Source organism: Leopardus geoffroyi, chromosome A1 (assembly GCF_018350155.1).
Source record: "Leopardus geoffroyi isolate Oge1 chromosome A1, O.geoffroyi_Oge1_pat1.0, whole genome shotgun sequence".
Classification (NCBI taxonomy): domain Eukaryota; kingdom Metazoa; phylum Chordata; class Mammalia; order Carnivora; family Felidae; genus Leopardus; species Leopardus geoffroyi.
Genome location: NC_059326.1, coordinates 7,119,821 through 7,408,178, shown reverse-complemented (window position 1 = coordinate 7,408,178; position 288,358 = coordinate 7,119,821). Strand labels below are relative to the sequence as shown.

Below are 288,358 nucleotides of genomic sequence, written 5' to 3'. Positions count from 1 at the left end.
GCACGGCCACGTAACTCGGCTTCCTTGGCGAACCTTCCTGCGAGAGCAGTCACACGTAAACGGGGATCTTGGAAGCCACGGCGGCCTCCCAGGGCCTCACGTGCCTCCCTTCGTTTCTGAAGTTCCTTTGGTCCCTCGGACTGCAGACTCCTCGTGGGCAGCGATCGGATTCTGTCTGTTATTGCAGTTCTCCAGAGCCTGTCTGTGGGATCTCTCCACAGCGGAGGCCTCGGTCGGTATCTAGACTAGGAGGCCGGGCGGGGGGGGGGGGGGGGGCAGGGCTGCTCCTGGCTTTTCGTAAACAGAGAGCCATCCTTGTCAGTGCCTGTCATGGTTTCTGGCATGTGCTACGTGCTCAATAAAAATCTGCTGGACGAATGATCAACAGGAACTGTCCAGATCCCTTGTAGATCTTGTGAGAAGAGCTGCCCCGGCAACTTGAATGTCTGTGTCCCTGTAAGCATCCCGACTTTTCTCTTCCTCCCATCCAGCATAGTTTATCCTGATTCTCTCTGTCCAGCTTCCTCAGGGTTACCAAGTACAGGGCGGGGCGGGGGAGGGGGGTGCTGTGGCCAGGGTGTGGGTCACACTCGTGACGTTAGGTCTGTCGGTACCCTGCTCCAGGCTGGGGGTCTCCTGAAGGCCCCCTGTCTCGGCGCCTTAATTCCTGGTCGACTCTCCAGCGTCATGGAGAGGGCCTGCTTTGTAGAAAGCTCTGAACGAACGTTTACGGGATGGATGAGCGATGGCTCCATAATCCAGCCTCCCGCTGTCTGCTACCAATCCCAGCCTTCTGGCCCAGCTGGTTGGAAGCTTTGCCCCGGTTCTCCGAGCTGGCCGGGAGTCAGGGAGGACGTGTGGGCTGTGGGCAAAGCTGTCTTTTAGAAGAGGTAGCATGGTGGAGGGGTTGCAGGGGAAGAAATGAGATTTCATCCACACTCTTCCGTACACCGGTGGGTGGCCTCGGCCAGATCACTTCTCCTCTCTGGGGTTCTGCCTCCCCAGCAGCCTGGCCTGGGGGCCTGCAAGTGGGACTGAATGAGCCCAAAGGGGTTTTCCAATAGCTGAGTCTCTGCCCCTTTTCCCTGTTGCCCTGAAGAAGGATTGAGTTTGGCGTGCAGGGGGAGCTGGGAGGAGACAGGAGGTGGGTGTCAGGAGCCCGATGGCGTGGGAATGCTCCCAAGCAGGCCCAGACTGGTGCCACTGTCATACCGATGCTTTCTTAGGGTGGCGCTTGGGGCACATCTAGGGAGACCCCAGGCCCTGATGGTTTTTCCCCCAGAAATGGGATCTCCTACTTGGCGCCGCCACAGCCCGGATCACCACGGTTAGCAACTGGAAGTCTGCAACTGCTCCCCGGTTCATTCATTGCCTTCTGCGTGAATTTCCCGGCGTTCCTACTCCCTGCAGGCACTGATGCACACGTGCACAAGGCAGACGTGCTGCCTTCCCCCGCTGCGGTTGAGCGGAAGTGAAGGGTGCAAATAAATACGTCACTAGCCCGGTGAAGAGAACAAGGGAGAGCATAAGGGAACGCCAAAGAACAAGAGGAGAGGGGCTATTTAGGCAGGGCACTCAGTGCCTCTGCAAGAGGTGACGCGTCCGCTGAGACTCGCAGGAAGGGCCTAGGAGGAAATCTGGGAAGGGTGTTACAGGCAGAAGGGACACCCGTGCGCGGGTGGGAAAGAGCAGCCTGGGGGAGCAGTCTGAGAAGGAGGGGGGAGGCCAGGGTGAGCAGTGAGGGAGGAGGGAGCAGGAAGCCAGGGGGATGGGCAAGGCGGTCCTCGGAAGCCTCGGGAAGGAGCTTGGAGTTCAAGGACCATCGAGTTCCGGGAGAGGTTTTGAGGGAGGCAGCATCTGAATTTTGTGTGTGGTCCGGATCGCACCGCTTCTGACTGCGGAGTGGAGATTGGCTGCCTGGAGGAGGCTTCGGAAGTCCCGGAGAGAGGCAGGCAGCAGTGGGGGAGAACGACGGACGGCTTTGGTACACGTTTAGGAGGTGGCAGTGGTGGGCTTGGTGACAGGATGGACGAGGGGACTGAGAAGGAAGGCTGACGGTCACTGTCTGGCCCGCGGGAGGTGGTTCTGTGTCTTCAGACGGGAAGCCCGACTGTGGTCGTGGGGGTGGAGGAGAGCTGGGGCCCCCCATGGGCCTCGGATCGTCCTCGGTCACTCAGCGGCTCCCTTGGTTCCTTCTGACGTGCCAGGCCCCGTCCTACCAGACGGCTCTGTCGCTGACTCCTTTCTCCCTCCGCCCGGAACACCGCTTCTCGGAGATCCACGCGTCTGAGCCCCTCATTTCCTTTGAAACGGTCCTTTCTCAGACCGCACGTCCTTAGTGAGGCTTTCCTTGGCCACCGGGTTTGACACCGCACCCCTGCCACCGACAAGTCTGCCTTGTTTCCTTAGCAGTCTGTGGTTTTGCCCTATGATGTCACCATCAATAATACACACATCCGTAACAAAGAGCTTATTTGTCATGTTTGTTGTTGATTGCCTGTCTCGCCCCCCGAGAACGGGAGCTCCAGGAGGGCAGGGGTTTTGTCTGCCTTGTGCACTGTTGTTCCTGGGGCATTGAGAACAGTTCCTGGCAACTACTTGGCCTCAGAGGTTTGTAGAATGACTGAATGACTCACTTTGGCCGTCCTTAGCACGCGGTGGCTTTTAAAGCCAGGGGGCTGAAGCGAGTGTAAAGGAAGGAGAAAGTTGCAGGGGCGGGAGAAGAGGTAAGTAGAGGAGGGTCAACCGAAGGCACGGGCAGGGATAGGCCACCGAGTTAAGGGGACACCAGAGCCTCATGGAGGCTCAGGAATGAGAGGCCAGGATGGCTTAGCTCCCCTCGAGCTGCTCTCCAGCGGAAGTGATCTTTCCCCGTTCTGTCTGCTCCCATCATTTGTTAGCCTAACACCCGTTGTGGCTCCTTACCCACCTCAGGTAATGCCCCACTCCTTAACTTGGCTTTCGACCTTCTCTCTCCAGCCACGTTTCTCCGCACGTCTCCTGCCCCTAACCATGGCAGCTTCGGCCACAAGGGCTAAACTCTCTGTTGTTTACTGAAAGTGCCAACCTCTTCTCTTGGCCGTCAGGACATTTTCACACTCTTTCCTCCTCCGGGGACGCCCCCATCTCGTCTACCCCAAACCCTTCCCTTGGCTGACTCCTAATCCCGGCTCTGGGGCTCAGCTGACAGGAGGCTTCCCCCAGCAAGTGCTGCCCTCTGAGCTTTAAGACTGGACTAGGGACTCTGTGTGTGTGTGTGTGTGTGTGTGTGTGTGTGTGTGCGCGCGCGTGTGTGCATATACGGGCACCACTCCCTGTTCACCTCCATCACAGCATATAAAACACCTCTTACTAACTCTTTTTTTTTTTTTTTAATTTTTTTTTCAATGTTTATTTATTTTTGGGACAGAGAGAGACAGAGCATGAACGGGGTAGGGGCAGAGAGAGAGGGAGACACAGAATCGGAAACAGGCTCCAGGCTCTGAGCCATCAGCCCAGAGCCCGACGCGGTGCTCAAACTCCCGGACTGCGAGATCGTGACCTGGCTGAAGTCGGACGCTTAACCGACTGCGCCACCCAGGCGCCCCTCTTACTAACTCTTAACAATGTGCCAGGCGTTATTCTAAGCATTTTACCACATTAACACATGTAACGATCTGTGTAACCTTCCGAGTGAGGCGACCCTCTGATCCTGACACAGATCAAGAACCTCAGGCAAAGGGAAGCTAAACGGGTGGAAGTCGCCCAGCTAGCAGGTGGCATGGCGGAGCGGGGTGGGAGCCCACGGGGTTCGAGTCCTGAGTCCACACGGATAACCCTCAGGAGGCACTGCCTCTCTCTGCCTGCTCATTGTCTCCAGCTAAGTGGTTCTTAACGGGAGGTGGTTTCACGCCCTAAGGGACGTGCGGCAACGTCAGTGGTCCCAACTGTGGGATGGGGGTGCTACTGGCATCTGGTGGGCAGAGGCCCCGGGATGCTTCCTAACGTCCTACGGGGTGCAAGATGGCACCCCACAGCACAGTCAGCCCCAAGTGTCAGCAGTGCTGAGGCAGCTCCTTCTAGACCCCAGACCCCGTGAGCTTTCTTTGCCTCCTGCCTCCTAGAGCCTCCTCCACCTTCCCCAAGGACTCTGAACCCTGACATTCCCGTTCAGTCCCGAGTCCTCCTCTCTCGTCCATTCAGCCCGGGGCTTCCACACTAGCCTTTCTGAGGGATCTCAAGGGATGGCTCATGTTCTCTGCAGCCAATCGGTGGAGGAGCTCAGCCTCCAAAATGCCTCCGAGCCCCTTGCTTCCCACCGCCCTGCCAGCCAGTGCCTCCCAGATCATGGTGCCCCCCAGTCTCTCTCCCCGCTGCCCTGCATTCTCTATCCTCGGAACGATCTGCCTACAGCGTAGCCCCCTGTGTCAGTGCCCTGCTTTCAAGCCTCCCAGAGCCTCCCATCCCACAGCCACGAGCTCCAGCCCCTTACTGGAGCCCTACATCCTCCAGCACCCCGGCCTCTGGGATGACACCTGCTCACCTCCCCCTGGGGCACTGGTCTACCGTTCTGCCCCTTCAAGGCCCCGCGCTCCTCCCTGCTGTGGCCTGGTCCTTCTCATCATTCAGGTCTTAGCTCAGACATCTTCTCCCCAGACCCCTGGATTCAGTCTGCCCGCCATCACCCCCCCCCCCCACACTGTTCCATAGTGTCGTTCCTGTAGGACTCATTTGATGTGTGTGCCCATTTACAAGGCCAGTGGCCATCTGCTGGCCCTGGGGCCCAAGCTGCTTGAGGACTGGGCCCTTCCTCTCCTGCTTGCTGGTGAATACTCTGCGCCTTATACGGTGCTCCGTGCGCGAGTGTTCAAAAAGAGCTAACACAACCACGAATGTGTGTGTCAGTTGCCCATTCAGCCTGTGCACTTGAATGTCTCCTGGGCCTCTCCAGCACACCATGGTCAAAGGGACCCGCTCCCTTCCTTACGCCAGCCTCTCCAACCTAGTTCTCTCCATCTTCGTAGATGACTGGACCATTAATCCCACTGCTCAGGCACCCAGGATCCTGCTCCCAGCCCCACATCCAATCGATCAGCAAGTATCGGCTTCCTTCTCAAAGCAAACCCTGGTCACCACCCTCTATCGCTTTCACAGCTGCTACCCGCACCCAGACTGCCATGAGCTCTGCCCTGGATGGTCACCTCTCCCCTAACTGGCCTCTTGGCTTCTAACCTCGCTGCCCTGAGCTCTGTTCTCCTCAGAGCAGCCTTTTAGAAACAAACCAGACGAGTTCTCCCCCGTTAAGAACTATCCAACGAACAGTTCTTTTTTTCTGGCGGGTTTACCCTCAGAATAAAACCTAAGTTCCGTACCCTCCCCTGAAGACTGCTTGTGATATCGGCTTACTTCTCCATCCATGGGGGAGCTCCTTCTCCATCCATGGGGGAGCTCCGCTTTCTGCTTGCCTTCCGCCAGATTGGCCTTTCTTCTCTAGCTTGCATTGCTAAACTCTTTTCCTGCCCCAGGGCCTTTGCACATGCCGAGCCCTCTGCATCGAATTGCCCCTCTTCCAGCTCTTGCCACCTCCATCTCCTTGTCACTCGGAACTTCTCCGGACACTTCTTCTCAGGGAAAGCTCCTTGACCACTCTACTACTGAAAATGGCTCTTCAACAAGTTCAAAACTCTAACATACCCTGTTTCCTTCGGCAGTCTATAACTGTCTTGTTTATTTGTACGCTTTTGGGATTTCTTTCCCCTACTGGTATGAAAGCAGCCACCTTGTCTACGCTGGTCACTGCCGTACCCCAGACCGCTGGTCTGGTGCACTGAAAGAATGCAGCAAGCCATGTTTAGTGAATGAATGTGGGTTGAGAAGGCTCCAGAGCTGACCCGCAGCTCCCGACAGGAGCGTTTGCCTTTCAGTGGGGACGCCTGAGGAACCTTTTCACTGTGGAGACCGAAGCTATTAGACCTGCCCTGAAGATTCAGGGCTCTTTGCAAAGCACGTACTCAGGCTTTCCCATGTGAGGATGACACACTCATTGAATAAGCATTCACTGTGCTTCTGCTGTGTGCCCGTCACTTGCTCATGGGATAGTATGTGGGACGGACCTCACAGCTCATCATCCAGCGGGGCCACGGCTTGGATTCTTCAGAGTGGCTCCAGGCCTGTTGTTGAGGTGGAACGCAGCCCCAGGTTCCGAACTGGGGGACCCCTTTGGGTCTTGACTCTGTATTCAGGGTGTGTGAGCTGACGCACAGGTTTGTCTGAACGGTGGCTCACGGGTAAAATAGAGTGATTCTAAAGGGCTTGAAGGAGTCAGGCTCTCCTTCAGCCCCTTTCTCCTCCTTCTGGGTCCACCATCTGTGCTCCAACTGTCCTGAGTCCCCCTGACCCCTCAGGAGGAACTCAGGCACCCTGCCTTCCCACAGCCAAGCCTGATCTACACGCCCCCCAGCCAAACTTTCCCTGGGGACTTTCAGCGCAAAGAGGCTGCCTCCCTGCTGGCCGGTGCTTCCCCAGTGAGCTTATTTCCGGTGACTAGTCAACACCTGCTGCTCAGCTTGGGTGTTATCCTGCAGAAACATTTGCATTTATCAGGGGTCACAGCTTTGGACCCAAAGGGTAGGTTTTTCATGAAGGATACCAGCTCTGCCGCAAGCAGAGGAGAGAACTTTCCTGGCAGAGTGAAGGGGCCCTTTGCTTGTGGCCCTCGGATCATACCAGGAAGGAGCTGGTTCTCAGTCCAGGGTTGTCCCTGTGAGCTATCTGGACAACAAGTGTGAGATGGCTGTGTGGTCCCTGCTGCAGTGAGGGGGCCGGTCAGCTGGGCTCCTCTGACCGCCCCTTACTTCCCTCGCCTCCGTTTTCCATACGGCAGCCATGGCGAGTCCCTCAAAACGCAAATCTGAGGGGCATCTGGGTGGCGCAAGGATGCATCCAACTCTTGATTTCGGCTCAAGCCATGAGCTCATGGTTTGTGAGTTCAGGCCCCTCGCTGGGCTCTGTGCTGCCAGCACAGAGCCTGCTGGGGATTCTCTCTCTCTCCCTCTCTCTCAAAATGAATAAATAAACTTAAAACGAAACCCAAAACAAAACCCAAAAATCTGAGTCAGCCCTCTGCTTAAAACTCTTCCGTGGGTTCCATTGGTCTTAAAACAAAAACCCAAATCCTTAGTCCAGCCAACCGGGTTCAGCCCTAAGCCCCTGCCTTGCTCTCCAATGTTACCGTTCCAGGAACTGCCTCTTGCTGGTTGCATTCCCATCCCTGGGCCTTTTCTCATTTCCTAGAGAGGGCCTTGTGCCCCCCTACCCCAGTCCCTTTGCATAGGCTGCTCTTTCCTTCACTTCTTTCCATACCTCGATCTTTGCCTAGTTAACTCCTCCTCATCCTTAAGATCTCAGGTCTCCCATGTGAGGCTGACTCATCCATTTAATAAATATTCACTGCACTCCTGGGTGCATGGTCCTGGTTGGGGTTTTCTCTTCTGTCTTCCTCATCTAATTGTGGCTTTTCTTCCAGTTTGTGGCTGATTTGCCTAAAATCTTTCTCCCCTCTCAAACGTAAGCTTCGTACATCAGGATGGTTTTTCTCACCGTTAGCTGATGCATAGACTAGTCGGTGCTCGACGAATATTTGTGGAATAAGCAAACGCCCGTACGAACAGGGAGGGAATGGTCAGAATCAGCTGGAAGTTCGGGAGAGGCGTCAGGGACTCAGCGGCTGCCCTGACTGTCCACCTTGCCTCTGTGCGACTGTGCCCGGGCGTGCCTGGCACAGGCAGTGCCTAGGCATGGCCACAGTCCCACGGAGACAGCTAGCTCCGGCCTCTTATGCCCAGGTGGCCCGGTCAGAATTCCCACATCTCACAAAGGAATGCATTCCATGCACAGGAGGTTTCTCTGCATGAAGAGAAAATCTGAACACGTAATGAATGTGGTAGTTTTGCTAGGGCTGCAGGGCAAATATACCACGATGTTTCACGTTAAATACCATGTTTATTCCGGTGGCTGAAACAGCAGAAGTTTATCTTTCTCCCGGTTCTGGAGGCCAGATGTTGAGGAGCCAAATGTCGGCAGGTGGGGTTCTCCCGAGGCCTTTTTTCCTCGCTTTGCAGGTGACCACCTTCCCTGGTCCTTTTCTCTGTTGCGGGCGCACGTCTGTGTCCAAACGGCCTCTTCCGAGGAGGACAACACCAGGCAGATCGAACTAGGACCCACTCAGTAGCCTCACTTTAATTTTGTTGCCTTTTTAGAGGCCCCGTCTCTAAATACAGCCACATTCTGAGGTGTTGGGGGTTAGGACTTAAACCTACGTGTCGGGGGGGGTGGTGGTGGGGGAAACACAGTTCGGCCCGTAACAGTGGGTCACAGAAGCGGGTCACGATCTGATCCCAAGCCGGAACAGGAGACACACGGAATGGAAAGCATTCCCGGACACGGACCTCGATGAGGTTCGAGTAAGACCACGTCCAACGCTTTCAGCCCCACGACCAGACTTGCACCCCCCGGAAAGCACAACGCTGTGGTCATGGAACAAGCTTCCTGCTCACCCCTCGGTGGCTCAGACCACGCGTCCACGACCGCTAGGCGCTTTGCTGGGAAGCCCTGGCCCACGCTGCCCTGACTCGTGCAGGAGCTAATGGGCAGGCGGACTGGGGCACCCAGCTCACTCTGAGCCTGCCCTGAGGGTAACAGACAAGAGGCCATGGCCGGGGGGGGGGGGGGGGGGTGCGGAAGCTGATCTGCGTTTCTGGGGAGGGAAGCTCCGGGGCTAGCTGGCTTTGCTGACTGTGGGCTCTTCAGAGAAGTGGTTTTGAGGAGGGCTAGACAAAGGCCCCAGCGTGACTTTGGAAGACAAAGGGTGGGCCGAGGAGAAGCGTGGAGAGGGGCTGCCCTGGGAGGCTGGGGGAGGAAGCGGACCCCAGGGCCGAGCAAGGTTGGCGCAGTTGGGGAGGCCAGACCAAGACGGATGAGGAAACATGCGTCAAGAGAAACAATGTTCAGGAATCGGTACTTTTGCTTCGTTCACCTCCCTCCAGGCAAGGAGGAGGTGAACCTGCGCACGCGCACACACACACACACACACACACACACACACACACGGGCTCGCTGAGTGCCAGGGCCCCGGGGACACAGAGTGCAGTAAGAACCTGAGTCTTGCCTTGAGGGGCGGCTCTTAGCTGGGGAGACACGTGGGTGCGATTCACTGTGGTCGGAGTCCAGCCTGGCACCCAGCAGGGACTGATGGAGGCAGGGCAGTGCCTCATAGAGGCGGGGACAGAGGGCCCCGGGGCTCCCGGAGAGGGACAAGCCCAACAGGAACTGATCTATCGAGGGCAGTGCCACATAGAGTCAGGGACAGAGGGCCCCGGGGCTCCCAGAGAGGGACAGTCCCAGCAGGGACTGATCTATTGAGGGCAGTGCCGCATAGAGGCAGGGACAGAGGGCCTCGGGGCTCCCAGAGAGGGACAGGCCCAGCAGCGACTGATCTGTCGAGGGCAGTGCCGCATAGAGGCAGGGACAGAGGGCCTCCCTGAGAGGGTCAGGGCTGATCCCACCTGGGGAGGGCCAGATGGCTTCTCAGAGGAGGCCCAGTAGGCTTTTGCCAGGTCGGGAGTGGGAGGGACGGAACGTCACAGGCGGCCAGTGTCGTGGGGGCCTTACACACGTGCACTTAGAATGGGGGGTCGGAGGCACGTCTGCCCTCCGGCCACTTTCTGATTGTGGCCGACATCTTACTTCAGCCTGTTTGTGCGTCGGGCCTCCTGCATTCCGAACCTAATTGGGCACGCCTGCTCGTAGGGCCCTTTATGGTGTGCACAACCCTGTCAGGCATCCAAAGACGGTGTGACTGGGAATTTGGTATTAAGCTGTATTATTGAGTTCGCAAACTCAACTCTCAGAAATCTCACCAAACAAGGGATTTGCAAAACAGTTTCAAACAGAGCGGAGCCCACTACATTTCCCATGACAATCAGCTTGTTTACCCCTCGAAGGTACACTCTAACCGCTGTTGACACGCTCATTTGCATGCCAATACCCAGAATGCTTTTCTGGCCCCACGGAGCTTGGATTCTGCCAGGGAGCTGAAAGGTTTATTTACACATACAATACATGACAACTTCATTTTCCGAAGCATCTTTCACGCAAACCGTATCCCCAAAGTGCCTTAAGTGGGTGAAAGGACGTCAAAATCCGTTTGGAGTTTCAACCCCTTCTTGCCGGGCTGATGTAGATAGAGTTGCGATCACTTGTTCAAGCTCAGATTCACGTTTTAATTAAAAGATGCTGGAAGGAAGTGGGATTTCAGTTACTCGGCAAGTGTCCTAATGTGCTTGGTATATTGGGCCAAGGTTACCAAGAGGAATCATGCGGCCAAAGATAGATTCGCGGTTGTCAGCACAGTACAGAGACCTCCTGTGCCCAGCAGACGGAACTAAGGATCACAGAGGGGCTTGCGACCAGGTGACTTTCTTATGGCCGGATCTCCTTTGCACTGTGGCCCACGAGGAGACATGAATGTAGGCTGTAGGCTAGACTTTGGTCATAATGGCACGGGTGATAGAAACATACATAGCTACGTGCCATTTTCCAATTTTAAGACTGTCATGGGGGAAAAAAAAGATGGAAACGTGGAAACTTTCAGGAGCAGGTGGGCTGGGCTTTGGTAGTTACTCCATGGTGGAAGGGGACACTTCCCTGCCTTTTTCTCCACAGAGGAAAGCAATGGAAGATTCCTTTAGGGAAGCCAGGTTGGAAGGTATCATGTGGGAAATTGTCAGATTTTGTGTCAAATGCAACTTTACAAAAAAAATTTTTTTTAATGTTTATTAACAGAGAGAGACCGAGCATGAGCGGGGGAGGGGCAGAGAGAGAGAGAGAGGGAGACATAGAATCCGAAGCAGGCTCCAGGCTCCGAGCCATCAGCACAGAGCCCGACGCGGGGCTCGAACTCACGGACCGTGAGATCATGGCCTGAGCCACCCAGGCGCCCCTCAAACGCAACTTTTGAAACGGTCCGGTGTTTTATTTTTTGAATCACTTCTGTAGACAGGAGGCTTAGATATTGGGGTGAGTCGGAGAGGGAGACCGTGGTGTGAGAGACCTCCTGGTTCTTTGAAATGGTTACGGATACCCAGATGGTTACCTTGGATGGACAACAAGTGAACAGCTTCCAAAGCTAGCTCACAGAGAGGGGGAGAGGGGGAGACACTTTGAAAGGTTAAGAGCATGAGCCTTGGAGTTGGACTTCCAGATCCAGATTCCGCTTTCTCTGTGGGCTAGCAGTATGATCTTGGAGAGTCATTGAGTCTCTCTGTGCCTCAGTGTTTTTTTTTTTTTCCATCTGTGGAATGGGGATTATAGTAATTCCTACCTCGTGGAGTTGGCATGAGGATTAAGAAGGTCAATATATGCCTGGCAATTAGTAAGCATTCAGTAAGCGCTAAATTATCCATTAAGTGTTGGCTGCTATTATTTTTTGAACCTTTTTTTTTTTAACGTTTCTTCATCTTTGAGAGAGAGAGGGGGAGAGCGTGCACAAGTTGGGGAGGGGCAGAGATAGAGGGAGACACAGAATCCAAAGCAGGCTTCAGGCTCTGAGCTGAAGCACAGAGCCCAATGGGGGGCTCGAACTCATGAACCTTGAGATCATGACCTGAGTTGAAGTCGGAGGCTTAACTGAATGAGCCACCCGGACGCCCCGGCTGCTATTATTTTTAATATCCTACAACAGCCCTTCTCAAATGTTTTGGTCTTGGAACCCCTTAGCAATCTTAAAAAGCATCGAGGACTCCAAAGAACTTTGGTTTGCATGGGATGATATATCCCATGTAAATTATATTCAGATATAATAAGATTTACAGTATTGAAATTAAAACAGAACATTTGAAAATATTTATTAATGGATTTTCAACAATAAACCCATTCCTAAATGCTTATAATAACACACACTCCTAAAATGTTTTATGTACCCGTTATGTGAAAATAACTATAATTTCCAAAACACAATATTTAGTTGCAAGAAAGACATTGTTTGTATTTTGGCAAGTCTCTTTAATGTCTGGCTCCATAGGAGACAGATGAATTCTCACACGTCCTTCTGCACTCAGCCTTTTGTGAGATGGTGTTTTGCTTGCCATTTATCAGGAAAATCAGCCTCAGACAAATACGCAGCTAAAAATGGAGGGGTATCAGATGATTTCACCCGTATGTGGAATTTAAGAAACAAAGTAGGTGAACATATGGGAGGGGGGAAAAAAGAAAAGAGAGAGAGAGAAATAAGCCATAAGAGAGTCTTTAAGATAGAGAACAAACTGAGGGGTGACGGAAGGAGGTAGTGGGGGGATGGGCTAGATGGGTGATGGGCATTAAGGAGGGTGCTTGTTATGATGAGCCCTGAGTGTTGTATGTAAGTGATGCATCACTGAATTCTACTCCTGAAACCTATATTGCACTGTATGTTAACTAACTGGAATTTAAATAAAAATTTGAAAAAAAAATGGAGGGGTATTTTAATAACCCTTTCATTTAATTACGGAAGGTTTTCTTGATAGTGTACCAAAACATGAAAAGGGGGTAGTTTCTTGAATGTTCGTTACAATGTGGAATCTGAAATTATATCGATAAAATTTGCGTGCGCTGTTACATTGCAATCTGCTGGTCTGCCATATACTTTGGGGAGGGGCAGAGATAGAGGGAGACACAGAATCCAAAGCAGGACCTTTACCTGTGCTTGATTTTGTAGCCCCATAACGTCGATCGTCTGGAAAATGTTGGTTCACTGAGTTAATGCTTCATGCGTATGCTGACACATTTCATTATTTAATACTAAACAACTCGTCTACGTTAATGTCATCATCTCATGAGAAAAATCCAAGTATCGAGATGTTAAGTTTGCAGTGGGGTCCATATATTCCAACATTCCAATTTTTGCTTAAAATCTCGAATTTTATCACCAGCAGCGTATATTGTCCGTTTTTTTCCCCTTAAGGTTTCAGGCTTACTTTGTTTTCAAGAAAATGTCTACCAAACACCCGAGTCTGAATAATTAGTTTGCCCATTAGTTCTCCTTCCGCGTAAAACGGTTTCTCATGAAAAAAACCCCAGCTAGTTCAGCTTTCTACTCAACCAGTCACCTGATGGGTCTTTTCGTCACGACCACTGTTTTTTGTACGTTCATTTGCAGCGGGTAGAAACTTACCATTTCATCTCAGAGAATCTTAAAAGGGCGTATCTTCAAAGTTGAAACGCATGTCTTCGAAGTTGAGCGTTCATCAAATGGTCATTACAACCACTTTATCATGAACATTCTCAGGTGCAGCTAGATTTTTTTTTTTTTTTTTTTTACTCTGGGTGCGGAGAGGTCAAGAATACAGTGACTGCTGCCTTGATTTGTCTCAGGCACAGGCAGTTTTCCCTACCATCGCTATGGTACCACCAATGCAGATATTACGCAGTGAATGGAGATCCCAGTATTCTTAGGAAAATAGCTTTGGCTTCTCGGACCCCCCCGCAAGAGGCTCAGAGAAGCCCAGGATGCGTGGCTCACGCTTGGTGAACCACACGGCACGATAACATGGGGTAGACATTGGTATTCAGGGTGGACATCGAGTTTTGTCCGTCCCACCTCTGTTCTTTCCTTGCGAGACCCAACTCTCATTTGCCGTGTTCAGCTGGGGCCTCCCATCACAGTATCCGCCCGAGTGTGACCCCGGCCCGTGGTCACAGGACTGGCACGTGAGCCGGGCGGGATGGATCTGTGGCGAAAATGGTTATCACCTCGGACGACCGGTGTCACACTCTAGGGCTGCCACGACATGCCACTTGCCGTCACTGTAGGACTTTGGGCAAGAGAGGGATCCTCTTTTGTCGGGACCGTTTAGCTGGAATGAGGGAAGCCTGGAGCTGACCGTTGCCATCTCTCCTTTTTGCCTACCCCCTACCCCCTCGCTCCCACCCTGCAAGGAGAAAGCCTGTCCACAGCATGCAAGAATAAAGCCCGCACAGAGAGAGGAGCGAAGTCGAAGGATAGGGAGAAAGGGCGAGAGATCTCACCACCTCGCTATGTCCCTGGAGCTCCTGAGGACGGTGCCGCTCGGCCCTTAATTGGTTCCGCGAGCCAATAGGTACCTTTTGGCTTAAAGTGGTTTGAATTCGGTGTCTGACCCTATCAGTAAAGAGCTGTGATTAGCAGTTAGCAGGAGCCAGGAGGCCATTCTTAACTACACGAGTCTTTGGGGTGAAGGAGAATTTCAGAGAATGTCTTCTCCCCGGTGGGTCAGAGCAAAGTATCACGGACTGTGCATGTCTGTGAATGGGTGTACACATTGAATGGGCGGACAACCGCCTCAAGGAGGCACGGCCAAGGGCGCCTGGGTGGCTCAGTCGGTTGAGCGTCCGACTTCAGCTCAGGTCATGATCTCGCGGTTCGTGCGTCCGAGCCCCGCGTCGGGCTCTGTGCCGACGGCTCGGAGCCTGGAGCCTGCTTCCAATTCTGCGTCTCCCTCTCTCTGCCCCTCCCCAGCTCATGCTGTCTCTCTCTGTCTCTCAAAAATAAATAAACATTAAAAAGAAAAAATCAAAGAGGCATGGCCAGACAGGAGGGACAGAGATCTCGTATCCTGAGTCTCCACGTAGGCCTGAGCATGGCTTCCCTGCAGGTGTGGGAGATGGGAAGAAACACCATTCCTGCTGTCCCCAGGAAGCCCCGTGCAGCTCCAGGAAGAGGCAGCTCATGCTCTGGTTGTGACTCACGCTGTGGCAACTGGATGATGAATTCCGAAACCATCCACCCGAGTCTAAACACTCCCGGGTGGCGAAAGGGCAGGTGCATGGGCCACAGCAGTGGTCGTACCAGCCACCTGGTCAGAACTGATACTCGGTTTCAGGGACAGACAGTCGTCTTTGTCCCAGGTCTGTTCACAATCCCATGCAGGTTTTGAATGGCTCATATATAGCACGGATTCCTGCATCACTCCAAGTTCTTGGTTGCAGACCACCGAAATGAATTCCAGCTACTGAAGCAGACCGGGTACTGAATGGAAGGTCACCTGGTAGTTCCCAGAATCAATGCAAAGTATCAGGGAAATGGCTGGAAATCGGGCAGGAAGGAAGAGAAGGTATAGCCAGCGTCTCGCCCTGGACTATCCCTCCTACCATTGTCATAGGTCATCTGCCATCACTCAGAGGCTCTTAACTTTATGGCCATAGGAAATAATCTCCGACATGCCTCTCTGTGTCACTCTTCCCTAGAGTCAGACTTCTGGGGGAAGCGCTGGGCCCAAGTCCTGTGCACATGCCTGATCTGCTGGGGAAGGAGGAGAGAAGTAAATATCTAGTCCCCACTGGATCCCCACTCCCCACTCCCCCCCCCCGCCCCCCACCGGGGAGAACTCCCACAACGTGCAGAGGTCTACCTCGGTGGATGCCTGCTTTCTTCCAGAGCTAACTTTAATTTATATTTGACAAAATAAAATCTAGGTGATTATCAGAAAGAGGGGGGATGCTAGTCATAAAAAGGAAAAAAAAAAAAAAAACCCAGTGATGCCAGTTATAACTCTTGACTTTAGAGAAGGGAAAAACGAATGATTCAGGAGGATCATGATTTGTCCAAAGTTATAGAATTTGGGGCCTGACAGAGTCTGGACCTCAAGTTCTTGACTGCGAGTCTAGGGCTCTTTCCTCTCCAATCTTCTATCTTGCGTGAGCATGGAAGGATCCAGAGAGCTCTCATCTGGGTCGGAGTTTGTATTGGTGTATTAAGGCTGCCAGGCAAAACACCACAGACCGGGTGGCTGAACCCACAGAAATTTATTTTCTCTCAGTTAGGAGGGCCGAAGGTCCCAGAGCAATGTGCTGGCAGGCTTAGTGTCTCCTGAGACCTCTCTCCTTGGCCTGCAGGTGGCTGCATTCTCCCTCTGTCTTCACATGGTTGTCCCTCGTGTGTGCGTATGTCTGGAGTCTCTCTTCTCTTCCAGGTGCGAGCCATATTAGATCAGGGCTCACCCGTATGACCTCATTTAATTACCTCTTCAAAGGCCCTATTTCCAAATGCAGTTACATTATGAGATACTAGGTGTTTGGGCCTCCTCATGTAAATTTGGAGGCAGGGAGACGCCAATTCATCCATAACAGGGCTCCTCTAGAAATTCATAACATCACGGAACCAAGGAGACAGGCATCTACTTCTGTCTGGCCCCTTTCGGTGCAAATGAGCCAATGATGGAGGTAGCCTCTGTCTCCCAAGGTCCCCACAGCCTGAAGCTCCATGGGACCAGCCAGGGAAGCTCCTCACTGCAGGACTGCCCGAGGGAGCCCTACATGTTCAGATTCTATCCAGGCTGATCAGTTGTCCCCTGAATGTGGTGGGACAGGACAGGACCTTCCTTACCCACTACGGCCTGAAGTGGATGACAAGTCAATGGCTCCCTAGCGCACCTAAGAGGGCACGTCCTCCCTTGAGCTGGGAAGTCCCGCTCACACAATTGATTTCTAGTTTTAGACTTTCAGGCATTGACAAAACAGAGAAGGAGTATGCTTCAGGAAGAACCATTATGGTGGTGATGAGTGTGTGTGTGTGTGTGTGTGTGTATGTGTGTGTGTGCGTGCACACGTGCCTATGCTTCTGCACGCATGTGACTGGGGGGGGGGGGGCTGCCAACTTAGGCTCCTGAAAAATTTCCCCCAAGAGGTTGTAGGCATCCATGGACATGACTGAAGAGGGATCCTAGTTTTCTACAGGTCACGAGACAAATGGATAGAATGTTCTTGCAAAGGCTTCAGTGGCTCTGTAAACTCTACTCGGCCAGCAAGCCTGTGACCGATTCACCCTTTCAGTCCACATGCGCAATGCTGTGTAGACTAGCTGACATTCTCCTACTATGCAGCCATTTTTGGTGTCTCCCCGAGTGTCCCCCCTCCCACACGTTTTGTCTTTCCCCTTCCTCCTCTCACTCCACATCTCGGTGCACAGTCCAATGTCCTGGATATGGAAGGTACATCTATTCAAAAACGGATAATTGAAGGAAAGGTAGCATGGTGTGCCCAGAGCCAGGTTATCAAATCCTGGACCCCATAGACCGGAAAGGATATCTATGGAAAAAAAATCAGCAGAAAATATATGGGTCTAAAATCAGTGATTCTCAACCTTAAGTGGTTTTTGCCTCCAGAGGACAGTTGATAATATCTGGAGACATCTTTAGCTGTCACACTGGTGGGGGGGAGGGGGGAGTGCCACTGGCATCTGGAGGGTGGAGGCCAGGGATGCTGCTAAACATCTTGCAATGCACAGACAGGCTCCCATAAGGAAGAATTCTTTGGCCCAAAATGTTAATAGTGGAGAGGTCGAGGAACTGATCTCAGTGAAGGTGGAAAGAGGTCTCCCATTTGGACTTCAGTGACTCCCAGCACCTGGGCGGTGCTCACAGAGGGGAGCTGTTACTGATTCTCTGAATGACGGACTTCGGGGAGTCCTGGAAATGTTTGCCCCTGTGTGCTCTCTCCAGCCTTGGCGATAGATTCAGGTCCGAGCCTGTCTGTGAGTGGTCACTTCTTGCATTCAGTAAATTATTCAGCACCAACTATGCCTTAGGCACAGCTATAGGCATGACAAGTAACAACAACAACTACAACAACATTAGTTAACATTTATTGAAACTTGGCAGACATTGTGCTTAGCATTTTCTGTGAATTCTATTTTTTAATATTGCACAACAACCCTGCGAAGGAACTATTACTGTGATCCCCATTTACAGAAGAAGAGATTGAGGTTTAGGAAGGACTGGTGGCTTGCCCGAGGTTACCCAGCTTGTAAGGAAACGGTGGAGACGCATTGCGAAGTCATGCCCTTGGATTCTAGGGTCCACACTCCTAGCCATTAAACTGCTCAGAGGAAAGAAAGCAGCTGTCCCCGAAATAGGTAGAATCCAGCGGCGTCTGTATGTGGATCAGCCACCCTAGGTGGAAATTGCCAGGACATTTCGTCCTAACCCAGCTTGGTTTGAATTTCGTAATTTGACTTGCAAGCCCCAACTTCCAGCGCAAAACACTGTGCGCTCAAAGACTGGGTTCTGTGTCCCTAGATGAGAAGTTCCGGTTTCTGGTAGCCCGGGAGGTCGGTCGGCGCGCGCCTCGTCCTCTTCCCAAACCACGGGTGGCCTCGGTCCCGGTCGAGGCAGGGTGAATGAAGAGCGTTTGCACCGAAGCGTGTTGGCGCTCACCAGCCCGTCGCGGCTCCTGCAGGCGGCGGCTGGCCGCCGCGAGCTCTTGCGCGCCGCCTCCGAGCTCCCCAGCGCCGCGCTCCTGCCACCGCCTTGGTAACCCCGCTGCGGCGACGGCGGCAAGGACGCGGCGTCTTCTCCCATCGCTCTTCCGGACAGCGCACCAGAAAGCGCAAAGGCCGCTGCTCTTCTGGCAGCAGGACAGAGGGATAAAGCCTCGGATGGGCAAAGCTGAGAGGAAGCAAGGCACGCTCCTTGGAGAACTGGACCCGCCCGGACCCGGCCGGCGGCGCTGGCTCTGCAGCTTTTGTGAGCAGCTGGGAACAAGAGGGACGTTCGCCTCCGGTGACAAAACTGAAGCGCTTGGGATAGGGAGTACGCCTGAGGTTGGGGGGCCGGTGGCCAGCCTCTTCACATTCCTCCAAGTTCCATTTCCATCTTCTTCTAGAGCCACCGCCCCATCCTCAACCCAGGCCCCGTCTCCCCTTTCTGATCTCGAGGTCTGTCACTGAAAACTGGAGACAGCCTGTCCTGGGGCACCGGGCCACCCCCCTCCTGGAACCCAGGGAAGGAGCTGGTTCAAAGCCAGCCCTTCACATTCACCGTGGACCTGTTTCCTAAAGGCCATTGCTCCCCCTGGGTGCCCCAAACCACAGTCAAAGGCAGAACCGGTGGGTTGCTGGTAGCTAAAGGATGTGAAACTTCACTCACCCACGGGTTCTTGGAGGAGCGTGTCCGCCAAAAAACTCACAAAACGTCAGGATCATTGATAATAAAACATTAGTTGGGATCCAATTCGTGTATGCTTCAAAGTGCGGTGGCTTCCTTTATATATTGGTACAATGCCCCCTCCTGGGAGGCGGACAACTGGTCCCCGGTGTGAGACTGGAGCTCAGACTGAGGAAGACGGAGGGGGAACCAGGGAGCAAGCAGAGAATCAGACCGACTCTCATCTGTCTCCGGCACAACCCAGGCGTCTTGATCCGGGAAGAACCAGGAATGCCCTATCGTGGGAAGCCAGATGGCACACGCCTTTATTCTAGGAGAGCCGGAGAGAGAGCCTGTCCTCAGCTTGACTGAAGGAAAAGACCAAAGGTTTTAAACATGAACCCTGCCTGTGCCTAAAAACCACAACTGAAGCCTCTTTCTCATGAAAAAGGCGAGTGTTTGCTTTGCCTAGACATTGGAAGTCCCGCGCTCCCCAGAGTGTGCGTATGGGTGTGTGTGTGGGGGGGGGGGGGTGTTGGCAGGGAGCCGTCTGGCAGGAAAAGAAGTGGCCCAGTTTTCCAGGAGGCAGAATAGGAGTCTTCTGAGGGTCGTGAGAACCCAGATCCTCTGTCTCCCATGTCCCATTGCCGGAGCAGCAGAAATACTCCACTCTGGGGCTGTGCCCTCTCTGCCTGGACAGAAACCCCAGCGCGTCCTTCTTGTCCACGTAACGCACAAAGACCCTGCATGTCTCCCCAAGGAGGGTTGGGGTGTTGACTCTAAGTCGTAGTGAGCTGTGGGGGGTGTAACAAGAACGGGCGAGGACATAGGTGCCGGACCCTAGCCGGGACTTGGATGCTCTGCGTCCTCGGAATCTCGGACGCACAGTCTGATAGAATTTGCCTCAAAGCAAAGCAAGGGGGCTGTTCTGAGAGAAGGCCTCACCAGCCTGGTGGGCATTTGTCCCTAACAAATATGGTAGATAAAAAGCAATTGATAAACATTATCAGTCAGGGCGCAGCGAAGGAAGGACAGAGTTCTGCTCTCGAGAGAGAGTTGGTGGCTGCCCTCGGGGATGGTGGTGGGGACCACCAGAGAGCGCTGCTGGGGGGCCAGATCCAGGGCAGGAAGGGAGCCTTGGGGGGCGGGGGAGGGTCCGGACTAGAGGCACAGCGGGGGTGGGGGGGTGGGGTGGGGTGGGGGGAGTGCTTTCCTTCCTTCCTTCAGACATGGAGCCAGTGCACTTTGGCCAGAGCCCGACCAGAGACTAGGGAGTGTACGGGCCAGGGGACCCAGAAGGCAGAGTCCTCGCCAGCTTAGGGTGCAGAGAGGGACTGGTGGACCAGCGAGGACAGGACCTCGGACCCGTCATCCCATCCCCGCCCTGACCCAGCTGGAAGTCTCAACCCAGGTGGGTGCCTGTCCAGTCCAGAGCAAGGCCTGGGGTCCAGAGCCACGTGGAGTTCTAAGAAAAAAAAAAGTTTATTTAAAATTTTGTACATAAATAAATAAATAAATATCTTCTGGTATTACAGAGACCGTACAACGACAAGCTAGACCAGGGCAGGGCAGGCGTCTGGGGTCTGGGGAAGAGGGGGTCTCCAGAGGCCCAGAGCCCCGGGACCTATTTGGGGGAATGCAGAGCATCTCCAAAAAAAATGTGAGTGGGTTTCCCCGACCCAGAGGCCACGGGGGGGAAATTTCTCTCGTGGGAGGGGAGCTGCAGTGCCAGCGAGGCTTGATTCAGGGGCAAACGGGCCCACTGACCATGGAGTAGGCCCCACGAGGAACGGGGCGGGGGTGGGGACGGAAAGGAAAAGAAAACCAGTAACAACAAGAGTTCATAAATGTGTGTGTGTGTGTGTGGGGGGGTGGTCGTGGATAAACTACCGCAGTGAACAAGTGGGTATGGAGAGAAAGAAGTAAAAAGGGCGGGGTGGGGGTGGCCAGCGGTTGTCGAGGAGTGAGAGGTCCAGCCTGACCCAGGGTGGAGGGGAGTAGAGGAAGCGAGAAAGCCTGAGCCAGTCCAGAGAGGTCGCGCGGGGAGGCGCCAGCGGCCAGCAAGGCGCAGGGCCGGCCGGCATGCCCGCGGGGCCCGCTGTGCTGCAGGGCTGAGAAAGACTCCAGCGCTGGCAGGATTCACAGCTTGGCGTTCGCTTTGGAGGGCCGCCGGCCCTGGGGTGGGGATACCAGCGTCAGGTCTCTGCCAGGCTCTTGTCGCTGCCCAGGGTCACCCCCCCCCCCCCCCCCCCCGCAAACCCTTGCCAAACCCGTGCGTGGCCGCGGCTTGGCAGCGGGTGCCTGGGAACCGGTACTTCGTCCCAGGGCCAGTCTTTGAGACTCGGGGAGGGCCTGGGCTGGGCGACCTGGGCAGGCGTGCGCCTAGGGAGTGACCGTGAGATCCCGGTCGTCTTTCCCCGAAGAGGACGGAGACATGGGCAATTCGTCGTCATCCTCGGAGCACTTGGCTGAGGACAGCGACGCGCATTTGCAGCTTTGCGGCGCGCCGGGGCCGGCACCCGCGCTCCCGCCGCCTCCGCGGTGGTTGCTGCCTTTGCCCTCCTTCTTGTGCTTCACCCGGCGGTTCTGGAACCATATCTTCACCTGCTTCTCGGACAGATTCAGGTAGGTCGCGATCTCAATGCGGCGTAGGCGGGACAGGTACATGTTGGAGGCGAACTCGCGCTCCAGCTCTAGCAGCTGCGTGCTGGTGAACGCGGTGCGCATCCTCTTGCTGCTGGGTAGCTGGTTGGAGCTGCTGTCTGAAGGGGGTGGGGTGCAGAGAGGGAAGCGATCAGACTCCTGCGTTGAGGGCCCGATCCTCCGGTAGGCGCCCAGTAGAATCCCGGGGCTTCGGTCTCTCACCCACCTCTTGGCCCCAAACGAGATGCACAGCAGCGTTACCGCGGGCGCCTCCTTGCTGAGCGGCGGGACCCTGGTACTCCCAGAGTCACACAGCCTCGGCACTACTTTATGGGGCGCCCTGAACCTTAGCCCCCGCTCCCTCCTGCGCGTCCCCTCCGAGACCCGGACCTTCTGCCCTCACCCTCCCTCCTGGGTCCTGTCCCAACCCTCCAGAGGCACACGACCCTGATTGCACCCCCCCCCCCACCCACCAGGGTCCCAGCGTGACTCTCCTCGTCTCCAGAACGCCCAGGGACCCTCCTCTCCTATCCCTGGCTCGCCAACTGTCATCGAGTCCCCTATGCCCTGTCCCCCTGCGCAGCGTTCCGGCTTACCCACGGAGATGCAGTGGAACTGCCTGGGGTCGGGAAGTGGATAGGAGGTCTGGTAGAGCGCGGCGGCGGCGGCGGCGGCGGCGGGGCCGTGAGCGACCCCGGGCGACACGGCCGAGTGCTGGCGGCCTAGGGGCGCGTGGCAGTACTGCGAGCCGAAGGGCGGGAAGGACGCCTTGAGCAGAGGCAGCGCGGGCGGCCCCGGAGGCCCGTGCAGCTGCGAGGCGGTGACGCAAAGCGGGCACACGCACAGCAGCCCAGCTTTGCGCGCGTGGCAGGCGCCGGGCGAGAGGCCGTGCAGGGCGTGCGGCGGGGGCACGGCGTAGGGAAAGAGCGGCGGCGGGCTGCCCTCCGGAGCTTTCTTCTCGCCCGCCTCGCGCAGCACCAGCGAGTCCACCAGGAAGGAGCGCGGCATGGCCCCGGTGCGCGGTCGCCCCGCCGCCAGCCGGCTCGCTGCGCCCCGCGGACTCCGCGGCTCCCCGCGCCCTTCCCCGGGCAGCGGCCGCGCGCTGTTGCCGGGTCGCGGGAGGCTGGAGGCGCCGCCGAGGCCGAGGCTGAAGCCGCCGCCGCCGCCGCCGCCGCCGCCGCCGCCGCCGCCGCCCGAGGAGCTCGGGGTGCTGGCCAGCACTAGTGGTGCTGAAAGGCGCCGGCGGCGCCGCTTAAATAGGACTATTGCCATGTGATGGGCTACGCCAGGAGCGGCCGGGGCCTCTCAATAGGGTTTTTTGTGCCTTTTCTCTTGGCATTCACTCTGCACGCTTCCTCATTATTTCACTTGTTAACTAAATGAACTGCATAATGTACTCTATTCTTGTCAACCCCACCCACGCCGTAACAGGCGCCCTCGCCCCCTCCTCTCCCTTTTGCGGGTTTATTTTCTCATTCTCCCGCGATTTAATATTCTTTTCTTTCTCTTTATTCCTTACTCCCCTTTGGCTTTGCACTGGCGATCGGCAGGTTTATCTTATTGATTTTGTACCCCCACTGTCTCACTTCCACAGATTCCCATGGGCGCACACCCCATCTCCCTGCGCATTCCGTCTCCATCCCCTTCCTTCTCTCATCTACCCCTGCTCCCCAAGATCATGCTCCCTCCACTCAGTTTGCTCAGTTCCGCGTGGTGCACCCCGCGGGTGTCCCTACACCCGGTGTCTGATTTCCACCTGTGGAATCCCTTCCCCTCTCCCTGAGGGGGGGGACCCGGGGCTCTGGCAGCCGAGAGGCACTGCTGGAGAGAGAGAAAAAAGGGGGCTCGGTGTTCCTTATCCAGCGCTAGTCCCAAGGCTGTCTTTCTGTTTTAAGTTTCTCCAAGTCTTAACTCTGATGCTGCCCTTAACGCCCAGTCTTTGTTCGGTAGATGTTGGTCAGCCATTCTCTTCCTTTGGACGGCAGCGCTGTGGATGTCAAGTGGAGAATAGCCTCTGAGAGTCTGGGACAGGGACAGGGAACGGGGAATGGAAGCCTACACTGCGAAGATCGAGATCTCGCACCCCAGCAGAAGAGGCGAGTGGAGATGCTCTGCTGGGCGTAGATCTTTCCTGCGCTCTCTCCACTCGCCCACACTCCCATAGACGCGCGGGTGCGCTCGGAAATCAGTGCTTTCCTGAAGTTTGCCCCACAGGAGCGGGGCGAAGGGCAGTTGTACTCCCAGCTTCTGCTGCTTCTGCCCGACCCGACCGACCTCCCCTGTCCCCAGGACCTTCTCCTGCCGCGTCGCTCTCTTCTTTCTGGCCATACAATGGTTAAACAACTTCAAACGCCTGGCGCTGTGTACACAGCTTCAGCCTTTTAAATAGTCCCCGGACTCAAAGCTGCTTCGCCAAGGAACTTTTTCCATACAATGGGAAATTAGCATAAATATTTCGAATTTGCAGCCCCGGACTTTTCACCGAAGTCGGTTACTTTCGATTTTATTGGAACCAAATCGCCGCAGTCACCTGCTCAGGGCTCTGAATGGAATTGTGAGAAATAAAGGGGGAAGCTTTTCCGCGGCGGGGGTGGGGGGTGAGGGGTGGGGGGTGGGTGGTGGAAATCAGTGCTCGGGAGCAAGACTGCCCCAGATTGAAGCATTTACATGGTTTTTCATCATTGGTGACATCTTTACGATAACAATAGCAACAAATTATAACTGATTAAAAAGCAAAGGGACTTTGTGCGAAAACAACCGATTCCATAACAAGGAGAGGGGCAATGGGGGAAAATAGCCTGGACGAAGCTTTTAGCACGTCTTTTAGCAGGAGGAGTAGGGCTGAAGGCTTCCTTGATTGTTTGGCATGGGGGGTGGACAGGAGACCAATGCTGACCCCAAGGCCAGGGTCTCCTCTCCAAGGCTCCCCGCCTAAGGGTGGTGCTTGCAAACTAGCCAGAGTGCATTAGTGCAGCCTAATGTCAGTCCTAATTGCTCTCTGGGTAATTTGTGCTAGCTTGGACCGCTGAGAGTGAGCCGAGAGCGGGGAACAGGGCCGGAGAGGCACCCCTCTCCCGGGCAGTGGCGGGCGGGAGAGGCGCGGGGTGCGGGCGGGGCTCTGCGGGGTGAAAGGGGCGGCCGCTGAACCCCGGAGCCTGGAGCCGCGAAAGGGGGGTGCAGAGATCTCTTGGGAACTGCAGCCCGCGCCCGGGGAGGAAGGGGTTAAGAGCCCCTGAATGCGAGCAAGGCCAAAGCTACTGGGAAAGAATATCTAGGGGGGAAAAATAACCAGTTTTTTTTTTTTTTTTTCCCCTCCAGCCTCTGGACCTTATTGAATGTCATTGAAGAAAGTTTTGAATGCCAGATAAAGAGAGGCGAATTAAAGTGTGTGACAGCGGAGGATAAGCAAACACAAAGAGAACTCTGTCACACTTTGGGGCAAAATCCGTGGGCTTTTTACCAAGTCTCTTCGCTATGATTGAATTAAGTAATAGGAAAACATTTTCTTTCAGTTTAGAGCCATTAGACAAAAACTTCAAAGCGAATAACACTTTTTAATGTGCGGCCCACAATGGATCGGGTTTTGTGCTGAAATGTTTAAATGGTTTGTTGTGCAACTCGGCGCGGGAGAGACCCGGGCCCAAGCAAAATAGCATCCCCGAGAGTGTTTTCGGGAGGCCTGGAAAGAACGCACACTTAATCCGCCATCGCTAAACCCGGCGGGCTGCGGCCGGAAAGGGGGCTCCAGCTCGACAGTCCGGGGCCGCGGGGCGCGCCCCAGGAGTTGGGCGATTTCAGGAAAGTGCGGTGCCCACGGAGGAGAAGGCCGGGCAGGAGCCGGGGCGCGCGGGCCGTGGGGATTCCGGTGCCGCCCGGCGAGGGGCGCGAGCTCGCTCGGGGGGCCAGTGCCGCTCAGCCCCGCGGCCTAGCGCGGCCGCCTGGTTTCCGGCCGCTGCCCTCGCACCTCGGGGGACCGCTCCCCGGGGGACACTCTGGCTGCCGAGCTGCTTTCCAGTTCGACGCGCCTTCCGGGGCTGGCTTCAGCTGGGTTTGAACTTTACTCACCCGAGCGAACGAACGAACGCCTCCTTGGGCGGGGCGGGGTGGGAGGAGGCGGTGGGATTAGCCTGACAGCCCAAGAGAGAGGGGCCCCGGGGAGCCCCTCGGCCTGGAGGGCCCTGCTCTGCCCCCAGAGCCGGTTTTCAAGTGTCCATCACGGACAGTTCAACATGGAATGATTTCTGTGGTCCCGCTCTTTTCTTCTCTTTCACACCGCCTCCTTTCCTGTTGGTGGAGAGAGCTGGCCGTTTTTCTCCTGGAAATGCATCTCTGAGATATTCGCAGCAGACACATCCCCGCAAAAACTGCAGAAATGGGGAGGGGGGTTGAGGGCTCCTTGCTCCTTTCCGTCTTCAAATGTCACTTTTCTTTAAAGGGAGGTCAGCGCCCCTACGAAAAAACACCACTTCTTCCTCCCCACGTTCCCCAGTCAGATTCCTTGTTTGATAAATGCCTTCTAGCTTTCTGTGTCTTCCACTCATGTGTTTTTCTGTCTCGGTCCCTCCTACCCCCACACTGAAATACCTGCCCCACTGGGGATCAGCATGTTTGTCTATCTTGTGCATTACTGTATCCGAACTCAGAGAAGTTTCTGGCACATAGTAGGGGCTCAGTATATATTTGCTGGATAAATAAATGAATCCTGAGGTATGACTCAGGAGGTGGCACGGATAAGAGGGCTTTGTGGTTTACCTGCTTAATACACCGAGGCACTAAAGGGTATGCCGTGGAGCAACTTACTTGCAGGAACTGTCTGACTCTTCTGTGGCCATCAGGCCCTCCGCATGCCTGAGTCATCACGGGGGAGGGGGGGCGGGGAGGGCCCAATATGTTCAAGTGAATGGCAGATCTGTAGGTACCCAGCCCCCCCCAGGAGTTTCTCCCATTCCTTGTTCCTTCGGAGAGGCAAGATGGCCCCATTCAAGGCAGTTTGGGGTACTGCTTTGCAGGGGTTGGATGGACCAATACAGGGGTTGGATGAACCTATTGGTAGGTCAAGGCTAGGGTTCATCATCTAGGTCTTTTCATCGTTTGCTGGAGATGGGGATGGTTAGAAAGAGAGGCAATGTGGTATATGCCCTGGAATTATCAGCGACCATTTCTGCTTTTTCTGGGTTGAGGCAATGAAGGGGGGAATTCTCCTTGCAAAGAAAAGGATTGTTCCCCTGAGCAGGCCAGTACTGACTCAGGCAACTGTCCCAGGAGAGAGCAGTCTGTTCACTCGGGCAAGGGGGCGGGACAGCGCCTGGTCTGCCAGGGCATAGTGAATGTACCCGGGAGCCAGGACTGGAGGAGGGCGGAGAGGGAGAAGTGCCTAGACATGCGTGTGAGTGGTACTGGAGGTTAAGGTGCAAAGGGCCCTGCTAACAGGTTTGAGCTTGATCCTACTCAGAGATTTTTAAAAAACGTTTCTCTGTTTTGAGAGAGAGAGAGAGAAAGACAGAGCACAAGTGGGGGAGGGGCAGAGAGAGAGGGAGACCTAGAATCTGAAGCAGGCTGCAGGCTCTGTCAGCACAGAACCCAACGCAGGGCTTGAGCTCGAGAACCGAGAGATCACGACCTGAGCCAAAGTTGGACGTTTAACCGACTGAGCCACCCAGGTGCCCCTATTCAGAGATTTTAAGCCAAGGAACTTAAGAAATGTTACTGGAAGCAGTAGGAAGTCTTATAGATGGGGCCAGAGAGGGGGCCAGAGCAGGATCCAACGGAGAGTTGGCTTGCAAATGACCAATTTACTGAATTATTGAATGAACAAAGGTAGGGAAACAGGCAAAGAGAAAATTAGTTCAAGTGATGGAGAATGACCACCTGAGAGCTAGAGAGGAGACAGGAAGATAAGAAAAGAGAAATCTTTGGGAGAATTTGAAGAGAATCTTTGGGGAAATTGGTGAGACCAATTAGGGGTGTGTGTGTGTGTGTGTGTGTGTGTGTGCGTGTGTGTGTGTGTGTGTGTGTGTGCTGGAGGGGAAGGGCATGAAAGACAGAGGGCACCAAACACATGGATGAATGCTTGGGTTGCTTGTTTGAGGGAATAAATGGTAGTGATACCAAATGCAGAGACAGGGACCTCAAGAGCAGGACCCACTTTTGCTTGGGGAGGTACAACATTACCTCTATGTTTGGGAAGTGTTGCATTTAATTTTGTTTTTCAAAGTAAACTCTGCCCTCAAGGTAGGGCTTGAACTTAGGACCCTGAGATCAAGAGTCCCACACTCTACCACCTGAACCAGCCAGGCAGCCATGATGTGTTGCATTTTAATCCTTAGCCTCAGAGCATTCTGCTGATGTCCCAGGATGAAAATGTGGTTCTAAAGTTGAGTAGAGAGATGAGGGATGGAAAGAGAGATTTGGAACTTATGTATGCAAACACGGTAGCTTTAGTCTTAGGATGGATGAGCTTGGGGCTGGGGAGTGTAAAGAAAAACCAGGATTATAGATGTATCCCTGGAAACAAACATTTTTGAAGAGGTAAGTGGAGGGGGGTGGTCCTTGCAAGTCAGAGAGGCGTTTTCTGTATCTATCTTGGATCATTAAATGATCTTTAAGATAGAAACTTCATCCTGGGAATAGTAGAGCAGAAAGATGGGAGGAGCCTGGGTCCCTGAAGGTCAAGGAGCTGCCTACGTATTTTATGTGAGTGAAAGATAAATATTTATCATTTTTATTATTTGAATTTTCTATTACATGCAGCTGTATCTAATCATAACTAGTGTGGTCTCCAACCCCTGATCCATCCAGATAATAAGAATCAAGTCAAATGAAGGAACCAGTGGTAATCATGTCATAGCCTCTGGGACATCCTCCTGTCCTCTCCCATCTAGATTACAAACTTTTAAGGGCAGGGATAAATACTTATTTATACTGGTGTCACCAAAATTTCTCATGGCTTTTGGCACATTGGACATTGTATATGTTTAATACATTAAAATTTTTTTAAAACATTTATTTATTATTGAAAGACAGAGAGAGACAGAGCATGAGTGGGGGAGGGGCAGAGAGAGAGGGAGACACAGAATCCGAAGCAGGCTCCAGGCTCTGAGCCATCAGCACAGAGCCCGACGCGGGGCTCGAACTCACAAACCGCGAGATCATGACCTGAGCCGAAGTCGGACGCTTAACCGACTGAATCACCTAGGCGCCCCCGTTTAATACATTTTTTAATGTTGGCACTCATGGCGATAAGAATGATTTGTCCTTGCTTTGTACCTATTCACCGCATTCTAGGTGCATCTTGGTGAGCATCACAAGATTTCATGAGTTCTCAGCGCTTTAGCTTTCTATAGTAAAAGTGGAATGATCACCCCTCCCTTGAAAGGATTAAAAATGATGTACCTGTAACCCGAATATTATGGCTTTCTGGTGAGCGGGTGCAGGGGAAGGCAATTAATATCAATAACCTAGACTTCTGTTTGAATCTTGCAGGACCTCTGGCCTCACTTTTGAGATGCCTCCCTTTCTATCTCGTTTTCTGGAAGTCCTTCATGGGCTCACATGCTTACAAGTGCCCCCAAGTGCCCACAGGCCAGTCTGTGAGCTGGCACCGACCTTGACACCCACCGTGTACTTGCCCTCCAGGGAGTTTTCTCCTCAGTCCGTGTGCTCAGCCTGGGACAGATCTCTGCTCCTTCCACATCTTGTCCCGGGACCACTGTTCATTCCTTAAGTATTGGTAAAGCACTTGGCACGCTGTCTGAGACAGAGCATGCCCTCAGTAAATGCGAGCTGTGTGTATTCTTTCCTGGGTGGTGGGATGCAGGAATGTGGGTGAGGCCTTCTTTTGGCATGGATTGTCCAGCTTAAGTCGTTCACTGCACACCTGTTCCTTTTGTCTTTGACCCTGACATCACTGGAAGCAAAGATGATTTCTACAGGGATGAGGGCGTTCTCTTACTCAGGGACCAAGAAGATGAATGTGTGGAACATCTTAACTGAGGATGTCAGTAGGAAGTGTTGATAGATCTAAAGAACAAAACATGGTGGGTTTGAAACAGAACCAGTCTCCTCTAAAGAGTTTTCCAGCCGATGAGCGAACCCCTGACCTTTAAGCCCGGCCTTTAGAATTAGTACCTGTTTCCGCCTTATGGATGACAGTGCCTCTCATGAGGCTGGTCTGAGTTGTCTGGCGAGGTGCCTATCGGGAAACTTGTTTTTGAGTCCTGCCAGTGTAAATGTTCTGTCTCGTCTTTCTTGCTCTGCAGTAGGAGCCTGCAGCTCAATGATCAGCCAGGTGGCAGCATAAAGCAATAAACCCGCGGACAGGGGAGACCTCGGTGGCCGCTCAGTCCTCTCAACACATGTTCCCCCTTCCCCATTGCTACCAGAGCAAACCTCGGACACATCCCAACTTCTCATGGGGCACATCTGCTCTCAACTTCTCGTTCTCTGAAAGCCTTTGGCTCAAAAACGTCCCCCAAAGCAAAAACAAGCCGCTGGAAGAGAGAGAGCAGAGAACTTGTGTAAGGCTGAAATTCTGTGGTATGCCATAGAGAGCGGAGCAGATTGGTTTTAAGAGTCCTGTGGAGTCCTGTGGTCATCACTCTCATTTCCACGTCCACTCACATAGCCCCAGTTTTGTTCAGCCAAGTATTTGGGTTAGCGGTTTCACAGAGCCACAATGAGCGGGTGATTGATGATGGCCGCGTCCTCATTACATTGTGGATGATAGGAAGGGGCAAGAGGAAGAGCGGGGTTCTCAGAGAAGGCAGCTGTCAAGACACCTCAATTCGTGTGGGAGCTGCTTTGGGATTTTCTTAGTGATGCCCTTAACCCTGGCAGGAGGTTGAGTATTTCTCCCCCTGGTACTGAGAAGAGTAGAGGCATAGAGAAGCCAATGGATCACCATGTCTTGAGGTCACGTACGGTTCCAAAGATTACGTCCTCGCCATTTGGTTAGTTCTCCTCATCTTCGAAAGAACCCTGGTTTTTTTTTTTTTTTTTTTTTGTAGTTTTATGGTTTTATTAACACAAATACGACACGCACACAAGCTGTCTATTCTCTTTCTTCGCTGCGCGGCTGGCATTGGGATTTGTGACGCTGATGGCCGGCTGGGCCGCTCTTTCCACACGGGCTTTGTGGTTCTTGTTGGAGACACCGTGAGAAATCTCTGCACAGTAAGATCCGTTGGGCATGGGCAGCACTCCAAGCTCCTTGATGCTGTGGACTAGGAGCTTCCGGAAGCCACTGGGCGACATGTGCTTTGTTTTCTTGTTGTTCCCCTAACCAACCAAGCTGGGCATCAGGACCTGGCCCTCGAATCTTCTGCGCACCCTATTGTCAGTATCTCTGGGCTTCTCCCAGTTGTGCTTTATTTTGACACATCGGTCGGAATGTGCCGGATGACCTTCTTGGTCCTCTTTTTCACGACCTTGGGCTTCACCAGAGGTCTGAGGGCCGCCATGATGCCGAGTCACAGATGGCCACCACCTCCGCAGGCAGCGCCGAGGAAGAACAGGAACCCTGGTTCTCAATTCCCACAAAGAACATTGCATCTGTCACTAATTGCTTGAGTAATTGTACTTGTAACTGTGCAGATCTCTGTGTCATTTTGGGGCACCGGGTGAATGTCTCCGGTATAGCAGGTCACGCAAAAAGGGAAGCAAATTAAACAGAATCCACGGGGGATTGTTTATTAGCGGATCTGCTCTGAGTAGACCCTGTGCTTCAGAGAGAAGTCCTATTTCCAGCTAACGATGTAGAATTAGTGAATAAACCGAATTCCTAAGAAAAGTCACTTTCTTTTACTTCTCCAGCTATGAAGTATAAGGCTAATCCCATGGAGACGTTCATAACAAACCTTAGAGCGCCTCTTAGCTGGCTCTAGTCTAGGACGGCAGGAAGAGATCACTTCTGTCCTGTCTAGTTTGTATCCTAGATGCAAACACGTCCCTAAGCTTTTGCTACATATTAAAGATTAAAGCATAAATTGGGAACAACCTAGGAGCCTGTCCAGCTTACTATCTTGTCTTAGGACCTCAACCTAAGACATCGTTAAAGGGTCAGGTTCCGAGATTATCCATCTCAACTTTCCAGTGTCTTTTTCTTTATTTGGGTGGAGCTTTCTCTGGAGTTTCTTGATTCTTTGTTGAGCTAGACTTACAGAATGCTATTCAGTATAATCTAATCAATTGGCCGGAATTTAATGCTGTGTGCTAGGCACATGTAGTAACTTATTTAAGCCACACACACACACACACACACACACACACACACACACACACACAGCCTCACAGTAATTAAAATGAATTATAAGTTAGGAATTTCAAATATGTATTTTACTGGTCAGATACCATAGTTGGTGACACTTTCTGGCTAGCAGTCTACATGACTGGGAGTTCTTACACTTGAGGAACATGAGACAGGTACTGTTATTCTTTCTTTTTTTTTTTTTTTTAGTGTTTATTCATTTATTTTGAGAGAGAGAGAGAGCGAGCAGGGGAGGAGCAGAGAGAGAGAGAGAGGGAGAGAGAGAAGCCCAAGCAGGCTCTGAGCTGTCAGCGCAGGGCCTGAGGGAGGGCTCGATCCCACGAGTGAGATCATGACCTGAGCCAAAATCAAGAGTCAGACACTTCACTGACTGAGCCACCCAGGCATGCTGGTACTATTATTATTTCTAATTGACAGATGTGGAAACTGAGGCCTAAGGAAGTAGGCAGAGGCTCAGCCAAAATCTTGGATGGTAGTGGGGGCTATTTCTAAGATGAAGGGAAGAGTGGGTAATAGGGGGAATCGGCAATTTCTGCCACACCTGTTCTAATCCACCGGACAAATATTCATTGTGTCCCTGCTCTGAGCAGGGTTACATAGTTGTTAGGAGCGGAGCCTCCGAAGACATTCTGGCTATGATTTGGGGCAAGTTGCTTGATTCTCTGAACCCCAGTTGCCACTTCTGTGAACTAGGAGGCATAAAAGTGCCTGCTTCATAGAACTGCCGGTGGGGGGGGGGGAGGACTGAGACGAACTAAAAGACCTCCAGATCGTGTGACACTGTGTCTCTGTCACATAGTAAGTACTCAATAAATATTAGCCACTGTCATATGCACGTATCACATGGGCAATTTTATGGGCATCTCAGAACCCAGCCACCTGTATTGTGTAGGAAGGGTGAATGCCTATGCCAGACCCTGCAGAGAACTCTGGGGTGGCACAGGGCAGCCCAGAGGGGTAGACATGTCACAAGGTGGTTCTGAGAGATGGCCTTCCAGAAGTTACTTCATAGGACTGGGATGAGTATTCTGGGTCACCATTGGGAGGGTTAGCTTGTTGGGAGTGAGCTCGTCAGCTAGAACTCCCACTCTAGGAAGAACCCCTAGACCATGACTTAGGCTAAAGACATGGACCTTCCCTTCCCTTCCCTTCCCTTCCCTTCCCTTCCCTTCCCTTCCCTTCCTCCCTTCTCTTCCCTCCTCTCCCCTCCCCTCCCCTTCCCCCTGTGAAGTGCTGAGACAGGTATGAAAGCAGCTTTGTGACTGGGGAACCTTCCACTGAGATCTGGCTTCTCCCTGATCCAGCCAAGGATGTGACCAGCCTGTGAGAGCATCTGAGAAACTCCTCTGTGTCACAGAAAAATTAGAAGAAGATGTAAATGAACAAAACAAAACAAGAGCTCTAACTGGTGACCTTGGGGTTCCAGTAATGAATATGTAGAGTTTTTTTTTTTTTTTTTTTTTTTTAGTATTTGTAATAAGTAGAGACTCAAAAAGCTTGCTTTCTCCTTTGATAACATGTGTATTTTGGGAGGGAAAGAAGGAGAAACATTATGAAGTTTTTTCCCCCTTCTTTCTTCTCTTTTTCCTGCTTTACTCCCACTTTCCTCAAACTCCTCCTTTTCCTTCCCCTAATTGTCATCACCACCGCCATCATCGTAATCGTCACCATCTTTACCATTGTCACAGGTTTAGTGGAAGGCACCAAAGCTTTGGAGAACGTTGAGGTTTAGCCCACACTTATATTAGCGCAGGAAGCAGAAACCACTCCAGCCGTGTGATACCGTAAGGGCAGAATTTAACACAGGTTAGGAAGTGGACTCTTGGTTAGGCCTTCCGTGAGTTCAAAAATGCCTAACTAGCCTGCCACAATTAGGAAGACAGCCAGGATGCTGCCACAGGAACAGCTGAGCTCCAGTGTATGTCACAGTCATGGATGTGGTCTGGGGTTAGGGTGGGTTCTATCATTTCTTTTAAAGCTGGTGACCACTGGAAAGCGACCGTAGAAACGCCCCCAATTTTCCACAACCTTCCTTGCTAGGAGCAGCAGCTGGCAGCAGGAAGATGGGCTCGTGGAGAGACCATTTTCCACGGGTCTCTTGCATCTTGACACCTTGTAGATGTATTGTCTGCTTGGTTCTAGACTGTCTTTTCGAGGCTGCTCCCATAGAAAATAGCTTTGGAGATAGAACATCCCCCTCCAAAGCAATGGGCAGGCTCGCCTACTATCCACTGGAAAAGATTTGGGTTTGGGGCACCTGGGTGGCTCAGCCAGTTAAGCATCTGACTCTTGGTTTCAGCTCAGGTCATCATCTCACAGTTCGTGGGTTCGAGCCCTGTATCGGGCTCTGCGCTGATAGCAGGGAGCCTGGTGGGATTCTCTCTCCCTCTCTCTCTGCCCCTCCCCAGCGCTCTCTCTCTCTCAAAATAATAAATAAACATCCAAACAAAAATTTCGAAGGGGCACATGGGTGGCTCAGTCGGTGGAGCGTCCGACTTCGGCTCAGGTCATGGCCTCACGGCTCGTGAGTTCGAGCCCCACGTTGGGCTCTGTGCCGACAGCTCGGAGCCTGGAGCCTGGAGCCTGCTTTGGATTCTGTCTCTCTCTCTCTCTCTCTCTCTCTCTCTCTCTCTCTCCCCCTCCCCCACTTGCACTCGTTTGCTCTCTCTCTCTCTCTCTCAACAATAAATAAGCATTAAAAAAATCTTGTAACTTACAAAAAGGTTTGGATTCTCCTGTGTATGCAGGGGTCACTTGGCCCTCTTCGTGTTGCCCTGGGGTAACTGAACTTTAAGGAACCGGCACAAGAAAATGCTGACAGTCTGGCTGCTGCTCTGCTGTCAGTAATAGGTCCGTTGTCTCCCACCCGAGAGTCTCCTGTCTTCTCCCAGCACCAATGACACTGGGGTAGACGAACTCGTTAGCTTGCGTGTAGAGCAAAACCTCGGCCCCTTCACAGTTCTTGACAAGTCTCCCCTTGCTTCTGTCTTCCAGACGGTGAAGAAGCACATTTAATTTCTGGAACCTTATAGGTGACCTAATCCTTGGCTGCAAGAGAGTCTGAACCACGGGGGTTTAACTTTCCTTCCTCTGTAGCGCAGAAATGCACGGTGTGGACCGCACTTCCCTCTGGGGGTCTGTCATCTAGGTGGCATTTATAACGATAGCCACCATGTCCTGGGCTTCCGCGTCACTGGGCACCGTGATGGGTGGGTTACACAAGTCATTGTGGATCCGCACAACCGTCCCACAAGACAGATAGTAGTTCACTCCTTTCCTTTTTGGAGAAATTCCACAGGGATTCAGAGACGTGCAGGGGCCATCCAACTCCAAGCGGCTGAGTCAGAATCAGGCTTGGGCCTGCCTGACTCCACCTGCCTGGCTCCGTTCGCTCCTCAGTGGTGCTGTCACAGTGTAGCAGGAGGTGGTAAGTGCCAGGGCAGTCGTGGTGAAAGTTTGATTTCCGGAAGCATTCCGAGAAGAGCTGGCGCTAGCTATCCTGGGGCAGGGAGAGGGAGGGAAGGCTCGAGGCGGGTCTTTCGGGAAGAGTAGGACTTAGACGAATGGGGTGCACAGGGGTGGGTGAGATGGGGAAGAGAGAGAAGCTGGGAAGGACAGCATGAGAAGCACAAAAGTGTGTGTTGGGGAGATGGCGAATCTCCTCGGGGTAGAGGAAGTGGAAAGGTCTCACGTAAAGGCTGGTGAGTTCCAGAATAAGACTTGATCTTACAGGTCATGGCAGGAATAGCAAATTGCCACCACATGTGATAGGGGAAAATCTGTTATGGCCGATGGGACTGATAACGGAAATTCCGGTCCCCAACTGAAGACTCCCCTTCCGGGTTCTTCTTCCCACCCCGCTTGCCACGCGTGAGCGCCAGATTACTACTAATGCGGAATGCAGAAGTCACAGACTATAAATCGTTCCCTCTGCTTACGCTGGAGACCTCGGCGTAAGGCTCAACCTCTGGAGAGTTACCTCCTCTGAACCTGCTGGTGTGAAATAAACCTCCCGCCTCCCAAGATCTCCGAGGGCCGCTTGGTTCTTCCGCCGGGGGATCCAGACCAGGTTCCGTCACGCGTGGCTCCCACTGCCTTCTCTCTTCCACTGACTTCTCTTGCAAGCCAAGTGATTCCTGGGAAAGAGAGCAGCTCCCCATTTCTCGCAGCCAAGCAGTTCCGGGAGGGGTGGATGGCTGCCGGCTCAGCCCTCACTGCAGCCTGTCTCTGAAGGCCAGGGAGCCAGCCTCTTCCCCAAATTCTCCAGTGCAGGACCAGCAGAAGGAAGGCGTTAGCATAAAACGGAGAGGGAGCATGGAACGCAGCTCACATTAGCAGACAATATTGCTTTGATTGCAGACAACACGCATGAATTGAATTGATAAAGGAATCTTCCCATCAAAGCCAGAAATGAGTGGAAATTAACTTTAACAAAGTAAGCAACTGTGCTCAAGAGACCGAGGGAAGAAACCTGCCGCATACTTTGTCCATGTCAGAGACTTCGAGGAGCAAAGTGTTCAGGCCCATCAGCGAGCGCAAGGGTGATTAATAAACACTTACGCGGACATTCATCTGACGGGCGACTGACAAAGCCCCACAATGATGGGGAGAAGGGGCATTTCTTCTTGATGGATGTATCTGAAATGCTCATTTACTCCTTTTTGATGGATTTAAATGTCCAGGTATTCTCTCTCCACAGAAATTGATTTCTGAAATGGTGCTGGGTTAAAAATAAGGGCCAGAAATTTAACTACATCGCCGTGGCAGAAAATGTATTCGGCCCCGTCATCAATGCATAGATTGAAATGTGCGGTAGTTTAACGGGGGTTTGCAGGGGGCGGCGTGGGGGAGGGCTGCTTATTCGTTTTTAAAGTATGAAGGGAGAGACGGCTACTGAATCACTTCGCCTGAGATTGCGTAAACAGCATTAGAGACTAAACGCTAGCCTTTTTCTCCCCAGTCCGAGACGGTTGAAAAATGATCTATTGGAAACCAGTTCTCAGAGAATAGGCTTCCATTTGGACTTACTAAGATTTGCATCGGCTCTGAATTTTCCAACGGAGGAGGCGCGAATGTGGCCGCAGAAGACCGATGAACGTGGTTTCCAGAAGGCAGAGAAGCTCCCGTATTCGGGCCCCCATCCGCTCTCCTCTTCCCAGATGACAAGGCAGGGTTGGGTCTGCCGGATCGCGTTAACCCGCCATCGGTCCCATCATCCCTTTCTCCTGCCTGTGAAGCTCTGCCCCACGCGGGCTCCTGGCATTCCCCTTGGAAGTGCCCTTTGTCTGCTCCAGGCAAGACCTTGCAGAAGTGTGTGTCTGAGACAGGGAGCCCTGTTGGTTTTGCAGTGGTGCAGTTTCGACCCACGCCAATGGTATGACGATGCGAAAGGTATTGTCAGGTACAAGTCTCCCTGGAAGAGAGCCTCCAGTAGTCTCCAGACTCTCTAAGACAAGGCTTTGGGGGCTCTGTATAGGGCAACTGTAGTTGATTTCATCATTACCATTCCCAAAGACTCAGATACCATCCATGGTCTCATGAATCTTAAAGTAAAATAGAGGAGGCACTCTTAAAGGCCCTAAGACTCTATTTTCTGGAATGTATACCTGGGCACCAAAGCACGATTCATGGTCCCTACCAGCCCCACTCTCTCCCTGGAGGGGCCGAACAGACCGTAGTGGCCAGACTGTCTTCGGGCTTTTGGCTTTCATTGCTGAAAGAATCAAAAGAATTTGATAGAGTAAAGAATGTTCTCCAGTGCTCTAGAGGGTGGCACGGTATCTGTTAGGAATCCTCCCAGCCGCAAATGACAGATAATTTGACGAACAGTTTTTTCAACACACGGGACATATTTTTTCCTAAAAAGCAAGCAAACAAACAACCCCAGCCAGAAAAAACCTGGCTATGTAGCAACACTCTTAGGAGACCCAGGCTTTTCTTATCTTTCCTCTCTCCTCTTTCCTTGCCTCTTTCCTCTCTCTTTCCATCCCTAGTCTGTTGTCTTTTGTCTTTGTTTTGTCTTTTGTCATGTTGGCCCCTGCACGGTACACAGAAGGCTGCTATGTTCCAAACCTCCCATGCTCCAGGCAGGGAATAGTAGAAGACAGATGGACAAAGGATGGGCCTCTGCCTTTTCATCGGGACCCAAAACTTCCCGGGAGCTCCAGCCCTGTCAATTTCTGCTACATGCCACCCTTCCTGGAAGAGAGCCTGGGGAAAAGGGAGGAGGGTGGGGATCAGGTCAGCCAAGTACCAACAGCAGGGACCACACAACAGAGAATGAAGGGAGCACTTCTGAGACGGAAGCCGTGATCAGGGACATCTCGATCAGCTTGGGCTGCTATAACAAACACCATAGACCGGGGGTGCTGAAACAACACAAATTTATTTTCTCACGGTTCTGGAGGCTAGAAGTCCAAGAGCAGAGTGTCAACATGGTTAGGTTCCTGGTGAGTGCTCCCTTCCTGGACATCTTCTCGTGTCCTCACATTGTATGTCTCTCCCTTGAGCAGAGAGAGAGAAAAAAAGCAAGCTGTCTTCCTGTCTTACAGGGGCATTAATATGACCAACAGGGGTCCAGTTAATTACCACCCCAAGCCCCACTCCTATTACTATCATCTTAGAGGTTAGCATCCCAACATTTGGATTTGAGGGTAAGACACAAACATTTAGCCCAGAGAGGGATGATGAGGATTGTAAGGTAGGTTTTCAAAAATGTTTTTAATGTTTTGTTTATTTTTGAGGGAGACAGAGACAAAGTGCCAGCGGGGAAGGGGCAGAGAGAGAGGGAGACACAGAATCCAAAGCAGGTTCCAGGCTCTGAGCTGTCAGCACAGAGCCCGACGCGGGGCTTGAGCTCACGAACTGTGAGATCATGACCTGAGCCCAAGGCAGATGCTGGACCAACTGAGCCACCCAGGTGCCCCAAGGATTGTAAGGTAGGTTTTTCAGTGAGGCTGACCCAAGATTTGCCACCGCTGGGTCCTGACACCCTGCAGCCTACCAGGCTCACCTTTTCTTTTCATATTGGATTCTAATGGCTTGTCTCCCTGCCCCATCCCAGGAACCAGGGAGGTCCAGTGCCTCCCCAGCTTTCTGAGGATCCCTGCATCCTGCTTCCACAGAGGCCCTCCCCTCCTTTCTGCAGTATGACCTCTCCTGCTCCACTGTGTCCTTCCTCCTTTATTCTAGAAGGCACCATCAACACAGGGCTCTCACATGCCCTGATGTTCTCCTTCCAACTCATCAAAACCCAGGAGTATGCGAATATCTTTCATTCATTTCAGTTGGCTGGCGTTTACTTTAATCAACCTCTTGGCTAAGGAATTAAACGGTATTTAGGACAAAATCTTTCTCAGAATGGTGAGTCTGCATTTTTAAAGATCGTGTTCTGAAGGATGATTTACTTTTTTTTTTTCTTCATTTTTAATCTAATTCTCAAGGGCTTTTCTGAACAGAGTCTTTCACCTTGAGAAACATTTTTTTTTTTCATTGAGTGTTTTGGGCCGTTGTTTTTTTATTGTGAACTAAACAGTCTCTATTAACTGAGCACTCGCTAATCTCACCTATTTTAATGGACTTTAAGGTCATTCATTTCCTAAGACCCAACAGTCATAGTTCTTTAAAAGAGAGTGGAAAAGGCTGAAGTTGTTTTTGTTTCGTTTCGTTTTGTTTTGCCACCCATTGCAAATACGAAAACGAAACTTTTCTATTTTCTTTAGTAATAGCTAAGGGCAGAGACCACCCATTAACCTCCCTCCAGTAGGCACAATCAATGGAGATTTAGAGGTTTTTTTTTCCCCTTAGTCTAGACTCCTGTTTGGGAATGAATGTTAGATGTCAGAATGAGGCACATTTCCTGCAAAGGCCTAAGGACAAAGGGACCTGCTGATCGCCATCCATGTGACTCCGAGAAATGCCAGAGCTGGAGCTCAGGTTTGGGGCTCTGTCATGGCAGGAGGCAGTGATGGATGGGGTTCCAGTGTGAGGGTCTGAGCTGCCATGAATGAGACACTCCCGCTGTGCCTGCTGGGGGCCGAGTTTTCTCCACAGTCACAGTTGGCTGTCGAATCCCGTGCTGTTTCTATGACAGGCAGAACCGGGAGCTACTATTGACAGCACGTTGGGCCAGCGCAGGCCTGCATGTCTGAGCACCCTGAATTGGTTGGGGGGGGGGGCGGAGAGTCAGAGGACGTTCAGAATCAGGCCATCAGGGATTTGGTAGAGCTCTGGAATGAAGACGGGACACAAAGCTGCTTCCCTTTGATGGGGGGGGGGTACCCCCAAGGCAGCTGGGAGCTCATCTTGGGCATGCGGAAGTACAACCCTGAATGCTGTCACCTCCACGTCCTGCAGTACAGCCCTGGCTTCAGCTGAGCCCCCTCCAAAGAGGGAACTTGATGTTGAAAGCATGACGCTGCCCTTGGGGGGAGGGCGGGGGGCTCACCGCTAGGCTAAATCGTGTATGTCTAGATCGTCCGAGACTGTAGTGACTCGGAGAGGGGGTAACGGGGGAGATGCCCTTCAGCCCCAGGAGCCATAAAGATGCAGGTGTGCTTGGGACTCATTGGGAAAAGAGGGAACTGGGCAGATGAGGGAACCAAGATGGCAGCCGGGGCTGGAGACTGAGAGCCACACGCCTTTGTGTGGGTCATTCATTCACCCATTGAACAGTCAGTTCAACACCCATTAACTGGCACCGTCCTCGAAGCCGAGGTCACGTAGACGTGTCTAAGACACCATCCGCGCCGTCATGGAGACTTGCATATGTATAAGAAAGAAAGGGGGGCATGGGGAGCTCGTCAGGGTGGGTGCTTCTTGAACTGAGGTTTGGGCAGTGAGAAAATTTCACAGTAGCCATATTTAAGAAGTCAGGCAAAAACAAGTGAAGTTCATTTTGATAATCTATATCTTAAAACCCAAAGTATTATCATTTCAACATGTAACCAGTATAACATTATTAATGAGACATATTATGTTATTTTTCCAAGTCATAAACATCTGGTGGGTAGTTTGCACTCACCTGCACTGGAAGTGTTTCATAGCCACACGTGGCTAATGGTTCCTGTACTGGACAGCACATGTCTGTCCGAAGGGCAGACATGTGCACCTTCTCTGAGCACCTTCTGTGAGCCTTGGCTTCCTTATCTCCAAGATGGACATCGTAGCTCACCGGACAGGGCTGTTTGGAGAAGCACATGGGATAATATAGGAAAATGGCCTGTTGGGCAGGCTGGGGCGTGGATGTTGTCCCAAGAGCAAAGTGAGCGTCGTTGAAGGATTTCCAAAAGGGAATGGCAGGGTCAGTTTTGTGTTCTAGAAAGATATCCGGCTAGAGTGGGAAGAAAAACCAACCGGGGCAGAGTTGCCATAGACCAGGCAAAAGGAAATGCCCCCAAAGAGAACACTGTGCAAGTGTGTGTGCATGTGAGCATGTGAGAAAGAGAGGAAGGAGTGTATGTGCGTCTTTCTTGGGAAATGCAGTTCATAGCATCATTAGAAAGCAAGATACCTGGGACGCCTGGGTGGCTCAGTCGGTTAAGCGTCCAACTCTTGACTTCAGCTCAGATCATGAGCTCGCAGTCGTGGGATCGAGCCCTGCATCGGGCTCTGTGCGCCTAAGATTCTTTCTCTCCCTCTGCCCTTCTGTTGCTCTCTCCCTTTCTCTCTCTCTCTCTAGAAAGAAAGCAAGCAGAATTTCTCATAATAAATGTGGCTAATTTAACCGTGTTGTGTGTTTCTTGGTTTTCCATGCAGGCAACCTTCCAGTGCTAAGGTAGCGGACCTCCCCCTCCCCCTAGTCCAGTCAGAGGCTCTCTGGGCTCGAGCCCCTGGAGCTGCTGGTGGGAGCCAGCACAGGCAGCCAGGAGGTTGGCAGTGCACTCTTGCCTCTCCCTAGAACACCGGAAAGATCCCTGGATCTCAGGACAGGTGGAACTGGGTTTTCCCAGCCGCTGAGGCTTGGCTTTGAGCACCTTCTCTGAGCCTTGGCTTCCTTATCTCCAAGATGGACATCATTGTTCACCGGACAGGGCTGTTTGGAGAAGCACATGGGATAATATAGGAAAATGGCCTGGGACAGAGCCCCATTGATGGCTGCCACCCAGTGAACACTTGGGGCTGTCTGGGTCTCTTTCTATCACAGGCTCCCTTGCTGTGTCCAGCAACCTTGCTCCCCCTTCTCCTTTTAAAAGTTAGTGAATGGTGGCTGAGAAGTACTAAAGGGACCGGTGTGCAGTCATTATGTGCTTGTTTGCAGGCACACCATAAGTGGGAGTGCTCTGCCCTTCCCTTCCCTTCCCTCCGCTCCCCTCCTGTCTCCTCTCTTCTCCTCTCCTCTCCTCTCCTCTCCTTTCCTTTCCTTTCCTTTCCTTTCCTTTCCTTTCCTTTCCTTTCCTTTCCCAAAAGTCTGACTCTCTGCCCTTTCTGCTTATTTCCAGAATCCAGACTTCCGTCTCCTGCTTCTCAGCATATGCCAGCCTCAGTCTTCTCTGCAGGTGAGCATAACTGTAGCCGCCTCCTCTACGCTATGATGACGCTCACAACGTCAGGCCTGTGAAAGCTCTTTGTTGATTGCATATCACCAGAGAAAATTGCTCAGGGCCTGTCCTGTCCTGCAAGGACATCCAGGGTATGGTGTCTTGTCTTGGCAGGGCTGGGGGTGGTACAGGGTGGGGGAGATTTAGAAGAAGTTGGAGAGGCTGCAGGTCTCAGGGAGAGAGCGAGGGGTTGGAATGGTAAACACGCTTGCATATTTGTGGGTATGACTGTGTTCTGAATGATTAGAGAGCTGCTTTGGTGTGTGCGTGGCCATCTTCCTTTGTTCTCCCCTTGGGTTGGGTGGAATCAGTGATCATTACCACGCTTGTTGGAAGCATTGTTCTAACCGGGCCTTGGTGCCACACGGGTGCCCCAGACACTCAAGGTAAATGAGAGACCAAGGAAGCCCTTCTTGAATACAAAATTCGGTCCAGAGAAGTCTTGGAGATGGTCTGTTTACACAAGTGCCCATGAATGTAGGCAAGAAGCAAATTGCAAATCTCCTGCATCACCTGGGGCTACCACATGGAGCCTTTTGCGGAACTGGGTCTTTCTTGCGTCTTCAAGAGGGCACACGCATCTCTAGTCTGTTCTGAGAGGTGGCCATGCCGCCGAGGCTGACCTACTGATACTTGGACACACTTCTAAGAGCCCATCTGGCTTAGCAGCAGTTCTGTGTGTGAAGAAGCTTGGGACAGGCAGTCCTTTGGGTCTGGGTCAGGTGCAGGTTGCAGCATTATGAACAGTGTGACCTTGGGCAAGTCATTTACCTTCCCTAAGCCCCAGTGTTCTCAACTGCAAAGCAAAGCTAAAAATACTTGCTTTTCTGCATGAAAGGCATGCACAACACAAATGAAAGGCTGGGGAAGATGCTCAGCAAACAGAATCTCTGGGCCAATGTATGGTACTATTATAATCTGTTCCATAAGGGACTGTTCCAAATGCACTGCAGGACCCTGAGGAGGAAGCCTGAGATGATTGTGAGGGCTGGGCCCTGCTAGGGGCTCCCCACGAGTGCACCAGTGCCCAGAGCCCTGCATCTGGGTTGTGCTGACACAGTTGGCTCTGGTTGATGGCCCATGCATCACGCTCAAGCCTCTTGAGACCCCAGGCAAATCCAAGTCCCTATGGCCAAGGAATCTGGAGAACTTGGACTTCATCCAATTGCCAGTGGTTTCCAAAGGGCTCCACGCTGGTGAGCGCAAGTGGTACAAGGTCAAGAAGGGAAAGCAGACCAAGTCCCACAAGGTGATTGTCACCCAGGGCAAGCCTACTAATGACCTTGCAGGACTTATTTTCCTTCAGAGTTAATGACACTTGGGAGTTCTGATCCACGTTCCCAAAGCTCCCAGCAGGCTAATGCAAGAGGGTAGAATACTCACTCACTGGTTTACGGTGAAAACATAGCGGTCCAGCTGACCAGATCAACACAGAGTTTCATAGTAGATGAGCTATGCAAAAAGCAGAATCGTCAGAATTATCGGTATTGATATCCGAAGGTTATTTAGTGAGCTTGAAATTGGAACAAAGGGAATTGCTTAGCTGAACTGAATAATAGTATTAGGACAGATACACTCTTTTCCCTGGAAAATAATCCAGCCAGGGAATGAGACAGAGTCAAGTTCTTGGTCAAACTGCCCTATTTCCAAAAACTGGATGGGCACTCCCACCATTGGTCTAGGGACTTTTCTTTTTCCGACCTTCCGTGATCAACCCATCTGTCTTTTCATTGGCATTTTCTTTTTTTAGCTAAGGTTCCCATCCAATCAGCTTAGAATGGGATCCTGCAGGTCTGGGATCCACGGAGTTTCCAGGTCTCTGCCTCCACTTTGTGTTGATTGCACAGTTTACTTCTACGGAGCAGTCTTATTCCAGATTTCCAAGTGCTTTGGAAAGAGAGGCAGGTGGAGACTAGGCGGGGGGTGGGGGTGGAGTGCAATGATTCCAGGAGGTCCATCAGACTTGGAGTCAGATGCCTACCAGCCGCTGGGGACCCTGGACTCAGGCCTCAGCTCCCGACAAGAGTAACTGATTGTGGGGATGGTGGTCAGGTAAACAGATGGGTCAGGTCTCCAGTACAGCAGAGACACATGGCTCAGTCAGGAAAGCAAGGCAGAGACGTAGTCCTGAAGCCTGAACAGGCTGGAGAAGGCAGACAACAGCCTCTTGGCTTTTCTGTCTGCCCCCAGGGCTCACCAGTTACAGAGAGAGCCACAAAGCCAAAGCCGTGCTCCTGGGCACCGGGTTGGGTTGGTTCAGGGGCTGGGAGAGGTGGACCCTGCCTGTAGGTGGGCCTGTGGCCTGCAAGGGTCTGATACCCTCCGAAGCATGGCACCAAGGCTGGTAAGAAAGGTTTGGAGAGAGGGTGATGTCGGCAAATGTAGGGAGAACCAATGTCAATCTCATGGTCTCAGTGTATGTTCTCTGATTCGTTTTGGAAGACTGTTTGCCCCGTGAAAGTGAGATCAGTATCTCCTGGTGATTTCTCCTCCGTGCCCTAGGCTCACCCCTAGCAGCTGGCTTTTGGGACAGGCCTATGGAACCTTTCCCAGACCATGAACAACCACTTGTCACTTTTATCCGCACTGGGTCAAAGATCCTGTGCGAGGGTAAGTGGTTCCAAGCGCTAGCTGTAGACAGAGAAGTTGTTTGAATCCCAGCTCTGCCACCTGCTGGCTGTGGGACATTGTGCAAATTAGTTAACCTCTACACCTCCTCGGTTCCATCAAGGGTAAACTGGGAGTGTTCAATTTCCACCTCACCTGTTCATCATGAGGGTTGAGTGCCGGTTCCTGGCGTGAGCAGACTCTCAAGCAGTCTTCGTTGACTGACAAAACGAGGTGCTCCTTGTAAAGTTCTTAGGCAGTGAGTGACATAGAGCAAATGTTCAACAATCGTAAGTGTCCTGTGTAGGACCGCAGAGCTCAGGGCCCAGCCACGTGGGCCACCTGAGCCCACACGCACAGCCACCGAGAGGAGAGTGCCTATCTTTTGGTCCCTGGCCACATGCCCACAGCGTAAAGCTTCACGCTACACAACCAGAAGGCAACTTAAAATCGCGATGGCAGGGGCGCCTGGGTGGCTCAGCCGGTTAAGCATCTGACTTAGGCTCAGGTCATGATCTCATGGTTCGTGTGTTCAAGCCCCACATCGGGCCCTGTGCTGATAGCTCGGAGCCTGGAGCCTGCTTCGGATTCTGTGTCTCCCTCTCTCTCTCTGCCCCTTTCCCACTCATGGTCTGTCTTCCACTCTCTCAAAAATAAACAGATATTTAAAAAAATAGAATTGTGATGGCATTTTTTAAGTTCATTTATTTGTTTTGAGAGAGCGAGAGAGAGGGAGGGCACGAGTGACCGTGGGGGAGGGGCAGAGAGAGAGGGAGAGAGAGAGAATCCCAAGCAGGCTCCATGCTGTCAGCACAGAGCCCAATGCGTGGTTCCATCTCAAGAACCCGGAGATCATGACCTGAGCCAAAGCCAAGAGCCCGATGCTTAACCAACTGAGCCACCCAGGCGCCCCCATGATGGCTTGTTTATTTTTTGTTTTAATTTTTTTTTTCAACGTTTATTTTTATTTTGGGGACAGAGAGAGACAGAGCATGAACGGGGGAGGGGCAGAGAGAGAGGGAGACACAGAATCGGAAACAGGCTCCAGGCTCTGAGCCATCAGCCCAGAGCCCGACACGGGGCTCGAACTCACGGACCGCGAGATCGTGACCTGGCTGAAGTCGGATGCTTAACCGACTGCGCCACCCAGGCGCCCCATGATGGCTTGTTTAAAGTGCTTCTGGTCAGGAACCCACACCCATCCAGGGACAGTGCTCTCTTTTGCAGCCCCCCCCCCCCCCCCGCCTTCGGATGGGTATGAGTGTCCATAGAGGGCATGTGCCTTAACTCATGTTTCCGATGCAGCGTCTGAATTGGTACCCTCACAGAGAAGGCAACAAAGGTAGCCCACGTTATTTTCTTTTCTTGTGGCTAAAAGGATAGTGGCATATGTTCTCTTAGTGTGGTACAGACAGGCTTCGGAGCGTCTGTGAAACAGCCATTTCGCGTCTTGATGAGGCTTTATCTCCTCTGACGTGCGTGGAATCTGCACAGAATGCCCAAGATGAAATAAACAGCTGCTGCTTTCCTTGGGGTTCACTCTACCCAGCGCTGTACCCTCACCTCCAGCCTGGGGGTCCGTCTTGCTTCCACGTGACCCAAGTCCCCACCACATCTTCAAATGGCCTTCAGCCCGAGAACCAGCGAGGCCAGAGACAGGTGCAACTTTGGGATTTGCAGGGCCTGCGAGATGAAGGAAAAGACCCTCTGTCCGGCCAGCCTCCTCTGCCTGGTTAGACTTCCTCTGTGAGGAGCCACAAGCTCAGAGAAGTGGCTGTGATCTAGAGAGCTTGGTACCCAAGGGCTGCTTCGTCTGTCCATGTCATGGTGTAGGTCCGTCTGTGACTTCAGAGCTTGTTAGCGTCGCCCCCTCTGTGTTACACAGTGAGCAGAATTTGGGAGATGGCTCCTGGTTGGAAAGCAGCCTGCCTCAACTGTTTCGGACTGTGAGTTTCAGAGAACCTGGGTTTGACATCAGTTGTCCAGAAGGTGGCAGGTGCCATTGAGGGAAGGCTCAGGCAGGGTTTTATCTGTCCCACCCCGACTCCCGTCTCTGGCCCAGCAGAGTCAAGTGTGTGACTGAAAATAGTTTTGAAAAAATCACTTAAGCGCCAGCTCACCATCAAGCCAGGATCATGACTCCTCTGAAATGTCCAGCAAACAGAGATGGTTTCAGCTTCCAGTTACTTCTGGGGCAAGACCCCTAAAACGGTCCAGTCCTAAGTATTTTTTCAATGGCTTTGTCAATAGAGTCATTCGTTGTTGCTCAAGAAACCACATTGCCCACACCTGGCCTTGCAGAAGAAGCTGGAAGGAGCCATCACTCTCTCCCTGACCTCACTGCCAGACCAAGATCCAACTCCATTCAAGACCTGTGTCATCACCACTTACAGCGACAGCAACCGTGGAGCCCACTGAGTGTCTGCCGTGTGTGGGGCTCTTGCAGTCCTCACAACAACCCTGTGGTCAACATGGTTCTTCCCGTTTCACAAATGAGGAAATTGAGATCTAGAGACTTTTCATCACTGAACTAAGGCCTCCTGGCTGTCTCCTCTGCCCCCCGGTTCCCTTTCAAGGAAGTGTTGCCTGAAGGATAGGACGTGGATTGCTTCCCTCTCTACCCTATTTCCCCTCTTCTTGCTCTTTTCCTTCAAAAATAGTCATTGTGTGACACCTACGGGGTGTCACATACGGTCCCAAGCCCTGGGTATCCCAAGATGAGTAAGAAAGACTGCTTCTGGCCTTAAGGAGCATATTTAAGATGCTATTCCAATAGACAGTGATACATGCTGGGGCATCTGGGTGGCTCAGTTGGTTAAGCATCTGACTCTTGATCTCAGCTCAGGTCTTGATCTGAGGGTCATGAGTTCAAGCCCCACCTCGGGCTCTGTGCTGAGTGCGAAGTCAACTTAAAAAAAAAAGTGGGGGGCGCCTGGGTGGCTCAGTCGGTTGAGCGTCCGACTTCGGCTCGGGTCACGATCTCACGGTTCGTGAGTTCGAGCCCCGCGTCAGGCTCTGGGCTGATGGCTCAGAGCCTGGAGCCTGCTTCCGATTCTGTGTCTCCCTCTCTCTCTGCCCCTCCCCCATTCATGCTCTGTCTCTCTCTGTCTCAAAAATAAATAAACATTAAAAAAAAAATTAAAAAAAAAAGTGGTACATGCCAGAATACATATATACTTGGTACTTCACACGGGAGATGACTTCAAAAATCTGTGTAAATTGCTGGAAGTAATAAACGGAATAGAAAATATTATTCTGTGGCTAAGAGATTAGAATATATGAGTTTAAAAAAAATTTTTTTTTTCAACGTTTATTTATTTTTGGGACAGAGAGACAGAGCATGAACGGGGGAGGGGCAGAGAGAGAGGGAGACACAGAATCAGAAACAGGCTCCAGGCTCTGAGCCATCAGCCCAGAGCCTGACGCGGGGCTCGAACTCACGGACCGCGAGATCGTGACCTGGCTGAAGTCGGACGCTTAACCGACTGCGCCACCCAGGCGCCCTAGAATATATGAGTTTTTTAAAAGACATGCATTGTTCATGCATTTTTTTTCTTCAAAATATTTTCTTTTTTTTATTTAAAAATTTTGCTTAACGTTTATTTATTTTTGAGAGAGACAGAGACAGAACGAGAGTGGGTTGGGGCAGAGAGAGAGGGAGGCACAGAATCTGAAGCAGGCTCCAGGCTCTGAGCTGTTCATCAGCACAGAGCCCGATGCGGGGCTCGAACTCACGAGCTGTGAGATCATGACCTGAGCTGAGGTCGGACGTTCAACCGACTGAGCCACCCAGGCGCCCCCTCTTCAAAATATTGTCAAACAGAAATAGGACCATGCTGTATTGATGTTTTGATTTTCTTTAATTGACTTAATGGGTTTTTAAACAATTTTTTAAAGTTTATTTTTGAAAGAAAGAGAGAGAGAGAGAGAGAGACCGTGAGCAGGAGAGGGGCAGAAAGAGGGCGACAGAGGATTCGAAGCAGGCTCTGTGCTGTCAGCACAGAGCCCGATGCGGCCTCGAACTCGTGAACCATGAGATCATGACCTGAGCCCAAATCAAGAGTTGGCTGCTTAACCCACTGAGCCACCCAGGTGCTCCTTCATAGTTTTAATAATAGATTCATAAATGCATATTAATAGGGAAGTTTAGATAATACAGAGAAAGTTACAGTTAACTTTGCCTGCCACCCCCATTCCCTGATTTTAGTCTCAGAGGAAACCATGTTAAAAATGTTATTTGTATTCTTCCAGGCCTTTCTGCATTCACCTGTGGCAACATACCTTCCCGCCAGCTTTGTACGTGTGGCTAGTTAACTCTCTCCCTCCGTCTATACTGGTATTTATATAGATTTTGGATTTCTTTGATTACTAGAGTGATTGAATATTTTTGTGTGTTCACTGAGAATTATTTTTTTCCTTTACTTATTATAGATATGAATCCTGTAGGTGTTGAAAACTTTAACCATTTGTTGCAGGTAATCTTTACTTTGATTCGCACTGAGATATTTTTTTTTTTTTTTTAATTTTTTTTTCAACGTTTATTTATTTTTGGGACAGAGAGAGACAGAGCATGAACGGGGGAGGGGCAGAGAGAGAGGGAGACACAGAATCGGAAACAGGCTCCAGGCTCTGAGCCATCAGCCCAGAGCCCGACGCGGGGCTCGAACTCACGGACCGCGAGATCGTGACCTGGCTGAAGTCGGACGCCTAACCGACTGCGCCACCCAGGCGCCCCCTGAGATATTTTATAAAATAAAAAAAAATAATTATTAAAAAAAGACAGAAATGGGGGCGCCTGGGTGGCTCAGTCAGTTAAGCGTCTGACTTCGGTTCAGGTCATGATCTCACGGCTCGTGAGTTCAAGTCCTGCGTCAGGATTTGTGCTGACAGCTCAGAGCCTGGAGCCTGCTTCCGATTCTGTCTCCCTCTCTCTCTGCCCCTCCCCTCCTCACACTCTGTCTCTCTCAAGAATAAATAAACATAGGGGCGCCTGGGTGGCGCAGTTGGTTAAGCCTCCGACTTCAGCCAGGTCACGATCTCGCGGTCCGTGAGTTCGAGCCCCGCGTCAGGCTCTGGGTTGATGGCTCGGAGCCTGGAGCCTGTTTCCGATTCTGTGTCTCCCTCTCTCTCTGACCCTCCCCTGTTCATGCTCTGTCTCGCTCTGTCCCAAAAATAAATAAACATTGAAAAAAAAATTTAAAAAAAAAGAATAAATAAACATTAAAATATTTAAAAAAAGAAGACAGAAATGTACAGTGTATACAGTACAAATCCCCTCTATTGGAAGGATGGAGTTGTAGCGTTCTTTTCACCTCCTTTCCCCCTTTCTGTCCTTCCTGTTAAGGTCATAGTCATTTCAGTGTACCGTATCAAAGTTTTGTTTTGAGAAGTGGTCAATTTTAGCAGATCTAGAATGGAGACAAGACCAATTTTGAGTTGCCAGCATTGGGATGGGTAGAGAAGTGGAAAGGATCCAGGGGAGGTTGTGCGAAGGAGATCAGAGATTGAGGGTCCAAAGGAAGGAGGGACTGCCAAACGTCCAGCTGAGAGAAATTCTATATGGACTGAAGGAAGAACACAAAGAAGTGTTTCTCTCATCTTCTGGATGCCATGTCTGCCTTGACTGGTTGAAAAGGTTGAAAACTGGTTGAGAACCTCGTTTTCCTTCGTATGGTCCTTGACCTGATGCCCTTCCAAATGGGCAGGTTCTGTCCTGAGCGTGAAGCTGCCTCTAGGTGTTGTTTCTGCAGTTACCTTGTGCTGTTGATGATTCTTCTTCTCCTCCTGTGGGGGAGTCAGAGGGAGAGGACACAGCCTGAGCGGTTTCTGTTTTATTAAAAAAAAAATATTCCCTGGCTTGACACACTGAGGTTATAGAACATGAACCCAAGGGCTCTCTCACAGCCCATTTTTGCTCTCTGAGGAAGCACCACGAGGCTTCCTCCCCTGCAAATGCTGTGATGTTCCTCATATCTCAACACCAGCTCCCCAGCCCCCTGGCCCTGTGTTCAACTAAACTGATCTGCTTGTAGTCTCCAGGACACCTATGTATTCTTTCTTGTCACCTGATTTTCATACATTTCCCTAACTCTGGCTTGGGCGTCATCATTCTCATGATCATAAACTATTAGTTCTGGCCTCTCAGTTCAGTTATCCTTTGTTCCAAGTAGCCTTTAGGACCAGTTCCTTTCTTTCCATGCCCAACATGCGCACACACACACACACACACACACACACACACACCCAGTCTGGGTTATGTACCCCTTTCTATGCACTTCAAAAACACTCTTGACCTACCCACCACAGCACCAATCTCACTGTATTATATTTCTCTATCAGAGCTGTCTCCCTGAATAGCAGTGAGTTCCCTGAGCATGCCTATCTTATCTCCTTATCTCCTTTGATGTACACAGCACCTGGCACACAATAGTTACCCAATAAATGTTTAAATATTTGTTAAATAAATGGATGAAAAACGTAAATGATATTTATAAATTCTTGTGTGAATTACCGTATTCTAGTTAATCCTTTTTCAATAGATAGCACACAAATAAACTCAAGTGTTGACTTTATGCAAAGTTTAAAATCTGAATAGACTTGTAATTGGTAAAAGACTGCTACAATGGCTATCAAAAAAAAAAAACAAACCCTTGCATTGTTGTGCATCTCTTACTTGTTGGGATTCTTTTTAGCATAAATATAGACTTGGGGACTTCTGCTTCCAGCCAAGAGGTAGGAATAGAACCAGATCTGCCCTCTCGCCTGAAACAACTCTCCTGCCCCAACTGCCCCAAATTAAAAGATAAAATGTTTGAAGCAGTGATTTTCAAGATACTGGACATTGGACAATAAAGAACAGTGATTCTCAAGAGACAGAAAAAAATATATAAAACGATGAGGTGAGCCTATGACTGCCCCAGATTACTACCATGAGAGGGTATTGAGGTCACAGCCCAGGGAAAGGGAACCCAGGCAGAACCCTAGGGACTTCTGAGTTGAGCAGACAGAGCTGAAAGTCTGGGGAAACCAAAGTTGCGGTTCACAGAGAAGGCAGTTGCACAGAGAAAAGATCCAAAATTCTTCAGCAGATTGCCTTGAGTATTCAGGAGAATATTGACCAACATATGCATGTAAGGAAACTATGTGAAGTTGGGGAGAGAACTATGCAAAAGGATGAGAGGGAACGGCACTAATCTCATTGTACTATATTTTTCAGGCCTACACAAAGCTGGGAATAGGACTTGCTCCCACCAGCAGTGCTGAAAGACCCCACAGTTCTCTGGGTGTTGGGTGCAGTATTCTGAAGGGTCTTGCCCAGCAGTAGAGAATACCTACCTTTTGATTAAGCATGGCTATGGCCCTGCCTAACTGATCTTAAAAGTAAGACTCAAAAGGACCAAACTGTTGACAGGTAACTTAACTGCATCCCCAAACAATGCTCAAAAATACTTACTGTAGTACAAACATACCCAGCGTACAACAAGGAAAAATTTACAATGTCTGGCATCTGGTCAGAGATTATCAGACACACATAGAAGCAGAAAAATATGGCCAATAATGAGGAGGAAAATCAATTAATCAAAACTCACCCAGAATGGACACGAACATTAAAATTCGCAGAAAATAATATTAAAACAATCATCATAATTTGTATCCCATAACTCAAAAAGTTAAGTGGAGACATATAAGATATAAAAAATATCCAAGTCAGAATGCTAGAGATGAACACTTCAATGCCTGAAATGAAAAAATACCCTGAAAGGATTCATAGCAGATTAGTTAGTTTAGAAGGAAAGGTTGTTACATTTGAGGACACGGCAATAGAAGTTACCTACAAGGGAACCAAAAATAAAAATTTGAAGAGAAAATGAACAGAGCCTCAATGAGTTGAAGAACAAGTTTAAGTGGCCTGATCTACATGTAATTAGAGTTTCCGAAGGAGAGACACAGAAGAAATATCTGAATATACATTGGCAAAAATCCCCCAAGTTTGTTAAATATGCTAACCTGTGCATCCATAAAGTTCGATGATGCGCAGGAACAAGAAACATGAAACGAACCACATCATGGCACTTCATGTTCGAATTGGCCCAAACTAGTGACAAAGAGAAAATCTTAAAAGTAACCGGAGAAAGCAATCACATTACCTACAAATAAAACAAGGATAACAGAGATTTTCTCACAGAAAGTAATGGAAATGAGAAGATGGTACAGCAGTGTATTTAAAATATTAAAAGAAAGGGGCGCCTGGTGGCTCAGTCTGTTGAGTGTCTGACTCCTGATTTTGGCTCAGATCATGGATCCCAGGGTCATGGGATTGAGCCCCACATTGGATTCCATGCTGAGCAAGGAGCCTGCTTACGATTCTCTCTCTCTCTCTCTCTCTCTCTCTCTCTCTCTCTCTCTTTCCCTTGGTCCCTCCCCTGCATGCACATGGTGCATGCACTCTCTCTAAAATTAAATTAAATTAAAAAAATTTAAATATATTAAAAGAGAACTATTTTAAAGATTTTATTTATTTATTATTTTTTTAATTTTTTTTTAACGTTTATGTATTTTTGAGACAGAGAGAGACAAAGCATGAACGAGGGAGGGTCAGAGAGAGAGGGAGACACAGAATCGGAAACAGGCTCCGGGCTCTGAACAGTCAGCATAGAGCCCAACGCGGAGCTCGAACTCATGGACCGCGAGATCGTGACCTGAGCCAAAGTTGGACGCTTAACCGACTGAGCCACCCAGGCGCCCCAAAGATTTTATTTTTAAGTAATCTCTATACCCAATGTGGGATTCAACTCACCATCCTGAGATCAAGGATTGCAACTCTTGATTTTGGCTCAGGTCATGATCTCAAGGTTTGTGGGACTGAGCCCCATGTTGGACTCTGCACTGAGCATGGAACCTGCTTGAGATTCTCTCTCTCCCTCTCTCTCTCAAAATAAATAAATACACATTAAAAAAAAAAAAAAGAGTTACTTGCTCTGCCACCTGAACCAGCCAGGCGCCCAAGAAAAACATTTTAATTTACAATTCTACACACAGTGAAAACATCTTTCAGAAACAAAGGTGAAATAAAGACTTTCCAGAGATACAAAAGCTGACAAAACATTCATTATCAGTAAGAATGTTCCAAGAAGTCCTTTGGTATTTATATGATATCCAATAGAAATATGAGTCTACCTGAAGCAATGAAAAATACCAGAAAAGGTAACTACATAAATAAAAGCTTTTTCTTCTTATTTAAATCTCTTTTTAAAATATTCTACCACGTTAAACAGAAATAATAATAACATGCTGTAGGGTTTGTAACAAAAGTGGAAATGAAATGTGTGACACAATTGCATCCAGGCTGAGAGGGGAGAAATACTCTTGTAAGGTTCTTATACCATATGTGAAGTAGTGAAACGTGGTTTGAAAGTAGAAAGTTACTACTTTCTTGAAAGTAGAAAGTTAAAAGATGTGTACTATAATTATTAAAATAACACAGCAGTTATAGTTAATAAGCCAACAAAAGAGGTAAAAGGAAGTCATTAAAATACAATTAATATATAAGAAGGAGAAAAATGGAAAGAGAAAAACGGGGGGGGGGAATAAAAAACAAATAATAGCAAAATGAGGTCAATACAAATGTAATACATGTCAATACATTTAAATGTAAATGGCCTAACGCCCCAAATAAAAGGCAGAGATTATCAAATTAGATAAAAAGGCAAGGCTCATATGTTACATACAAAAAGCCCATTTTAGATATAATAATCTAACTAGATTAAAAGTAAAACAATGAGGAAATACCATGCTAACACCCATCAAAACAGTGCTGGAGTAGCGATGTTAATATCAAAGTATATTTCAGAATAAAGAATATTACTAGGGTAAACAGAGGGACTATGTAATGAGCTTGTTCATCAGTAGGATGTAACAAACCTAAAAATACATGCTCCTGATAGCAGACTTCGAAATTCCATGGAGCAGGGGCACCTGGGTGGCTCAGTTGGTTAAGCATCCGATTTCAGCTCAGGTCATGATCTGGTTCGTGAGTTTGAGCCTGGCATCTGGCTCCGTCTCTCCCTGCTCCTCCCCCACTCACGCTTTGTCTCTCTTTGTCTCTCAAAAATAAATAAACATTGAAAAAACAAAGAAAATACATGGAGTAACAAATGATAGAATGTAAGAGAAATGGAAAAATCTACAATTATGTTTGTGTTGATAACTGATAGAACAAGTGGACACATCAGTAAAAATATTGCAGGCTTAGGGCGCCTGGCAGACTCCGTTGATAGAGTGTGTGGCTCTTGATCTTGGGGTTTTATTTTATTTTTATTTTTTTTTCAACGTTTATTTATTTTTGGGACAGAGAGAGACAGAGCATGAACGGGGGAGGGGCAGAGAGAGAGGGAGACACAGAATCGGAAGCAGGCTCCAGGCTCTGAGCCATCAGCCCAGAGCCTGACGCGGGGCTCGAACTCACGGACCGCGAGATCGTGACCTGGCTGAAGTCGGACGCTTAACCGACTGCGCCACGCAGGCGCCCCGATCTTGGGGTTTTAAATTCAAGCCCCGCATTGGGTGTAGTGATTACTTAAATAAATAAACATATTTTTAAAAAAGAAAATAGAAGGCTTGACCACCACTATCAACTGGTTAGACCTAATTGCGCTTACAGAACACTCAAAAACAAAGACAGGTTAAAGAGTCTTTTAAAGTACGTATAAAACAATGATCAAGGCAGATCATATTCTGAGGCATTAAACAAATCTCAAAAAATTTAAAGGGTTCAAGTCAAACAAAGTATGTTCTTGAGCTGCAACGGAATTAAGTTAGAAATCAATAATAGGAAGATATCAGGAGAATTCCCCAATACTGGAAAATAAATAATATACTTCCAAAAAACACGAGTCAGATAAATAAGAATGCATTTTGAACTGAATAAAAATGAAAATGCAACATGAATGAATTTGTGAGATAATTGCTAAAGCAGTACTTGGGGAAATTTACAACATGAAATACATATATTAGATAAAGGAAAAGTCTCAAATCAATGACATCAGTTTTTTACCTTAGGAAATGAGAAAAAAAAATGAACAAATTAAATTTAAAATAAGCAGAAGAAAGGAGATAATAAAGATCAGAATGGAAATTAATGAAACAGAAAATATAATAACAATAGAGAAAATTAATTAAACCGTAAGTTAGTTTTTGTTTTATTTGGTGGGGAGAGAAAATCAATTTTATTTTGTTTTATTTGTTTTATTTGCTGGGGAAGAAGTCAATAAAATTTATAAACTTCTGCCAGATTGATCAAGAAAAAAAGAAAACACACAAATTACCAATGTAAAAAATGAGATCGTTGACATCACTAGAGTCCACAAATATTAGAAAAGATAATAAGGGAATATAACATTATGACCATAAATTTGACAGATTAAATATTGTCCAGTTTCTGGAAGGATACAAACTTCCAGGGGCGCCTGGGTGGCTCAGTCGGTTAAGCATCTGACTTCGGCTCAGGTCACGATCTCATGGTCTGTGAGTTCGAGCCCCTCATCGGGCTCTGTGCTGACAGCTCGGAGCCTGGAGCCTGCTTTGGATTCTGTGTCTCCCTCTTTCTCTCTGCTCCTCCCCTGTTCATGCTCTGTCTCTCTCTGTCTCAAAGATAAATAAACATTAAAAAAAAAAAAAAAAAGTTCCAGAGCTCACTCAGAAAGAAACAGATAACCTCAACATGCCTGTATCTATGAAAACAGTCAGGTTGGTAGTTAAAAATATTCCCTCAAAGAAAACTTCAGGCCCAGATGGCTTCACTGGTAATTCTAGCAAGCAGTTAAGGAAAAAATACTACCAATTTTACACAAACCCTTCCAAGAAGTTCTTTTGAACCTTGAGATAAATTTTTTAAAGTCTAAATAAATGGAGAGACACAACTTGTTTATAGTCAGAAGATTCGATATTGTTAAAATGTAAAATTTTCCCCAAATCTGTAGCTTCATTTCAATCCAATCCCAATCAAAATTGAAGCAGACTTTTTTTTTTTTTCAGAATTTGATAAGATTATTCTAAAATTTATATGGGGGTGCCTGCGTGGCTCAGTCAGTTAAGCATCTGACTCTTGATTTTGGCTCAGGTCATGATCTCACGGTCTGTGAATTCAAGCCCCACACTGGGCTCTGCACTGGGGCGTGCCCCTCCCCTGACTTGTGCACACACACTCTCTCTAAAAAAAAAGACATAAAATTTATATGGACATGGAAACAATCTTGAAAACCAAAACAACTTTGAAAACCAAGAATCAAATCAGAAGGCTAACACTTCCTTATTTCAAGACTTACAAAGGTATGGTAATCAACACATCAACAGATAGAGAGATCAGTGAGATGCGAAATAGAGTCAGCGTCAGATCCACGCATATACGGACAACTGATTCTTATCAAAAGTACAAAGGCAAATCGGTGGAGAAAGGACAATCTTTTCAATCAGTGGTTCTAGAACAATTGGATAACCATCTGCAAAATATGAACTTCCACCCATACATGTATCGTCAAGTTGACTCAGGATGGAACCTAAAATCTTTTTTTTTAATTTTTAATTTTATTTATTTATTGACTTTTTAAATTTACATCCAAGTTAGTATATAGTGCAACAATGATTTCAGGAGTAGATTCCTTAATGCCCCTTACCCATTTAGCTCATACCCCCTCCCACAACCCCTCCCGTAACCCTCAGTTTTTTCTCCATATTTATGAGTCTCTTCTGTTTTGTCCCCCTTCCTGTTTTTATATTGTTTTTGTTTCTCTTCCCTTATGTTCATCTGTTTTGTCTCCTAAAGTCCTCATAGGAGTGAAGTCATATGATTTTTGTCTTTCTCTGACTAATTTCACTTAGCATAATACCCTCCAGTTCCATCCACGTAGTTGCAAATGGCAAGATTTCATTCTTCTGATTGCCGAGTACTACTCCATTGTATATATATACCACATCTTCTTTATCCATTCATCCATCGAAGGACATTTGGGCTCTTCCATACTTTGGCTATTGCTGATAGTGCTGCTATAAACATTGGGGTGCAAGTGTCCCTTCAAAACAGCACACCTGTATCCCTTGGATAAATACCTAGTAGTGCAATTGCTGGGTCATAAGGTAGTTCTATTTTTAGTTTTTTTTTGGAACCTCCATACTGTTTTCCACAGTGGCTGCACCAGCTTGCATTCCCATGGAACCTAAAATCTTAAAACTTCTTGGATAAATGGAGAAAATATTTGTCTTTTGGGTTAGGCAAAGATTTCTTAGATACGACATTGAAGACATGATTCGTAAAAGAAATAATTGAAAAATTGGGCTTTACCAAAATCAAAAACTTCTGGTTTTTGGAAGACACTATTAAAAGAATGAGAAGATAAGGTGACTGAAAGAAAATATTTGTAAAGTATATATGAAGATAGAGAATTTGTACCCACACTATGTAAAGAACCCTCAGAACTCAATAATAAGAAACTACCCAATTAAAAAAAATTTTTTTTCAACGTTTATTTATTTTTTGGGGGGGACAGAGAGAGACAGAGCATGAACGGGGGAGGGGCAGAGAGAGAGGGAGACACAGAATCGGAAACAGGCTCGAGGCTCTGAGCCATCAGCCCAGAGCCTGACGCGGGGCTCGAACTCACAGACCGCGAGATCGTGACCTGGCTGAAGTTGGACGCTTAACCGACTGCGCCACCCAGGCGCCCCGAAACTACCCAATTTTTTAAATAAACAATTTAAAGAGACACATCATCAAAGAAGACAGAAGGGCAAAGAAGCCCATAAAAAGAAGTTCGATCTTATTTAGTCATGAAGGAAACACAAAACCACAATTAGGTACTCGTATGCACTTATTTAGAGGGTTAAGATTTAAAAATACAGACAATACTAAGTATTGGAGAAGATATGGAGCATCTGGAACTCTCATATACTACTGGTAGAAATGTAAAATAGTAAAACTATTTTGGAAATAGTTTGGCAGCTTGTTAAAAATTTAAACCTATGCACACTGTAGGATTCAGCCATTCCACTCCCAAATATTTTCCCAAGAGAAATGAAAGCATGTGACCATACAAAGACTCGTTCATGAATGTTCTTAGTGGCTTTGTTTGTGATGAATACCGCCAAATTGGGAACAGCCCAAATGTCCATAAACAGGTAAATGGATAAACAATTTGTGGTGTTTTCACACAATGGAACAACTCAGCAATAAAAAGAAATGTACTATGGATTCACCCAATGACATGAGTGAATTTCAAAGTAGTCATTGATGGGCATTGAGGAGGGCACCTGTTGGGATGAGCACTGGGCGTTGTATGGAAACCAATTTGACAATAAATTTCGTATTAAAAAAAAAGTAGTCACGCTGAATGAAAGAAGTCAGACCCAAGAAACAGTGCATGCTATATGACTGCATTTTCTAGAACTGTATATCAACTCTAGAAAATGTAAACTAATCAATAGTGACAAAGTGGATCAGTTGTTCCTTAGGGATGGGGATGGAAAGGGGCCAGAGGGAGAGAATTCAAAGGGGCATAAGGAAACTTCAGGGGGTAATATGTTCACTATCTTGATTGTAGTGATAAACTTCATGGGTGTATGCATATGGGGGAACTTAACACATTGTAATTTTAAAATACCGTTGACCCTAGGTCAACTGTATTTACAGAGAGCTGTTTTTTTTTTTTTAAGTTTATTTATTTTGAGAGAGAGAGAGAGAATGCACACAAGGTGGGGAGGGGCAGAGAGAAAGGTAGAGCGAGAATCCCAAGCACTGTCGGTGTGGAGACCAATGTGGGGCCGAACTCACAAACCCTGAGATCACGACCTGAGCTGAAACCAAGAGTCTGACACTAGACTGACTAAGCCACCCGGCTGCCCTGAGAAGCCTTGAGATGGATTTTCTCCGTGAACCCTCATAGCAAAATGAGGGGTCATCAACATTCTTATTTTACACATGCCAAAGACTAAGCACAGAGCAAATATCAGTGTTGTTTTCAAGCCAGTTACTGTCATGTCTTTACATCCTTGCCCTTCTACCCTGAGAACCTCATGCCCATAAAACTAAAGACTCTTCTACAAGCCCCCTTGGCATTTTGATTTTATTTGTTTCAGTCTTATGCCCACATGCCCTAGTTCTTCAGATTTTTATTCTGTATCTTTTAGATCTTCTGTATTTCTCCATAATTTATCTGAAACCCCTCAACGATGATAGTCACTGCTCTTATAAAGGCTTGCTGAGTTTTAGAAGGTAACACCTTTGGGGCCCCCCGGGGGGCTCAGTCAGTTAAGCAGCCGACTTCGGCTCAGGTCATGATCTTGCAGTTGGTGAGTTGGAGCCCCGCGTCGGGCTCTGTGCTGACAGTTCGGAGCCTGGAGCCTGCTTCAGATTCTGTGTCTCCCTCTCTCTCTGCCCCTCCCACTCTCCCTCTCTCTCTCTCTCAAAAATAAATAAATATTAAAAAAAATTAGAAGGTGACCCCTTGGTTACGCATCGGAGTGACTTGTATTATAGTTTTGAGTTTACCATTCAGATGCTCTGGAAAAGCAGATTGATGGAACATCTATTCTAATTCCAGTCCCCGTCAAAAATCCCTCTAAAAATACAACACAGAATTTTTTGTTGTATAGAGCTGTAAGAATGGAGAGTGTAGAAGGGGAGGTGAGGCACTAACATTTTAAGAGCTAGAAAGCATGAGAATGAGTGATAAATGACTTAGCATGTGGAAGACATTTAAATTTGAAGGTGTTAATTGGGGAAGCTAAGAAACAACCCATTGCACATTGCTGAATCCCCAAATCTCAGGAACTGGTGGTACCATGTTTCCCTGGAAATGAGGGTGAGGAAGGAACCAAACCAATGAAGATTTGTTGAAAGCTGTTTGCAGAGCACTTGAGGGGTCTGTCACTCGATGAGCCAGAGGACTTCTCCTCTCCAGTCCTGGCAGAGACCGGAGGCTGATCCTGGAACATGTATAGATGGGAGGCAGCAGGTCGGCCCACGGTCGTGAGATGAGATGCCAGAATATTTGACCCCTCTAGTAGGATATTTGAAGAATCTTTTCCAGGGACTCTGACTCATGCAGAGACATAAAAATATTGATATTAGTGGCCTTGCAAACAAAACAATCCAATATAGGAGACTTAGACTGTACAACCCTTGACTTTACGTTGAGGGGTTCTAATCGGCTTTTCAGCCTCTACTCTTAAATATAAACAAACAAGCAAAGAACCAGAATGCTGAGGAAAGGTCTCTTTCCATCTCAGATGCTGCCTCCAATGATTCACACCCCTCCCACAAAGAGAATACACTCTCTCCCTCCCAAGGCCAAAATGAAAGATAGAGACCAAAAACACAAACAGACAAAAAATATAAACAAATCTTGGATATACGGGAACTGTGCAGGGAGCTAAAAACTTCAAAAATGTAATTAATAACCTCAGAGAGACTATAAGAAATACTGAAAGCATGAAACAAAACCACAGTGCTATTCAAAACAGAACAGATAGGGCACCTGACTGGCTCAGCCAGTAAAGCATATACTCTTAATCTCAGGGTTGTGAGTTCAAGCCCCACATTAGACATGGAGCCTACTTAATAAACATAAAGACAGAACAGAGAGCAACCACAACAAAACTCTTAGGAAAAAAAAATAAGGGGCACCTGGCTGACTCAGTCAGTAGAGCATTCCACTCTTGATTTTGGGGTTGTGAGTTCGAGACCCACATTGGGTATAGTTATTACTTAAGAATAAAAACTTTAGGGGCGCCTGGGTGGCGCAGTCGGTTGAGCGTCCGACTTCAGCCAGGTCACGATCTCGCGGTCCGTGGGTTCGAGCCCCGCGTCGGGCTCTGGGCTGATGGCTCAGAGCCTGGAGCCTGTTTCCGATTCTGTGGCTCCCTCTCTCTCTGCCCCTCCCCCGTTCATGCTCTGTCTCTCTCTGTCCCAAAAATAAAATAAACTTTAAAAAAAAAAAAAAGAATAAAAACTTTAAAAAATATTTCAAAAAAGAAATTTAAAAGAGATACCATGATGAAGAATTAGGTAAAAGGATTGGAAGATAAATTTGAAGAAACCTTTAAGAAAATAGGGCAAGAAGTCAAGGAGATAAAAAATAGAAGATCAAATGTCAGGAAATTAGAGGCTCAACCCAGGAGATCCCATACCTAAGCAAGAGATAGTCCATAAAAGAAGAACAGAGAAAAGGGAGGAAATGAACTCATGAACTAAAAGATGAGATTACAAATTGAGAGGATGCTTCAAGTGCTGATATAAAAGGAAAAAATGGACCCAAACCAGGGAACATCAATGAGAAATTCTGGAACACTGGGGACAAAGGCAAAGTCCCACAAGCCTCATACAAAGGATAAAGAATCTCAGTGGCTTGGAACTTTCACATTAACACGGGAAGCTGAAAGATCAAAGAGATATGACTTTAAATGCTGAAGGAAAAAATGCTTTCCATCTAGAATTCTATATCCAGCTAAACTCTCAATCAAGTGTGATGGTAGAATAAAGACATTTTCAGATATGCCAGGTCTCAACACTTTTACTTTTTTCTTTAAAGTTTATTTATTATTTTTACTAATATCTACACCCAAAGTGGGGCTCAAATTCACCACCCTGAGATCAAGAGTTGCATGTTCCCCTGACTCATGCCAAGAAGATGAAATTTATAAACCTCTTAGGCAGCTGAACGTCTGGAGGAGAGATTTAAACAAGGGGGAGAGGGTTTGGGGTTGAATTGATAATACGTCTATCAAAAATTCTAGGCAAATGGTGAAAAGAAAATTACTAACACTAAGAAAACTAAAGGCTGTGTAGAAAGGAAAGGTAGTTATACTGTATGGTTTAACTCGGAGTAGACCTTTCATGTCATGGGTGGACTCGGATGGATTAGTGTTTCTTATCGAAGTTAGGAAATTTGGGGCCATCACTTCTCCAAAACCATTTCCCCCCTTTCTTTCCTTTTGGAAGTCTTTGCAAGTGTGATGCTTGATGGATTCCCATAGGTCTCCGAAACTCTGTTCATTTTTCTTTACTCTTTGTATTTTCCAGATTGGATAACTTCTATCGTCTTCAAGTTCACCATTCCTTCTTCTGCCCCCTCACATTTTTTTTATGCTTATTTATTTTTGAGAGAGAGACAGAGTGCGAGTGGGGAGGGACAGAGAGAGAGAGAGAGAGAGAGAGAGAGAGAGAGAGAGAGAGAAAGAATCTGAAGAAAGCTCCAGGCTCCGAGCTGTCAGCACAGAGCCCGACACAGGGCTCAAACCCACCCACTGTGAGATCATGACCTGAACCAAAGTCAGACGCTTAACTGACTGTGCCATCCAGGCACCCCACCCCTCACATTTTCTACTGAAGCTTTCATTTTCCCGTTTCAGTGATTTCACTTTTCAAGTCCAGATTTTCCACTTGTTTCTTCTTCTTCTTTTTTTTTTTTTTTAATTTTTTTTTTTTCAACGTTTATTTATTTTTTGGGACAGAGAGAGACAGAGCAAGAACGGGGGAGGGGCAGAGAGAGAGGGAAACACAGAATCGGAAACAGGCTCCAGGCTCTGAGCCATCAGCCCAGAGCCTGACGCGGGGCTCGAACTCCCGGACCGTGAGATCGTGACCTGGCTGAAGTCAGACGCTTAACCGACTGCGCCACCCAGGCGCCCCTCTTTTTTTTTTTTTTTTTTTTTTAATGAGTTCTGGCTTCATGTTGGTATTCTATCTTTGATGAGTCACTGTCATTATACTTTTCTTCAATTCTTTGAACACGATTTTTCTTTAGTGGCTTGAACGTATTTGTAATAACTGCTTTGACGTCTTTGTCTGTGAAGCTCAACATCTAAACCCTCTCAGAGGCAGCATCTACCGTTTTCCTCTTGCCGACCCAAATCTTGTATTTTTTTTTGTTAAAAACTATATATGTCACACACTATAGTGCAGCAACTCTAGATTGAGATTCCATTCCCTGCCCTTTTCAGAAGTTAGTGTTGTTGCGGAAGTTTTGTTTGTCTGTTTAGGGACTTGCCTGGGCTAATCTCAAGAACTCTGTTTCCTTTGCATGGTGTAGCTCCGGATGTCTCTCGTCAGTTTTACTTAAACTGTTGTTTTAATTTTTTAATACTGGCCTCCTAGAGATCGTTCCTATGTCAGTGTAATTTAGCGATCCACCGATGACTGATCAGAGATTGTGCTCAAACACTTAAGACAGTAAAAACTCCGTCCTTTGCTGATGGATCTGTATGGGGTTGGGGAACACACTCAAAATTCAGGTGATGTACAAGTCTTCCCTGGATTTTGCTTTTCACTGGCTCCCATGTGTCTCCTCTGTGTGTGTGTCAGACCTGGTGTTCAGCCAGGGGTGTATGGAGAGCTAGGGCCCTCCCTCTCTGGTCTCTCTTGTCCACGCACACAGCCTTGGAAATATGTGCAGCTTTCCAGACTGCCGGGGATATGTGAGAGAGGACTGGGACCATTACGGCCATCTCCTTCCAGGGATCTTACTGCTACATTTCTGGCTAGTCTGACAGTCTGTTATTTGTCCCAGCTCTAGGCTAGCTGCAATGTTGGTCAGCCCTGTCTGCTGGTGAAGCATCTGAATTTTGTGGCCTGCCCTGCCCTGGTAGAACTATCAGACTGGAACCAGGGATGAGGGGGGCAGGGGACAGGTAGGTGATAGATGGGATCCACCCTGGGCTAAAATGCCAGCGGCCCGCTGTTTTTACCTGAGCTTTAGTAGTCTTTCTCGAGTAAATATTTCTCGAGTTTTATATGCCTTGGGTCGATCTGCAGCACCCTGAAAATGTTTCTGGCTCTGTTGCCTGGTTTTGTCACTACTTTTTGAGAAGAGGGCTTGCCAAACTCCTTACCCTGTCATTCTGTCTTGTCACAACAATGCAAACAGTGCTTTGTAGCCAAAGTGTTTAAAATATTATATTGGGAGGAGAGAGGAAAAGAGGGTGAAATCTTTATATTCTCAAGTGGGAGTTCAACTGATAACGCCTACACTGAAAAATTGAAAAGTTGCAATATGAACATGTTATTTAGTGATACGAATATACGTATAAGATAAATCAGCTAAAAGAATTTAAAATGGTGTGACCATTTTATGGGGCATGTCCAGCCTTGAAGAAATACACTGATTCAATAAACTGTGTCTCTACATAACTTTGATAAAAAATTTTTAAAAATTTAAAGCTAATAGGAAAAAAATTAAACACAATTAAGCCTATAAGGTCAGTCATACTTGAGGTTGAATCAGCACCACAACTTGCTAGCTCTGTGACTTTTGTCACAAAACTTCAGACCACCAAGTCTCAATTTAGTCTTCTATAACATGCAGATGATGGTTACTTTGAAGAGTTATAGAGGCGCCTGGGTGGCTTAGTTGGTTGAGCGTCTGACTTCGACTCAGGTCATGATCTCAAGGTCCATGAGTTCGAGTCCCGCGTCAGGCTCTGTGCTGACAGCTCAGAGCCTGGAGTCTGCTTCCGATTCTGTGTCTCCCCCTCTCTCTACCCCTCCCCTGCTCGCACTCCCTCTCTCTCTCTCAAAAATAAATAAACGTTGAAAAAAAAGGAGTTATAATAGTAGCACATACTATGTGCCAGGCAGCAAATATCACAAAGTGGGGAAAAGAATCTGTTTCCCTTGCCTGCAGGTAAAACCATCTGTCCATCACCCTTCTTGACAGCCCAGAGCCCCTGAGAATGGATTTTTGGATCAGTCTCTAGCTAGTGGCTAATCGAGGCCAAGCGTATGAGGTGTCGTCTCAAGGACCAGCCTGGCTATATCTGCTTCTGTCTCCCCTCTGGAATCTAATCTCTAGAAGGGCAGGGACTAGTGTGCCTTCTTCTAGAGTGCCTGACAGTTTTTTGTAAGGGACCAATAAAATTTGTTGAATGAATCAATGAATCAGATAGTCTGAGAGGGTATTCTATCCTTCAAGTAACAGTGTTTTTAATACCACAGCATAGGTCGTTCTCAATTGAATCTGTGCCCCATGTGGACAAACAACTTAAGGACAAGATAGCTTCCAGGGAACATTCTGGAACGTTATTATCCTTCCCAAGTACAGGATGCTAGCTTTTTTTTTTTTTTTTTTTTTTTTTTTTTTGCTTTGTTACAATTCTATCAGCTTTTCCTCAAAGGCTTCAGTTTCCATCCCTGAGATAGTTTTATTTTGTTTTGTTTTTAATTTTCGTGAACCTCGTTCTCCTACTTTATATTGCTGTTGTAGGTTAGAGTCCAGAGCTGAACTCAAGACACTAACAAATAGCTTATGTTCTGTTTAGAGAAAATGGGATATACTAAAATCCAAGTTTATAAAAACCTGTAGATATAGGCGAGGTTATGAGCACCTGAACTTGCAAAAGAATCATCCCTGAATTCTGGGAAGAAGCCAGTTCACCGGTATATTTAATGCGTTATTCAAATCGTAAAACCTTGACTTATAATCACCTGAGGATATCGCAAACCCCTGGTCTTCTTCAAACCTCCACCCAGGAGATACAACGTGCAGACCAGACCTCATCCCATAGCCCCGAGACTCACTTGCTCTAACAATCTGCCACATTAGCCAGGCTGCCTCCTCCAACCCCAGGACTTAGAATTACTTAGCTTCTCTGGTCATCTGTATGATGCCGTCCTTTTCTGAGGCTATTCTGAAAGTTGCCAGTGATGTGGGCAGCAGAGTGGCAGAAACGACTGGGGAGGTCACCTCTGAGCCGGGCTGCTATGACTTTCACGGGCCCTGGGCACTTCAGCTTTCGTGGGCCTCTTCTTCCATAAAAAAAAAAAAAAAAAAAATGTTTTTAATTATATTTTAGGACTGTGTTAGTATACAGGTAATATATTAACATATAGTAAAACAATTTTTCAACCTAAAAGCTAATTGTCTCTTCTGAGGTTAAAAGTAAGTAAAACATTTTCGTGGGTCCCTAAAAGCACTGTGGGCCCCCAACACTGTACCTGCTGTGCCTAATGGAGACGTTGGTCCTGCCTGTGAAGGGATTCTAAGACACACGATTTCTTTCACGACACATACTGAGGGTAGCAGCTAAGAGTTGGGACTTGGGAGTTGGATGCAGATTTGCACTGTGGCTCTGTACTATCCTGGCTGTAGGGCCTTGGGTAAGTTGCTTAACCTCTCTGAGTCTCACTTTTGCCATCTGAAAGTGGAGGAAATGACACATCCTCAGTAGTTTTGATGTAAAGGTTAAGTACTTAACATAACGCTTGTCCACTGGGGAATACATGGTCCGTGGATGACAGAAATGGTAAAACGCTCCAACTGAGCATTGTTCTTCAAAGTCTAACCCATCAGGGGTTCCTTCTGTTCCCTAAAAAGTGGAAGGAGAACGGGGTCCATGGTTCAGGGGGTTATGGGGCCATAGCAGCATTTATGAGGGGTGGGGGGGCAGGGAGCAGGAAGGCTGTTATGAAAGTCAGGGTTCGTCCCACCCCTCATCTTGCTAAATGCAGCCAAAGAAATGGCCTAATGTAGCCCAACGGGTTATTTGGGGGACTTTCTGTCTGGTTCAGGCAAGGAAGGAGCAAGGCAAGATAGACCTAGAACCCCCTCTGTCTAGTTCTAGATTTGCCGGGGTCAAGGGCAGAGAGCTTGATTGTCTGGACAGGTTGCTTTGCCCAAAGCAGGGCCCAGGTAGCATTAGGCATGTGGCCGTGAGAATAATAATGCAGGCTCAGTGGTTTTAACTAATCCAATGAAGTGATTTTAAGTGACAAGACCTGACCTTTTATGTGACAGGTTCCAAGTTGCTTATGTGGTAAAACAAAACAAGAACAAAACAAAATCTCTGCCTCCCTAGCTTGAAATGCATGCAAATAGAGATCCAGTTGGGTGCGTAAGATCCTTTAAAATGCAGATAACTATAGGATGTTTAGGGGCTATCAATCATTCACACTTCGGAGTGAGTTAATTTAGTGAGCCTGATGTTTCTTCAACACTTAACTGAGAGTTGCTGCTGAAGAGGAGCTTAGATAGGATGGGGAGAAAGAGGGAGGGTGTATTTTGTTCCCTGGGTTACTACTTAGTGGAAGGAAGACTGGAGGTTTTCTGGATTGGGATCTTCCAAAGACCAGGAAGCACCAGACTGTATTGGGACCTGGAGAGGGGGCGGGCATGGGGTGAACAGCAGGACACAGAGGACGGAAACAGAGAGAAAGATGGGGAAACCTTCTAACTTGGAATTTAAGCAAAACGGTGAAATCGGGGTCTTTAAGTGTTTTATGAAAGAATAAATTGTCGTTCCCTTGGATGCAGAGAACTTGCCTGTCAGCACTGCTCTGGGTATTCTTTTTATATGACCTGGCAAATGTCAGGAAGCAACCTTTTCTCATCTCTCCATCAAATTCTTATGTTAATAAGTTGGTTTGAAAATACTATACTACTTAATTGCTTGGTAGAATTTTAAGAGGGCCTGCAAGAAATACCTATACTTTCCCATGAATTCCCCTAAAGGAAAATATCCCTGGGGATTTACCTATTTGATTACAGTACATTCGTTTCAGATGATTGTTTATTTCGATACAAAAAATTCACCCACAATTCTCCTACCCAGCTTGAAAGGGAATCCCTACACTGGCCCAATGTCCTGACGGTGTGAAAATGAATGAGCAGGAGTAAATGAGTAGGAGTCTAGCCCAGAAACCACGTTCTCTCCCCTGATCATCAAGATGAATAGTCCCGAGTATTTACTCTCACCTCGCAAGGGTAAACAGAGTCACTGCCTAACCTAGCTAAGTTGAGGTGGGAGGAAAGACACCCATTTGGTGATTATTGAAAGAGCAAGGCTGTGTGTCGCAAGACATTTTCTCTTGTTCATTTGGCCTCTATTGCGTGAGAGGAATGTGTACGCTTCCTAGTATGTTTGTACCTGTATTTGGTGATACTCTTGCTGAAGCTGTCCCATTTCTTCCCTGGCCCCAATATTTATGCATTAGAGTCTGTCCTCGTTGACTTCAATTGTCCCATATTTCTGCTGGGGTGTTCCAGGCTGGCGAGGCAAATTAACCACAGCCACAAATATACAGTGTGTTCTTTCTGAGGGTTTTCCTGTAAGATCTAAGCTAGCCATTTCCTTAAACTCGAAATCCCTTACGTGATAACGTGAGTAGCGTTATAGGTAAAAAGAAAGCAAAACGAGCCCCTTTCTGGCCTCTTCCAGGAGATAGTGATAGGGGTATAAAGACACGGTTGGCTTGGAAACGTTTTTATTTGGCCTTAAAACACTTTTCTTCCAGACGAAAGCATACTTCTGTATCTAATTTGGACCCATTTTAAGGCTACTTTGCTGTGCTCCGCAGGTGAGTCGGCCTCGTACGGAGTGGAAGGTGCGGCTTTGATGTCAGGGGGACCTGGGTTCGAATTTCAGTTTTGCTACTACTAACCAGCGCCTCTGAGTCTAGTTTTTTTCAATCTTAGATTTTTTTTTTTTTTTAACGTATAATAGAGACACAGCACCCAAAATACCCACTTCACAGAACTGCAGTGGAGATGATTTGAGATCAACCCCACAATACACATTGGAAGTCACTCAAAAATATTAGCGTCCCACTTGTGCTCAGATGTTGTTGGGTAAAAGCTTCCTTAGACTCATAAAAGCCTGAGAGGGATAAAGAGCTTTAAAAGAAGTTTTGGAAACCCTTTTTACCAGGCACAAAGGAAGCATAAATTCAAGAAGCTGCAAGTTTTCTCAGAACTCACATGTGTACAGTGTCATTTGAGTTAAAATCCTTGAATGGGGCGCCTGGGTGGCGCAGTCGGTTAAGCGTCCGGCTTCAGCCAGGTCACGATCTCGCGGTCCGGGAGTTCGAGCCCCGCGTCAGGCTCTGGGCTGATGGCTCAGAGCCTGGAGCCTGTTTCCGATTCTGTGTCTCCCTCTCTCTCTGCCCCTCCCCCGTTCATACTCTGTCTCTCTCTGTCCCAAAAATAAATAAAACGTTGAAAAAAAAAATTAAAAAAAAAAATAAATAAATGCTAAAAAAAAAAAAAAGATCTTCCATTAGATTTAGTAGGACTGGGGTGGGGCCTAAGATTCTACCTTTCTAAGAAGCTTCTAGATGATCGAACCAGCTGGTAGCATGGTACCCGGTACCTGTGTCCTCTACTCGTTCAGTCCACAAGACAGTTGCGCAGTGTCTAAAATACTGCCTGGCGGGGCACCTGGGTGGCGCAGTCGGTTAAGCGTCCGGCTTCAGCCAGGTCACGATCTCGCGGTCCGTGAGTTCAAGCCCCGCGTCAGGCTCTGGGCTGATGGCTCGGAGCCTGGAGCCTGTTTCCGATTCTGTGTCTCCCTCTCTCTCTGCCCCTCCCCCGTTCATGCTCTGTCTCTCTCTGTCCCAAAAATGAATAAACGTTGAAAAAAAAAATTTTTAAATACTGCCTGGCGGGGGAGGGGGGCGTCAGCCTGTCATTATTATGGGATAAATGGAAAAATGTATCACAAAACACAGTTTTGTTCCCTATGATCCAAACTGGGACAAAACCGTCCTCACCTCCGGGGACGTGGTGAGTGCTGTCTCTCGCAGATCCACTGTGGGGAGACGGGTCACTTCAGAGCCGGCCGGGGTCATCCTCCACAGGCTTGCTGGTGAGAGGTGATCAGGTACGTGAGGGTATCAGAGCTGTGGCCTGGCCAGCTGGGTCCCTGGCATGGCCTGGCTTGCAGAGAAGATCGAAGAGGCCGATCTCCCGCTCCGAAGCCTCAGACCAGGCCACACGTCCCCACGGGGGGCACAACAACACTCAGTGGAAACGGAGAGGAGCCATCAGGGGCCTTTATTCTTTTTTTCTGGCGAACATAACCTTCTGCTCTCTGCCCAGGTGGACATTTTGTCAGGCAGGCAGCGTCTAAGACGAATGCCCACAGGTTGCTAAACGTCCTGCGTGTGGCTCCCACGGCGCAGGGTGTTACTTCCCTGAGGGACGGAATTGCCCCACATTTGAACCAGAAGCGGGAGAGGTGTGGCCTATGTGGTGCGGAGAAGACAGAAAAGTGCGTCGGACAGAATGTGGACTCTGGGGTCAGTCAGAAGCTGCTTCCGGCCTCAGCTTTGTGGCAGTGAACACCTGTGTGGCTGCAGGCAGCACAGTGGCTCTCTGAGCCTCAGTTTTCTGACCTGTGAAATGGGGCTGCCTACAAATACAACCAGCAGGGTTGCTGTTGAGGAGTGGAGGTGCCGTGTTGTCGGATGGCACCTGAAGAGAACGGCACCTTTTTTTTTTTTTTTTTTTAAATTTTTTTTTTTTTCAACGTTTATTTATTTTTGGGACAGAGAGAGACAGAGCATGAACGGGGGAGGGGCAGAGAGAGAGGGAGACACAGAATCGGAAACAGGCTCCAGGCTCTGAGCCATCAGCCCAGAGCCCGACGCGGGCTCGAACTCACGGACCACGAGATCGTGACCTGGCTGAAGTCGGACGCTTAACCGACTGCGCCACCCAGGCGCCCCGAGAACGGCACCTTTAATGTTATGCGGTCTGGCTGGTTTCTGGAAGGCAGCACGCACTCAGATAGTCAGGCGAGCTCACTTGGGTTACCCACCAGCATCGTAACCTGCAATCGCCCATCAGACACCGTCTTGACTCTCACACCTGACAATCCTGCATTGTGGCCAACGGGAAGGTGGCCTGGGTCGGGTGCAGCCTCAGGCCGGTCACAGCCTGGTGCTCTCTTTGCTCCTGTATGGTTATAAGCCTTATGGGATTCGCCGAACATCTGTAGCTAAGCAAGCTGAGCAGATCTGACGGTCCTTCTGCACTGTCCTTATGGACGGTCACTCAACCCCTGTTGCACCCACACCTTCCTGTTGGCCAACAGAAGAGGAAAAAAGTGTTTTCATTAACAGCCAGGGAAATCCGAGCCAACCTACAAAGTGACCCACCTGCTGAGTTCTTAAACTAGCCCTAAAAGAAAACGGAGTATAGGAAAAGACTTCAATGAGAATTGTTAAATATTACAGCACTCAGCACACATCTTGTGAACAGAAAGATTGAGATAGTTTTGTCGAGTGCTGGAGCATTGTAACAGTTCCAATGTTGTCTACTGGTTTAGAAGGGACTGCTGGTAGGTAGTCTCAGGCATGCACTGAAGGACATCGACCCACTTACCGTCTAGAAATCACGCACACACCCAGTGCATTGGCTAATGCTAACCAGAACCCAAAGTAGAATAGAATAGAATAGAATAGAATAGAATAGAATAGAACAAAACAAAATAAAATAAAATAAAACAAAACAAAATAAAACAAAACAAAATAAAACAAAACAAAATAAAATAAAAAACAAAACAAAATAAAATAAAACAGAACAAAATAAAATAAAACAGAATAAAATAAAATAAAACGAGATAAAACAAAACAAAACAAAACAAAATAAAATAAAACAAAATAAAATAAAACAAAATAAAAAACAAAACATAAAATAAAACAGAACAAAATAAAATAAAACGAGATAAAATAAAACAAAACAAAATAAAAAAACAATAAAATAAAACAGAATAAAATAAAATAAAGCTTCAGCCTTTACTTTCATATAAAAAAAACACTCATCACCCAGATTATTCACGATGCTTGACTTCAAAGCCGTCTCCCTGGTTATAATTCCAACAGCGTCAGAGAGGTAGGGTTTTGACCATAATTTTTCACGGCAGTGGAGGCAACCGGAGAACCACAAGTAAAATGATGACTTCTTCCTCCCTCCTGAGTTTTTTATCTGCTCTTCCCTCATTCTCAGTTTCCAAAGATAAATGTCCCTTGTCTCTAGGGGCGCCTGGGTGGCGCAGTCGGTTAAGCGTCCGACTTCAGCCGGGTCACGATCTCGCGGTCCGTGAGTTCGAGCCCCGCGTCGGGCTCTGGGCTGATGGCTCAGAGCCTGGAGCCTGTTTCCGATTCTGTGTCTCCCTCTCTCTCTGCCCCTCCCTGGTTCATGCTCTGTCTCTCTCTGTCCCAAAAATAAATAAACGTTGAAAAAAAAAAAAAATTTAAAAAAAAAAAAAAAAAAAAAAATGTCCCTTGTCTCCAGTGAAGCAGGGTATGTCTTCTGCACACATTCTCGCAAATGAAAACGGGAGGTGGGTCCCACGGTCCTGGGTCCTCTCAGCTCAGTAGCAGGTGAACCATTCTGTTGCACGAGGACCCCACAGGGCACGTAGGCTACTGTCGCGATATGTGTTCCTATGTGATTAACGGGTGTCGGGAGAAGGAGGGACGTACCTTCGAATGCTTTGTGAAAGAGGGAGATGTGATCGGGGGGGGACCATGTGCCTGGTGAGGGGTCTCTGCGAAGCCAGTGTCCGGAGAAGCAAGCTCTGTACCGACCTTGTGAGCTGTGCGGGGGTGCGCGGTACCTCCAGGGCTGGGAATCTTCCAGACCAGCGGCCTTCTCACCGACCCTCGCTTCCCAGCATCCACAGACCTTGACTTCAGGAATTCCTCCCACGCTCACCCCTACCTCTTCCCGCACTGGGTGCCCCTGGGCACTTGGAGGCTGGGGGAGGAGGACGGACGGACACCCTCTCGTGAAATAAACATTTTTGGGAAACCTCCAAATTGTTTCAAAATCAGCAGGACACATGAGCCAGCCACAATAGGTTCACTTTCATGTGGATGCTGGAGCGGGCAAGACTTCCAAGTAAAAACTCTGAATGTGAATTTAGCTAGTTTTGGATAAAGACGCCTTTCAGCGTCAATAAACACCATGAATGCAGCCGCAGTAGAGTTACAACTTAATGAGATGAGGGGAAGTGCACCGGGTCAGGCCTCACCTCCCAGCTTCTGTCATGCTAATCAGCTGGGCAGCCGGCAGCTGAAAAACTGCTGGCATTTTTATTTGCATTTCGTTTACTTGGAAGGAAATTGACCCAGATGGTCCACAAAGGCCCTAGAAGGCTGGCAAGCAGTGTGGGGCTGCACACTTCTCAGAGAGCCTCCACTTGTCTGCCCGTCCTTCTTTGGGCCTAGGGCATAAAGGATTAAAACAGCGTAAGGGAATTGATTTCATGATTTTTAGATAATTTCCCCAAGATTTCAGAAAGGACCTCAAAAACTAATTTAATCAGCCAGGAACTCAATAGTAATTAAGAGGAAGAAAAGCTGAGATAATGAAAGAGGTGGTGAGGATTTTTGCTGTTGCTGGTGGGAACCTTTCTCAATTAGGAAAAGTCTAAAATCTCAACGATGCTAAGGGAGACGAGCACAGGCTGAGAGAGCCAGTGGCCGGCGCCACAGTCAGCCCATGATGGATTGCCCAGGCAGTTCGTCTTCTGCAAAGAGCCCCAACAATTGGCCCCAGAGGTGCCCTGCTTGGCATTTCTCTGGGTATTTGCCTGAATCTTGAAGGTGGGGACCTCGGGGGGAGCCCAGGGTTTGTCTCCACCTAGTCCCCTTCCAAAGGGGGGCTCGTTCCCATCAGGTGAGACTCACCCCTCATCATGGGTCTGCGATAATGTGGGATTTGGGAGCACAAGCTGGGGGGAGGGGGGCGGTCAGGTTGTCTGTGCCCAAATCCGGGCTTTGTCAGCAACTAGCTGTATGACCTTGGGTGAATTAGCCTTTAACCCTGCACCTCGGTGACCTTGGGTGTAAGACGGAGATAATGATAATACCCTCCCTATAGGGTCCTTGTGCCCCGAGATGAAATAAGGCACAGAGGGCGCTTAACCCAGGGCCAGGAACAGAAGTGCAGCTAAACGAATGTCAACTATTGTTCTTGTTAACGTTAAATGGACATTCTCTTCAGGTCTTTAAGTAAAAATACCTCCTGGATCCATGAAAAAATGGGTTGATATCAAAGTAATGGGTGCCCTCCCCGTCTTATTTTGGTGCCTATAGATACCTGGTACATAGGAGACAACCAATAAATATTGCTCGACTCAATGCACGAAACATCACGTGTCCAAGAGTAAGCACATGTTTTGGGCCGGACAGTAGGGAAGGGGGAAGGAACCGAGGATCTGTTTCATGGAGCCATGCCCTCAGAAGCCAGCCTCCAGTTCCGGCCCCTCCTTGATGCAGTCCTTATCAGAACTCCACTCCCGATCATAGGAATTTTCTTCAAACGACTGCTACCAGTCCTTAGATCAAATGAACCAACTCAGGCTTACCCGTGCCCTGATCTGATTTTCTGACCCGAAAGCAAGCAGGGAAAGGATACCTAAATACACAGACAGGTCACGTCTTCGAGGACGTTGCAGGCATGAAGTGAAGCCGAGTGCCTGGGGGCCAGTGTGGGCCCTTGTTTCATGGAGCCTGCATTTCGGACTCTTTGTCTGCCCTGGGCGCTCATCCCTGGGCACTGGCCATACGCTCTGTGGCTTTCAGGTTCATCACCTTCCCTCTGATTCTCGCCTTTTTCTGACCTCCCTGGTCACATGCTGTTTCACCTCCACCTTACCCCCCACCCCCAGGACTGGAGCGACACCCCAGTCCTGGGCTCCTGCAGGAGGGTAAGCCTGGTTTGCTTGCCAGCTTCACCCCCGAGTTTTTCACTTCTAGCTTCTGTCTGCTTCCGCCTAAGAGAGCGAGAGAGCGTCCCAGGCCTCCGCCCTAGTGAAATGCATCCTGATTTATGTCTAATCTTTATCTTCCGTGTAGGAAATCTAAGGGTCACTTTACTGTGGCAGTGTGAAACATTTATTCTCCACGAGTGCCAACCAAAGGCTCTCTGCACAAGAAAGAATGTGTAGATTGGCTTTCAGTGGCAAACATCATCTCGTTGTCTTGTACACATAAACCAACTTAAACCCTCTTATGCAAATCATGAGTTCCTTGTGAAGACCCGGGAGTAGGCCAGGGATCTTAGAGGCTAGGAGGCATCCTGCCCTTGGGGATGTGCTGGGAGTGGGAACTTGAACTTGAGGCCTCTCTCTGCCACTCACCTCTGCTCTTCCCCGTGTAGCCCTTCATTCTTCTCTTGCTCTCTGCACACTGTCTTCCCCTGTTGTTTTGATGCACAGGGTGGAAAATGGCCTCAAGTGGCCACCAAATTGCTACAAGTCCAGGCACCCGGGAAGAACCCGACTCTCTTGATTCTAATTCCAGATTCAAAGGAAGGGACTCTTGACTGGCTCATTTGGGGCAAGCACTCACCTCATCCTCTAGGGAAGGGGTGGGGTCAAAGTGGCTGCCGAAGTTAATGAGTTAATATTTGCAAGGCACCCTTTACTTAGCACACAATGAGCATGATAACTAATTGAAACTAAAGGCTCAATTGATTTTAAAGGCTAGATAAAAGAGGGGCGCCTGGGTGGCTTTGGCTCAGGTCCCGATCTCATGGTTCGTGAGTTTGAGCCCGGCATCAGGCTGGCTACTGTCAGCAGAGACCCCACTTCAGATCCCCTGTCCCCATCCCTCTCTGCCCCTCCCCCACTCTCTCTCTCTCTCAAAAATAAATAAACTTTAAAAAAAAACTTAGAAAAGAAAATGTTTCTCTTCACTCTTTCCCACCCCTCAAGAATGGGGCAGAGGAAGGGTCCAGGCAGACTATAGAGGCTGGGAACCAGCTTCCCTTTAGACCATGGGCATTGGTACCAGGAATTTCTCTCTACTGAATGTCAATGGAGAAAAGAAAAAACCGAGAAAAATACCCCAAGTTGCTCTTCACAGCCTCCTGACGATGTGTTCCACAAGTAACCCAGCATTCTAGGTCAGCAGGGCCAGGTGAGGCTGCAACCCGGTGAGCCTGGGGAATCTGTGTCTGTCCTCTAAGAGTTGGAGGAATTTCCATGGGAGGAGTGGGGGGAGGGAGGGTGAGGTCGTGGGATGGGGGGAGGGCGGGAATTCAGGTGCACACTCTTGAAAGGGAGCCTGGCCAAGGATTGAGCTAATTCCCCTGGGGCCATCTGAGTTCTGCAAGTAGGGGCTGTATACCCTCCGAGTAAGGACACTGTTGGTGGGAGGGAGCCTGGGCAGGCACTTGTCCCAAAGAGAGTAGCATTTCAAAGTACCGCGGTAAAGACAGGCTTTACATTAGAGACCTGATTCTAAAGGCTAGATAAAAGAAGGGAGCCTGGGTGGCTTCGGCTCAGGTCCCCATCGCATGGTTCGTGAGTCTGAGCCCTGCATCAGGCTGGCTCCTTAATTTCTCGGGGACTGTACTTAGAGGCAAGGAGAAAGCTGACAGAATGAGAACGCTAAGGCAGTGACTCTCAACCAGGAGTGATTTTGCCTGCCTCCAGGATGGGGAGCCCTCCAGGAGCACTTGGCCATGTCTGGAGATATTCTTTGTTTGTCACAGTGGGGAAGGGTATGCTAGTGATCTGGTGGGTAGAGGCAAGGGATACTGCCAAACGTCCCTCAGTGGCCACGATATGCTCCCACAACAAAGAATTATCTGGCCCAAATGTCAATGATGCTGAGGTTGAGGACCCTTGGTGTGGGGAAGGTCTTCCGCTTGAAAGACTTGTCAGCACGGGTCGTAAAGGTGGCCGGGCGGTGGTGTTGGCAAAGGATGCTGACAAAGATGACGACGTTAGCGCTGGCTGAGGGGTTGGCCAAGGTGGCGGCCATGTGGTTAAGCATACAGACTTTGTCGACAGCTGTTGAGGATTTGTATCTCACCTTCATTAAGTAGTTGGGCGACTTTGGGAAAATTATTTGACCTGTCCGAGCATCAGCTGCGTATACAAGGGGAGTGATAGTAATACTTTCGCACGGGTCTGTTGTGAAGAGTAAATGGTATGACACACAGCAGCGTGTTCATCGCCGGGAACCGCTACCTCCGCTGGAATCTGCAGCGGAGTTTTCCTTCAAGAAGCAATGGCGGTGGTGGAGCAGCTGGGATGGGAACCTGAACACAGGGGATGGAGCCAACTAGAGTCTGAGAAAGAGATGCCGAAGCTGCATTCTTTTCCTTGGTGGCCTGCAAAATGAGAAATGGGAGGGTGGTAAGAGGACTTAGTCACTGCCCCCAGAGGACCAAAGGGTCCCAGTTGGGTTGGACATCAAGGCTGGTCAGTGAAGGCATCCTTGTGAGGTAGGGATTCATCCAGATCTCAGTCCAGGAGTAAGAAGGGACCATTGGTGGCACTTTACCGTCTCCTCTGGGTCTCTCTTCTCCCCGGGAAAATTTGAGGTACCTTTCTGGAGCTCCCCCACCCCTCCGCCTTGGATTGGCCCCCGTGTTCACCTAGCGAGCCACTAGATGGTGTCTTAAGCGGGATCAAGACACTTCCTAGCCAGGCTGCCGGTGATGCGGCTGGAACACCACCTGTAAGTGGGAAGGAATGTTGGCATTACTTTCAGGATCCCTGGCAGACCCCGCTTTTCAGTCCTAGTTGCATCAGACACAAAGTCCAGCATGGATGAACAAGTGTGGTTTACGTTTGTCGAGTGGTGGATTGTAGACACATCCCAAAGAAGACGTTGGAAGTTTCGAAAGGGGACTTCGAAAGCATCGAAGAACTTTGGAAGCATCTTCACATATCAGATTTCTTCACATATCAGATTTCTAAAGAAAGTGGGGTTTTTCTTCAAATCAGAAGAGAGGGGCTGCTCTTGCTGATGTTGTTGGCTGAGAGGCCCAGCCAGCAGCTCTGGCAGAGGCCTTTGGAACAAGGGAGCAAAGGGCCAGCTACTCAGCAGAGGTCCCCGGCTCTTGTGGAAGCTACAAAGCATCAAACTGCGCGCCTCTTTTTCCAGAGGTGCAAGGGCAGTTCCCGGAGAGGAGGATTTGAATTGTGGCTAACACGCATCTCTGCGTCAGTAACCCTCACGGAGTTCCAACTCATCTGTGGTTTCAAAGTCGCCAATGACCAGCAACTCCAAAAAGGCCTTTGGCAATGCAGAGACAAGCAGAGACTTTCATGTTATAGTCCTGGAAATGCATCCAAATGTGGGCATGCATGTTGGGGTTAAGGAGCAGCTGAAGTCAGCGGAGGAAGATGCTTAAGGTAGTGAGTCTGGCCAAGTTGGCCTGGATGCAGCAAATAATAGCAGGGTCATTTACAGTGAAAGGCTTTCGGGAGGCTCGGGCCACATGAGAGAACAGGAAACTATCTTTAATTCTTTCTGTTAATAAAGCCAGTTCTGGAGGGTTGCCTGCGTGGCTCGGTCGGTTAAGCGGCGGACTTCGGCTCAGGTCACGATCTCGCGGTTTGTGAGTTCGAGCCCCGCGTCGGGCTCTGGGCTGACGGCTCAGAGCCTGGAGCCTGCTTCCGATTCTGTGCCTCCCTCTCTCTCTCTGCCCCTCCCCTCCTCACGCTCTGTCTCTCAAAAATAAATAAATGTTAAAAAAAAATTTTTTTTTAATAAAGCCAATTCTGGAGGAGGACAACAAGGAGGAAGAGAAAAAGGAGGAAACATTTCTACAAGCCCGTAGAAAAATGTAAGGCTGCTGAGTTAGCAATTAGATCCCCACATCTGGCAGATACTACCATTTGCTGGCCTTACGAGGTAGGGAGCAGCTGGGTCCCAAATGCCGAACTTGTGTCTCTCTCAGCCAAAGTTGCGGAGTCCAGCAGAGCACGCTTGTTCAGCATTTGGTTGTGTACCAGAAGATGGGCTGGGTCTCCAAGGAAGCACGTCAGGTCCCCAAAAGCCAAGAGTTTGCAGCAGGAAAGGTGGGGAATGGCCCAAGGGCTTTAGTACGAACCACCCTCGTCCTTGCGGAAATCGACTCCACTTAGGGGGGCAACCTGACTGTCTTCCACAGGAGCAGTAAGGGCGCCAGTGTGCCAGATGGGAGACTGATGGAGTGGGGTGACAGGCTTTGTGGCCGTCAAAGAGGAGAACCAGGTCACTAAAGTGCAATCGAGTTTTTCTGCGGTCACCATTTATTCTACTAGGAAATTCAAGGCCTTTCGTCATGTCCTCTGGAGCATGGGGATCTCACATGGCTCTTCAGGAAGCAGGGGATGTGCTGTTACCAGTAGAATCCCTCAAGAAGACTGTATGAGTGATGGGTGAGGCGTGTCCCGATCTAGTCGAAACAATGGAGGTGGTGGCACTTGCAAGGCCCGACCCTAGCTTCTCCCAAGATCTGTCTCTTTATTGCTGTTAGGAGACTGGCTAGAACTAGGTAGTTCACTGGGATTCCCATTTGATTGGCCTAGAGAGAGAAAAGCAAGTGCACTCCAGCCTACTTCTCTCTTCCAGTGCTTTCTTCTAGGGAACTTCATTGCCTGAGCCCTAATTTTATTTACAGGATCATTAGTGCCTGAGAAGCAGAAGGGAGTCTGAAGGAGAACCCAATGACTATGGCAACAGTGTTTTCCTTCCTTCCTTCCTTCCTTCCTTCCTTCCTTCCTTCCTTCCTTCTTTCCTTCCCTCCCTCCCTTTCTCCTTCCTTCCTTCCTTCCTTCCTTCCTTCCTTCCTTCCTTCTTTCCTTCCCTCCCTCCCTTTCTCCTTCCTTCCTTCCTTCCTTCCTTCCTTCCTTCCTTCCTTCCTTCCTTCCTTTCTTCCTTCCTTCTTTCCTTCCCTCCCTCCCTTTCTCCTTCCTCCCTTCCTTTCTTTTCTTCCTTCCTCTCTCCCTCCATCCTTTCTTTCTTTCTTTCTTTCTTTCTTTCTTTCTTTCTTTCTTTCTTTCACCTTAATATATATTAAAAAGTATAAAGAATTAAAAAAGAAGAGGAACTGTATTCTTTTCATGCTACTCTGAGCATCCAGGCTTTTCCCATACAAGGGTCCCATGTCCAGATGAGAGCTGCCTGTGCCCCTGCCTCCTGAGTGTTGGCTGTAAGGAGACCCTTGACACGGCAGCAGTGTTTTCTTGACACAAGTGGGGTGTTGCGATGGCATCCTCCTCCAGTCTCTTTGTTCTTACGTTTCTCCAGTTGTAGTAGAGAAAAAATCCAGCAAGATCCAAATGTGCAGAGATTCCCACACCTAGCTGGATGTAGACTGAGTAGGACACAGTGTGATTGGAGCTGTTTGTCCTGGATTACTTACTACAAGGATTTCGTATTTCAGGGCATTAAATCCACTGAGTATTACCTGGTGACCATATTTGATAGGGATAAAGGAAAAAAACCAAGGTTCGTTCGCATGTTTTATCAGCTAGGAAGGATACCCCAGTTATCCCAGGAGGTGGGTGCATTTCAGTGTCATGGAGAAGGTATTGAGGGACCAGAGGGCACTTGTATGTCTTTGCCAAGGTGAGCAGCAGGTGTGGTTAAAGTCCTAGACCTACAGGATGGAATTGGTGTCTGGTCTCCCTGAGACACTGGGAATGTTGATGGGCCTCCATCACTCTGCTCTACAATGAACATAAATCATGAAGGATCTCGCGAGGGAATAATCTCATCTAGAAAACAGAATAAGAGATATGCTTTTAATTGCGCAAATGTTTTTTTTAGCATTCCAATCTGTGTTAATATCTGTCAGTCCCCCTAAAACAAGACTTTTCCCCCTGTTGCTCATCATCATGAATGTTTCCTATACTATTTAACAAATGAAAATAATCTGTTAAACTGGGGCCTTAGTGTGGACTGAATGTTTATGTCCTCCTCCCCAAATTCATATGTTGAAGCTAGAGCCCCCGGTAGGAAAGTTTCAGGAGGTGGGGCCTTCGGGGGGTAATTAGGCTTAGATGGGGTCATAAGGGTGGAGCCTCCATGAATGAAAGTCACTAGAGAGTTTGCTTCCTCTCTCCGCTCTCTGCCATGTGAGGATATAATGAGACACTGGTGGTCTGCAACCAGGAAGAGAGCTTTTACCCGATTCCTACCTTGCTGGTACACTGATCTTAGACCTAGACCACCTGGTCTATAGTGTTTTTGGTATAGCAGCCTGAATGGACTAAGACAGGCCTCTCCTAGGGGTCTGTAATGGGGTCTATTTATTACTCCTCTGATTCATACGGAAGCTGAAGGCCTAAGCATGACAGTACCCATTGACGCCCATCCTCAACGGATGTCTTAACTCTTTGGCCCAGGCCTTCATGTTCTCATGGATGAAAATCAGGTTGTACGATCGTATGGGTGTATTGTTTTGAAGACAGGAAAAAAAGGAGCAGAATTACGTAGCACCAAGCACTAGTTTCAGAGTCAGACCTCGAATCTCGATATATATCAGTTTTCTTCGTTCACTTCTGTTTGTCTGCCTATCTGCCATTTATCCATCTTTCTTTCCTTCCTCCCTCTTTCTTTTTCTCTCTTCCTTCCGTAAATATTTATTGAGCATCATGATATTTATTAACTGTACTTCCTTCCTCTTCGGATCATTGCTGGTTTCTGCCCTTTATCCCTCAACTTGTTTTATTCTGCCTCAGAGCCAGAAGTCTCTGAAGCTCTCAGCATAAAACGTGAGGGCTCTAACACTCTGGTAGAGTCTCAGGACCAAGAATACTGAGTCCATACCAGATTGTAGAGCCTTCTGTCGTATTATATGCAGGACTTTCTGCTTTTTACGGACTAGCGACAGACTAGGAGAAAGACAGGAGACAATAGGGATTCGGGGCCTGAAATAATCACTTTTTATTAAAAAAGTAGTCAATCTTCCCCAAATGTGCTTATGCTTTAGAAGGAACCCAAGAATCACCCTGCATGTGACCATGTTGAAAACAAGAGGGATGTAAATAAATATTTGGGCTTTTCAGTGACTCTTCAGTGTCTCGTGGATGTGGTGATCAGACCTCTTTTTGTTTCTTAACCACAAGTATGTAGGTTTCAGCAAAGATGCTCACGATGTTCTTAAAGGCAAGATGACTGGATAACGATTGCACTGCTAGGCAGATTCGCAGCTGCATGACCACTGTGTCCAAAGAGCCTTAATTAATGGATCCATTCATTCATCATTACTTGTGGATGTACATTGTATTCGTTCGGATTCTTTGCCTATAAGCTAGAGAAATTTACTATGGCTAACCTAGCAAAAAAAGAATTTACTGGATGGCTAGCGAATTAAAGAACGAATTGGCAAATCGGATGCCAGGGACTTTGGAGCAGAAACTCAAGGACAATTATCTTCAGCACTCTCTCCAGGAGATGGCTCTGCTTTAACCATTTTCCATTCTGTATCCCTGCTCACGATCCACATTCCCCAGAAAGAAAGTCTCAGTTGCCAAGCTTAAACTAGAAGGGGCACAGGGGCAATGTGTGATTCACATTCCATAGGGAATGAGGGAGGGTAGTTCTCCCCAAAAGAGATACTGTTAGCCAATAATAGAGGACAGAAGGAATGTCGGGTAGGCAAAAACAAACTCCACATAGAAGGAAGTTTCCAGTGAGAAACCATAAGGCTCTGTCCTTGACCATGACCTGTTCTACACTTAATCACGGCCTGGGATGGAGACACTGGTGGTAGACCTTGACTATGGACATGGCCCAAAGCTGAAGAGAGAGCTAGTGATGTGAATGGCTGAGTTGAGTTGTGGAAGATCTTATAGGCCATGACATATGGAGAAGTCCTAGATTAATGTTAAACAATGATTCCATGCTCTGTCAAACTCCCATCAACAGTATGAACTGGTGAAACACTAGAGACATTCCCATCAAAATCAGAAACAACAAGCAAAAGTGTATTGTTATTTAACACTGTTCTGAAATTTCTGGCCAACACTGGGAAATTGGCACCTGCCAACACACTACACTGTGCAATTCCAAGGAGCATTATTCATATAAGTCTATGTGCATGGTGCTCTTGGAGTTGTGTCATTGTGCCTACGTGTCTGTTCATGGCAACCCTGGAAACTGAAGTACAACTATTGGAAGGAAGAAGGAAAATTCTCATATACGTAGGTGATGTAATTTCCACTTAGAAAATGCATGAACTGGAAAACTATCAAAATGAATAAAATCATGCACCTAGGTGGCGTGATATGTTGTATATAAAAACCGAAGTGGGAGGGGGACGGATGAAATAGGTGAAGGGGATTAAAACACACTTACCCAGAGGAGCACTAAGTAATATGAAGAATTTTTGGATCACTGTATTATACCCTCGAGGCTAATTTAACATCATAGGTTAATTATACTAGAATTAAAAAAAAATGAGTGAGTTCCTGATATCCAAGGCACAGCATGGTGATTATAGTTGACATTACTGTCAATGTATTTCCAAGTTGCTAACAGACTAGATCTTAAACATTCCTACCACAAAAAAGAAATGATCATTACATGGCAGTAGAGACGTGTCAGCTAATGCTACAGTGGGAATCATATTGCAATACATAAATGTGTTAAATCAACAGGTTGGATGCCTCAAAGTTACACGGTGTTATGTGTCCATCGTATTTCAATAAAAAAGAATAAGAGTATTAGAATGGTTTTAACAGATGGTATTTTTATACCAAAAATAATAAATTAGAGCATATAATGGGGATAAAATCCATTTGTGTTGAAAACAAACTTCTCCCCAACGTGCACACACACACACACAGCCACATGCACACTCTAAGTATAATCTTAACAAGAAATGCGTAGGATTAATATGGAAAATAATTAACTCCACAACTCTTTACTCAGAGATATAAAGGACAACATGAGCGGATGATGAGATGCTATAGACAGTATTTGTGTCCCCTCCCAGTTCATGACTTGAAACTTATTCTCCCAATGTGATGGTTGGCGGGGGGGGGGGGGGGGGGGGGGCTTTGGATTGATTAACAAAATGAATCACTTTAAAGTGAACAATTCAGTGACAATTTGGATGGTGTTGTGCAACCATCACTTGTAATTCCAAAATGTTTTCATCACCCTAAAAGGAAACCCTGGGTCCCTTAAACAGTTCCTCCGTCCCTTAGCCCCTGGAAACCACCAATCAATCCACTTGATATCTCTATGGATTCGTTTTCTGGCTATTTCATATGAATGGAATCATACAATAGGTAGCCTTTTGTGGCTGACTTCTTTCACTAGGCAGGTTTTCAAGGTTCAACCCTGTTGTACTTCATGAATTTTCATGGCTGAAACACATTCCATTGTATGTATATGCCACAATTTATTTATCCATTATCTGTCGGGACATTTAGGCTGTTTCCGTTTTTGGACTAGTGTGAATTGTGCTACTTTGAATTTGTGTGTACCTGTATTTGTTTGAGTATATGTTTTCAATTCTTTGAGGTATATACCTAAGAACGGAATTGCTAGGTCGTATGGTAATTGTATATGTAACTTTTTAAGAAACCAGCAAACTGTTTTCCATAGCAGCTGAACCATTTTACATTCCCACCAGCAATGTACAGGGGTTCTAATTTCTCCATATCCTCATCAACCCTTGTTATTTTCCATTATCGTTGTTTATTAATTGTAGCGATCCTAGTGGGTGTGGAGTGATACCTTGCTGTGGTTTTGATGTGTATTTCCCTAGTTACTAACAATGTCGAGCATCTTTTCATGTGCTGGTTGGCCATTCATGTATCTTTTCTAAAGAAGTATATTCAGATCCTTTGCCTATATTTCAATGACAAATTTAAGTTGTCTTTTTATTGTTGAATTGTAAGAGTTCTTTATATGTTCTGGAAACAAGTCCCTTCTCAGATATCTAACTTGTAAATATTTCTCCCATTATGTAGATTGTCTTCTCATTTTCTTGATAGTGTCTTTTCATGTACAAAACCTTTTGTTGATTTATTATTATTTAATGTTTATTTACTTTTGAGAGAGAGAGAGAGAGACAGAGTGCAAGGGAGGGGGGGGGGCAGAGAGAGAGGGAGAATAGACACAGAATCTGAAGCAGGCTCCAGGCTTCGAGCTGTCAGCACAGAGCCAAACTCAGGGCTTGAACCCACGAACTGTGAGATCATGAACTGAGCCAAAGTTGGATGCTTAACTGGCTGAGTCACCCACGCACCCTAATGTACACAACCTTTAAATTTTGATGAAGTTCAGTTTATTTATTTTTTCTTTTTTTGCATGGGCTTTTGTGTCATATCTAAGGATCCATTCCTAAATCCAAGGCCATGAAGATTTACCCCTATGTTTTCTTTTAAGAGTGACAGTTGACTTTGACCATAGGACTCTATGACAGCTTTTTCAAACTTTCCTTAGGCTCCAGGGCAGTCCAGGATGCTTCCATCCTACCCTTCCCTCCCCTCTTCACTCAAGATCAGATTTGCCTCATGGTCTGATAGCCCTCCCAGCCTTCCCTGACTAACACCTCAATTTCTCTCACTTCCGTTAACGATATTCTTGTACATTCTTGCCAGTCTTGGTAGTGGCATCTCAGAGGATCCAGACTGAAACAAGATTGAAATATTTGTCTATCTGAATACTGGGAGATATGGTGAAACTTGTCAATATTCACCAAAAGTAGTACCGATTTCATTTCCAGGATTCAATCTCCAGCAAAACAGGTAATCAGAGATGCAAACAAAATTTAACCCTAGGTAGGGGGCTGTTCCAAATAATCCTAAGTTGTGGTTTAGAGTCTGGCATTCTGCTGAACATCTAGCCGTGGCTGGTGTCCTGACCTCTCCCCCCATATATTTTATACAAGTTGTTGTGGTGGGGAGGGATAGTAACTCTTGGGAGATTGAGTGCTTTGACGTCTGGGCCAGAGGCTGATGACAGGGAAGATAGAGGAAGATATACTCTCCCTTTCTGTATGAGATGTGTCCCCTGGAGTCACTCACAGTGAAGGCTGGAGGGGACCACTGCCACCTCACGCAATGGACACACTGAGAGCACAGCGCCGCTGGCAGGGGTCAGCTTGTCGCAGGGGACACCATCGGTGGTGGTTGTGTGGAAGAGCCTCTCTTAAAGGACTTGTGAGTAAACAGACACTCTTTGGGAAGACGAAAAAGGAAAAAAGTGGCCCCAAGCACATGTAAATCACCCCCGGAGTTTCCCAGAAGACTTTAAGATTTTTTTAAAAGTAATCTCCATACCCAATGTAGGGCTCAAAATGTACAACTCTGAGTGCGAGAGTTGCATGTTCCACCGACTGAGCCAGCCCGGCGTCCCTCCCAGGCTAATGAGAAGTTCATGGCCAAGGACCAGCTGACAGGGGCTATGGGACCTCCAGGACGAGGTTATACTGTTAGTTTTAGGGTACTTCTGGCCTCAGATAACAGAAAGCCTATCCTAGCTGTCTCTGACATTAAGGACTCCCTCTGACCCAGACCCTGACTCCAGCTTTTTCCTCTCCCTTTCTCCCCTTGGAAACTGGTTCATTTGTTCCTAACCATCTGAAGGCTCCCAGTGACTTACCCAGTAAACCTACATACATAAAGTGAGGGACGGATCAGAGCTAGAACTTGCATGTGGTATCTCATGGATACTCTCTAGGAAAATAAGCAAGTGGCTGTTCCTTTGCCTGTCCAGATTAATAATATCTGCCTCTTCTTAGAATGATTTGAGATTATATGAACATCCAAAAGGGCTGTTGATAAGCTAACTAATACTATGGAGCTAAATACCTAACCTTTATAAAAAATGTGGACTTGTAACTACTGTATGACAAGTCAATAAAAGGAATAGGACAGAGGATATTTGGAAAGCAGTCTCACTGCCTCTGGCCAACCGGCAACGAACATGCTAGGAGTCACTATGATCCTATCCTTAGTAAAGCTATTCTGTGGTTCTACCTGTACACTAATCGGCAGTTGGGAGGAATGGATTGCCATGGGAAGGACAGCTACAGACTTCTGTACCTTGTGCTGGGCAGAGACAGATACAAATAAAGGATTCCATGCAAATGAAGACCCTCGTGAATGGTACAAACGAGAAAAATATTTGCCTGGTCCCATTTAGGTTGGGGAGAGGAGATACATTTGGAGGACTTCTGTTATTTCAGATGTCTTCAGTGTGGGGCTAAAGGGCTTCAGCTTGGTTTCTCCACCATTCTCCTGGTTCTACCTCCCTTCTGTGCTAGCTCATCTGGTGTGGGACTGCTGAGAAAGGGATGTGCCTTCCTTTTCTGAATGTCGTTATGTCTCAGGCGAAAAAAAGACAACGCTCTTTTTTCTAGGAGTAAGAAAAGGTCTTCCAGAAGCCTCAGCTGATGTTTTCCCCGTATTCTGTTGGCCAGAACCAGATCTCAAAGTACTGCCCGACCCATTGGCTTGCTGAGGGTGGGATTTACTTCCACTTAATGTAGGGAAGGGCAGGATCGTTGAATAAAAACAGAGATCTATTAGGGAAAGGGAAAAATGGATTTAGGGTAGGCTATCGGTGGAGTTTGGTAAATGACTATCTTTAATGCTATCTCATTTGGGGCTCGGAAATACGGGTTACATTCATGACCTGACCAAACATCCAAAATAACCTAAATGTATGCTGGGATGATTGCAACTGTTTCTTTAAAGTGGCCCCTCTCAAAATTAAAAAAAAAAAAAAAAAAAAAAAAAAAAAAAAAAAAAAAAGGGGCGCCTGGGTGGCGCAGTCGGTTAAGCGTCCGACTTCAGCCAGGTCACGATCTCGCGGTCCGTGAGTTCGAGCCCCGCGTCGGGCTCTGGGCTGATGGCTCAGAGCCTGGAGCCTGTTTCTGATTCTGTGTCTCCCTCTCTCTCTGCCCCTCCCCCGTTCATGCTCTGTCTCTCTCTGTCCCAAAAATAAATAAAAACGTGGAAAAAAAAAAATAAAAAAAAAACAAAGTGGCCCCTCTCTTCCACATTTGCCTCCCTACCGTCTGTTTATTCTCCACAAAGTAACCAGAGTCATGCGTATAAAATATAAATGAGACCTCATCCCTCCATTGCTCAAAACCTTCTGCTATCTCTCCGTTCATTAGGAATAATATCAATATTAAAAATAGTACTGATGATACTAACTAGCATCCTTTGCCCACTGGGCCTACACCATCTGGCTCCAGCCTTTTAAATAAATTAATTTAAAAAATAAATTTCTTCCATTGGAATGGTAACTCTTTGAGGACAAAGACTTGATCTGTTATGTTTACTGCTATATTGCCGATACCTAATACACAGTCGGTGCTCAATGAATACATTTGAATGTTCCAAAGGGGAGTTATTATAGATATAATGGTACATACATGGGGTGGAAAATTATGTGAAAGCTGTTTCTGTTTTTAATGTTTATTTATTTATTTTGAGAGAGAAAGCACGAGCGGGGGAGGGGCAGAGAGCGGGGGCGAGAGAGAACCTCAAGCAGGCTCTGCGCCGACAGATGCAGGGCTCAATCCCACGAACCTACCCATGAGACCATGACCTGAGCTGAAGTCAAGAGTTGGATGCTTAACTGACTGAGCCACCCAGGCGCCCCTGAAAGATGTTTCTCTTGAATTTCTAACAAGGTGGGAAAACATTATAATAAAATGCCGAGTGAAACGTCGCCCTTTACAAGTCCAAGTTATGGTATGATTCCAATTTGTTAGGTAGATAGATAGGTGACAGGGCTCAAACAGAGTGACTTTTAATTTTGTTTTAATGCTTATTTATTTTTGAGAGAGACAGAGCACAAGTGGGGAGGGGCAGAGAAGGAGACACAGAATCCAGAGAAGGTTCCAGGGCACAGAGCCCGACGCGGGGCTTGAACCAACAAACCTCGAGATCATGACCTGGGCTGAAGTGGGACGCTTAACGAACTGAACCACTCAGGCGCCCCCAAAACAGAGTGAATTTTATTTTATTTTATTTTTTATTATTATTTTTTTTATTTTTAATTTTTTTTGTTTTTCAACGTTTATTTATTTTTGGGACAGAGAGAGACAGAGCATGAACGGGGGAGGGGCAGAGAGAGAGGGAGACACAGAATCAGAAACAGGCTCCAGGCTCTGAGCCATCAGCCCAGAGCCCGACGCGGGGCTCGAACTCACGGACCGCGAGATCGTGACCTGGCTGAAGTCGGACGCTTAACCGACTGCGCCACCCAGGCGCCCCAAAACAGAGTGAATTTTAACAGTGGCTCTCTCAGTCTTCTGGCGTTGTAGCTAATTTTTATTTTCCATGAAATACTTTCCTATATTAAAATTTGTTTCTACCAAAGATATGTATGATTTTATGATCAGAGTAAAATAAATAAGCAATATTTTTGTAAAAATTAACTGCACAAATACTGGTTGGGGATCTCCTGCCTTTCAGGCTGTAGTCCTGCAGTGTAATTCTGACCCTGACCACCCAGAGTTAGTGCAGACTCAAGGGTTTGTCAACAAGACCAACTTCATTTCAAATACCAGCTGCCAGTTCGGAGGTCCCCAGGCCACCCACACTTCTGACCAACTGGCTACCAGTCTGGGGGTTCCCACCATCCCATCAGGTTCGATAATTCACTAGAATAACGCTCAGAACTTAGGAAAGTACTATGCTTACAATTACAGTTTCATCGTAAGGGATACAAATCAGGACCAAAGGAAGGGACACCTAGGGTGAGGTTTTTAGAGGGTCCTGAACACAGAGTTTCCATGCTTCTCCCTGTGGAATCACCATCCATCACTCTTCCTGGCACATGATGTTTTCTCCTTCCACGAAACTCACCCAGGCCTCAGTGTGCAGACATTTCATAATGTTCGAAGTTTTCAATGAGATCTCCTTATTGGTATGATTGATGGAGGCATTGGCCACAAGATCACATTCAGTCTCCAGCCTCCTCCCCACAGGAAGTCCTGGTGATTCAAGTTCCCAACCTTCTAATCGTGTGATTGGTCTTTCTGGCACGAACAGTCTCATCCTGAGTCGCCTCATTAGCACCAGCTCAGGTGTGGTGGTGGTGGTGGGGGGGGGGGGGGGGCCCACCATGAACAAGAAGACACTTCTGTCTACTCAAGAAATTCTAAGATTTTCAGGCTGTCTCCTAGACACCAAGGACGAAGGCCGAATTCTTTATTCTACAGCACAGACACATCATATAGGAAGTTCTGGGGGGTTTTTAGTCCCTAGTATGAGTCTGCAGTGTTTTATGGCAGGCAAAGACAATAAAAATAACAAAACCAAAATTAACGTTGGCTTGCAACGTTGGAAACATAGTGTATTAGCTTGCTCAGGCAGCCATAACAAAGTACCACAGACGGGGGGTGCTTAAACAACAGAAATCTATTCCCTCACAGTTCTGGAAGCTTGCGATCAAGGTTTTGGCAGAGTTGCTGTCTTCTGAGGCCTTGTCTTGACTTGTAGATGGCAGTCTTCTCTCTGTGTCTTCGCATGGCTTTCTGTGTGTCTGTGTCCAAATTTCCCCTTCTTAAAAGGACACCCACAATGTCGGGTTAGGGCCCACCCTAATGGTCTCATTTTAACAAAATCATCTTTTAAAAGATCTTAGGGGCGCCTGGGTGGCTCAGTCGGTTGGGCGGCCGACTTCGGCTCAGGTCATGATCTCGCAGTCTGTGAGTTCAAGCCCCGCGTCGGGCTCTGTGCTGACAGCTCAGAGCCTGGAGCCTGTTTCAGATTCTGTGTCTCCCTCTTGCTGACCCTCCCCTGTTCATGCTCTGTCTCTCTCTGTCTCAAAAATAAACAAAAACGTTAAAAGATCTTATATCCCCAATACATGCACATCCTGAGATACTGGGGGCTAAGACTTCAACTTATGAATTTTTTTGGGGGGGGGCGCACAATGCAGCCCATAACACTCCGCTCTCCAGCCCCTCAAAACTCATGTCTTTCTCACATGCAACATACATCCACCCCATCCTGATAACCCAAAAAGTCAGCCCATTCTAGCATTAACAGCTCTAAGTCCACAAATCTCATCTGAATCTCATTCTGTGGGTGAGAATCCAGACACAATTCATCCTGGGGTAAAATTCCTCTTTCTCCGTGAACCCGTGGAACCAGACAATAAATTACGTGCTTCCGAAATACAATGGGGGACAGGCATAAGAGAGACATTTCTGTTCTAAATGGGAAAAATCAGCAAGAAGAAATAGGTCATGAGTCCCAACTAAGTCCAAAACTTAGCAGGGCAAAGCCCATTAGATTTTAAGGCTCAAGAACTATCTTCCTTGGTTCCATGATCTGTCCTCCAGGCCCCTGGGGTGGTGTTGCTTTGGGGCAGACAAGGGCAGTGGCCTGGCCCCTCTGGAACTGAGGAGGAGAGAGTCTTAGGCCTGAGTTTTTTGAATTAATGATTAATAAAGAAGGATGCTAACAGATCCAAAGATTCCCTCCATGCTTTAATTCAGCTGCGGGAAGAGAAGAAACTGCCTTTTGAACACAAGGTCGTATGCCTCCCACGGAAGGCCGTAAATTAAGACCCAAAGTTCCAGTTGCCCCGTCTCTGAAAAACTCAAAATCGTTCCAGGAAAAAATAGGATCTGTGGAAAAAAATGTAAAGAAAGGCAGGAACTTTCCAGAGATGTTAAATATCAATACCGGTTTTGTCCTTAAGAGGCGATGAAAAGGCCACAGTCCTCAGATAAGCAGAGCTGAATAGGCAGAGTCGGGGCACGGGGTGGTGGCCCTGATCACGCCCTTCCTGGCTCATCTCAGTACCCTGTGTCCAGTGGGAGGGAACATACTGTGGGGACAGCGTGATGCCTGGGTACGATTTCTGCAAGGGTGAGCATAGGATTAACAGTTCGCCTTCTTGGCCTACCTTCACGACTTCTACTATTGACATCTTTCCCAAGAGATGCATTTTTATTCTATTTTAAAAGCTAGCCTCAGGAAAATATCTCTTATCCGACAACAATAACCCCTAATGAGGGCTCACCGCTGCTTAATTTAATGTGTCCTTTTGTGCCACATTCTCAGTCACATTCACAGATTCACAAGACGGGTGATTGGAAGGGGCTTGCCCCAAGTTTCCCTCAGAGTGTGGGCTTTGTCATTCCACAGGTCTGCTTCTCTTCGGCTATTTGCTATGTGACCGTAGAAAGCTACCTGGCCTCTGAGGCTCAACTTCCACATTTAGAAGTTGAGGACAACAGGAGCTGCTTCAACAACGGTGCTGTGTTATTATACTGTCATAGGACCTGGCAACAATTAGGAGCGAGCTTTCTGGGCACCGAGGTAGTTTCCTCTGACTCTCGAGAACTCCGTTCTGGAAGTGTTGAGATTTCTCCCCCTGTGTCCACTCACTGGGCCTTTTGCGTCCTTCTCGGTTCGACACAGAGCCCCAAAGTATTCGCTCAGCTCTGTCTTCCTGGGGGTATTTCATTTCCGTGAGCTCCGCACCTCCTCAACCCCATCTCACGTCCTGGCCCAATTGTGTTGACAGAATTCACTGGGGGGAAATATCATCAGAATTGTGGTATTTCATAAGTGTTAGCAACAGTTGAGTTGCGTCGGGCCGCCTTCCTATAAAGAAATGGATGGATGGCTCTTCTACTCTTTTCTTTCTTTTTTTTTTTTTTAAACTTTTTTTTTTTAATGTTTATTTTGGGGACAGAGAGAGACAGAGCATGAATGGGGGAGGGGCAGAGAGAGAGGGAGACACAGAATCGGAAGCAGGCTCCAGGCTCTGAGCCATCAGCCCAGAGCCTGACGCGGGGCTCGAACTCACGGACCGCGAGATCGTGACCTGAGCTGAAGTCAGACGCTTAACCGACTGAGCCACCCAGGCGCCCCACTTCTACTCTTTTCAGTTGGAAAATGTAGGAGAGTAACAAGGCCACGAGTGAGAGAGAGAAGCAACAACTAGGGTGGATGTGGCTTGAGGACACTTGTCTGGCTTTTTCCTGACAATTCTTCTTTTTCCGTTGCCTCCCCAGCCCTTTAAATGAGCACCGTTTGTGACCACGTTTGCCATAGAAACACTCGCAAGAGACAGCTCCCCGGCTGCAGCCTGCAAGGCTGCTGTGGAAGATGGATAAAACCCCCTCTTGGGAAGAAAACCGAGTTCAAGGCGATCGCTTCCTTCGACGCTGGCGTTGGTTTCGCCCTCGCGCAAAATTAAAAACAAGCCCAAACTTTTCTCCAAAACGCTTGTCTCGCTACAAGCCAGACTTCAAACAACCCTAAAATGTCCTTTGCCGACGCACCAGAGAGTTCAAGGAAGCCGAAAAGTGCCCAGGAGAAGATTTTGTATGGGAACGTTAACTTCCCATTCCATTTGACTTTTGGTCTTTAAAATACAGGTCAAATCAATGAATTTAATGAAGGCCGTGGAACACAATGGCTTCGCCTTGCATTTTGACCCACATAAAGGGGAGGCAGCCCAGGTCACAAAGCTTTAGCAGAACTTTAAGTGGTTAGTACACAAATGTGACAGAACGTTTAGAATCTCAGAGGCTTGCAAGGCCTATTGACAAGCAGTTAAAAGTATTTGAAATAGCTGCATGAATGAACTTTGATAAGGTAGCACCATTGTCTTCCCGCTGCCTCTTTCTCTTCATAAGAAAACTCCCCCAGAAGGACAAGAGTCAATGAATGTGAAATGTAGTGTCAGTTTTACTGGACTCTGGACGCCTTTCAGCACCGTGGACTTTGTGTGGTGAGTTCATGCTATTTAAAAGCATTCTTCCCTCTGAGTTTCAACTCTTGCCAATGGCGACTTTTCAGTCAGCTACCCACCCAAGTCTTTTCCAACTGTTTTCACGCCATGAATGGCTCTCTAAGCTAAAAGAAGTGAAGATTAATTTCAGTATTTTTGCCTCGTCTTGACACTTGGAGTTTTCGAGAGGGGATGCATCATCGCTCACCCTTTGGCTCAGGGGAGGGGGTGGCGGGGTTAATAAGCCATGAGGGGAGATGAGCCATGTTGTTCTGAAGCCTAAAGATGATTCCTTCACGCCAAGGGCATGGGCAGGAAGCTGCATTTCAGAAAACTGCCCATCACCTTTGAACTGGCAGACACGAGGGGACTCAAAATCTAAGTGTTACATTTTAAAGAAATATGTAGGGAAGTGGTGGGAAAGGTCTTTTCAACAACACCCTTGGGCCCTGGGTGAGCCAGCATTCCAATAGAGGCTCGCTTCCAAAGATCATCTAAACCTGTCTCTCTCTCTCTCTCTCTCTCTACACACACACACACACACACACACACACACACACACACACACATATATATTAAAATCAGAAAACATCCATTTTTTCCAAGCTGTGTCTGAAATACCAGTTCCCAGGGGGGCTCCACCATTGTGTGAAAGCCTCCTCGCCCGTCGGAAAGTTGTGTGGAGAGAGTGGTGGGATTCGAAAAGTCTACAAAGACCCCGTCTAAAGGGCCATGTGTTGGTTTCACAGGGTTTCATGGTTCCAAGATTGGCTAAATATGCTTTGGGGGGTTTTCTCAGTAAATCTCTATAGATAGATTTTATTGTATTTTTACCCTTTTGTCTGTTTTTTTGTGTTTGAAATTTCTCCCTTATTCATTGACCAGTAACTTTCTGTCACCCATCTTTGACTTTTCTCCTTACATCTGCATTTAAGCTGTCATTTACTTCTGCTGTTCCCTCCTCTCAATATCTGACAGCCAAAGCCTTCACACGCTTTTATCCCTTTGTGTTTGCATTATGACATAACCTGTGCAGAGTGGCCCGGCTCCCCAATTCTTGTATGTAAAATTTGCAACATTTTTTGAGACGGGTCAGTGCCCATTTTGGGGATCCTTTTCTTTATCTGAGTACCGTGTTAAAACTTTTTGCAGATGTGGCCTATTCAGGGGCAGGCTGCGGCTGCATGCAGAGATGGGGAAAAGAAGAAAAGGCCTTCCTATTTTGTGATTGCCATAGTAACTCAAACATCGCCAGTGTGTCTGCTGGTCCGGTCGGCCGCAGCCTGTGAGCTTGATTTCCTGTGCAATCAAGCCCTCTACTGGAGATCATGGCTCTTGTGACACAGGGCTACACAGAGGACAGTGTGCTTGTTAGGCCTGAAATTAAGCATTTCACTTTAAAATAATACCCATTTGTATCCATTTTGTTCAACATAACAACAGCTGCTGTCCCTGGAATGACAGACTTGCCTTTTTAACCAAAGCTTCATATGACATTTATGAATGAGGCTGGTTCCATTCACTTGTAGTTTGAATTCACAGTGGTTATTTTTGCTGGGGTTTTTTTCCCCCTTCCCCAGCATATGGGTGAAATCAACATGATTCAAGTAATTATATACACAGTTCATGAGGAGGAAAAAGCCTGCTTTGTTAGTCTCATCTCTTTTAAACTAGTTAGTGGGCTTTAGTTCCCCCCTCTTTTTAAAGAAGGCAAACTATAGAAGGGGAACCAATGCCAACGTGAAAAATGCTGATAGCCTCGAAAAAGCGAGCGATAACGAAAGAAGAGACAGTGTCGTCGCGAGGTTTTGTTTATTCGTTTTTGGGTAAACAGCTAAAAAACGGCGGTCTGAGTTTCTCAGTGGGAAGGGGGCGGAGAGATCCTGGGCCGAGCCCTCCTGCTGAAGTCATCTAAAAAAAGACGGCTCCGAATTCTTGTTTTGCTTGCCAAGGGCTCAGGGTCCAGAAAAATGAATAAAACCGAAGGCACTACCCAGGTGAAAATGCCTGGTCTGGCACAAAAGGCCAATGGCCAGTCCCTTCGCAGAACCCTGAACAGTCCCACGGCATCACTGGTGTTAAGAAAATAATCGCTGTTGTCACTGCGTTAGCCAGTAAATTCAGTGCAACGCGGATGTGTGAGTAACAGCTACGTCGGTAGCTCTTTTCTCCCTCCTCCTCCTTCTTCCTTTGATTCACCAGCAGCAGCAGCAGCAGCAGCAGCAGATTAACTAAATCTGGCAGAACATACCATGTTTTCATATCACATCACCAAAAGGCTTCTCTTCCCGGCTTAAAAACTGGGCAAGCAGCAAGAAATCAACCTATCGGAGCGGAATCCTCAATTTGTAAACCGTTCAGCCGACAAGAGGTTGACCCTGTGAATTCAGCACCACTCAAACAGCACTCCCCTAACCTGAAAATAAAAGGAACCTGAAAGGATGCCTTTCACAGTCTGCAAGTTTCCATTTCTGTCGACTCGTAAAAATGTTTAGAAAATTAAAATATTTGTCTCCAGTCATGGAGTTTGGACGAGGTATTTATTCTGTCTTCCCCTCCTTGCCCCAGTGTGTAGGAAGAAAGACTGGAAAGCACTAGTAGGTCCGACGGCGATGGAAACCACCTTTCTTCAAGCTGCACGGTTTCGTTTTCCAGCTCTTTCAAAGTCACCAGCTTCACAGAAAATTCACTTGTCAGCACAAGCTATGTAGATTCAGGCAGGAAAATGCCTCTTCCTAAACATGATGGTTTTTACTTCTGTAGGAAATTGTGTGTTAATATATTTAGGCAACGGTAAATAATCCAGATTGCACGCGTCAGAAGGGGCGTGTAGGTGTGCGCGTGTGTAAGCACACACACACAACACACCCAGACTATAGTAAGTCAGGTATAAAGGCTGGATGGAATAGAACATATTCTCTACTGAAAGTGCCTAGAGACGAGTCGGGCACGTGGTGAGCATCCTCTTGTGCTTACCTAGTCATTGTTATTGTCCTAGTCATTGTATCCATTCGTGTGTCCAAAATTCACTTGAAGCCAAGAGGGGAGGGGCAATACTTCTAAAGAGTCAACTCGCCAGTAAATGATTTACCTAAGAACCAATGCGATTCTCAACTTCGTTTTTTTTTTTTTTTCCAATGTTTATTTATTTTTGGGACAGAGAGAGACAGAGCATGAACAGGGGAGGGGCAGAGAGAGAGGGAGACACAGAATCGGAAACAGGCTCCAGGCTCTGAGCCATCAGCCCAGAGCCTGACGCGGGGCTCGAACTCACGGACCGCGAGATCGTGACCTGGCTGAAGTCGGACGCTTAACCGACTGTGCCACCCAGGCGCCCCCTCAACTTCGTTTTTGACTGCACACACACTGAATAGATACTTCTGCATTCACTCCTTCGTGTGTGCAGAAACTTGATAGACTAATCCTAGCCCAGTGCTAGGCACGGAGGCCAAAGATAAAAATAGCCTAGAGTCTCACGAAGCATTCGCTTCAGTGAGGAGACGGCTGAACCAGAAGACCCCTCCCAGCAGTGAGGCCCCAGTGAGAGCAGTGTGTTCAAGGGTAGAGGGAGTATCTGTTCATGGAGACAGGAAGAACAGCGCTCACCTACGACTGGAGGGCAATTGCAGCTTGGAATTCGGATCATCGCAGAGGAAGAGAGGACAGCAACGACGGAGAAAAGGATTTTAGATAAATGAAATCAAATAAACAAAAGCATGGAAGTCTAGGTGAATAGAAGGTGTTTTGGAAACAAAGAATTCAGAGGGTTGGAATACTCCTTAGTTTTTCCCCAGAGTTTTCTAAGTAAATCATTTCTTTAACTGGTGTCTCTCAAATGCCTATTATAAGCGAGTTATTTTGTTATTAGAGTAAAAAAAAAAAAGTTAATCGCAGTATCTGCTCTCAAAAGACTCCCAATCTGCCACTTTAAGTCCAATAAGGAAAAAATTGCACTCCAAAGCTAAATAGAAAAAGTCTGTGGAATTCTGGCAGCTGGTTTCCCTGCACTCCTTTAACTGATAGAGGATGAACGAGGGTCACTCCTAACCACAGCCTCTCCCTTGCTATCTGCAGTTTGAAAATGTGTCATGTTCCCTGTGAACTTGTTCCAGCCGGGTGATGTGAGTTTAAGAGTGTGTGTGTGTGTGTGTGTGTGTGTGTGTGTGTATGGCATATGTACCTATATATAGTGTGTATATATACATATATATAGTATTACACTATGTATATGGATAATATATACTCTGCGCGTGTAAGAGCATCTTTTGATGGGACCCTGGGCAACAGCTTTGGGCAGGACCGCATTTCTGCAGCTGTGGGGAAGCCTCGGGAACAGCAATGGGATGGAACAGTGCCGAAGTCAAGGGCAGGGCTGCAAACGGTGGGGAGCCGAATTTAGCCTTTCTTGTCCAATTAATACTTCGCTCTGTCTGTGCTCCTCACGTGTTTTGCCTTCCCGTGTCTCACACACACACACACACACACACACACACACACCTATGCAGAGCCTCCTTGGTACTCGTGGGTGTGGCATAAACAGTATTATTGCAAGCTGTTGTGTTGTTTCCTGATGGCTTTTGTTAGTTCAAGTTTTCTTCGGTCAGCCCAGCTAGATCAGTCCTACTCTGCAGGGCTCTGACAGAAGATATCATTTCACACACTTTTACTATCCTATCCCCGAAAGCCTTCTCTCCCAACCTGAGAATCGGGGAAGCCAATAAGAGCTCAACCGATTTAAGCCCAATTCTCCATGTGTAAATTCACTGCGGTTAACAAGAAGTTGACCCCATGAATTCAACATCCTGTAATGTCTTAGTCTCTGCTCAGGATGAGTCCAGATGGTGGGAGCGAGGACCGAACAAGGAGGTGCAGATACAGCCCTGGGACACATTAGCACAACCGAAATTATTATTTAAACTATGACTTGGCTCATTGCTTGTATCGTCTCTGTGTCCCTCGCTGGAGTGTAAGCTCCGTGAGGGAGGACTGCTCTCTTCTCTGCCTTCAGAGCTGAGCAAAGTGCCAATAAGACAGTGGTCACTCAGCAAATGAGTCCATCGCTAAATTCCTCAAACTCTCCGGAATCCTTCCGGCAACTACGTGGCCACCTCTGTTCCCACTGAGATTGTCTCCAGACATAACAGATACTCACCCAGGTCTCTCTGGTGCTGCCTACAATGACCGCTGTAATAGGAAGACAATATCCATCATTTCCTATTTGAATGAGAAGAAAATAAGATTTTCCCCACTCTGCATAATTTCTGTGCCCCTCTGCAACACTGTTCCCCACTGTCCTACATTGTGATAGCCCTGTGGCTATGACATCTGAGGTCAAAGCACTTTATACATCTTGACAATTCTTACTCATCTGCATTATCTCTAGACCAGTGGTTCTCAGTCCTGGCAGGCCATTAAAATCACTGTGGAAGCTTTGATAAACTCCTGATACCCCAGCTGCACTCAGGCCAATCAAATCAGAGTCTCCGGAGGCTGGATCCAGGACTCAATATATATTTTTTTAATGGTTATTTATTTTTGAGAGAGAGGGAGAGAGCATGAGTGGGGAAGGAGCAGAGAGAGAGGGAGACACAGAATCCGAAACAGGCTCCAGGCTCTGAGCAGTCAGCACAGAGCCCAGTGTGGGGGGGCTCCAACTCACAAACCATGAGATCATGACCTGAGCCGAAGTCGGACGCTTAACAGACTGAGCCACGCAAGCGCCCCAGGACTCAGTATTTTTTAATGTCCTCTAGACGATTCCAATATGTAACAAAGTTTGAGAATCTGTTCTCTGGAGGCTTGTCATAAACTGTCTTTACTAAGTTTGAGATTCTAAGAATTCTGTGATCAGAAGCCCCCAGTGGGTTGGGATGGGAGGGGTCATTTGGTTTGCACCTTGGCTCCCCACTGCTTCCCAAAGGAGCCACACATTGGGCCTTTTCTCTCCGACCTGGGTTGGCTTTGGGAAGCAAGTGATCGTACCTTGTAAAGAGTAAAGCCGCTTCTTTGGGACAGTATCTGGAGGTTTCCAAAACCGTGATGGGGGAAGAAGCAAATGAGAAAGGTAGATGCAAAGGGTGAATGTAGGGGATAAGCGATATAGTCAGAGAGGCGACAAGACAAAGTCTTTGTAGGAGACCAGGACCCAGAGCTCTGACCTGTCTGATCTCCGTTGACCAGGTGCAGCTGATTTTCAACTTTGTGGGCGGCCCCAGGGCCCGCCGCAGTTTGGGGGAGCCCTTGCTGAGGGAAGGCTGAGTGGGGAGAGCCCCAGCACAGAGCAGCCCTGCATCCGTGATCCTACAGGTCAGGGTGTGCGTTAGCTCTCACGTTCACGAAGGCTTCCCTCATCAAGCACAAGTGGGCAACCCTAAGGCACCCCTTCCACTTAATCGGATCCAAGACACTGACCTTTAGTGTGACTTTGGGGAGGCCCCCCTCCTCCGCCCCCATCCCCGTCAAGCTTCCCAAGTTCTACTTTCCATCTCTGTGAACTTGAGTACTCTCGGTGCCTCACAGAAGAGGAATCGTAAAGTATCTGTCCTTCTGGGACTGCCTGTTTCACTTGGTCACGTCCTCAAGGTTCATCCACGTTGTCGCCCGTGTCAGAACTTCTTCCCTTTGGAAGGCTGAATCCTACTCGGTCGTATGCGTAGACCGCGTCCTGTTTATTCCTTCATCCGTGGACGCCTGGGTTGCTTCCACCTTTTGGCCACCGTGGGTAGGCCTGCTGTGGACGTGAGGGGCACCTGCGTTTACTTTGGAAGCAGATTTCTGCCACCCCTGGTGGCTCCGTCCCGCACCCTTGCTGGGTCTTCTTCCCGCGGTCTACACTCGGTGCCCGGCGCGCCTCCTCTCCCAGGTCCGGGCTGTTACGAGCTCTGCACGGAGAGACGACCCTGAGCCCGTGAGGCTCCTCTGTCCCAGCACTGCCTCCTCTCCTGCCCCTCCCCCCGGGCCACCAGGTAACCGGCCCCCACCGCTCCCCTTGCGCGGTGCCCTGTTCGGGGCAGAACGATAGCAGCCGTTGCTCTGGCCTGACCGAGTCCCCGGAGTGGGAGGGTCCCGCGGAATTCACATGCGGGAGCAGAGTTGAAAACGTTCAAGAACACACACACACAAATTAACCCTAAGATGATCATAACAAGACAAGGGTGAGGATTCCCTCTTCTTTTCCTCCTTTGCTTCTGCCAGAAGCCACCAAAGGGTTAAATACTTGGCCACGAGGTGGGATCAACTTCTCAGATCGGTGGTGTGCCTGATTGTCCTGCCCGCTCTGTGTGAGGGATGCCCCAGCTGCTTTGTCGTTATAATGGCACATCTTCATTATTGTTCCGATACTCCTTGAAGAAAAGAAACGCCCTAATCTTTCTCTGGTGCCAATGACTGCCACAATGCGGGGATGTTTTATTTCCCTCCCCTCTGTCCTTCCCTGCACCCCCTATTGTTGCCATAGTCACGATGGGGCGATAGCAAGGGCGCAGGGCCCTGTCTGTACTGTACCGCCCCGAGCGTATTGTTTAAATCTGTATTATTCCACTGTTCTGAAGATTTACATTTTTAATGGCTCATTTATGTAATCCCATAAATAAAGTAGCGAGAAAAGCATCCCACACAAATGAGTGAATCGGAGTTTAGAAAAGGCTCCTGAGGCAGGTCAGCCAGGGTCTCAGCTGCGGGGCCTTGATTGGTGTGGCCGGTGTAGGCAGGGTGGCAGTGGGCTTAAGACCACCCAGTCAGCGCCCAAATGGGGCATTACCAAGGAATAGCGGGACGGAGCTGGAGTTCAATCTCCCCTATTTATCGGAGGACGCAGTTCTACTGCAAAGTCCATTTTAGTCTGAGACTCATTTACCTTATTGCTTTGACAGCTGCACCTCTCTCGGCAGAGAAGTTTCTACGGTTAGCTTTTTCCCTCCAAGCAGCTGATGCTGTGTGTTTCCACCCGCACCGCCTCCCCCCCACCCCCGCCGCCCCTCCTTTCTTCTTCTTAACCAATATATTCCTGGGGCTGCGAAATTCTCTCTAAAGAGCCTGTGAATTCGAGCACCTGCCTCAAGAATGTATTTGACACACTGAACAGAGATATGGTTGGAACAATTCCCCATTAGGCTACCCTCTACCAGTTCTCTCTTCATACTTCCTCCCCGGCCAATGAAAAGCCGTAGTGAACCTTAGCTCCTTTGGGGGAGTGTGTACTAATGGGGCACAAATGAAGAAAATGGCTCAAATGGACCCGAATCGGCGCGCGCCTCGCAATCTTCCCCGTCCCTGCCGGGCTTCGAGGCAAAACTGTAAGTTGCTCTTCTCCAGCTTGGTAGGCATCGTGGCTCCGGAACACGTGTTTGAACAGTCACTATCTCATGCTGTCACGTGACACATTTTTGCGTTGGGCTATCCTAGCAAAGCGTGACCGCGAGTCGGGTCCTCTTGTCTTCATCTTCATCTGGCAGAAGCCAGTCTTTTCATTAGACTTTCTGTCTTTTAGAATATTTCCTAAATATCTGCCGTCCCGCATCTTTGCAGTGGCCTCTGCAAAGACTTGGATGTCTGTGCGCGCGACTGTCCATCGGAAACCCACGGATGAGGTTTCGTAAGCGTCCGGGACTGAGCCCGTAGAGAACCAGAGGGACGGTTAAATGCTCTCAGTGCACATGAATATCACAACGTGGCCAAATTTAATTGGTGAGAACAGTAGAGCGAGAAAGCCTCCGAATCCCACTCTCCTATTTTCCTGCCATGGAACAGATGACTTGTAAACTTGGCAAAATGAAGATTGTAACCTGCAATCTCCATGTCCGGAGCTTGTGGGAAAGGGCAACCCCCATTTTTCTTTTCTATCTCCGTAAGAGGCAAAAGCCCCGTGTAAGTCAAAGAGGAAGCGTAAGATCTGTTGTCCGTTTTTCCCAAAATAGACGCAGAGGCAGGGAGGGAGGAGGCCTGGAAACAGAGCCAGAGCCCCGGGCTCGGATCCAACCCGAGCGTGTTCTTGCCGGGGAGCCTGTGACATGTCCTCAGACTAGAGAGTGCGGGTCCTGAGAAGCCGGTGGGAACTTCTCTCCGCTCGCTGCTGAAACCTCACCACGCACGTGACACGACACGTCACAGGACACGGGACACGGGACAGTCACACCGACAGACTAAATGATGGAAGAACCTAACCGAGCCTAACCTCAGTCATCTGTGAAGTCTGCGTCCGAGTGTGTCATGAAATCCTCAGGAAGTGATACATGTGAACACCCCCGTACATATGTACATCACAGCACACAGAGGAGTCCCTAAATGGGACGTATTACTTATGGTGATGAATGCTTCTGGTAGAATGGGCAGAAGCCAGTCTTTTCATTAGACTTTCTGTCTTTTAGGATATTTCCTGTGGGAAACCTTTCAGCATTACTAATGGCGTCATCACCTCTCCTTAAAAGAGAGGAGGAAATTCCATAACGTCCTGGAGATTGAATTCAGGGTCACGATCTCCCTCCAGTTGAGTTCTGACTAGTGGAGCTAAAATACCCAACCTGTCCATACAAGATCAGCGTAAGCTCGACCTGGAATTTAATAGATTGGAAAAATGAATCCGTGCATCTGTGTTGCTGCTATTCCTGGATATTTCTTTCTTTAATGAATCATGAGCCATGCATTTCTTGAGCCAAGGCCACAGACTGTTTCGCTTGTAGTTCTTGAGATCAGCGTTTCTCCCTGATGGTTTCTTGGACCTAAACAAACCCTCCAGGGCACGGGTGTGCCTCAGGCTCCCAACACAACTGCCTGAGTGGCAGACGAGACATCTTCCGCCCTGCATAACCAATTAGATGCCAGGAACCTTCATATCGCATCTTGCTGGTGCTGCTTAATCAGATGCTAAAGCTGTCCCATGAGCTTGGGCCCAGGTGAGGGACAAGCCCTGACCAAGCCACCAGAGCCTGGGGCTTTAGGACTCAGTCTCCCTTACAGATCAGTGGCGTTAATCCCATCATGCCTCATGTCCCTTCTTAATTCCAAACCAGTCAGGTCATTCATCACCATCAAGAGTCTTATCTCCATAGGGTCCTACAGTCACCTAATGTCATGGCTTTCAAGCTTTTTCACCCCAACCTGCAATAAGGAATACATTTCATGTCTGTATCTAGGATACACCCACAGCCACATACACACAGCCACATACACAAATTAAACAAAAGAATTTACAGAACAATGCTCACTTCAAGTTTACCAGATATGCTCTTATGTTTTCTCTTTTCTTTCAATGTTGTTAAAGTTCAACCATGCCGCACTAAATTCACTCATAATTGATGAAGTCATCTTCTTGCTGTAACTGAAGCCTGGCTTTCTCCTGCGGACACTGCTTTCACTCTGTCTCTTGAATGGAAACTTTTTCTTCCCACACTCCTTTTTGACCTTGCCAGGCTCTTTCCTCCATTTTCCTTCCAACCTCCCAGCAGCTTTGACGGGCACACCATGAGCCTTTGCTTCGCCACTTGTACCAGAATTCCTCTCCCTCTCGCCTCGTAAGGTCTTGGCTCGTAAGCTGCCCTCTTTCACTTGTGCATCGTCAACTTCTCCTTCCCCACTGGGCAATTCCCTTTAGCCTACAAATATGTTGTGATATCACCCACCTTAAAACGAAATTATTTGGCCCCATGCTTCTTCCAACTATAACCCAATATTTCGGCTTTCCTTTGTGGCCGTTCTCGAGTTTTCTATACGCACTGTCCTGACTTTCTTAGCTCATATTTTCTCCTTAAGCTGCTCCAACCATTTTCACCTGTCCACTGATGCTACTCTCATCAAGCTTACCTCCGTCGTGCCCAAGTCTATGATCTAGTCTCCATCCTCTGGAGAACAGGCTGGTCACACAGTAGCTACCCAGTAATTTTTGTTGAATGAATGAACGAATGAATGGATATAACTCCCATCCTCTTAGTTTACTAGATTCGTGGTTGTGCCCTACAGAAATAGGTGAAATTCAATTTTTACACCAGGTTAATGATCTCCACGCACTCATTCACTTCTTCTAAGGTTTTATATTGGCTTAATCCATGTCCGCTTTTACATGTAAATTCCTGGAGCCTTCTTGGCCTTGTAAAATTTCAAAAAGCTTTTTTTTTTTTTTTAATTTTTTTAAACGTTTATTTGTTTTTGAGAGAGACAGAGACAGAATGCCGAGTGGGTTAGGGGCAGAGAGAGGGGGAGATACAGAATCCGCAGGAGGCCCCAGGCTCCGAGCTGTCAGCACCAGAGCCCGACGCGGGGCTCGAACTCACGCGCTGTGAGATCCTGACCTGAGCCGGAGTCGGACGTTCAACCGACTGAGCCATCCGGGCTTTTTTCTTTTTAACTTTTTAACACAAATGCTCAATTCTTAGGATGAAGGAGTACTCATTGAACACATAAGCATGTGTAATTCTATGTTGGACCTCAGGTACACGCACCTGTACTAATCATAATCCAGAGTTCGAGACAAACTCATTATTATCCACTCCTGGCCTGCTTTAACAAATTAATTAATCATCAAATTTTAGTAATGTAGCAATCATTCACGAGTCTACCACCCAACGTGAAGTTTATTGCACGCTAATTTGACATATAAATTGTTCCAGTCATGGATTATAAGAGGATAGGAAGGAAGGAAGGAAGGAACTAATATGGCCTTTGTATCAGACTCTATGCTGAATATTTTATCTGCGTTACTTGATCCTTGAGGTAGCTCTGAGACATAAGCCCTACTTTCTAGATGAGAAAACTAGCTCAGCAAGATCATTTGTCCAAGTCATCCCAGGAAGTACTGGAGCTGGAATTCACAACTAGGTTTGTCCAGCTTCAAAGCGTAGGCTCTCTCTCTGTGAGCACGCTGCCCCTGTGGGAAGGCAGCAACACATATTAGATGGTTGACCTGGCATGTCTGGGACCCAGCCTGTTCTATGTCAAAGCCTTGCTGGGAGTTAGGTCTCTTAACTCCAAAAATTCAGGAAGATTTTCAAAAGTGTTCTTTTGTAAGGTGTGAATGTAACAGCACCTAATATGCAGGAAACGAAATTTTAAAAAGACATACATTTTAGGAATCTTTCATATTGTAAATAGTTTTTCGAAGGCCTATCAGCTACCTTGCCTCATTCAGAAGCATCTGGGGGTATCTGGAAATGGGAAAAAAAAATTACACAAACCTCCTGTTCTCAGTACCATAAAACTCAACAGTAATCTTGCGTCCCCAAAATCGGAGTTTTCAAGCCACATTCGTTTCCTTTATATTGCCCGTTAAAAGAGTTTGATGCGATAAGAAAACAAAACATAGCACATAAAAACTGTGTTGTATTTACGAGATGTTCGTTGACCCTCATTTAGTGGGGCAGCCTCGCTCCACCCCGGATTGACTGTCACCATCCATGGGGCTGGTGGAAGGGGTAATGGGGCAGCTCTTTGGAAAACTCCCCTGGTCTTCCCACCTGTGTACATCTTTTCTTGTTACTTCCCTGCTCAGCCTGTATTTTGGAGAATCTCTTGATCAGTAGTCGCTGCCTTTCGTTCTATGAAATTCACAGGTTTTTCGCTACGTGACATTGCCTCTGACAAATAACTTTTGTTCTGTCCCTTTCGATCTGTGCTCATCTGTTTGAATGGCGTGGACTGGGTCACTGTAGCAGCATAAACTGATGTGGTAGACCAGACTCTGAAATTCTCTGAGTTCGCGTCCCCTCTGTGAAATGGAGATGACAGTGTCCATTAGGAATTGCATTTAGGTGGCATGTCTATTTCATCGTCTCTAATCGGGAACCATCCCAGCTGGTCTTTGTCTTTCATGACACTTTTGAAGGGTACAGGCCAGCTATTTTGTCGAATGTTCCCCCATTTGGATTTTCCTGATGTTTCTTCATGGTTGAATTCAGGCTGCACACCCGTGATACGACTTTTGCAGAAATGCTGCGTCCTCAGTGGGGGTCCAGGGAGGCACGCTGTACTGCTTTGTTCTCGGATTGGTGATGTTAACTTGAACCTTCAGGTGGTGAAGCCACTGGAAATTTAACCATGTTCCCTTTTGTAATTAGGAATCTGATGGGGAGATATCTGGAAAGGTGCAAATACACATCTTCCTCGACTCACAATGGGCCTTGTCCCGATAAACCCATTGCAAGTTGAGAATATTTGAGTGGCAAATGCATGGAATACACCTGACATGCTGAACGTCCTAGCTTAGCCTAGCCCACCTTAAACATGCTCAGTGCGCTTAGAGTGGCCTCCAGTTGCACAAAATCATCAAAAACAAAGCCTATTTTATAGCAAAGTATTGACTATCTCAGGTAATTGATTGAACGCGGCACTGAAAGTGAAAAACAGAACGACTGTCTGGGTACAGGGTGGTTGTCAGCATGTGGGTTATTGATCCTCGGGATCCCACCGCTTGCTGGGGACTTTGAGTTGCTGCTTCTCCCCAGCATGACAGAGAGAATCGTTTGCATATCGCTAGCCTGGGCAAGCATCCAAATTCAAACTTCCAAGTATGGTTTTTACTGAATGCGTATCACTTCTGCACCATTAAAGTAAAAAAAAAAAAAAAATCGTGAGCCGTTAGAAGTCAGGAACTGTTTGTGTCTTTTTTCTCATGTGACTTTTGCCCACGGGTTTCAGCACCCATCGATGATTCTTAACTGACACATTTAACTGCCAAGTGGTGATTTTCTAATTTTGCCATTCTTCCTATGTCCCAATATTTCCAAACAGAGTCGTGGAAGTATTTTTTAATCCAAGAGTTAGTCAATTATATTAATTCCTCCTGAATATCACCGAGTACACCCAGCTCCTCTAGCCTCTTAGACACCATGGCACTTGTGGGTCAATTCAGCATTTGAAGGGTTCCCCAAGCACGCCTTTTCCCAAGCCCAACTATGGAGGACCTTCTCACCCAGTCTCCCACTTGTTTGATATTGTTGTCGTTGTTTGGGGAAGGGTTGTGTTGAACAGGGACTACTGAGTTAAAGGCAGACTCCAACCTAATTTAGACTAAGCTAAGTTTTATTCTTTCTGTGCAACTATTAAACTCAGCCAAAGAAGGAAGTCATCACAAAGAACAAACTTAAGAGAGCCAAAGAACTTATGAAGTGGACAGAACACAGGGCCTAGAGTTTCTCCCAACTAAAACAACATTGGGCATTTATATTGCAAAGTCAATGACAATGTTAATTAGTAAGTCATTAGGTGGATGTCGTTAATAATTTTAAAAGATGTTTTCCTTTCTCAGCTTGCCCTGTTCTTTTCCTCTTCATTGCAAAGAGGCAGTTGCAAATACAGCCTTGAAAAAAGTTACAAGCAAGGAATAAAATCTACGTTTTCTTGCATCTAAGGGGCTTAGAAAATGCGATTGTATTTTTGACACATTTTCATTCATATTTCAGACATTTCTCGTTCATTAAGCAAATACTTTTTAAAAGGTTTGCACTGAGAAGTGGCTATTTAGTCTGCCCTATTTAAAATAGCCAGCCTCCTAAAGCTATTATTTAGCTGACCATGTAGTGAAGTCATTTGAATGATTACTGTAAAACAGGATTTAAGAGGAAAATAAATGAAAGGGGAAAAGTAATTTTGTGATCGTTTCAAAGTTCTAAATACACAGGGCCGGGTGCCATGACACAATTATTCTCTCTTGCCTTTAGACACAGGAAAAGTGGACGGATTTCCTTTGAAAAAGGAGCTCCTTCTAAACCAACAGTCAGTGGTCAAAGTAAACACCCGGTTGAAGATTATGTTTGAGAAACTGCTTACAAGTTCTGCGAAGCATTAACAAAGCAAGGAGCGGAGAGCTGCAGACGCAGAGGAAGGCACGAAGGAGTGTGTTGACAAACGTCCTGTGCGTTGGGCCATCAATGGCCGGAACCCAGACCCTTCTGCAAGGAAGAGTCCCACACCTTATCTATTTTGTGGTTCTCCTGAGAAATAATTATTAGGAGCTACTCTGACGGAATAAAATAAGTGATGTCATCAGCAACTAGCTTGCAGACAAACACACACAAAACAACGATTCTATTTGTTGCGAGAAGCTCAACCCCCTCCTGCTACATTATTCCATTGATGGAAAAACATTTACATCTCCTTTGTTCACTAGTTTTCTGGAGAAATTTTATAATCACTGGGCAACTCTATTTCTCTACTCTCTTAGAAGTGACTCTGAGTGGCCGGACCCATGTTTTTATTCCATGGCCAAAAAGAAAAAAATCTTTCTCTGTTTTTCTTTTTTTTTGAAACGTTAGTCTATCATACATCAAACCTGTCAAGCTTTTTCATTAAAGTTCATGGTTTTTAAGTTCATTGTAAATAACTCAAATTGATTTTACAAAAGAGAAAAAAAAAAGTCTTGCCCCGATGTTGGCCATTACAAACTGTAATAATATCCCTTGTCAAATGGGATTTCTCAAGTGGCTTTCTGAAGAGGGGGCAGAGAAAGCAGAGATTTAGCTAAATAAAAATATTTTGAGATTAAAACCCATGCTATACTTGCCTTGTGGGTTGACTTGTTTTATGAAAAGTCTCGAATTGTTGCAAAATACTAAAAGAAAAACCAGTAGTTATGTTTATCAAGAGGTTAGATTCCACAGTTTGAGAACCTTAAGAGTTATTTTGCGGGAGAAAATCCCAATAATAAGAAAGAACCATATACTTGCTGATAACTCTGTAAATTTGTAGAGTAAGGATTCTCTTGGATTTTTCTTTCCCAAAGTAATGAAAAAGGCATCTTCTCGCTTTTTTTTAATGTTTGTTTATTTTTGAGAGAGAGAGAGAGAGACAGAGTGGGGGGGGGGGCGGGGAGGGGCAGAGAGAGAGCGAGACACAGAATCCGAAACAGGCTCCAGGCTCCGAGCCGTCAGCACAGAGCCCGACACGGGGCTCGAACCCACAGACCGGGAGATCATGACCTGAGCCGAAGTCGGACGCTTAACCGACTGAGCCCCCCAGGTGCCTCTTCTCGCTTTTAATCAGACGGGGTCATTGCAGCAGGCTGCAGGCAGTAGGTCATTGCTCAGGGTTCAAATGGGGAAGCAGAACATGACAAGTGGTACAGAATAAGGGACTCTTGTAGGCATTCGGCTTTTCACAGCTGTGAGAGCAAGTGAAAATGTAGGTGAAAAGCTCTTGCCTCTCTCGTCTGGTGGAGGGCATGAAGTTTCTGCAAGGCAGCAGGGCTGGAAGTGAGGAAGAAAACCCAGACAGAGCGAGACAAACCAGAACCTGCAAGGATAAATCAGAGCCCGCAAGGATAAGCTGGAACCGACATCTGTCTCTCACCACCTCCTCCCCGTCCGGCATGGGTGACCAACAGAAGTCGGCATTCTTCTGTTTGAGGGGCACCTGTGCCTGGCCTGACGCTCGGAATTGCTGAGCAGAGCTGGTGGGAGCTGGAGGGCCCGGGAGGGGGCTGGCACAGAAACCGTGTGCACGAGCTACCGCAGTGCCTGTGCAATAATTGCAATAATCTTGAGTTTAACAGATGCTGTTTTACGTTCGCCTTTTCAGTCACAAATGCTCCCTGTGGCCAACCCTAACCTAGAACCATACAGGAGGGCAATTCTGCGAAACGCAGCCCCAGCTCCGGCTAAGGTGGCCCCTGGGAAACCATTCCTGCCATTTTCCTCCAATCTTGCGAGTCGCCTACCAGCTTTCTTCTCCTTCTCCCCACCCCCACCCCCTCCTGCCGAGAAGTTTCTGACGTTGCTTCCATGTTGGGCTGTCAAGAAGCAGCTTCAGGTTGATACAACTGAGGGAATCATCTTGACGTTCTTCTGGTAGTAACGTTATCACCATGGCCCCCACGTTTTAGGGACTTCTGTGTTTGAAAGGATACATTGGTCAACCTTAGGCTTATGCTTCCATTGTAAACATTTGAAAAGGCTCCAATTCAAAACCCCAGACTAAATATTGATTCCGTTCATGGAACTCTTCCTGCTCCCCATGATCCCTCCCTCCTTCCTGGCACTTAGCTTATTTCGCCTTCTGTGCATAATTTCTCAACTTATGTCCTCAAATGTAGGGCACCGAGAACTGGAACCTTGTCTTTCTCATTCACGTTTCCCTCTATTCACTCCTACCTCTATACCTGATATCATGCCTTTCCATAGCAGATGCTCAACAAATGCTCGCGTGGCCCCTGATTACTTCGATGTTGTAACTTACCTTTCTTGTTTTATTTAAAAAAAAATTTTTTTTTTAACCATTTGTTTATTTTTGAGACAGAGAGAGACAGAGCATGAACGGGGGAGGATCAGAGAGAGAGGGAGACACAGAATCCGAAGCAGGCTCCAGGCTCTGAGCTGTCAGCACAGAGCCCGACGCGGGGCTCGAACTCACGGATGGTGAGATCATGACCTGAGCCGAAGCCAGACGCTCAACCAACTGAGCCACCCAGGCGCCCCCCTTTCTCGTTTTAGACTTTACTTTTGTGTTGGGCCTTACTAGCTGAGACAAAGATTATCTCCAGCCTGTGGGGCCTTCTTGGTATTCTCTCTCATCACTTTCTGCCCCTCCCCTTCACTCTCTCTCAAAATTCACAAATAAACATTTTAAAAAATGAATTCTCAGTAAAAGATAAGGTAGAAATCCTTGTAATGATCTGCGAAAACACAGGAAGTCCTTGGCTATTTCTTAAAAATATAAACATACATCTACAATATGTTAGAGATGTATTTATCTAAGGGAAATGTAAGCATATAGCCTTACAAAGACATGCATCTCATCGCAGTTTTATTTGTTATAGCCCAAATCTGGAAATAGTCCACATAGCCATTAACAGGTGACTATAAACCATTTATGGCATATGCATAGGATTGGATACACCTTAGAAATAAAATTAATGATGGGGCGCCTGGGTGGCTCAGTCAGTTGAGCGTCCAACTTCGGCTCAGGTCATGATCTCGCAGTCTGTGAGTTCGAACCCCGCATAGGGCCCTGTGCTGACAGCTCAGAGCCTGGAGCCTGCTTCGGCTTCTGTGTCTCGCTCTCGCTCTCTCTGCCCCTCCCCTGCTCACGCTTTGTCTCTCTCTGTCTCAAAAATAAATAAAACATTAAAAAAAAAATCTTTTTAAAAAGAAATAAAATTAATGAACTATTAATTTTGCTGTCACATACCACAACGTGGATGAATCTCAAAACAATTGTGCTGAGTGAAAAAATCCAGACCAGACAAAGACACATTATATGACTCCATTCATTTAAAATTCTAGAAATGCAATTTAGAGTTAGAGTTATGAAAAAGTAATCTATAGTTATAGAAAGGACATGAGTGGTTGCCTGTGGATAGAAGGTGTTGGGAAGTGTAGAATGATGGATTAAAAGGGGCATGAGGGGGGCAGCTGGGTGGCTCAGTGGTTCAGCGTCTGACTCTTGATCTCAGCTCAGGTCTTGATCTCAGGATCAGGAGTTTGAGCCCTGCATTGGACTCCATGTTGGGTGTGAAGGCTACTTAAAAATTAAAAATAAAAACAAATGAAAGGGGCCTGAAGACACTCTTGGTTGTAATGGATGTGTTCATTATCTTGATTGTGGAGTAAGTTTCACAGGTGTAAACATATACCAAAGCATATCAAGTTTTATCTTAAAATATGTGTAATTTATTGTATACCAGTGATATCTCACTACAGCTTTAAAAAACCAATGGAAAAAAGATTGTCAACCCCAAAACACGTATCTATTGAAAATGCTCTGAAGCACCTGGGCCGCTCAGTCGGTTAAGCGTCTCACTCTTGGTTTCGGCTCAGGTCGTGATCTCACGGTTTGCGAGTTCGAGCCCCACGTTGGGCTCTGCACTGACAGAGTGGAGCCTGCTTGGGATTCTCTCTCCCTCTCTCTCTGCCCCTCTCCTGTTCATGCTGTCCCCCTCTCTCTAAATAAGTAAATAAACTTAAAAACAAAAGAAAATGTTCTTCAAGAATAGAGTTGAAGATATTTTCACATATAGGAGAACTAAGCGAATTCATTGGACCAGATCCGCCAGATCCTTTGACAATAACTGCCAAAGGAATTTCTTCAGTCTCAGGAAAAATGATGCTAACGGATAATTCTGGGAAAGAGATTAAAAATATACGAAACAAAAGCATACAGGATTAAAGGAAGATATAGACAATTCCAAAATCTTGGTAGAGGATTTAAATACTCTTCTATGAGAAACTGATAAGCCAATTAGGCAAAAAGTCAGTAAAGACACATAATCTGATCAATACTATTTACTGTTTTAACTAATAACGTATCTCTAGTACATATTTATAGAGTATTACATCCCCCCAAACTCTGGTACATTTACCAAGATAAACCATAGACTGGCTTTTAAAGAAGGCTATGTAAAAAAGTCTAAAAAAGTATTTAAAATACTTTTACCTGAAGTACTAAAAAGAACTTGCTATAACATTGCTCTGCCATAAAGATCTGAAAACACCAGTTTGGGGCACAGAGTTAACAAAAACACTGCAGTTTTCTCTGGCTATAGCAACTGAGTTCTCTGCAAACCATCTAACAAGACTACCAGAGTAGAATGGTCTATGTCATTCGAATAAGTATGTACTGTGTTTTTGTTGAATGCTTGTTGAAATGTGTTACTTAGCTCTTGCCAAACACTGATTACCACTTGATCCACTTAAAATACTGAATAATAGACTTACATCACAAACATGTCTCTTATGACTAAACAAAATGTCCACAGAGCTTACTAGATTTACCGAAATAATAGAAAGTACTTATTGCCGAAATGACAGAAAGTAATACAGTATGTTCTATAACCATGTTATGACTAATTAGAAATTGATTAAAAGGCACAAATATGTGGAAATTAAACAATACACTTGTAAGTAATCCAGAATCAAAGAGGAAACCAGAAGGGAAATTAGAAATTACTTGGAACTTAAAGAACTGAGATTGCAGAGCAAACCATGGCCCGAAATTTGGAGAGAAGACAGAAGGTACAGAGGATCACAACTTAGCACAGCCAAAGGCCAGGAGCAGAAGCCTCTGTTAGAACCAGTAGCGGAGAAGGGAAATTTAAAGTGTGTTTGAAAAATGTCTGAAGACTGTATGTGGACAAACCTGAGATTTAAAACTCAAGGGCTCCAGTGTTGGGGGAGTGCTTACATGGTTGAGTGTTTACCACCAGGTTCTCACAGTGAAGACTGGGGGGAAATCTCTTTGTTCTTCTGGCATAAGGAGAGGAAAAGTAGCCTTTCTGAAAAATACCCAGAGCATTCTGTTCTTCTTCAGAAGGCCTGCCTCAAGGGAAGCTATTTTACTAGATCCTAACCAACCAAAGTTTTGCGAGAGCCCAACCAACCTGGGGAAAGGGAAATACCCAACTCTAGACTCTCTAGCCTTCCAGTGTAACTTTTGAAAACCAACCAACCAACCAACCAAACAAACAAAAAACAGAACTGAGGAGCACTTGTGAATGTCACAGGCCAGGGGTATGGGATCACTGAAAGACTGAAGCTTAATCATACAACTATAAAACCTCCCTTCCCTTCTAGAATGGCTTACCGCCACATCAATAGAGTTCCTGTACAATAACAGGAATGCAACAGAAAGAATTGCACACCTCAGACCTTATTTAAGGAGTCTTTAGGGAAATCCAAAGACAACAGAGGAGACAAAAAAGACACCAGAGGAACTTTTAGCCCCAGACAGCTATAAGTACAGCAAACATGAAACACAATCTCTCCCCTGGACAGATACATGTTAAACCTCACACTAAAAGCCTTAGTTCCTTTTACCCAGTACATCACATCTGGCTTTCAACAAAAAATTACAAGGCTTATTAAAAGATAAAAAGCATGGTTTGGGGAGACAGAGCAAGCATCAGAACAAGACTCAGCTATAGTAGACATTTTGGAACGATCAGACTGGAAATGTAAACAACTATGATCAATATGCTTAGGGTGCCAATGGAAAAAGCGAACAGTATGCAAGAACGGGTGGGTAATATAAGCGGAGAGATGGAAACACTAAGAAAGAATCAAAAAGAAATGCTAGGAAACACACGTGCGCGCGCACGCGTGTGTGTGTGTGCGTGCACACACACACACACACACACACACCAAACAGAAATGAAGAATGCCTTTGAAGGGCTCATCAATCGACTGGACACAGCCAAAGAAAGAATCAGTGAGCTTGAAGAAATGTCAATAGGAACTTTCAAAACTGAAATGCAAAGAGAAAAAAAAACACACAAAAAACTCCACCAACCTAGAATTCTGTATCCAGTGAAAGTCTCCTTCAGAAGAGGAGGATGAAAACCATCTCAGACAAACAAAAGTTGAGGGAATTTGTCACCCATAGACCTGCCTTCCAAGATGTTCAAAGTTCTTCAGAGAGAAGGAAAATAAGGTAGGTGAGAAACGTGGGTCTAGATAAAGAAAAGAAGAATATTAGAGAAGAAATAAAGGAGGTAAAAGAAAATGTTTTATTTTTCTTACTCTTAATTGATCTAACATGAAACAGTATTTTTTTTTTAATTTTTTTTTCAACGTTTATTTATTTTTAGGACAGAGAGAGACAGAGCATGAACGGGGGAGGGGCAGAGAGAGAGGGAGACACAGAATCGGAAACAGGCTCCAGGCTCCGAGCCATCAGCCCAGAGCCCGACGCGGGGCTCGAACCCACGGACTGCGAGATCGTGACCTGGCTGAAGTCGGACGCTTAACCGACTGCGCCACCCAGGCGCCCCGAAACAGTATTTTAAAAATAGTAAGAGCTGCAGTTATTCAGTGATTATAGCTTATGGATACAGGAAATAAAGGCTAGCAAGGTTATAAGGGAAGGGGAAGGAGAATTGAGAACACTGTGATATAAGATACTTGCACTGCCCTTGAAGTGGCACAGTGTTACTTAACAGTGGATTTGGATTAGCTCTAAGTGTATCTTGCAGATTCTAGGACAAATGCATAAAAAGGTTAAAGAAAAAAAGAGGGGGAAGGACAAAGATCGAAAATCACCAACATAAGCCTCCACCTTAGGAGACAAGAGAAAGAAGAGTAAATTAATTCCACAGTAAGCAGAAGGGAGGAAATAATGAAAATTGGAGCAGAAATCAATGAAATTAAAATGAAGAGATCAACAGAGAAAACCAATGAAACTGAAAGCTTGTTTTTTGAAAAGATTAATAGAACCGATAAACTTCCAATTGGACAGATGAAGAAATAAAGAAAGGAAACACATATCGCTAATATAAAAGTGGATTATTACTACAGATCCGACAGACATTAAAAGGATAATAAGAGAACATTATGAGCAATTATTCCTATATATCTAACAACTTGGATGAAATAGTCAAATTCCTTGGAGAATACAAGTTACAAAATTGATATGAGAAGAAACAGCAAATCAGAATAGTTCTGTATCTATTAAGAAATTGAAATGGGGGCGCCTGGGTGGCGCAGTCGGTTAAGCGTCCGACTTCAGCCAGGTCACGATCTTGCGGTCCGTGAGTTCGAGCCCCACGTCGGGCTCTGGGCTGATGGCTCGGAGCCTGGAGCCTGTTTCCGATTCTGTGTCTCCCTCTCTCTCTGCCCCTCCCCCGTTCATGCTCTGTCTCTCTCTGTCCCAAAAATAAATAAACGTTGAAAAAAAATTAAAAAAAAAAAAAAAGAAATTGAAATGTATTGAGGCACCTGAGTGGCTCTGTCGGTTAGGCATCTGATTCTTGATTTTGGCTCAGGTCATGATCTCAGAGTTCATGGGTTGGAGCCCTGAGTCAGGCTCTGTACTGACATCTCAGAGCCTGGAGCCTGCTTAGGGTTCTGTGTCTCCCTCTCTCTCTGCTCCTCCCGACTCATGCTCTCTCTCTTTCTCTCTCAAAAATAAATAATAAACATTTTTTTAAATGAAAAAGGAGAACATTATGAGCAATTATTCCTATAGATCCAACAACCTGGGTGAAATAGTCAAATTCCTTGAAGAGTACAATTTACAAAATTGGTATGAGAAGAAACAGAAAATCAGACTAGTTCTGTATCTATTAAGAAATTGAAATGTATAGGGGCAGCTGGGTGGTTCAGTCGGGTAGGCATCTTGATTTCAGCTCAGGTCATGATCTCATGCTTTGTGAGTTCGAGCCCCACCTCAGGCTTTGCATTAATAGTGCAGAGTCTGCTTGGGATTCTCTCTCACTCTCCCTCTCTCTCTGTTCCTCCCCCCCCCCTTGTGTTTTTTCTCTCTCTCTCAAAATAAATAAATAAACTTAATAAAAATAGAAATTGAAATATATATATATATATATATATATATATATATATATACACACACACACACACCTTCCATGAAGAAAATTCAAGCCTAGATGGTCTTAGTGGTGAATTCAATAAAAATGTATAGAAAAAAAATCCACTTTTGTACAAAAGTCTTCAGAAAATTGTGGAGGAAGGAACACTTTCCAACATTTCTATGAATCTGGCATTATGCCAATACCAAAACCTAAGACATCACCAAAAAATTAAAAATTACAGACAAATTTCCCTAATGAGCAAACATGTAAAATTCCTTAACCAAATAATCACATCCAACAGTATGTACATATCCATCTGAGTCAGATCAGGAGACAGAAATTACACATGTGAACAGGGAAGTTAAAATTTAAGACTTTATTAAGGTAAGATAGGAAAGTAACTATAACATGTAAAGAGAATTGTAGAGGGTAGTCTAGGGCTGAGGGAAAATATCCAAGGAAGGTCAAATAAGGAAAGGTGCCCCCCCTTTCTAGGGCTGGCGTTCAGACTTTGTTGGAGAAGGTGTGGCTGTGGCCCACTGAGTTGCCTCGGCAGATCCAAAGTCACTGGGCAAGCAGAAAGCAAGCCTCCTGGGTGGAAGTGAGCTGGGGCTGGTGGGTGGGCACACAGAGGGACTCAGGGTGCCACCAGGTACACAGGCTTGGAGTGTGTGGCGTTTACATGGGGTAGCTTTGGGCACAGATCAGCTGTCCCCAGCTAGTAGGCTAGCAGAGGGAGTCAGGGCATCATTGCAGACACAAAGCCTGGAGTGCATAGTGTCCATGTGGAGAGAGCCGAGGGAGGGTACGCCCCAGTCTAGGCGGGGTCTTCAAAGCACCAGGGGACCTTGTGAGCACGCGGCTGGGGAGGAACAGCCCCAGATGTCATTGCAACCACCTCGCCAACTCTCTGCATAACAGTTGGAACTCTTAACACCCCCTGAGTCCTGCACTATCTGTCCCACGGACAAAGGTTAATATTGTGCTCCCTGCAAAGAAGCGATGCTTCAAAGAATCCCCTCTGTTATTGGGGAACATTATTGAAAGGTGAATTTGGAGCTGAGAGGCAATGGATTGATAACCGGCACCGCCCACCTCTGACTCACCAGCTTCGCTACGCGCTAGACTACACATACTTAAACTTTCTCATGACAACAAACCAATTTGCTATTTCTACCTGTCAAGGCACGGCTGTTCTCTTACAAGGGAAGACGTTTTTACCGTCACCCCGAATAAGAAGATGCACAGGCCCAATGTCGTGGTATCCACCTCTGGCTGTATTGACTTCTGCCCCAATTCATTTGCGGTCCCACTAAATATTGTGTTACCTAAAGACTACGTAACCTCCAAGAACTCGTATATAAATGAAAATGGGAAGAAGGAGAGAGAACAGATAGGTGAGTACCTATAAGTTAACATGTGCATGTAACAAGAACATGCACAAAATTGCTGGACCTTCTTCTCTGTTATCAGTCACGAAGCTGTAGTTGGTGTCTATGGTTTCCTTCTTTGCTCTATATTGCTCTTGCTTTCAGCTACAACCTCACCAGTTCCTCGTTCTTTACCTGGCCTAATCACCCAAATCATCGTGTCGGGAAGGTTTGGGTTCTCAACCATGCTGTCTCTATGGCGGCTGTGGTGTTCCATTACCCTTCTTAACCATAACCATTGGGCATGTAAGTACTAAAAGGTGCTACAGAGTCCCGGGGTTGGAACTCCACACGTGCCTACACTTTCTGATCGGTGATCGGAACCGGTCACTCCAACCGGCAGGCTCACACCTTTCCCATTCTCCTTTTATGCTCTTGGGTTCGATGGCAAAAGAATCCCACAATTCTCTGGGGGCATTTTCATCTTCCAATTCAGTGGAACCATTGTTGCGTTCGCTAGTGGGAGCAAGTCCCCGCCTCCTCTTGCCCCCCGCCTTGGGAACTAGGATCTGCAAACCAGCACAGCTCAAAGTTGCCAGGGAGCAAAAATTCTGTGAGGAGGCTATAGTGAGAGGATCCAGCCTCACTCCAACCCTTGACTCCCAGATCTGTGCATGCGGGCTCTGGGGGATACAGCATCATGTGATGGTCTCCGATTGGAAGCATAAACTGCATTCTGTAAAATAGACTCCCACACTTTCAGGGCATTGTTACTCAATGGGCTCCATACATGAAACCGTAGTTCCCATTTATGCATTTAAAAAAGATCAACCAACGAAACAAAAAAACCCCTTGTATGCACTTTAGCCAAACAGCAGGGACTCTCCCCAGACTTTCAAGATAGAGCAGAGATTAATGTGTTTGTAGAAGTAACCAGTGAAAAGATAGATGCAGGAAAACCTGACCTTGGGGAAACTATCTTAACATAAATCTCAAACTTAACATTTCTGAAACCTAGCTATTGTCAACCCCAAACTCTTTTCTGTTCTAGTCTTCCCGGATCTCGGCAAATGGCACCACCGCTCACCTAACTGCTCAGGTCAAAATCCTAGAAATCATTCTTTTTTTTTTTTTTTTTTTTTAAATGTTTTTTTCTCAACGTTTTTATTTATTTTTGGGACAGAGAGAGACAGAGCATGAACGGGGGAGGGGCAGAGAGAGAGGGAGACACAGAATCGGAAACAGGCTCCAGGCTCTGAGCCATCAGCCCAGAGCCCGATGCGGGGCTCGAACCCACGGACCGCGAGATCGTGACCTGGCTGAAGTCGGACGCTTAACCGACTGCGCCACCCAGGCGCCCCCTAGAAATCATTCTTGATTCTCCTTTTTTTTTTTTTTTTCCCATCTCATATCTTATATCAGAAAATTTAGTTCTTCTAAATCACATTCTGTCCATATCCACTGTTATCACAATGCCAGAATCACTATACCTCTAACCTTTGATAACCTCCTTGCTGGTCTCCGTTTCCCCTCCATTTCCCACTTGACAAAAGAGGGTAGGCTTTTAATCTGCAAACAACTCTCCTGTTTAAAACCTTCAATGGTTTCTGTACTCTAGGAGTATAATACAAACACCTCAGGGTATTTTCCCTTGCTGTTACCCCTGCCTGGAACTCTTTTCTTCCAGATCTTCACTTGCTGGCTCCTTCTGCACAATCACATCTTAACAAACATGCCACAAAGGTTTTCCCTGATCGCTCTTTCTAAAAATAACCCTTACACATCCCGATGCTTTAACTTCTACTCGGATTTATTGCATTAAAAAAAACATAATTATCTGACATTCTTTATTTTTGTCGATTTATTTGCAGACTGTTTCTCTTTGCTAGAATGTACACTTTATGAGAACACGGATTATATCTGTTTCATTTACTGTTCTGTCCCCAACACCATCCATCCATGGTAATAACCATCGCGTCCAAAGCATTAATGGAGATGCGTCTTCAAAGACTATGGATAACGTTCTAGATTGTTTCAAGTATCGATAGTTTATTCCCTTTGAAGTATGGAAAGTTTGTTGTATGCTAACCGTACCTCAATATAGTATTTAAAAGCGTTATTGGGGAAAAAACTAATGTGAGGTGATAGATACCAAGCTACTCCCTTTGATGTCTCCTGTACGCAAATTTTTCTAACAAAGTATTCTAAGGACGGAGATGCCCAGATTTTTCTTCAATATGACTTTTACTGCTCGTTAGAAAATTTTGCGTGACAATCAAAGTAATACTGTAGGTATTTACATTTTCTATAATTTTATATAAATGGAAGCAGGAACTATGTGCCCATTTTTGATCTGACTTCTTTGACTTAGCATAATATTTTGATTCGTCCACATTCATGCATCCATGTGACTCATGTTTTTTACATGAATCAATATTGACTTAATTGCTGAGTAGTACTTCATTGTATAGATACAGCATAATTTGGTCATGTGTTCATTGTCATCTGTTATTGATACACATTTGGGCTGTTTCCGCTTTTTGCTTACAGCAAACAGAGCTGCTGGGAATATTCACGAATAGGTCTTGGTATGAACTTATGACTTCATTTCTCTTGGGTAGAATACCCAGGGGTGGGATGACTGGATCGTACGGTTAGTGTATGTTTAACTTCTTTTTTTTTTTTTTTTAAATTTATTGTCAAATTGGTTTCCATACTGCATGTTTAACTTCTTAAGAACACATCAAACTGTTTTGCAGAGCAGTTGTACAATTTTATAGCCCTGCGATCGACGTGTGGGAGCTACAATTACGCCACATCCTCACTAACATTGGGTAGGATCCATATTTTTAATTTTAGATTTCTTAATGTGCTGACATCTAATTGTTTCACATCAGACCTAGTTGTTGAAAAGACTCGTTCTCCACTGAATCTGTTTTTAATTTCTTTAGTGATTTTTGTTCACTGTATTTTTCAAGATTTTCCTTTGTAGTTGCTTTAGGGCTTACCATATACACCTTAATTGAACAGAATCAATTGAGAGTTTTACTAACTTAATTCCAGTGAGAATCAGGTCTGTCTCTTTTCCCCCCTTTTGTGGTATTTTTGTTTAATATTACATCCATGAGCGTTACAGACCTGTTATTACTTTACATATTTATGACTTTTAAAGAGCTGAGAGAAGAAAGGAAAACAAATATATATTTATGCTTTTGTTATATTAACATCCTTATGTACTATTTCTGGTTCTTCTCATGTGTTCTTATGGATTCAAGTTATCATCTGGAGGCATTTTTTAGTACAATACAGCTTTGCCTCCACCTATCTTCTCCGTGCTGTTGTTGGCAAAATTACTATATTTCTATATGTTATGGTCCCAACAATACATTACATATACATTGTTTTGTTTTTTTTTTAATTTTTTAATTCTTATTTATTTTTGACAGAGAGAGAGACAGAGCATGAGCAGGGGAGGAGCAGAGACAGAGGGAGACACACGTCTGAAGCAGGCTCCAGGCTCTGAGCTGTCAGCACAGAGCCCGACGAGGGGCTCGAATTCACCGACCACGAGATCATGACCTGAGCTGAAGTCAGACGCTTAACCGGCTGAGCCACCCAGGCGCCCCTATATACACATTGTTTTATACAATTGTTTTTCAAGTAAGTTAAGAGGAGACAGGAGAAGAAATAGGCACTTTTACTGCCTTTCATAATTACATAAATTGCTTTTACCAGTGCCCTTGGTTTGTTCATGAGATTTGAATTGCCATCTGGGGTCACTTACTTTCAGCCTGAAAAACTTCCTTTCGTATTTCTTGTCAGTTGAGTCTGTGAGCAACAAATTCTCTCACTTTTTGTTTATCTGGTAATGTCTTTATTTTGCCTTCGTTTTTGAAAGATGGCTCTGCTACATATAGGATTCTTGATGAACAGTTATTTTTTCCTTGCCCTTTGAATATGTTAGCCCACTGCTTTCTGGCTTCCATTGCTTTTGAAGAGGAGTAAATTAATCTTATTGGGGTTTCTTATAAGTGACGAGTTGTTTTTCTGTTGCTACTTTCAAGATTCTCTCTTGTATTTAAGCTTTCTGTATTTTTACTGTCTGTTTATGGATCTCTTTGTATTTATCCTACTTGGAATTTGTTGAGCTTCCAGGATGTGTAGGTTATTGTTTGTCAATAAATTAGGAAGTTTTCAACCATTACTTCTTTAAATACTTTTTTTCTTTTCCTTTCTCTCTCTTCTCTTCTTCTGGTGTTTCTTTTTTTTTTTTTTTTATATATGAAATTTATTGTCAAATTGGTTTCCGTACAACACCCAGTGCTCATCCCAAAAGATGCCCTCTTCAATGCCCATCACCCACCCTCCCCTCCCTCCCACCCCCCATCAACCCTCAGTTTGTTCTCAGTTTTTAACAGTCTCTTATGCTTTGGCTCTCTCCCACTCTAACCTCTTTTTTTTTTTTTTTTTTTCTTCCCCTCCCCCATGGGTTTCTGTTAAGTTTCTCAGGATGGTGTTTCTATTACATGTTTGTTGATCCACTGCATGCTATCCTACCTTTCTCTGAGGCTCTACTCATTTTTCTTCATTCTTTTTTCTCTCTGTGCTTTGGATTGCATAATCTCTATCAACCTATCTTCGAGTTTGTTAATATTTCCTTCTGCAAGAAGTTGAGATCCTCTAGCATATTTTTCACTTCAGTTATTATACTTTTCAACTCCAGAATTTTTATCTGAGTCCTTGAAAGTAATTTATTTCTTTATCGAGACTCTTTGATGTGACACTGTCACAATTCCTTTATAAAAATTCCTTTATTTTGTAAACCACGCTTTCCTTGAGTTCTTTGAACATATTTATAATAGCTACTTTGAAGTCTTTGTTTTTTTTAATTTTTTTTTTCAACGTTTATTTATTTTTGGGACAGAGAGAGACAGAGCATGAACGGGGGAGGGGCAGAGACAGAGGGAGACACAGAATCGGAAACAGGCTCCAGGCTCTGAGCCATCAGCCCAGAGCCCGACGCGGGGCTCGAACTCACGGACCGCGAGATCGTGACCCGGCTGAAGTTGGACGCTTAACCGACTGCGCCACCCAGGCGCCCCGAAGTCTTTGTCTGTTAAATCCAATATCTGGTCACTCTCAAGGGCAGTTTCTGTTGCCTGCGTCTATCCCAGTGTATGAGTCATATTCTCCTGTTTCTCTGTATGGCTCATACTTTTTTTGTTGGAAAGGGGACATTTTAGATAATTTTAATAGCAATTCTGGGTTCCGGTCACCCCCACCCTTGCCACTCAGTGCTGGTTATTGTTATTTTGCTTGCTTATTTGTTTAGTGACTAGCTTTTACTTTAGTGATGTCTATTCACCAACACACACACACACACACAGTGTTCAACTTCCGATGTTGGTGTGCAGCCTGGGATGAGAGTGGTTTGCCAGGGAGTCTCTCCCCCTGACCATACTCAGATGGTAAGTTCCACAAATTGTTGGATAATTATTCTATTGTTTTCAACAATGTTCTGGGACATCAATTGTTCCACAGACAAAACCAACCAAATTCCAGCTTCTTTGAAGGAATACTTCCTGAAATCAGTGTTTGATAAAATAAAAGGGCTCCTCCCAGCTGTCTTGTCCCTGGGGTTCTTTCCTGCAAACCAGCAGTCTTCAGTTTAGCCCGTATGTGCAACAAATCTAACAGTGTATTTCCAATTTCCTTTCAACACAACATCCACCATTTTTGAGTGCACCTTAAGCCTTGAACTTCTCCATGTTTCGCTGCAAATGAAGTCAGTTTCTTTCTTTCTTTCTTTTTAAAAAGCTGGCTTCACACCCAGCGCAGAACTGAACGTAAGACTTGAACTCACGGTGCCGAGATGAAGACCCGAGCTGAGATCAAGAGTTGAGGGCTTAACCAACTGGACCACGCAGGCACCCCGAAATCAGTTTCTTTGGGAAGAGATTAGAAGCTATCTATTTTATGGCCTGCTTCTTCCTCTAGGCAAAATCTCTGAGTCAGGACTCTGGAGCTAGGGTGGGGACATTGGTAGACTTCTCTCTGAATGACACTTCCACTGTAGGAGCTGAGCATGAGGTAGAGGGGGGCAGTGGCCTCGAATCTTCTTGGCTTGCCTTTCCTGGCATGGAACCACAGCCTTGTGAACCAGGGCAAGGGCAGTCAGGAAGCTAGAATTCTCAGTGGTGACATGCCCAAGGTGGAGCCTCTGTGTCACCAGTGGGAGGGGACTGGGCAGGAGAAGGGAGCCCAACCTCTCAGGCAACTAGCTCAGAACTTAGTCTCAGCAACAGGTAGCTGGGACAGGCTGAAAAATGCTGCCGTTCTATTCCTCCTGGGAAAATAGCTTATTGGCTGGGAGCTGGGGGCAAAGTAAGCCCTGTGTTCTTGTCTGTACCAGTCTGGAGTAGAGTTTCTATCTTTCTGAGCTGGGAGGGAGGAGGAAGGGAGTGGTCTTGATTCAGAAACTATAAGCTCTCACTGGTCTTAACAAATTTTTGTGGATTAAAAAAACGTTTCTTTACTTGCTGTTGGGCCCTTCGACCACTTCTAGAGACTTTTGTTATTTATTTAATAATTTTCACTGGGGAAATCCTGCTAGCTTTTTAAAATAATTTTTAAAAGTTTTTATTTATTTATTTTGAGAGAGACAGAGACAGCGTGAGCTGGGGAGGGGCAGAGAGAGAGAGAGAGACACGGAGAGAATTCCAAGCAGGCTCCGTGCTGTCAGTGTAGAACCCGATGTGGGGCTCGAACCCATGAACTGTAAGGCCATGACCTGAGCCGAAACTGAGAGTTGGACACTTAACCGGCTGAGCCACCCAGGCGCCCTTAGTTTTTTGTTTTTTTTTTTAATTGGAATTGCATTGGATTTATATAACACATTTTGGGAGTATATATCTAAGAAATATTGAACCTTCCAATTCATGAACATATCTCCACTTATTTAGATCTTTAATTTCTCTCAGCTATGTTTTGAATATTTCAGTGTACAGATCTTACACATCTTTTGTCAGATTTATCCCTCTCCTTTTATTTCTTTTTTGATGTTTTTTAAATTTTTAAAAATTTTACTTTTGATTGTTGCGAGTATTAGGAATATAATTAATTTTTGTATACTCATTTTATATCCTGCCTCCTTGCTAAACTTGCTTAATGGTTCTGGTAGCTCTTTATAGACACTCTAGGGTTTTCTATGTAGAAAAGCATGTCAGTTGAAAAATCAAGAAAGTTTTCATTCTTCCATTCCAATCCGAATGCTATTTATTTTTTCTTGAGTTATTGCACTTGGCTAGGCCCTCCAGGATACTGTTGAATAGTAGGAGTGAAAGAGGCATCCTTGATCTTACTGAGGAGAGCAGTCAGACTTTCACCATTAAGTAAGAGTAAGGGGAGAACATAATTTATGCCTTTCTTTTCTTTTTGTGCACTCTCCTAAAATATAAACCGTGTATAACTATTGTAACAAAAAAGTGCCAAAAGTGTGTAAAAGAATCAAAACCACAGTGCCTCATCCTGACGCTGTTCAGTTCTTTTCTCTTACATGGGCTCAAAAGGGACTCATGGAGATGACAGCTGTAGCAGGGGCCTCTGACTCCATGCTTGCAAAACTCTCTCTCTGGACGACCGAGTGTGCAAAGGTCATAGCTGGTGGTTCCCTGAGGACAAGAGGATGAGGGTATTGACAAGGATCTTTCATTTTTGAAAGATATTTTACCTGGGTAAAGAATTCTAGGTTGACAATTGTTTTTTTTTTTTTCTATATTTCAAAGATGTTTCGCTGCCTTCTGGCTTTGTTTCTGGATGAGATATGCTTTGAACTTTATATGTGCTTCCCTCAATGTACTGTGTCTTTTGTGGGAGGGGCTGCTTTTGACATTATGTCTTCATCATTGGTTTAAAGCAGTTTGATTTTGATGTGCTTTGGGGTGGTTTTCTTCCCCCTTTTTTTTTTAATGCTTCGAGTTCATTGAATGTCTTATGTCCATGTGTTTATAATTTTCATTATATTTGGAGATTTTGTGGACAGTATGTGTTCATATATTTTTCTCTATCCATCACCGTCTTTGAGGATTAACATTTTTTTTAATGTTTATTTATTTTGGAGAGAGAGACAGAGACAGAGTGTGAGCAGGGGAGGGGCAGAGAGAGAGAGAGGGAGACACAGGATCAGAAGCAGGCTCCAGGCTCCGAGCTGTCAGCACAGAGCCCGGCCGACGCGGCACTCGAGCCCACGAACTGCGAGATCATGACCTGAGCCGAAGTCGGACGCTCAACCAACTGAGCCACCCAGGTGCCCCAGCATCTTTGAGAATTTTAAATACAAGTGTATTTGGCCACTTGAATTTATCTCAGAGCTGAATGATGCTCTGTCCCTTTTCAATCATTTTTCTCACATGTTCAGTCTTTCCTACAGCTTCATGAACATATGGAATCACATGTACCGTCCTTAGCTACTATTCTATCACCTCTGACGTCTCCAGGTCGTTTCCTGTTGGTTCATTTTTCTCCTCATAACGACTTGTATTTTTCCACTTCTTTCGATGTCTGTTGATTTTTTCTTTGGTGCCAGACATTGTGAATTTTGCCTGGTGGTGCTATTTATCTTTGTATTCCTATAATCATTCTTGAACTTTGTCCTGGAATGCTATTAATTTGTTTGGAAACAATTTGACCCTTTTGAGTCTTGTCTTTAAACTTTGGTGGATTCAGAGCACCATTTAGTTTAGGGCTCAGGTCGTGACCTCACAGTTCACGAGTTCGAGCCCCGCGTCGGGCTCTGTGCTGACAGCTCGGAGCCTGGAGCCGGCTTCGGATTCTGTGTCTCCCTCTCTCTCTGCCCCTCCCCTGCTCATGCTCTCTCTGTCTTAAAAATAAATAAAACATTAAAAAAATGCTTTGTGGGCTTCTTTGAGTCATGGAGGCAAGATATATCTAGAGTGACTTATTTGCCTGGAACAATCCAAGTTTACACCTGCTGCCTTGATGTAATTTTCAATAGCACCCCTTTCATGTAGAGGTGCCTAGCCTTGGAACAAGAAATTATGTAGTGCCCTACTCTACCATATTTGAGTGTGCTTCCCTACCCACTCATTGAGAAATCTGTAAAGCTAGCAAGTCTGAGTGGTACCAACGGCAAGAGAAGGCTTCCTAGCTGTTTCAGGCTGCAGTGTGGATTATCCTCAGGCCTTACGATCTAGCAAATCCAATGATATTCAGTGTGTCTGTAGCAAATGGAGATGCTCTGTGAAGCCTGGGGCAAACTCAAATGGGAGAATTACAGTCCAGGTCATAGTGTTTAGGAGAAGAGCCACACTGCCCTGGGCAAATAGCTACCCTCCTATTGAGAAAAGGCTTCCAGATTGCAGCTGGGTCTGGGTAGAGACAAAACACTGCTCCTATAATCCCAAGTGACCCTATGACGTGAACTGCCCGTCATGAACTGGATGTCATCCCAAGGTCAAACATTTGGGCATGTGAAGCAACACCCCAGTTTCAAAAGTGTTAATATGGGGGTCAAGTTCAAGCAAGTCTTGAAGGCTTAGGTAAGATTCTAAGCCTTAGACTGCCAGTGCTCCTACTCCTGCTGTCCCGCCCCTCTTCTTTTATTCACCATCCCCCCCCCCCCCCCGCCACTTTCTGGCCTTATAACAAGCTCTCTCTGCTGGTCATAGGAACTCCTGCAACACTCCAGCCACACATGGATGAATCCTTTCTGGCTTCAGAGTTGAAGTAGTTTGTCTGATTGACCCAGCATTGCTCATATGCCCACCCCGGTGGCTGGGGTAGAATCTGTCACAAAGCGAAGACTGGGGAGAAGTGATGGGCAGAGAAAGTCCTTTCGGTCCTCCCCTGGGTTGTGCATACATTCACCGTCCCCAAGGTGTCCCAGTCTCTCCCGGTGTCACTGTCCTACAAACAAACTCTCTTCTTCACTGGTGGGAGCACCAGCAGTGTCACCCCCAGTCACTGCTTCTGGAAGTGAGGTCGTGGGGCCAGAGGGCTCCAGGATCTCCAGCCCATTTCGCCTTACTTCCTGCCCTGTCTCAGTGTTCACTCACTGCTGTAGACTCAAGGATAAATCACACCGAGAACCAAGACATTATATTCAATCGTAAGAGGGAAAGGAAGAAGAAAGAGACAGAAAACGCAAGGAATAATCTTTGATTCTTCTTCTGGTGGGTGATGTCACCCACACAGCGGCTCCCAGTGGAGGGTGTGAATGGCGCCAAGATCCAGCTTGCACTCGGCTCGCCAATACACAGAGTCACAGACGTTAGCAATGCCATGTTCTCACACAGAGGCGTGTGTCATACGGACTAGGCGTGTGTCTGGCCTATCTGGCCATGGCTGTTTAAAGCTTCAGTCACCTTCCACCAACCTTTATGCCTAAACATGATCGTGCACAGAGGTGTACCAGGATTTCTCTTCAGCTTCCTCCAGTTCCCAAGATATGATGTCAGTTTCGTTTTCATAGTCATCAAATTCCCAGTTCAGCGGTTCCAGCTAAGAAGAGGCAGACCTCGCATAGGGCAGTCTTAACTTCCGATTCAGTGGAACCACTATTATGACCCCTGGTCTTACTGATTCTCCCCTGCGTACTAAAACAGAGCTGTGGAACTCAGAGATTTAGGGATGGGGAACACCCGTTTCTGAGAGTGAATCATTCGTTTTTTTTTTTTTTTTTTTTTTTAATTTTTTTTTAGCCTTTATTTATTGCTTTGGCACAGGCAACGGACGGGAGAGAGTCAGACAGAGCAGTAGGCGAAACAGGCTCCGAGTGATGGGCACGGAGCCTGACGTGGGGCTTGAACTCACAGATCGCGAGATTCGACCTGAGATACAGTCAGACGCGCAACCAACTGAGCCACCCAGGGGCCCCAGAATCATTCGTTTTAACTTCGAGGTTTGCCACATCTTCCTAGTGGTTTCCAGACCTTTTGGTTTCCAGACCTTTTATGAGAGAAAGAGTAATTCATTGGTCACTAATTCACAGCAGGTACCCCATCCTGCAAAAGAACATCCCAACCTTATAACGAATGGACGGGACTGACTACAAGGCAACATGGGAGAATGAATGTAATTAACATGTAAGGAAAGAGCTTTGTTATCTACATTTTTTACATTGATATTATTGCTATGTTTGTCAATATGGTTCTATAACAGTGTTATTAAAATAAAGGCAAGAACAAAAAGACAACTAATTGAGGATAGTTTCAGCAAATACCTAAAGATACATACTAAATTGGATGGAAATCTTGGTATGTAGCTTTTAGAAGCAGCATTTCTTTGTCAACGAAGACCATTTCAGTGAGTCCTGGAAATACGGAGTCATTTTACCCTCTTGCTAATTGTTTTTTGAGAGTATTTGTATCAACATACTCTGGTTAGCAGAATTAGTTTTTAAAAAGCCCAGCTATTTTGGAAAAGAAAAAAATCCTTTTAGTTTGCATTTTTTAATTTATTGGTGAGTTGAACATTTTTCATGTGCTTACTGGATGTTTGTATTTTCTTTTGAAAAAATGCTCATTTATTTTTGAGAGAGAGAGAGAGAGACAGCAGAGGAGGGGAAGAGAGAGAGGGAGAGAGAGAGAATCCAAAGCAGGCTCCGTGCTGTCAGCACAGAGCTCAGTGTGGGGCTCGATCTCACGGACCATGAGACTACGACGTGAGCTGACATCAATAGTCAGATGCTTACCCGACGGAGCTGCCCAGGCGCCCCTGGATGTTTGTATTTTCTGTGAACATTTCATCTATTGATAACTTTTTTAAAGCATATTTTTAGTGTGTTTTTAGTTTTACATGATCTGGCCATATATGACGTATTGTCTTCTGTGCTTATGTTTGAGATTCACACACATAGTTTTGAGGTTCACTAGCCACCTACGTATTTTTAGAACTTGTCACAGTGAAACTTTTGACTTTAAAAAAATATTGAAACTGAAAGCTTTTGTGCTGTTTTTGTGCTAATGAATCACCACGGACCGCTTCCCAAATGTAGAAAATTGGAATGCCTGAGGGCAGGGCCAGACAAATTTGGAGAAGCAAACGGTGAGCTTCAGGAATGCCCTCCACCTTTAAATGTGGTGGATATGACCATGGCTTATAGAAGACTTTGAGGCTGGGAGTTAAATGGCTCCAATCTGGGCCCAGCGTGTGCTGGTCCCATTTGCTTCGCTCTCTTACCGACGGAGTGAGTGAGCGAGCAAATGGACGGCTTGCTCTCCACGTAGGATATAGGATTAAAAACCAGTCTTGCAGTTTTTTTGTTTGAAAATCCACACTGACCTTTGAAAGACTATCCTCCCCGACTGACAGGCCTGTAACTTGGGAGTGAATAGAGGCTTGTAACTGGGCGGTATATACTAGTTCATCTCGAAGGAACCACACGCCTGGGGAGCGAATGAGAAAAAAAACCATTTACGAAGGATAGCGGACAAGCGCTGAGGGCGAGCTATCCATCTGGCTGGTGGAGAAAGATGTTTCTTGGGTATTTCATAAGGTATATTTATAGGGTTCATGTTGCACACAGGGAATTTTCGAGTTACGAAAACCAAAGGTGAGAGCTGCAGGGCTAGACGGATGGGACAAATAGCTCAAGTAATAAACTATTGACGATGCACCCAAATCTGTTTATTATTGGCCTTTTCATGATAATGCCCAGGGCCTTCTACTGAGATTGATAGTGTGGTGACCCAAATAGAAACGACTTAGTTATAAAATTCCCCTGAATTCTGCTTACTGTGTCATGTTGGCGGTTTTAATGTAGATTAAATAATTTACATTATAAAATAAGTATTAAATAATTAAATATTAATAATAAACAATTCACTTCTTTCCGTGTCCCCGTGTGCGTGAGCGCGTGCCTCTTAAGCAGCCTTTTCAAAACAGAATGTTCGGCAAACTAGCCTTCTCCGATGAGGGCGGGGCTTATTCCAAGACCTGCTGACCCGCCTTTCCGAGGTGGGGGAGGTGGGGAGCGCACGCTCCCTGGGTGATGGGGTGTTATGTAAGGTACCAAAGAGGCCTTGAAGCTTAAGATTTCTTAACTCCCAAGTCTTGCTATTCTTGTGGATGGAAAAAAGGAGGGGCTGGATATGAAATAACCTAAAATCTTTGCTTCACGTGGGAGTGTAATTCCCCTTCGATATTCCCGTCAGCTGCCATATAACCATTTAACCAGAGAACTAAGTTTTCCTCGTGGATTAGACGGCTCGGCCGGCCTGCAGTAAACACTGGCCCGGGACACGTGTTCCTTGGGTGGGGCTTGGGCATTCAGGCCGCCAGGAGTCCACTTTAACCAATCAAATGCGTGACTTATTTAAGCTCTTCAGGCTCTCAAGTTGGGTGGGACTCCTTGGCCCATTACACACCGAGACATCCCAGTCCTGTGTTTGGAGAGAGCTGAGTTCAGATAGGGTTTGGCATAACGTACAGGAAAAGAATGTAGGTTTGTAGATTCAGACAGTCCTGGCTTCAGACAGCCTCTCGGCCCCTTCCCAGATCCGTGACCGTGACCGGGGCAAACTGTTTACCCTGTCCTGTTTCCTTAGTTACAGAATGGGGCAGAGCACCTTCCTTGGACACAGGTAGAAGCTTATCTTAAACGTTCTCGCTACACACACACACACACACACACACACACACAAATGGATAACCGTGAGATAATGTACGTGCTAAGTAACCTTCTTGTAATCATTTCACAATGTTGACTTCTGTCAAATCACCACATTTTACATTCTACACTGACACAATGTTATATGTTAACTGTATCTCAGCAAAGTTGGGGGAAAAAGCCTGACAAGTTTGGCCCACGGGTGATACACAGTGTTACTGTCCACATGGTTTAGTCTAGCCGATCAGTTCCTCCTGGTGACAATATTTACAAGTTTAACATTCCTTGAGAGAGTGTGAGGCTTCCGTTCATCAGGGATTCACCTCATGGGTCTATTAAACAAGCACTGACTATGGGCCAGCAACTCTTTAGGATCCGAAGACAACGGCAGGACCTCTGGAGTGGCGGAGATTATGTCATTACGATATAAAAATGTGAGTGACACGCTAAGTCACATCGATCATCAGCGAAGGAATGATAAATTCTCCCAGGAGATTTGAGGCAGCTCTGTACCCCCGCCCCGCACCTCCTGAAAACAAACGGGAAAATTCAAAACTCCACAGCCGCCTTCCAGACCCCACCGATCCTTCCAGAATCCGACCTGAGCAAATGTCCTTTAGCATTCTCAGCCTGCTCTAAGAAAAACCACCCGCTCTGGCTCCCTCTCCCATGACGCGTGGGCCATTTGGGAGGACTGACACTAGCAGGTCAGTGGTCACGGCCGAGACCGGCACTTTGGTTCACATGTCTCCGAGACCGCGTTTCCTAAAGCAACTAAAACAGAAAACGAACTCTGCGAAGTCGCACTTGTGCTCAAGTCTTGCGGCTTCCTAGTGGAGGCATGAAAACTTAGGGCTAACACTTGGTCCTTCTGTCTCGACTTAATTGGGGACTCAGTCCAAACATCTTAGTGTACAGATGGGGACGATGAAGGGAAGTGACCAGGTAGGGCCCTCCCCGCAGCCAGCCAGCTGCAGAGGCAGGCTCAGACTCAACTCCTAGAACTCCTCTGCTGGGTTTTGTGAGCTCCACATACAATTATACTGGAGAGCAGACAGTATCCGGGGCGGAGGAAGCTCTCCGGGGTGGGGGTGGGGGGGTGGTGGTAAGCGGAGAAGTAGGAGGTGGCTGGTGTGTGTGACATCTCAGGACCAATCGCTTCTGCCAACATCCACGGTCCAGATATGGAACAGGAACAGATCAATTTGCTCTTGACATTTCTATACAGGAAACCATGGCTGCTCTTAAGTTTTAAAGATTCTAATAACATTTTTGGAGGTGGAACAATTCCTTTTTTTTTTTTTAATGTTTATTTATTTTGCGAGAGAGGAGCACGCGGATGGGGGAGAGGCAGAGAGAGGGGGAGAGAGAATCCTAAGCAGGCTCTGTACTGTCAGTGTGGACTCCGAGGGGTGCTTGCTCTCACGCATGGTGAGATCACGACCTGAGCTGAAACCAGGACTCTGAAGTTCAACCAACTGAGCCACCCTGGTGCCCCTGGGAACAATTCCTTTTATTTTTAAAAAAAAATTTTTTTTTTTTTGTTTATTTATTTTTGAGACAGAGAGAGACAGAGCATGAACGGGGGAGGGGCAGAGAGAGAGGGAGACACAGAATCGGAAGCAGGCTCCAGGCTCTGAGCCATCAGCCCAGAGCCCGACGCGGGGCTCGAACTCACGGACCGCGAGATCGTGACCTGGCTGAAGTCGGACGCTCAACCGACTGAGCCACCCAGGCGCCCCGGGAACAATTCCTTTTAAAGGGAAGGTGATTCTGTAGAACACTCATCCTGGAACACAATTTAATAAGGAAGGTTCAGTATGGTTAGGCTAATGAGGCTTCCTGTAAGTGTTAGAATGTGCTCGTTATAACCATCTTCTTCTAAAGAATAAGAACCTGGCAGTTTGCTCTAAATACGGAGAACGTAGATGGTTGAAACAATACAACTTTATTTTACTCAATTATAACAACATTTTTCAAAAGCTCACAACGCTACGCTATTTCTGGCATTTAAATAGAAAACATCGCACATTTAGCACAAATAATGTAAGCGAATGCAGAAGTTGATTTGGATAAAGTCCTGAGGGCAACGTGTGCTGCTGTGTCGCTACAAACTCATAGGATGAGGCCCTGGGGTCTCTGGTGGGAGGCGGGAGGGTCAAGCGAGGCCTTGGGTTTGTCCTTCCTGCGCTTTTAGCTCGGAGCAGACGGAGGATGTGGCCGGTGGCTCGCTGGGGAAGCAGCACTCGGTCTAGTCTAGTTTCTCTATAAACACCCCAAAGCTAACTTTTCGGATGTGCTCCTTTCTGACCCTGAGAAAGGGCTTTTCTTGGCTGCCAGGAAGCAGGGAACAGGCTGTGGCGGGTGATTATCTGAGAGCAGCCAGGCATAAGGTCAGACGCTATGGAAAACCGGGAGGGGACCAGACAGACAGATTCTTCTTCCTTTTGTGGGCTGGGGAAGACGGGACTTCGTGGCATTTTCCTGAGCATGAAAGGAAGGACGCGGGTTTGCAAAGTCTGTAATTGTACGTTCATTTGGGAGACACCCTGATGCCGAACAAAACAAAAAGCAAGAAAACAACACCGAAACCAGAAAAAGGCGTTGTAAACACACTTTTATTTAAAATTAAGATTTCGGAAACAACTCTACTGAGGGTGGTAATGTAGGTCTTTAGCTCAAGAAGACACAGCACTGAATAATTTAACTTTAACCTTTGAGGGTTCTTTTGAAAGCACCGCTTAGAACGCACACGTTGCCCCCAAAACCGACTATGGAAAGGTGGTTCATCTCGGGAATGAGTCTGAGAACGCACAAGGCAGCGACAGAGCCCCGTTTCCCCCCTCTGGCTTTTGGTACGGAACACCAAACCCAAAGCCCTGTGGGCGCCCTCCCCGAGGGCTCGCTCGCAGGAAAAGGAAACCCGCAAGGAGGCTCTCGCTGCGTTTCTTCCTGGTACATTTCCAGCCCTTCCAAGGGCCACACCTCGGCCTAAGCACGGTCACTGGCCAGCTGACTTCTGCCTCTGAAATTCAGCCTCCAGCAAGATAACGTCTAGGATTTACAAGTGGTTTTTGTTTTTGTTTTTTTTGGAGAAAACTTGAGAAATGACCACGATTGGAACACATGAAACAAACCAACAAACAACCCTGGAACTAGTCGCAACCATCTCGGGGAACTTTGTTTCCGTTTCAGATTTATTTCGAAACCAACTGGCGAACGAGAGAGAACAGAAACCACACGCGTGCGCGGGGCGCTGCCGGAGTAGCCGAAACCTGCTGCGCCGCCTGCAGACGAGTCCCCGGGCGCGGACAGCCGTGTCGCCGCCGCAAAGGACCGGCGCTAAAAACCACTCCAGCCCGAGGCCCGTGCCCCAACCCCGCGTCCGCACAAGCCCCGGTCCCGGCCTCACCGCTTGTCGGACCGCTTCTCGTACCTCGCCGGGCCCCTCGCCGGGCCCCTCCCCGGGCCCCTCTCCGGGCTGCTCCGCTTCCGCGGTGGCGAGGGGCCGCCGCGCGCGCCCCGGCCCTGGGAGCTGGGCTTGTAAGGGTGGCCTCGGTGCCCCTTGCGGTGCTCTTCCTTCCGGCTCTGGCTTTTCGCAGGTGCCTTCGTGGCCTCTTTCGGCTCAGGGTCCTGCTCTTTGTGGGAGGGCAGCGTGTTCTTAATCGTGTTAATCAGAAATCTCTTATTCGCGCCGGCGAGGGGGCACTTCATCCTGGGGAGGGAACAACACAACAGCGTCAGTCCACGCAGCCCGCGCCGACGCCGCGCCCGCCGATCGCAGCAGGGCCGAAGGGTTCTGCGAACACGCAAGCGAGTTTCTGAATTTGTTCGGCTTTCCTTGCATGCCACCTAGTGTAAACTCGGAGCACCAGGGGGAAGAGGCAAGACGCTTGGAATTCGGAGACGGCCGGCCGGACCCCATCGGAACGCTTCGGCCCCCTCTTCTCCCTGGGACTCACTTTCCCCCTGCGACACAGGGGCCACACTTTTCCCCTTGAATGATCAACGCCTGATCTGACTCTAATCTGCACCGCGAGCTGCATTTATCAGGGCTTTTCATGACCAAAGAGTAAAAAGAAGTCCCTCTTGGGCAACAGAAAAGTATGCCTTGCCGTGTCTTGAGTACTGGAGCCAAATGCTCTGTTCTGGAAATAAAAATTGCGCAAAGAATCCATACAAATGCACTCATCGCTTTTTACCTTTAAAAACAAACATCTCTCACACTTGCCACATTAGGACGCTACTCTGTGTTCTCGTGGGGAGCGCCTCACACAGGCCCACCCTCTGGGTCAATTTCTGCTCCGGGTACATTGAAGCAGCTTGTGATTCAAGTTCACCCAAGAGACAAGATGTAGCTAATTAAACTACTAGTTGACAGGCTTACGTATACACTGCAGTATTTGTTTTCCTTTTCACGTGTACCAAATCTCTCATTTTGGAGAAGAACCCCCCCCCCCCCCCCCCCCGCAGGTGAGAGCCTGCATATTTCTCTTGGCCTTGAGCTGTCTGCCACGTGATGGGCTATTTTAGGATGCTGATCCCCCCCCCCCCCACCCCAATCACGTTTCTCACAGCGGCTGGTACTAAACAAAAACGAATGCAGGATTCTATCATCTCCCACGTTTGTAGCAAACCGATTCAAAGAGAAGCCCACACGATGACTTCAAACTCAATCTATCGGCACCCCACTGGAGTGACCCTGTAGCTCGGCACCCCCCCCCCCCATCAGTGAAAAGAGAAACAGACATCAACCTATTGCCACTTACAGGGAGGTCAGACCACCTCAAGCAACCAGAACGGCATCGAATCCGGAAGTGAAATGACAGGTGGGGGAAAAAGAAAAGGCAACGTCTCCTGCGGCAAACGAACAGCTCTTGAGCCCAACGCGGACGGAGAAAATACCTGAGAAGCATCAAAGGTGGTGTGGGCCCTCGACGTGCCAGGCGGGGCTAATGCTCAGGCCGGAAGTGTCGAGGGAAAGAACTAGAACAGGGAGAAAAGGAAATGCAGGCAGAGAGGAGCGCGGCAGGGGCGGTGGGAACCCTTGGAGGCGGCAGCAATGCGGGGGGTTTTGTTTCTCTGGTTAGCGCCGGAGTTTAGAAGCCACAGGACATGAGCTGAGGGGCAAAGAAGAAAGGCAGTGAGGAAGGGGAAAGGAAAACCAGCTCCGAAGCACGGAGGGTGGAACACCACGTGGCTCCCGGTGGCGCCGCGGGGCTTCACGGAGCTTCCAGAAAGAGCACACCAGCCAGCATGACGCTACCTCAGTAGTCCCGAGGCGCAGCCACCTGCCCTGGCCTGGAGCCACAGCCCTGAGCAATAAGGGGGCATCGACGAGAGGCCACCCTGCTTGGACCTCCGTGGCACCAGAGGGTCTAACTTCAGGCACCGTTCCGGAGCAGAAACCTGAACCCCTGCAAACTCGGGAAAGATGTGGAAGAGTACGACACGCTGGTGTCACCAAAGCGCATGACGCGGCCAGACTGCGGGAGAAAGCGGCCCCTCAACGTGGCGGGTGACAAGCGACAAGCTGAGTGCGCCCAGTGCTTCCGGCAGGAGCGGGGTCACTCGTCTAAGTGGACCGCATAGGTCTCTTGCATATGGGGGGCTACGGACGGCTGGCTCCGGAGAATTCTGGGCTATGTTCAGTGGAGCGTGCCAGGCCAGTGCCGATAAAACCGGTCAGCTCTTCTCGGGATTAGACCAAGGGGGAAAGGCCAGCACTGCCAGATGGGACAATGACCCAGGAGATCAAAACAAAACCTTTGGTAGCGCCTGGTGAATTCTGCTTGGTTTTGCGGTCTTCCACTTAAGGCCATCTCCACCCCCACGGGCTTGCCTGAGATGAGCACAGCTCTTCTGCTAGGGACACGCAGGTCCCCACCAAGAGAGCGGGGGCCGAGCCGGAGGGGACAGTTCCTAGCTTCCAGCTGCTTGTGGGACCCACTGACTCAACGCAGCGCCCAGAAGGGCTGTTCAGAGAATGACAGGGCTTTCTAGGGTCAAGTCCACAAGAAAACTGGCCTTCACAGCTTTATTTTTAATGTTTATTTACTTTTGACAGAGAGAGACAGAGAGTGGAGGAGGGGCAGAGAGAGAGGGAGACCTAGAATCCGAAGCAGGCTCCAGGTTCCGAGCTGTCAGCACAGAGTCCGATGTGGGGCTCGAACCCACAAACGCTGAGATCATGACCTGAGCAGAGGTCGGACGCTCAACCGACTGAGCTACCCAGGCGCCCCATTCACAGCTCGCATAGTAAGTGATTCCACATGAAGACATTGTAACATGTGCAGTGAGGATATCAGGGTGTAAGGAGTGCAACAGTGTTGTTGACATTTGAGGAAATCTACCCGGAGAGAGCTGCCCCAGCCTCCAGTGTCGTAACTCGTTTTGCTGAACCTCACAGCTCCGTGCTTTATTGCTACGCGTGCGTACAACATGGTACCCGCTGAGCACACATGCTCTGAAATCATACCATCTATCCAACTGAACCTTGGGCGTGTCATGTGATCTCCCTACCGCCTCTTGCCTGTTAAGTGTGGGAAATGACTGCAGATCCCGTGAGTGAGAACATGCTTAGAAGAGTACCTCATGTGTCACAAGCACTTGGTAAATGTCAGCGCTGCTTTATATCCTAGCTCTGCTAACTAGCCGTGTGACCGTGGGCAAGTTGCTTAACTCCTCTGTGCATCGGTTTTCCCCATTTGCAAAGGGGAGTGACACAAATATCTACCTATTGGGAGGACTTACTGAGACCATGCGTAAAGCACTTAGCACAGTACCTGCCTGGCACACGGTAAATCTTCAGTGCATGTTACCTATGGGTCTATAATTTCTCATCCACAATTCCCAAGTGTTGAAACCTCTGAAAATCAAGTTCTTTCTATGATGCCGAAAACCTGGCCTAACTGGACACTGGGCTATTTATGTCTAGTCTCGATCCCATTTATAGTAGAAGCATTCAGAGGTTTGGGGGCAGACGGGATAACGTGTTGAACGAGCACCCCTGGGGGTGTTCGTCATGCACACTGGAGGTGCTCAAGGGCCTTGCTAAAATGGGAAAATATCTAAATTTAGAAACTTATCAGGATTCAAGGGTTTTAAACAGGGAATGTGGACCGACATTATTATTCTTCATTCTCTCTCTGTGAAAAAGGGTGCACGCCACACTCACATCCGTTAATTTAGCAGGGAATTCTCCTTGATGGTGACTCAGGAGAACCTCCTGAAGCCTCAAATCACCGGGGATAATAAGTTAATCAAGAACAGAGTGGGCTACCTGATGTTTCTCAATGAAAAAAAAAAAATTAAAAGAAGGGGGGAAAAAAAAACAACCAACCACCTGAGCCAGCAAGAAAAGCTTAACGACATTTTATAGAAATTTTCGCAAAAATGGGTAGAACTGCAAAGTTTTGGTATTTCTACACCCGGAAGTTTCCAGTCCCCCACTGGTGTGGGGGGGGGGGGCGGGGGGGCGGTCAATGGGCTACGGGGTATCCCTCTGAGCTTATAATTTGCATTTCCTAAATCCTGTGAGCTCTGCAGATGCTTTTCAGATAGAACACGGAGGGCCGGGGTATGTGGGTGGCTTCTGAAGTCTGTCCCAGTTTTGAAATTCTCTGCTCAGTTATTTTTCTCTCCAAGTTTTGAAAAGCTATCAGCCAGGATCATGGTGCAGTAAGGCATAACGTTTTTCCTTTAAAAAAATTTAAGTGCGTGTGTAGAGTTATTTTTCTCAAAGTCTTGAAAAGCTATTAGCCAGGACCATGGTGTCATAAGACATAACTTTTTCCTTTGAAATTCTCCGCTCATGGTCTGTATGTTAACCCTTTAGAAAACGACTCTTTTCTCATTCATCCCATTTGAAAATTCATTTCACCCATCTCTCCATCTGGCGTCTCAGCTCTCTCTTGGTGCCGCTTTTTCGTGTATTTGAGATGACACGATGAGCTGGCATTAGGTGCCAACCATTCCAGGGTTTTTCACATCCGCACTGGGGTATATAAGGCCTGCGCCTGGGGCGCGGCTGCTCGATGTTTCTGCACCGCCTACGTCCCTGGCTATGTCCCAAGACACGCTGCTGGGGTTGGGGACCGGAGAGGCCATGGGATGGGGCGGCTGCTTCCCTGTCTGCAGCTGTGATCCGTACAACGTCAGTGGTCTCACCCTGGCTGGCTGCTTTCATTTTGGGTTTTAGAAAGCTATCCTAGCTCGTGTGGGAAGAGCCGATTTAAGGCGCTAACGATATAAATGGATATAAAACTCTAAATATAATGAGACTGGTTACAAGTCCACTGGAGAGAACCCACGACAGCACTTTAGGCTTAAGACCCAGCATCCTCCCTCTGGCAAACTCTGAAAGTGACGGGCTTTGCTTCGCTTGCAAAGCCGTCCGCGCAGAAGCTGTGACGAAGGCTGCCGCAAGCCGGGGGAAAGGCGGATTTCTAGAGAATCTGCTGTGAGACAGACTCGGACTGATTGAGGCCGGGATTAGAAGCTTTTCATCTCTCCCTCTCCTTCTGAGTGCGCACACTATGTAACCTGATTTGCGAAATAAGGCACATCCTCCTGGTAGTTATCATGCTCGACTTACGAAAAACAGTAGACTGCAAAACAAACCAAGAGAACAGAAAGGGGAAGAGATACGTAATTCTTTTGCTGATCTTAATACTTTTTTAAATACTGATTTTTTAATACTTTTTGTCTCTCTACTGCTGAAGGTGGGCAGTTGTAACGTCTAACGTGCTACGGGGTCAGACCTGACACTTTTGGATTCGAAAGTAGCTCCACGGGGGCGCCTGGGTGGCTCAGTCAGTTAAGCCTTAAGCATCCGACTCTTGATCTGAGCTCGGGTCATGGCTCAGGTCATGATCTCGAGGTTGGTGAGATAGAACCCCACGTGGGGCTCTGTGCTGACAGAACTGAGCCTGCTTGGGATTCTCTCTCTGCCTCTCCCCTGCGCACGCACGCACGCATCTTCTCTCTCAAAGTAAGTATTTTTTAAAAATAAAATGGTCCCACGAATACAACCCGTCAGATAGTGACATGCGATCACCAGCCAACGAGGCGAACAATGCTGACGCTAACTTGCGTGAAGTGACTGCCCCGTGCCATCCATCACATGACTGACACGACCTCGTTCCGTTTCTCCAGCCATCAAACACTTTATGGGTGGACAAGAGAGGACGAAAAGCAACTCGTCAGAGATCCCGAGCTAGTGGGATGGGAGCCGGGGGTCTGACGCCAAGGTCCACCCTCCGGGATCGTCCCAGGCAGGGAAGAAGGAGCGGAGAGAGAGACACATGCGTGGTGTAACCGGGTGGCGAATCAGCAGGGCAGTCAGGCGAGGAAACCGTAGGCGCTAAGCCCATCAGCCCGCTTGCCGCCGAGGCCGCTTTGTCCGGCCCGGGCACCAAGAAGCGAATCTGGACGTGGTGTCAGGTGGGGAGCCGCTGACACGGACAGGGCCGCGACAAAGGCAGACAGCGCCCTAAACGCACTCGATTTTGCGATCGGGGGCGCACAGCAGGCATTGTGAAATCATGATTCTTACTTTTCTGGTGAGGGAAGCGGAGGCCAAGTTCCCGTGTGACGCTCCCCAACTCACTCCTGTGTTCTGTGGCCACACTCACTCCCACGCCAGCAAGTGGCGCTCTCTCTACCTGCCGCTTGGCACGTTCCTCGGCGCCATCACGGAGGTAAGTGAGAAAGGGCCCTTAGGAAGAACTGGACTCCCAACGCTCCAGGAAACAAGGGAAATATTTCTCATCTTGACGCTGTGCTTGATTGCAACTCATTTTCTTGTTTAAAGCTGCCACAGCCACCACGACCACCCAGGGGGCCTACAGTTGGCGATGTGGCAATCAAATGCCTCAGCACGTGGCCACCCGAGAAATCCTTTCAGAGCGTCATAATCCCCATCGCTCAACTGCTAATTCTTAATTACTCTGCGGTGTGGACAACAGTCCTGAGGCCCAAGGTAGGTTTTCAGCTACTCTGTCCCCAGTGCTGTATCTAAAAGTAATGTGAGATAGGGGACGTGTATGTACATATATAGTTATGCTATTAATTAATTTTTATTTAATTCTTTTGCATGTTTATTTATTTTTGAGACAGAGAGAGAGCATGAACGGGGGAGGGGCAGAGAGAGAGGGAGACACAGAATCCGAAGCAGGCTCCAGGCTCCGAGCCGTCAGCACAGAGCCCGACGCGGGGCTCGAACTCACGGACTGCGAGATCATGACCTGAGCCGAAGTTGGATGCTCAAGAGACTGAGCCACCCAGGCGCCCCGACTGCTGTTTTTTTTGGTCTTTTGTTTTTTGTTGTTAACACTTATTTATTTTTGAGAGAGAAAGAGGAGACAGAGCACAGAGCATGAACGGGGGAGGGGCAGAGAGAGAGGGAGACACAGAACCCGAAGCAGGCTCCAGGCTCTGAGCCGTCAGCACAGAGCCCGATGCAGGGCTTGAACCCACGAACCGTGAGATCATGACCTGAGACGGCGTTGGCTGCCAAACGACTGAGCCACGCAGGCGCCCCGCTGGTAATTTATTTTTCAAAGTCTGAGAAGGCACAGGGTAGGTCCTGCGGCAAAGATAAAGGCCAGGCTATCTGTCCACGTATTTATGCTCGTTGGGAGACCACCAGGAGGAAACAGGCGTGTGACGATAAACCTCAGAAGCCGGAATGGGAACGGTGGTGTCCCGGGATACGTGACAAGCCTGCTGTCCTTGGCTTCCTGCTCCCCGAGCCGCACACATCATGTCCACAGCGATCTCGCCCAGCGGGAACGCACGCGGGGCTCTCCGATTCACATGATCTCACGATTCACTCGATTCACTCGTAACTGGATGTGGAAGGAATGCGGGAAGCTGGGGCAGGAAGGCGCAGGAAATATGACACGTCGGCATCCTGCCGGACAACAATCCACGGAAGAGAGCTAGTGTAGGACACGAGCGTTCAGCCAGGGACGAGAAAGCAAGTGGGGACCCAGGCGTCCGCAAGTGGCTAGCTGGGGCCGCAGGAAACCCCTCTGGGCCCCATGGTCTTAGCTATAGAGTACAGGCTTTGGATCTCGTGGCCCTGAACTACTGCCAAGAGCCTCATCCATGAGTCACTCTGAAATGCAAGCCCTTCCTTCCCTCCCCGCTGAGCTGTGCTCACCTGCTCACTTGTCCGTGTCCACCAGTGGATTAACACCTTTAAAGCCAGGAGGGAGTCTTCTTTACTGCTGCCTGAGCCCGGCCTCTTACTATGCCTACCGGTTGGGGCTCAGGCAACGGAATTAAAAAAAAAAAAAAAAGCCTGCGAAAAGACTCGAGAAATGATCTGCTTTCTGGTATAAAGCCGACTACATACAACAGAAGAACGACATACAGGACTTTTCACCTTATCACCGGACCGACTCCAGGCCAAAACAGAAAGGCACCCAAAAATGCCACTCGCCTTAAAACAACCAGGTGAAGAAAACCGAAGAATCATTTTCTGTCCCACTCAATCCTTGTAACCTTTTATACCGGAATATAAGCCTTTCCCAGGCTAAGGCTGAAGTCCTGCGAGCCCTCGCCGCAGAAATGACATCGGGCTACAGATCAGCTGATGTGAATGTGACCAGAATAAAAACAGCTTTGTAGACCGTGAAGCTGTGCAAATTGCTGAAATGTGTGCCTATAAATTCCTTTACGTGGACTAAAAGGAAGTCATATGGGCCGATATTTCAGCCTCCTCGAGGCCTCTGTTAAGAACAGCTTCTGAAGAGGTTCTTTTGCTGAAATACGTGCACAGAAGTACAGAGCACCAAATGGCCTCTTTCTTTACAAAATAAAAAATGGCATTTCCACTGCATTTTTTTAGTTCAGCAGTCTCTTTCTGGCAATGGCTCAACGACCTCGCTAAGATCGTTTCATGGAACGTCCAAGAGGGGAAAAAAATGGCGACCTAGTGCTATTTTAAATTTTAAGGCAAATACGGCCCATTCTCACCATTACTATCTAACATAGTACTGGAAGTCTTAGCCTCAGCAAAAGACATAAAGGGCATACAAATCGGCAAAGAAGAAGTCCAACGTACACTATGTGCAGATGACACAAGACCCTATGGAGAAAACCCGAAAGACTCGTTTCAATTCCTTAATTTTAATCAACGTGATTAAAAAAAAATGCTAGAACTGATATGTGAACTCAGTGAAGTCACAGGATATGAAATCAACGTGCAGAAATCTGCTGCATTTCTACACACCAATAATGAAGCGGCAGAAAAAGAAATCAAGGAATCAGTCCCATTTGCAGTTACACCAAAAACAATAGGAATAAATCTAACTAAAGAGGAAAAAGACCTATACTCTGAAAACTATAGAAGACTTACGAAAGAAATTGAAGAGAACACAAAGAAATGGAAAAACATTCCATGCTCATGGATAGGAAGAACAAATATTGTTAAAATGTGGATACCACCCAAAGCAATCTACATATTTAATGCAATCCCTATACCACCAGCATTCTTCGCAGAGCTAGAACAAACAATCCGAAAGTTTGTGTGGAACCACAAAAGACCCCGAAGAGCCCAAGCAATCCTGAACAAGAAAAACAAAACTAGAGGCATCACAAGTCCGGATTTCAAGCTGTATTACAAAGCTGTAATCATCAAGACAATATGGTACTGGCACAAAAACAGACACACACATTTATGGAACAGAATAGAAAACCCAGAAACGGACCCACAACTACATGGTCAATTTATCTTTGACACAGCAGGAAAGAACATTCCGTGAAAAAAAGTCTCTTCCACAAATGGTGTTGGGAAAACGAGACAACAACATGCAAAAGAATGCAACTGGACCACTTTCTTCCACCATACACAAAAACAAATTCAAAATGGATGAACGACCCAAATGTGAGACAGGAAACTATCAAAATCCTAGAGAAGAACACTGGGCAGCAACCTCTTTGACCTTGGCTGGAGTAACTTCTTATTAGCTGAAGGCAAGGGAAACGAAAGCAAACATGAACTATTGGGACCTCGTCAAGATAAAAAGCTTCTGCACAGCAAAGGAAACAACAAAACTAAAAGGCAGCCTGCGTCATGGGAGAAGATATTTGCAAATGGCATATCTGATAAAGCGTTCGTACCTAAAACCTATAAAGAACTCATTAGACTCGACACCCCCCAAAACAAACAACCCAGTTAAGAAATGGATAGAAGATATGAATAGACAATGTTCCAAAGAAGACATCCAGATGGCTAAGAGACACATGAAAATATGCTCAACATCACTCATAGTCAGGGAAGTATAAATCAAAACCATGACGAGAAACCACCTTACGCCTGTCAGAATGGCTACAATTAACTCAAGGAAGAACAGGTGTTGGCGAGGATGTGGCGACAGGGGAACCGTCTTGCACTGTTGGTGGGAATGAAAACTGCTGCAGCCAATCTGGAGAAGAGTATGGAGGTTCCCAAAACAAAAAACAAAACAAACAAACAAAAACAACTACAAACAGAACCACTTTGTGATCCAGCAGTTGCGTTATTAGGTATTTACCCAAAGGATACAAAATACGAAAATACAGCTTCAAAGGGGGTACATGTACCCCACTGTTTACAGCAGCACCGTCAACAATAGTCAAACTATGGGTACACACCCAGACACACACACACACACACACAAATATTCAGCCACCAAAAAAATGAAGTCTGGCCATTTGTAATGATGTGGCTGGAGTTAGAATGTATTATGCTAAGTGAAGTCAGTCAGAGAAAGACAAATATATGATTTCACTCATATGTGGAATTTAAGAAACCAAACAGATGAGGGGCACCTGGGTGGCTTGGTTGGTTAAGCGTCCAACTTTTCGTTTCAGCTCAGGTCATGATCCCACTGTTTGTGGGTTCGAGCCCCATATCGGGCTCTGTGCTGACAGCATGGAGCCTGTGTGGGATTCTCTCTCTCCCTCTCTCTGCACCTCCCCTGCTCGCGCACACACACACTCTCTCAAAATAAATAAACATTAAAAAAAAAAAAGAAAGGAAACAGATGAACATATGGGAAGGATGGGGGAAAGAAAGGGAAACAAACCACAAGAGACTCTTAACGATAGAGAGCAAACTGACGGTTGATGGGGGGAGTGGGGTGGGAGGTGTGCTAGATGGGTGATGAGTCTTAAGAAGGGCACTTGCTGTGATGAGCACTGGGTGTTGTGTGTAAGTGGTGAATCACTGAACTCAACTTCTGTGGCCAATACTGCACTGTGTATTAACTAACTAAAATAAAATTTAAAAAAATTAAAATAAAATATATTAAGCAAATATAAAGGCCTTCTAGATGCTGAGAAAAACAAACCATGGCCCGCTAGTAAGCAACAGATTGTCTACTCCTTTAAGATCTGTCCAAGAAGGTCTGCTTGACAGAGATGGAACTTGGGGCTCCCGTGGCTGGGCTGGCTATCCAAGTGCTCTGGTGCCGTCTGCCCGTGGGAGAGGGGTGAATTCTACCTGCAGGATGGTTCCGTTCTTTTTAATAAATAGGGACTGGTAGAGTGGTTTTCAAATTTGTGTGCACTTTCGAATCACCTGGGTATCTTTTTGAAACCCTTTGGCTCAGGCCATCCGCAAACTCATCATTTTTGGTGGCGGGACATAGACATTAGTAATTTGGGAAGCTTTCCAGATGATTTCAAATGTGCAGATGAGTTTGGGAACCAGTGCATTAGTGGTGAAAAGTTTTTATTTACACACACACACACACACACACACACACACACACACACACTTTAAACAGAGGGAAAACCAGGTGTTCTCCCAGGATGAGCCTGATGGGGAAGACGTTCGCTGTGCCAGCACCAGGGAATAGAAGCAAGTCGTGGCTGCCCTTCAGTCAGACCTCTTTGCATAGCCCATAGCTGCTAGGCTGTGCTGGGCCAGAAGCTGCCTCCAGGAAAAGAACCTACGTGAATGTTTGAGTTGCGTGTGAACTAGCTGGTTATTCAGAGGTGAGTGAGCCTGTCAATTCAAGGAAAATAGCTTGCAGGATTCATTGCCAATGATAAAACTGGAGTTTTCAAGTGAAAGAAAATTAGATTTTTGGAAAACTGGGAACTTGACAGGTTCCCAACATTTAAAAGACTCTCCGATGAGATTAGTGGTGATGTTTATAAGTGTATTTTTTAAGTATTCTATAATGTGTTGTCATTAGAAGATGACTCATGAGCCAACAGTTTTGAGATGGCTCATGAAGGATGTTACAGAATCATGTATGGGGAGAAGATCCAGTTAAAGTGCAAGGGAGACCAAGCGATTTTATTATGACGGAATATGAAAAGTCTGCATTATTAAAAAGAAGGTTAAGAATCTACTACTCGCTGAGGTTCCTTGCAAAATTTTGACGGAGGATTAAAGAATACCATAATTTTCTGGAAAGGCTATTGAAATACTTCTTGCTTTTCTGGGCATATATTTGTGTGAGGTTGGATTTTCTTCAAATACTTCAAGCAAAACAACAGGTTGTAGAAGCAGACATGAACTTCCAAGCGTCTTTTGTAAGTCAGACATGAGGGAGGTTTGCAAAAATATTAAACGATATCACTCTAACTCAGTATTTTTTTTCCACAAATGTAGTTATTTTTATAAAAGGCATATTATTTCCTTTTAACATGTAATGGGCTTATTATCATTTTTTAAATGAATAAATAGATCCTTTTAAATTGCTCAATTTAAACTTCAAATACAGTCAACATTGATAGATATAATCCACCAAAAAATTTTTTGGGGGTCCTCAATAGTTCCTAAGAGTATAAAAGGACTCTAAAACTAAAACGGCTCAGGATCACCGTTATTAAGACAACTGAAAAAAATGTCAGCAATGTCAGCAAGAATTCTTGTCCTGTAGACTAATGGGAACTTAACAAGTTTCAAGCCCTATTCTCCCAGGACCCATCTATTACAAGTCTAGAATGTTTTGCTTTGCCTGCCATCTTTTTTTTTTTTTTTTTTATTAAGATTTCTTTATTTTTGAGAGAGAGAGAGAGAGAGAGAGAGAGAGAGAAGGCGTGAGTGGAGGAGGGGCAGAGAGAGAGAGATGGAGACACAGAATCGGAAGCAGGCTCCAGGCTCCGAGCTGTCAGCACAGAGCCCGACGCGGGGCTCGAACCCACAAACCATGAGATCATGACCTGAGCTGAAGTCAGACGCTTAACCGACTGAGCCACCCAGGCGTCCCAGCCTCCCACCCTTTACTCCCTTTTCAACATGCTTCTGCTTCCTTCATGGGAAGAGGCTGTCAACTGTCCCCGACTATCCATTCTTCCTTTTTTCTACAGTAAACGAACCCCAGATATTTATCTGGCACCTGACTACCTGGAGCAAAAACCAAAGACCGAATTCCTGACCTTGTAGTTGGTGAAGGCATGGAACAAAATTCTGGCCAGTGGAGTACATGTAGAAATGGTGGAAATGGTGGACACAACTTCTGGGCAGTGTCCTTAAAGGGGCGGGGCGGGGGAGGGCGTGGCTTCTTCCTTCCTTTCTGCTAAGTGAAATGGAGTGGGCCAATACCAGACCATGTGGAAAAGAATCACCCTCCGTGGTTGGAAGATTTAGAAAACCGGAAGGAACCTGGGTCCTTGACAACTCTGGGGGAACGGCCAGCCTAACTCATGTGACACCCAATGGGCACATCCTTCCTCCCAGAAACGTCAAGATGACCCGCGCGTGGGGTAACTCTCTCCAGGGAAAACGGAGCTGACACTGATAAACCAGTTCTCTCACTATCGGAAAGTTCTACCGAGTCAGTAAGTGGCAGAAAGGTTGTCAGGATAAACGACTTCTATTTGGAGAGCTGCCTAGAAAGAACTTATGCCCTTGAACATTGCGAACATAGCAAGAGCCCTGACTGATACGTTCATACTCACTTGTCGGGCCATCTGAATTCATGATTTAGCTCCGTACTGATTCTCTCACTGAAGGTATGAGATTGGACCAGCGGCTACAGTCAACCTGATCACAGTCCTGCCTTATACCAAACACCAAAGTGGCCTGCCCCTAACAAAACCTGTACTAATCTGATTCACTTTAGAAATTTTTTTTTTCAACGTTTATTTATTTTTGGGACAGAGAGAGACAGAGCATGAACGGGGGAGGGGCAAAGAGAGAGGGAGACACAGAATCGGAAACAGGCTCCAGGCTCTGAGCCATCAGCCCAGAGCCCGACGCGGGGCTCGAACTCACGGACCGCGAGATCGTGACCTGGCTGAAGTCGGACGCTTAACCGACTGCGCCACCCAGGCACCCCTAATCTGATTCACTTTAGAAGGGGCACCTTATCTCTGTAAAGGACAGAGGGCTGGAAAGAAGATAAGAGCAGATCTAATAACGCTGACTGACTGCTCCGTGCCAGGAACCATGCAGAATATTTCTGTCCACTTTATCGCACCAATTTGAGTAACTATCCTTCTAGGAAGTGGGTATTTTACTGAATCTAAGATGATTCCGTATGTGACATACAGATTGACTCACACTGGATTACTTCATTTTGTATCATTTCAACATAAATACATCACAATCAATTTCTAAAAGATAGTATCTTCTGAAAAATGAAGTAACAGCAAAACCATTATCACACCTAAAAAAATCAATATTACTTAATGTCATCAAATACCCCAACTGTTTCATAAATGTCTTTTTAAAAAAATGTTTAAATGTTTGTTTATTTTTGAGAGAGAGAGAGAGAGAGAGAAAGAGAGAGAGAGAGAGAGAGAGAGAGAACACAAGCAGGGGAGGGGCAGAGAGAGAGGGAGACACAGAATCCAAAGCAGGCTCCAGGCTCTGAGCTGTCGGCACAGAGCCTGATGCAGGGCTCGAACCCACGAACCGTGAGATCGTGACCTGAACCGAAGTCAGATGCTCAACTGATTGAGCCACCCAGGTGCCCCATAAACGTCTTTTTATAGTTAGTTTAGATAAGGATCCAAACAAGGTATACATTTTATTTGACGTGTCTCAAGTCTATTAGTTCACAGGACTCCCCTCCTTTTCTCTGCAAGTCTTTTGTTAAAGGGAATTGGGCTGTGTGTCCTGTAGAATTCCCCACGTTGGACTTTTGTGATTTATTCCTATAGCGTCAGTTAACGTGTTCCTCTGGCCTCTGTATTTTGTGCAAGCTAGGAGTTCCGACTGGACATGGGATCAGATTGGGGTTCAGTCTCTTCGACAAGGATGTCTCCTAAGTAGTGGCCTGGTTTTCCGCATCTTTTCTCAGCATGAAGACGGGTCCGTGAGTTCAGGTGTGGGTCCGCCTGACCTGTCCCAGAATGGTCCCCAGCAAGTCCGCATCTGGTCAGTGTAGCGGCCAGTGACCTTTGCCTAGGTCCAGTGCGTCCTTCGGGATTGCAAATGATGCCATTCTTTTTCTTTTAAAATTGGGTTTACGAGACAGAATGCACACAGAATAAAATTTATCCTTTTAAGTAAACAGCGTTAAGAGTTTTGACAAATGTACGAGGTCCATCAAGACGTAGCGCGTTTCTGTCACCCAAGTTCTGCACTTAACCCCTTCCTTCTGTCCCCATGTCCTGGCAACCAGTGATCTGCTTTCGGTCCCTATCGTTCTGGGTTTTCTAGAAGGCCACATAACTGGAATCTTACACTGTGTATGGTTTTTTTGTCTGGCTTCTTTCACTTGGCAGGCTCCTGGGATTCAGCCATGCTGTGTGTATTTCCCGTCCTCTTTATTATCAAGGAGTGCTGAATGTATAGCTAGAACCACAATTTGTTTACCCGTTCATTAGTCAGTAGACATTTCAGTTGTTTCCAGTTTTCATTTACTCATTTATTTATTTTTAAATGTTTACTCATTCTTGAAAGACAGAGAGAGACAGAGCGCGAGCAGGGGAGGGGCAGAGAGAGAGGGAGACACAGAATCCGAAGCGGGCTCCAGGCTCCGAGCTGTCAGCACAGAGCCGGACGCGGGGCTTGAACTCACGATCCACAAGATCATGACCTGAGCCCAAGTCGGACGCTTAACCGACTGAGCCACCCAGGGGCCCCTCGGTTGTTTCCAGTTTTGAGCCATCATGAATAAAAGCGCCATAAACATTACTGTGCGCATTTGGGTGGGTGCCTAAGTTTTCAATTCTCTGGTAATTGGTCAGAAGTCGTCTCTGTGGTGAGTATTTATAAGAAACTGCCAACTATGTTTCACAATGGCTGTATGATCTTACATTTCTGCCAACAGTGTGTGAGCATTTTAGTTGTGCCACATCTTCGTCTTTATTTGGGACTGTCAGCCTTTTTTAATTTTTATTTTGGATACTTCAGTGCATCCATAGTGGTGGTAACTAACTGATGTTTTCATTTGCATTTTCCTCATAACTAATGATTTGAGCATCTCTTTTTTTTTAATGTTTGTTTATTTTTGAAGGAGAGAGACACACAGAGTGTGCGTGGGGGAGGGGCAAAGAAAGAGGGAGAGACACCGCTGAAGCAGTGAGCATCTCTTTATATGCTGATTGGCCAACCCTGTATCATTTTCAATGATGTGTTTGTTCAGATCTTTTGCCTATTTTTAAATTGGATTGTTTGTTTTCTTATTGAGTTGCTAAGAATTCAAATGGTGATCTTATTCTAGCATTCTTTTATATTAAAAAAATTTTTTTTTAAGTTTATTTATTTGTTTTGAGAGAGAGAGAGAATGTACAGGAGGGGCAGAGAGGGAGGGAAAGAAGAAAGAATCCCAAGCACTTGTCACAGTGTGGAGCCCGATGTGGGGCTCGAACTCACCAACCGTGGGATCATGACCTGCGCCGAAATCAAGAGTCAGTCGCTAAACCGACCGGACTGAACCACCCAGGCACCCCACGATGTCCTTTTACATTTAATAGTTGCAATTCCACAGGGGAGTTTTCTTTCATCAATGATTTGGCAACCCCGCAGCACAATGTGTACAGGGAACAGGATAAACGTTTTATTCTTCCTCTCTCTTTGCCAATTTTATGGACAATGATTTGGTTCCACGGCATTCTCCAAATGGGACCGCTAAGTTTCTTGTTGTGATTATCATGATGACCTTGTGGATCTGAACATAGTTGAGGTATCTCGGTCTTTATAGCTTTATTCTTCTTGGTGATCAAATTACCCCATCTGGCGGGAGGGATTTCAAGTTGTTTCCTGAGTCTTTCGGCCATCACTACAGTAGTCTTCGAGTGTTTCTTTGCTTTCTCGTGTGACAAGATTCTCCGGATCCTCTTATACATTCCGTCTGTGTAGTAACGGTGTAACCTTGCCCACAGAGAGGGCGGACTTCTGGGAGGGGATCTCAATTCTAGGAGGTAATGTCACACGCCGGACAGAAATGTCTTTGTCTAGAGTGGATCTTAGGATGGGGCAGGCCATGCCTGATGGTCTTAGAGCGCAAGCTGGCCCTGCCAAAACCCCCCAACCATGTGATTTTGGGCGGGAGCTTTGGGTCACGGGGTCTTGGTTAACCTCGACACTGAGGCCAACCACATGAGCAATCAATCATGCCTAAGTAATGAAATCCCAACAAAAACTCTGCATACCGAGGCCTGGGTGAGCTTCCCTGCTGACGATATGCCATGTATATTGTCACACCTTAATGCTGACTCTATGGGGAGAGGACAACAGAAGCTTCATGTCTGGAACCCTCTCAGACAATACCATTTATGCCCCTTACTTTGGCTGCTGATCCGAATCTGTGTTCTTTCCCTGTAGTAAGCCGTAACTGTGAGTCTCACAGTTTTCTGTGAATTGTAGGGATTCATCAGTGACTTAAGGAAGCTGAGGGTACGTTGGGAACTCCCTGAATTTGCAGGTGGTGTAAGAAGTGAGGGCAGTCTTGGTGACTGTGACCTCTAACTTGCAGTTTGGTGAAGGCCAGACACTGCTTCAGATCTGCAGTCAGTTACCTCTCTAAAGCATGGCTTTGTACTGATATTTCCAATTCGAATTTAGGATTACAGGTTTTTACTTTGATTTTACATTTGCACCCCTTTGACGCTGGACATCTTGGTATTTAGAGCAGGTAAATATTTGCTTTATCCTGTTACATAATATTTTCCGAATAACAACATCATATTTTTGACAACATGATGATGGAAAACAATTTAAGATTTCCTGGTAGTTCTTTTCAAAATGTAGTCACATTTCAGATCACGCACAGTAGTTCCTTTATGTGCGGCTAAGTCATTCACTAAATGGCTTTTTAGGTCTATTTGTTTTATTTTGCTTGATTTTTAAGGATTGACTTTTCCCTTTATTTACTTTGTTTTACATTTTACGTAAATCACGTGCATGGTTCTAAGAGTCAAATCTACAGAATGAGGTGTGTTCTGAAGCCTAGTTTTTCTCCTCATTTTTAGATTCGACTCTTAATCACCCACAATCCTCCATTGTTGCGGATTTTAAATTCTAGATAAAAGATCTAAACTCAGCATATTTAACACATGAATGCCTATGTTATTGCTAAAGTGAAGCTTAAAAATGCTTAGGATTAAATTCTTAAGGGTAAATTCCTCTTTTGTTTCTAAACTTTAAGTTTTAAAGCTCTATTTTGTATAGAAACTGCAAAGGCAACTTAAGTTCTACCCAGCTGAACTGTCACATAGTCGAAATACTTACGAGTAGAATTTTAAAAATAAATTTCAATTTGCCAAGGGCTATAATTAAAACAGAGATCCTTGGGGCGCCTGGGTGGCTCAGTCGGTTAAGCGTCACACTCTTGATTTCAGCCCAGGCCATGATCTCACGGTTCAGCGGACGGGATTGAGCCCTACAGAGCCCACTTGGGATTCTGTCTCCCTCTCTCTCTCAAAATAAACAAAAAGAAACAAAAAACAAAACAAAACAGAGATCCTTAAACAATGAACACTGATACAACATTACTCTCACATGGCGCCTTTGGGCAGATCTACATATCCACCAGGGATTTGTGATCTAAAGGGATGACGGAGCCTTCACAGATGCTCGCCCTCCATACCATAGCCCTCTTCCTCAGGGTCGCAGAGTCCCCAGAGCTGGCCCTCAACAGGGCTCCCACTCTCCTGCTCGCCTCTGGGGGATTTCCTCTACAGCCACAGCTTTACATTCCTTTCACCGGCTACAGGTTTACGTACCCACATCTCCAGCCGAGACTTTCTCTTTAATACTGTTCTGTTTTAAGGAAGATCACTCAAGAACTTACCAACCCATAGGTCCCATCGTTTCTGCTCTCGTTTTGCCACGTTTTGCCTCTTTAAGCAATTCTTCAATTGCTTTCCTGATGGGGAGAAAAATCGAGTTGAGAGGTAGTCACACGACTGAATTCTTAAAAATCAGTTTATTCCACATATATGATCCTGTGGAAAGAACAGCTTTTGAAACACCGAATGCCAAAATGGGGGAGAAGTTTTTTTAGATTAAAAAAAAAAAACAAAAAACATGGCTGACAGTTTTGAGCAGGTAAAAATTAAAAAGAAACTTTGTATATGAAGGGGAAACACACTGAAAATTAAAGACAAAATGACAAGCTGTATCTGTATTTAAAATGTTCAAATGCACTCTTATTCTAAGAAATACTAATGAACCCAACTCTGATAAATATATTTCTACCCATTAGTTAGTAAGAGAGTAGAGAAAGGAGTACTCTTTGCTCTACTAACGGGGACTGAAACTGACAGAACACTTCTTTAGGACAATTTGGCAACATGACAAACAGCCTTCAAAAGAAGACATACCTGCTGACCTAAAAACGCTACTTTATCCTAAGAAAACGGGTACAGCGTAGATTGGATAATTTTTATTTCAGATTTCTTTGCATGTATATATTACCCAGGAAAACATTTGGACGGGTGTTATCAAGATGGTAAGAGGAGTTTCTGGGTGATTTTAATTTTTTTTTGTTTGCTTTCTGTATTTTCTATTTTTTCTAGAGTGAATCTGTATTATTTGTGCACTTTTTAGCAAGATTTTGAAAAAAAAAAAAACCCAGAAAACATACTTATCAATCATATTCTGAGACATTACTCTTTTTATTTTTAACTTCTATATATTTTTAAATTATATATATAAATATATGTTATAATTATATATATATATATATAACATATATATATATAACTTACTGTCAAGTTGGCTCACACACAGTGTATACAGTGTGCTCTTGGCTTCAGGAGTAGACTCCTGTGATACATCACTTACATACAATGCCCAGTGCTCATCCTAACAAGTGCCCTCCTCAATGCCCATCATCCATTCTCCACGCCCCTCCACCCCCATCAACCCTCAGTTTGTTCTCTGTATTTAAGAGTCTCTTATGGTTCGCCTCCCTCTCTGTAAATACTTTTTTTCCTTCCCTTCCCCCATGGTCTTCTGTTAAGTTTCTCAAGTTCCACATATGAGTGAAAACATACTGTATCCGTCTTTCTCTGACTTACTTCACTTAGCGTAGTACCCTCCAGTTCCATCCACGTTGCTGCAAATGGCAGGATTTCATTCTTTCTCATTTCCGGGTAGTATTCCATTGTATATATATGTACAAATCTTCTTTATCGACTCATCAGGTTGATGGGCACACGGGCTCTTTCCATAATTTGACTATTATTGATAGTGCTGCTATCAACATTGGGGTGCATGTGCCCCTAAGAATCAGCGCACCTGTATCCCTTGGATAAATTCCTAGCAGTGCTATTGCTGGGTTGTAGGGTAATTCTATTGTTAGTGTTTTGAGGAACCTCCACACTGTTTTCCAGAGCAGCTGCACCAGTTTGCATTCCCACCAACAGTACAAGAGGGTTCCCGTTTCTCCACATCCTCGCCAGCGTCTGTAGTTTCTTGAGTTGTTCATTTTAGCCACTGAGATTGGTATGAGGTGGTATTTCATTGTGGTTTTGATTTGTGTTTCCCTGATGATGAATGATGTTCAGCATCTTTCCCTGTGTCTGTTGGCCATCTGGAGTCTTCTTTGGAAAAGTGTCTATTCATGCTGAGACATTGCTCTTAAGACACTGTATGAGGTGCTATGGGTAGTAAAACAGGGAGATGATCATCCCTGACTTTAATATTATTTACAATATGTAAGCGGTAAAGTGAAAGAAAAGAGAGGGATAAAGTTGGACACAGATATAGTTCAAAGACAGAACTACGCACCTAATCACAAAATTTGGAAACTGGTCATTATACACTGATGCTCTATAAAAACGCTTAACTATACTGTTGTAGTACTACTTTACATAACCCTCAAACGGTGTTAATATTCTGTGAATATTTTATGATGGTTATTTTACCGCAGCAGGCACACGGCTTAAAAAAAACAAGTATTATTTAAAAACTTAAACTACAGCAGCCCTCTTGCCTCAACCTTCTCCACCCACTAAAAAAATCCATTTCAACCCTTAAAAAAAAAAAGAAATTCTGTTTATCCTGGTATTTGTCACCATATTTCTCTTAGTGTGCCGGGAAACTATTTTGCCACCCTCTTGACCTCCAAAAACCACATCTACCTAGTTTTGTATAATTTACGTTTTTAATAAAGTCTCACCAATAGGGATTTTTTTTTTTTTTTCAACGTTTATTTATTTTTGGGACAGAGAGAGACAGAGCATGAACAGGGGAGGGGCAGAGAGAGAGGGACACAGAATCGGAAACAGGCTCCAGGCTCTGAGCCATCAGCCCAGAGCCCGACGCGGGGCTCGAACTCACGGACCGCGAGATCGTGACCTGGCTGAAGTCGGACGCTTAACCGACTGCGCCACCCAGGCGCCCCAGGGATGTCTTTTAAAGAATGCCTTTTCAGTTAACTCAGCAGCTCGACACTTCCTGCTCCACCCCCGAGAGCCCACCTGACCGGGTCCGTGGAGAACGAAACACTGACCACCTTGGGCGCCCTCTCACCCCCCAGACTCACTCGCTCGGTCAGGACTGAGCCTTCACAGTTGAGCCTCGTGGCGTCATGAATAGGTAAGTGCATCTGATTACCACGTAGCATCTGTCGGGGGGAAGACCCTCCTCTGCCCTATGGTCCTTCTAGCTGGACTTGGAATCAAATTGACATGAGACATATTAATAGGAAAAATATTGAATTTAATAGCGTACATAAGGGGAATCCACACAGACATAAAATTTCAAAGACAGTGAGGCAACATGAAGTTCATATGGGCGGGGTAGGGCCTGAGGATACCAAGGGGAGGAAGGCTATTAGCAGGAAGGTGAGAGGAAGGATTTGGAAAACCAAGCTTGCCCTATGATGCAGATCAGTTTTTTAGGTAAAGGGGTCTCTGTTGATAGCTCTCTTCCTGGTACAGGCTCTCCTTTCCAGTTTGTCCAGAGTTAGGCAGTTGAGGGGAGTCCGAGAGCTTTTTCTGTGTCTGCCGGGTTTTGATTACTTTTAACTTGAGATCATCTTTATGCCAAAGTGGCCCATCTTGGGGTAGCCTGCCCTTGACCCCTACACAGTATTTCTTCCATCTCTTTATAATAATAATAATAATAATAATAATAATACATCCTATTGATGTGATCTGAGGGCTTTGTCTCATCCAGTATTTCATGAAAAATGTATCCTATCTAGCTCCAAAGACCCCTTTTCACCTTAATATATGTAAGTTAAAAACTGAAAAGGTAAAAATATTCCAAATACACCTCCTCCCCCTTCCCATCGGTAAGTGTGGTACTGTATTTAAAAAAAAAAAATTTATTTTTTGAAATACATTTTTGTATTACATATTATGTATATGCTTTATATACATAATATATAAAAATACGTGTATATTTTATGTATATTTATTTTTGAGAGAGAGCGCGAGTGAAAGCAGGAGGGGCAGAGAGAGAGCAAGACAGAGAATCCCAAGCAGCTGCACGCAGACAGCAGAGAGGCGCTCGAACTCTCAAGTTTCCAGATCATGACCTGAATGGAAGTCGGAGGCCTGGCGGACTCAGCCACCCAGGCGCCCCAAGTGTGGTAGTTTCTAAATTAAAAACAGCTAATCCATCATACTCAGATCCATCCACGTGCGCCCTCTCCTCCTGACAACACAAAGTTAAAAATCTTCAGGGAAAAGGCCTGTTTGGGCCGGTCCCCAATTATGAACAAACCGTGTATCAGCTGCAAATAAACGAGAATGCATTTTCCCAAAAAACCCAGGTTAAAATGTTTGCCTGGCTCTCTTGGACCAACCCACAAAAGCCTATCTGGGTCAGAACACGGTTGAGATGCTGTACGTGTTCGGGAAACAATACTCAGTCCAGAACCGTGCAGAGATCCCGAGGGCACATTCTAGGCACCTTCGAGAGGCGGACACTGATTTTTCTATAGTTTTGACTTCATGTAAAACCATTTCCGGCACCGTCATGAACTTTATCTGCCCCGATTTCTTGGAGATCTGATTTACAACCACGGTCAAAGAGAAAAGCAGCTGTAAGCATGAGAAAGGCTGCTGGGGCAGAAGGAATTCCCCGTGGGCCACACTCAGTCCCCAGCCAGCGTGGGAGGCGGGACCCCACTGCCAGGGCTGGGGTGTGGCCAGCTTGCTGTAATTGGTTTAACAACAGCTGACGTTGGCGTTGGCGTGGAGCTTCGCCTTTGGCCAGGTGCTGTCCCATCTGAACACGACGACGACGACATAGTTACAGCAACTAGTTTACAGGTGGGGGAAGTGTCACGCTGCCTAACGTGCCCGAGGCAGCCCCTGCTAGTGATCCTGGGGGAGGTGGGTGGGGAGCCTGGGCACTTACTTGGAGGACCGCAGAGGCGGAGGAAGGAAGGACCGCGCACTATTTTGCCCTAGGAATGTTGAGCATGTGCTACCTCCCACCCCCAAATTCTCCTGCCTGGGCTTTCCTTCCAAATAGGAAAAGACCAATCCCTGGCAGTCACGTCTGTTGCCCTGAAATAACAACATCATCTTCAAACTCAAAGGGGAAAGACTAGGAAGTCGGGTAGTTTGCCTCACTACTGACTGTAGCCTTCGGTTTTTCCTGAGACTCTTGCTGACGAATTCTGGGGTAAGGAAACAGTTGAGCCAGCCTCTGTTGAACGTGATCACAGAGGCTTAAATCATCGGAGATGATGATGAAACATCAACCTCAGGAAACAAGATAGTTATTTAATGAGATGATGACACGTAAGTGAAAGCTGCATTAAAATACCGGAAAAGCAAACAGCAGGAGAATACGGCAGAACGAAGTACACAGAGAACCCGAGCAAGTAAATAACTTATTCAGACACACGTTTAGTTCTGGGTGCTTTTTATACTTAGATTCTTAACATCGCCAAGTTTTCTTTGTGAGACAAGTTCATTCTATTAGAATATAAAATTCGATGCGGGCAAGAAGCCCAAGAAAGCCAGCTCGTTAAGCAGACAGTGTTCTGGGCACGGGAACAAACTAAAATCAACTTTCAACAATCCACGTGGGTATCCTCTACACACGGTTTTCCATCCCAGCTTCGCTTCCTCGGGCCTGCCTATTCATTCCATGAGCCAGCTGGGACATGCTTAAGGAATGTAAACTGATGATAAGAGCAGCTTAAGTAAAACCCAAGCGGGAATGCAAATCTGGTGCAAAATCATCTTCAAGTCCAAAGTCAACAAATTAGTTTTGAGTTATCTGGGTCTATGTTTCTTTTTCCTCACATAAATCAATCTAAGAGGTAAGTCTACCCTATAGAAAGGGTGGCAAGAAAACCAAGGCAACTGAAATGAAACGATAGAAACTGACGGACACTGGGGCACCTGGATGGCTCAGTCCAACATCTGACTTCGGCTCAGGTCACGATCTCACAGTTTGTGAGCTCGAGCCCGACGTCCGGCTCTGTGCTGACAGCTCAGAGTCTGGAGCCTGCTTTGGATTCTGTGTCTCCTTCCTCTCTGCCCCTCTTTGTTCATACTTTGTCTCTCTCTTTCTCTCTCTCAAAAATAAAGAAAACATTAAAAAATTTTTTTGAAAAGGAAACTGAGAGGCAAATTAGGTAAGAACATAAGAAAATGAGATCTTTCAAGGAATAAAATCAGAAAAGCTAACCATCAATTAATTGTTCAAAAAAAAAGACAGAGCCAGGCCTCTGGATCTGCATTATACTGTGTCTTGACAAATGGTGACGGAAAGTGCTACAGACTGAACATGGGTGTGTTCCCCCAAATTCATACTCTGATACCCTGATTCCCGGTGTGATGGGACCAGGACGTGATTAACTCACGAGGGTGGCTTCTTTAGCTCCACGAGGCCTGGGAGAGTATAAGGTGGCTTCTTTGGTGCTGCTAATGTTGTTTCGTGATCTAGGTGCACTCACTTTATGACTGTTTACCAAGCTGTAAACTTACGATTTGTGCACTTTTCTGTATGCACAATTACAGTCCAATAAAAACGATGAACAACAAAAAAGGTGCCTTTGATCAACTAACCGTATAGTAGCTGTTGCATGATGGATGGGAAAGGCAGTTCAAAAAAGGCAATTACGTCGTGGAGGACTACCCTGAAGGTCTTGTGTTTAAACAGGCGTGACTGTAGATAAACACACGGATTTGGGCATCTGGCACAAACGAGTAAAGTGCCATTGGCCGCCGGTGCCTAACAAACACCTGACAGGCCCAGCTAGTTATCACTGCTGAAGGCCCCCAGTTCATGCTCAGGGTACTGGGTAAAATTCAAAAGAAACTGGACTATAGCAATCTCAAGGTCTTCCCACGGAGTGGTAAGTTTCGAAGAAAGAAACGGAACAATTTACTTAATCTTCAGTAAGGATTTGATGTCAGACCATAGAACATTCTGTTAAAAAAAAAAAAAAAACACAAAAAAACAAAACCAGAGACAGATGATTCGGATCACTGCTGGACATCTGCAAACAGCTGTCTACAGGCTCAGGATCAGTCAGCAGTAATTAGCAGTTAGTTGGTGACCATGTGGATTGGCAGGAGCCAGAGGAAAAACTGGGGGCTCTATTATTCAGTGATTTGATTATAGATATAGAGGAAGAAATTCAGGCCAAACTCATTTAATCTCAGAAAACCACATTGGGCGGGTTCCCCTATCAGCTGTCAAGAAAGGTAAGAAAATTCAAACTGTGGAGAAGGCTTTTGAAGGTCAAACTCAATAGGAACGTTGAGATCATCTGGGAAAATGAAAAGAATTGTTTATAGACAAAAGATGGAGGCTGAGGAAGTTAATTCTGTAGATTATGTTAAATGTGGCAAGTACATGCTCTGTGAGATGATTTATACAGTGATCAAGGCCCTTCCCTGTAGAGGCTTATATGAGGGACTGTATATCAAATAAACATCTGCATGTGTACATCAGAAATAAAAGTTACTTAGGGGAATGTGGGGAAGGAACCTCAATATATCTTTATTTACAATATAACAGGGAGAGTTATGAGAAAAACTGCTTAATTTCTAAAAACAACTTATGTCTGGGGCGCCTGGGTGGCTCAGCTGGTTAAGCATCCGACTTCGGCTCAGGTCACGATCTCACGGTTTCTGAGTTCGAGCCCTGCGTCCGGCTCTGTGCCGACAGCTCGAAGCCTGGAGCCTGCTTTGGATTCTGTGTCTCCCTCTCTCTCTGCCCTTTCCCTGCTCACGTTCTGTCTCTCTGTGGCTCAAAAATAAACAGACATTAAAAACACCAAAAACCCTTATGCCGATAAGATACCAAAGGTCAATGGGGGAGCATGAATTTGAATGCAGGATTAATGAAACTTGGTGATTTCATGCCAACATGGACCAAAAAATAAGAAAGTGGTAGGTCAAGCTACGCTGGGAAAAATCAAAGATGTGGATCGCTTTTTACTTTGATGATCATAACCCCACAAGGTTGCCATGAGGATAAAGTAGTTTATTTGGTTCCAAGTGTTCCGATAAGAAGCACAAGACATAGGAGAGGTGCTTTTTGCTTGACTAAACTCCTAGAGGTCAGGGAACTTGTCTCTTGTCGTCCCAGTGTCCCCCATGTCTGTCTGGCACATGGTGGGTACTCAGTTCATTCTGGGGAAAGAGTGGGATCTGGGTGTGAGTGGGACAGGACAACAATGCAAGGATTTACCAGTAAAAACGCTGCATCTGTAGCAGGAAGAGGAGGTGACGGGGGAGGCAGAAGCGGCGGGACAAGGACGGTGCAGACAAAGCAGGGAGACCGTGTGTCACGGAGCAAAGAAACGTGATGAAAGGAACTGGCGGCCACCTTGGGCCGCGGCGAGCCACGCGGCTCCTTGGGCCGCGTCCCGCGGTGGCCGGGCGTGAAGAGCAGCGCCCAAGCGCCACAGCCTGGGTTGCGTCGTGTTTCAGGTCCGAGTGGGAAACCGCAGCCAAGGGCTGGGGGCGCAGAGGCAGCTGTCAGAATGCGGCACGGCTGGAATTTTTCCCACCAGGATGGAGGTCTTTCCCCCCGCTGGGGCTGCCTGAAAGTCTCAGCCAGCGGTCACTTCTAGAAAACACTTTGCCCTTTGTGTGCTACCAGAGATGAATGACCTTTGTTTGGCTTCTGATACCATTCTTTTGCGTCCTTAGGAGAACGGGTAAAGCCCATTTCATTTGTCTGTTACCGCTCTCTAAACTCCATCGCTTAGTGGAGATGCCGACTGCGCTTTGAAATAAAAGTCCTCAGGGTTGGAGTCTGAGCACGCTAACACTGCGATCCTGGGATGTCGTGGTGGGGGGTGGGGGGTGGGGGTGACTGGATCGTCCCTGCGAGGCCTCACCAGACGTCCCGTGCCCCACACAGCCAGCCCAACTGCAGCACTCTATCTACCGTTACGGGCACGGTACGGCTTTGCTCGGGCCACGCTCCCCGTCCAAACTGTTCTGCACTCCGGACACATCCTTGTCACCATTCAGATTGCATGTTACCTTCTCTGCAAGACTTCCCTGATCTGCCTGCTTGCTCCATAGCAATGGGTGTTACCACTCCTTTCTCTGAGGCCCACCGAGGGACAGATAAAGTCCCACAGACGACGCTCCTAAATATTTACAGGTTATAAAATAAACTAAAAACCATTCAATAACATATGTTCATTCCTCCCGTGATAAATACACCTTCATTATAATAAAACAATTTTAAAAATGCATAAAGCTATTTTTTTAAATGACTGAAGGCAAAATACCAGCACACATTGATAATTCTGTTTACGAGTTGGTAATATTTGGTTGGGTACAGAAATAAAGACACACATCATTCATATATTATGTATTTATAGTCTAAAATGTATTTTCTCGCCTTGATTTTGGCAACATCACTCTACGGGTAAAATCCAGATTTTTACATAAATTGTGTTCTGTGAATATAAATTAGATTCTATTATGTTCTAGTAACCTAAAGTATTAAAAAATATATAGCTGCATTTAATGTGGGTAAAATTTTAATATATTTGCCAAAAGGTTAATTACCTTCAATGTCAAAAACTGAAAACCTAAGTTTGGGATGTTGTAAAATTTCCCGGTAAAATACTAAAATGATGAACGAGTCGGTGTCAACCTTCTCGTACGCTCTGTATCCACCTGCACGTTTACATGTGTGCCAAGTAGTAGGACTTAAATTCCCGATGTTATTCAGCCCCCACATCTACCCCGAGCCTCGTACTGTGCTGAGTCACGAGAACCTGCAGACCCATGCACTGAAACCCTCAGACAAGCGGGAAAATGGAAGCTCGGCACGACGAGGGAAGAGTATTTTCTTACGGTATAATCTGCTGCTTTTGTGGTGAGAAGGTTCGACAGGTTCACACGTCTTTTCTGTCCAACCACTTCCGTAGCTCAAATCCCTCCTGTAGGCGAAAGCAGGTTCTGCTTCAGAGTCAACAGCGGTGCGACCCGCGAATTTCCACGTATTCAACGGTTTCCTTTCGACGATACAGCTCAGAACACAAGGGGGGTGTTTCTCGGGTTACGAATTGCACTGCGTGCGATTCACACGCCTAGTGACGGCGGGGCCTGTGTGTGTCTGCGATCTATGGGGCTGTCTTCCTGCCCAGGTTCAAGGCAAGTCTCCTTCGCACGTTGATATAATTTAGCATGTAATATGCACCTCTGGGGCTGTGATGAAAGCTAATGGCAACAGTGGCTACATGCCATGTATCTTACGCCACGTATCTTACGACTAAGCCTCACAACCCCACTGTGTAACTACTGGTTTACTGATCGAGAGGTAAGGAGAAAATAAGGAAAAGAGCCACAAGAGCCAGTAAAGGATGGGGCTGGGGGGTGAACTCTGGGGCCCAGGATCTTGGTTAACCTTTACATCGCTGTACTAGAAGGTGTGTTCCCAACCCTCAAGAAGCTCAGTCTAGTGAGAGAGAGGCATTTAAGGGAAGACAACAACATTGTACTATACTGATTTGTGCTTCTGACGAGAACTGTTGTGGTGAAGGGAACACGCCAGACCCTTCCCCTGGACTTTGATATTCTCAAATCTCCACAGCTCCCATTATAGTTGACTTCTGAGGGTGGGTAATTATTAGAGAGAGATGACCGCTTCAGTTAATAGGGAGTATGTGGGCTGACTCTTAGAGGGAAGCCTTATGGCTCAGTTCATAAGACACCTCATCACAGGAATGGCTTCAAAATGACATGACCTCATTTTCAAAGTAGTTAAGTATCTTTTACCATATTTATTCTTCAATCCTGATGTAGGAGCCACCTGCAGAAAATACAGGGGTCCGTTTTCAGTTTATATCGTGAGATCTGATTACATAAGGCCTGGTAAATTTTATATACTTCGAAGAAAAGCATCTCTTACTAAAAAAAACTTTGGGGGGGGGGTAGGGGTAGGGACACCCCCGGTAAAATATTTCCCAGTAAGATACTAAAATGATGAACGAGTCGGTGTCAACCTTCTCGTACGCTCTGTACGAGGATGAACTTAGAAAGGAATAAACTCTAAAGAGAAAAGCCCATGAATTCTACCATTCCAGGAACGGCAGCATATCTCGTTGATGGGGCAAAGGTTAAGTTCAAAGATACATGCATGTTCTCCTGAAATATTACTAGCGAGAAATAAACCCAGACAGAGAATCTAAAGTCAAAGTTATTTGTGAGCAATCTCCAGCAATGAAAGCATTTTGTTATCTCCTTAAGAGAACGGACGCATTGAAGAACAAAACTGACGAAAGGAAAACTGCAAGGAAAAAAAGTGCTTAACGTCTAGAAAGATGGCCATAGAAGGGAGCCAATGAGAGAGCCAAGAAAAGCTAATATGGCGGCTGCTTAAATTTGGTAAAGGAAAGGAAAACCTGGCAGAACGCTACAGAAGCCGAAATATAAAATAAAACTCTCTCTCATCAAACAGCCATTCAAAACGCAAAAAAGAAAAAAAAATCACAACAGTGTGCAACGGAAAAAATCACAGCATAAAGCCTCTAAAGTCTGTCTGCATAGCTTTCCTCAGGGAGGGCTGGCGTTGGGCACGCCGACCTTTGATAATACACCGCATTCCAGAAAAACCACCTCACCAAGAGCGTGGTCAGTAAATCACTGTCTGAATCCAGGGAGCTCCGCTGCACACAAGCGACCTGCAGTTCTCTCCAGACTGTCCTGCACAAGGCTTCTGAGCCCCTGGATCTCAGCCCCGAGGACGGCCTAGTCAGCAGAAAGCCTGGTCAGCCCGCGGAAGCTACTTCCCTCAGGGGTGTCAAGGCCGCAGTAAAACTGCCCCCTTCTAGGATTAGGAAGCATACTTAGGGACCAAGAGCCAAGGAACGGAAAAACACGAAGACAGAAAGTTCCAGAATGTGTAGGACTTCCTAGTCGTTTCATGCTCTTTAAAAAGGTGCTTTCCTTTGAAAACCCACCTTAGAAACTCTTCTCCTGGAGCAGCCATCTCACGATAAAAAACTGACCTGTCATCCAGGGAATCAGGCGCTTTTTAGGAACTGAACGGGAAGAAGACATACTGAGACGTCTAATTCTTAGAAGTCCATTGATGCACCAGGAGGTGAGAGGAAGAGAAAGCCTATGCTTCACAGCCATCGACACAGGCTCAGTGACCACCCCGGGGCGCTCAGCGCAAGGCAGAGTCAGGCCTAGAGAGGCCCGAGAAGATGGAGGGCGCGTTGAAGAGGGGGGATCCCCCGGGCGAGGCGTGCTTTCCTCAGGCCGGGTGGACTGCCAGCCCTGGGCCTCATCTTGACCGCCCCATGTTCCCTTGGCTTTCGCACTGGGTATCAAAGAGTGCTTTGAGAGATGTAGCCGTTTCCCCTACAAAACTGGCACAGAGTTCCTGTGTACGTCTACACGCAGACAATATTTCCTACATCAGTAATTAAGTACAAGAATCTCACGTAAAAATAATTCACTGAAACCAAGCAGTACGTCCCGGACTCTATAAACCCTCCAGTGTTTCGAGTTTCAGGCTGTCTTTCAGGTGCCAATTTACGTGACAATGAATCGAAGCAGAACAAGGCCATCTTCCAGCCCATGCTCCAATTGAAAAAATCCTTGGTGACTCTGCATACGAGTGCATTGGGGGGGAAAATTCCGTACTAAGGTAGCGGTGAAAGGAACTAATTAAGCAGGTGGGCACACACACGCGAACCTACCCTTGGGAGTGGCGTCCCTCTGAGGTAAACCTTTGTAAGAGGTTCAAGGTACTCGACCTCGATGGCTCACCCAAACAAGTCGGTCCACACCGCGCAACTGTGCAAACAAGGTCTTACGTGTCCTTCTAAAGCCCCCAGAGAGGCTTCCCTTGTGGCTGCCAGGAGCTGCCGGGTCCTGGTGCAATGCAAAGGGAAATAGGAAAGCATGGTCTGGAGGAAGTGTTTCACGATGCATTTTGCTAAATGTCAAAAAACTGAAAAGCGGACTTGGCCTGTCCCTTTACTGCTGCTGTGCCTTTACGCAGCTGCACCTACGAGAGTCACTGTGTCTGTGACTGAAACACAATCCACCCTTCAGGATGCAGAAACAGCTGTGGTTTAACCGGATGAAGCGGGGCTAATGAAGAGGTTAGGACTGCGTTCAAAATGGAATAGGTATCCAACGGAGACGGAGGGGGGCAATTCTGAGAGATATTAACGTGCTGATTACCCAAACAGCATAATTTGGCCCGTTTCCGATGTCTGATGTACTCGTGGGCTTATAGGAAAGGGCACTGTGTTTTCGACAGAAAAGCTCAGAACCAGAATTTCACATCTCACTTGAAGCAATCAAAGCCCCAAGTTCACAATTCTCCCTTAGCATTTGCTTGATAGGAAGTGGACCGTATGCTAAACTCCTATATCAATTCCTAAACAGCATTTCCAAGAGGCCTCGATTCCAAGTATTTACAGGGCTCTTTTTACTATAATATGGAAGGAAAGAAACTGAGATGGAGAGACAGACAGCACGAGCGGGGGAGGGGCAGAGAGCGAGCGAGAGGGAGACAAAGAATCCCAAGCAGGATCTGCACTGCCCAGGCAGAGCCCAATGTGGGGGCTCGAACCCATGAGGCTGTGAGATCATGACCTGAGCCGAAACCAAGAGTTGGACGCTTAACCCACTAAGCCATCCAGGCGCCCCTAAGGAACCTTTAAATATAATAATATGTTATGAGAACGTAAAGTAAAAGTTTCCCAAATGTTAAGAGTCTAATTTTATTATTTAAAGCCAAGGAAATTATGGCTTAGAGAGGTTAACAACTTGCCTAAAACTAAAGTTATCTTTTTTCTTTTATTGGAAAATTTAACAAAATTCTCAGTATTTCTCACCCTCCCTCCCAACCTAAGATGGCATTTTTCCATCATCCTGGTAGGGATTACCAGGGGACAGACTACAATTATGATATTTTGGCCCAGGGTCATTGCCTTTAGAGAACAATTCTGCAAAGAGCGGCACTAACACGATCCCGGTGCTACTGCGTGTCTATGATTGTGTTGTAAAACACACACAAGCAGCAAACCCCACCCAGCAATGGCTTATGGGAAACTTGGTCCTGGCTGAATTCAGGAGTGGTAAAACTAGAACTCCCTCGGCCTGGCAAATGTCTCTTCAAGTAATTTACTATGATTGCTTAATCATATAAAACCGAAGACCTACATAAAATTACCTAAATTATTCACTTCAAAGGTTTTGATAGATCAAAACCTTTTAATATGCAAACCCATGTTTTAGGCTGGCAACCGGTGGGGTGCAGTGGGAGCCCACTCCACTAGCCAACTGGGTGTTCTTGGGCAAATCATACACCTTCCCTGAGTGTGTTTCTCTCCATAAAATGAGATTAAGCCCTAGCTCACAGATGCATTGTAAGGAATGAAAAAGTATGAGAAAGTATAAAAGGGCTTTCTTTGTATTGATCTTTCTTGGGAGGGGCAATGTAGTTCACCTAGGGATTTGAATTTGGCAAAACATTTTTCAATCTCAGTATCTCCTTCTTTAATTTATATTCTGTGAAGAAAAGCTTCCAGAATGTTCATGTTTTTAATCCTGTGTATTATTCTGTTTTGATATTATTTATTGGTCCAAATAATAAAGGAAATTATTTATTTATTTATTTTGAGAGAGAGAGACACACACGGCGTGGGGGGGGGGGTGGGGGGAGGGGGAGAGAGAATGAATCCCAAGCAGGCTCCGAACCGTCAGCACGGAGCCTGAGGCAGGGCTCGAACACATGAACTGCGAGATCATGACCTGAGCTGAGATCAAGAGTCAGATGCTTAACCATCTGAGCCACCTGGGCGCCCCAAGGAAATTCTATCTTTCTACAGCCAGAGGAAATTTTGTGTGCAGTGTACTTGATATTAAAATAATCAGCCTGCTTGGCAGAGCTAACCAAGTCCTTCGGTGAAACCGAGTGAGATTTTAAAGGGCTAACAGGGAGACGGGCGGAGAACCAGTCAGAAGAGAACTACTTCAAAGGGCCAATGACCCATGAAACACATGATCAGAAACAAATTCTACGAAAGCCCCCTATCTTGTATGTACAAAAAGAAAGCCAGTGGTCTGGTCTGGGTTCTTCAGCCTTTCAAAGAGTTCACTGCGTTCATTCTTGAACTAGGTCTGCTCCAGGCAATACGGGCGGACAGGTTCACATCCCAGTGAACGTGTGCAACATAAGAACACACGTTCAGGATAATTCAAGCTTCAGAGCAGAGTTTCCTACCTGAAAAATCCAGATCGAGTAGAGTTATGAATTAATTGTTCTGTAAACATTCCCTATGCCATCTCTTGGCGCTTTTCAGAGAGGGATTATGCAGTTCTTACTTTCTAGATCTGAATCAAGGACATGTTCAAGTCTCCTTAGGAAAATGACAAAGCCACTAGAATACTGTAAAGAAAAGGATGTGCCCCAGTCCTGCCACTTACTAGCTCCGTGGTCTTGTGATCTTGGTTATCTTATCTGTAAAATAAAGATACTTCTGTTCTTTCAGAGTTCTTACGGGGATCAAATACAATCATATGTATAGTTACTTTGTAACTATAAAGCAGTGAACAAATGTAAGACATTATTTGAAGAAATCTACTCCTGAAATAAAATAAGTAAAAATTAAAAAAAAAAAGAAATTTAAAAAGTGGTTACAAAGTATTGATTGTTATGTGTTAACTAAAACACAAAAGTATTATATAATAGTATCTATAATGTGTATAGCAATTAACAGCATAATACATTATCTCGTGGACCCTCAGAAGAACCCTTGAAGTTATTGTTCCCTTTCTGTTAGGCAACTGAGGCTTAATTAAGAAGTCTGACTCATCCAAGGTCAACCAGTAAAGGGTACACCTGAGTCTCCCCCGGACCTTTCTGACTCCACATCCAGAGCCCCGTCAATTAACACACACCCTTATTTTACTGCGTCTGTGAAGATGTTTTCCACATTTTCAGGATGAGGAAGTGCTGCTTTGGTACAACATGGATTAAACGACTAGAACGTAAAGATAATGGCAATGAAGTTTAATAATATGGGAAATGGTACTTTCACAAACCAAGTATCAGTAAACCTGTATCTGGATTCTTAACCTGAGACTAATTCTTTGACTCTTTTCATGGTTCAGATCAGCCTCATTTCCATCATGTTGCAGCCTGACAAAACAAGACAGTTGTGTCTCTCAAATCGAACTCTCTGGAGCATACGTTCTCACAAAGCTTTGTTATCTTCATATGTAACTGAGGGAGGTTAACACAGGCAACATTATGGACGTAAGAAGCTGAGCCTAAGGAGTCAGGCTGTCCTGGGTCATACCCACTTACTACCCATATACCCTTGGGCTGGTTACTTCTCCAGGCCTCGGTTTCCTCTTCTATAAATGGGAAAAACTCTCTACCTTGAAGGAGGAGTAAACTGGTTTTCCCATGTGGCTAGGCAAATCGGTCTTCTTACTTTACGGTCACAGTTACGTGTCTGTTTGGCCATCTGCTTCTGGCTAGGGAGAAGCCCAGTTGGCTTCCTCGTGTCCTGGCTTGTTCTGAAGCACACTGCTCTCAGATGGGGACCAATTTATTAGAACACGAAAACAAAAAGGGAACCCTTGGCTCGCAAGCTGCAAGTCTGGGCAGCAGTGGTGAACGCCTGTGGCACTTCAAGACAGACATTTTCAGCACAGCGTCTAATCAGAAGGCCCCAGAATCTCCGATTTCCTCCATCCACTTAAGAACAAAGAACGATCTTCACCGTGTCAATAAAGAAGCCAACCAACCAACCACAGGTAGCGATTTGTAGAACCAAGTCCGGAAGGCTTCGATGATAAGATCTGATGCAGAGTATGACTCCACTGCATTTACTCTGACACACAAAGAACATGATGGTGACACTCTTTATTCTTCGTTTTCAGGGAATGAAATGGTAATTGATGCTTACATTTTATATTTTAGACTAATCATTTTTTAATAAAAATCCCGCTAAGTATTCCAAGCCCCAGAATTTATGCGTAAGTATGCAGAACAGAGTAAGAAGCCAACCAGGATAATCATTTTAGTTGCAGAATCTCAACGATGTGTGATCCTTAACTTGCAATCTAAGCTCCAATTAAAATGGATTCTGAGATCCCATATAAATTAGCAGGAATGGTGGTGTAGAAATTAAGAGCTGTGGACCAAATGTTCATGAGGATCCAAGGAAAAACTGCCAGAGTCTGCTCATCTTATTGTGGAGCTAATGTGATTTAAAAAAAAAAAAAAAAAAGGCACACCAGACGTCCAATTTTAGAATGTCCCATTTATTCTTTGTTTTTGGCCTTGTGATTTTCTGATTTATAAGAAATAAATATTTGGTCTTTATCTGTTCCTAGCACAGAGCTTCTAAAACCCTTGGAATTTCCTAAATGTTGAGGGCAATAAAGGTATCTTTTGTCATGTTGAGCTCCTAGGCTTTCTAAAGATGGGGGTTGGCTAGCCCACCCCCAGCCTTCTGGGGCAGGGAGAGGAGCTGGAGATTAAGCTCAGTCACCAAAGGCTGACGAATGGAGTCTCTGTGAATACCCAAAAGGACAGGGTTCAAAGAGCTTCTGGATTGGTGAACATGTGGAGATGCGAGGAGAGAGGAGGCATGGAAACCCCACGCCCGACCCACATACCTTATACTATGTACCTCTTCCTCTAGCTGTTCATCTGTATCCTTTATAACAAACTGGTAAACCTAAGTAAATGTTTCTCTGAGTTCTGTGAGCTGCGCTAGCAAAGTAATTGAACCCAAGTAGGGGTTTATAGGGATGACAGCCCGTAGGTCAGAAGCACAGGCAATAGTCTGGACTCATGATTGGCGATCTAACTGAGATGAGGCGGGGCGCACAGTCTGTGGAGTAAGTCCCAAACCAGTGAGATCAGACACTGTTTCGGGTCGAGTGTGTCAGAACCGAACTGAGTTCACTGCGTGCTGGTGCTGGAAAACACACACTGGAAGCCTTCATGCTCTATCAGGCCTATAAAGACTGGGATTCCTGACAAATTTCCATCAAAGCAAAGGAGAAGTCCATTTGCAATGGCAAAACAAAACGTAAGCAACCCTGCATTAATTCACCCTAGATTTTATTTTTTGAAATAGCGTTCATTGGTGAACTCTCCAAATCTGAAACCATGCAGTAGGTATGAAAGGTAGGGCAGGTGTTCGGGAAACCAATAGTGGCTGCCTTGAGGGTCAGTTTGCACTAATGTGAGAGCCACTCACTTGCAAATGTGGCCTTCCAGAACCAAAGCCCTACCTTCTTAGCCATGTATTACACAATCAGTTGTTTGGGGTTTTTTTAGGTGAGCTCTGTGGACCCACCTACCGCCTGGTAGATCTACTTGGTAGGATCGGCTTGGTTCTCACTGTGCAGGCTACCCCTTTGGAACTCTATCTTTGCCCGAAACGATCATGAGCGTCTTTTGCCTAAATGAACTCCCAGATCTGCATCTTCTCCCTGATAATCCCAAAGGTTATAGGATATTTTAACCTTTCAAACTAAAATTAAGCTCTTAGAATACTCATTGGAGAAAAATACAGAGTCAATCTTCTATTTATGCATTTGACAAACAGTTTTTGAGCATCTACTACGGGCCAGGGTCTATAGATACACCAGTGAGCAGTCAGACCAAACCTGTGCTTCGTGGAGCTTATGTTATAGTGGTGGTACTTGGGGAATGTGGGGGAGGAATAGACAATATAGAATAAACGCAATCAATAGGTAAATTCTATATGTTTTATAAGACATTAATAGGTAAATTCTATGTTTTATAAGACATTAAGTGCCAATACAAAGAGAATGCCGAGGGTAAGAGTGTTGGAGAAGGGGCCACAATTTTAAACAAGGTGTTAAGAATTAGAAGAAACGATACCTTTCTTTCAAAAGTTCAGTAATACATAGGTCAGGAACCAAATGAGATGCACCTTTGCATCCTTAGTATCTAGAACATAGCAGGACTTAAAATGGTAGAAAAAAATGCACATATTTTGTATCTTGCCAAAGCAATCCCATTTGTGATAAAGGCATAGATTCATTAGACAAACTGATCAGGAAAAGGATATAGTATTGACAGAACAGGATCCCTTAGACTCAAATCCTTTGCATTCCATCTCACAGTATCCAAAACAAAAATCCTACGACTTTGACCCCATCAGAATTCTGTGGACACAAGATCCCAAGGATAATTGGTGTCGCCCTTGCATACTGCTGCTGCTACAAAATAAAAATGTCCTTTGATCCCCTTCAAGTGGGATATATGCTGCCTTTTCTTTCAGACCAATAGGACGAAAGAGAACTGAAGCATGGGCTAAAGGTGGTTAAGGGATGGTCCGATCAAAGCTCTTGGGGATGGAGAGAAGACATTAATGAAATAGATTATAACGCACAACCACCCTTATTTGTTACTTAGGCTAAGATGCCAATCACCTCAGCTCTTCCTCCCATTGAAGCCACGGGACAGGCATGCTTTCTTGCCTCACTCAGGAATTTTTCTTTTTTTATTTTAAGTAATCTCTCCGCCCAACGTGGGGCTTGAACTCAAGACCCTGAGATCAAGAGTCGCATGCTCTACCGACTGAGCCAGCCAAGCAGCCCAAGAATTTTTTTTCTTGAGGCTTGTTACTGTGGTGGCTTCTCTGAGTGTGTGTCAGCGGACGAGTGTACAAAATAACGTCATTACAAACCCTCAGTTTTTCTCTGCGGTTTTCCCTTTCCTCTCTGTTGTGCCAGTCATACGGGTGCTGACGTTCAATCACTCGGGGCCATTCGTTTACTGAATATTAACGAATGCGTACACGTGCCTGCCATGGTTTCAAGTGCTGGGGACCCAAAGGCAAAGAGGGACAAAGCCGTTGCCCCCAGGGGGCCTGTATTCAAGTGGAGTTAGACAACAAACAGGTACGATGTGAGCTGGTGAGGAGGACCATGCAGAGATGAAGCCAGGTCAGTGGGTAGAAAACCACGGAGGTTGGTCTGTAGGTGCTCTTGCTGTTCTAGAGAAGCCAGTGGTGGTAAGGATTGTCCTAAGGCTCTCCACCTCCTGATTTTCACACTCTTGTATAATCCCGCCTTCAGCATGAGCTGGACTTAACAGACTCACTTCTAACAAAGAGAATGGGGCAGAAATGACAAATGCCACTTCCAAGATTAGGGTATAAAAAGACTGCGGCTTCCATCTTGGGTTCACGTGCTACTTCCTGGCCCCCCCCCCCTGCTCTGGGGGAAGAGGCCATGGCAGGAGGCAGCCTCAGGTGAGTGAGCTTGGAGGTGAGTCACCCCCCATTCCGGCCTCCAGGCGACTGCAGCCTGTGAGTCAGGTTCGTCCAGTTAAGCTCCAGCCAGATCCCTGACCCACGGACACTGAGACATGGTTTTAGTTCTCAGCACGAAGTTTTAGGACAATTTGTTACGCAGCATCGGGTAAATAATACATTGGTCAAGGATGATTCTCTAAGGAAATTACCTGGAAAAGGGATAGGCCATGGGAAGACTTAAGGGAAGACAGTGCAGGGAAATAGGGGGCAAGTGCCAAGGCTCTGACACAGAAAGAAGCAAGGCAGATAAGGAAAGAAGCGAGAAGGCCAGTGGGCAGACAGACAGTCACAGGTGATGATGTGGAAGGACAAGGACCGGCTGGTACAAGCCAGCTTTCAGGTCTGTCACGGATAACGAGACATAACCAAGAGGAGGAAGGCCACTATTTGAATCACCACTAATTGGCTTAAACAATAACCAATAGAACAGTAATAGTAACCGCTAGTATTTGAGTATTTAAGTATACTAGGAACCGGGCTGAGTGCCGTATTTCACTCATTCTTCACAACAACCCTATCAAGTTGGTATTAACATTAGTCAATTTTACAGATAAGGAAACGAGGGGTCATGAAACTTAAGACACTTTCCTGCATTCACAAGTTAGAAAATGGTAGAGCCAAGATTTAAACCAGGCCTCCCACTTCAGGGTTCTTACCCTTCCACACAGTACTATCTTGGAAGGAGGCCTCTAGAAAGAAAGCCTCTTTCACTCTTGAAAGAGGATCAAAAACAAAAACAAACAGAAAAACCCAACCCAAACCCCAAGATGTTGTTTAAGCCAACGGTGCAGTTTCCATCTGCTAGATGCTCTAGGAGGTTTGATTTTCTTGTGGAGCTCTTTTAATAGAATTGGTTGAGGCATCATCTACACCATTTTTGAGGTTGGACTCAAGTCCGCATGGCAAACTGAGAAAAGCACCCAGGTAGCTTTTCTCTTTGACATACGTTAAATGCCTTACATAACAAATAGGGAACCTACTGAGGGTTTGTATTATTGGATACAATATCAATATATCCTATTGCATGCAATTTTATGCTTAGCCTGGTTTCTTATTCAGATACCTTGTACCAAACCAGATCTGCTACAGAACGTGCTTCCCTTCTGGCTTATTAACCTCTGTCTTGAAGCTTAGAAAAGATTATGGATGCTCCGTCTTAATTTCTTTGTGAAAAGAGGAGAAACACAATTTCTCTTCGCTTTTTATCTATATTCTATAAATAGGAATGCTGTTTTAAAATATCTTTCTTGAAAGCAATGGCTTTAGCAGACTGATAACCTTCCATACAGGGCTCCGCAAATTTGTATTATAGTGCTGCCCTGGGCTAGAGAAAACAAAAACAACAGCAATTTTTTGCTTTTAAGTTGTCACCTGGAAGAAATGAGTGAAATCAGCTTGTTTGACACATTACTGGTATTATAATAACATTAATAACTAACGCTGATTGACAGCATACTCTATGGGCCAGATATGCCCTAAGCACTTTCGATAGATTATCTAAATTAATAGTTATATTTCTATATGGCAAGTGTTATTGTTATCTCAATGTTACAGATGAGGAAACTCAGACAGAAAGAGGTCAAATAACTTGTCCAAGGCCACATAGTTAAAGAGTCTTTGGGCCAAGGCCAAGACCCAGGCAGTATGATTCCAACAATGCAACCTCTTAATTCATCTGCTAAAAGATATTCAGGATCCCGAGCACATCAGTTTCTCCTCCTAAGATATACTCACACACACACACACACACACACACACACACACACACAAAGAAAAAGGAAAAAGGGCCCATTAAAATAAATTCCCCTAATACATATAATCTAAATGTATATGTATTAGCCAATCTAAAACTTTTACAGTATCCTACTGTCCCAGTAACTGAATATCTTAACTATAATTATTCTTTACTATATAAGTACATGCACATATAAGTGATATAATTTTAGACACGGATAAAAACTACACACACACACACACACACACACACACACACAAACACAATGCGGAGAAGTTTATTCCTTTAAAGAGGTTCATAATTTAGCTTTTTCACTGCTGAATCATCTCAGTTTTTAGAAAATTCTGGGTACGGTCTCATTTATCCTTGGTCTCTTTTATTTCTCTGCTCAAACGTCACCTTCTCTGAAAGGCCTTCACTAGCTACTCACTCTCTCACCCTTCCCATCCCTATCCTTCTTTTACTTTCCATTTATACCACTACCTTCAGTCACATCACGTTATTTATTTTATGTATCTGCTGTTAAAAAATAAACTGCTTGTGGGTCAGTTTGTTCCCTGCTATATCCCTACTACCTAAACTGTGCATGCATATAGTGTGTGCTCAATAATATTTATGGAATGAATGAATGAATGAATGAGAAGGAAGGAAGGAAGGAAGGAAGGAAGGAAGGAAGACAGGAAGGTTCCCTTTGAGGAGAGCAACTTGTTGAGGGCCAGCAGCAGCAAGAGCCAGTCCGCTCAGTGCCCTGACCTCCTCTCCCCACCCCCAATCTTGTCACCTGTAGCCCTGGATTCTCAGCCTTTTAAAGATGTGAATTCCGACACGAGTGAGGAAACGAGGTAAGGGCGAGGTGCACGCTGACTTCTGTAAGCAAGGACAAGTTGGGGAGGAGTGGAGATGATAAATCCTGCCATACTGGTTTTGGTTGTGAGGGAGTGGTAGAAAAACAAAGGGGTAAAAGACACGGATACGGGGCCATTTGCAATCTTTATTTTACCTTTACTGCTATACAGAATCTGTCTCCAAGCATTTGTCTTCTTTCTGAGCAGTTTTCCTATCCTCCTATCTCCATTCCTACACTTAAGCTCTCCTTACATTACATAAATGTCGCCTAACGCGCTGTCTTACAATGTTTCCTTCCGCTCATCCATTCTGCACAGGCATGGAATGAAACATAACACAACACAACACAACTCTGGGGGTGTTCCCAAGCTTAGGAATCTTTAATGGCCCCTTTATACTGAGAAAGAGAAAACGATTTATCCTGGAACACTCGATTTACTTTTCAGGTCTGCCAAATTCAATACCCCATGAGGTGCTGGAAGGCAGGCTGTGGCCGTCTCGTTTGCCCTCCGCAGTCCCTGGGATGGTGGCTGGCAGAGTGGATGCTCATGGAACAATCCTTGTTTCAGGAGCATCTCTCTCCCATTCCGGTCTGTGTTCAGCACATAATACTCTGCACCGCACGTTAAAGCACTTCATCGTAAACGCAATCTGTTTCCTTTTTCATGTGTATAACTCTGTCTGCCCTCTCCAAACCACATAAGGCTTTTTAGGACAGGCTCCACCATTTCTTAGGGCTGTGCCCCTACTGGGTCCGTATTTGCTGTACAATACGGACCCCAGTAATTTAGCTATGGAAAGAATTCATTAAAAAATTGCAAATCACACAATAACTGTACCTGGATAATTTATACAGTTCCAAATAGAGAACAACAAAGAACCCCCACGAATCTAAGCACAAAAGGCTGGATTTGGGGTCTTTATAAGTATTTGAAAGCACACACTGGTCGATTTGGGTATACTTCCTAGGAGTCCAGTCTAAGGGATGTTACAAAAGATTATGCCGACAAAAAGATTCTTGTCTAGTGATCTGGGGACTATCTATAATTTTAATGTTTCAAGGAAACAAAAAGAAGGGTAGGGAATGGTGGGCCATAGAACTTGATATGGTCTCATATTTCTAGAAATGCAAGACACGCTTTGGTCAGAATGGCCCTAAACGGTCCGCTTTTTACGTACACTTTTTTTTCTTTTTTCTTTTTTTTTTCCCTACAGAGACTTTGTAGGCACCTGTGTGTTATACCAACTAATTAGAGCACTTAGATGTTACAGCTATATGCAATTTATAAATAATTAGTTTGTAAAGTGCTTTGAAAATAGAAAGTGCTGTGTCAGTACTCAAATTATTATTTATTAAAAGCCTTTGGTATGTAATCACTTTATTTAATGATTGGCTCTTTAAAAGGCACAGTGCTTTACAGCTGAACGAGATTTCTGATTTGAAATCATTAATATTCGTTTCAGTGAAAAGCTATTAGCAAATCAGAGGTACGGATCAAGTTATTTTTTCACAGTTTATATATAAATATATTTGACTCCTGTTTATCTCCCTTACCCTTTTAAGGACCAATTCAATCTTCTGTCAGATGCCACAGAGTTTATGCAGATTGTTCCCACTCATACCCGACTCTTGGTTACCCCTCCAGTCCTGCCCTCAGTCTTTTCCTTCCACCCATCTTCCTTTCTAAAGCTGTTCTGCATCAACCTGTGCATTTACGGCCACTCTAAGCAGATTCAAGACCGCAAGTCGCAAGATCAGTGATGATAAATCTTCGGAGCAACGAAGCCACGTGATATGGAGGTAGTCACGTGAGTGCATTTCCCACATGTACTGCTATTAATTACTTCAGTCTATGACCATCATCCTACACCTCTATGTCCACTAATTAAGCCTTGCTTTCATCTCCTGGAGGTCTTGGTTCAGAGGTATTACACTTCAGTTAAATAACCCTGTTTCCCATCCCCATAGGAATACTCAGAGGCAAACGTTTTTGATTCTCACCTATCCTTTCAGACGTTCCCTACATCTTCAAGGGCTAATTTCCTTGCAGTGACATTGGCTTTCCAGAATCTCTTCTGGATCACTCTAGGAGAACACTATCCTGGCCCTATGACTTTGACCTTCCCTCATCCCTGCTCCCAGTAACATTCAGCTCGTCAGTGCCCTACGGTGTACTTGCTTGATTGGAAAACCCAAACTAAGTCCTTTTCCTATATAGTGAGTGCTAATGTTTAGCCCTGTTAGGCACTCAACGAATACACCTAGTGCCCAGCCACCTGTTAATGTCAATCGGCACTTTTCTGTCCTCCTGTGACTCATTCAATGCCATCTTTTCCCTCTTTGAAAGCACTGGCTTCCACGACCCCACTTTGTATACCTCACTGGCTGCTACTTTTATACCCAATCTTTAGTACTGAGCTTGCCCAGAGCTTGGTCTTGGGCCCACTTCTTTTATCAGACCCCAGTTTCTCCATAGAAATACATACATACAGGGGCGCCTGGGTGGCGCAGTCGGTTAAGCGTCCGACTTCGGCCAGGTCACGATCTCGCGGTCCGTGAGTTCGAGCCCCGCGTCGGGCTCTGGGCTGATGGCTCAGAGCCTGGAGCCTGTTTCTGATTCTGTGTCTCCCTCTCTGTCTGCCCCTCCCCCGTTCATGCTCTGTCTCTCTCTGTCCCAAAAATAAATAAACGTTGAAATACATACATACATCATTTTTATGGCAACAACTCACTTTTTTAAAATTTGAGTGAGTCAGAGAGGGAGGGAGGGAGAGAGAGAGAGAGGGAGAATCCTAAGCAGGCTCCACGCTCAGCACAGAGTCCAACGCAGGGCTCGATCCCACAACCCTGGTGGCATGATCTGAAGAACTCACAAAGTCTCTAGCTTAAATACCTTTCAGGGCCTCCAACTCACATATCTACCGTCTACCACGTTCACAATGGAATTTTTGATTCCAGTTACCTTTTCCACTTTCCAACCTATGTCTCCCCTTAAGCTTCCCATTTCAGTAACTGGGCCCCAAACTTAGATGGAAGTCATGTTTTCTCACCTTCCACATCCGATTCCTGAGGTTCAGTTCTAAAGTGTATTTCAAATCAACCCTCTCTTGTCCATTGCTACCTTGCTGCCCTTCCAGGCCAAGGACACTCTTACAGCTTCTCCGCTTCTACTCTGGCCTCTCTACAACTCACTCCTCTACAGTCATCAAAGTATTCAGATGTCATTCCCATTGTACTTAAAATCCAAACCCCTTACCACCCCAGCTCTCCTTCCTACCAAATCCACAGCATAGGCCCTTCTTTCTCCTCCTTGCTTACCGTGCTACAGAGAAGCAAATCTTTCAATACTTTTAATTCCTCAGACCACCAGCTTTCTGCTTCAGGGCCTTGCACAGCTATTCCACCAGAATGCATTCTCTCGTTTTTGCAGCTAGCCCCTCCTCTTCCTGTAATCTCTGGAGGAGCTTCCCTGACTTCCTTACCAAGATTAGAAATTAGAAACGTCTAGTTGTCTATCAGGCATTGTGCTGCAAGCCAGTACGGTGGGCAGACAGCAGAAGCGCTAACAACAGCCTAGTAAATCCGAGACCGGGAAACCCAAGAGTATAATGAAAGCACACACAACTACCCAAACTAGGGTACAGAGTCGGACACGTTAAGTTCTCTCCTAGAGTACGGCAGGGTAAAAGTGTTCCAGGAAGACGGAACAGCAAAAACAAAGGCCCCAAAGCAAAGAGTGCTGGGGGTGGGGTGCTCAGGTTCAAAGGCTGACAGAGATTTAGGGTGAATGAAGAGTCAAGGTGGGGTAGGACAGGTATGAGACGAGGTTGATGAGATTAACAGGACAGCTTAGAAGCAGTTCGCTAATATTTTAAGTTAAAAAAAAATTAATTTTCCCAACATGGAATTTCCTTCTCCCCATCCTTAATGTAACCCTGGGCTATACCTAGATACCCACCTAAGGACTGAAAATGTTATCTGGTCACTCCAGTTTCCTCCTTTTATAATATAAACTCTCTTGACCTACTTAGATCATTTCCGACAAAATATTTTATTAGTGTCCTGAAATTAAAGCAATTAACTGGTATCTATCCTATAAATGCTGCCACAAAGATGGTGCTAGATCCTACCTAACCTTCCCGTGAAACCATAATTCTCACAATTCTTTCAAATTATTCCCCACCCTTGCCCGACCTAAGTCATAGCAAAGAATGCAATTCTCCCATGAGTTACTAAAAAGTATCCAACAAGAAGCTAAACCCTCCTCCCATTTCCACCTTTTTTTTTTTTTTTTAAACCAATCACAGTCTAGCTGGGGTCAGGCTCCATCGCATCTCTCCTTCTCCCCCAATCACAGCCATGAATGCATATTGCCTATTCTTTTGAATTCCCTTGATCAAAGTCCTTTCAAGGCCTGTAATTTTCTCATAGCTTACTTTCACTGCTGACTCAATTAAAAGAAAAACAAACAACCCTGAAAGAGCCAATCTTCCAGACGAAGCAACAGAAACCACTCAAATTAGTTTAAATGAAAGAGGGAATTTATTAGATGAATACAAAGGTTCTTGCGGGGATTCCAACAGCTGTCATGGGTTAAGAGCTAGAAGCACGCCTTGCTGAAGAACACATCGGGTCGTGATCACAAACTTCTATCTCTGGGTTTTCTGCCAGATCACGAAGACAAGATCCTAGAGGGCAGTCCTCCCTGTATAGTGCGTAAGGGACTAGAATGTGGACTCCTTTCTGCTTGCTTTTTGATCCTTATATTCCTTTATGCTGGCCTCAAACTTGTCAAGCACATGCTGGCAGACATTCATGAGCTCATTCAAGCCTCTCTGAAATGGCTCCACAGCTGGAAGAGTACCTCGAGTCTGAATGCGTAAATTAATTTTGCTCTCTGAAGGATGGGTTGTAGTGTAACCACAAAATTCCACTTCCGGGTTCTTCATGATCATGTAACGAAGAGAATTTCCTAGGGTATGGTCCTCCTCGTGCAATACAAATGTCACACAGTGTCTATCTGTTCCAGCTGCCTGGACCATTTCCAGGGCTGTCTTCCTCTCGCCTTCAGCCATTGAGGTCTTCAATCCAGATATTTTTCTACACACATATTTTTTATAAAAATGAGATCATACTGAATATGGTTTTGCAACTAGCTTTTTTTTTTTTTTTTTTTTTTTTGCATTTACTGTATCACACTGGCAACACATTATACTCTAATGCACTCCAATTACACAGAACTGTTAGGATTAGCCCCTTATTTTCCTGCCTCCACATAGTCTGTCAGTGAGTATGTAATTACTGCCTCCGGTTTTTTTCCCCACCCCATCGGACCGTCCACATGGCCACAGGGGAGTCCCCTTAACACACAAATGTTTGTTAAAATCTTCTTTTGGCACAGTCATAAGAAAGGGATAAGATTACAACAGGGTGGGCTCTGCTAGGGAATGAAAAGGCGTAGAAATGTTTAAAGGCGTAGAAAAACATAGATCTTTTTAAAAACAGACTGTAGATTACCATCGTGCAGGCCCCACTATGGTTTCCATTTTCAGGAGATTAACTAGAATGGAAATTCCGGGATATGTAAATCAAGCAGGAGGGAGGAAGAGAACTGAGCGCACAGAGTAATTTGGACCGCAGTTACAGGGGCTTAGGCCTGACTGAACGCACCAATAGCAGCACTCGGAGAACAGTGGCCTGGTGCGCGATCTAACGTTAGCTTTATTTACTCTCGCTGTTTTAACTGGGGGTGGGGCAATGTGGGGACTTAAGTCCGGCCTCACAACTTGTGCTCCCTCCAGGACATCTAGTGGTACTGAGCGTTTCTACTCCAAAACACCCATGTGTCTTCCCCTCTCTTCCCAGTCGGGGCCCCCTCTCCCCGCTCAGGCGCCCACTTCTCTCCCCTCCCCTGTCCTCCCAGCCAGGCGCTCGCTGTCTGGCCGGGCCGTGGAGGCGGAGGCCCCGGCCGACCACCTGCCCCTCCGCCACCCGCTCGGGGCGCAGGGCGCGGCCCGCTCCTCCCGCCCGCCTCCCACCCCCCCCCCCCCCCACTGCCCACCCGCCTCCACGGCCGTTACCTCTCCAACTCCTGGTCTTCTTCCATCGCGGGGGCGGCTTCCGGGATCCTCAGGTGGTGCTGCTGGATCGGAGGCTCTAACCCATATCGCGAAACGTGCAGGCGGAGCAGGAAGGAAGGAACGACCGACGGAAGGAGCCGAAGACGGAAGGAGGGAGGAGGAGCCGCAGCGGCGCGGCACTGCCCAGCCGCTGGGCGGGGCGTGTACGTTCCGCCCGGAGGCCCCGCCCACAGGCCCCGCCCCCGGCGCGAGGAGGGCGGTGGCGAGGTCCGAGGTGCTCACCTGGAGTTCCCGGAGCTTAGTCTGTCCGCTGAGCCAGCGGGGAGAGGTGGGGTCGGGCTCCTGTCCCCTCTCGAGGCCGAGAACCGCCCGTGGGCGCTTGGGTTCAGCCCTCGGCACCTTACCCCAGGTGATGGCGAAGGGGGCGGGGCCTTACCTGTCGGCCCCCAAATCACCTTCCTTCTTAGGGCGGAATCGGGCCTTTAAGATTTGCTGCTCCACCCGTGTTACTCCCTGGCGGGACCCCAAGCCAGGAGGGGGTAGGGGGGTGGTGTTCGTGGGATGACAGGTTTAAACTATAGTGGATCGATACACCTTGATGAATTTTACAACAGAATAGGATGGGTTTAAGTCTGAGTTTGCGTCATCCGGGACCTTGCGGCTGCACACCTCAAATGGGTCAAAGGACAAGCGTTCGTAGAGGAGAGTTTGGAAGGAAAACTGCTCTTCTCCCCCCCGCCCCCGCCCTTTCTCTCTTAGGATCTTTCCTACACTTGGAATACGTACGCCCTCCTTTGCTTTGCACTTCCTTTTCCTTTTACCCTTTTAGCTTCATCAACCTCCTTCACCTGCAGAACCTCCCTCTTACCTTTGTTCCCAGGTGCTCTCCTGACTCCGCCTCGGCAACCTTTCACCACCCAGACTCGCTCCCCGCCCTCCTTTTTCCTTTGTACCTCTCCTCTCTCTCTTCTCCTCGGGTGTTCTTCTTCGCCAAAAACCCTTCTCCCTTCTTCGATCTCCTACTCCCCTCGCCTTTCTCGGCCCGGTCAGCCCCCCTGTCCCTACCACCTTACCCCAGAGTCCTCTCACCCCCGACACACCTATATTTCTGCTTTCCTGCGCCACCTGTTCTCCTGCCCCCAACCCGATTCCCCTAGATGCTCACTGCCTCCCCCCAGCTGTTCCACTCTCCTCGCGGCGGTCCGCGGTGAGCGCAGAGGCACTTCTTGAGCTTGTCTTCAGCGGGGGAATCAGGCGAGCGGCGGGGACAGCCGACACCGGGTGGGGGGAGGGCCAGCGGCGAGGGCGGAGTGGGCTCACTCTAACCCGGGAGTGACGGCCCCGGCCTGGCCCGCCCCCCGAGCTCTGGGATAAGCGGAGTTTCCCTCTGGCCCGCCTCCTCCCCGCCCTACGCTGCCGCCCATTGGCTCAGGCGCGTGTCGGGTTGGGCCGCTCGGCCCCGGCGCTCGCCCCCGGGAAGGCAGCAGGGGCGGTTGAGAAGTGAAGTCTTGGCCAGAGTTTGCTTCTTGCCAGGAAATCCGCGGTGGCGGCCGTGGCGGCGGCGGTTCCCCGCGTAGCGGAGGCCGACTGGCTCCCGGCTCCCTCGGCGGGCCGCGGAGAGCGGAGCTGGCGCTGGGCTGCGGCGTCAGGAGCCGGCGCGCGCCCCGGGCGGCCGCGCTTTCCCAGTGAGTAACTTTGCCCTGCCCGCCTGGCCCCGCGCCCTGTCGCGGGTCCCGGGCAGCCGCCTCAGGTGCGGGCGGCGGCGGGGTGCGGGGCAGCGCCGCGCCGGGCGAGGCGGCCGACCTCCGCGGCTCTGCTCCTGGCTCGCCCGGGCTGCGGGAGACGTGGACCCGGACCCGCTGTGGGGCTGGCCGCGCTCGTCCGGGGAGGAAGGGACGGGTTGTCCTGCGCCGGGCGCCCGCCGCCCGCCGCCGGCCAGGCGCCTGGGAGAGGCGGGAGGCCCCCGGCTGTTGGCGTTTGGTGGTTCCGGCCGCAGTGTTGCTGATCCTCGCGTCGTTTGCTGTTTTCAGGAGGGGAGAGGTGGGCATGAGTTTCTTATTTCCTGTGTGTGTGTGTGTGTGTGTGTGTGTGTGTGTGTGTGCGTGCGCGCTGTAAATGAGAGTGGCACTAACTGCCTTGCGTTGGATCTTGTTCTCCGGGAAAGGAATAGGGAGAGATACCCACCGTCCCAGCCTGTTGCCTACGAATTCTCACCTTTCCCTTGAGGCTGGAGCGGGTGGGAGATCACACGTCTCCGAGGGGGTAGTTTCAAAATGTGGATCTCGATGTGGAAGCAGTTGCACACAAAGCACCGTTCAGGAAAGACATCACTCGCTTTCAAAGCTTTATGCCATATGTTTCAGACGAAGGACTTTTGACGAACGCAATGTTTCTTGTGATGTTTCAGTTTGCAATTAACATCAGGAATCAAGACGTTCGTATCTGCCAGGAGCTGCAGTACACTCAGGCATGGGCTTCACTGTATAGATGTTTCTCTTTAAATCACAGAAACCAGAAGTTGAGCGTAAAGCAGTGGCAGGAGAAGACAGTTGTGAACTCCGGTTTATGGGGACTGCCTTCACTTTAAGAATTTCACGTTCTTGCAAGCGGTAGGACTTATTTGTCAATTGGCCTTCGTCCCAGGACAGGTTTTGATTTTTTTTTTTTTTTTTCTTGCACCTACTGTGACGCAGGGCTGATGAAGTTGGATCTCAGTAGATCAATTTATTTTCTTTTGACAGATTTGATTCCCACCTTCACAGTCCTTTAGAAAATGGACTTTGATCTAGTATCTGTTTTGGCCAGTCAAAGCTTTGTTGCGCCTTGGAAAACAAAAGTTTTGCCTCTTTAGCTTGAAGTCCCACATGTGGGTTTTCCCAGAGGGGTAAAATGTAGGCCAAATCAGAACTGAAGTACAATAACCCTACTTTTAACTTGGCCCCCTTGTGTATTAAGGTTCCTAGTTCGGTGTCTTGTTCCTCTCTTCTCATCAAGTTGGAACATTTTCATTCTTTATTCGTTCAGCACATGATAGAGTGCCTACTGCCTGCTAGACATTGATGGCAGGGGTCAGTTCTTTCCCTGAAGGTGATCACGGTCTTATTTGGAAGTCGATCCACACCTGTTCCACTATATTTTGAACACAGTGCTGTGGGGACTGACAAGAGGGAGCATTTCTGACTGAGGTTTGCTAGGGAAGGCCTCATCTAGGCACTTCTGCTTCCCGTTGCTGAGGAATTTTGCCTGGTACATTCCAGGCAAAGAGACTAACATGTAGGGTGTTGCTTTATGAGATCCACAGGGAGTCTCTGGCTGAGGAACGCAACGTTTGGGGCTGGGGTAGTAGTCAGGGGTTGGTATATTATTCCTTTCAGACGACTCAGCACTTTGCCTTGATTACAGTAGGCACTCAAGCACTTGTTGAATTGACTTCAACAGAGACATAAAGGGTTCTATGGGCCAAATTAAGAAAGTTGGACTTGATCCCCTCAGTGATACACAGCTGCTAATTTTAAGTAGGAGAACGTGTCGATAACATTTGTATTCCAGAAAGATATCTGCAGCAGTCTGGAGGATGGTGGGGGTCCAGATGGGAGACAGAGAGGGAAGCATTACACTCTGGGGGTTAAGGGCTCAGGGCTTCTCGGTTCGCATTGCCTGGGTTTGAATCTGGTTCTGTCACTCACTCCGTAACCCCTTTCTTTTTTAGGTTTTTCATTTCATAGGGTTTGGGGGATAAAAGGGGAAAAAAAAAAACCATGTATATTACTTAGAATAGTGCTTGGCAGTAGTGAGGATTTGGTAGATGCTAGCTAGCTGTTACTCTGAAGGCAGTGGAGCGGAGGAAGAGCTATCATGGTGTTGAGGAGGTTTATTTAGTTGGATTAGGTAAGTGACTAGATGTGATTAATAAGAGAGGATTCCTAGGTCTTTTGACTTGAGTCATTGGAGTGTACTGGTTAAGCTGGCCGTGGAGTCGGCGCAGGAGTTGAAGTCCATTGCTTACCCTGTAGAATTCCCATCCTGAGCTTTGGTTTCCTAACATTTAGGAAATGATCACAGTACCTGTCTAGTAGCGTTTGAGGATCCAATGAAATTACGCACGTAATGCCCTTGGCAGACTACCTCGCATGTTACAAGTGCTCAATAAATATTAGTTGTTCCTTTAGCGATGACGACACGAATGAGCTTGTGGAATGTTGGGAGATATGAGAAGGAGCAGTTAAAAGCAACTGCTGGTAGAAATGGGGAAGAGAAGATAGCTAGTTTCCGGCCAGTCCAGTGAGGTGCTGATGAACGGTTGGGATGTCTGTGACGAAGATGTTGGATAGATGTGCTGGACAGGAGCTAGGAAAGAATGGAAAGGAAGAAGAGTTGACACAAATCCTTTGTGGGTGTGGTTAGCTTTTTGGAAGATTTGGGCAAAAGGGAGGCATTTATAACATGGCAGCGCCAGGAGTGTGGATACTGTGTATTAGGCATCTCTATCCTTTTTTTTTTTTTTTTTAATTATTTTAATGTTTATTTAGTTTGTGTGTATGTGAGAGAGAGAGAGAGAGCTAGCAAGCGAATTGGGGAGAGGCAGACACAATCCGAAGCAGGCTCCAGGCTCTGAACTGTCAGCACGGAGCCCAGAACGGGGTTCAAACTCACTAAACTCGAGATCTTGACCAGAGGTCAAGTCAGACGCTTAACCCACTGAGCCACCCAGGCGCTCCAGGCATCTCTCTATTCTTAAAATGCATTTTGGCCACAGTCACAGTGGAACTCCGGGCTCTTATACTCTGGTTGGCTCTGTGTCCTTCTCTCCCTCCTCTTTCTTTTCTAATCGCCCTCCTCCCCCCCCCCCCCCCCCCCCCGCCAAATTAAAATCTTTTTAATTATGCAGTGTCTTTTAACTTTTCTTTGTTTATGGGGCTAAAGTTCATTCAAGGCCCACCTTCCTATATCAAAATCCAACAAGGTTTCTAGAAGAATCAAAGGACTCATTTCATAGGTTCCACTCAAGAAGCAGTGTTGATTGAAAAAAAAAATGTGTGTGTGTGTGCGTGTATAATTTGACTTGCAAAATATACGTATATACACACACATGTATTTTACATATGCATGTATATGTACACATATGTATATATTGAATGTTGAATTATGGTTGTAGAAGATTTTGCTAGGCCTAAAATGACCCTGTTACAGGGCCTGGGAAATTTACAAAGAAAATCCCTTTTAGTTTTCCTCTCCTATGCCTCTTTTCCTCAGAAAGTGCAAAACAGCAGAAAAAATCTGTGATTATGTAAGTTTTTTCACTGGTTGGAATTCAAAGAAATGACTGTTTTGTGTATTAGTCTAACAAAAATTTATTGAGGGAAATTTTTTAAAAAGCAAGTGCTCATGATATACATCACAATAATTGTCACCGAGTTAGTATGCTTTTTTTTTTTTTTTTTTTCAACGTTTATTTATTTTTGGGACAGAGAGAGACAGAGCATGAACGGGGGAGGGGCAGAGAGAGAGGGAGACACAGAATCGGAAACAGGCTCCAGGCTCTAAGCCATCAGCCCAGAGCCCGACGCGGGGCTCGAACCCACGGGCCGCGAGATCGTGACCTGGCTGAAGTCGGACGCTTAACCGACTGCGCCACCCAGGCGCCCCTTAGTATGCTTTTAAAGAGGCAGGCGTTGTAGGTTCTGTTCTTTAGAAAGTATGCTTCAGATGAGCAAGGATCCCGTCTGTCTTGCTTATTGAGCAGTTCCTAAGCGCTCAGAATCATAAACAGTAATGTATGCATGAATGAATGAAATGGATCCATTGGCTTTGAAATGTCTTGGCTCACAGATTTCTCTGAACCTTTGGAACAATCATTGGTCAGAAGGAAAACAAAAGAGGGAGTTGAGCCAGCAAGGAAGCTTGAAGCGGTTCATGTACCCACGGGAAGATGGGGCAACTCTTAACAGAATGTATGGCTCTTCTGATTCAGCGATTTTAGTACCTACCGCTGTAATTATTGACATGAGTCCTTCCTTTTTCACATTTTACTTTGATTAGTTGTGAAGTGTGGGAGGGAGGGACAGACTTTTGCAGGGTTATTGCTTGGTTCAGAGTTGAGCCGAAATAGCTGTGTCATAACTTTGTCCTCTCTTGTTTGTTAGCAGAACTCCGGAAGTCTTAATTAGAAAAGCTGAAAAGATAAGAGTCTTGTGGGCAGAGAGGGTTTAAGCATAGCTTACACCTTTATCTTTCCAGCCTCAAGATTTAGGACTATTATTTCTGACAAACAGAATCCCTCAGTGGAGAAGTTATGTGTGGGAAAAAAATTTTTTTTTCAAAATTGGGGTAGGAGAAACAAGAAAGAGAAAAAAAAAATGCTGAAGATAGGCACTAGGCAAGTAAAAACGATATGCAATATATACACAAGTGTATATGTAGTATATATATTTGTTTAATATATGTAAAATACAATAAACAATCACGTGTCCGCTTAAAAAGCATACCAACTTCCATATGTAAAACAAATGAGGTTTTAATTTTTCCTCTTAGAGTTCTTTTAAAATAACAAATTGCCCTAATAGGGCAAGTGTATAATAGGAACCATCGTAAAAAATGTGTATATCCAAGTTATGAGGACCTATATCTCACGTAAAATAAAGTCACTACAATAAAGTGGCTACAATAAAGCTTCTAAAGGCTCAGTTGGCTATTACTTTGTTTTATAGACAAAAGTAAGTCTGGGAAATAATTTATATCCTTTCCGCCACCCTCTTGTACCTCCAAATTGGGAGTTTGGCTACCAATCTAAAAAGTTAGTGGATCATCAGCGTTCTTAACACTGTTCAGTCAAACTACATAATTATTGAGCAAATAAATTGGAGTCCTTCACATTTATCTTCGCTGTGTGACCGTTGCCACTTTTCTTTCACATGATTTTAACGTTTGAACTTTGACTTTCGTCTGTATTCAGATAAGCATGCTTGATGTGATCAGCACTGGGCTGTATGGGTCACAGAAGATCATCTCTGCCCTTGTACAACTTAAAATCTTAAAAGACATTCAGTCAAGTTACTAATCATCCCAAGCAGGGTGTCTGATACCTTTGACTTCTAGTACCTTCGCTCCACGCCCGTGACCTTCACTTCTGTATTTTAACATTATTCCAAACTTGCCACGTTAGAAATCTTAAGTGTATATATCCTGTTCTCTGACCACAGCTTCTCTCCTCTCCTTCCAGCTTTCTCACACCCACACTGTATACTACAGTGTCCTTCCTCTTCGCAGAGACCGCTTGCCAGCCTCTTCGTTCCGCCCCACCTCCCGTACCCCGTTGTATTAACATCTGTTGGCCTGGAGGTCTTCTCTGTCCAGTTCGGAGTCCCTTGTTAAGCACCTGGAATATGCTTCCAATGCCGCCTTTGCCTCTCTTGAACTTGTTTTTGTGCCGTGCCTGCCAGATCATGTCCCAGTTCCATTAACTCTGCCTTCTCTCCCTGAGTTGCTCTGGTAACACCAATGAAAGGCCAGGCTCTCCATGCAGGTGACCGGCTCTCAGACAACCCCTTCCCCCCACTCCCCCCAGTCAGTTGTGTTTATTTGGCACCGACTGAGTTCTCTGACACTGAGCTGAGAATGTTCCCTCGTCGCTTACCTTCCAGAGGAGATGCACATTCATCAAGTGATGGCACTCGCTGCGGTAACAAAGTACGCTAAGCGCTTTGGAGGAAGAGTGTAGGGCTATGGTGTCCGATCCTGTGGTCACTAGCACGTGTGGCCAGTCTAAATGGAGATTTGCTGTGTGAAGCACACACCAGATTCTGAAGATTTAGCCTCCGCCTAAGGTGAAATATCCCTAGTTTTTATATGGCTTACATGTTGAGATAAGGTGATAATATTCTGGGTATATTGGGTTAACTAGAATATTAAAAATAATTCATTCACTTGTTCTTTTTTTCTTTCTTTTTTTTTTAATGTGGCTACAAGAACATTTAAAATGACCTGTGTGGCTCACACCCTGTTTCTGTCGGGTAGCTCTGCTGTAAGGTGTCGTCTGGGGATAAAATGAGGGGAACCAGGCTCTGGGGAGCTCGATGTTCCGGAAACGGTCCCCGAGGAATTCGTCTCTGAACAGATACCTGGCTGAGTAGGTGTTACACAGGTAAACCCTCCTCAAAAGAAGCAGTCAAAGGTGGACAGACAGCCCTTTGAAGGAGGACGAGAAGACGGATGAGAGAGCTAGGAGAGAGAGGCCTGGGATGAGGCCAGGGAGGGAGGCAAGGTCAGATCACGTAGGCCTTGTTGGCCCTAAGTAAGGACTCCGTTCTTCATCCCTTGGGGGTTGTTCCAGACCTTCATCATTGACCAACCCTTTTGTCCAAGCCCCTCTTCTACGGTCTGCAAGTAGTCTGGCCACCTCGTAAACGATCTGGTTTGATCTCTCAGGTTTCTGTCCTTCCCCTTCCCAGCTGATATACGGAAGTCTCAGATCTGTGGGAGGCTAGCTTTTCCACACGTGTTCTTGATCCCATCCTTCAAAGTCCTTCTCAGGAGAGGCTGTCTTTGGTTAACTCCCTTCTGTGTTTAATCCCTTTCCCCCTGCCGGCTTTTCCATATCAGCTTAAATATGCTCTAGTCTGAAACCTTTAAAACAGAGCTCCACTGACATCCCCCTCGAGTTATTCTTCTTGCAGAATAACAAAATATTTTGGGGCGCCCGGGTGGCTCAGTCGGTTAAGCGTCTGGCTTCGGCTCAGGTCGTGATCTCACGGCTTGTGAGTTCAAGCCCCGCGTCGGGCTCTGTGCTGACGGCTCGGAGCCTGGAGCCTCTTCAGATTCTGTGTGTCTCTCTCTCTGCCCCTCCCCCTCCCCCGTTCACACTCTGTCTCTGTCTCTCAAAAATAAATAAACATTAAAAAAAAAAAGAATAACAAAATATTTTTTGTTGTTTCATGTTATAGTTTATTTAAAACAATATTTTAAAAGATGTATTAACATGTGGTCAACGTAAAAGTAAGATATTTGACTTCTTTTCCTATTAAGTATTTGGAATCTGGTTATATTTTACCCTTGTAAGTAGCATATCTCAATGCAGACCCTAAATTTTCAGGGGCTAGAGTAAAAGGAATCTTATCAAAATAATAATTTAACAAGAGTGTTTTATACTGCTTCAGTTTTTCTTGCGGCAAAAAATAACGGAACATAAGATTTGCCCCCTTAACCATTTTCAAGTGCACAGTACTACAGCAGTGTTAAGTATATTCATACTGTTGTACCAACAGAGGTCTAGAACTTTTCCATCTTGCAAAACTAAAACTATACCCCCTAGACAACAGCCCCTGTTTCCTCCTTCCCTGACCCCCCTGGTTTCTGTGGATTTGGATACTTTAGATACCGCATAGAGGTGGAATCCTACAGTATTTGTCTTTCTGCGACTGGTTTATTTCACTTAGTGTAAGGATCTGAAGGTTCGTCTGTGTTACGGCATGTGACAGAATTTCCTTCTTTTTAAGATGGTACAGTATTAATAACATTGTGCCTTCCTCTGTTCATGGATATTTGGCTGGCTGCTATCTCTTGGCTGTCGTGAATAGCGCTGCATTGAACATGGGTGTGCAAATATCTTTTTGACACCCTGCCCTCAATTCTTTAGGAATCTGATTCTTTAAATACCAGAAGCGGGATGGCTGGATCATAAGGTCATTCTATTTTTAATTTCTTTAGAACTCCTATACTGTTTTCCATAGAGGCCGTGCCATTTTACCATCTCCCCAATAGTATGTAAGGGTTCCAGTTTCTCCACATCCTCACCAACACTTGTTATTCTGTTTTGTTTTGTTTTGTTTTTTTGATTATAGCCATCCTACCAGGCATGAAGTGACAACTCATTGTGGTTTTGATTTGCATTTCTCTGGTAATTAGCAATAATTAGTGACGTTGAGCATCTGCTCATTATGTTGTTGGCCATTTGTAGCTCATCTTTGGAGAAATGTCTGTTCAAGTCCTTGGCCCATTTTTTAATTGGACTGTTTGATTTGGGTTGATTTGTAGTAGTTGTTTATAATTCTGGGTGTTAGCCACTTATCAGATACGCTATTTGCAGATATTTCCCCTGTTTTAGGTTGCTTTTTCACTTCATTATTGTGTCCTTTGATGTGACAAATGTGATTCTGTGTCCCATTTGTCCGTTTTTGCTTTTGTTGCCTATAATTTTGGTGTTGTATTCAAGAAATCCGTGCCGAATCCACTGTCCTGAAGCTTTCCTCCTGTTTTCTTCGAGGGGCTTTATAATTTTAGGCCTTTAATCCACCTGAATCAATTTTTGGTTATGGTATAAGATAAGGGTCCAAACAAACTATTTTGAACATACTTCTGAGACTTTGCGTATGGAAACAAGAGGAAAAGGTCTGAAATATATGGAATAGTTTTAATTTGGGGGGGGGGGGGGATTGATGTGAGTAATTAGGCCAGGAGACGGTTCTCAAATGGTAGTGTCATATTGAGACACCAATATGGAAACGATCAGTAGTCTAGGACTAGCTGTAGTAAAAAGTAAAATGACTGGGAAGAAACCAAGTATCCGAATGCAAGTGATTGCATCCTCTGTCTCTTTATTACAAATGTGCAATGCTTGTGGTCGGTAGGTGCTGAGCCTGCCTCGTCAGGCCATTCTGTCAGAGCCGTTTAATAAGATTTCCAAAGTATCCATAACAATTAGATCTCATATGAAATATTTATTATCCTCATTAATTTTTCTAATTTTAGGCTTTGTGCTTTCATTATAGATGAGATACACTGAGACTTCAATAGACTAATTTCAGAGTTTGTTAAAAATTAAAAAGAATTTTTCTAGGTTTCTGACCTTTTCTTTTTCCAGATATTGAGTACATTTGTCAACACATTTGAATAATGTTTTCCACCTCTGAGAGGTATATAACATTAAGAAAGCTTTCAGGATTTATGCTGTGAGTCTGGATGTTTTTTAATCCTCTGGTAGCTTTTTTCAGAAAGGACTAAAAAAATTCAGTGACTCTATTTTGCACGATACAGAAGGATGATAAAATCTATTAAACATCAAAGTTAACTTTCAACTAAAGTATATTGTGTTAACTTTTTTTTTATTGTAAAGAGTTTATGTGCTATGAAGTTGTTCAGTCTGATTTTAGTCTTTCTAAGTGTGACCATGTGACTGAATTTTCTTTATTTATAGTTTGGGTTTGCCAGAGGCAATAAATCAAACTTGGTGCTAGAGAAAGCAAAGTAGATTATTAAGTAGTTCTTAAAATGTTTATTCATAGTACACCACTCTTTATGTCTCCATAAAAAATTACTCTTCTGGTTATTTGAACCTTTTGAAAAGAAAATCGTTCTGTTAATAAACAAGAAACTGCTCTTAAAGTACACTAGGGTTTATGAAAGGATATCTTTCTGGAAGATAAAGCTTATTGTTTTTAAAAATAAGATTTCTAGGGGAGCCTGGGTGGCTCAGTAGGTTAAGCGTCCAACTTCATGGTTTGTGAGTTTGAGCCCCACATCAGGCTCTGTGCTGGCAGTGTGAAACCTGCTGGGGATTCTCATTCTCTCTCTCTCTCTTTCTCTCTCTCTCTCTCAAAATAAATAAACGAGCTTCAAAAAAAATAAAAATTAAAACTTTAAAAATTTAAAAAATCCTGGGGTGCCTGAGTGGCTCAGTTGGTTAAGCGCCCCACTTTGGCTCAGGTCATGATCTCATGGTTTGTGGGTTCGAGCCCTGCATCTGGCTCTGTGCTGACAGCTCAGAGCCTGGAGCCTGCTTCAGATTCTGTGTCTCCCTCTCTCTCTGCCCTCCCACACTCATGCTCTGTCTCTCTCTCTCTCTCTCTTTAAAATGAGTAAATGTTAAAAAATTTCTTTAATTAAAAAAATTCTAATTCATGTTTAAAATGGCGATATGTCTGTTTTAAGGAACATTTTTAAATCTGATAACTCCTAGGAAGCAAACAGTACATCTATTTGATTTGCCTTGTTGCATACATTAGGACATGGGGGCATAAGGGTACATGCGGTTTCCTTTTTTCTCCTAACACTGTATTTTTTTTATAATTACAGAAATGCCAAATATGGAAAATTTAGGAATTCCTATACTATGCAAAGAAAATAGAAAATGGCTAGTAATGCCACCAGTTACAATTCTTTTAAAATCCTTTATTCAAATATTTGAATATCTATTCTGTTACTTGTGTACCATTCTAGATATTTGGGATATGAAAGTGAATTATAAAAGTTCTTGCTCTGAGAAGTTAAGACTAGTCAGATTATAGCTTTATTACTGTTACTATATTTTGATACAAATATGATATCTAAGTAGTAAAACTTAAGTATAGAGAGTTTTGTGGCAAGGCAATAGTTAGTAATTATTACTATTATTCATTCATTATAGGCGAAGGATAGTCTCGAGTGAAAAAATAGTTTCAGCGTTTTTGTGATTGTGCCGGTCCTGAGATAGTTAAGTAATGATTGTGTATTTCCCCTGCCCTCCCTGGATATTTATCGAATGCCTATTGGGTGCCAGGCAGTGTTCCGGATGGTGACCATATAGTAGTGAACAAGACGAGTGGGGTCCCTGTTCTTAAGGAGTTTACGTGCTGTGGGGGCAGGAGGAGAGAGAAACAATAAACAGGTAAGCAGCTTAAGGAAACGAATCATGACAAACGCCAAGAAGAAAACAAGATGGTGTGGCCTGCTCTCAGTGGCCTGGTACACAGGTGACTAAGATCCGCAGCTCGTTGTCACATCTCCTCCCCGCCATCAGTTTGTCTTCTCCATCAGGAAAACTTCACTAATACTCACAAAGAGAAACAGACCAAAGGGTGGCATCCCTGCTTCTTGCCCTTGGCCTTTTCCTTCCCTGGACATTTGCACCCAGTGAAATTGCCAAATAGCAAAAGTAGGAAGGAATTTAGAGGTCAGAAGCAAGGCATCTGGAAAATCGTTTCTCAGATCACTTGGGTCTTCACGAAGCTGAGCGTTTGTAGGGTTTGTACCTGTCAGTATCTCCCAGCGCTCACTCTTTGTATGTTCTGAATTCACAAAAACAAACCCGACCAGTTATTAGGAGGGAACAAGGGCAAATGATTTTTATCAGTCCTTGCGGAATTTGCAGTTTTATCATAAAGCTTCTCCTGTCTCTTCAGAAAACCATCATCTGTGTTACCTTATAAAGAACTTTTGATTTATAACATAGTGACCAAGTATCTTTACAGTTGATGTGTAAGACTTTTGTGCCCTGCTTTCTCTGGTACATAAGAATTTGGAATGTGACTCATGACTCATCAGTTGACGTTGCGGTGCATTTTTAGAAACAAAGAAGGCCACGGCAGATTTCCCTTAAGCAGCAATAGTGGAAGTAAATACAAGAAAACACAAATGTGTCTATCTTTGTGGATGTTGTTACAGTTGGATGTTGAATTGATTCTTAGACACGTATTACAACACTGGACGTTTCAATGAGTTTGAACAGAATAATTATATGTCTATGTGTCTTGCAATAAAATTCTTTCTATTTTTATTATGTGGTAACTGCGTGTCTCCCATTTTTATGGTATGAACTCACTTTGCAGATAAATACAATACTTAATATTTAGGTTTGTGTTTTACTTATTTATTTTTGAAACACGGAGATGAGGCAGTGAAGAAAAAGCATCTTGGGCACAATACTTCATTTTTAGTGCCCCATAAAAAATCATCATTTTTGTTGACGATGTTGTGTTTGCTTACTTTGCCTTTGAATTTCATCATGTATGTAAGAACCAAGCTTGGCTACGTTCTGCTTCTACTTTATTTCCTTCTGTACATGCTTCTGCCTTCGTATACAACCACACACATAAAAGTCGGTCTGCATGGGAGCACCTGGCTGGCTCAGTGGAAAGAGCATGTGAGTCTTGATCTGGGGGTTGGGAGTTCGAGCTCTACATTGGTTGTAGAGATTCCTTAGAAATAAATAAATAAACAAATAAATAACCTTAAAAAAAAGTCAGTCTGAACAAATAGGTACTTCTTGAAAAACAAGCCTCACTCCTACTCCTGTGCCCCAGCCACTTAATTCCTTCAGCGTTGACTACTGTTACTTTTTTGTATATCCCTCTAGACATATTTTGTGCATATAAACTCATGCATATATCTATATGGACAGATATTTTTAGACACATACTGCTCTGTACCTTGATTTAAATTAGCTCAAAATTTGTTTTAATCTGCTCTTCTTTTTGAAATTCTGTTTTTAATGTGTTTGGTGATCTCACCTGAATTGTATTACCTTAAAAAAGTCTTTATCTCTTGAAGAACAGTTATTACCATGCAGGGATTTTTCTCAGTTGGGTGGATGGATGGATGGATGGATATATATAAAGGGTTATTTGGCCTTTTTTATTTTGTTTTGCATGGAGCCCAAAGCAGGGCTTGAATTCATGATCTTGAGATCAAGACCTAGGTGCTTAATCAACTGAGCCACCCAGGTGCCCAATTTGGCCTTTTTTAAAACTATAAATCATGACCCTGTTGTTTACTCTTTTTTAAAGGGATAGCTGAACATAATAAACATTTAGTCATCTTGATGATAACTTAAGGGAAAATGGAACATTTACTGAGTTCCTTTGACCTAACAAATACAGATATGCAACCATGGAAAAAATATCTATTTAGTTCACTTTAAATTTTGCTGAAAAGCTTGGTTATTAGGGAATACAGTAAAACCTTGGTTTGTGAGCATAATTTGTTCCAGAAACCTGCTTGTAATCCAAAGCACTTGTATATCAAAGCGAATTTCCCCATAAGAAATCATGGAAACTTAGATGATTAATTCCACAACCCATATATATTCATGTAAAAATGATTACAATACTGATATGATATAAAATAATAAAGAATACAAAATATAAAGAAAAATTAACCTGCACTTACCTTTGAAAACCTTCATGGCTGGTATGAGGGAGACAAGAGAGAGGAGGGTTTTGGGTAGGACGACTTTGACTATCACTACCGGAATCACTGCTATCTGTTGGCTCACTCAAATCTTTTTCTGCATGGGGCCGTTGTATATGCTCGCATGGATGTTGAGTACAGTACAGTATTCATAAGCTCTTGTTATGTACTGTATTTAATGTAACTGGCAATAAGGCAGAAGAGAAAAGGGTCTACATCTGCAGGCAGCCTGACCTAGAGTGAAGCAAAGCATCCCTAAGCTTTCTTTTGTCTGGAAAAGCAGAGGGCCGTCCATAGGTGCTTTGAAGGGACAAAAAATACTCTAGTGCCAGTTGTGGGCACCTTCCGATATTCTGAAAAATCACTGATTTCTGCCAAGCACCACGGCCTGAGACCGAGCCTCCAAGCACGGGAAGTGATCACCCACAATCCCACAGCAAGAAAGAGAAGAACCATTGGTGCAGTTGTGATCACGTGACATTCGGCGTCATGTACTACTCGTATTGCAAGACGTCGCTCGTTTATCAAGTTAAAATTGATTAGAAATGTTTGCTCGTCGGGGCGCCTGGGTGGCTCAGTCGGGTAAGTGTCTGACTTCAGCTCAGGTCATGATCTCGCGGCTTGTGGGTTTGAGCCCTTCATTGAGCTCTGGGCTGACAGCTTGGAGCCTGGAGCCTGCTTCAGATTCTGTGTCTCTCTCTCTTTCTGCCCCTTCCCCACTCACACTCTGTGTTCCTCTCTCTCTCAAAAATAAACAAACATTAAAAAAAAATTAAAAAAAAAAGTTTGCTCGTCTTGTGGAACACTTACCGAACAAGTTATTGCAATCCAAGATTTTACTGTATTGTAGTATAAATTATGCTGAATTAATAATTGTTGAACAAATCTGCTTGCCAATCAGAAATGTCTCGGTGCATTTTACAGTGTTCATCAATTCTGCAGATTGTACCGTTACTATATTAATGTTTGTAGTGGGCACTCTTAGAAGATCTTTCATTTTGAGAAGTGTTGAGTACATCCATTTTATTCTACAAAGGGGAAGGGGAAAGATGGTCTTTTCCTTGAGTTCAGTTAGAATATGATATTAGAGGGGCACCTGGGTGGCTCAGTTGGTTGAATGTCTCTGGCTCTTGATTTTGGCTCAGGTTCACGATCCCAGGGTTGTGAGATTGAGCCCTGTGTCAATTTTGACAATATTCTACTAATCCACCAGCATTTAATATTTTTTCATTTACTTGTGTGTTCAGTTTTTTTCATCATTTTCTTACAGTTTCTGTTATATACAGGTCTTATCTTCTTGGTTAGATATATTCCCAAGTATTTTTTTTTTTTTTTCTGATTTAAATGGGATTGTTTTCTTGATGTCTCCTTGATAATTCATTATTTGTATATAGGAACAAAACAGATTTTTGTATATTGATTTTGTATCCTGCAACTTGATTGATTTTGCTTGTTCTGACAGTTTTCTGGTGGAGTCTTTAAAATTTTATATATAAAATATCATGTCATCTGTATATAATGACAGTTTAACTTCTTCATTTGCAATTTGGATGCCTTTTTTTTTTTTTTTTTTTTTTTCTTGCCTAATTGCTCTGGCCAGGACTTCCAATACTGCATTGAATAAAAGTGGCAAGAATGGGCATCCTTGTCTTGTTTCTGATTTTAGAGGAAAAGCTTTCAGCTCTTTACTGTTGAGTATGATGTTAGCTGTGGACTTGTCGTGTATGGCTTTTATTATGTTGAAGTACATTCTCTCTGTGCCCCCTTTACTGAGAGTTTTTGTCATAAGTGAATGCTGAATTTTGTCAAATGCTTTTTCTGTATCTATTGAGATGATTGTGTGACTTTTACCCTTCGTTTTGTTGATATGGTCTGTCACACTGATTGATTAGTGGGGTTCAACCGTCCTTGCATGCCTGGAACGAGTCCCATTTGATTATGACGTGTGATTCTTTTAATGTGTTGTTTAATTTGGGTTGCTAATATTTTTTTGAGGATTTTTGCATCGATGTTTATTGGGGTTATTGTCCTATAATTGTCTTGCAGTGACATTGTCTGGTTTTGGTAGCAGGGGAATATTTGCTTCATCAAATGAGTTTGGAAGTGTTCTATCCGCTTCTGTTGTTTGGAAGCGTTTGAGGAGATTGGCATTAATTTTTCTTCAAATGTTTGGTAGAGTTTACCAGTGATGCCATCTGGTCTTGGACTTTTGTTCCTTGGGAGCTAGTAATTGCTTCTTTGCACAGAGTGGCTACTAGAAAGTATATTTACCTTGATGTTCGTAATGGGCTATCAGTAAGGATTCTGATTTTACTGTTTTATCAAATGTTTCTTGTAATAATAGGTACCTAGTGAGATGTTTCCCTGCATGGGTTGTGTATTTATTTTGTATGATGTTTTTGGACAAGGAATTGCCCCCCCCCATTAAAATTTTATTTAAAAAATGGCAATTTAGGGGACTCCTTCATGGTTCAATTACTCAAGTGTTGGGCTCTTGGTTTCAGCTCAGATCATCATCTCACAGTTCATGAGTTTGAGCCCCTCATCAGGCTCCTGGCTGGCAGTGTGGAGCCTGCTTGGAACTCTCTCTCTCCCTCTCTCTCTTTCCCTCCCCCATGTGCACATGCACTCTCTGTCTCATAAATAAATAAACAAACAAACAAACAAATGCAGTTTAGGTACAAGCATAAGAAAATGGGTTACTGCAAAAAAGATTAACTTCTTATAGCTTAAACATTGTTCTTTTTTTAAGTTTATTTATTTTGAGAGAGAGAGAGTGCATGCACCCACACACAAGCAGGGGAGGGGCAGAGAGAGAGGGGGAGAGTGAGTCCCAGGCAGGCTCCAGGCTGTGAGCTGGACACGAGACTCAAACTCATGATCATGACCTAAACCGAAACCAAGAGTTGGACACCTAACTAACTGAGCCATCCACCCAGGCACCCCACTTAAATCTTCTCCATAGTGTCCCTTTGAGCCTTAGGTTTTCTTTTTTCTTTTTTCTATTTTTAAAAAACTTTATTTGTGGAATATTAGAGTTTTTTCCACCTTTATATTAAAATAATTAAAAAATAGAACATTTGATAATAGACATTCATAGAAAACCTGGAAAGTGGACAAGATTAAAAAAAAATAGGTGTAATTCCTCTACCAAATATATATGTGCTTGCTCTGGTGCCCATTTATAATTGTTGGACAGTCTTCCTAATCTCCAGTGAAACGTATGGTGAGTGAAGTTGATGACATTTTTCATAGTCCCCAAGGACATGCCCTAATTCCTCCTTACCCTCTTGTTTCTTATTTCCTTGAAAGTATAGCAAAGCTTTCATTGCAAGTTAAGGAGGTATTTATCCTGCATTTTCAGCACTGTTACCATGTGTATCTTTGGCAGTCATGGGGATGAAACCTGTTGAAATAAAGAGGAGAGAGAGTGACCAGAGTTGAGAAAAGCACTTCATTTTGCAGAACACATTCAGTTTAGTCAGGGTGGCCAGGTAGAGCACTTGTTTGCTGAAGGGCATTTGCACGGCATGTGCAACTGACTCTGCTCTGCCTGACGCTCCGCGGCCACGCCTGCTCTCCTTGTCTGCACGGTCGCATCGCATGCCAACAGCATGTTAACTGTGTGCTGTGGGTTTTTTTTTTCTTTTTATCAATATATATGTTTTTAGTAAGGAAAATATTTCAGAAAACAGAAGCAAATCTGTGTTCGGCAGGGCGATACCAAGAAGATGTGTGTATTAAAATTGCATCAGGACATCAGCCTTTTGGTGGAGGAATACTAAGTGCTAAGTTCTGTAATGGCATCGCTTACGCGGGCATATCCTATGGGAAGTGGTCATAACATATCCAAGTGGTGATTTGCTCTTGTTTCTAGGACAGTCATGCTGCTTTACAAGCTAATTCGGAATATGCAGTTGTACCAATGGCACAGTTGCGTTTTTGTTTTCATTTTAAGGGGTGGCATCAGATGCTCTTCTTGTCCCCCTAGAACTTAATTGAAAGATATTAACCACAGTTCCAAAATGAAAATATGTTGGGACAGGCGAAGAAATTCTTTCAGTAATGGAAAATAGGAATTATATTAAAAATGTTTTTATATGTTTATTTTTGAGAAAGAGAGAGAGACAGAGACAGAGCGCGAGTGGGGGAGGGACAGAGAGGGAGGGAGGCACAGAATCTGAAGCAGGTTCCAGGCCCGAGGTGTCAGCATAGAGCCCAGCGTGGAGCTCGAACCCACGAACCGCAAGATCATGACCTGAGCCAGCGTTGGACGCTCAACTGACTGAGCCACTCAGGTGCCCCAGGAATTATGTCTTAAAGGGAGACTTTGGCAATATTCTGTTTAACAAATGTGTTTCCGTTCATAGAATTAATCCTAAATTATGGATTGTTAAGTGAGCCATAAACTGTTGATGTTATCAAGTCGTAGGAGATGAACAGAAAGGAAAGTTAATATTTTGACACCAGTTTCCTAAGTAAAAGTGCTAATATTTGACAACGTGATTGTTTCCTAAGACACTAAATGAAAGTATATTTTCTGCTGGGTATTTACCCAAAGAATAGGAAAACACTAATTTGAAAAGATATATGCACCCCTATGTTTATTGCCGCATTATTTACAATAGCCAAATTATGGAAGCAACCCAAATGTCCACCGATAGATAAATGGATAAAGATATGGTGGATACATACAGTGGAATATTACTCAGTCATTAAAAAGAACAAAATCTTGCCATTTGCAACAACATGGATGGATCTAGAGGGTATAGTGCTAAGTGAAATAAGTCAGTCAGTCAGAGACAAACACCGTATGATTTCACTCCTATGTGGGATTTAAGAAATAAAACAGAGAAAAGAGACAAACCAAAAAGCAGACTCCTAAATACAGAGAACAAACTGATGGTTACAGAGGGGAGGTAGGTGGGGGAATGGGTGAAACAGGTGAAGGGGATTAAGAGGACACGATCACAATGACCACTGAGTAATGTGTAGAATTGTTGAATCATTATATTATACACCGGAAACTAATATAACACTGTGTTAACTATCCTGAGGTTAAAATAAAAAAATAAATGATTTTTTTAAAGAAGAAAGTATGCTTTCAGTCATGTAATTTCTGGAAAGTAGAAAGAGTTGATATGAAAGTTATCTATAAAATTATAGCGTAACTTTGCTTAATATTGCCCTACATTTTATGTACCTCTTAGTTATTTTTGTGCTATAATAATCTTAGAAATAGTTGCAACTCAAAAGTAAAGTATTAACTAATGGCAGATAACACAGTGGCTAACATTAAAAAAAATTGACAATATCAAATGTTGGCAAAGATATGGAGCAGCCAGAACTCCCGTGTTCTTGGTGGGAACCTAAAATGGTACAACCACTTTGGGGAAGATCTGGCAGTGTTTGTGTGTGCGTATGTGTTTTGAAATTAAACTAAGCATACACCTATCCTGTGGCCCACACCTTCCACTCTTAGGTATTTACCCAAACGTATGTTCATAGAAAGGTTTGTACAAGAATATTAATAGATGCTTTTATTCATTGTCACCCAAAACCGGAAACAGCCCAGTTGTCCACCAATAAGCTGCACGATACGGTGGCATATTGCTGAGCAATGAAAAGAAACAGACTGCTACCTAACATGCACCGCAACACGGATGCTGAGTAAAAGTAGCCTCACACAGGAGAGTACATACTCTGTGTTCCCATTCGTATCCTGTTCTAGAAGAAGCAAAACTAATCTGTTGTGGAAAAAAAAATTAGGGCAGTGGTTGGGAAAGGGACATGAGGGAACTTTCTGGGGTGGTAATTATGTTCTGTATCTTTTTTTTTTTTGAGAGAGAGAAAGAGAACAAGTAGGGAAGGGACAGAGGGGGAGAGAAAGAGAGAATCTTAAGCAGGCTCCACACCTAGCACGGAGCCCTGCATGGGACTCGATCCCACCACCTCGGAATCATGACCTGCACTGAAATCAAGAGTCGGACACTCCACTGACTAAGCCACCCAGGTGCCCCTAGATCTTTTTTTTTTAAATATTTTTTTAATCTGTATTTTTGAGAGAAGAAAGAGACACAGTGCAAGTGGGGGAGGAGCAGAGAGAGAGGGAGACCCAGAATCCGAAGCAGGCTCCAGGCTCTGAGCTGTCAGCGCAGAGCCCCACGCAGGGCTTGAACTCAGGAGCCATGAGATCATAACCTGAGCCGAAGTTGGACGCTTAACCGACTGAGCCACCCAGGTGCCCCATCCCTATATCTTAATAGGGGTTTGTGTTACATGAATGTATGCATTTCTCAGAAACATTATGAATATACATACACCTAACTTAGAAAATTTTCATAATAAATTGTTAGGAAAATATTGATTGATGGAACTTTTTACGACTTGTTTCATGCATTTGTTATATAAACTTTGTTTCTCTTTGTTTTGGTGATATTTACATATATATCTATATCTATCTACCTAGATAGATAGATATAGATAGATATCTATAGATAGATAGATAGTTAATTATGCTAAATTGTAGCCTTATTCAAGGAGTTGGTACAGAGAAGTACATTTTAGCTCATTAATACAATTGTCTTTCTTTGGGGTTACTGTCACAGTTCTCCTTTTTTTTAAATTAAAAAAAATTTTTTTTTTTTTAAACAAAGAGTGGGACTGAGTGGCAATGTCTTCAGATAGATTATCATAAATCTTGTGGTTTCTCTAGGATTTTTATTGCATGTTGCTTGTATAATGCCTTTTTGTTTTTAACTTTAATGATGGGGAAGAGGGAGGGAGTGGTGAAAATTCCCTAACTTCAGGTACCGCTGAACATGGGCTTTGAACCTGGTTGGACCAGGGTTTGAATCCCATCAGAGTCACTTACAGCCTACTTGCTTTAACCCCTCTGATCCTCATTTATCTCATCGATAAAATGGTGGTGGTAACTGCTTCCTCCGTTTCAGAGGGTTTGTTGAAAAGAGTAAATGAAATGACGTTTGTAAAGCAATTAGTATAGTGTCCAGCATGTAGTAATAGTAAGAAAGAGGGTTATGAGGGAATACTTCAGTCCTTGGACTTTAAGACTTCCAGGTTGTTTGAGGAGGAAGTAAGGCCATAAGGTGATATTCTTAGATGAAAATAAACCATGCATTTGATGGTCTCCGAATGGACGTTTGTGACCCGGGAATGATACTAAGGATATCTCTGGCTGGATTCCTCCCTAAAGATATTGAATCAGTAGGCCCATACAAAACGACCAGTGTGATAAGGCTTTAACGCTCAGAGTGGTGCTGGAGAATAAGTTCAAGTAGCAGACATTTTTAGCCTCCATGCTTTCTCTCCTCTATATACGCCGGATACCTTATCAGTAATGTTGAATTAATGATCGGTTTTAAAAAATATTGATCATCCCCTGGGTGCTAGGCGGTGTGTTTGGCGCTAAGGCTATGATGCTGAACAGAACACAGGCCCAGTACTCACAGAACTTCCAGTCTGGTGGGGGAGGCATTAAATAATCATACAGTTAAGTAATTACCGTGATAAGTACTAAGAAGGAAATGTTACACGACCAGGTAACAGGGGACCTGTCCTAGTCCTAGTCGTGGGTGCCATACGGAACATTTTTTTTTTTTTTTTAGACATCGCATTTTAAAAGACAAGAAGGAGCTAGGAGAGGATAGTGGGAAAGAATATTCTGGGCAGGTGATATTTGCAAAGGTCCTAAGTTAAATAGGGGCATGACACTTTAAAGGAACTGATAGAAAATCTGTGGAGTAGAGAAGTGAAATTGATGAGAACTGTGGTAAGAAATGAAAGTTGGAGAGTGAAGTCGAAGCAGAAGTCTACAGAGTAAAATCAGTCAAACTTTATACTAGATTAGGTGTGGGAGGTGAGGGAGAGGGCACTGTCAAAGGTGACTTCTGAGTTTCTGGCTTATGTGCCTGTATGGTGGGTACTAGAGCCCGTTCTCCAGGGGAGGACCCAATTTTGACAGAAATGATCTTGGGTTTGATCTTCATCCTGTTATGGTGTCTTTGAAACAACCAGGTATGTGTTTATCATGCTGTGAAGGACAACACCCCCCCCCCCCCCACCGCCCCCCACCCAGAAAGCTTTCCTTTTGTGGCTGGCTTTCTTTTTCTTTCTTTCTTTTTCTTTCTTTCTTTCTTTCTTTCTTTCTTTCTTTCTTTCTTTCTTTCTTTCTTTCTTTCTTTCTTTCTTTCTTTCCTTCCTTCCTTCCTTCCTTCCTTCCTTCCTTCCTTCCTTCCTTTCTTTCTTTCTTTCTTTCTTTCTTTCTTTCTTTCTTTCTTTCTTTCTCTTTCTTTCTTTCTTTCTTTCTTTCTTTCTTTCTTTCTTTCTTTCTTTCTTTCTTTCTCTGTAGCTGAATCTTGTAGGTATAATATAATGTGGGAGTCTCTTTGCTCCTTATCTGCCTGATAATCATGCTCTTTCTACACTACTGGTGTCCTATAGTTCAAGTTTCTCTTTTCTTCTCTTAGATTATTACTCTTATGACTTTTTAACTGGGCTCCCTGCATTCTTTCAAATTTCCCCTTAATTCTTGTTTCACAATATATCCAGAATAAGTTTTTGAAATACAGATCTCATCTTATTATTGTCCTTCTTAGAACCCTTCCATATCTTTTTGTTTATAAACATCCAAATCCTTAATATTGTCCCTAGTCCTTTGTGAATTACTCTTACCCCTGCAGACTTCCCACCTTTTCCTTGTGCTTTCTACTGAGCTGTCTTTAGTTGACCTTCCTCAAGTATCCCCTAAAGCATCACATTCCCAGGGAAGCTTGACTTTGAACTTCCTTGTTAGGCGCTTCTAACAATATATCATGTATTCTTATTGTTTTATATATACTTGTGCCATTGGCTAATGAAGTAATCTTTGTACTGGACTAAGATCTGTGAGGGCAAGGACTGTTTAGATCTCCACAGTAACCCTCTCCCCTACCACAGTGCCTGGCACGCAGCCTATGACCAACAAATGTTTGTTGAATGAATCATGAACTTTCTAGTGCCTAATTTAGGTACCTGTTATATGCCATGTTAGTTAACTGATAGGGGGAAACAAAAGAAAGTGTTTTCTTTTTTTAAATACCAGTGTTCCACTGTTAGGTTTTCTTCATGTCGACTGTTTCCATGGAAACAGCAGCGAAGATTGTTGGGGTTGCTGTAATACTCTGTGGGTGACATTTGCTGCTACCATTGTTAACCAAGACGCAGAAGTCTAAATTTTTAGATACGTCTCTTGACTTTGAGATCTAAAATGTAAAAATTTAATTTGGGGGAGAGTTGTTACATACTCACTTTTCCCCAGTAATCTTTTGAAGGTCTTCCTTTCCATTAAAATAGTTTGCTGGAGAGTTCTAGAAGAGTTGTAAAGCATGAGCACTGTTCTGTTTCTACCCAATAACTTTGTGTATTTTCATTCTATTGTCTATCACTTATTTTCTTTTCTAATGAATGCTTGGTTAGTAAGTCTTACTAATACACCTTTACGAGTTAGAACATAATTATAGTGCCTGTAACATAAGTGAACCTCTCTTATCAGGAAGTAGAAGTTCAGATCGCATTCAGGATGCTAATAGGGATGAAGGCATTTATATCCAAAATTACTTCTACAACTCAGAGCCACTGATAAGGAAGCAGGTGGGTTCCAGATCTTGAGACATTTATTTATGAGGTAGGAGTAGATGGCCTTGGATGACAGCATCGTTGCAGTGGAGAGAACACGAAGTTTCCTTTTATACCTTAAAGGCCCAGGAAGAAAGCTGTAAGCATGGTTAAAACATTTCTTTATATATCCTTTTATATACGAAGGTTACATTCAGAACTTTGTAAAAATTTTATGCCCCATGGTAAATATAAGTGAATGTTTTCCAAGAAGCTGTTCGATATGGATGGACAGCTCAAAAATTGAGATGCTAATTGAGTTTTATGTTCATTCAAGTTGATTTTGATATCGGAATGCTGAAGCGAAAAGTCACTTGAATTGTGTGGATGTCAAAAGGAATGTTGATTTTTGAAGACCCCATCTTATCTTTTATTAAAGATAAAAATGAATTTTTTTAAAATTCTGAGACATTCTTGTGAGAGTAAAAAATGAGGCTCATCTAGCATTTTGGCCCTTATACAAGTAACAGTATGTATTGTCTTCTGGCCATTAGTCTCCATAATGCTAACTAACAACAGAAGATAAATAATTTCCCTGTGAGTCTATCATCCATTTATTTATATGCACATACGTGTGTGTGTATATATCTGTATCTATGTAGATGAGTATGTACATATTTTGGTTTGTGCAACCTCCACGTATTTATTTTAAGTGTATATCCTTTAAAAATTAAAGCTCTGGAACAGACTGCCTGCTTTGAATCATATTCAATTACTCACTTTGGCATCTTGGGCAAGTTACTTAATATTTCTTATTTTCAGCTTCTTCATCTGAAAAATGAGGTTGCTGCTGCTAATGATGATATCAAACTCCTGAGGATTAAATCTGTTCATTCCCCATCTCGGTTAATACCATGTCTGACACAAAGTAAACACTTGATAAATATCAGCTATTACAATGATCTTGTCGTCATTGCTTTTTTATATGTCAAAATTGCTCTCGTGAGTTAATCCCTGTTTAATTTACACTATTTGTCTCTTCATGACATCAGTCCTGTCCCTGTTGTTTAACCACAAAAAATCCTAATTATTTTGTCCTCTCCCCGTGTTCTAGTTCTTTTCACTTGTTCTCATGTTAGTTGACTACCTCTCAATCTTTTTCTGGCTAAACTGTGCTTTTCTGTAGCATATTGGGCCTTGAATTTCAGGCAGGGTGGGCCCTAGGTGTTTACCATGGTTGTTTTGTGTTTTAGTTTTCAACAGTGGCGAAACTTCCTTCTTCCACACTACCCTGTCCCACTGCCCCACCCCCCACCCCCCAATCCCTACCCAGGGCTGTGCTGAAATGTTTGAGCTGGAACAAGCTTGCTGATTGTCTAGCCCGGTGCCTTTGTTGTTCCAAGCAGAAGGTGACAGCCTAAGACTCCACCTCCTCCTGATGATGGGCATTTTTGGTAAATCTTGAAAGACGTTTTCTTCCTCAACAGAAGGTAATTAACAGAGTAAAATATTAAATAGGTCATTATATTTGGGCTTTGGGCAATATCAGGAAATTCTTATATTTATGACTGAGAAGCTAACCTTGAATTACAGGGAGTGTAGTTGTATTTTGATGGGAAATACGAGGAAAGTTCACGTATAGCTTTTGTTTTCTTTGATATGTCTGTGCTGGTTTTGATATGCTGACTCCTTACCCTCTGGCTTCTCGCCTTTTTTTTTTTGAACATCCTAAAGTGTTGCCCAAATCCACCCCTCTTTTGACCGTTGCTACTCATTACATTAGTTCAAGTTCTCATTACCATTCATCTTGACCATTGCAGTCACTTTCTGTTTTGCCTTCCTGCATTATTGCCATATCCCCTCGCCTGTACCAAACCCACTGCCATAGTCCTCTCCCCTGACACGCAGACCCGTTCACATCATTTCCCTCTAGCCATCATCTAGAGTTTGCCTGAAGGCTGACAGAAGCCTGATTACTTTTGAGGGAAAAATACCTATTTAAGGGAGGAAGGTCTGAATCCCTCTGTGAGAGACTTTCCTGCCAGCCGGTCAAACTTTGCAAAGAGGCATCTAGCCAGTGTATAATGATACTGGGGGTATGCTGGGAAAGTCTCCTTGTTAAGTCAGCTCCACTCAGATCCATTTCTTTGGAAGTACCTGAAATTAATTAAAGATGTGTTCCTTTAATGTTTCATTTTGTCTTCTGTTACGTGCAGATGTCCTCAGAACAAAGTAATATATTAATTTTTGTAAATTGGATACAAATCACTTTGTCGATTTATTTTCCTTAGATTTTGTTGGAAAAAGAAAAGACAGGTAAGGGTAGAGAATGTGATATCGAAATAGAGGAAGGGAAGGACAGAGATGAGAGAAAAGACTAAGAAAATAAAGTTTACGAAATACCATTGATCTAAGGTTCTGGAGCTGCCTGTAAGCTTAACATCCCTCCAGCGGGTCCTTTCCTTTTCACCATCTTTTCTATTAGAATTTGTTTTTAGATATACAGTTGATCTAGCTAAATAATCTGTAACCTCTGTGGACCAGATTCTTCGGTACCCATGTAGATTAAAAGGCGTCCTCACAATCTATAAGTACAAATAATTATACAAATCATACTTAATTGAAAATATATTTATATAATGGATTTTTTACCTTTAAGACTGTTCTCTAAGCCAAGAGTTTTCCTTTTATGGGCATTTAATGTGTGCCTCTGCTTTTCACATTCTAATGAAATGAATTAAAATGAAGAGAATATGCATTGAAAACATTTTATCTGCCAAGAGCCACAAATACAACTGAATTTTTCCTTTGTTGTTATTTCCAGTTTTGATCAAATTTGTTCTCTTAAAAACTATTGTGAAATATATAGGTGGAAAATGGAGACTTAAATGTGTTCAATCAATAGAATTGTGGATTACGTACTCAGTTTTATTTGCCTCATACACAGCCCAGCATATAGCAGGCACTCAGTAAATAGTTGTTAGATATAATTTAATACATTAAAGATTAATGTAAATAATGTAATTAAAAATTAAATTAAAGGCTACAGAATAATATCTGTGGCCATAAAATTCTAGATCCATTCAGAAGCAATATCCTGAGGTAATATTTTGAAAAGATGAATGCATTTCTCAAAAGCCATAAATTTCCTTGTGTTCTGTGTATGGGTAGAATTATTTAACATGGAATAAAATAGACATGGAATAACACCTTTACGTTTGGAGAACTGGCTCTCTCATGCTTAACTGAAGCTCTCATAAGTAATTTTATATGTGTGTATATTTTATTAATAACGGTAGTTTCACAGGCAAAATTACAGGTTTCCCCGCTCTTCAAAAGTTCATGTTCCGCCATTTTGCTTTGACAAAGGACTTACAAGAGTACTTGTTTTCACTAACCAAAAGAAATCCAAAGAGGATTTTTACTTTTACAAAAAAAGAAATCAAGAAAGAAAGAAAGAAAGAAAGAAAGAAAGAAAGAGAAAGAAAGAAAAGAAAGAAAGGTGAAAATAGCACTCAGTGTTTGTTTTGCATGAGCAATTACCAGGGACAGCGCACATCTGGATTAGCCAGAGTGGCCCTACACCCCTTCCCAGAGAGCTGCACTCAACATCTTGCCATGAAGCCACCACAGCTCTGAACTGTGTGAGCCTCTGTGCTTTGTCTCGGTTTAATTTGTGCATCTGTCGGCAAGATGTGTCCTAAGGTATCAGAAAAGCCTAAGAGAAGTTATTTGGGGGTACAGGAATGGCCCACATTTTTTCCACATAAACTAATGGTGATCGCTTCTTTGCTTTATGCCATTTCTACTTACAGAAGACTGCGTTGGAATGCTCCACGTCCAGATAGTGGGGGGAATCTGTATTTGAAATGGAGGAATGGGGAGGAATTAAATTAATTATGAGTCATTGGATCTCTGGTGGTGAGCAGATTGGGATAGGTGCTAAATGGATTAGAATGGTTGCAGTTATATCTGAGATGTAAAGAGGCTGAAAAGTTAGTTGGTGAAGTATAGGATTATAGGGGCATAGAATAATGGTGCTTACTTGTTTTGAGTTGATTAACAACTGTTTGGTAGGCTCTTCATTGGGATGGAGAGGGTCAAAATAAGACCCTTTGGTCTTAGGGACTTCTTTACAGATAGAATTCCACAGGCTAATGAGTCCCTTTCATGTAAAAAGCTGAGATACAACTGAATGAGCTCTTTTTTGTACTCTCATATGTGTTAACCTTAAAAATAAAACAGCAAAAATGGGTTTATTCAGAAATAGCAGAGAATTTTAATTCAGGACATACAAGCTTTGGCAAAACAATAGGCAAGCCCCACAAAGGAGAGGAATGTTATTGTATGGAGAAGGAGGAGGAAGTTGGGAGGGGTTGTTTTGAACAAAAGTCCCTTGGAGAAAAGCTAGAGTTCAGGGTGATGATGGTTTCTCATTGGCTGACTTGCTGGAGTAGCTGATTCCTTGTAGGAGATGCGGTGTCCATCTTTTCCTGTTGGGGCCTGTAGTTGATGAGTCTTTCCTGTTAAGGATTCTTCTGTTGTAGTCTGTAATTGATGGTTCTTCCTGTAATTGACCAGTGAGTGGTATGGCTCCTACTTTTGGCCTCCTCACTCTACTTAGTGAGCTTTCCCTTTATTAATTTTCACTGGTGTTTGGTGGAATTCTGAGGCTTCAGTTATTTATCCTGGGAGGCATGGAGGGATAGGCCCTGTTGAAATTCACATGTCTGGCTTCTTTGGGGTGGTAGTCTCCGAGTGAGTGCGTTTATGGACATAGGGATTTCCTGTAACAGGAAGTTGCTGTTTTATTTAACCCCTTCCCTCTGGAATCCTCTTTTTTTTAATGTATATATATTTTCTGAGAGAGCGTGAGAGAGAAAGCACGTGTGAGAGGGAGAGGGGGAGAGAGAGAGAGAGAATGAATGAATCCCAAGCAGGCTCCACACTCAGCACAAAGCTAACATGGGGCTCAATCCCACACCCCTGGGATCCTGACCTGACCTGAAATCAAGAGTCAGATGCTTAACTGACAGCCTCCCAGTCGCCCCAACTCTGGAATCCTCTTGGTCTAACTAGCTCCCTTTTAAGGCCTCATGGGGATATGGTACTGAAATCTTCCACTTTCAAGAAAGTTTAATCTCGACATTTATATTTAGCATATGGAAGGGAATAATAACGCTAAGAGATCCTGAAGATCTTTATGCTGTGCCCATGTCACGTTCCCACCATTGAATTGTAGGAAACCTGCAAATTTGCGAAGAAGCTAAGGATACCTGTCCTCACATGCCTCATTCCTATGTAGGTACTCTTATTTTCTTTCTTTCCCTTCATTTATCAATTTTGCACACTATTCTATTAATTTGAAGAATATGCCTTCTTAAATAAATGAACTTGATTTTTTTAAGTTATACATGGCCGTTTTAGAAAACTTTAGAAAGTAGTCACTTGTGGTCCCCATCACTGCTTTTAACGTTCTGGATGTTATGTTTTAAATTAAAGGATAAATATATTAAGTCTAATGTAGCTACTTTTTTTTATTTGACCAGTTTAACAATGATTTATAATTAACTGATGTAAATTAGTGTAATGTGTGGCTTAAAAATTTTTAAGTAGATATTTTTATTATTTTTAAAAAAAATTTTTTTTTCAACGTTTATTTATTTTTGGGACAGAGAGAGACAGAGCATGAACGGGGGAGGGTCAGAGAGAGAGGGAGACACAGAATCCGAAACAGGCTCCAGGCTCTGAGCCATCAGCCCAGGGCCCGACGCGGGGCTTGAACTCACGGACCGCGAGATCGTGACCTGGCTGAAGTCGGACGCTTAACCGACTGCGCCACCCAGGCGCCCCTAAGTAGATATTTTTAAATGATAAATGTATTTAGTCTCTCCCCCCTACCCCCCCCCCCCAAAAAAAAAACAATTGCCTGAGCAGATTAGGTAGTTAGAAGATGATAGTGTTTGAGGGAGAATACTTTTAAAATCAATAATTAATTTATATTAACTCCTTTTCTCATCAGAAGTTAATATACTCAGAAATAATCATTTTTATATCTTTTTCATTTCTCCTTTAACTTTGAAATTTGATATTAGGAGTCTGGGGCATTTGTGAATTATATGGTGTGAAGACTGACTCCTCTACTGCCCTTTTCAATGATTAATTAGCACACTACACCCAATATTTGCTGTTTACGTTTGAGTAGTTCATAGCATTTCATCTACTTTAAAAACAATATACGTATCCTTAATGTAATTGTACTAAGACTACAAGTTGTTATATGATTAATATTTCACTCCCCCATATACATAATATGTACAACACAACACAATGCTTTTCAAGTGTATTATTGTACTTCTCCAACTACTGCAAAAATATAGCTAGAAGGACACAGCATCCAGAAGAAGTAATAAGCATATGGTACTGAGCTGTTTATACCATATGTTGATGTACTTAATAACAAGAAATGCTATAAATATAAGGTGCTTATTAACTACTTTATAATTGCTTGTTATGTGAATTCATTTAAAAATTTTTAAAGGGAAGTATAATTTTTAAATTTCTCTATTTCTTAACTAAAAACCTTAGGAAATACGGTTATTTTCCATATTTCCTAAACTGGGTTTCCTACTGGTCAAAACACTATAGGTATTCTTAAAAGTGAAGAAACATTTCTAAGGTGTTACGATGAACTCTGAATATATGTAGTATATCAAGGGAAAAGATAGAAGGCTCAGCTCCGTAATTGTGTAAAAATATTGTTCTGCTTAATTTATTTTGTATTAGCTTATACCGAACATCTATCCAACTTTCTGGGTTTCTTTTCTGAAAGTGTTAGGATTTATGTATGTGTGTATAGAATAGCTTATAGATTAACTCAGATTAAATCAAATAGCTTCTAGAAACAGGGTAGATTCCCATATTAGACTACTAAGCAACAGATATTTTTAAAGTAAAAAATTATAATAAATTTGAAGAAAGAAGCAACAAAATAAAATGTTGGAGTAGAAAATGACTGTCAAGGGGCGCCTGGGTGGCGCAGTCGGTTAAGCGTCCGACTCCAGCCAGGTCACGATCTCGCGGTCCGGGAGTTCGAGCCCCGCGTCGGGCTCTGGGCTGATGGCTCAGAGCCTGGAGCCTGTGTCCGATTCTGTGTCTCCCTCTCTCTCTGCCCCTCCCCCGTTCATGCTCTGTCTCTCTCTGTCCCAAAAATAAATAAACGTTGAAAAAAAAAAAAAGAAAGAAAAAGAAAATGACTGTCAAATTGTAGCGTGTGTATGCGTGTGTGTAATTCTAAATTTTAAGTTTTTGTTTTCAACAGAACCATTAGATTTTTCTGGGGGTGTTATTTAGGGCTAGGATATAGGAACCATTAAGAATTGTGAAATCTTGGGCACCTGGGTGGCTCAGTTGGTTAAGCATCCGGCTTCAGCTCAGGTCATGATCTCACAGCTCATAGGTTCAAGCCCCGCGTCGAGCTCTGTGCTGACAGCTCAGAGCCTGGAGCCTGCTTCGGATTCTGTGTCTCCTTCCCTCCCCCACTCACGTTCTGTCTCTCTCAAAAATAAATAAACGTTAAAAAAATTTTTTTTAAATAATAAAAAATTGTGAAATCTCTTGTTTCTTAGATTGTCTCTGTCTAAAATGTCTTTCAATGTTAATAAAACCACTGAAATATCTAATAGTAATTATTACCACTTTTTAAAAGCTTTTCATAATGTTTAGCTAGAGGGCAAAAAAGCCCAATATTTAAGGACGAGTTCAAAAGCTGTCAGTCTTTGAGAAACTGAGCAGGAATCTACATCTCATATTTAAGAATAGATTTAGGGGCGCCTGGGTGGTGCAGTCGGTTAGGCGTCCGACTTCAGCCAGGTCACGATCTCGCGGTCCGTGAGTTCGAGCCCCGCATCAGGCTCTGGGCTGATGGCTCAGAGCCTGGAGCCTGTTTCCGATTCTGTGTCTCCCTCTCTCTCTGCCCCTCCCCCGTTCATGCTCTGTCTCTCTCTGTCCCAAAAATGAATAAACGTTGAAAAAAAAATTAAAAAAAAAAAGAATAGATTTAAAGAAAATTCCCAGAAGTAACCCTATTCTGCAGTATGATTTGATTTTTTTCATCTCCCTGTAATTCCTCGCTCCAGATTGTATCTGAAAATGCTAAATCTCCTAGGTAAAATTTACAAGTACAACTAACCTGTATATCTGTAAAGTGTAAAATGTTACAGGAGTAATTTGAGGAGACACATGGTAATGCTGTCATGGCAAACACCACCAAAGGGATGTACGTATGTATGTAATCCAGATAATACATATAAAGGTACGTGAATGTATAAAATCTAGAGTATGTAATCCAGATACTATATATAAAAGTATATATGTGTATATATAAAATCCAGAGTGAGACGCTTACCAAACAAGTAAAAACCTGATCCCTTATGCCTGATCTGTTTGGCACTTACGTTTCAATGATACCTTAAAATGTTGGCATTTTGGTTTATGAACGACCCGCTTCCACATTTGGATAGAGTGATTTATTTCACTGGAACCATAACCATTTGTGTCCAGATGGCTTCACTGAAGCCACGTACCTTGTGCTGGTTTTTTTCCAAGCCTCACCAGGCCTGGCTGCTTTTCACATATGGTTCCTAATAAGTGGGGGTATGTGAATGCCCAACCGAGAGCAGATTAGTAGCCACAAACTACGAGTGTGGGTATGTGTGTGAGAGAGAAGTAACAGGTGACAAACATTTAAGGGAAGTGGCAGTTGAGACAGTCGGAGAGCTCTTTGTGGAAGAATCATGGGTATGTATATGAATGAATCATTGGGTCAACATTGATGGCTAGTATTTTCCATTTAAGAAGATAAGGAAGTCTGTAACGTAACAGGGCGGAGGCTTAGGAGATTGGTGGGACGAGTAAGGGGAGTGTGATGTTGGGGGTGCAGAGGGACGGAGTAGGTGAGACGAGGTGGAGGTCGGGGAGAGAAAGGAAGGAGAGACGCTGGAAGATACTGTCGGAGAAGAGAGACAAACTAGCAGTCCCTGGACGCATGGTGGTATGACATATGTGTTCCGTGAGTGGTTTGAAGAAGCTTCTGGCTAGAACACAGAGTTTGGAGGCTTAGGGGTGGCAATAAGAGTCAGACATACCCTGTTAAGGCACTAGGCCTTTCTTCTTTAAAGAGATTTTTTTTTTTTTTTCCTGGAGAGAAATGATAGAATCATCATTGTTTGTTCCGAAATCACCTTTTGTGATGGGGAAGTGGAATGAGACACAGGAGGTATGATTACAGTAGTAACAGGGACCTGATTTAGAGCAGAGGCAGTAGGAATAAAAACTCTAGAGGTGGAATCCAGATTTGGTGAGGCAGGTGAAAGCATTCTCTCTCTCAGTCCTGAGATTGTTCTGAACCGCGTGCAGGCAGGTGCATTACAAGATGCTGGAGTTATGAGTGATGCAGGACACGCTACTTGACCTTTAAGGGATGTCCTGTAGGTGGACACATGCTGGCAGGTGGTTGCTTTTACCACAGCAGTGAGGAGCGAATGAAGTCGTAATAAAATGGCGGCGTAAGGGACAGGATGAGTGATTTTGTTTGGGTGGATGAGAGAAGAGCTTTGGAGCGGAGGGTTCACTTGAATTGGCCATTAAGTGGACAGGGGTTCTGCAGATCAACAAGGCAGGAGAGGGCATTCCAAGTGGAGAGAAGACTTGCTGAGGTCAGGAAGTTGTAAGTAGTTTGGCGTAGCCAGAGGGTGGAATGTGTAGAATCTGTCAGGAAATGAAACTCAAGGAGGCAGATGTAGAAGGTTTAAGTAGCAGGCTGAAGAATTTGGCTTTGGCTTTGTGGTAGCAGTTGGAGCCTACAGAAGGGTGTTAAGAAAGTAAGATCACCATCGTGGGGCTGCTGGTGCTGTAAAGGGTGGACAGTTGAGGAGGAACGGGACTGTGATCCCTGTTGAGGGATTAGCAGAACGACAGGTGCGACAAGCCATGCGGCCTGCTCTGGGAGGAGTGGTGGGGATGGAGGGTAGAGAACGCACAAGTAACATGTTCTGGAGGGGGAATCGGTGGGAACTTGGTGACTGGGGGTGGAAAATGAGGCAGAGAGGGAGAGAAACAGGATTCTCTGGTTCTAGTTAAAGGGTACTGGGCGCCTAGAAGTGCCATTAGGAAGTGTGGTAATAGGATCATTTAGAGGGAAATAATGACATGGGTTTTGAACATAAGTGTGAGTCAGATATACAGGAACTGAGACAATTATTTAATAACTTGGGAGGAAAATAAAGGTAGATCTGTTCTCAGAGTGTGTTCGGAAGAAATGGTAACCATTTTATTAAAAACTATACAAATAAAATAGAGGCATATCTTTATCTCATCTTATTATGGAGGAGGGGTAAGAGTAGTGGAAGGATGTTTAAAGGGAAAAATGTATTCATTTGCATGAAAATGGACAACTTCTTTATGTCAGTGGGCACACAGGCCCACGGGATGCCTGGGAAAAGAAATTAGGATCTGATAAAGAGCTTTTATCTTAATATATGAAGTTCCTATCAGGAAAGAGACTAAAATTCAATAGGAAAAAAATGGGGCCAAGGATATAGAGCCCCTCACAAGACAATTAAGGCTAATAATCATATGAAGTTAGCTACAGCCAAAGAGATGCAAATTAAAGGAAAAATGAGATGTTACACTTGTATTTTCAATGGTCAGATTTATAAATATTAAAGAGAATAAAATTAACCAGGATTAGAACAGTTTGAGAGAAGTTAGCATGCTTATACATTGCTGGTAGGAGCCAGAATTTTGTTGGCTCTCTGGGAGGGCAGTTTAGTGACATAAACCAGAAACTTTTTCACTGGGCCTGGCAACCTCACTTTCTTAGCATTTGCCTAAAGGAAATAACTGCAAGGCTGTCACAAAAGAGTGGTACATTGGATGAGAACCAGAACAGACTGGTGTAATTTAAGCCCAGGGAGCAGAGTTTCAAGGAGAGGAATTAGTAAATTACAGAGAGGTAAAGCGGAAGCTGGCCCTGAGAAGTGATCAGGAGGTCTGGCAGTTAGACACTTCAGACCGCAAAAGCAGTCTTGGGCTGGTGGAGATTGGAAGCTCTTTGTGTAAAAAATTGGAGATTGCACTCATGGTCTCACATTCCAGAAATATTGGGGGTGAAATGAAGGTGGGGGAAGCGGTAACAGTCGACAGATCTCCCGTTTTCACGTTTAAAACTGTGGAGACGTGAACTGCCTTTATGGGGAGGGGAGAGAGTTAGAGGTGGGAGAGAGAGGAGAAAACTGACAAAGGTTGACAAAGGTATGGGATATTGAGCCCAGGTAGAGGGAAGTTCATCTGCAGATCGGGAAGGAGGAGGTCTGTTGCAAGGAGCAAGGCCTGGAGGGGAGGCCTAAGGGGAGGGGACCTGGAGGGGAGGTTAAGGCTGTGTGTAAATACAGTAATAACCTGGTACATATGGAGGTTTGGTTAAGGAGCAGGACGTGCTGTCACCTCGGATAGTCTTCTAGTTCATCCCAGGATTCAAGATTTTCCCCCTTTTCCATTTGGCACAATTTCTGAAAAGAACTGTCTGTGCTCTAATTGCTCTCTTCCAATTTTCTCTTGAACTCTTTCCAGGAAGCTTTTGCGCTCATTCCACCAAAACTCTGTATCAAGGTCACTGGTGAATTCCATGTTGCTAAATCCAAGGCTTACTCAGTCCTAATCTTATTTTACTTGCCGGCAGGATTTAACACAGTCAATTCTTCCCTCCTCCTTGAAGCACTTGGTTTATTTGGTTTCTCCACACCATGCTTTCCTGATTTCCTTCCTACCCTAACAGCCACTCCCCTTCAGTTTGGTCCCCCCCTTATCTCCCAGACTTCATAGTACTGGAATGTCCTAGGACTCAGTCTGCTGACTTCTTTGCTACTTACCACTCATCCACTCTCCTTTGGGGATCTTTTCCTATCTGATGGCTTTCCATACACTGATGCTTCCTAAATTTGTATCGCCGGCCCAATCCTCCCTCTTGAGCCGGGCGGTGTAGTTAACTGCCTACTCAGAGTCTCTACTTGGAGATCTGATAGCCATATCAAACTTAAGATGTTCAAACTTGAGTATAGCCATTAAAGCTACCCTCTTACAGACTTGCATCTCAGTGACGTTCATTCTCTTTTTCCGGTTCAGACCAGACACCTTGGAATCATTTTTGACCTCTACCCCCCTGCCTTTGACCTCTAACACCCCCCCCCCCCCCTTATCAGCCCACACGCTCATCTTATTCTTTGGCAAATCATATCGGTCTGTCTTCAGAATACGTCCAGAACGGAGTCGCTTCTCATTATCTCAGTCATGTCTGCCTGGTTCTTACAACAGTCATCTCTTGCTTAGACGGTTTCAGTAGGCTCCTAATTGCTTCTACCTTTGGCCTCTTCTCAGCATAGCAGCCACAGCGATCCTGTTGAGGTACTTAGAGTAAAAGCCAAAGTTGTACCATAAGCCCGCAAGATTTAGTTAGCCCCAGTTACCATTCTGACCCGTTTTCTTCTGTCTGCCTTGTTCGTGTCTTCCACGCTGGCCTCTTTACTGTTCACTGAACACGCCTGGCACGTTCTCCCCTCCAGGCCTTGATGCTTTACTATTTATTGCATTCGTCTGGAACAGGCGTCTTTATACCAGATACCTGCGTGGCCTTCTAGTTACTTCCTTTTGGTTTTAACTGAAGTGCCACCTTCACAGTGAGCTTTTTGGCTGATGGCTCCACCTAGAAAGCCACCCTTCTCCCAGCGCTGTGCCTTCCCTGTCATACTTGCTTTCTCTTTCTGGCTGTTGTAACATTTTTAGCTTCACAGTAATCCTATGTTGTAAGCAAAATTCCATTGCTGTTTTACACACTAGGAGCCTGAGATTTATAGACGTTTAAGTGCTGTGCACATCACGACGTCACGTTGCTACTGAGTGAATGAGAGGGCCAGATTTTGAACCCAGACCTCAAACTCTGCAAACTCTAACTCCAGGGACTCTTCTGATGCTTTTCACTCCCTTGGGTAATTGAGAGTTAGTGGAGAAGTTGCGATCCACAATCACTGAAACTAGGCATTTTTGAAAAGACCTTCAAGTTAAGAATTTATCAGTCGCTTGAAAACAAGCGTTTTCTGTATTTTACTGTGCAGGAAGTTAAATGTTTGAAAGTTTTCATCCTTTAGAAGAACACAGAGGATTTAATTTAATAAAATCAGAACACTTGCCTTTGAATGTAATAGAAAGAAGCGTCTAAATGATACCCAGCAGGTCAAGTCCGAGGTAAAACCGAACCGGTAAAAATGGTAGCTCCCTCTCATCACCTGCCCTGCACCGTTCAGGTATGTGCAACACTTGGGAATTTGTGACGCCAAGATGTTAGACATTGCCCCAACTCGGCTGGCTGGTAAGGAGTGCAGGTGGGAAGAGCCCACGTGTTGCAGGAGTCTATCTTCCCTGGAATAAAGTTCTTTCCACAGAGGACTTTCGTTACTGGCAGAGGTTTGTCTGGATACTTAGCCGTCCAGACACGTTTAGCATTCCATATGGTATGTTTCTTTTTCGAAATAGTTTTATATCGATTCTGTTTTTAAACTACTCTAAGGTAACATTATTTAGTAGGACTTTCTAAAATACAGCTTTCGGGGGTGTCTGGGTGGCTCAGTTGGTTAAGCGTCCAACTTTGGCTCAGGTCGTGATCTCGCGGTCTGTGGGTTCGAGCCCCGCGTCGGGCTCTGCGCTGACGGCTCGGAGCCTGGAGCCTGCTTCGGAGTCTGTGTCTCCCTCTCTCTCTGTCCCTCCCCTGCTCACTCTCACGCACGCTCTCTCTCTCTCAAAAATAAGTAAACATTAAAAATAAAATAAAATACAGCTTTAGTATCACTATGTGAGCCTGTAGGAAATGGGAAGGTAATGCAGTTTGGTTTTGGCCTTTTTCTTTTTTTTCGCATTTGAAAGTTTGTCAGTATAGCTTAACGGTTCAAAATTAGAAGACTAAAGGTAGAAGGACGTTTGAGACTTGTTAATTCTCTGCTAGCCACCATTTAACCTCCATTTCATAGGATAAGATATTGAAATTAACAGAAGCAATAACTAATGTGTGGACTAAAAGGTAAATATGACCTGTCACTAAGTATTTGGTTATATATAAAAAAAGAATCACAAGAATTTTAGGTCTACATTTAACTCCGTGTGTGTGTGTGTGTGTGTGTGTGAGAGAGAGAGAGAGATTAGTATTTAGGAAAAGCTGACAGTTTATACGCAGGAAGCCAAGGCTTCGGAATATATATGATATACTAACAAATAGTAGACATTGGATAAACATTTGGTGAATGAAAGAATTAATTACGTAGTGACCTAGTTACCCAGCTGGCGTAGAGCTTAGAGCCTAAGTTTCATAGCTTCTAGCATTTTCTGCTTACCTTATTAATTTTCTGGATTATTAAATAGGGTACATGTAACTACAAGTGGCACCTTGAGAATTTTATGTTTTATTTTTTAATTTATATTTTGCATCTTAAGAATTTTAAAATGGTTTTTCAAATACCACAAGAAGAGATAGACGAATAGCTAAGTGTGCTGAATTACAGCTTTATATAGAAAAATGAGAGAATCATATATGTGGAATTGTTGGAAACTGCTCTTTGGTCGTTTTCCTGGCGACACGGAATAGGAAATAAGTTTTGATTAATTTAAGAACAGGATTTATGTAAGGCTGTCATAGAGTATGCTAAGCATTTCTGTACAGCTAAATAAGACATGCTTCTTGCGGTAGGAAAAGGCTCTGGAAAAGGAACTTTATTCCGGGAAAGACAGACGCCCCCAGTGTAGGCTCATCTCAACAATTTACCTTTTTGAGTTTGTGTCTTTGTTGAAAGTCGTGTTGGTTATTGACTGGTACTTCTTGTGAAAGAAGACCGTTAGAACCCGTCAGTGCTCTGTACTTGTTCTCACAGTGTGACCCAGGATCTGGGTCACAGTGTGACCCTTACTCTCTACCATTGGGTCCACGAGGTCCCAATGGACCCACGAGGTCCACGAGGTCAAAACTGTTTCCCCAATCATGCTAACACATTATCTGCCTTTTCCACCATCGTTCTCTGATGAGTGTCTAATGGAGTTTCCAGAGGATGCATGTGATCTCACAACAGATTGAAAACAGAAACAGATTTGAGACTCCAGGTTTGCAGAGATGAAAAACAACTGCCTCTCTTCTCACTGTATTTTTTGTTTTGGAAAAAGAAATGTTATTTTTCATAAGGATCTTGGCATGTAACAGGTTTGTTGTTTTATTAACAAATGAATACTTCAAGATTTTAGTTAATTGCGTTGTCATTTCAAGAATATTATCTAAGTGGAATAATGTCCGCAGCCTTTTGGGACTGGCTTTTTTCACTCCGCATCATTCTTTGGAGATAATTCCAGGTTGTGTGTAGCAATCATAATTCATTCTTTTTTATTGCTGAGAACTGTTCTGTAGGACAGATGTACCATGGTTGTTTACCCACCCACCCGCTGAAGGATGTCTGGGTTGTTTCTAGTTGGGGGCCATTGCAAATAAAGATGCACAGGCTAACGAGTGAATATAAGTTTTCATTGCTCTGGAATAAGCTGAACAGTAGCTGCACGTTAGTTCTTTAAGAAACCGCCAGGGGCGCCTGGGTGGCGCAGTCGGTTAAGCGTCCGACTTCAGCCAGGTCACGATCTCGCGGTCCGGGAGTTCGAGCCCCGCGTCGGGCTCTGGGCTGATGGCTCAGAGCCTGGAGCCTGTTTCCGATTCTGTGTCTCCCTCTCTCTCTGCCCCTCCCCCGTTCATGCTCTGTCTCTCTCTGTCCCAAAAATAAATAAACGTTGAAAAAAAAAAAATTAAAAAAAAAAAAAAAATAAGAAACCGCCAGACTTGTCCAGAGTGGGTAAAGGGTTTCTTAGGTGTAAAAGTTTGACATCCACTGCCTCGTACGAAGGCGGTTGTCAAAACTGGTCCGTAACATATACAGTAAGAAAAGTTTCAGGGGCTCCTGGGTGGCTCAGTCTGTTGAGCGTCCAGCTTCGGCTCAGGTCACGATCTCACAGTTCATGAGTTCGAGCCCCGCATCGGGCTCTGTGCTGCCAGCCTGCTTCGGGTTCTATGTCTCCGTCTCTCTCTGCCCCTCCCCTGCTCTTTCTCTCTCAAAAATAAATAAACATTTAAAACATTTTAAAAAAGAAAAGTTTCTTGTGTTGATAGCATCAGGTAAGAAAATAACTTTTTTAAAATTCTCAGACTTTTAAAGGCTAAAGGAAGTAATGTCTCATTCTCTGTAGTCATAGAGCAGGGTCCAGTATGTTGACTGCTTTGCAGTGCCGTGAATAAAAAACGTGCAAGGTTTTCTCCTATATATTTATATAGCGATATTATACATTTTAGGACTCTTGAACATTTCAGGCTCAAGCGTGAGCCTGAGAACAAATTTTTTTTTTAGTGCATAATATGTGCCAAGAACGGGGAATACAAGAGATAAAGAAGATACTATCTTTACCCTTATAGAGCTGAGAAGACAGATAAACAAGAAGGCAAATGTTGTAATTGCTGAAATGAAGGTATGTGTAAAGAGCAGCAAGGTCGAAAGGGAAGGGAGATGTCCCCGAGACCAGGAAGGAGGCTGAAGGGATTCGACAGAGCCAGTAGCGTCTAAGTAGGAGTTTGCCCGAGGGACACGTGAGGAGAGTCTGAGCCTCTCGGCGTTGATGAGTCAAAGGAGCCATAGGAGTTTCCCATCCAACCATACTGTGCTGGTAATCCTTAGCTCATTGTCTTTTTCCCTGGGCTGGATCTCCTAGGTTAGGGACCCCGAGGATTCCTTCAGTCTGAGTTAAAAATAACCTCAAGAGAAATCTGAATAATACACAGTTTTGGAGTTTGCAAATTGACTAAGAAAAAGCATCGCTCTTCTGAGAGTATCTGTGATGTACCAGGATATACTTGTCTCAGCAGGAAGAGCAGGCCTGTTACTTGTAACTGGAGTCAGGTAGAAAATACTGCCTTCTCACTCCCTTTCCACTGTACTGCCTGTTTTTCAAGATATTATTTAAAATGTGTTGTAATATTCCCAGCCGATTTAATAGCTTCTGTCTCTTTACTCTTCCTGGAATATTAGCTAAACAGATGACGTAGTTTTGTAAAGATACACATTATACTACATTTTATCTTTGTATTATGAAAGATATTTAAGACTATTATTTATTTAACTTGTATTTTAATATTTCAGATTGTGCCCACAGAATATCTGAAATCGAAATTATATGTAAACACAGACATATCCTCCTATAAACATAGATGTGCTTCTGGCCACCTAGATGTAGCAAGAGTGCTCAAGCAAATTGTCACTTGTGTGGTCTTTGAGCATTCACTGAGCCCCTCCGTGGGAGGTCCAGCTCTTAAGGACCTCATAGGTTAGTGGGAGAAGTGGTACATAAGGTGTTGGAGTGGATTTGCACACAAAGAAGGCATGAAGTCATCTGCCCGGGTTGGGAGTAGAGGGATGGGATTAGGGGTTGGAAAGACAGGATCAGGCTGCCTTTGTCCTTAACAAAATCCGTACACTAAGGCTTTCATGAAATGCCTCTCTTCTTTCGTATAATTACTTAATTTACTTTTGGGTTATTTTGAAGTGAGAAAGAACTAGATTTATCTCCCTTATCTCTTACCAAGTAATTATAAGTTGTTTGGCTTTTTGCAAATCATAAAATCTGTCTGAACTTTTGTTTCTTTAATGATAGTAATAATAGCTAATACTTATATAGCACCTATTATGTGCCAGGCTGTGTTGTACACACACACACACACACACACACACACACACACACACACTTACTTATTCTATCAGCCCTTTGAAATAGGCACTATTATTACCCCCATTTTACATCTGAGAAGGAAGCCGACACAGAGACATTTGGGAAGGTCACAAAGCTAGTAAGTGACAAGAGTGAAGATTTGAACCCTCACGGGCCGGCTTGAGATGTGCTCTTAACTGCTTATGCTATACAGCCTCACAGTTCTTTAATCAGTATTTCTATGCTGACCACATGTTAGTGATCTACACATGATCATTTTTCACTTAATATTTGTTTCATGGTAGCAGAGGTATTTCGGGGGTGGAGATAATGCTGTTATTTGGTATTTCAAATGGGAACATGTTATTTTTCCACATGAAAAGATTGTGTGATAAATAATCAAAGAACTAAAAGTCATTTAGAGACTTAGAAAATAGCTAAAACATAATAGTCTGAAGAGAGATGCTTTCTTAGTCATTATGTGGGAGGCTAGAATTGCAGTATATTTTCCTGAGGAAGAGAAAAATTAGAATAAACACTATCACAAAGAAAGAAGAGCCAAGGTTATGTGAATTTTCTTGCTAATTGGGTCAGGAGTAAGAGTCTGGGTACATTCTGTAGTAGGATACCCGGTCTGTCTGCCTGGGACAAATGATGTTTCTCCCCTTAATCTCACAGACCTGCACTGACATTTAACAAGTTATGATGCCCAGAGGGTAAAGAACCAGCCTCGTGAGTTACAAGAAGCATTTGCTCTCTTCATGTTGATACTGATAGGAGGTTAGATCACAGGCTGCTGCTGTTGTTACTTTATCAAGTAATTTTTCTTTTTTTTTTTAAATTTTTTTTTTCCAACGTGTATTTATTTTTTTGGGACAGAGAGAGACAGAGCATGAACGGGGGAGGGGCAGAGAGAGAGGGAGACACAGAATCGGAAACAGGCTCCAGGCTCTGAGCCATCAGCCCAGAGCCCGACGCGGGGCTCGAACTCACGGACCGCGAGATCGTGACCTGGCTGAAGTCGGACGCTTAACCGACTGCGCCACCCAGGCGCCCCTCAAAACAAACAGTTGATTGCAGATCAGTCCTCCCCTCTGAATCCTGTCCCATCCGTTCATCATTTGTGGCCGTTCTTGTCACCTTGGTTGAAATGTTAATGTTGTCTCTCTAGTAAATACCCCAAATAAATAAAATAGTAAGTGCCTAAGTGTGATGGGAGGAGAATTTCATCATTGAAACAAACGTGGGAGCATTCACGTGGTGTCCTACCCTCTCGGTTCTTAGGGCGGGGAGACCCGAGCTTTGTGATTCCCCCGCCCTGAGTGTGTCGGGCCTCGGATATTTTTTTTTTTTTTTTAACATTTATTCATCTTTGAGACACAGAGAGAGACAGAGCATGAATGGAGGAAGGTCAGAGAGAGAGAGAGAGGGAGACACAGAATCTGAAACAGGCTCCAGGCTCCGAGCCGTCAGCACAGAGCCCGACGCGGGGCTCGAACTCACAGACCGCGAGATCATGACCTGAGCCGAAGTTGGACGCCCAACCGACCGAGCCACCCAGGCCGGGCCTCGGATATTTTGATCTGCCGCGTGCTCCCCAAGCGTGTCTTGTGCTCAGAAGCCCCTGACACTGCAGAGAGGCTCTTGCCCGGCTCCGGCTGGCCGACATGCCCTGTCCCGACTCATAGCGCACGTTCTCCCCCTTTGGAAAGTATTTCCGGCTCTAAAGCCAAACTTGAGTTAGACGCCACCTAATTCATCTCTCTCCATATTCGCGTAACGGCATTCTTAGGATGCTTACGATGCTTTCTTAGAGTATACTGAATTTTAATAATGAGTTTTCTTAACTGTCCTCTCTCTACCTCTCCTGTCTCCTTGTTCAGTGTTTGGCACGTACTGGAGGCTGTAAATATTTACAGAGGATGAATATAGACAGCTGCTGCCTTTGGGGTTGATTTTTAACCCCCGGGTGCTGCTGGGGAGGGGGAGGGGAGCATTCCTTACTAGCCTCGCACTAAACGGGCGAGGCCGTCATGAGAGTCTTAAGGCTGGAGAGGAGACACACACACACACACGCACACACACACACACACACACACATTGCTGCTTTGAGTAAGCAAGAACAAATCAAAGTGTGGAATAATAGGAGGCGGAATCGTAATTTATAACACATGTTATCTAATCGAATTACAGTGGGCCTCTTCCTCTAATGGCATAAAACAGTATTGCACTTTATAGAGTTTGCTGTTTATGTATGCCGTGCGGTCGTATATTTCTATAAACTGTGCTACAGAGAGAGAATATTCAAATCGTACATATTTTGAAATCCGTATTTTCTAAACAGTGCAGGGCAAAGGTCGTTTTTTAAACGGGCACCGAATTATCTTTGAGACTACGTTGCAAAGACAGCCTTTGGTATTGCCTTGCAAGCGCATAAAACCAGAAGCAAAGAACCACGGCTGAGACGACGGATGCAGATGTATTGCGCGGCATACCTCAGTTTGCATTGTTATCATACCGCGTAGATTGATTGGCTTTAAAAACTACCATTGAGCAGCGAGATACTGGAGGATTTCAGTCCGTAAAACAAATGGAGTTTTTCTTCTGTGTCACCGTAGGCGGCGTCTTTGCTTTTGATCACAAGTTCTGTTGTCACCGAGAACTGGGCAACGCAAGTCACTCTTCGCCAGCGGGCAAATTCGTTAATTTACTTGTTGGGCTTTCATGGCTAACGTATCACCCGATCTAATTATTTTTGTTTTGTTTTATTTTGCTTTACTTTTTTACGAAAGATGTCAACCAGTATTGACACTTTTTAGCCTGCCTTGATCGATAGTAATTCCTTTTTTGATTTGTTCTGTCTGTCCAGAAAAACCCTGGTTTGAGCCAGATACATCGCCGTCCGGTAAAGCACACCGCACCTGACGCGGAAGTCGAACGTATGAAGATACAGAGACCACTTTGGTTGACTCACCATGGGAACGACAAGTGAGGAGCTGGTGTCCGTGGAGCAGACCTCGTCGTCCTCCTTCAACCCTCTGTGTTTCGAATGTGGCCAACAGCACTGGACACGAGAGAACCACCTGTACAATTACCAGAACGAGGTGGACGACGACCTGGTCTGCCATATTTGCCTTCAGCCTCTGCTGCAGCCACTGGACACCCCCTGTGGACACACGTTCTGCTGCAAGTGCCTCAGAAACTTCTTACAGGAGAAGGATTTCTGTCCGTTGGACCGGAAACGGCTGCAGTTCAAGTCGTGTAAGAAGTCTAGCATTCTGGTTCACAAGCTTCTGGACAAGTTGCTAGTGCTGTGTCCGTTTTCTTCAGCGTGCCAAGATGTGATGCAGCGCTGTGATCTGGAGGCACACCTTAAAAACAGGTAAGCGAAAGCCGCGAAGGAAAGAGAAGGAAGTCTAGGTTTTGGCCCCAGGTTGCTCCAACAAAGAGAAACGTCCTAAAGAGCACCACGGCATCGGGAAGTACAGGGACAAGTCAAGAGCGGCAACACGTAGGTGGTGTGGGATGGCATTTCATATGCTGGTTTATCAGAGACGTGGATACAAAAACTAGAGGGAGGAAGTGCCTGCTAACGTTTTGCTGGTATAATGTGAGGCTGTTACGTTCACATGGGTAGCAAGATACAGTGACAGACTTTTCCCGAGGCGGTTTGGCAGTTTGTTTCAAAACCCGTGAAGGGAGCTTATTATCCTAAGAAAATAACTCAGAAGAAGGAAAAAATTGCATATGAAGCTGTGCTCACTGCAATACTGTGCAGAGCTCAGTGCATCAGAGACTAATTACAGTAGGGAAGGGTTAAAACTGTCATAGTGCATCAACTCCATCAACTCGGCGGGATATGATGCAGACAGTACAAATGGTAATTTTGTTGCAATATGGAAATGACTATGCGTGATTTTATTTGCCCACGTCTTCTAAAGATCTGTATTCAAGAACTAGATTGAGTAAGAACTAGGGGTTAGAAACTTTAAACCATTTAGTGGGGATTTTTGTTCTAATAAAGCTTTTTAAAAGGTTAAGTAATTGAGTTTGCTGATTATTTAGTGGGTTTTAGAATTTGGCTTTGATAAAAGACTTGATCTTTAAAATTATTTATATACCCTGGGGCGCCTGGGTGGCTCAGTCGGTTGAGCGTCCGACTCTTGATTTTGGCTCAGGTCATGATCTCACGGTTCATGAGTCCAAGCCCTGCGTCGGCCCTATGATGACAGCTCAGAGCCTGGAGCCTTCTTTGGATTCTGTGTCTCCCTCTCTTTCTGCCCCTCCTCTGCTCACGCTACCTGTCTGTCTGTCTCTCTCTCTCTCTCTCTCTCTCTCCCGCCCTCTCTCAAAAATAATAAACATTAAAAACAAATTAAAAAAATAAAATTACTTATACCCTTAGGAAGGGTTAAAATACATCTCTTTTGTCTTACGTATGTAGAATCACATACTATGACAGAAATAAATGTACTGATTTATAGGTTTCAGAGTTAAGCCACTTGTAAAGTATAGATAGAGCTGCGATTGCCGTGGAAAACTTCACAGTACAACACACGAGAGGTTTACAAATAATCGTGCAAGGCTGGAATGGAACAGCTCATCTTTATACTCCCACCTAAAATCAGGACTGGAGATTATCTAATCTAATCCCCTCACTTTATAAATCAGGAAACCGAGTCCCAAAGATCGAGAGCTAGTTACTGGTATGGCAAGTTAGCCTAACCTTCTAATGTTCTTGTTTCCCACTCTCATACACCATGCTGACTTTACCACAGGTCAGACCAGCTTCTCTACCACCACATGGTAGTAAAAGCCTCCTATAGACAAGAGTATATGTGGTCATTCTGCTCGTACACATCGGTGTTGTAAAATGAGGGCACTCATTAGAAACAGTTAAGATATACGAGAAAGAACAAAATGCTGTTGGGACCCCATCAAAATAGAAAGCTTCTGCACAGTGAAGGAAACAGTCAGCAAAACTAAAAGGCAACCGATGGAATGGGAGAAGATATTTGCAAACGACATATCAGATAAAGGGTCGGTATCCAAAACCTATAGAGAACTCACCAAACTCAACAACCCCAAAAAACAGATAATCCAGTGAAGAAATGGGCCAAAGACATGAATAGACACTTTGCCAAAGAAGACATCGAGAGGGCCAGTCAACACATGAAAAAATGCTCAACATTACTCATCATCCAGGAAATAGAAATCAAAACCACCATGAGATTCCACCTCACACCTGTCAGAATGGCTAACATTAACAACTCAGGAAACAGCAGATATTGGTGAGGATGTGGAAAAAGGGGAACTCTTTTGCACTGTTGGTGGGAATGCCAGCTGGTGCAGCCACCGGGGGAAAACAGTATGGAGGTTTCTGAAAAAACTAACAATAGAACTATCCTTTGACCCAGCAATTGCACTACTAGGCATTTATCCACGGGATACAGGTGTGCTGTTTCGAAGGGACACATGCACCCCCATGTTTATAGCAGCACTATCGACAATAGCCAAAGTATGGAAAGAGCCCAGACGTCCATCGAGGGATGAATATATAAAGAAGATGTGGTATATATATATATATATATATATATACAATGGAGTATTACTTGGCATTCAAAAAGAATGAAATCTTGCCATTTGCAACTATGTGGATGGAACTGGAGGGTATTATGCTAAGCGAAATTAGTCAGAGAAAGACAAAAATCATATGACTTCACTCATATGAGGACTCTAAGAGACAAAACAGATGAACGTAAGGGAAGGGAAACAAACATAATATAAAAACAGGCAGGGGGACAAAACAGAAGAGACTCATAAATACGGAGAACAAACTGAGGGCTGCTGGAGGGGTTGTGGGAGGGGGGATGGGCTAAACGGGTTAGGGGCACTAAGGAATCTACTGAAATCATTGTTGCACCATGTGCTGACCAACTGGGACGTAAATTTGAACAATAAATAAAATTAAAAATTTTTTAAAAAGAAAGAAAGAACTAGATGTTACTAAAATGTCCGAAACATGAAGATTTACAGGAAAATTGTTCACATCGAAGCTGTATTGTCTAGGAAGAGGCAAGAAAAAGTGGGGGGCGGGGGTGGATACAGAGACTTTCGAAGGTGCAGGTGGCCTTAGGGTTCTGTGTGTCCTCCGCCCCCAGCAGGGGTAGAATGGGAGCACAACAGCAGAGCCCCTGTGCAAATCGACGCCAAACTTTTGAATATGGGATTCTGGGTTGGGTGTGCTTGTGGCTGAGGTTGAGGAATATTTTAGGCTTATCGTATTTCTCTCAGTTGGATTACTCTTTTTAGGGTAACAGGTTTGTCTTGAGGCTCTTGTGGACATCAGTTATAGGATGTTAGAAGAACTGAACAAAGTCTCAGTTCGATACTAATTATTTTGAGAGCAATGAGGTAGACATTGCACAAATTTTTAGGAACATTCACTTAACTAAAATGCCCACAAGAATTTGGTATGTAGTCGAAGTATCATTAGTATTTTGGATCAAGCAGTTTATGGGAATTGCAAACTGTCCTTTTGTTTGTGAGCTGATAAAGGCTAAGCAGTTACGTCCAGTTGAAAGTTCCATTTTCCAAGTAAGCTTGTTAATATTTGAGCTACACACTTAATCATTTCCAAAGCATCTTAGGCCTGTGTAGTGAACGATACACTGGAAAAGGTGAATGATTTGCTTGACATAAACAGCTAAGAGTGACTACTGATTATCAAAAATAAAAAGATAAAGTATAAAATATAATTTTTTTAACTTTATTTTCTTAAATTTTTTTTATTTTTTTTAACGTTTATTTTTGAGACAGAGAGAGACAGAGCATGAACGGGAGAGGGTCAGAGAGAGGGAGACACAGAATCTGAAACAGGCTCCAGGCTCTGAGCTGTCCTCACAGAGCACGATGCGGGGCTCAAACTCACGGACCACGAGATCGTGACCTGAGCCCGTCGGATGCTTAACCAACTGAGCCACCCAGGCGCCCCTTAAACTTTATTTTTTGAAAGAGAGAGAGAGCCAGCTAGGTAGGGGCAGAGAGAGAGGGAGAGAGAGAGAATCCTAAGCAGGCTCCAAACTGTCAGCACAGAACCCGATGTGGGACTTGATCTCATGAACCGTGAGATCATGACCTGAGCCAAGATCAAGAGTCGGACGCTTAACCAACTGAGCCACCCAGGTGCCCCTAAAATATACTTTTTTTATTGTTTGTTTATTTTGAGAGAGAGAGGGAGAGAATGCAAGCAGGGGACAGGCAGAGAGAGGGGGGAGACAGAGGATCTGAAGCAGGCTCTGTGACAGCAGCACAGAGCCCGACGCGGGGCTCAAACTCTCAAACCATGAGATGGTGACCTGAGCTGAAGTCAGATGCTTAACCTATTGAGCCACCCAGACGCCCCTAAAATATAATTTTTATACCCCATTTGACCAGATCTATGTTGAACAGCCCTACGTCCTTCTAATTTCTCAATTAAAAATGTTGATGTTAAGTAGTCTCCGCAAGCTGATGGCAAGTTAGAATCTAATGCTAGGTTGTAAATTCTTTGAAGCACAGCCCCAGGTCTTTCCTGGTCTTTGCATTCCCTTGCCCCAAACTGACCCTCAAGCTAATGTTTTTCCAGTGAAATCGTTAATCTGTTTTCTGAGTACCCATTGCTGAGAAACTAACCCGCCCCAAATATAATGACATAAGCATTTGATTCTGCTCGTGGATTCTGTGGGTCAGGGATTCAGACAGAGCACAGCAGGGTGACTTCTCCCTGTTATGTGACATCCGGGCCACAGCAGAGAAGAACTGAAAGCCAGGACTGTAGCATCTGGAACTGGAGATCTTCATTCACGTGTCTGGGACGCTGACGGAGGTAACTGTGGAGACACAGGCTCAGCGAGGCGAGCCTACAGGTGGCCTCTCCAGCCTGCTGGCCTCCGGGATTGAAAGTTCTTTGGTGGCACTCAGTGTTCCAGTGAGTAAGGCAGAAGAAGCTGCATGGCCGTGTGGGAACCAGCCTTGAAGTCACGTAGCGTCCCTTTTGCTGTCACCCTGTTTGAAGCAGTCCACCCTGGGCTTCACTTCAGACATTTGCAGCTGTGTTTTAAAACTCACACAGACAGGCAAACGAGTGATACATTGAGTCACAGAGTGTGATTATTCTGACTGTGGCATCTCTGCACACAGTCTCACTCATTTGATAGCAATTGACAAGTTTCATTAAAATTCAGCATTTCAGCATCAGCAACAGTGATCCATTGTATAAAAGCTACATAACTATCATATGTCTTTGTAAGCTTTTTAGGATTTGGAAATCTCTCGTTTTTTTTTTTAATTAATTTATTTTTGAGAGAGAGAGAGAGAGAGAGAATCCCAAGCAAGCTCTGAGCTGTCAGCACAGAGCCTGATGTGGGGCTCAAGCTCACAAACCATGAGATCATGACCTGAGCCGAAACCAAGAGTCAGACACTTAACCAACTGAGCCACCCAGGATTTGGAAATCTCTTAATTATTAATAGAAATATGGCATTCGGAGTAGTTTGCATAAATCTGGTAATTTCGAGTTTAAAATTCCCTGTTTGAATAAAATTCTGCTCTTAAGAAATCTGCCTCAATTTGAGAACAGCTGATATTTTCTTCTATCGCTAAAAGTAGATATTTATGAAAGGTGAATTTGTTCTTTACTAAAATTACTAGTTATTAAGTGATTATATATTAGTAACACAATGAAGAATTTCTAAAGACATGGGAAAGTGCTCATCTTTGAATGGAAAAATAAAGCTCTTAAGAAATATTCTCCATTAAGTATATAACATTTTTGTAATTACTTTGTGCAATTCTGCCCACCGATATCAACTAGAAAACCTTACCTCTCTCCTTCTCTACCCCTCTTTCCCGCCTCACCCCCAATAATTTCGCATTATACCTGATGGTAATTGTACATATCAATTTTTTGGTGTTGTCAAATTGAGCATTTGTGTCCTCGTTTGTGGCAAAGTTCCAAACCCTTGTTTCCTTTTAAAGCTTATAGTTTAATATTATTGTAAAAGGTTAGCACAATAGAGAGAAAACGTTTAAAGAAGTCTTTTTTCCATGCCGCGAGGTTTTCCAGCTCATCAAATGGTTTCAAAGCCTTTAGAGGTGCAGGTGGGTTGAGGCCAGGTTGCTCTGTTAAGTTCACAGTTTAACCTAGAGGGAAGTTCCTGTTTGGCAGACTCTTAACCCGCATTCTTCTCTTATGTGTAATATAAAAAGCAGATACATATTTGCAAATCATATAGCTGATGAGAGTATCCAGAATAAAGAATTTTTACAACTCAACAAAAAGGCAAGGAATCCACAATTTTAAATGGGCAAAGAATTTGAACAGATATTTTTCCAAAGAAGATTATTTAAATGGCTAGTAAGCACACGAATAAATGCTCAACATCATTGATCCATTCCTATAACGGATTGTTTGTCTTCTTGTAAGTTGTAAGCGTATATACAGTGTGTACATACACGCACACATGTGTACATATGTTTGTGTATATATATGTAGATATTTATATTCTGTATATAAATACATATTCTGTATATTAGACCATTATCAAATATACGATTTGCAAGTGTTTTCTTTTGTTCTGTTGGGTGTCCCTTCACTTTCCTGTGCCCTTTGAAGGACAAACAGGTTTAATCTTTATGAAGTCCGGTTTCTCTGTGTTTTCTTTATTCGCGTATGCTTTTGGTGTCATAGCCAGGAAATCACTGCCTAATGCAGGGTCACAAAGATTTACACCTGTTGTCTTCTAAGACTTTTATGATAGTCTTTGATCCATTTTGAATTAATCGTGATTGGAGAACATGATGTGTCTACTTCAATCCTTAAATTATTTTGAGGCTTTTTTCTTTTTGCAAGATTCATTTAATCATGAAACAGACAGATGGATGTATCAGTGTCAAGGAAAAGAGCGTATCAAAACCTTTCACTTTCATTAAAGGTTTTTGACAATGAGAGCTTCATAAAATGTCACTAAAGTCTATTTGCTATACAAAAAACATCTACTTCTAAGTAGGAGACCTATGCCATTTAGAGCAACCATTTTAATGTGTAGAATAGTTCTGAATTCTTTCTGTAAAAATATTTGGCTAAACGATGAAACATCTTTGGAACAAAATTGACAGTGTAACTTAAGTAAGATTTCAGAAATGTCTCCTGGAAAAACTGGGAATATTTCCTTTTGCCAGGCAAACTGAACAGTTTAGGTGGTAAGGGGCCATAAATCAGACAAAGCTAAAAAGGAACATCGTGTTACTAGAAAAAACGGCCTGTAATGTGGATGTCCTTCACGTCCAACTGACAGCCATTTAATGGCGATGACTTATTATATGTAAGAAAAACAGAACATGTTCTTCAGCAGGAAATGACATTACAGAAAGTTCTTGAAAATAAACCTCTTAGCAAAGCCCTAAATAGCTTCAAAGAGCATCAGCACAGAATGGGTGAAGATAATTTATATGATGTTAAAGGATTCCTTTATATATTCTAATACCTTCCTTTTTAAAAAAAAATTTTTTTTAACATGTATTCAATTTTGAGAGACAGAGTGGGGGAGGGGCAGAGAGAGAGGGAGACACAGGATCCAAAGCAGGCTCCAGGCTCCGAGCTGTCGGCACAGAGCCCGACGTGGGGCTCGAACTCAGGAACGATGAAACCATGAGATCATGACCTGAGCTGAAGTCGGGACGCTTAACCGACTGAGCCACCCAGGCGCCCCTAGTACCTTCCTTAAATAGAAACGCGCATCACACATAAACACTTTAAACACTGATTCTCTTAATCAAACGTTCCTTTACGACCACACTTGGCTACGAGCGCCATTTGGGTGCAGAGGTTTAACTCCCGCTGCTCTGGACAAGCCAACATGGGGACTGATTTGGACACCTGGGCACCGCTGGTGGGACCCACCTAGGTTTTTCGCTTCCAGTTGACGGGCTGCGTATTTGTTATGTTTTCCTGGCGGCCTCCAGAGCGTTGCACTTGGATTTAGGTTTCTTCTCCTTTTTTTTTTTTTTTTTTTTTAATTTCTTGAACTTTACCTTTCCCATCGGGAAATCTCCGTCCTACCCTCCCTGTCCCTGCAATCACAATCGTCCTCAGACTCCCTTGTCCAGTCCAGAGTCCTTAGCACTGCCCGCATCACTGCGTACCCTCGTCTCTTGTGCCACAACTTCCCACGCTGCTCTTCTCCCCGGAACACCCGAAAATCCTCTCCCTCGGTCGTCTTTCCCAGATCTGAATCATCACCGGCTACACGGCATTTGGAGATTCGGGGAGACTTAGCCCCGGTTTCCGTTTCGCTGTTGCCACGTTTTTCTCTGCCTCCATATCAACTGTTAGAGTTCCTTCACCGACAGGGCCAGTGTGGCTCCCAGTCTCTCCGGCAGAGCGCGTCGTCTAAAGCCAGCCTTTTGCGGGGGTTTCCTCTTGTGGTGGGTGTCTTCTTTCGGGAGCCCCTTTCTGGAGGTTTTGGTGTTTCTAGTTTTGACTCCTTTGGTGGTGTTCTGGGCTTCTTACCCAAAGGTGCAGTTGTAAAAACAAGATTGGTCACTGCAGTCAGAGTCCTCATATTGTGAGTCGTTGACTGGTTTCTTAGGCCTCACAGACCACACCAGGGCCCCTTTCAAGGCTGAAAAGTTTGCAGCCTTGAAGTTCTTGCCGGGGACAGTGTGCTGTCAATTCCCGCCCCAACCCAGACGGCCGCCGGGAGCTCTCCGCGCCCTGCCATCAGCCCTCCAGTGAGGAGCACAGCTTTTGAATGGTCTCTCCCTCTCCTCTTTCCCCCGCAAGCCCTGTGAGTGTTAGCCCTCTTAGCCAGTTACTGACCGATTGGGATGTGGGTGGACCTGTCTTTACCTCTTGAACACTTTCAGTTTTCCTTATTCAAATTTATTCTTGCAGAAGATAAGAGAGGCTTTAGAGTTACTTGGTGTGTAGGATTTTATGACCGTCAGCTAGGCTCTCTCCCAGCCATGCGCCTTCTGCTTGTGCTTCCTTCCCGCTTCCTGTGCCTCGTCCATGTCCCCCATCAAAAAGCAGCTGTCGCCCATGTAGATTGCAATGCGTCATTTATATTCGGGGAATTCAATCTTTACCTGCATTTTTAGTCTCAAGTGTGTTTTACGGTCTCAGTTTTGTTTTTTTTTATTGAATGAAATATTTTTAAAAGGCATTTCTCATTAAACTTGCTTACTTGACAACAGTCCTTTTTCTCAGTGATAGAGTTTTCCAAACGTTTCATCAGGCCCTTGCAGGATCATTTTCTGGAGTGCTGCTGCACAACAACGCAGAAGGGAAAATCAGTTGTCCCCTTCCTTAACAAAGGTGAAGAGAATCGCTTCTCGGCCTTTTGGCTAAGGTCAAGGGCAGTGTCTGTTCTTATCAGTTTAACACAGGTGAAGAGAAAGCACGTAATGAAAGGTGAAGGAAGAAACTCTGTAAAGGTTCTTTTCAAGAACTTGGAAACCTACGACTTCTCTTTCATGTGTCAGGAGAAATGTATTGCTTTTACGGTTAAGAGGTAGCTTTCAGTCTTAGTTGAATTTAGCCCAGTATTTGAGTTTTGTTGAAATTTTAGGTTTTTAAAAATACTGTCACTGAACGAAGCCTGTCGCCCTCGTCGTAAGACCACCAGCCACCGCGTGCACCACATGCAGCCTCAGCGGTGTCCGTGGAGCCGTGTTAGGGGCCAGGGGCATGTGTCTGGCTCTCCATCCTCTTTTCTCCTGCTCTTCCAGACTGGCCATGATTAGTCACTTTGTCCGGTCAGGATGTCAGATGCACAAGAGCTGGTGTTCTAATGTCCGTATCTAGAGACCATATTTCAGTGTTTAAACAAGCATCTGGCTGCCCTCTTTGTTTGCTTCCCTAAGCAAAAACAAGGAAGACAACCGTTCTCATTTCTTGGTGCCTGTGCAAGTTTCCCAAGCGCTTGGTGTCTACTCTTCAGCCCACTTAGGATATCTGTGATGCCACTATCGTCGTTCTAAGTTTAAGAGCCAGACGTGTTTTCCTCTCCTTCCGTGTCCGTCAAAAGTTGTCGGGCCTTTGCCAGTAAGTGAGGGTGTGACGTTGGCCGTGACGGTGGAGAGGCGGAGTGCCTCTCAGGGTCCCCGTCGGGGTGCCAGGGCACATTGCGGAAGAGGGTTGCTGTTTCTGCCCTGTGGTTAGGCCATTTAAGCTGCGGGAAAGCGTTCTGTAATCAGAGTTGCAGAATAATATTTGCAGCTTAGTGCCAACCATACTGGGGTATGTATTTCTGGTCCCCGTGTATATCTGAATGCAGTCTCTTTACTGAAGTGTTCTTTTGAGATACACACGAAACCAGGGTTTGTGGCAGTGCCTTCTTTTAAATTTGCTGTGTGGAGCGGTAAGGACTTTGTTTGCACAGAGATTAACACCAGAATCACATACCGCTTGCGGATGACGTCGAAGTAAGTTTTGCAAAGAAGCCATCGCTCTTCTGTTGCTGTGGCGCCAGCTGTGGATCACTTTTGTCCTTTCGAATCGTCTGGGAACCGCCTGTTGCTCTCTTTCTAGATGTCCTGGAGCTGCTCATCGGAGACTTGCCCTAGAGAGGAGGAAAACTGGTAGAACTCAGACAGAGACTGAGAGTGAGAACGGACCCACTACAATAGGCCCTCCGGGTACTTTATCCCCCGAGGCGGACTGCTTAGGGTCGGGCACGGCGCCTACCGAGCGGAACTGGATGCCAGCGTCCCTTCCCGCATGGACCGAGGAGCCTGGCGTGGACAACCCCGCCTTCGAGGAGACCGCGGCTGCTGACAGTATGTGCCATTCAACTTCCTTCCGTTTTTCACGTCTTTTCAAATCAGACCTTTCCTTCCTTCCCTCTCCTCGCTGTTTACGTTCCCGACACGTGTTGTTTTTCCTCGTCAAAAAGTAATTTTATTGAGACATGATTCACATACCACATATTCACGCTTTAAGTGTACAATTCCGACAGTTTGCAGGTGAGAAACGGAACATGAATCTCACCCCGGGGACGCTTGTCCTTCCCCGCGCCTCTTCTGTTGTAGCCCACGGTCTCCCTCGTTGTTAACATGCTCCTTACTGTTTGTGTGTTTCAAAGGCTGTCGCTTCTTGACTAAGAAATCCACAGCATCAAGAACGACACAAATGACACCTCAACTTAAGTGCTTATTCTGTGCCAAGCACTTTACATAGATTAACCGATTAACTATACCATTATTCCAAGATTTTTTTTTTCTTTTAATGGTGAGGAAGGAGCCTGAGTCTTGAGAGATTAATTGGTCAAAGTCGGAGAGCCACAAAATGGCCAGGGACACATCTGCCTCCAAGCCCGTGCTTCTTACTATTGCTGTCCTCGGGTCGCAGCCCCTGATCTGTCTTGATAGCCCACCAGGAAATAGAAAGCCTGCAGTCCAAGATCTTGGGCGTATCTTGATGGTTGGCCCTATGCCTTTACGTCTAAATATGATTTTCTCTTAGGAAAATTCTAAATTTTGCTACTAATTCAAATTTTCCCTACCATGGTTATAACACATTTTTCATCTCCTAACGCTCAATTCAAGACCCTCCTGTTCTTAGAGGTTGATGTAATTGTTTTGTTTTTTTTTTTAATGTACTGCCTTGCATTGTTTATAGTTGTTTCATGGTTCAAACTTTCTCTGATCAATTAGGACAAGACGACATTGTCTGTATATTTCTTTATCAGATCACTGTGTCATCCCTAGTAATCTGATTCATAGCAGTTATTTATTGATTATTTACTGATCACCTTTCCAAGAGAAAGTGTTTTGATCCTCTTAACATGTAGACGTTTTCTGTCATTCTTTTTCTTATCCAGTAATACTGCCTCGCCATTAATCATCTATTAACATAAGGTGATCACTTATGATAGATGATAACTTACCTGAAGGTAATCAAAATATAAAACGTTTTTCTTTCCATCTATTTTTCTCTTTCTCGTTTTTAACCTGGCAGCTTTACAACAACCACTTAGTTTACCGGAAGGCGAAATTACCACGATTGAAATTCACCGATCTCATCCTTATATTCAGTTAGGAATGAGCATTGTGGGTGGCAATGAAACCCCACTGATTAACATTGTTATCCAGGAAGTCTACCGGGACGGGATAATCGCCAGAGACGGGAGACTCCTTGCTGGAGACCAGATTCTTCAGGTATCAATTTTAATTATTTTGTGAACCTGCATCGCTTCGCTCTTATTCATAAATTTCAAGCTTAGAAAACTGACACTGTGGAACCTGAAATCTACAAAGGTAAGCTTCACTGCTCTTATATGCACAACAGATTGGAATTTATCTGTAATTTTTCCTATTTCCCCGCACGCGTGGAACGTATTTTTTTTTTTTCTCCCTACCTTAAATTCGATCCCGCGGGTGACTCCGTGCCTGTCCTCTGTGGGCCAGCTGGGTTCTTCCTGGCTCGGACTCCATGCTTGGCTATCTCAGGGCCACCCTCACTGCTGAAATTCTCTTGTCCCATTGGCTTTATCCCTAGTCCATTATACCGTCCATCAGTTACCTTCCTTTTCTGATTTATCCTTCTCTGTGCTGATTACTGTGATCTAGAAAAGACAGGCCGTGCAGCACTAGCTGCTTAGAATTTATACCGTGGACTCAAGATAGAATTCAGAAAGGGCGGTCTCTTGTTGGCTCCCAAATGCGCTCTCCTCAGCAAACAGCCTGACTCCACACTAGGCCTCGATGCTCACTTCTCCGCTCTTCTCTTTGAGGAGAAATAGCTACTCCCGCAGAAGATCTGGCTTGGGACGAGACGTTCTTGTAGTAGAGGGTTTGTTGGCACTGAGGGTGTGGAGATGGTCAGAATCCTACTGCACAGGACTGGAGTTTCTGTGAACATTGGCCTGGATATATGACCCATACAAGTGTCCATGATACTTGAAGCTAAAAGAATGGATATATAGGAGAGAGAAGAAGTGGTCATGAATGAGAAAAGGTGCCTCTTGGGAACCCAAGCCCAAGGACTTTTGCCTCCTCAGTGTCACCGTTCAGTCCTTCACCGTGGTCTGTGGATCTCCACCCCTCACTTCCATTTTCCCTGCCCCCTCTCCGGCCTGTCCCCTCAGTGCTTCTCATCTACTCTAGTGGAATCAACACCCCGGCCTCCCCGCTGCCTGCTCTGAGATCTGGCACGACTCCAGACCTCTTTTTACTCTAAGCGCTGACATTTCCTTGCTTTTCTCTTCACCGCTTAACACATAACCAATCACAGAAAATTATTTCAGTGTACTGTCTTCCTCTGGTGACTATAGCCACCTGGATTGTACACATGGTACAGATCTGTGGGTATGTACCCATAATGCCGTGCATGTAATAAGGGCCCAGGAGGGGCGCCTGGGTGGCTCAGTCGGTTTTGCGTCCGGCTTCGGCTCGGGTCACGATCTCACAGTTTGTGAGTCCGAGCCCCGCGTCGGGCTCTGTGCTGAAAGCTCAGATCCTGGAGCCTGTTTCAGATTCTGTGTCTCCCTCTCTCTCTGCTCCTCCCCTGCTCGTGCTCTGTCTCTCTCTCTCTCTCTCTTTCTCAAAAATAAATAAACATTAAAAAATATATATATATATATAAATAAAAAATAAAATAAAAAATAAGTGCCCAGGAAATGCTTGCTGAATCAATAAAAGTGTGGATTTAGATATAATATCCGATCAGGAATAGCTGTCTGCTTTATTAAAGCAAAACTTAGAAAGGCTAGGATTTTTAGCTCTTGAAAAGAAACGTCCAGATGGGGAAAAAGACCAAATGGGCTCCCAGAGCAGCGAGGATTGACCTTTCCTGGGGGTTCCTGGCTTCGGTTTCCACTCCCGTCTGGATGCTGCGTCTCACAATATATCATCTCCACTTTACCATTCGGGCCCCACACCCCTCCTTCTTTGCCGTTCACCTGGCTGACACAGACTGAACTTCTCGCGTTTTGTTTTTTACCAAATCCTAAGAGGGACTAGGAGAATACAGGAAGGATAACTAATCCAGCTTATGTAAAATCCATTTTCCGATCCTGCCATAGCCAGCTACTTACTGTCTTACTGTATTTGCTGTCATTTTATGATGTCAGTGCTCTGGTGGCATGAGGTTGGCACAGCTCTGTGGACACCTTACCTGCCTTCCTTCCTTCCCAGCTCCTGGTCCGCTGCTCCACGGAGGAAATCTTGTGGCCGATTCCCCAGGTGCATCGCCCCTGGCATTCTGATACCTTGGCGGTCAAGACCAGGAGAGCCAGACTACCCTTTCCTGCAGCTTACATAGTGTTCTTTCTTTTTCCCCTCTTCTGGCCTTCCTAGCTATAATTAAGTGTACATGTATTTTTGTATGTTGTTCTTTGCTGCCAGCAATGTGCCGGTATTAACCTTTTTATACATTTCTCATTCTTTCTCTATATTTTAAAGGTAAAAACAAATGCTTTGTTCGTATTTGCATTTCTTGGAATGTAATTGAGGTTAAATAGCTTTCAGGTTTTGCTCGCTAGTATATTTCATCTGTAGGCTTTTTTCCGTTCTGCTCTGGAGATTCGTTTAATAACACAACTGAGTCTGTATACCTCAAATAACAATCTAATTCTCTGAAATTATTGGCTGTAATTTTGGGAAGTAACTCAAGGCTGTAAATCCGCATTGTAGAAATTCCAGTGCGTTATTGTTGTTTATGGAGGCATACGTACTAACAACTCTAATAATGGCAATCTTAAATCCAGTTTAGTGATTTCAAATTGATACACGTATGTAAGCGATGAAGCACGGGAATCTTCCCCCAAAACCAAGAGCACACTGTATGCGCTGTATGTTAGCCAATTTGACAATAAATTATATTGAAAGAAAGAGAGAGAGAGAGAGAGAGAGAGAGAAAGAAAGAAAGAAAGAAAGAAAGAAAGAAGGAAAGAAAGAAAAGAAGCGAAAAGTATGAGCAAATAACCTGATTAGTGAATTCACAAAGAGTCTCTTCTGTTGTGGGCCCTGACTTCTCATTGGCCTTTAACTGGCTTGTCAGACTCACTGAGTAAAACCACACCACCTGCCCAAATATGGAGAAGTATTTATGATCGTTCAAAAGTGAACACTTGGAAAGAAGGCTACTTGGTATTTTTTTTACTACCTGGTCGTCTTACACTTTGTACAAGCTGCATAAATAGTACAGCATGAGCCAATTTGAAAATACCTTAGAATCGATACAATGGTCTGTTTCCAGACCAAAGAGCTAGCTGGCCTATGCTTTTAGTTCCGCAAACCATATGCAGTAACAGTGTGTGGCTTTGGTTTTCCAGCACACGCGTGCACACACGCACACACACACACACACGCACACGCACACACGTTGTTCTCTTAAATAGCTTCTTTTAAAAGGAGAACCATATACCCTTAGGGCCATTTGCTGTGCAGAATTTTGAGCAGTTTGGAGAAAAAAAATACTGTTATAAATGATATCAATATCACTATTAAAAATAATATATATTTTAGAACATTATTAAGAGTAGGTGTTTTCAGTACGATCTGAATTGTCAGCAATTTATTCACGCCTGGTTTTGAAGAAAAATGATTATAGTCATGTGTTGACCACATTGTTACAAACTACATTTGACTAGCAAATCCACTTCAGGCTGGCTTTTTAGAAGCTGCCTTGAAGTTCTGCTCTTGACCCTCTATTATTCAACCTTTTAATCAAGGCTTTGCATGGCTACCAAATGCACAAATGTTGCAAACTTGGGAGAATAGCAAGTCTGTGTGACATGTACGATCTTTAATGCCTGCATTTTAAAAGGTATCAGTAGGCCCAAATCAACAAAATTCAAGTTACTAGTGCTCAAAACTATAAACCCTAGGTGGATAGGAGGGGGGAGGGCCTTTTGTGACATAGATTCACGTGGAAAAGATTGAAGGGTTTGGGTGATCACAAACACCTAACCCGGAGCCTGCCACATGACCGAGGCTCATAGGTGTTGATTTCCTCCTCGTGGTTGTTTCAGACAGATGAAGAGAGGAATTCTGACTGTGATAAGTGTCAAGAATGGTGCCAACCCCTTCTTCTGACAATATTCTGGTGAATAATTGAAGCTGAGTATATTTTCTCTGTCAGGCTACATGTCCAATGATTCACTATCCTCATTTCAAGATTAAAGTTTAATAAATGTTCTGTGAGTACTTAGTTATGCTTGTTGTATTAGATGTTACACTTGCGGACTAAGCTAAAGACTTAGAGTGAAACTATAATTGACCTGCTCTTCCTTAAAATAGAAATCACTGGGGCCCCTGGGTGGCTCAGTCGGTTGAGCGTCCAACTCCAGCTCAGGTCATGATCTCAGAGCTTGTGAGTTCGAGCCCTGCGTCGGGCTCTGTGCTGACAGCTCGGAGCCTGGAGCCTGCTTCGGATTCTGTGTCTCCCTCTCTCTCTGCCCCTCCCCTGCTCATGCTCTGTCTCTCTCTGTCTCTAAATAAACATTAGGAAAAAAAATTTTTTAAAAAGAGGAGGGGGGGCGCCTGGGTGGTTCAGTCAGTTGAGCTTCCGACTTTGGCTCAGGTCATGGTCTCGCGGTTTGTGAGTTCGAGCCCCGCGTCGGGCTCTGTGCTGATGCCTCGGAGCCTGGAGCCTGGAGCCTGCTTCCAGTTCTGTGTCTCCCTCTCTCTCTGCCCTCCCACACTAATGCTCTGTCTCTCTCAAAAATAAATAAAAAGCTTTTAAAAAAAATAAAACAAGATAGAAATCACTGATCTGGAATAGGATTGTGACCCTGGAATGTGTCACTTTCCTTAAAATAACGCTCGGTTTCGTTTTTGTAGCTTACGTGTGTTTCATTTGGAAAAGCAAATTCAATCCAGTAAAACTTCAATTTCTGTCCCATTAGAGCTAGTATTATTTCATTAGCACTTGCCTTATGCTGCTGCTGTCCGCACATTGCCCTCCTGATCTCTGAAGTGTGAAGGAGATAGTGAACACATCTCACGGGAGAGGAAACACACTCACAGAACTTCTGTAATTTGCCTGGTGACATTCGGCTTGTACATGACAGGACCAAGGACTCTAATTCAAGACTGTCATTGAAGCCCATGTTCCCAACTACTCTTCTCTACTTGGTGCTAGTCATTGTAAGTTAAGTTTAGGAACCGTGTATATTTTTTTAATGTTTATGTATTTTTGAGAGAAGGGGAGACAGAGAATCCCAAGCAGGCTCCAGGCTGTCGGCACAGAGCCCGACGAGGGGCTGGAACTCACACACCGTGAGATCGGGACCTGAGCCAATCAAGAGTCGGAGGCTTACCTGACTGAGCCACCCACACGCCCCAGGAACTGTATTTTAAAACATCTTGGGGGTGCTTTTCTTTGTGAACAGTGACTGTGTATCATTTTCGCCATGTTAGTTTCTTTGGGAAGCAGTATGTGGACATTCCTACAAGTTGAGAAAAGGTCGTCACGCTTTCGTCCCAATTCTTTCTTCCAGGTCAACAACTGTAACATCAGCAATGTATCCCACAACTATGCCAGAGCCGTCCTCTCCCAGCCCTGCAGCACCCTGCAACTCACCGTGCTGCGAGAGAGGCGCTTCGGGAACCGAACACACAGCCACTCGGACGGTAGCTCTCCGCGGGAAGAGGTCTTCCCCGTGGTCCTTCACAAACGGGACTCTGGTGAGCAGCTCGGCATTAAACTCGTACGAAGGACGGATGAGCCAGGCGTGTTTATTCTTGACCTGTTGGAGGGGGGGCTGGCCGCTCAGGACGGAAGGCTGAGCAGCAGCGACCGAGTGCTTGCCATCAACGGACATGACCTGAAGCACGGGACCCCCGAGCTTGCCGCCCAGATCATTCAGGTACACGCCGGACGGTCATCCCGTTTGTTGGGCCCTGATCACCTCATGTCGGTGTTTGTTTTCATAGCAGGAGAATCCAGGGGATATTTGATGCTTCGTGGGGAAATCAAGCACGGCTCCCTAAATCCTTCAAAATGCAAAACGCACACTCGTTTAACTTCCTTACCGATAGAGTCCTTTCTAGAAAACTATATCCCTGCGAACACGTAGCCTGGCTCTTTATAGAGTGAAGGCTCTACAGTTTCACATGGGTTTCTCATTTGCTCCCTGGGCTCCCCCCAGTCCCAGACACAACAGATCTTCATCTGTCCACATTTAACAGGTGAGAAAAATAAAGCTGGAAGGAGCTGTGATTCCAAGTGTGACTTACACGCTCTCCGCACTCCCCCTCTGTGCTTCAGGCTCCATACAAATGGGGGGGAAATACTTTTTTTTATTAAGAGTAACTCTAATCCAGGGGCGTCAGGGTGGCTCAGTCAGTTAAGCATCCGATTTTGGCTCAGGTCGTAATCTCAGGGTTCGTGGGTTTGAGCCCCACGTCGGGCTCTGTGCTGACAGCTCGGAACCTGGAGCCTGCTTCAGATTCTGTGTCCCCCTCTCTCTCCGCCCCTCCTCGCCTCCCTCCCCCCCCGCCACAAAAATAAATAAACATTAAAAAAAAAAAAAAGAATAACTCATCTCTATAGTGCCCTTTTTTTAAAGGAATTCAAAGCATTTCAAACGCATCATCACTTGTGTTCTCACAGTATCTCTGTGAAGTGAGTAAAGATAGTTATTATTAGAGAAAAAACACATTTTCAGTAAGAGCATTAAGACATATAAAGTAGAAAGTCTTCTGGTTCTACAAGCTGCCATAGCATCTGACGATGTGGGTCTCCCCTGCAGTGATAAGGGTGACACAAAAATGTGTTGTTGTTGTTTATATTTTTTAAGTGAGCACCAGAAAACCCTCTTACATACAGGAAGCCAAGCATTAATATGATCGAGCATCAGGAATTAAAGTGGGTTGATAGTCACTGAGAAATGTATACAGCACGCAGAAGCAAGTAACAATGACAATTTAGGCTCCTGGGTAAGAACACCCAAGTTTCAATCCCATATAATTTACTCCTTTTCACACATGTTTGGTTCAGTGTCACGTCAAGAACACACATGCACAGGAACCAAAATACTGCAGTAGGAGGGAGATTTGGGAATGGGTCTTCCGTCACAGACTTGAAGTTTAAAACAAATTGGCTGCCTTAAAATGTCAGCCAATCAGAGGCAGCAGTGGTAACTTCCCCTGTGGATGCCATCCAACTGGTGCACCTGTGAGCACGAGTTGTCGGGGGGGGGGGGCAGGGGAGGGACTGCTGGCAGGGAGAGGGGACAAGAAGAAGAAGGTTCACACACTCATGGGGCTTGTTAAAGGAAACAGGAGAATCGCGTGGGCTTTTATGAAGTGAGAAGTCAGGTCCATAAGATGGAAGGAGCTGGGTCGACTGTATATTTCAGGCAAATATCCTAATGCCTAAGTAGGCGGGCCTCACGAAATTTCTAACCAAAACGTGAGAAAAATAGGTGCACGGGTAGCAAATACATTTGAAATTTTTCCTGGTAACATATGATATCTGGAGTTTTATAATCCACATAGATAGTTGTGTCGTATTTTGCGCCATAATTCTCCTCAAATCGTAGAAAACTGAAGTTGCTCAAGTTGTTTCTTTATGAAAAAACTGATAAATCTTACTGTTCTCGATTATGAAAATAGCATGTGCTCCATGTCTAAAAAGGAGACTAATGAAGACAAAATACAGAAAATAAATAAGGAAGTTAAAATCACATTCAAACTGAAGACCCCAAGATAGCAACATTAATATTTTAGAGAAGATCATTCCAAACATTTTTATGTATGCGTCCACGGATCGATAGAGACATTTTACATAGATATTTAACCTATGTGCTCATCTTGCAAATTCTGAGTTTGCCACCCTTGATGTCCACAGTAGGTTGTAGACTTCTTACCCTGAAAATAGACTCATCATCACATAGCTGTGTAGTAGGCATGTCGTACTAAAACGTATTGAATCATTCCCATTGAAAGACTTTGACTTTTTTTGTTTTCAAGTTTAAGAGATTTTGCTAAACTTGCCCAATACATACTCCTAGCCACAAGGCATGCCACTTATTTGTGAATTATAGGTATTGTCATTTTGAGATCCTGCATTTTTAAAAATCTTGACTTTAACAGAATTCTTTGGCAGTGTTTGAAACCCTGAGGTATTAGGTGTGCAGTCTATTTAAAAGTAGCCTAAACCTAAATGTTGGTCCATCGTTTAAAGCCTGTATGTCCACTTCCATCACAAGCCCAGAACTTTGTCTTTCAAGCAATCAAGAAAGATCAAGGATTTGTTTCTGTTAATGGGTTTGCATTTTCCAGTAAAGGCGAAATACCGATTGTGTTCGGTGGTTGCAAGTGTTACACAGTAAAGAAAACAATTCTGTACATTGAAATGAAATCACAAAGGGGCTTTCACTCATCACACCTGAAGTGTCAGAATCTTAAATATCAGGATTCTAAACATTCTACTTTGGCATTTATCCTTTAGATCAAGCCCCCAGACTCTGGCCCCCTGTGAAGTGTTGTTCTTTCGGTTCTTTTGAAGACCTCCTCTGAAACTATTTAGTTTACTGAGATGCTTGAATAAGCAAATGATTTTTAGTAGGGCCTTAAAATTGGTTATCACTCATGTTCCCAGTTTAATAACTGAAAATGGAGTGACTTGTTAACATTGCTGACTATAATGATGGGGGAGGGCCCTGCTTTCCACCGCAGCCCCTTAAAAGCAGGCTGTCAGATTTCCCCATGGGAATAATAGTGAACTTGGAAACTTGTGGTCATGACCAAGAATCAGCATCACATAGCTCAGGCCTGTACATTTAGAAGCAAAGATAAAAATAGCTTTAACAAATATAATAGATGTGAATCTGTGTTTGAAATATATATATATATAAATATATATAAATAATGGACCTCTAAATTCAAGGTGATAGTCATGAACCTCTAAAGTAATTGAATGTAACATTTAAATGTATGTGTGTGTGTATGTGTGTGACATATATATCTGTGTGACACAGTATACAATGTATATAAATACTATAAATACTATGAATAATACAGTATACAGTGTATGTAAATACTAATCTTGTTTCACAGGACCTTTGTTATTCTTTTCAGAACTGTTTGAGCTGATGTCCTATTTTTGACTCAAATCTGTAGCAAGCAGAGACAAAGCTGTGCATAGTTCCATTGGTCATTACTCTCAAAGTAGCCACCCTGGAATTTATTTCAAAAGTCACCTGCCTTCTGATTCAGTTTTGAATCAGCTCTTCCTTTTCTTTTCTTTTCTTTCCTTTGCACTCTCCCTCTCAATGCCAAGGCCAATCTTGAAGGGGTTACCCTTCAAGAAATCATGGGGAGATCAGAACATGGGCAGCTTGACTGCTTTGCCTTGCTTATTTCCTCGGTATTTCCAGGGTCGGGGAGGGCCTGCCCAAGAGGTCTGCATGTGGGTGTTTTAACTGCAGAAGCCTTAAAATACTGGTTCCTGAGATGAATTCCCTTCCTCCCCACCAGCAGGTGCCTGCCGTCCCCACTTAGGCGAGGCTCCGGCACAGTGATGATGAGTGTATTGAAAATGACACTGCCTTCAATTGTTTAAATGAGAAGCATCATTAATGACTGGTGGTTGTGTATGTGTGTTTTCTCCAGGCTAGTGGAGAGAGGGTGGATTTAACAATTGCTAGACCAGGGAAATCCCAGCCTGGTAATCCTGTCCGAGACGCAGGAGCTCAGAGTAGCAGCCAGCATCATGCACAGCCGCTGTACCACAACAGACCCAGCTCACATAAGGTGAGGCGTTGTGTTTGTGTGTTTTCATTCACCTCCCCTCAGAGGATCATGGTTGCCATCTGGTAAGCTCTAAATGAGGGCTGTTATTCTGTTGGGAACGGCGAATACAGATGTTTGGGATGTGAAGTGTGTGTTTGGCTACCTTGAGAGTCACTCTGTAGTCTCAGTTCCTCATCCCTTACTAAGGGATGGTGTCTTAATAAGAAGGTCCTTCTGCCAGGTGACTGATGAAAAGTGTTTGATCTTCTAGAAAAACCTGTATTTGTTTGGTCCTGCTTGAAAGTGGGACTCGTCTTGGTTTGCTCATTTAAATGTAACAGTCGGTTATGTGATTGAAAAAGCATAATGAAGACAATGATTGACAAGTCTATACTTAGCCATTGGGCAGGTTGTCTACAACAGAATTGGGTCTGTGAATAGTAAACGTAAATCGTACATTCTGATAGCCACGTGCATAGTACATTTCTTTTTATGTTATAGCTTACAGGAATACTTCCCTAAATCATTTTAAATTCCCGTATGTTGAGCTTTTTGCTTCTTCTTTAATATTTCACTGGATTTACAATACTCCTAGGTCATTTATCTGTGCTGAAGAATTTGGAGACTGTCCCACCTTAGTTGTAGGCATAAAACAGTGGTGCTTTACCGCATTCTCAGTTTTATTTACCTCGCTTGATCTTTCATTTGAACCCAACTTCCAGTAGGCCAGGATTTTTAAAGCAATGAGGTTTTGCAACTGTGCGAAATAGCATATAGGAAACTTCCTATAGTTTTTAAGCAGACCAATAAATAAGTTTTTATTTAGCGAAGCAGTTGAATTTTACTTAAGGCGAGTGACCTTGGAAGCTCAGAGTTAGCTTAAAGTGGCTTCTTAATGTAAGCACAACTTGAGAGAGTACCTCTGGAATGTCACAGGTGCCCCAAGAAAGCATCGCTTAAAGGCACGAGTATTTTTGGCCCATCAGGTTTATCTGGTTCTCTGAGCTGAGGTACAGACTTGTCCCTGGTCGTTGGTTCAGTTAATACCTATAAGAAATTATAACCACAGACTTGTTCTCCTTTCTGAACAGAAAATGAAATGTGTGCAGGAAACCTATAGTTTTGTTTTCACAATGATGGCTATGAAAAGGAGTTACTGTTTCAAATAGGAATTTGAAAAGGAAGTGTTCATATAGCCGATCCTTGCTTTACAAATTATATATATATATATATATATTTTTTTTTTCCTCTTAACTCTACTAATTCTTATTCTTTAATTTTATGTGGCTGTGTTTTTCATAGTAATGCTGAATTAATTCTTATTCTAGGTCCTCTACAAACCTGATTGGTGGGAACAACCACATGAAATATACTTTTAAGCATTAATTTAACAATTTACTACTAATGCACAGCATTTGTGATGTCAAATCCTGATTTAAAAAAATAAAGGTGTCCTAGGGACACAAACGGAAATTCACCAGAACAACCTGTTCAGAGAATAATTGTGAAAAATTAAAGTGCACACTAGTCTACATAGCTGCTTGAATAAACATTCATGTGGTGCCAAGCCCTTCAAAGTTTCATGAAGCATACCAATATAATCTGGGAAGTTTGCCTAAAATGTGTACATCTCAGCCACATAGAGGAATAAAACAACCACCTTTAATTGATTAAATATCTGACGGCCGGAACTTCTCACATAAATATACTCAAGGCTGACTTTATCTGGGTTGTCTTCCTAATAAACTGGCTCTTGCCCAGTTTTGAAGATGCTGACATAGATTTCATATGGTAGGATACCGCCATGAGGCATTTACAGGTTTCCCACAAGGTCAAAATTTTCTAGGAACGCTCGGCTGTTACTTCAAGTAGTTCCCTTAATAAAATGTCAAGGGGCGCCTGGGTGGCTCAGTTGGTTGAGCGTCCAACTTCGGCTCAGGTCATGATCTCGTGGCTCGTGGGTTCGAGCCCTCCATCGGGCTCTGTGCCGACAGCTCGGAACCTGGAGCCTGCTTCGGATTCTGTGCCTCCCTCTCTGCCCCTCCCCTGCTCATGCTCTGTCTCTCTCAACAGTGAATAAAGATTTAAAAAAAAATTTTTTTTCAAATTTCAAGAGTGGATTCCAGGACCAGAGAAGAACAGATGGACCCGGAACCCAGGGCTTGATTAACAAATACGCACCTGTCAGCTCTACAGAAACGTTACAGTTCTATAAATATAATTCATACCGTTCTGTCATTGATTTGTTAGTCGTGTTAACACTTATCTTATTATTACAATTTCTCCTATAGTTGATAAGTGTTAGGAATCTTTTGAAACATTAGTTTCCATTATTACACTTGATAGTATAGTACCCTTGTAGTGTGGGTGCATATAATCAATATACATGTGCTTGCATCAGTTCACATCCCGGTGCGGCCACTTACAGCTGTATAATTTGGGGCAAGTTACCTGACCTCGCTAAGGTTGTTCCCTCATCTGTAAAATGGGGCCAACAATAGTATTCATGTTCAAGATCATTGTGAAGATTAAAATAAAATAATGCGTGTAACGCCATTAGCTTTACCCACGGTAAATCTTCAATAGGTGTTGGTTACTATTGCTATTTTAATATTAATGTTGCATACGTACACCTTGTTTTTGATTGAGTTCTAATTCAAAAGAAAAGTCATGTTTTAAATTCTCCCTTTCTTCTAGGAGTGACTCAATCATAAGTAGCAGTAATAAATGTCAGTAAAAATTGCTTTTTCCTGAGAACACAGTTTGCTGGGAATTTATTTCTCTTTATTAACTTTTTCAGAAAATTCAGTTATTTCATATCCTTTTAGCTTTTCATGAAGGTTATGAACATCAATTTGCACCTGCTTCCTGATTGAGCATTTTCATAATCCTATGAGTAAGAATCAGAAGATAGGTCTGTGGCTTATTTCGGGCAATTAATGAAGCCCACACTTTACTTTTGTACTACTCTACTTTTCCTTCAAAGAATACAGGAGAGAGATGGACATAAGATTCATTGGCTTGTCTTCAGAATCTTAAAACCCCAACGCATTATTTACTTTTATGGAATTGATCATATCTTGGAGGCCAAGATCATTATACAAATGATGTGTTTATTTTACTTTGACTTCCGTATGTCACAGTCCTGAGTGTTTTCTGTCCCATAAATAGTCGGATGAAAATACAGCAGTCCAAAGTTTGACCTTGTGATCCCCAGTGTTCACTGTAGTGTTTGTACCATGAAGAACTGTGTGTTCCTTCTATAGCAGGTGATTTTAAAAAAGACTTTATAATTGCCACAGTGTTTTTTCCTTTAGTTTACGCTGTCTTTTCTTCAGCTATATATTATTTTATTATCCAGTAAATTTTTTCTCTCGTGTTTTAGGATCTTGCCCAGTGTGTTACATGCCAAGAAAAACACATCACTGTAAAGAAGGAACCCCACGAGTCCCTTGGGATGACAGTAGCTGGAGGCAGAGGAAGTAAGAGTGGCGAACTGCCCATCTTTGTGACCAGTGTGCCACCTCATGGCTGCCTTGCACGTGATGGCCGAATCAAGAGAGGTGAGAGAGGGTCTTGAACAGTTACACTACATCTTCTCCCTGAATTCAACGCGTGTTTTAAAAAATAACACATATCTACGATATTTTCCATTAAACATGACTTCTTTGAATCCTTTAAAATGTCCCTTCCATATAAAGCCTCTCTTATTATAAGGTTAGAAAATGCCTAATGTGAAGGAAAATTGCTGACGTTTGACGATGTTTCCATTATTTTCCAACAGTTACTCGGTTGGATTATTTTATGTTGGAAAAGACCCTCTGAAAGATTGAACACTTCTCACATGATGGCAGATTGGATCCTCTGAAGGACTGTCTCACTAAAATAACAAATATTGCTTATGTAGTAAAGTACCCATGTGGGAGGGGTCTCACAGAAGAGGTGAAGTGGGAGACATTCTTAATAAAAAGACATAGTTTTAGGGATTAATTCATTTATAATTTGACACTCCGTACCCCACCTTCCATCAGTACCATGTAATTTATAGAGGTAGGGATGGTGGTGGTAAAAATAGCATTCTTCATACACTTGGTTTGTTCATTTGGGAAAGTGAGTCTTAATAGCTATTTTTCCAAGAATGAAGTTGGATCCCTACCTCACAACATACATGAAAATTAACTTATAGTGGATCCAAAACCTAAAAGTAAGAACTAAGACTTTTTAGAAGAAAACACAAGCATGAATCTTCATGGCCTTGGATTAAGTAATGGATTAGTCAGTGGTTTTCTCAGATAGGACACCAAAACACAAGCAACATAATAAAAATAGATAAACTGGGGGGCGCCCGGTGGCTCAATCAACCGTTAAACACCCAACTTCGACTCAGGTCATGACCTCGTGGTTCGTGAATTCAAGCCCCGTGTCAGGCTCTGTGCTGACAGTTCAGAGCCTGGAGCCTGCTTCGGATTCTGTGTCTCCCTCTCTCTCTGGCCCTCCCCCACTCACAGTCTATCTCTCTGTCTCTCAAAAATAAATAAACATAAAAAAAATTTTTTTTAAATCCCCCCCAAAAAATAGATAACTGGATTTCATCAAAATTACAAATTTTTATGCTGCCAAGGACGCCGCCAAGAAAGCAAAAAGATAGTGAAGGTGAAATGCACAGGATGGAAGAATATATTTGCAAATCATGTATGTGACCACAGACTCCTATCTGGAGGACATAAAGAACTCTTCCAATTCAATAATAAAAAAGACACATAACCCCGTTTTTAAATGAGCAAAGGATCTGAATAGACATTTCTCCAAAGAAGATACACAAAGAGCCAAAAATCCCATGAAAGGATACTCCATGTCAGTTGACGTTAGGAAAATGCACATCAAAACCACTCCCTACCCAGTAGGATGAATAGAATAAAAAAGACAGTAACAAATATTGGCAAAGATGTGGAGAAATTGAAACTCTCAGACGTTGCCAGTGGGAATGTTTTGGAAAACAGTTTAGCAGCTCCTCAAAGTTAAAAACCGGGTACCTCCTGACCTAGCAGTTCCATTCCTGGAGAGATGAAAACATACGTCCCCCACGGAAATTTGTACATAAAGGTTCATAGCAGGATTTTTCATAATGGTCAAAAAGTAGAAACACCCAAGTGAACACCAGCTGATGGATGGATCAACAGAATGTGGTACGTCCATGCAATGGATGTTATTTGGCCATAAAAAGGAATGTAGTATTGACACAAGCTACTATATGGATGAACCTTGAAAACGTTATGCTAAGTGAAAGAAGCCAGTCACAAAAGACCACGTGTGGTTGCATTTATAGGAAATTTCCAGAACAGGCAAATCTATAGAGACACAAAATAGATTAGTGGTTGCTCAGAACTGGAGAGGGAAATGATTGCTCATGAATACAGGGTTCTCAGGGGAGGGGTCCAAAAATAATGTGTGCTGGTTACACAACAATGTGACTATGCTAAGAACCATAAAATTGCATACTTGAAAATGAGTGAAATGAGTGGTATGTGAATTACACGTTAATAAGGCTGCTATTGTTTTTTAAAAAATGTTATTTGCCCAATTGTGGAATTTGAGGTAATTTTATTTCCTTCTGTTTATTTCATGTTTTCTAAGTTTTCTACAGTAAGAACGTTTGCTTTAATAATGTGAAAAATAAATGATGAATTGGGAGAGGAGGATTTTCCATAGGCTTTCTTGGTACCTACAAAACTAATCTTTTCCTTCCTAACCTTTTTATGTAATCCTCATTACCCTTTTTTTATTATATTATGGCAAGGCAACAGACACTTTTTTTTTTTTATTCCTCAAGCAAGAGAAGATGTTCAAGTCACAAGTTTCATTTCTTTGTGTAGGCCCAAGGATATCTTCTCTTTACGTAATCTGATATGTGCACACTAAACAAACTTTGTAGGGCTATCTTTATGTATAAAACAGTGTAACTGTAAAATAGAATATATTAAAAATTCATTTCTAAGAGCAAAAGATCAAATAATTTTCTAATAGAAAAGAACTATAGAAGTCACTAAAGCTCAAAGAAGAGAAATAAATGTGCCCAGGGCCTGTACCTAGCAAAACTCAGTCTAATGATTTGGACTTCCAGTTGAGTCACAGTGCCTCGAGCCACACCTTTTCCTACGTATTATGACCCTATCTTAAAGTTTTGAGTTGTTCTGGAATGTTCTCCATGAATTGGGTTTTTCCTCAGGATCGTAAAAATTACAGAGAAGTAAGAAAATGGTCTTTGACCTCATGTGAGTTATTGGAACCAACCTTTGTTGATTAATTTACAAATAACGGGACGTACAGGGAGATAGTCACTCACTGGCTTGTCTCCTTTTTCTCGTTTCTTCGTTTGAACAGGCGATATATTGCTGAATATCAATGGCATCGATCTGACCAATCTAAGTCACAGTGAGGCTGTGGCCATGCTGAAAGCCAGTGCCGCGTCCTCTGCTGTTGTCCTGAAAGCGCTTGAGGTCCAGGTTGTTGAGGAGGCAACCCAGACCACGGAAGAGCAGCTGAGCACCTTCAGCGAGAATGAGTATGACGCCAATTGGTCCCCGTCATGGGTCATGTGGCTTGGGCTTCCAAGGTACTGACCGCTTTTGACCCTTACGGAGTAATCATCCTTACAGCCACTGTCAGTGTGTAACACCATAAATTCACTCATCCAGGGAACGAAAAGGTTTTAGTCCGATTTGCAATAGCAAATCAAGTTACAACAGAAAATGGTAATTTTTCTCAGGTTATTATATTCTAAAAGGTAAATTTAATAATAAGAACTAGGCTAAAAAGACTTAATGTATCTATATATAAAAATAATAGGGGCATCTGGGAGGCTCAGTTGGTTATGGCTCTGACTCTTGGTTTCGGCTCAGGTCATGATCTCACGGTTCATGAGTTTGAGCCGTGCCTTGGGCTCTGTGCTGACAACTCAGAGCCTGGAGCCTGCTTGGGATTCTCTCTCTCCCTCTCTCCCCCCCCCCCCCCCCCCCCCCGCTTATGCACATGCTCGCCCTCTTTCTCTTTCTTTCTCTCGAAGTAAATAAACATTTTTTAAAAAAATGAATAAAGCCATCTGTCCATTCCTATTAAGGTTCGTAAGTGGACCAGCCATGAGATTTGGATGTTCAGCCTCTTGCTTTAGAAAAGCAGTCATTTCCCACCATGCATTCTGATATATGCTTAGACTTCGTGTGCATTTTTCACCAGAAAAACCAGGTCAAAGTGTGGGGCCTTTCCCTATTCCAGAAGCTTTTCTGAAATCCCTTTCTTAATCCTTTTAGCTCCCTAAAAAGGCAAGGTCTAGAACTCCGTTTTTGCTGGACGAGAGAGTCTTTAAGCCACACTGTTGGGGTTCAAGAGTAGGCGTGCCTCGCCACCTCAGTGAAGAGTTCGCTGCTTCCTGATTGTCACCATCAGGGCATGCTGCAGGGGGTCCGTGTCTGGTCACGAAAGCATTTGCAGCCCCCTGATGATGCTCGTTTAATTGGGTACTGAGATAGGGAGAATGTGTATTACTGTCTTTGTTTCCAGATCACTTTAGATTCCTAATATATAGAAGAATCCTAAAACTGAACTGTGATGACATATTTGGACTCTGAGCCAAGTATGAAAATGACTGCTTTTTTACAATAAAAATAAACAATAAGAACGCCAGTTTCTGAGCCATCTAGCACCATGTGGGTTTAATTTTTAATAACTAGCATTTGTATAGTGCTGTGTGATTTATTTAAAAAAAAGTACTTTCATATAACACCAGAAAGCACAAGGAAGGTTGGAATTCGTCGGTAATCTAACTTCCCAACTTGTCCTCTTGGTTGAAAAAGACTAAAAAGGCCTACAACCAATAGAATTCACGTCTCAGGGGCCTGTAGGGGTCAGTTGGAATGGTTGCCGAAGACACGCTATCTAAATTGTGAGGTTTCAGCCATCAGAGGGGAAGCTCATTTATCTTGCTAAATACTCAGCCCTGTCACTCTGGACCTAGCAAGTCAGGAAGGCCCCTTCGCGCACCAGTGGGTGAGCAGGTGCCTTCTGCTGTGCGGTGGCCGAGCTGGTCCACACCACTGCGGGTGGACAGGCGGAGAGCCACTCGCACTGCCCTGGTGCTCCTCTCCGTTTTCCTTACCTGCTTCCCGGCCTAGTTCTGGGGTCCGCACTTCCCCCGTTGTGTTCCGAGCATCTTCCGGGGTGCCACGAAGAGTAATGAAAATTTCAGGTGAAAAATACGCAGCACGATAAAGTCTGTTTTGGGGTCCACCTGTATCAAAAGAGTTATCTGTCAGGAGGAGGTCACTATTCTGCAGAGTCTTGGGGGCGGGGGTCTCTGTTGTGCCCAAACCTGTACTCCCAAGCACGTGGCAGAAGGGCCACTACTCTAGGTGCGGGCAGCCCCTTTAAGCAGCTCTGCTTCTGACAAGGGAGGCTCCCCCACTGCAATGTGCTAGGAGTGCCCCGGACATCTGCACACCAGACAGAGCGATTTGTTTTGTGTTGTTGTCATCATTTTTTTGCAGGAGATTCGGAATAATGAAAGTAACCTACGTTCCCCTTAGGCTACCAGGCCAATGCATGGGGACCCTGCTGTATCTTAGAAGCCTTTTTAAAAGCCCTTTCTCATTGGTGAGCTAAGAAACTAGACCAGATTAAAAGTTCTGGCATTTCATAGATCACATGCAGCATTGGCTTTATTAAGAACTGTTTTTAATAGATTACAAACAGGAAGCCTTGCCTTAGAGGACTTTATATTCAATTTTATCTAAAAAGGAAAGATACTTTTTTTTTGTTTGTTTAATTTTTTTTTTAACGTTCATTTATTTCTGACAGGGAGCGAGAGACAGAGTGTGAGCGGGGGAGGGACAGAGAGAGAGGGAGACACAGAATCCGAAGCAGGCTCCAGGTTCTGAGCCCGATGCGGGACTCAAACTCAAACCGGGAGATGGTGACCTGAGCTGAAGTCAGACGCTTTACTGACTGAGCTGCCCAGGTGCCCCAAGATATTTGTTTCTTAAAGAGAGATTTTTTTTCTGTGTCGTTTAGGTGGAGTTTTTTTCTACTTTTACGTTTTTATTCACTGCTCGTTCCCAGATCCATAGAACTCTGAAGTGCCCTATCCTCCAGACAGATGGTCTGGAGCATCTCAGGATCCCTGGTTTAAAAAAAAAAAAAAAAAGGTGGGGGTGGGGGGAGATGTTTTTTGTTGTTTTTTTTCCCCCTATTTTGAGTTCCCTATTTATTCAGAGCCTCCCTTAAAATGCATTTTAAGTGAAGGAGGAAAGAACAACAAATAACTCTTCACATCGGTTAAAAAGAATGTTTTCTGTCTTTTTGGGGAACTCACACAACGCTCACTTCTTTCATTTGAGTGCCGAGATCAGGGGTACCAGACCGCTTCTGTACCACTTTTTTGTAGACACAGATTGTGTGGATACAAATGGATGTCAGCACCGAGGACGTTGTTGACAGTGCAGTGAGCAAATATAGGCACAGAACCATTTTATACAAATGTCTACGGTGCCACTTGTAACCAGGTGTGTTTGTGCGTGCATGCCTGCGTGCTTGTGTGGGGGGGCAGGTCTGGTATCTTCACCTGGGAAAAGAAGACCGAAAAAAGTGGGAGAAACTCCAGTCCACCTAGGACTCGCTAGAAAACGGGTTGTCGGCATAACGTATCTGGAAGGAAATAAAGCAGCCCGTCTTACTTCCCAGGCAGTGACAGCATAACATGCTGTGGAGTTAGTTACAGCAGAGGTGAGCAGGGTATAAAAGCCTCCACGTTAATTTTTTCCTGATCTTTCTGTTTATTACAGCGCCCTTCACAGCTGCCATGACATAGTTTTACGAAGAAGCTACTTGGGAAGCTGGGGCTTTAGTATCGTTGGTGGATATGAAGAGAACCACACCAACCAGCCTTTCTTCATTAAAACCATTGTCTTGGGAACTCCTGCTTATTATGATGGAAGATTAAAGTGAGTCTTCATTATGTCTGATCATGTGATTCAGCTTTACTGTGATGGGCGCCATCGTGACCAGGGGTCAACTCCCAACCCAGCCCGTGGGCTGTTGTCATAAATAAAGTTTTAGCGGGACGTGGCTGCGTTCGCTGGTTCGCACGTCCTCTGTGGTTGCCCCTGAGCCACGGCGGCGGCGATGAGTCACTGTGACAGAGACCATGCCGTTCACAAAGACTAAAATATTTGTTTACTAACTGGCCCTTTACGACAACCGTTGGCCAGACCAGATCTAGACTGAAGCATCACTTTACCGTCTTGCCTCCGATAGCTCTGTGATGCGAATCTAATGACAGGAGCCAAACCTGAGTCATCTGATGAGACGCACTGTGGTAGGACAGCTAGCGACGAACAGTCATTCCACACATTCCCCCTTAGGTCCAGTCCTGTCATTAGATGACTCTGCTCTGTTTTTCTCCACAGCACTTATGTCCACCTAACATTATATTTATGCAAGCTCCGTGAGGGGGGGGTGGGAGGGACTTGGTTGCCTCTATCGTTATATTCCTGGCCGCGACAACAGTGCCTTGTGTATACAGTAGGGTCTCGATAAATATTTGATGAATGAATGTATGATAGCTTACCGTGTGCCAGGCACAGTGCTGAGTGCTTGCGTTGGTATTATGGAACCTTCTTAACAGCCCTGGGAGGTCAGTGTTGTTGTTGCTATTTCCGTTTGATAAACGAGGTAACTTAAGTGCTGGAAGGAGAAAGAAACGTGCCCACAGTCAAGCAGCTGGAAACGGTTGACTGCGGTTCGCACCCAGGACTGTGTCTCCAGGGCCTTGGCTGGGAACCCTCTGGAAGTCCTCAGCCGACCTCGCGCAGCCTCTTTCCTTTTTCAAAGCTCAGGTGCTGGGAGAAGAAGGAGGGGTTACGTCAAGAGATCCTACGGACTGAGAGGAGACGGGTAACGAAGCTCTTAGGGCTTAGTTTTTGAGGGGAGGGCCGGTTCTTAAAAAGTAAGTGTTGACGCACTAGACAGGGTGCCGCACACATGGAAAGCGTATACCGCTCACAGAGAGAAAGTGCCATTCACGTGATCTGGCGAAAAGTTGTCAGGGTCAGGATGCTCTTGATCAGGCTTGTATTGACAGATTGGGGGGAACATCCGTATTTCAGGCGGAAGGAGTAGGGGCAACGTGAATTAACCATCCTCTTCGCTAGGTTACTCCACCAGTCTGGGTCTCAGAAGTTTACTTTCCACCTGCTACTGAGGTAGCTCACAATAAGCTGGCCTGTTGGTGCTACAGACTAAAGAGGAAAAATCATAAAGGATACAGAGGCCTTCAGATTTGTCGTCCATTTGTGATGAACCTGTCAGAGGACAGTAAGCGTCAGCAGCTGACGACAGCTGAAAGAAAAGGAGGTGTCCGTCTTATTCTCGACGCGATTGAACCCTGGGACGTATGCACTCTAAGAATGAGAAAGAGGACAGTTAAAATAATAAGCAATCCCCTCGGGTGCATTAGTTAGTATTTCTTAACGGGGCAGCACGTTTATTCTCCGAATTACATTTGGCTTAAGCTTGGGCGAAAATTACTCTGCTCGTCCTCAAAGCCACCCAGCGGCTACAGGAGCGGTGGGCGTACAAGTGCCCTTGATTGGCAGGGGCAGGCCAATCTAGGCTGAAAAACGGCCCCGGGTGTTTTGCAAGGTAGATCATATGCGCTCACCGTTGACAGCGAATGGTTACGCGAAGCTGTGAATTTCACGCTTAAGAAATCTCAGGCTAACCTTTTCTGATCCCATGAAAATAGTTAACGGTCCGTTTCTGTTTCTCTTTGCCCAGATGTGGAGATATGATCGTGGCGGTCAACGGCCTGTCGACTGTGGGCATGAGCCATTCTGCTCTAGTTCCCATGTTGAAGGAGCAGAGGAACAAAGTCACTCTGACAGTTATCTGCTGGCCTGGCAGCCTGGTGTAGGTTCCGAAATCGGTTTCGAGTCAGGCCCTTTCCTTGTTTGGGCTTTGTTCACTAGCCCTTGTAACAAGTTCCTGTGCTTAGAATTCAGACCCTCCGTCGTCAGAATGTGACCTAACGTGACCGATGAAGTCTTCCCAAACTGTGACCCGGCCAGCTGCATCGGAGGACTGGTGGTAGTTCCTTGGGTCCACGCGCCCCAAGACTGGGATCAGGGAAGCCAGTGGCAGTAGCATTTGCTGCGCTGTAGCCACGGTGCCACGAACGGATCCCTGGAGATGGTACCCCTCCCCCATTTTTTTCCCTTCGGTGCCAACATTTCAAAACTTCCTACCGTTTATAAAGTGATTTTTCTGACGTATTTGACTCCTACTTTAATCTCTTAGTACTCATAGATGATGAAGACAGAAGTCTGACGCTACTGAAGAGCTTTCTACAAAATAATGTACCAGTAATTAGGATGCTAGGTAATAAAAGATCGCGTTTTCCAGGGACACAGGAGGTTGGGAGGTTAATTACAGTTCCGTGCTGGAGACGGCAAAAGCAGCACTTACTTAAAGAAGTCCAAAGGCATTCAAGATTCATCTCCAAAGGAATGTTTTGTTATGCAGGAAAATTTTGGAGCGTTTTTTGCTAAAATTCATTTTCTAGCGTTTGTATTGTACTTGTCAGCAGTCTTGACTGGACATGCTTTCTGTGATGCAGTTAAAGTAGATAAAGGTAAAACCGTATTGCTATTCAATACGCACTCATATATATCACAACTCAGTGTAGAAGGTACCCTAGCTTTATTTCATTCTGAGACGAGCCTTGAGTGTTTTAGAAACCCTTATTTTTTCCCCCCATTATTTCTCGTGAACTTAACCATTTCAAGAAAAAGCCTGAAAAGTCCTGGATTTTTATCGAAAATAGTAGGTTTTAGATGCTTATTATCTTTCAGTGAGTCCTTGATCACTAGGCTATCTCTTGTTTTTCCTAAATGTTTCTGAAAACTACGACCAGCCCGTTTTGTTCGTCCTTCACTCCACGTGGTTGTCCTTTGGAAGAACCCATAAAGAAGCGAGTAAGATAAGAAATATCTTTACCTTGCTAAGATTATGCATACTTGAAAAAAGTTTCACTTAGGAACCTAGTTCAGAACCTGAGCTCATTTACAAGTGACCTCTGTAATAAATGGTATTGTTTATCAGAGAATGTATTTCGAAAATACTACAGTATATTATGAGCATGACCACTTGATTTTCAAGCTAGCAGTTGCATTGCTAGGGCTTTATTGTGGCTGTAGCATGTCCCTGGTTATTCCTGGTAGCTTTTTAGTGATTTTTTTAAACCGATCTCTTTTGGATAAATAAGAAATGGCAACAATAATTGCTACCGATTCGTTCAACCCCTTAGCTACACTGTGTATGGTCAACATATAACCAAGATACAGTGGAATGCTTCATACAGTATATTACTGTTATGTGATGATTGGCTTTTGAAGCAATTTGGTATTGACGTGCTTTGATATTCTAATCGACATGGAACAGGTCTGTTTGTTGGTTTTTTTTTTCCTGCTCCCCAGATAGAATTTTATATCCTACTTGGCTATTTTTTTAAACATTTTGTAAGAATGCATCATTTCTTGGGGAGCGACCATCCATCAACAAATACCCTAATGGCTACTTGGTTATACATAAAATACTTACCTTGAACCTGGGGGTATGATGAGTATTTTGGAAGAAGGCACTTTTTTTCAACGTTATTTTTATCACGGAAATCTCGGCCTCGGCTGAAGCCAATTTGGTTTGATTACAAAACGCGATGGCTTTTGGTCAGAATGACATTTGGTGATGGAAACTTGTTCGTAATTTATTGTTACTGTTGAGATATTTGAATTTTCTCATTTTAAGCGTAAATAGTTCAAATATTTTGATTTGTTCTGTGCCTTCGGTTTAAATTATTTCAGGATTTCTCAAACGTGTTTAAATAATGGTGTGATAATCATCCAGGATGGAAATAAAAGTCATCCTTTCCATGACAGTGACATTGTCTCTTTTCTGGAGCAGCAGATAGTGACTCCGTATGCCATCCTTGTATGTGTTCACGGCACCCCTGTTGCCGTCACCGCGCCCCGCGCTTCGAACCTCAGAGTTACAAGTCCACCTTCTGATTCTTACTCCTGTAGGCACAACACGTTGATCCCTGCTGATCGATGGACATTTTGCCCACACGGTAGCTCCAGATCTGTGTTGCCCAATACGTGTGGCTACTGAATCCCTGAACAGCGACTGGGCCACGTATCAAAATGATAATACCTTGGATATACAGGCTGATAGAAAATACAGTTATTTTTTTTAACCTTTATTTTTGGTGGGTTTCCTGCCCATCTTTTTCTATGCATTTTTTCCGGTCTTATTGAGAGAGAACATACATCTCTGTGTACGTTGAAGGCATACGGCGTGATGGTTTGGGTTTACGTACACTGTGAGGGGGTCACCGCAAGAGGTTCGGCTAACCTCCGTCTTCTCTTACCGACACCGTAAAAAGAAAAGACAGAAATTTCCCCTCGGGATGAGAACTCTCAGGATCTACTTTCTTGACCGTTTTCTTGTATATCACACAGCGGCGTTAGCTATAGTTGTCGTGCACATAACATCCCTGGGACTTTTTTTTTTAATGTTTGTTTATTTTTGAGAGAGAGACAGAGAGAGGGAGACACGGGATCTGAAGCAGACTCTGAGCTGTCAGCACAGAGCCCGGCGTGGGGCTCGAGCTCGCGAGCCTCGAGATCATGACCTGAGCCTAAGTGACACACGTCACTGCTAAACCCACTGAGCCACCCAAGCACCCCTTAGGACTTCTTTATCTCGTAACTGGAAGTTTGTACCTTTCGACTGCCTTCCTCCAAGTCCCCCTCCCCTTACCCTAAAATATCTTACTAAAAATTGATGTCACCAGTTTATTTTTGCTTTTTTGAAATTTATTCGGAGAGAGAGCATGAGCATGTGCAAACACAAGCAGGGGAGGGGCGGGGGGGCGGGGGGGGGGGAGAGAATCCCGAGCCGACTCCACACCGTCAGCACAGAGTCCCACACGGGGCTCGATCCCAGGAACCCTGAGATCATGATCTGAGCTGAGATCCAGAGTTGGACGCTCACCCGACTGATCCACCCAGGCGCCCCTTTTTACTTTGCCTTAACGTGGTTATCAGAAAATTGGAGATTACTATGTGGCTGTGCCTGTCGCCTCTATCACAGCACTTCCCGGACCAGGCGGGCCTGACCTGCTTCCTGGCCTTCCGAGGGCTTTGCTCATTACCTGCATTAAAGAAGAAAAAATTGTAATCAAAGAAACTGCTCCCGATTTCCCGGTAAATTAAGTTCAGATCAAGGGCTGTGCGGTCTGACCCCTAATCAGGTTTTCTGGATGGCTCTGTGGTCCCATTTACCCTCTGTGACTCCGGCGGGCTCCCCACGCCCCCAGGTCCTGCTTCCGAGGGCTCCCTATTGCAGCCCTGTGATGCGATCTCTTCTGTGCGTGGCCGCAGCGTCCCACGTCTGGTGTCCCATATCGGGAGGCGTCGCTTGGATGCTGCCATCTCTAGCTTTCTCTGGCTCCTCCTCCCCGCTTTCAAGAGAATTACCCTCCTTGTGAGGGTGCATCTCAGCAGGCCTCCGTATTTGCTTCTGTTGTGGCTCTGACCTAACCACCCTCACAGTTGCAAGAGCCACCTTGCAGTTCTGAGTGCGCCCACACCCTGGGTCTGCAGCCCGCGCTGTCTGGGGACTGAGGGCCCCTAACGTCGCTTCTGCAACACGGACATCCGTTTTCTCGTGCGCTTCCCTACCCCCCGCTCTCTCCGGTCTGAACTCTTACCGGTAGCTGTTCTAGACCCTAATTTTGGTCACTGCCCTGGTTAGGGATCTGCAGGGAAAGGTCACAGCAGCTTGGCCCGGCAGGAAAGCCCCTGCCCGCCGCTCACCTCGCTTCCCCCACTCCTTGCCTCCTTTATACACCATCACCACCACGCCCGTGCCTCCGCAGGCTGACCTGGCTCTCGTGGCATCACCTCCTTGTGGGAAATCCTTACCAACCTCCAGGGGCAGGCACTTTTTGCTCCTCTGAAAGGTTTTGTTAAATTATACTTTCGTGGCCACGGATATGTACGAGGAAGAAGAAAAACTTGCCAGGTAGGTGCTTGATTACCCCTGCCTGTAGCAACCTTTAAAATTAGACACTAGAAATCAGAGATTCTATACCTTCCAGAGAGCCCAGGGTTCTCTAGACGGAGCATGTAGGCCTCGTGTCCTTTCTCTGTCCCAGGATCCCTTCCAGGACGCCACACGACATCTAGTTATGCCTCCTGGGGCTCCCCCCCGGCTGTGCCATTTTCTCAGACTCCTTGCTTCTGAGGATCTGGACGGTGTTACACACCCACCAGGGACACTGTAAGACGCCCCCTGTTGGAACGTGCCTGCTTCGCTTTCTCGTGATTGGAGGGGCGGGGGGGGGGGGGGGGGGGGGCTGTGCGTCTGCGGGAGGAAGATGGCCAAGGTCAAGGGCCATTCTCTCATGGCCTAGCGACGCTGCATACTGTCAGCGTGACTTGTGGCTGTTGGTGTTGACCTTGCCCACCCGGCCTAAGAGCAGTGCCCGTCAGGTTCTTCTCCAGGAAAGTTGCTTGCCCTTCTGTCTATACCGCAGTCGTTGGACAGAAGTCACTATGCACGGCCCACATTTAAGGCGTGTGGATTTCCACCCTCCAATTATTTTTGAGCTGGTTGGGGAAATGAGGGGTCTCTGGTGCTGCTTAGGGAGGCCACCTGGGGTGGGAAGAAGGGAATGTCGAAGATCGAGAAGGGTTGTTCCCTCAGGATACTGCACGCTATGAGCAGACTTTCAAACAGCGGGGGGCCACGCGCTCCAAACGAGCCGGCGCACTTCCTCGCGGAAAGAACGCGGTCTGCAAATTCTGTTCGCTCTTGCTTCCGAACCGGGTTTCCGGTCCCTTGTACAGGAAAGCGGGCCGTTGCTTTAGGACTCCTCAAATGGTTGAAGCCTGCGATAAGTGGCTGGTTTAAATCTGAAGTCAACAAACGCGACTTTCAGCTCCTAACGGTACTTGGCTCGTGCATCACGCCCGAAGCCCCGCCCCCCGCGTTTCCGGACAGCAGAGTCCCATCGATTCCGAGGGAACCAGTTGGGAATGTGAAAGCTCCGAGCTGCAGTGAACGTGGCACTTTCTATAAAGACTAAGCGTCTTGCATCAACATTTAAAAAGGGAAAGTGGGGTAGCCACGCTGCATGCTGGGGTGTACTCTTTCCGAGTTGCCTTATGCAGCTGCAGAACGCCGGTGCACGTCCCAGGGCCCGACGGGGCTCTCTCCCACCCGTGCAGCCATCCACACGAGAATTCACCCAGCACCTACCGTGTGCATGACGCACAGACAGGCTCCGGATCACTTCTTTGCAACACCGGGTTGCACCTTTTCGTCCTTCGGGCCTCCCTCCGTTTACCCGTCTTTGGCGATAAGATCGCGCAGGTAGGTCACACAGCAGAGGGGACTCCTACCCAGGCCCAGGCGAACGAGTCACGAAGTGAGCGCCTGTTCGCTTAAGTCTCTCTTCTGGGCCTGCGGAAGGAAAGGTTTCAACGCCCCGGGGGGCCTTGCTGGAAAGCTCTTGCCACGGCACAGCGCAAATCTACTCCATTCAACTAGGCGAGCAGTTGATTTCTCTGGCCACGCAAAAGCTCTTTAGAAGTAAAGTTGGACTTGGGGCGCCTGTGTGGCTCAGTCGGTTGAGCGTCCGACTTCGGCTCAGGTCATGATCTCACTGTCCGTGAGTTCGAGGCCCGCGTCAGGCTCTGTGCTGACAGCTCGGAGCCTGGAGCCTGCTTCGGATTCTGTGTCTCCCTCTCTCTCTTCCCCTCCCCTGCTCATGCTCTGTCTCTCTCTCTGTGTCTCAAAAATAAATAAAAACATTAAAAAACAAAACAAAACAAACAAAAAAAAAGAAGTAAAGTTGGACATGTGAACCCAGCGCCCACCGGTTGCGAAACACCCAAGGATAGAAATGGTAAAATGTAAGATCACGGGAGTAAAAGACGAGCCCTTTCTAGCACCTCCCCGCACGCGGCAGAGGGCAGGCCTCCAACCAGGGGAAGGGTGGCGGCGTGCGGGGTGCTGTAAGATTTCCATCTGCACTCCGGTGACTCCCCTGCACATGATGCTTTGAGGCAGGCTGTTTTGCAAGCTTCTACGGGGCCTCAAAAGTCTGCAGTTTTTAAGGGTGAATCCAATAGCAACCCCTCCTTGAATTGCCCAAAAAGCGATGACCGGTTCGAGAGGTCAGGTGAGAAATGTCTATCGCTGAGGCTGCCGTGTAGAGACGCGACAGCTGTCCGGTCGGTGTCGGGGTTCTGAGAGTGGAGGCAACTGTCAAAAATAAAGGACGTTCCGGGGTGCCCGGGGGGGCTCGGTCAGTTCATGATTTCGGCTCGGGTCATGAGTCAGTTCACGAGCTGGGAGATCGTGACCTCCGCTGGGCTCTGTGCTGACCGTCAGGAGGCTGCTTGGGATTCTCTCTCTTCCTCTCTCTCTCTCTCTCTGCCCGTCCTCTGCTCGCACTCTCTCTGTCTCTGTCTCTGTCTCTGTCTCTCTCTCTCAAAATAAATAAACATTAAAAAAAAAAAAAAAAAGGAAAGAGAGAAAATCTTGCCTCACCCACAACTCTGCCAGAATGTCTCCGGTCATGGGATGGGTTGAGCCACAACCCGGGACGGCGACCCTCCCACCGCCAGACCTCCCAGGGAAGGGCACCCCTGAGCGGTTTTGCAGCTTTGCACCCTCCCTTCCGTGCACCCCTCCGGGTCTTGCCTGGCCCTTGACAGTGCGGGCTATCCTCCTGCCCCCGGGGGTCCCAGCCCGCGCTGATGTAGGGTGAGGGCCGGGCGCAGAGGTGGGCGCCCACAGCAGCAAAGCTCACCCTGAGGAGTTAGTGAATGTTTAAGGAAAATGAGTTCTCATCTCCTCTCACCTGTAAGTCATTCCAAAGGATGCCATGTCCTTGTATCACGCAAGTACCCACACCCTAGAGCCTTTTCCCCCAATGACCCCAAATCATGGAACCTTAGAGTCAGAAAGCCCTTATCCAGGTTTTTCTGATATGGGGATCGCTTCTGTCTCCTCTCCAGCTCCTGCTTGAATGCTTCCACGACTGGGAACTCACTACTCCATTTGCAATTGTCAATGTAATTGACAATTAATTGACAATGTAATTGTCAACGATTGCTTTGGGTGACATTTTGTCCCTGCCTTTCCTCCCAGCTGGACCGCAGAAGCCTGGCAGAGGGGGAAAATCTCTTTGTTTGTTATCTCTAATATCTAAATGAATATCAGGCCGGCACGATGCGTGAAATACTGATACTTTTTTTTCCTCTTGCTCAGGGAATGTTTATTTAGCATGTGCTACAGGCCAGGCACTGTTTTCTGTGCTCGGGATCCATCAGTTACCAAGACAAACTTGTTGGCTCTCCCTCAGCTTACATTCTAAGGAGGGGAAGAATGAACAATAAAATGAAGAAATGAAATGCTGTTAGACGGCGATAAATGCCGTGAAGAGAAAAAACCCAGGTGAACGGAAGACAAACGAGCTGCAGGAGGGAGGTGGTCAGGGAGGGCCTCTCTGGGGAGGTGTGACAGGAGGCACACAGCTCGGTGCTCCGTGTCGGTTGTTTAGAGACTGTCGGGTCACATTTGGTGGTGATCACTCACCTAGGACGGCTGTGCCGGCGTGATGGGCCCTGGGCGTGCTGGCCGGACCTCCGCCCCTCTCTTCCCACGGCTCTGCGACAAAAAGCGCTGACACCTGCTGGGGCGCACATGATATGAATTTATTTTTTCATTTTTTTTTAACGTTTATTTGTGAGACAGAGAGACAGAGCATGAGCAGGGGAGGGGCAGAGAGAGAGGGAGACACAGGATCCGAAGCAGGCTCCAGGCTCCGAGCTGTCAGCACAGAGCCCGACGCAGGGCTCGAACTCACGGGCCGCGAGATCGTGACCTGAGCTGACGTCGGGAATGCTTAATCGACTGAGCCCCCGGCCCCCCGGGGCGCACATGCTACTAATTTAGAGGGAGGCCTGCTGGGTCACAGTGGATAGAACCCAACAGGCCGGGTCTGCATTTGCCACTTATTGGCGTCAGAGACCCGAAGCACTGCCTTGCACCTCAGATCCTCAGTCTTCTCATCTAGCAAACAAGAAGATGCTTACCTCGCTAGGGGGCTGCACGCCGTAGAGACTGTGCACGTAAAGCGGCCGACCCATCGTGCTCCACAGGCTGTAGTGCCATGTGGACACAGAGATGCCGGCTACACCCGCCCGGGGGTATCGAGAGTGAGGGAGCTCCCTGCTTTCAGAGCCTCCTCTGCACCCAAGCTTCTGTCTGCTCTCAACATCGCGCGTGTTTTCCCCAACACGGCGCACCCGTCGGCAGGTCGGGTCGCGCGCCTTAATCGCGTAAGTGACTCAGTTTCCCCAGGCACGGTCCCCAGCTTTCCCGGGGCCGGGCTGCCGCTCATGCTGTGCCACCCCTCCAGGAATGCCTGGTCCCGGCCAGGCTAAGCCCTGCTAGTCCTTCCCGGCCCAGCCCTGGTGCCAGCGGCGGCCGGGCTCCCCCGCCCCGCTCTTCCAAGTCCTTGGCTCCCCTGCCACTCCCGGCCCCGTCTGCCCCTCTGCTGCGCTTGCTTTTCTGACGCTGCCGTCCACCCCCAACCGCAGCCTGCGCCGGCCGTGCCCCTCGGTGGCCGCGAGCTCCTTCGGGGTCTGGCCATTCAGCCTCCCACGTGCCTGGCGGCCCGAGGTGCGGTGCGACGCTTGCCGGTTCCAGCTCAGTGTCGGAAGCCGCAGAGGAGGGCTGGGGAGGACCCCTGGATCACACCGTGGGTGACTCTGAAGACCATGGATTCCGGGGCACCCGGGTGGCTCCGTCGGTGAAGCGGCCAACTTGGGCCCAGGTCACCATCTCACGGTTCTGTGGGTTCTAGCCCCACGTCGGGCTCTGAGTTGCCAGCTCGGAGGCCGCTTCGGATTCCCTCTCTCCCAATCTCTCTCTCTCTCTCTCTCTCTCTCTCTCTGCCCCTCCCCTGCTGGCACCCTCTCTCAAAAACAGAAAGAGAAAAAGAAAAAAAGACAAGAGAACGGGTTCCGCAGGGGGGTAACAATCGCGAGAAACCAACAAAACAACGCAGAAGTGGGGAAAAAAAGGCCATCGCGAGCCAGGCCTCGTGGCCTGACGTCGGTACGAGCCTCTACAGGAGGCACGAGAACGTGGTTTGTTTATTGCCGCTTACCTACCGTGGTGCCCTTTCAGGCAAATTTGCTACCTTTTCTCCGTGCAGGTGACAGATGGCCACCGTCGACAGCACCGGGCGATCGTCTAACTACGTTCCGACAGCAGCGCTTTACTTTCCCACGTGTGGCATTGACTAGCAATTTGTCATTCGAGCCTCATGACAACCTTAGGAGACGTATTAGGTATACGTAGACGGCTCCTGTTTGACAGATGAAGAGAAACTGAGGTTAAGGGACTTACCCGCTCGCACGTAACTGGCAAACGGCAAACTACGCACCAGAAACCAGAGCCCGCAGCCCAGCGTCCCCACCCGCCGCCTCCGCCCGGACCCCACCCTCAGCACGCTCCATCGGTGCCCTGGTCACACGGCTTGTGTGGGAAGCTGGGGAAAGGACTGCCTTCCTCCTCCGTAAGCTGCCTTTCTCAGGAGGGGTGCTTTGCAACAGGCCATCTTCACTCAACGAACAACGGAAAGGAGTAGGCCAGCCCTGTCCCTTGGGAGGTTTACGGTGTCCGACTCCAATGAAAGGGAATAACGTCACTGTCCCCTGTTGGGCCTTTGGAGGGACCAGGAGTTAACATTTCTACCGAGTAGGCACTCTGCAAGGTTGCAGACTGTTTACAATCTGTGTGCTGGTTTACCCTTACCCTTGACTTTGAAAAAGACGGACATTCTTGGTTCATAATAGCATACCGGCTTATTCCAGCCATCCTCTCATCCGAGCTATTTACTTTCAAGCTTCCATTTTAATTTCTAAACAGGGAACTGCATCGGAGGGGCCGTCTCAGTTCCTGCTCTTGGATCCGGCATGACATATCTCGGCAGCATTTCTCAAGTGCACTTGAGGACTCAGAGGCCGTAGGCTGAGAACTTGACATTGAAATTCAGTAAGGGATTCAGAGAACTCCGATAACTACAGCGTCTCAACCCGAAACGGTTTCTTTGGTTTCTGCGGTTGACTGAAATTACAACTAACATTTATGGAAAGTCGCGCCTATGCCGAGCATTTTTCACATGTGTGTCCGCTCACTCCTCCCAGGCTTTCAAGGTGAATAGTGCAGCCGGTTCCACAACTGAGGCACAGAGGGGCCACGCCGGATCCCAGGGCAGGGGGTGACCCCTGGGATTTGGGGTGCGAGCACCCACCAGGAAGCAGAAATGTCTCTTCTGACCCTGCCTTTGCCTTTGTCTTCCTGTCTGACAGCTTCCTCCCCGTTGGTCACGTTGCCCTTGTCACCATCTGACATCTGACGTGGCCGGGCGGCAAGGGGAAGACTGAACCGGAGACCCGGGGGTCGGGCCCTGAGTGGAATCAATCAGCTTCTCCCCGGCCGGTTCCTGCCCCCCTGGGAAGAATGTACGATCTGTCCCAGTTACTTGACGATAAGAACCGTATTCGGCGCGTGATTATTTTCATGTAATCTAATGGATGGGATTTCCTATCGTTCAGAAGAAAGGACTTCTTAGAAACATCACGTATCGTTGACAAAAATGCCCGTTCTCCAAAGGTGCCACCAGCCCGGCTGCCCTCCTGCAGGTCTGGGTACCCTGGGCGCCGGGCCTCCGGGGCTCTAAGAAGCATGGCTTTCTCCGGGAAGGTTCAGGGTGATCCCGCCAGGAATGGGCAGACCCCCTGCTTAGCCCACCTGTGTAGACCCCACTGCGGTCAGGGTCAGTGCCGGTCTTGGCTGCTGGCACCCCCACAAGGCCTCGCACGGGCAGGGAGGTCTGTGGATGCACGAGGGAGAGACTGACACAGCTCAGTCTAAGCAAAGCCCCCAGCTAATGAGAGAATCCCCAGCCAGGGTTTCCCACCCGCTGCCCCCCACCCCCCAGCCCTTCCTCTCTGTCTCTGTCTTGTGCCCATTCTCCTTTCCTCCGCTCTCGTCCTGGCTTTCTTTGCTCCTTCTGTTTCTTGTTTGCTTCCCCAGCCCGAAAACCACACGGCTTTGAACCACACCCTCTTTGTCTCTTGGATCTCTTTCCCACAGCTCTTTTCTGTTGCGCTTTGGCTGGGTTTTCGTTTGTGGCTGAATTTCAAGGGTCTGACTGTGTACTTCCGTCCCCCCCCACCCCCACCCCGGGGACACGCGGAGCCCCTGGTTCCTTGATTTCCATCCTTCTCTCTTCTCTCTCATATCGGATCCCCCCACCCCAGCCCTGGGGGGCCACTCACTTCCCCTCCCCCCCCCAGGTGCTCCTCTTACACCACCCCCAGGGCTCCCGCCAGCTCTCAGGCTCCTCAGGCCCCGCCCCCAGGGAAGGCCCACGTTAGCGCCCCACCTGGGCTTTGCTTCTCTTTTTATCTTCTTTCTTTCCTTCTTTCTTTCTTTCTTTCTTTCTTTCCTCCTTCCTTCTTTCTTTCTTTCTCTCTTTCTTTCTTTCTTCCTTTCTTTCCTTCCTTCTTTCTTTCTTTCTTTCCTTCTTTCTTTCTCTCTCTCTTTCTTTCTTTCTCTCTTTCTCTCTCTCTCTCTTTCTTTCTTTCTTGTACCATACGTTCTCGCTTGTGGAAGCCTCACCTGGGCAAAAGTACTTGGAGAAACTGAGGCTAGGCCAAGGCTCTGCTGTTGCTCAGTCCTCCAAGGTGGCTGCCCCAGGGAAGGCACAGATCGGTGCCCCAGCCTTTGCAGGTGATGCACCTGCTGAGAGAGGCGTGCCATCCAGGTCCCCTTTTGCAGCCGTGGCCTCCCTGCCCTTCCCACACCTGCTCCCACTGACCCCCGACCCCCTCCTCCCCCCTTCGTCTTCCTGTGATGTGCCGAATGGAGGGGCTGTACCAACGGCTCATCCCTCGTGGCCCTGCGTGTCCCATTCGCCTTCACGCCTCTTCCCGGCTATCTGTGTCCAGGACAACCTTCTCCATGCAAAAATGTCCAAGTTCCTCCCTAGCTGAGAGCACTCTTCGCTGATCCCAGACAGGCACCCAAGATTCTTCCTGCCACGCAAAGGAGAGCAGGGGGGCGGAGGTTGGGGAGAGGGGGTATCCTGCGTAACACTTCTCTGGGGCTGCTGTGCCCTGGGGTCAGGCGGGCCTGCGGGAGGGAGACCCCAAGGGACACAAACCATGATGCTTCCTCATCAGAGCAGGTTTCTCCAGACTTTTAAGAGGGTGCACCCCCCCCCCCAGGAAAGAGGATGATTCACCCTGTCAATATACGGACATCCGTCTATTAATATAGGTATGACTCAGCTAATACAGACACTTGTTATAAGACAGAATGGGAAAATAGAAGAAAAACAAGAAAGAAACATTTAAATGGCTTTAGTTTATTAAAAGTATAAAAAATGTTTTCTCCCACTGAAGCATTTAGTTTTTACTTTAATTTTTTAAAGTAACCTCATGCCCCATATGGGACTCAAACTCACCACCCCGAGATCAAGAGTCATGGAGTCCACCAACTGAGTTAAAGTATTTATTAATAATTTTTAGTGAATGCAATCTGACTGGATATACATCATTCTTTCTCCACCCCCCCCCCCCAACCTACTTTTGTATTTGGTGATACAGTATCGAGAAGAACTGGTTCTGGAATTTCACTTATGTTGGTTCTTGGCTATCATACGTCTCTGAGACTGGTTTCTCCCCATACGCACGTCTGTGTCCATCCACCAATGATACACGGTGTTGCTTCAATGTAACTGCAAATTTCCACCTTCCCTGATGTCGGTCCAGGTTTGCATGCTAAGAGCTCTTTCCATTTGACGTTTAAAAAAAATTTTTTTTAACATTTATTTATTTTTGAGAGACAGAGAGACAGAGCACGATCGGGGAGGGGCAGAGAGAGAGGGAGACACAGAATCGGAAGGAGGCTCCGGGCTCCGAGCTGTCAGCCCAGAGCCCGACGCGGGGCTGGAACTCACGGACCGCGAGATCATGACCTTGAGCCGAAGTCGGAAGCTTAACCGACTGAGCCACCCAGGTGCCCTGCAATTTAACATCTTTGACAAGTGGTTTCAAAATACTGTAAGAAGAGGGGGTTGATTTTCACAGAATTAGAAAATTCTGCTTCCACTCAAAGAGTGGAGTGTGAGAGTTTTTGAAGTTTACAACTGTAAATCTAACCTTTCTTTCGCCAACAAAAACGCCCTAACAGGAAGACATTTGCAAACATCCCATTTTCAAAAGGCTGTGTCAGTAGCATATGTTTCTTCTAGGGAAAAAAAAAAGAATTTGGGGTGCCTGGGTGGCTCGGTCGGGTAGGCATCCGACTCTTGATTTCTGCTCAGGTCACGATCTCACAGTTCGCAAGATGGAACCCTGTACTGACAGCCGGGAGCCTGCTTGGGATCCTCTCGCTCGCTCGCTCGCTCGCCCTCGCTCGCTCTCTGCCCCTCTCCCACTCGCCCGCATACAGGTGCACACGCACGCTCTTTCTCTCTCAAAATAAGTAAGCAAACATTAAAAGAAAAAGAATTCTGTTCCCACTGATCGTTAAAGCATCTTTCTCTTGAAACGACGGATTTGTTGGCTTTTCGAAAATAAATGCTGGTGGCCTGGGACCGCCGGGTGGCCTGAGGGCCCGGCTGCCTTCCCTGCCGGCTGGATGATGAGGGTTCGCCCCCGGAGAAGCAGGGGTCTCCGCTGTCACTTTGTGTCCACGTCGGCTTTCGGTACTGATGTTGTCAATCTGCAGTTTCTTCGCAGTGATCTCTTTAAAGCCACCCGTCCGTTTCTTCAAGGTTCAGTACAGCTAACCTCAAAGAATACAATCCTACGTCCGCTTAACCAGACCCAAACTGCGATGAGTCACAACGCAACTGAAAATGAGTGGAGGTGTGAGGGTTCCCCCCAACACCCTTCTTGGAGGACCACCCTCTCTTTTTACTGGCTTTTCTGGCCAACCACACGACCTGTGAGCTTGCCATAAGGAGTGGATGAGGGTGCCAGCACCCATCAGTGTTTTAGCTACTTGCAAAGTCTTTGTTTGTTTGTTTTAGGAAAAAACGAATAGAATTCTAATTTTTTCCTCCCCGCCATCGAAAGAGACTGCCGAGGGTGGCCCCCTAGGGACGGGGCGGGGAGCAAGGGGCACCCGTGGGGCGTGCATGTTTGTTTCGCGAACTCCCAGCATCGCGGTGGTTAAGCCGTCCCCTCTGCCCCATCCAGCTGTGGTGACAACAAAGGCCCGGGGCGGGCCTCCTCAATCGGGCATCTGACCATGTCACCCTCCTGCTCTAGAACCGCTCTGGCTCCCCGTGGCCCTCTGAATAAAGCCCAGGTTCCTTAGTCTGATTCACACTTGGAGGACCCACCACTCACTGCCCCAACCCGCCTTTGGGGCCTCACCCCGCCTGCCACTTCCACCTGGGACTTGTCCTGCTTTTCCATTTGTTCCTGCTGCTCCCCGGGTCCCCGCACCCTGGACCTCGTAGCTGCCAAATCTATTGCAAGTGCTCACTGCCCCGTGTCCTTCCCCGACTGCCCATGTCCCTCGTCTCTGCCTCCACCGCATGTTAACCACCACTCCATCAAGGTGTCCGTGCTGGGGCGCCTGGGTGGCTCAGTCCCACTTGGGCTCAGGTCACAGTCTCGTGGTTCACGAGTTCGAGCCCCGCGTCGGGCTCTGTGCTGACAGCTCGGAGCCCGGAGCCTGCTTCCCATTCTGTGTCTCCCTCTCTCTCTGCCCCTCCCCTGCTCGTGCTCCCTGTCTCTCTGTCTCAAAACTAAATAAACATTAAAAAAATTTTTTTAAAGTGTCCGCGCTGACCCGAAACAGGGCTGATGCGCCTCTTTCAGCCCTGTATTCCCCTCGCTCAGCAGCGAGGGCTGGTGGGTGCGTTTGTACAGTGGTTTTCAGTTGCGAATGGAAGCGGATGTCTCTCCTGCACCTGGTCTCCCACAGCCTCTGGGCCACCCATCGTCGTGGTGGTGATGGTGTTTGAGTTGCCTGGGGGCAGAGGTGGCTCACGGTGGCTGCTCGGGGTCCCTCCCCTTCTTTCCGTTACTGTCCTTCTCGATAGGGGCAAGAGAAGGTGTGGGGTCCCATCCTCATGGAATTGTGACCAACAGGATGACCAACAGGATGGAACTGTGACCAACAGGAATTGTGACCAACAGCCTTGACCAAACGTGTGACTCCTGAGTAGTCTGGGGGACAGCAGCAAGTGGAGGCACCGGTTTAGGGTTCTGAAGCCGCCGAGCATCAGCATCCCAGGATTAACTGTGTCACCTTCTCACGCCCTCTGGTGGCGGGAGGGAGTGCCCACCCTCACTTCCTCCCCCGTGTTTGCAGCCCCCTGCCCAGCGCGGGCTCTCTGAAGCTAGGAACTTCGTCTTACGGATAGAAGGGGGGTGGGTATGTCCCCTCCCCCTCTCGTGTGGTATGAGGAGCTCACATAGCTCGAATACACCAGAAAAGCAACGTGCGCAGACATCGTCGACCTTCCCACGGGCGTTTCTCCATCATGAGAACCCAGCTTGCCCGTGCACCGTATGTGAGTTGAGCCTCTACGGTATAGGGCTCTTTGAATGTCAGTGTTATTGAGGTTTTCATAATTATATACCTTCAAAAGATGTTCAATGTAATTCTGATCATACTCCTCTAAAAATGCCTCAGATTAAAAGCCTTTGCTGGCTCTTTAGACTGTGGGCCTGCAATTATAGAAAATGAACTGCATTTTAGCTTTCCACTGAAATTAATAACAACGGTTCCCCAGTTGACTCTGTGAATAGTTAATGGAACAAACAGGATACTTCAGTACAATACGGGTTGGAAAGCCATTTGAGCGAGATTCTGGGTTTCAAATGGGAAAATAATTCATACGATGCAAACCTTTCTCATATGCACTCTGAGCAGTGGGTGTTTCTCTGAAATAAAAACTAAGCTATTTAGCGAATGATTAACCGCACCTCAGTCTGCGTGTTACTCCCCTGAAAGCCGGACTCAGGTAAATAATCTAGCACGTGGTAGTTAGCCCCGCCAGAGACCTTGCACCAAGATGGGTCCCCTTGTTTGACAACCAAGAAACATGTTCAGCCAAGTTGAGCGTCCTCCACGGACACTGAGCTGGAAAAGGAGAGAGAAGAGGGAGTCTGGCCGACCGACCCAGAGCAAACCAAACCCTGCAAAGTGAGTATTCTCGTTCCCATTTTGTAGATGTAGAATTAAGTAAAGTAACTTGCCTGGTGTACCTCCTCCGGCCAGGCAGTCCCTCCCCATTCGAGACACCTGCAGTGGAGATATAGGCTCAGGATGCCGGCGTCTGCACCCTCCCTCCGTCCACCTCTGTTCCTACCTCCATGCCTGGTCCTGTCGCTGAGAAGGGACTTTCGGGACGCTTCGGCTCCGGACGTTCGATTTTGACTCCTTCCCACCAAATCCAAACCGACCTGCTTCGGTGGAGGGAAGGGGTGGGGGGCACAGATCTCATCTTCATAAGATGTAGGCCTAGGGAGAAAGTTCACAATTAGACGAGTCAGGGCGCTGGTGGCTACAAGAAAACTAAGAGGGATAAGAACGAAAAGAACGTAAACAATTGCTAAGAAAGACGCACAAGAGGCAAAGACCCCTCTCCGCCTCTCCTCACTCAGAAATTCAACTGTGGAAGGCACAGTTGTGTCTCCTTTTGACGTTACACGCTGCGTGTGTTCACACTCCCATCACTCCTTGTGTCACTCACCCACGAAACACTAGGAAGATGAGCCACATAGAAACATTACACCTAGAACCTAGTAGAAGATTCTGGAAAAGTCAGAGGCAGTTACGGACATTGCACACGCAGTGGGCGTTCGGCCCAGTACAAACACCTTAGCAAGAACTCCCCGGCCCCTCGGAACTAAGGGTGAAATGGTCTGCCAGCACAGTCTCCGTGGCAAAAGTGATTTAAAAGAAAAAAAAAAAAAGATTTCTGAGATGTGGAATTCATGCTGTTACGCTCAGAGCTGTTAAGACGCGGTTGGAAAATGATATTAACCAATTTTCACCGCCTCAGCGTCAAGGGAGAAGAGACTGTCATGTCGCAAGCCAGAGTTCTATCTTTGGGGGAAGCCTACGTGACTTTTTACCTCAAAACGGCACAAATCTGGAGGGGGGGGGGATGGCTTATAGGTTAGACGACCAACTATCAGGACAAGAAAAAGATCCCGATGCGCTGATAGGGAACAGATAAGCTTTGAAGAGGCAAAATGCTTCATTTCACTTCCAGTAATGAACTGCGTCAAGACGGGGGTGAGGTTGGAAATTCTAGGCAGCCACAAATCCCGTATGAATTAACAGGTCACTCGCTTCTGGTGCAGTTTCCAGCTGTAGTAAGCCCGTTGGAGCCGCGTCTACAGAAAGGGAGGGAGTGGCCCCCGTGGTCCTTTGTCCTAGGCTCATGGCGTGCAGTCCTTGTGGGATCTGGACTGTGTCCAGAAGGCCGCTCTGAAAACCGTGTCCTCTGACGTATGATTGAGGAAACGGGAGATGTTCACCCGCGAATAACCCAGGGCGCACACCTGCTGTCTTCCTAAATTTGCAAGACTGCCTGTCTGGAAGCGAGCAGACGTGTTCTGCGTCTCCGGGGGGCCGAACTGGTGCTGCCACTGGGAATCACAGGGAGGTGGGACTCAGGGTGAGGGAGGGGGAGTTCCTTACAATTCCACGCGCTTCAGCATGTAACCGGATCTCGGGAAAGTTTCGTCTGCAGACCAGGGGGATGTAGGGAGGGGTCCTGCGCTGGGAGAGAAGCTGGATGAGGTGACATCCGAGGACCCTTCCAACTCTGAGATGCTGGCTGGTGCCACGGGGACCGAGAGGTGTTTTCAGGGACCAAGTCTCTCCATCAGGTCCTTCATGCTCCTTGGGGTAGCACCGGGGCTTGCAGCGAAGTCTCTGGTGGTGGATGTTTGAGGAAAGAGTGTTGGAGCGCCATTGGTGGTGGAGGTCATATCAACAAGGGTGAAGGCTTTTCCTCCTGCCCCCTTTCTTTCTAGAAGGAGGGTAGGTCTGACTGAGAAAAGCGTGCAGAGAACCGAGGCAGCTGTTGTAGGGTACTTCTGGCAATCGGCTCCAAGCACAATTCCGGGGACGGTTGTAGGGACCGTCCCTGGAATGGAATAGAATAGGGCTATAGAGAATAGCCGTATTCTACAGAGCACATTGCTGTGCTGACAGTCCCTACAGTGGGGTCCCTCTGCACTTTCTGGGCCGGAGTTGCCTTTATGAATGGAACTTGGCTAATAGCGACAGGGCGTTGAGCCACGTGGTCTGCTCCCCAGCGAGGGACACTGGGCAGAGGATAGGAGAGGGTGGGGAGTTGTGGATCACGGACGCGTCCGAGTCCCGGAAGTGGCAGGTGAAGACTTTCCAGACTTGGGCAGAGCCAGGACCATCGCCCAACCCCAATCCAGTGCTGTCCCCGCCTTCTCACTGTGCCCACCACGCAGGCTGACAGACAAGAAATGGGGTGGCAAGGCATAGGGGAAAGCGATAGATCGCAGTTAATGATTTTTAAAAAAGGAAAGGAAATCAAGCGTGCTTCCTTCCTTAGTGAAGAGGCTTCTCCTCCAGCCTGATTCCGGCTCCTGCAGGGCGGGGAGCCTTGTTGGGGGTTCAGAGGAACAGCCACCATTTCGGTCATGACCATCGCTGTCTCCTTGCCACAGGGCTGGTTACCTGCCCTCCTTTCCCTGCACTGCGGTTGGTCCCACGTTGTAAGCATTGCTGCTGCTCAGGGGGGATCATGAGCAGAGCCCCAGACGGGCTGGGCATGGTGTGGAGCTGGAAAAAGGGGAATCTGGAGCCAGATGTGACCTGTGGCAGCCGTTTTCTACACTCAGCCTGTTTCCTTGCCCGGTAACGGCACCTGCTTCAAGGTCCGGTGTTGGAATCCCACGAGCCAAACAAGGATTGTGGAAAGCTTTGTGGCCAAAGGCATGATGGGATTTCCTCCTGGTAGAAGGTCACCTGCTGTTTGCCCCTGACGGAGGTTGGCAAGTGACACCCACAAGCACTCTGGGGATGCCGGGTCGTCTTGGGGAGTCTGCCTGGCTGTCTCCCCATAGCAATGCTCCCCTCCCACACCTGGGGCTCTGGGTGGCCGGCAGACTGTGCCAGCGTGACTGAGCAAAGACTCTCTCGTGACAGCCTGCAAACTGTCCTCCAGTTCTGGGCCAGCGTGTCTTCCATTACTTAGCTGAAACAGACGCCCGGAGAACACCGCCTTCCGAACGCCCCGTGAGGATGCCTCCGTGCGACAGCTTCCGGAGCCCCAGCTTGCTTTAAAAGCAAGCCAGTGGCAACCCACCAAGGCTCACTGATTTCTGACTCACGCATCGAACTTGACTTGTCAGTGCTGTGCCGCTAAACTGCGTCCGGTGGGGGAGCCGAGGGGAAGTCCTGATGGGGAGCGTCTCCCGCTGCCCCCTGGTCTGAATACTCCCATTGCGGCCACTTTTAGGCCATCAACGTGGTGTCACTGAACGCAGCGGTGGCTGTTGGGGGCTGGTAGGACCCGGCTCCAACTCAACGCTGCTTGAGATTAAGACTAATGTCCATGAGAGTTTCTCCGGCAGAATGTTCTCCAGGAAACCACGCAGCTCTGGCACTCGCTCATCCTCCGATTTTAAAGCAGCGTAAACACGGTGATTCAGCTCAGTTGGGCGCTACAAAACAGTCCCAAGGACCAGAGGGGCCTCTGAGAGAATGCGCGTGGATGGACAGGCGGTCCACATGCGGGAACCTCCTTACTCGTTTTACCCAACAACAAACGTTTTCCAAAGCTTGAAAGACTCGATGCTGGACAAAGACACACATGGAAGGGCTTTGGGACCCTCTTCACACTTTGTTCCTTAGCCTGGGGTTGACAGAAAAAGGCCAAGCTTCTTTGCTTTTGCCATTGACTGGGGAGTGGGCCCCTCCCCGGAGGGAGAATGTCTCCTGGCCGTGAGCAAGGAAGGTGCCAGCCGGTGGCTCAACCACGGGAGCCCATCAGCCCTCAGCAACAGTGAAGTCTAGGACCTTCAGCCAGACCGTCCCCGGATCCAACGTCTTAAACGTGTTTTAAGTTAGAAAGGGGATTGACAATTGCCCATGACGTTTTCCTAACATTCAAAAAATGCAAACATGACCGGGGCACCTGGGTGGCTCGGTCAGTCAAGCGTCCGACTCTTGGTTTTGGCTCAGGTGGTGATCTCACGGTTCCTGGGTTCAAGCCCCACGTCGGGCTGCGTGCTGACCCTGAGGAGCCTGCTTGGGATTCTCTCTCTCCCTCTCTCTCTGCCCCTCCCCTGCTCACGCCCTCTCTCTCACACACAAAATAAACTTCAAAAAATGTAAACATAACGTACATACAGTAAAAATGCACAGACCATGAATGTGCCCCTTGATGAATTTCAAAAAGACCACGCCCAAAGGCATTGCCACGACTGGTCTTTCTCTCATATTTGCAGGTGCTGAGCTACGGAGTTTGCGGACTTCCCACGCACCTGTGTCCCTTTTCTTCCTGAGCACAGAGATCTCTGCGCCAGAGGGGTTTTGCAGCCGGGGACTTGCCACTGTGAACAGGCCAGGCCTGACTGGGCTAAGAGGAGAAACTCCAGCCCTGGGGTGGGGTTGACGGCGCCCTGCAATTTGGGCACGAGGTGGCCGGCAGCCCTCCCAGGCTGACGCAGAGTCTCTTCCAGACCGGAAGACCGCCTTGGGTGGGGTGACCTTGTGCTGGAACCAGGGAAGCACGGAGCCCACGACGGCTCCCACCTCCCAGCGTCACAGACAGGGAGCTGGAGAACTGAGCCCGTGGCTCCCCAGCACCTGAGGGAGCCTCAGCCCGTCCACTGGGGACACCCGGTGGTGCAGCCAAAGCCCAGGAACTGGGAGCTGATGCCGGTCACGGACATGACCCTGGATCCCGAACGCCTTCTATCTCCTCCCTCCGCGCCCAAATGGTCGCTTCCTCCTCTGTGATCTGCACCGGACGCTTACGATACACGCGGCCAATCCGGCAAACCTCGAGGGGCGCGGCTGCCGTTCCCGGGGTGAACGAGACTGACGCCGTCACCCGGGAGCTGAGGGGGTACGGGGCTCCACAGACGCCTGCAGCCAAGGGTTACTGGAGCCCAGGGTCCGCAGGACGCTTCTTTAAGGAGACTGCATGGGTCCGTGGGCCTCGGTGGGTGAGAGCAAACGTCTGGAGACGGTCCAGAGAGAGTGCGGAAAAGCCCCGGGGGAGAAGAGCTCAGGTATGTTCCAGAAGGCAAGGACCTCGGTATGAGAGTGGCCGGGAGAACCGTGCGGCCACCTGCGGCTGCGAAGGGCTGGGACCAGAGGAGGGAGGCTCCTGCCCGAAACCAGGTGGAGGGAGCTTCACCCCCGGGCTCAGGGGCAGCCCTTGGAGCAAGTAAGCGCAGGGCATGACAGGCTCTGCTTGTGTTCCCAGCAGATCATTTTGGGCCCTCTCGGATCCCTTCTCAGCGCAGCAAGGCCCCCCCACTTGCTGTAAGCTCCTCGTGGGCGGGGCGGGGTCCCCGCCCTGTGGACGCTTAGTGGAGGTCTGCTGGGGACCTGAGCAGCATCACACCTGTAATTCACCCCCCATGCCCTCTGGACAAGCTGAGGCCAGCAGCCTTTGCTCCAGTTTGGGCATAAATTCCAGTTGAGAAGGCATGTGGATGCTCCCACTGTCTCTTGAAAACCTTCAAAGATTCCCTTTTCCTCCAGCAAGACTAGAGCTTTAAAAAAAGAAAATGCTCTCAGGACGCCTGGGTGGCTCAGTCGGTTGAGCGTCGGACTTGGGCTCGGGTCACGATCTCACGGTTTGCGGGCTCGAGTCCCACATCGGGCTCTGTGCCGACGGCTCAGGGTCTGGAACCTGCTTCGGCTTCTGTGTCTCCCTCTCTCTCCGCCCCTTCCCCCCGCCCCCGTCTCTCAAAACTAAATAAGCATTAAAAAAATTTTTTTAAATGCTCTCATAAATTTTGGAAACATGCTTACTCTGCCTGTGACTTGTTTTTTAACCTATCTTTCAGTTTTTAAAGATTCTAGAATATGTAATAGAAACAAAATAATACCTATAAGATTGAGGCATAATGATACAATGAACACCATGAACCCACCACCTGGCCTGAGAACGAGAAGGTCACCAAGGTCACCAAGAAGGTCACCAAGGTCACAAGAACAAGAAGGTCCCTCCATGAATGCGCCCCCGTGCCTCATCCTCAACCCCGGGATAACTACTTTTCGAAATTTTCTCTTTATCAACTCCTTGCTTTTTCATCTGTAGTTTTATAACATGAGCCTTCGTTTTGCTTGATTTGAACTCCATAAAGTATTCTGCTCTACGTTGGCTTTTCTGACACTTCTTTTGATTCACGTTTCTTTTAAGATTCATCCTTACTTTTGCATGTTGCTAACAGTCATCCATTTTCACTGCTGTATAATATTCCACTGGGTAATCTCATCACAATATACTTACCCATTCTCCCACGATGGACATTGCATTGTTACTAGTTTTTGTCTACCCTGAACCGTGCTACTGTGAATACTCTTCTTTTTTTTTTTTTTAATTTTTTTTACATTTATTTATTTTTGATAGACAGAGAGAGACAGAACACAAGTGGGGGAGGCGCAGAGAGAGAAGGAGACACCAGGCTCCGAAGCAGGCTCCAGGCTCCTAGCTGTCGGCACAGAGCCTGACGCGGGGCTCAAACTCACAAACTGCGAGATCATGACCTGAGCCGAAGCCGGACGCTCGACCAACTGAGCCACCCAGGTGCCCTGATATGACTTTTTCTTATCGACTTTTTATTGTTCTTTAAAAATAATTCTTAATTGATTACATATATTCTAAAACCCAATTCCCAGCGTATGAATAAACTCTCTATTTTGGGGGCACCAGGGAGGCTCATTCAGTTAAGTGTCCCACTCTTGATTTCAGCTCAGTCCATGGTCTCATGGTTCATGGGATCGAGCCCCGTGTCAGGCTCTGCACTGAACGTGGAGCCTGCTTGGGATTCTCTCTCTCCCTCTCTCTCTGCCCTTCTCCCACTTGTGCATGCACACACACATACACACACATGCATGCATGGGCTCTCTCTCTCTCTCAAAATAAACATTTAATTTGGAATAATATAGATTTACAAACGAGTTGCAAAGATAGTACGGAGAATCACCATCTACTCATCACTCAGTTTTCCCCAGTGTTGACATCTTACACCCCCAAGGTGCCTTTGTCATAACCAAGAAACCAACATTGGTATCTGTTACTATTAACTAACCTCTAGACTTTCTTCAGATTTCACCAGTTTTTCCAGCAATATCTTTTTGCTGTTTCAGGAGCCAATCCAGGATACCACTGTGCATTTCATGTAAGTTATCTTAATTCCCTTTATCTTGTCTTTTGATGAATAGAATCCTTAATTGTAATGTAGTTGCATTTTTCATTTATAATTAGTACTTTGGGGAACTTGCTTCAGAAGTTCTTCCTTGTGTCTACTTCATGATGATTTTCTTCTATATTTAGGTTTTGCTTTTCACATTAGTCTCTCTTCTGTCAGAACCCATCTTTGTGCACCATGTCAGACGGAGACCCAATTTCATTTTCCCTCCTATAATAATAGCTGCATAACGAGACTTTATATTTAATATGAAAGTCCCTCCGCTCTTTTCTTCTTTAAGAATTCCTTGTCTATTCTTGGTTCTTTACCCTTACATAAAATTTTAGATTCAGCTTGCTAAATTCCTTGAATAATCCTTATTCCTTAAATAAGCCTGTTGGGATTTGGATTGGAATTGCACTGAAATTACTCAGAGAGAACTGATGTCTTCACAATATTACATTTACAATGTCAGTATCTTCTATCCGTGAACTTCATGTTCTCTACATTGATTTTGGTCTTGTAAAATATGCTTTAAGTCTTCCTTTTTTGTAATAAATAAATGTTTCAATGGCTTTTAATTTTTTCTCTAAAAAGAAAAAAATTTGATGTTGTTAGATTTATACCTACACATTTGATGCTTTTGCTGTTATCGTACATAATATATGTTTATATTACATTTTCTAAGTTTATTGCTATTGCATAGACGTCCCATTGGGTTTTTTTTTTTTTAATTCTTTACAATGAGAAAATTCACAAATCGTAGAAGTTGTCCTTTTAAAGTGTACCATTTAGTGTGTTCACAAAGCTGTGCAACCATCACCACTAAATCCAGAACATTTTCATCACCCCGACGAGAGCCCCTGTACCTATGAACAATCAATCCCTAATTCTCCTTCCCCAGACAACTAATTTACTTTCTATCTCTAAGGATGTGCCTATCCTGGACACTTCGTATAACTGGAATCATGCAACGTGCAGTCTCTCATGACTGGATCCTTGCACTTAACATTACATTTTCAAGGATCATCTACGTTTAGCACGTATCAGTACGTCATTCCTTTTTATAGCTGAATAACATTCCACTCTAGGGATATCCTGTATTTTGTTTATGTGGTCATCAGTTGATGGCCATTAGATGGTTTCCACTTTGGCTGTTATGAAGAATGCTATGAAGCTTCACGTACAAATTTTTGTATAAACATGTGCGTTCAATTCTTCTGAATGCACACTCAGGAGTATAGTTGCTGGGTCACATGGCAATTCCGTGTTTAACTTTTAGACAAACTGTCAACTGTTTTTCTCTCTCTCTCTATATATATAATGTTTACATATATATATATATATATATAAGGTTTTATATATATATAAGGTTATATATATAGCTTATATATAAACTATATAAACATAAACTTATAATATATAATATATATATAAACTTATATATATAAAGTTTATTTATTTATTTTGAGAGAGAGAGAAAGAAAGCACAAGCAGGGGAGGGGCAGAGAGAGCAGGAGAGAGAATCCCAAGCAGGCTCCGAGATATCAACACGGAGCCCAGTGCAGGGTTTGAACCCACCAACCGTGAGATCATCACCTGAGCCAAAATCAAGAGTCAACCGACTCAGGGTACCTAGGTGGCGCAGTCTGGTTGAGTGTCCGACTTTGGCTCAGGTCATGATCTCACCGCTGGTAAGTTCTAACCCCGCCTCGGGCTCTGTGCTGACAGCTCAGAGCCTGGAACCTGCTTCGGATTCTGTGTCTCCCTCTCTCTGCCCCTCCCCCACTCACCCTCCACGTCTCTCTTTCTTTCTCAAAAATAAATAAACGTTTTTAAAAATTAGGGGAAAAAAAGAGTCAACCGACTCAACAGAGTGAGCTATACCCAGGTGCTGAACACCTTTTTATGTGTTTATTGGCCATTTGTATACCCTTTTCAGACAAACGTGTATTCAAATCCTTTGCCCGTTTTTAAATCGGGTTGTGTGTCTTTTCATTGTTGAGTTGTGAGAGTTCTTCATATATTCTGGAAAAAAGTCCCTTATCAGATGTATGATTTGCAACTATCTGTCCTCTATTCTATGGGTTGCCTTCTTATTTTTGTTTATAGTAAAGCACAAGATTTTCACCGCGATGAAGTTCACTTGATCTGTTTTTTTTTTCTCTTTTGTCACTCATGCTTTTTAACGGTGGCAGAAAAGACACGTGTCCCTTCAAATCAGGAACAAGGCAAGGTGTGTGTTTGATTTAAGGAGCTCAAGTCTTGCTTCACCTCCACTGACCTTAGTGGTTGCTTCATGAGAAAACACGTGACCCATGCCAAGTCTACCCGGCCTCTTCAGTGGCATCTGTCCACCCGAACCTGGGAGACAAGAACCCATTCTCTCCTCTTTGATTGGAAAAATACAAAAATTCATCCAGAAATAACAACCCCGGCTCCCCTAGGG

General features: G+C 45.9%; 4 protein-coding genes and 3 pseudogenes across 5 annotated transcripts; 3 read left to right on the top strand and 4 right to left on the bottom strand.

The window, feature by feature from the left end:
• Window positions 1-21,267: 21,267 nt before the first annotated feature.
• GSX1 (GS homeobox 1) lies at window positions 21,268-22,665 on the bottom strand. The gene is made up of 2 exons (XM_045477083.1): window positions 22,151-22,665; window positions 21,268-21,673 (listed from the first exon to the last, which is right to left on the bottom strand). Exons 1-2 carry the CDS (start codon window positions 22,560-22,562, stop codon window positions 21,294-21,296), a joined length of 792 nt encoding a protein of 263 aa, XP_045333039.1. The 5' UTR covers window positions 22,563-22,665; the 3' UTR covers window positions 21,268-21,293.
• A 7,891-nt stretch (window positions 22,666-30,556) lies between these two features.
• LOC123597076 lies at window positions 30,557-31,012 on the bottom strand (annotated as a pseudogene).
• Window positions 31,013-50,664: 19,652 nt separating this feature from the next.
• On the top strand, window positions 50,665-50,782 carry LOC123582385 (annotated as a pseudogene).
• Window positions 50,783-135,015: 84,233 nt separating this feature from the next.
• On the bottom strand, window positions 135,016-183,313 carry LOC123590973 (protein POLR1D-like). Its single transcript, XM_045464699.1, has 3 exons — window positions 183,212-183,313; window positions 154,609-154,683; window positions 135,016-136,130 (listed from the first exon to the last, which is right to left on the bottom strand). The coding sequence occupies exons 1-3, from the start codon at window positions 183,235-183,237 to the stop codon at window positions 135,824-135,826; spliced, it is 408 nt and encodes a 135-aa protein (XP_045320655.1). The 5' UTR covers window positions 183,238-183,313; the 3' UTR covers window positions 135,016-135,823.
• LOC123591039 (DNA-directed RNA polymerases I and III subunit RPAC2) lies at window positions 181,651-183,319 on the bottom strand. Its single transcript, XM_045464818.1, has 2 exons — window positions 183,212-183,319; window positions 181,651-182,231 (listed from the first exon to the last, which is right to left on the bottom strand). Exons 1-2 carry the CDS (start codon window positions 183,235-183,237, stop codon window positions 181,856-181,858), a joined length of 402 nt encoding a protein of 133 aa, XP_045320774.1. The 5' UTR covers window positions 183,238-183,319; the 3' UTR covers window positions 181,651-181,855.
• Window positions 183,320-184,806: 1,487 nt separating this feature from the next.
• LNX2 (ligand of numb-protein X 2) lies at window positions 184,807-264,299 on the top strand. Of its 2 annotated transcripts, XM_045464523.1 has the most exons (10): window positions 184,807-184,896; window positions 228,462-228,974; window positions 239,166-239,413; window positions 240,594-240,793; window positions 246,079-246,447; window positions 250,199-250,339; window positions 253,704-253,881; window positions 256,700-256,931; window positions 260,152-260,310; window positions 262,145-264,299. In XM_045464523.1, exons 2-10 carry the CDS (start codon window positions 228,568-228,570, stop codon window positions 262,278-262,280), a joined length of 2,070 nt encoding a protein of 689 aa, XP_045320479.1. In that variant the 5' UTR covers window positions 184,807-184,896; window positions 228,462-228,567; the 3' UTR covers window positions 262,281-264,299. The 2 variants fall into 2 exon arrangements, with proteins under 2 accessions (XP_045320479.1, XP_045320557.1); XM_045464601.1 differs by lacking the exon at window positions 250,199-250,339.
• Window positions 237,960-238,182, top strand: LOC123582312 (annotated as a pseudogene).
• Window positions 264,300-288,358: the final 24,059 nt, after the last annotated feature.

Excerpts from the sequence above, each read along its gene's own strand:
- LOC123590973 (XM_045464699.1), bottom strand. The coding sequence starts at position 183,237 with ATGGAAGAAGACCAGGAGTTGGAGAG. Across the intron at positions 154,684-183,211 it reads GAAGACCAGGAGTTGGAGAG|GAAAGCAATTGAAGAATTGC; the intron begins GTAACGGCCGTG and ends TCTCCCCATCAG. Across the intron at positions 136,131-154,608 it reads ACGATGGGACCTATGGGTTG|GATGAAGTGCCCCCTCGCCG; the intron begins GTAAGTTCTTGA and ends TTCCCTCCCCAG.
- LNX2 (XM_045464523.1), top strand. The coding sequence starts at position 228,568 with ATGGGAACGACAAGTGAGGAGCTGGTGTCCGTGGAGCAGACCTCGTCG. Across the intron at positions 250,340-253,703 it reads ACAGACCCAGCTCACATAAG|GATCTTGCCCAGTGTGTTAC; the intron begins GTGAGGCGTTGT and ends CTCGTGTTTTAG. Across the intron at positions 260,311-262,144 it reads TATTATGATGGAAGATTAAA|ATGTGGAGATATGATCGTGG; the intron begins GTGAGTCTTCAT and ends CTCTTTGCCCAG.
- GSX1 (XM_045477083.1), bottom strand. The coding sequence starts at position 22,562 with ATGCCGCGCTCCTTCCTGGTGGACTCGCTGGTGCTGCGCGAGGCGGGC. Across the intron at positions 21,674-22,150 it reads GTTCCACTGCATCTCCGTGG|ACAGCAGCTCCAACCAGCTA; the intron begins GTAAGCCGGAAC and ends CACCCCCTTCAG.
- LOC123591039 (XM_045464818.1), bottom strand. The coding sequence starts at position 183,237 with ATGGAAGAAGACCAGGAGTTGGAGAG. Across the intron at positions 182,232-183,211 it reads GAAGACCAGGAGTTGGAGAG|AAAAATATCTGGATTGAAGA; the intron begins GTAACGGCCGTG and ends ATATGTGTGTAG.